General features: G+C 44.5%; 14 protein-coding genes, 9 long non-coding RNA genes and 5 pseudogenes across 33 annotated transcripts in view; 19 read left to right on the forward strand and 9 right to left on the reverse strand.

Moving 5' to 3' along the window:
* Nucleotides 1-4552: 4552 nt before the first annotated feature.
* LOC138212288 (snake venom 5'-nucleotidase-like) lies at nucleotides 4553-11806 on the forward strand. The gene is made up of 9 exons (XM_069172589.1): nucleotides 4553-5260; nucleotides 6411-6633; nucleotides 6752-6940; nucleotides 7646-7843; nucleotides 8038-8192; nucleotides 8857-8965; nucleotides 9218-9367; nucleotides 9764-9964; nucleotides 10059-11806. The coding sequence occupies exons 1-9, from the start codon at nucleotides 4895-4897 to the stop codon at nucleotides 10205-10207; spliced, it is 1740 nt and encodes a 579-aa protein (XP_069028690.1). The 5' UTR covers nucleotides 4553-4894; the 3' UTR covers nucleotides 10208-11806.
* Nucleotides 10955-22137, reverse strand: LOC138212285 (sorting nexin-14-like). Of its 3 annotated transcripts, none has more exons than XM_069172579.1 (27): nucleotides 21615-22133; nucleotides 20776-20896; nucleotides 20553-20626; nucleotides 19446-19568; nucleotides 19275-19362; nucleotides 18887-18971; nucleotides 17809-17965; nucleotides 17658-17733; nucleotides 17531-17575; nucleotides 17322-17402; nucleotides 17018-17132; nucleotides 16771-16926; nucleotides 16573-16697; nucleotides 16174-16232; nucleotides 15894-16026; nucleotides 15587-15773; nucleotides 15028-15114; nucleotides 14796-14896; nucleotides 13964-14075; nucleotides 13693-13733; nucleotides 13259-13378; nucleotides 12597-12720; nucleotides 12314-12478; nucleotides 12130-12225; nucleotides 11926-12017; nucleotides 11646-11702; nucleotides 10955-11118 (listed from the first exon to the last, which is right to left on the reverse strand). In XM_069172579.1, the coding sequence occupies exons 1-27, from the start codon at nucleotides 21737-21739 to the stop codon at nucleotides 11092-11094; spliced, it is 2772 nt and encodes a 923-aa protein (XP_069028680.1). In that variant the 5' UTR covers nucleotides 21740-22133; the 3' UTR covers nucleotides 10955-11091. The 3 variants fall into 3 exon arrangements, with proteins under 3 accessions (XP_069028680.1, XP_069028681.1, XP_069028682.1); XM_069172580.1 differs by having other exon boundaries at nucleotides 15028-15111; nucleotides 21615-22131; XM_069172581.1 differs by lacking the exon at nucleotides 10955-11118 and having other exon boundaries at nucleotides 11645-11702; nucleotides 12605-12720; nucleotides 21615-22137.
* Nucleotides 22138-23413: 1276 nt separating this feature from the next.
* LOC138212286 (heterogeneous nuclear ribonucleoprotein Q) lies at nucleotides 23414-32494 on the reverse strand. 6 transcript variants are annotated; one of them, XM_069172588.1, is made up of 11 exons: nucleotides 32384-32494; nucleotides 31609-31768; nucleotides 30493-30611; nucleotides 30151-30372; nucleotides 29692-29868; nucleotides 29426-29561; nucleotides 29100-29305; nucleotides 28842-28991; nucleotides 28590-28711; nucleotides 27558-27942; nucleotides 23414-25657 (listed from the first exon to the last, which is right to left on the reverse strand). In XM_069172588.1, the coding sequence occupies exons 2-11, from the start codon at nucleotides 31766-31768 to the stop codon at nucleotides 25619-25621; spliced, it is 1716 nt and encodes a 571-aa protein (XP_069028689.1). In that variant the 5' UTR covers nucleotides 32384-32494; the 3' UTR covers nucleotides 23414-25618. The 6 variants fall into 6 exon arrangements, with proteins under 6 accessions (XP_069028689.1, XP_069028687.1, XP_069028686.1 ...); XM_069172586.1 differs by having other exon boundaries at nucleotides 23414-25660; XM_069172585.1 differs by having other exon boundaries at nucleotides 27401-27942.
* A 6887-nt stretch (nucleotides 32495-39381) lies between these two features.
* LOC138212260 (protein NLRC3-like) lies at nucleotides 39382-53073 on the forward strand (annotated as a pseudogene).
* Nucleotides 53074-53966: 893 nt separating this feature from the next.
* Nucleotides 53967-55380, reverse strand: LOC138212261 (uncharacterized). Its single transcript, XR_011179413.1, has 3 exons — nucleotides 54857-55380; nucleotides 54249-54309; nucleotides 53967-54160 (listed from the first exon to the last, which is right to left on the reverse strand). It is a non-coding gene; the product is annotated as an uncharacterized lncRNA (long non-coding RNA).
* Nucleotides 55381-57883: 2503 nt separating this feature from the next.
* LOC138212270 (uncharacterized) lies at nucleotides 57884-58782 on the forward strand. Its single transcript, XR_011179421.1, has 3 exons — nucleotides 57884-58191; nucleotides 58302-58454; nucleotides 58700-58782. It is a non-coding gene; the product is annotated as an uncharacterized lncRNA (long non-coding RNA).
* A 611-nt stretch (nucleotides 58783-59393) lies between these two features.
* On the forward strand, nucleotides 59394-71514 carry LOC138212220 (NLR family CARD domain-containing protein 3-like). The gene is made up of 7 exons (XM_069172524.1): nucleotides 59394-59408; nucleotides 60436-60556; nucleotides 60926-62723; nucleotides 62812-62985; nucleotides 63108-63281; nucleotides 64196-64242; nucleotides 70623-71514. The coding sequence occupies exons 1-7, from the start codon at nucleotides 59394-59396 to the stop codon at nucleotides 71171-71173; spliced, it is 2880 nt and encodes a 959-aa protein (XP_069028625.1). The 3' UTR covers nucleotides 71174-71514.
* Nucleotides 71515-72063: 549 nt separating this feature from the next.
* Nucleotides 72064-73477, reverse strand: LOC138212262 (uncharacterized). Its single transcript, XR_011179414.1, has 3 exons — nucleotides 72954-73477; nucleotides 72346-72406; nucleotides 72064-72257 (listed from the first exon to the last, which is right to left on the reverse strand). It is a non-coding gene; the product is annotated as an uncharacterized lncRNA (long non-coding RNA).
* A 4417-nt stretch (nucleotides 73478-77894) lies between these two features.
* Nucleotides 77895-91483, forward strand: LOC138212221 (protein NLRC3-like). The gene is made up of 8 exons (XM_069172526.1): nucleotides 77895-77983; nucleotides 78161-78215; nucleotides 78360-78585; nucleotides 78844-80620; nucleotides 80709-80882; nucleotides 81542-81715; nucleotides 82815-82861; nucleotides 90081-91483. The coding sequence occupies exons 1-8, from the start codon at nucleotides 77895-77897 to the stop codon at nucleotides 90626-90628; spliced, it is 3090 nt and encodes a 1029-aa protein (XP_069028627.1). The 3' UTR covers nucleotides 90629-91483.
* Nucleotides 91484-92351: 868 nt separating this feature from the next.
* On the reverse strand, nucleotides 92352-93760 carry LOC138212265 (uncharacterized). The gene is made up of 3 exons (XR_011179416.1): nucleotides 93237-93760; nucleotides 92634-92694; nucleotides 92352-92545 (listed from the first exon to the last, which is right to left on the reverse strand). It is a non-coding gene; the product is annotated as an uncharacterized lncRNA (long non-coding RNA).
* A 3472-nt stretch (nucleotides 93761-97232) lies between these two features.
* LOC138212222 (NLR family CARD domain-containing protein 3-like) lies at nucleotides 97233-106604 on the forward strand. Its single transcript, XM_069172527.1, has 9 exons — nucleotides 97233-97345; nucleotides 98472-98526; nucleotides 98671-98896; nucleotides 99160-100960; nucleotides 101049-101222; nucleotides 101587-101760; nucleotides 101880-102053; nucleotides 103399-103445; nucleotides 105728-106604. The coding sequence occupies exons 1-9, from the start codon at nucleotides 97233-97235 to the stop codon at nucleotides 106261-106263; spliced, it is 3300 nt and encodes a 1099-aa protein (XP_069028628.1). The 3' UTR covers nucleotides 106264-106604.
* A 462-nt stretch (nucleotides 106605-107066) lies between these two features.
* Nucleotides 107067-108475, reverse strand: LOC138212267 (uncharacterized). Its single transcript, XR_011179418.1, has 3 exons — nucleotides 107952-108475; nucleotides 107349-107409; nucleotides 107067-107260 (listed from the first exon to the last, which is right to left on the reverse strand). It is a non-coding gene; the product is annotated as an uncharacterized lncRNA (long non-coding RNA).
* Nucleotides 108476-112810: 4335 nt separating this feature from the next.
* Nucleotides 112811-158091, forward strand: LOC138212251 (protein NLRC3-like). The gene is made up of 13 exons (XM_069172556.1): nucleotides 112811-116273; nucleotides 117277-117420; nucleotides 117690-117792; nucleotides 117903-118049; nucleotides 118613-118726; nucleotides 147163-147276; nucleotides 149199-149253; nucleotides 149398-149623; nucleotides 149884-151663; nucleotides 151752-151925; nucleotides 152047-152220; nucleotides 153134-153180; nucleotides 157215-158091. Exons 3-13 carry the CDS (start codon nucleotides 117704-117706, stop codon nucleotides 157748-157750), a joined length of 3456 nt encoding a protein of 1151 aa, XP_069028657.1. The 5' UTR covers nucleotides 112811-116273; nucleotides 117277-117420; nucleotides 117690-117703; the 3' UTR covers nucleotides 157751-158091.
* On the forward strand, nucleotides 120446-129195 carry LOC138212259 (NLR family CARD domain-containing protein 3-like; the record flags this gene model as incomplete). Its single annotated transcript, XM_069172563.1, has 8 exons — nucleotides 120446-120496; nucleotides 120641-120866; nucleotides 121126-122929; nucleotides 123018-123191; nucleotides 123553-123726; nucleotides 123846-124019; nucleotides 125114-125160; nucleotides 128313-129195. Coding segments are annotated over 8 exons (3192 nt in total), but the record flags the coding sequence as incomplete, so codon positions are not given.
* Nucleotides 135047-135519, forward strand: LOC138212263 (uncharacterized). Its single transcript, XR_011179415.1, has 3 exons — nucleotides 135047-135081; nucleotides 135173-135222; nucleotides 135333-135519. It is a non-coding gene; the product is annotated as an uncharacterized lncRNA (long non-coding RNA).
* On the forward strand, nucleotides 135530-136273 carry LOC138212348 (uncharacterized). Its single transcript, XM_069172675.1, has 2 exons — nucleotides 135530-135798; nucleotides 135998-136273. Exons 1-2 carry the CDS (start codon nucleotides 135592-135594, stop codon nucleotides 136271-136273), a joined length of 483 nt encoding a protein of 160 aa, XP_069028776.1. The 5' UTR covers nucleotides 135530-135591.
* Nucleotides 158092-170735: 12644 nt separating the features above from the next.
* On the forward strand, nucleotides 170736-181885 carry LOC138212223 (mitotic checkpoint serine/threonine-protein kinase BUB1-like). Its single transcript, XM_069172528.1, has 5 exons — nucleotides 170736-170765; nucleotides 170865-170914; nucleotides 171025-171227; nucleotides 181796-181841; nucleotides 181882-181885. The coding sequence occupies exons 1-5, from the start codon at nucleotides 170736-170738 to the stop codon at nucleotides 181883-181885; spliced, it is 333 nt and encodes a 110-aa protein (XP_069028629.1).
* On the forward strand, nucleotides 181877-183352 carry LOC138212257 (uncharacterized). 3 transcript variants are annotated; one of them, XR_011179412.1, is made up of 5 exons: nucleotides 181877-181938; nucleotides 182138-182445; nucleotides 182527-182786; nucleotides 182989-183099; nucleotides 183272-183352. XR_011179412.1 is itself a non-coding variant. In XM_069172562.1 (3 exons), exons 1-3 carry the CDS (start codon nucleotides 181885-181887, stop codon nucleotides 182570-182572), a joined length of 408 nt encoding a protein of 135 aa, XP_069028663.1. In that variant the 5' UTR covers nucleotides 181883-181884; the 3' UTR covers nucleotides 182573-182617. The 3 variants fall into 3 exon arrangements, 2 of the variants coding, with proteins under 2 accessions (XP_069028663.1, XP_069028662.1); XM_069172562.1 differs by lacking the exons at nucleotides 182989-183099; nucleotides 183272-183352 and having other exon boundaries at nucleotides 181883-181938; nucleotides 182527-182617; XM_069172561.1 differs by lacking the exons at nucleotides 181877-181938; nucleotides 182989-183099; nucleotides 183272-183352 and having other exon boundaries at nucleotides 182057-182445; nucleotides 182527-182617.
* A 2155-nt stretch (nucleotides 183353-185507) lies between these two features.
* Nucleotides 185508-201956, forward strand: LOC138212252 (protein NLRC3-like; annotated as a pseudogene).
* A 1262-nt stretch (nucleotides 201957-203218) lies between these two features.
* Nucleotides 203219-204255, reverse strand: LOC138212266 (uncharacterized). The gene is made up of 3 exons (XR_011179417.1): nucleotides 204104-204255; nucleotides 203501-203561; nucleotides 203219-203412 (listed from the first exon to the last, which is right to left on the reverse strand). It is a non-coding gene; the product is annotated as an uncharacterized lncRNA (long non-coding RNA).
* A 2286-nt stretch (nucleotides 204256-206541) lies between these two features.
* LOC138212224 (NLR family CARD domain-containing protein 3-like) lies at nucleotides 206542-218774 on the forward strand (annotated as a pseudogene).
* A 2346-nt stretch (nucleotides 218775-221120) lies between these two features.
* LOC138212255 (mitotic checkpoint serine/threonine-protein kinase BUB1-like) lies at nucleotides 221121-222538 on the forward strand. The gene is made up of 6 exons (XM_069172558.1): nucleotides 221121-221150; nucleotides 221242-221291; nucleotides 221402-221604; nucleotides 221692-221825; nucleotides 222025-222344; nucleotides 222426-222538. The coding sequence occupies exons 1-6, from the start codon at nucleotides 221121-221123 to the stop codon at nucleotides 222469-222471; spliced, it is 783 nt and encodes a 260-aa protein (XP_069028659.1). The 3' UTR covers nucleotides 222472-222538.
* A 7119-nt stretch (nucleotides 222539-229657) lies between these two features.
* Nucleotides 229658-242621, forward strand: LOC138212226 (protein NLRC3-like; annotated as a pseudogene).
* A 377-nt stretch (nucleotides 242622-242998) lies between these two features.
* LOC138212269 (uncharacterized) lies at nucleotides 242999-244409 on the reverse strand. The gene is made up of 3 exons (XR_011179420.1): nucleotides 243886-244409; nucleotides 243283-243343; nucleotides 242999-243192 (listed from the first exon to the last, which is right to left on the reverse strand). It is a non-coding gene; the product is annotated as an uncharacterized lncRNA (long non-coding RNA).
* A 6865-nt stretch (nucleotides 244410-251274) lies between these two features.
* On the forward strand, nucleotides 251275-265415 carry LOC138212258 (protein NLRC3-like; annotated as a pseudogene).
* Nucleotides 265416-265623: 208 nt separating this feature from the next.
* On the reverse strand, nucleotides 265624-266936 carry LOC138212268 (uncharacterized). The gene is made up of 3 exons (XR_011179419.1): nucleotides 266509-266936; nucleotides 265906-265966; nucleotides 265624-265817 (listed from the first exon to the last, which is right to left on the reverse strand). It is a non-coding gene; the product is annotated as an uncharacterized lncRNA (long non-coding RNA).
* Nucleotides 266937-268944: 2008 nt separating this feature from the next.
* On the forward strand, nucleotides 268945-278603 carry LOC138212249 (NACHT, LRR and PYD domains-containing protein 12-like). Its single transcript, XM_069172553.1, is given in 14 exon segments — nucleotides 268945-269035; nucleotides 269532-269667; nucleotides 271487-271541; nucleotides 271686-271908; nucleotides 272175-273978; nucleotides 274067-274240; nucleotides 274364-274537; nucleotides 274842-275015; nucleotides 275139-275312; nucleotides 275617-275790; nucleotides 277246-277419; nucleotides 277778-277824; nucleotides 277981-278501; nucleotides 278503-278603. Coding segments are annotated over 14 exon segments (3975 nt in total). The 3' UTR covers nucleotides 278557-278603.
* Nucleotides 278604-280077: 1474 nt separating this feature from the next.
* Nucleotides 280078-282350, forward strand: part of LOC138212250 (mitotic checkpoint serine/threonine-protein kinase BUB1-like) — a 14095-nt gene continuing 11822 nt past the window's right edge. The window contains exons 1-9 of one of the 2 annotated variants that reach the window (XM_069172555.1): nucleotides 280078-280154; nucleotides 280297-280356; nucleotides 280806-280944; nucleotides 281031-281227; nucleotides 281315-281355; nucleotides 281435-281502; nucleotides 281602-281651; nucleotides 281762-281964; nucleotides 282052-282203. In XM_069172555.1, coding sequence (XP_069028656.1) covers nucleotides 280132-280154; nucleotides 280297-280356; nucleotides 280806-280944; nucleotides 281031-281227; nucleotides 281315-281355; nucleotides 281435-281502; nucleotides 281602-281651; nucleotides 281762-281964; nucleotides 282052-282203 — 933 coding nt within the window. In that variant the 5' untranslated portion in view covers nucleotides 280078-280131. Of the gene's footprint in view, nucleotides 280155-280182; nucleotides 280357-280805; nucleotides 280945-281030; nucleotides 281228-281314; nucleotides 281356-281434; nucleotides 281503-281601; nucleotides 281652-281761; nucleotides 281965-282051; nucleotides 282204-282350 lie in introns of those variants that run through there. The other variant, XM_069172554.1, reaches the window with a different exon arrangement.

The raw sequence follows: 282350 nt of genomic DNA on the forward strand, positions 1-282350 counted from the left end.
TAATATAATAAAAAAAGTCACACTATAGCATGTCGTCTAAAATATAATAAAAAAGTCACACTATAGCGTGTCGTCTATAATATAATAAAAAAGTCATACTATAGCATGTCGTCTATAATATAATAAAAAAGTCACACTATAGCGTGTCTTCTATAATATAATAAAAAAGTCACACTATAGCGTGTCGTCTAAAATATAATAAAAAAGTCACACTATAGCGTGTCGTCTATAACATAATAAAAAAGTCACACTATAGCGTGTCTTCTATAATATAATAAAAAAGTCACACTATAGCGTGTCTTCTATAATATAATAAAAAAGTCACACTATAGCGTGTCGTCTAAAATATAATAAAAAAGTCACACTATAGCATGTCGTCTAAAATATAATAAAAAAGTCACACTATAGCGTGTCGTCTATAATATAATAAAAAAGTCACACTATAGCGTGTCTTCTATAATATAATAAAAAAGTCACACTATAGCATGTCGTCTAAAATATAATAAAAAAGTCACACTATAGCGTGTCGTCTATAATATAATAAAAAAGTCACACTATAGCGTGTCGTCTATAATATAATAAAAAAGTCACACTATAGCGTGTCGTCTAAAATATAATAAAAAAGTCACACTATAGCGTGTCGTCTATAATATAATAAAAAAGTCACACTATAGCGTGTCGTCTATAATATAATAAAAAAGTCACACTATAGCGTGTCGTCTATAATATAATAAAAAAGTCACACTATAGCGTGTCGTCTATAATATAATAAAAAAGTCACACTATAGCGTGTCTTCTATAATATAATAAAAAAGTCACACTATAGCGTGTCGTCTAAAATATAATAAAAAAGTCACACTATAGCATGTCGTCTATAATATAATAAAAAAGTCACACTATAGTGTGTCGTCTATAATATAATAAAAAAGTCACACTATAGCGTGTCGTCTATAATATAATAAAAAAGTCACACTATAGCGTGTCGTCTATAATATAATAAAAAAGTCACACTATAGCGTGTCTTCTATAATATAATAAAAAAGTCACACTATAGCGTGTCTTCTATAATATAATAAAAAAGTCACACTATAGCGTGTCTTCTATAATATAATAAAAAAGTCACACTATAGCGTGTCGTCTATAATATGATAAAAAAGTCACACTATAGCGTGTCGTCTATAATATGATAAAAAAGTCATACTATAGCGTGTCGTCTAAAATATGATAAAAAAGTCACACTATAGCGTGTCGTCTATAATATAATAAAAAAGTCACACTATAGCGTGTCGTCTATAATATAATAAAAAAGTCACACTATAACGTGTCGTCTATAATATGATAAAAAAGTCACACTATAGCGTGTCGTCTAAAATATGATAAAAAAGTCACACTATAGCGTGTCGTCTATAACATGATAAAAAAGTCACACTATAGCGTGTCGTCTATAATATGATAAAAAAGTCATACTATAGCGTGTCGTCTAAAATATGATAAAAAAGTCACACTATAGCGTGTCGTCTATAATATGATAAAAAAGTCACACTATAGCGTGTCGTCTAAAATATAATAAAAAAGTCACACTATAGCGTGTCGTCTATAATATGATAAAAAAGTCACACTATAGCGTGTCGTCTATAATATGATAAAAAAGTCATACTATAGCGTGTCGTCTAAAATATGATAAAAAAGTCACACTATAGCGTGTCGTCTATAATATAATAAAAAAGTCATACTATAGCGTGTCGTCTATAATATAATAAAAAAGTCATACCATAGCGTGTCGTCTATAATATAATAAAAAAGTCACACTATAGCGTGTCGTCTATAATATAATAAAAAAGTCACACTATAACGTGTCGTCTATAATATGATAAAAAAGTCACACTATAGCGTGTCGTCTATAATATAATAAAAAAGTCACACTATAACGTGTCGTCTATAATATGATAAAAAAGTCACACTATAGCGTGTCGTCTATAATATAATAAAAAAGTCATACCATAGCATGTCGTCTAAAATATGATAAAAAAGTCATACTATAGCATGTCGTCTAAAATATGATAAAAAAGTCATACTATAGCGTGTCGTCTATAATATAATAAAAAAGTCACACTATAGCGTGTCGTCTATAATATAATAAAAAAGTCACACTATAACGTGTCGTCTATAATATGATAAAAAAGTCATACTATAGCATGTCGTCTAAAATATGATAAAAAAGTCATACTATAGCATGTCGTCTAAAATATGATAAAAAAGTCATACTATAGCGTGTCGTCTATAATATAATAAAAAAGTCACACTATAGCGTGTCGTCTATAATATAATAAAAAAGTCACACTATAACGTGTCGTCTATAATATGATAAAAAAGTCACACTATAGCATGTCGTCTAAAATATGATAAAAAAGTCATACTATAGCATGTCGTCTAAAATATGATAAAAAAGTCATACTATAGCGTGTCGTCTATAATATAATAAAAAAGTCATACCATAGCATGTCGTCTAAAATATGATAAAAAAGTCATACTATAGCATGTCGTCTAAAATATGATAAAAAAGTCACACTATAGCATGTCGTCTATAATATAATAAAAAAGTCACACTATAGCGTGTCGTCTATAATATAATAAAAAAGTCACACTATAACGTGTCGTCTATAATATGATAAAAAAGTCACACTATAGCATGTCGTCTAAAATATGATAAAAAAGTCATACTATAGCGTGTCGTCTATAATATGATAAAAAAGTCACACTATAGCATGTCGTCTAAAATATGATAAAAAAGTCATACTATAGCGTGTCGTCTATAATATAATAAAAAAGTCACACTATAGCGTGTCGTCTATAATATGATAAAAAAGTCACACTATAGCATGTCGTCTAAAATATGATAAAAAAGTCATACTATAGCATGTCGTCTAAAATATGATAAAAAAGTCATACTATAGCGTGTCGTCTAAAATATGATAAAAAAGTCACACTATAGCGTGTCGTCTATAATATGATAAAAAAGTCACACTATAGCATGTCGTCTAAAATATGATAAAAAAGTCATACTATAGCATGTCGTCTAAAATATGATAAAAAAGTCATACTATAGCGTGTCGTCTATAATATAATAAAAAAGTCACACTATAGCGTGTCGTCTATAATATAATAAAAAAGTCACACTATAACGTGTCGTCTATAATATGATAAAAAAGTCACACTATAGCGTGTCGTCTATAATATGATAAAAAAGTCACACTATAGCATGTCGTCTATAATATGATAAAAAAGTCACACTATAGCATGTCGTCTAAAATATGATAAAAAAGTCATACTATAGCATGTCGTCTATAATATGATAAAAAAGTCATACTATAGCATGTCGTCTAAAATATGATAAAAAAGTCATACTATAGCGTGTCGTCTATAATATGATAAAAAAGTCACACTATAGCATGTCGTCTATAATATGATAAAAAAGTCATACTATAGCATGTCGTCTAAAATATGATAAAAAAGTCACACTATAGCGTGTCGTCTATAATATAATAAAAAAGTCACACTATAGCGTGTCGTCTATAATATAATAAAAAAGTCACACTATAACGTGTCGTCTATAATATGATAAAAAAGTCACACTATAGCATGTCGTCTAAAATATGATAAAAAAGTCATACTATAGCATGTCGTCTAAAATATGATAAAAAAGTCACACTATAGCGTGTCGTCTATAATATAATAAAAAAGTCACACTATAGCGTGTCGTCTATAATATAATAAAAAAGTCACACTATAACGTGTCGTCTATAATATGATAAAAAAGTCACACTATAGCATGTCGTCTAAAATATGATAAAAAAGTCATACTATAGCATGTCGTCTAAAATATGATAAAAAAGTCATACTATAGCATGTCGTCTATAATATAATAAAAAAGTCACACTATAGCGTGTCGTCTATAATATAATAAAAAAGTCACACTATAGCGTGTCGTCTATAATATAATAAAAAAGTCACACTATAACGTGTCGTCCAAAATATGATAAAAAAGTGATAAATATTCTGACTCGTTGGCAGGTTTGAATTCGGACTTTACTTCACCTTCGTTTCACTTAACACAAACTTGCTTCTCATATCTTGCCCTCTGCTGCCCTCTAGTGAGATGAAACAAACCTCAGCGAAGAGGCTGATTCACCGGGAGGACTTGAGCTGACTTTGTTTTCTTTTTTTAATCCAATTTGCATTTTCTTTTCTGCATTTCTTTAAACGAACCCGTTAAAACTCGACATGACGTAAACATGACGTCAGCGTCTCCGGTTCCTTCCAGCAGATTTCTTCCTCCGTTTATTTACGTTCTCTGTTTTTCCAGATGGAGTTGAGTTTTTCTTTTTTTGATGGATTCAAACCACAGACGTCTCCACCCTGCTGCCCACGTGATCCTTTTTTATGATTAAAGGGGCATTTACAGCTTTAAACACCAAACAGAACTTCCTCCTCCTTTCAGATCTCCTTTCTGCTGAGAGGTTTTATTGACTTGTGTTTGTTCTTGTGTCCGTTATGAAGCACTTTGGTTTCCATCACTGCTGGAAGGTGAAAACTCTCCACAAGCTTCATGCAGCCGGTGAAAGCGAGAAAGTCAGAGATGGAAGGAGACATCAGAGAGGAAGAGGCGTCTCATAACGACCACAATCCTCCTCCTCCTCCTCCTCTTCCTCCTCGTGACGCGCTCCTCTCTCTCTCTCGGTCTTCTCCGCGTGCAGCTTCTCTCTTAATTCATAAGTCGACATCTACAGAGCGGAGAGGAGCAGAGGAAAGGAGGTCCCCGCGGGTCATGTAGGAAGAAGCAGCCTCCGTCCTCGGTTTGCTCCTCCGGTGTTTTTGCGCGCAGCGGACCGCGGAGATGGAAGCGGCGCGCCGCGAGCGGAGCGCTCTGCCGCGGCTCCGTCTCTGCTTCCTTCCTCCCCCCCTCCTCCTCCTCCTCCTCCTCGCGCCGGGATCCAGCTCGGCGACCTGGGACCTGGTTCTCCTCCACACCAACGACGTGCACGCCCGGGTGGAGGAGACCAGCGTGCACTCCGGGAAGTGCGGCGGCACGTGTTTCGCCGGCGTGGCGCGGAGAGCGACGGCCGTCAAGAGGATCCGCGGCTCCGAGAGCAACGTGCTGCTGCTGGACGCCGGAGACCAGTTCCAGGGGACCGTCTGGTTCAACCTGTACAAGGGAGCCGAGGCGGCGCACTTCATGAACCTCCTGCGTTATGATGCCATGGTGGGAACAATGATACAAACATAGATAGATGGAATCATTTGAACCGTTTTATACATGATCAGGAATGATCACATTTGTTTGTATAAATTACTCTAAGGGCTACAAAAACTGGTGACTCATTTAAAAGTGATTTATGGTTAAATATCAGATAAACCTGTTGGATGGTGAATAAACTAAAGACATAAAGCAATATTTGATCTCTTATTTACAGTTCCAAGAACCTTTACAACAAAGAACTATTCCATTTTAATCTGTTAATCAGTTAGATTATTATATATTAGATATAACAGTTGACCGTCATCACTATCGCCAACACTGCAGGCAGCTTTAAACTCTTAGAAATAGAAATCAATTTGTTAATTTTAGGATTTTCATATTGTGTTACTCTATTTTTTGTTATTCTACTTTACTGAAGTATGACAGTGATGAAGACTTCTGATGAAGATCAGCTGCCGCTGTGATTTTAAGTGAGACCTTCAGGTGTTGCTCTAAAACCTCGGAGGACCGTCCTCACTCAGGTTCGAGGGTGATTCATGTTTTCCGTTCTGGAGTCCTCAGATGTTTTTAATCTGCTTAATTGCAGCCAATGTTGTTATGGATCAGCTGTCCGCTCGCTGCCTTTTAATCTCTCAGGGCCACAATTAGAGAGATGAGTTCAGAGCGTCACTTCGAACCCCGACGGAGAGTAAAAAGTGAAATGAGAAAAACAAATTTTCCAAAGACAATTCAATTAAAAACATTTGTAGCGTAAAGAAATGCACATTAAATATATACAACACAATAAGTCTGAGAGACGCTTCAGAGGACCTAAATACTAAAACAGGAAACACTAAAACAATGAGACCGCAAGAGCAAACGGTTGAATGCGAGCGTGATTCTGTTACCACGGTTACGTTATTGTCAAATGATTAAAGGCGACAAATAATCGCCGTCCAGGTGGAACCGTTTCTGTATGGAAGGTTTTAGGTGACGGACCGTTGTGTATCATCGGCGTAGAGACGAATGTGTCGAGGCGATATCGGAGAAAATCAGGCAGTCGCAATGTTGTCAGCGACCGAATCTGATTTTTAGCAACAACAGCTCTCTGATTGGTCGATCCCGTTGTTTATTTTTTTTTTTAATTTGACTTATTTTGGTGTTTGTTTTTCAGGTTTTTGGAAACCACGAGTTCGACAACGGAGTGGACGGCCTCATGAAGCCGTTCTTGGAGGAGATCCGGTGTCCCGTTCTCAGCGCCAACATCAGACCGGACAAAACTCTGGCTGCGACATTCGGCAGCATGTATTTACCGTACAAGATATTTACCTTTGGTGATCAGAAAGTGGGCGTGGTCGGATACACGTCCCGGGAAACTCCGGCTCTGTCCAGACCCGGTAGGTGGACGTAGACGGTTTCTGTGTTGAAGTTCAAACGTGTCCCTCAGCCTTCAAGGTTTGAAGTTAAGTTTTCCGGTGTCTTGCGTCCATCTCACGCGTCCACGTTTGTGCTCAGGACCTCACCTGCAGTTCGAGGATGAGGTGAGCGCCCTCCAGCTGCAGGTGGACAAACTGCAGACGCTGGGCATCGATAAGATCGTCGCTCTGGGACACTCCGGCTTCACGGTGGATCGGGAGATCGCAGAGAAGGTCCGAGGAGTCGACGTGGTCATCGGTGGACACACCAACACGTTCCTCTTCACAGGTAGGAGGGGAGGGGGGGGATACAAGATATATAAGAATATAGACGATATAAGAAAGTTGATCAAAACTAAATAAAATAAAAATTAAAAACTAAGTAAAAAGTACAAAGATTATGAGAAGATAAAAAAACTAAATACATTTAAAAAAGATAATCTAAATAAAAGGAGGCTTTATAAAAACAAAATAAAAATAAATCTAAAAAATAATGAAATCTAAAAAAAGTAATGTAGAAACTAACAATATTAATTCAAAACAAAATAAATTGAAAATTATAATAAATAGATAAAAGGAAACTGCATTTTCTAGCGTGTCGGTGCGCTGCAGACAGCTTTCCGACAGTGTTTTTAAATGAGCAGAATCATTTCTAATTGAATTCTCCTGCAGCATCGAACGTCTCTCCGAGCTGGACGAGAGGAAACTGCGAGTTGTGGCTCATTGGAGAATAAACACGGCGTCGACATGAGTCTGCTTTCCATAAATAACCCGTCAGAGTTGAATATAAACATCAGGCGGAGGGCTGGAGCCGCTGGTTTGGACCTCAGACCACAAAGATGTTTTTCTACAGTGTTTAAATCTGCTCCAGCGCTCAGTCACTGTTTGGACTGAGAGGAAGAGCTGACAGCGATGCATTCAAGTTCAGTTAAACCCAACTGAGTGAGGAAAAACCAGCATCCATCCTGTTTCTGTCTTTTTTTTTATTTTCCAGGACTTCCTCCATCTTCCGAGGTCCCGGCCGGTCCGTATCCCTTCATGGTGAAATCGGAGGACGGGCGGCAGGTTCCCGTCGTGCAGGCCTACGCCTTCGGAAAATATCTGGGTCATCTGAAGGTGACCTTCGACGCTGCTGGGAATGTAGTGAAGTCGACGGGGAACCCGATTCTGCTGGACGGCAGCGTCTCACAAGGTAACGACGGCAGAACCTCCAGCTCTTCTTCTGTAGTTTTAGTCATTCTTTGTTTTTTACTTTCTTTCTATTGGACAGATAATCTGCTCAGTTTCTATCTATTTTGCATCATTACCACATTTTGAACAACGTACAACCTGCTCCTGGATTCGTCTCCATTTGAGGGATGAAGTGGTGGATTTTCTCTCCTCCAGATCCGGAGGTTCTTGCTGATGTGGAGGACTGGAAGAAGAGTCTGGCCAACTACTCGTCTCAGGTGGTGGGAAGGACGCTGGTCTTCCTGAACGGGACGGCCGAGGAATGCCGGTTTCGGGAATGTAACCTGGGGAACCTCATCTGCGACGCCACGGTGAGACTCAATGAGCATCACATGTTCCTCCCGTGGGCTTGAAGAGGCTCTCAAAGGTTTGTAGCTTGGTGTTGGACTCTCTTCTGCTTGAGCGTTGACTTTTTTATTCTCTGGTTTGCTGCGTTTTTCTCGACTGCTTACGATTTATATTCTTCTCGCTTTTCTCGGCGTTACAGAATATTATCGGCGCGATCGATCAATCGACACCGATCGCTCACTGATCTGAAACTGACATCATTTATGCTCGTCTTTTAAAGACTCTCGTATTCAGATAAAAAAACTATTCAGACTAAATTCACTTTCATTTCCAGGATGTCTGCAGGTCCTGAGAAGTCTTAAAAAAGCTTTGATTCTCAGGAAGGTATCTGAGGTTTGTACGTAGTATTTACCACAAAATGTCTGAGCCTCTCGTAGCAATAAAAACAGGTAAACAGGTAGCTATTAACATCATGGTTGTTTAAAAAAAAAGTAGAACAAGTTTTCTTCACTGGAAGTTCGATTGTAATTACTGCAACTTTTGGGTGGACGCTCTTCAGCCGGCTGCAGGTCCTCAGGGAGGTTTCAGAGACAAAATATGGCACACTGAATGGTGCTACATGGATCCAATAAATACTGAGACCCGTGTTGGACTGAAGGAATCAGCTTCCCTGTTTCCGTCCTTCAGGTCGACAACAACATCCGGTTCTCTGATGGCGTCCAGTGGAACCACGTCAGCGCCTGCATCTTCAACGGCGGCGGCGTCCGGACGTCGATCGACGAACAAACCAGAAACGGTGAAGTCGGATAGCTTTTTAAATTTGCAGTATTTCATATCATGAGGCAGAACTTTCCAGGAAGGAGATGAATGTGTTTTTGGCTGCACGTTGCACATGACTCACTTTTCCTCACAGAGACGCCAGTCCCGAAAAGAAAAACAAACCTCCGAGGATCCCGGAGGTTCTCGATCTTTCGGTTGTTTTCTTCAAAGCAGTTTTGTGTCAGAAAAAAGTTAATAAAAAAAAGAATGTTGATGTTGTCGTCTGCAGGTTCGATCACGATGGAGGACCTGATCGCCGTCCTGCCCTTCGGAGGAACCTTGGACTTGGTGCAGCTGAAAGGCTCCACGCTGAGGAAGGCTTTCGAACACTCAGTGAGACGATACGGTCAGAGCACCGGGGAGTTCCTGCAAGTGTCCGGTAATCTCCCCGAGTACAGCTTCTATACCGTCTGTGGTCGGTCCAACACTTCGCTTCTGACTGAAGTCGCTCTCGAACTGTTGGACGCATTGACGTTAAATTTGGTGCAGCCATTCGTGGTGCTCAGAGGATGAATCCTACCGACTTTGGTGGTTCTCTGACTTTTCCTCTTGCGCCACCTTGTTGACATTTGAGGGGTGAAATTATTGGATTGTTTTCAATGAAAGTAAAAAAAATAAATTAAAAAAAAAGCCAAAGTTCTTTCGAATGCTAAATGTTGTCCAAACACAAGAACAAATCAAATTGGCAGAATCGGAGAACAAATCTGACAGTTTTCAACAGGAAGTGCTGCTGGATATGTTTCAATATTGAGGACGCTTTCATGTCCTCTGGCAGGATTTCAGGTTGAGTTTGACGTCTCCAAACCTCCGGGGCATCGCGTGAGAAGCCTCGCCATCCTCTGCACGACGTGTCGCGTCCCTCACTACAAACCGGTCGAGGACCAGACGGTCTACAAAGTGCTGCTGCCGTCCTACTTGGTGAACGGCGGAGACGGATTCTCTATGATCCAGAACGAGACGCTGAAACACAACAGCGGTGAGACTTCGGGAGGTTGTTTTTTTTGTTGTGGTTTGAAATGTGATGATGATGATGATGATGTTTCGTTTTAACAACTTTCTTTTTCTTCCAGGTGATTTGGACATTTCAGTCGTGTCGGATTACATCGCAAAAAGAAAGAAAGTTTATCCTTCTGTTGAAGGACGCATCAAGATTTACAACTCAGCTTCCGGACTTCAGGGACGAACCGCTCCGCTGCTTTTACTGTTCTGGAGTCTGTAACGTCATCCGCAAACATTTTGTTTAAATACTTAAAACTATTTTATAAACATGACGTGAACTTCAAGAACTAACAGGATTCACTCTATAAAAATGTTACTATTCGTTTACTTTCGTAGACAAGACAAACTGTCGCTCTTTAAAAACCACGAGGAAAAGTTTGGAAAAAAGAGCAAAACACGTCAAAGAGTTGAAGCTAAGGAACCTTAAAGTTCCTCATTTTAACCCCGAAACTGATGTTTCTCTAAAAGGTTTTGATTCCCAAACTAAATCATTCCCACGTAATTAAAGTGTCATCGATTCTTTTCACGTGACTGTCGGCTCCGACACGATTTTTTTTAAAGTCTAATCATTCTTCAAATTTGTTTTTTTAAAGAAAACTGAAGGTTTTACAGGGAATGAGTCGACTGAACAGCCGAGCGGCCTTCGTGGTCGGCGTCCGTTTTCCACCCGGAGCTCCTCGGTGAGACTCGGCGGGTCGGACGTGTGAACAAGACCTCCTCTGTGACGATCTCCCCAACAACGCTCGCTGCCCGCCGATCGCTCAGGAACTCCGTCTGAGTCGAGCCAGCTGGCAGCGAGCGAGACGAGCCGCCCGAACGCATGAAAACAAGCACATTATGGACTCGCTGGAAAACCGTCCCTCAGAGGACAGAGTGTCGTTTGGCGTCTCTTTCAGGACAGTTTTTTTTTTTGTCGTGTAAAAGCTGCTGTCGGGGAAAAAAAAGAAAGAAAGTAGAACTGCAGTGATATCAATAAATATCTTTTTAATTAGTGCGTTAATGAACACGGGAATGCAGCGCTGCTACAACAGCTTTTCAGGAATAGTTTGAGATTATCGCTCCTCCGTCGTCCGGGTAACGGACGTTCAAGTCTGGTCGTCTCCTTCACACGATGAACGTTTCCTTCGCTCCCTGCAGAGGAAACAACGACGTTAAACATCTGAGAGACATCCAGCAAACATCTGGGACGTCTGTGAAAACACATATTGGACATCAGCGAGATGTCAATGAATCTTCTGAGACAACTGAGAAACGTTTGTTAAACATCTGCCAGGCAACTACGAGATGTCTGTACAACATCTGCCAGACATCTGTTCTCGCTTCCTTTTCTTAAATCAGATAAATTCTTCCAGAGAAACTTTGCCTGTCGTAAAATTTCATATATCTACATAGTAAAAAGTCTCAAATATATTTTCTGCATCTGATTCCATTTTACTGATAATCAGAACTTTTCATCCACAAACTGTTTTTTTTGTGGGTTTTTTCCAGCATCAAACACAAACATAGTTTTCGTCAAATTAAAAGCCTCTGAGAGGATAAATCTCTCCAGACTCTGACTTCTTTCCATGTCGCTTGTTGTTTAAGACGCTCTACATCTTCAAACGTAAAACACTTCCTGTATCGTGTGTCCGGTCTCGGCTGTCATTTTTCTTTTTTACCTTGCTGAGTTCAGGAAAAAGTTCCAGCACGGCGATGTCGAGCAGGACGTACGTCATCTGAGGAGGAAACAGATCCCGACGCCGAGACGTCTTCTTATTAATTACGCTGCAAGTTCGTGTAAAACTACAGAATTATTCATTAAAAACTTCTTTAGATCTTTTCTGACTTTTTACGTGTCCTTAAACAAATTACATGACTCATTATTTTCCAAAGTTAAAATGTGCCTTTAACAGAGTGCAGTTTGTAATCAGATGTTTATTCTGAATTTAAACTGTTTACCTGCTTGTTGAGGAGCGGCTGCTGCAAACCATCAAACAGCAGCTGGATGCCTTCGAACTTCGCCTCCTCGCCAATGCACTTCCCCACAAAGTCTGAAAACACACTCGGTTTTAATATCGACTAATCTGCGAATAGTCCGAAGAACCGATCGATAACTGCTTTATTTGTTTTGAGGCGATAAAAAGCCGGTGAAAGTTTAGCGACCTGGCAGATACTTCATCATCTCCTCGAACGTCCGCTTGGCTCGGATCTGTTTGTCCTCCGCCGCTCGCTCCTCGCTGCTCTCGCAGAAAACGGCGTCTGCGGGAAGAAACCACGAGAAAACATGTTTTTTATTTGAAAACTCTGCGCTCGTTTTGAAGAAGCGGAGCTTCCGGTTGTTTCGTACCTCGGAGCTGCGTGACGAGCGACACCACGCGGTGCTCCTGCAGGATCTGCTCCAGCTTGGACTGCATGTACTGGTCCATGTACGCCTCGAACGTGCTCTTGAACAGGATCCTGCCGGCGGCCATGACGTGATGCAACCAGTCCGGCATGCGAAACACCACCCGGCCTGTTGGAGAGGGACCAACACACACACCGAGACGAGGCTGAGGAAGTGGGAAACCGCGGCGGAGATGACGAATAACTCACAAACGTGAATAAAAACCATAACGGTCGGTTTCACTCACCGACGTACATCATGTAGTCGTACATGCCGTCGACGCCCACCATCTCCAGGAAACAGTTGCGGTTGTGCTTCCTGTCCGAACCCTCTGACAGGTTGGCGTTGTTTCTGAACAGGTCGTTGAAGAGCTGCAGGTGATAAAGTCTATAATCAGAGGAAGGCTAGGATGACCTCTGACCTCCCCTCAAAAATGTCCTGGAAAAATATTCACAGGAATTTTGACAAAATTGCAAACTCCCACAAACATTGCGTGAATTATTGCAATTTCAATAGCTTGAATGACAAAATGAAAACATTTTCAGAAAATTTTGCGAAATATTTAAAAAAAAATGCAACACATGGTTTCTTCAACACACTGCTCACATAAATACGAAATCTTAACAAACCTCAGGATGCAAACAGTTTGAGTTTTCTGCCTCACACTTTATCAGTGAACATACTGAACATTCCCGTCCTGAAGGAAGGGGAAATATCTTTCCAGTCTGATAAGATTGAAACCATTTTTAAATTGTCAGGAAAGCAGCCTTCGAATCTCTTTTGATAAAATGAAGCTGTCTGAGGTGGAGCCGGCGAATCGGGGCAGTTTTCGGGGGCCCGTCAGTGATCGTGGTAATGTGAGACATCCGGCTCTGGTTTCAGCAGAGGAAGGATGTCCGGGTGTTTCACCTTCTTGTTGTTCCCTGCCGTGGGGCTGAGGATGGTCAGCTCGGGCCGGCTGGGTTTGGGTTTGGGCGACTCGCAGGAGTTGAAGAAGGACTGGATGAACGGCTCCAGGTTCTGTCCTTTCTGGAAGCACACGGCAGCCAGTTTCAGCCTGATGTTTCTTAAAGGGGAAGTTTTTCCCTCACACACGATATTATACACAGATTCTGTTTCAAAAACATATAATATATGCCAATAAAAACGTTCTAGAAACTAACATTAAATTCTAGCAACCAGAACTAAGATTCAAACTGTAAAACTAATGCAAAAATATTTTCCCAGTTTCTGCAGCAGGTTTTATTTCAGAATCTTTCTTCTGCATCGGCGTCATTTTTCAGACCCGGAAGCTACGAACACTTTTACATCCGGTCTGTGGTTTCAGGTTTGGAGGGACTCACCTCTTTCATCAACTTTCCTGGAACAGACTTGAAAATCTTCCCTGAGAAACAGATTAAAGTGGGAATTAATTTATATTTTTAATGTCTAATTCCTCACAGCTATCTGAGTTTGTTGGGATGAACTTCAACAGTAAATCAGATTTAAATCTGCGATGTAGTAACGCCAATAGAAAAGAATATATTTTATGTTTGTACAAAAATATTTTTGTCTGATACGACGGGAATCGTTAGTCCTTCATGTGTAACACCTGATGGGGTCTCAGGTACGTACCAAGGTTGACGTCCGGCAGCATCCTGTCCAGGAACTGAGACTCCACGCTGTGAGGAGACAGGAAGTCGGCCAGCAGCTGACTGTTGCTGAGCTCCGGATGCTGCAGGAGTCTCTGCACACGAAAACAAGACGGAGACGAGTTCAAGCTGAGACGGGGACGTCACCACGTCGGTTTGTGAGCGTTATGAAGCCTCCGGTTCAGATTCTCTCCGTCACCATCTTTGGAGCAGGAAGTGACCTTATTTGGACGAGCTGGGGGAGGAGCCAGCGGTGGATCTGACTCACTGCAGTGTCGTATAAAACTGAACTGACAGTATATTGAGGTTTACAGAATATTATAGAAATGTACAAGGCTGCTTTTAAAGGTGTTAAATGTACATTTTAAAAAGTATTGTGGAGAAAAAGGATGATAGGGCATGTAATGACCCCGTATAAAATCTGGACTACAACTAAAATCATTGCTTATGTAATTTCAGTGTAAAATCTTCATATCTTAAAAATAAATCTACCTAAAGCAGAATGACCGTTTAGGCTTTTAACCCTCCTGTTGTCCTCGGGTCAAAATGACCCGCAGCTGTGTTCAACCAAGTTCTATTTTATTTCTATATTTTTATATTTTGTGGGATCATTGGTCATCATTCTTTAAAGAAACAGCCTCCTCGTCACCAATGATCCCAAAAAATATGAAAATAAAATAGAACTTGGTTGAACACAGCTGCGGGTCATTTTGATCCAAGGACAACACGAGGGTTAACTTAATCCAAAACATTTCTCAAACACAACAGCAAGAAAAACAAAATGCTGCTTCAGATAACGAGATCAGGTTGAATACCTGTAAATACTCCTCGAATTCTTCCCTTTTGGACGCGAGGAACTCGTAATTCTTTGGTCCGATGATTCTTTTGGATGGAAGCTGTGCGTCTGCAAATGTGCCTGAAAACAAGGATGGAGAAAAAAAAAAAAGGGATCATTTTGGAGAATACAACACCAGAGAAACGGAGGTATTTTCATTAAAAATACAAAGATTGTTCTGTCGTTAAAGTTTGATGAAGACCCGACTTTACCGTGGAACTCGGTGAGTTTGGACTCCAGAACGTAGAACTCCAGATATCTCCGGTACACCGACCACTTCTCCATTTCATGATCGACTGCTGACGAGAAGAACAAGTCACATCGTGTCTGACGGAGTCCAATTGAAAAGTTTACTGACATTTATCTCCAACTAAATTAAAATAAATGAATAAAACAGCCCGACAGGCCCGAGGAAATGGACGCTGTTCATTGGAGCTGATTAAGACGCGTTATTTGGCTCAAACATCAGATTCTACTGCAAACAAACTGAAAAATAAATAGAATGTTTATTATTTTGACGATTGAAAACAAAAAGAAAACAGAAATGTCTCTGATTGATTCGTGATATAAAAAAAAAGATTCGCGGAGAAACAAACATTTGTTTGAACAGGATGACATCACTTCCTGTTTGTTTTTCTTTTTTTACGTGCACGCAATAACACAGCGCCCTATAAAATGTATTATTTATAATTGGGTTATTTTTTTATCTTTATCTGCCACCTTATTTTCTTTGTTATCTTTCTGTGTCCAGCTGTTGTTTGGTGGGCTCACCCTGCTTCCTGTCGTTGCGCTCCACGTCGATGCAGAAGACGGGGATCTTCTCCCTCTTGGCCTCGTCGTCGTAGAGGTCGATGTACGGGATGGTGATGCTCCAGGCCGACAGGTTCCTCCGAGAGCCCGGCGCGCTGGCCGGCTCGGCGGGCGAGTCGTCCTCCATCACGACGGTCGCCTCCTCCACCTGCCGGAGGACACGGGAAAACATCACGACGCTCAAAACTCAGCGGGAGATTTATCATCGTGCGTTTAAACAACGTCAGACGGACGGTTCGTAACGGAGTGAAACGAGCGAAACGCTCACCAGGTCGTCGTCCAGCTCGTTCATGGCGCTCGGCGGCAGCAGGGCGCCCTCCATCGTCGTGCTCTTGAACACACCTTTGATTTTGCTGCCGATCCTGCTGATGCCGAACGACTCGCCCCGTTTCATCGTGTTCCTGGTGAGAGCAGACGAAAAAAAACTGAGATCACACCTCAATCTTAACGTCGTTCAGAGTATTTCTGTTTGTGCATCGACACCTGACAAATAAACAGAAACGGATGTCGGGAAGAGCAGAAATATAAAAACGTGAAGCAAAACCAACCTGTTGATCCTGGAGCTCCTCGTTGGCGACTCCGCTCCCCTCAGCAGGTGTCGGAAGTACTGAAGAACACAAACAGGAGAAACTAATTATGTTTTGATGCAAAAATCATTTCTGAAACATGTTGTGATATGAACATGTGGTTCAAGAAGGTTTTAGATCCTTTTTTATTGGGAGACAGTTTCTCTTTAAGTCGTGCAAACTTTAAACTCTGCGAGGTTGAAATGAACCGGAATTATCCTTTAAATGTACAAATATTCCCACTGAAGTGGAGAAGCTTAAAGGACAAAAACAGAAACTTCTTCACTTCAAAACAGAAATTAAATACAACACGTGGATAAATTACAGATAAACAAGTCAGAAATCAGATTTGTTTTGGAAACGTTGTTTCCTGCGTCTCACCTCGTCGCTGTGGCAGAACATGGGAGTGAAGACTCTCTCCAGCAGAGACAGGACGTGTTCGTAGGCCTCGAACAGGCAGCGCATCGTCTGCAGCTTCACCACGCCGCCGTACGGCCCGCGAGCGACTGAGAGAGAGAGACGGCAGCTCGTTACAGTCGGTCGGGACGAGAACACGGAGAGAGCCGCGGGACGCCTTACTGTTCCTGATCTCCTCCACGATGAACGGGTCGAAGCTGATCTTGTCCACGCTCTCGTCCAGGCAGTACGTCTCGTAGATGTGCAGCACCTCGCCGTGCAGACGCTGCAGCTCCGAGTCGCTCAGCTCCGGACTCAGGATCTTATCGTTGAACTCCTCTGGAGCAGAACACAGTGAACACGTTTCACGCTGAAGGTCGAAGGTCCTTCGAGCCGTCGAGAGCTGAGAGGCGAGGCGCGTCGTTCTTACCCACGGCGAGGCAGAACTGCAGCACGTGCACGGCTCCTTCCTGCTTCAGGAAGTTCATGAAGCGAAAGAGGAGGTCCTGCTGCTCCCGGATCTTCTTCAGCTCCAACTTCAGCACCTGCACCACCACGCGGAGACGGCTAGTTAGTTGGAGTTCACGTGCAAAGAAGCTATAGATTGTAAAAGGTCACGAGCTTAGGGCAGCGTGAGGTGACCTTTGACCTCTGATCCTTAAAAGCTTATCACTTCAGGTGTGAACTCTTTCTAATAAATAAATCACAGGAATCTGAAGACAACAAAGTCTCACCGACGGCTTCTTGTTGCCGACGTCTGCGTATTTCTGCAGGAAGGGAACCAGAGCAGACGGAGGCTCGGCGGCCGGTTCGGGCTGGAGACAAGAAATCAAGTGAACTGTAGAGGGACGGCTCGTTTTTGGTTTCACATCATTTAAAATAACTGAAGAAACATCGGGGGTTTTTGGGCTATATAGAATATTATCTTAATTATAAGACTTACTGGAGTGTCGTCAACAAATATGAGCACCATGAGGTTGACGGTGTCCTGAAAGACAAGCAGCAGGGTTAACGAGCCCGTCGGGTCACCACAGCGGAGGAAACCACGGGACGGTTTTTAGTGTGCTTACAGGGTCGGCCATGAAGTCCAAGGTGGGCAGGACGACGGAGCCGGACATCACCTCCCGCAGCAGCAGAGCCAGAGACCTGGGGGAGGGGGGGGCACTGGTTAGAAATGTCCAGGGAGAGAGGGGGACGGGGAGGGGGAGGAAAGGTACGTACCTGCAGTCTGTAGCTTTGGGAGGCATCACGAAGGGGAACAGCATCTCGGTGAGATTCCTCAGGTACAGCAGCTCGTCCTTCCGGCTGTGCAGAGCGACGTGGAGGTCGGAGCCGTATTCATCCAGAGCTGCCTGCTGGAAACACTCCATGTTCTTCACTACACACACACACACACACACCACACACACACACACACACACCACACACACACACACACACACACACCACACACACACACACCACACACACACACACACACACACACCACACACACACACACACACACACACACACACACACACACACCACACACACACACACACACACACACACACACCACACACACACACACACACACACACACACACACCACACACACACACACACACCACACACACACACACACACACACACACACACACACACACACACACACACCACACACACACACACACACACACACACACCACACACACACACACACACACCACACACACACACACACACACACACACACACACACCACACACACACCACACACCACACACACACACACACCACACACACACACACACACACACACACACCACACACACACACACACACACACACACACACACCACACACACCACACACACACACACACACACACCCCACACACACACACACACACACACACACACACACCACACACACACACACACCACACACCACACACACACACACACCACACACACACACACACACACACACACACCACACACACACACACACACACACACACACACACACACACACACACACACACACACACACACACACCCCACTGTAAAACCCTCCACCGACCAAACCCAACATAAACTGTGTATTCCAGATGAATCATGTGCAGACGACGTTCATGTGACCTTCAACAAAACAACTACAAATTGAATAAACATAAACAAAACGATCCAAATGCTACAAATACAAACTGCTGAATAAATCCTCTCACATTTCCAACGTTTCCTTTTAAAGTTTAAAAGTTTGGGTTTTAAGAGCTGCAGAAATAAAAAGCGTAGTTACAGGTGTACGTACGAACCTTTAGCTCGAGCTGTCGCCATGATTTCAATGTGCTTCATCGTGGCCTTCATCACTTTGTCGGCGAACACGGTCGGGACGTCGACCTGCCGACGAGTCAGGTCCAAAAAAAAAAAGTAAATCAGATTTTAGAAGAATTTTGACTTTTTTTTTGCTTTAAAAACGAGAAAGACAAAAAAAAGAATCCTTCATCAAAGTATCTGATTATATTTCTGTTCATTGACTGAAGAGTTTGAGTTGTTGGTGCAACAGTAGAAGTTTCTGTTGTTGTAACGACCAGCGCTGCCCCCTGCAGGTCAGTAACGGTATCTAAAGCCCTTCAAGACTTCTCAGTGATGCAGCAGGAGGTTTCTGAACTCTGGCGTTTCATTGGTCGAGGAGCGTTTCACCTTCTGAGCGCGGCGGACGAGCACCGACGCGAAGAAGCGGATGGTCATCCTCACTTCGTCCACGCACGCCTCGTCGTCCGTGATGTCCCTGAAAATCAGAAGGAGGGAGTTGGACGAGCACAAAAAACAAACGTCTTTGTGCGACGACGGGCGGTGAAGTTCGGAGCTCACCGGTACCACGGGTACACGAAGTTCTCCAGAACCAGCTCGAACACCTCGGCGATGGAGGCGTCCACCTTGGAGTGAACCTTCAGGTCCAACCACGGCTGGTAGTTTTCCAGCAGCAGCGTCGGCCTGCAGACCATAAATAATAAATCAGTTTCTTTATCTTCTTCTCCGAAGTCTCCGACGGCCACGGTGACTTTGAGATTTTAGGTTTTGTGATCCGAAGGTTGTGTTTTCAGATTTTCCTTCAATCCGTCTCGAGATGTTTTTTTTTTGTATTTTTTTTTTCACTGCATTTCAGAACCAGAAAAAAAAACGTGACTTTCAAACCGTGTTTGTGAAGTTCAGACGGTTTAAAATGCATCGAAATGTGCAAAAGGTCCCTCAAACTGTCCTTTATTAAATGTCCTTTTTTTATGCTTTAAAAATCATTTTTAATCATTGCTCAGTGTTTTTTATTTATCAGTTACATAAAAGGACATTTTATTTGATTTGTGAATTTTATCAATTAAAATTGGATTCATTCACTTTGAGCTTCACTTTGATTTTATTAGATTTTTATTCCTTAACGTGTGTGTTGTTTTGTCAATTAATTATTTGGTCCTAAATATCAAATTGAAAGACTACCGAGCGTCGCATCATCTTCTAAAACTTTCATTTCCAACCAGTATTACAAAAATATACATAAAGTACATAAATATTATAAAATATCTAGATAAAGCTTGATCGATTGATAGCTTGAAATGTTTCAATAAAATTACAATGTACTGCAAAAAATACACTAAAAAACTCCATTAGGGGTAAAAATTCTGCATTCAAAAAAAAAGTAGTTTCAGCAAAATTTAAGTGTTTATCAAGAAAAAATAAATATTATTATTCAGACATTAATGTGTGAGTAAAGTGTCTATATTATATACACTATATATATTGTGTATATAATATTATTCCCAGTGAGATGCAGTAGAAACACAATCCAAAACACTCGCTTCATCAAACCTGCAGGTTTTGAAAATCACTTGTTAAATGTCATCAGTGGATAAAAAGGTGACGTCACGTTGAGTGTTTGATCATGTGACCGTTTGATCATGTGACCGTTTGATCATGTGACCGTACCGGTGGCGTTTGCACTTCACCTTCCCGCACACGGCGCAGCTGTGGCCGAGAGGAAACAGCTCCTGCTCCTGCCGCTGATGGAGACAGAAAAAAGTCCATGAGCTCACGTCATCATCCAAACGTCCTGTGTGTGTGTGTGTGTGTGTGTGTGTGCGCGTGCGTGCGTGTGTGTGCGTGTGTGTGTGTGTGTGTGTGTGTGTGCGTTTTGGAGGGTCGGACTCACTCTGTTCCTCGGCTTGACGGTGAACAGGATGTTTGGAAGAAGCGACTCGGGTCCGAGGGAGCAGTAGAAGGTGACGACGCCGGCCAGGAGCGACCAGAAGACCATGAGGATGTGGATGTACCTGCAGGAGGTTCAACAGCCTTCAGACTTCACAAACTTAAAACACAGCTGGAATTTGAACTGCAGACATTTGTGACTTTTAGAGAAATAATTATCTGTGCCTTCACCTACGGAAAACTTCACACAGATACGGTAATAATAATGCCTGGTTTTACCGCATTTGGAGGCCTCGTGCTGTGGTAGCAGTGTTATGGTGGTGGGCAGTTATTTGATGACAGTTTTGACTGTTATCATCACAAAATCTATCTGCCATTGAAAATAATAATCACCAAACAAAGCTTTTAGTGACGCTCTAGTGGCTTAAGTGCAAAAACACCCGAAGTTGTGTAACAGGTTATGGTCAGAAAGACAACAATTTTCTTATAAGAGTGCTCCAAAACCCATTCAACTAAGTATTCCACAAACTTATTTTGGAGAATAAAATATGCCGAATTAACGACTAACGTGATCTTTTTGCTGTGCATGTCTGAATGTGCAGACAAAAATCACTGAATCACGTAAATAGTGAAATAATCTTAAAACATAAAGTTTCTCAGGCGGGTTTTGAGCTGCTCCGTTCCACCAACAGGAGCAGGCCTCAGAAGTCACGTGACGCCGCCCAGCGCTCCAGCAGATATTCCCGGACACTTCCCCCCTTGATGAAGCTCCGTGTGGGGACGGGAGCTCCGTGTGGGGACGGAAGCTCCGTGTGGGGACGGAAGCTCCGTGTGGGGACGGACCTGTTGAGCAGCACGGTGACCGACACCATGAACAGCAGCAGGAAGCAGGACAGCGGGTACTGACGGCCGGCTTCCCGCAGGACGTCCACCTTCAGCCCCCGGACACACTCAAAGAAACCTGCCATCCTCTCAGCCGACCTGTTGACACATCAGCAGCAAAACAACAACAACAACACCTCTCAGGACGTTTTACGGGCGATTTTTAAAGTTGTTGTTGTTTTTATTTATTTTACACCGAAGCAGTTAAAAGTGTCGCGAGCTGGCTAACAGCTAGCTTCAGTTAGCTTCCGTTCGTTCAAACGAACAGCTGTGAAACTACCGGAGCTTCTTTCACGTGACAAAACACATCGTTTGCGCACGCGACGTGTCCAGCTGGCGGGTGGACATCAGACATCAGACATCAGACTCCGGACATCAGACTCCTCCACGTCCCAAACTTGTCTCTCCTTGTTTCACTCCGACTTCCTCAAAACATGGATGTTTGTAATCCGGCGGCGGGTTGCCAGATCTGCGTAGAAGACGTAATCACGCCCCGTTCTGAGGACGCGAGAGAAAAAAGAAAAATACGGATTTATATTGAGAAAACTAAATTAATGGGATTGTTGATACGTTCATTAAATCACGTTTGTCCGGTGAAAGTGAAATAATTCAGATGAACTTATGTATTTTATTAAATGTCCATATTTGCATTGTTTTATTTGTTAAAATTACACTTTAAACCATAAAACTGCATATAAAACATTTAAAATGTTTAAAAAGTATTTCTACTCATTTCTCATTTTTTTATTTATATCTGTTACATGAAAGGAAATGTTCTTTGATTTATTCACTTTGAGCTTTAGGCTGCTTAGAAGGATTTTATGTTTTATTTTATTTGTTAGTGTGGGTTTTTATTTGGTCCTAAATATCAAATTGAAAGACAACCGAGCGTCACATCTCATCTGTTGATACTTTGATTTCCAACCAGTATTAAAAAAATATATAAAGTACATAAATATTATAAAATATCTCGTTAAATATACATATCTATATTTTAAACAGCCGTAGTATGTTCATTCTACACCTCAAAGGTTTTCCTTGTTTAATTTTGTTTTATATTTTATTAAATTTGTTGTTGCTGTTATTTGCTCTTTATTGTGTGCTCGATAATGGCCATAAATTAAAGATAATAATTTAATGTAGTGAAAACCTTTAAAAGTTCTACTTTGTTGGGTGAAGCTATTTTACAGAAGCCCTGAAGATGTAAACGCACCAAACGTGTTTTTCAACAGACATGGCAACCCCGGATCCAAACAACGCCACTTCCGGTGGAGCTATCCATTTGTTTTGGTCCATTTACAGCTGGTCAGAAGTGAATGAGCAAAATGTTCAATCACTGACTTTTTACCATTAAAAAGAATTATATTATTAAAGTGTCACTTTTTATTAGTTATATAGTTTTGTAGATGTAGAAATAAACAGTTTAAACAGGTTTTTTTTTTAATCCAAGACAAACCGGTACACTTATATTTAGAGACATTTCCATTAGATTTACTGGGGATTTTTAAAAAATATTCTATTTATTAGGATATTGGGAATCTCTTGGATTATATAAATCATACTTAAACATCTAAATCAATTGTATTATCATATATCAGATTGACCAAAACTAAACATTTTAATGACCTTAAAAGTGTGTTTATCTATTTGTAAACCTCCAAAGTTGATTAAAATAATTACAGATACAATAATATTAAAACAATAAAGGGCAGAAATATACAATAAATGACACGACGACAATTAAACAACACAGCCGAAGATAAAGTCAATAACTTTATTAGAAAAATAGGTTTAACTCACCTCACTGTACAGTATAAAACATTTCATTTGCAAGACTGCAAACACACTTGTTAGCAAAAAAAAAAAAAAGAATCATTTATGACCCTTAAAATTGGAAATCCAATAGTCAATACTAATATTTATATATATAAATATATATATATAAATAAATATATATACATTTATATATATAAATATACATATATATATTTAAAAAAAAACTAATCTGGCTCTTTTTCACAAACCGGATAAAAAGAGGAAGAACAAGCTGCACGATCCTCTGAACTGGAAGAATGCTAAACATGAGTCGAGATTCAAAGACACCGTGTTTCATGGCAAACGTCACAAAAAAAGGCAGAAAGACTACAAAACGCACTAACCGAGTTTAAAAATGTCACGTTTTCAGAGAGCGTAAAAGGAGAAACCCAACGAGACGCGTGAAAGTGACGTACGACGCGTTTCACGCTTCCTACATTTCCCACAATGCCCTTAAAAAAAAAAAAAGAGTTACTGTGAAGAAGTTTTTACTTTTAATAAACAGGACGTGGAAATATCTCATGGACGTCATTTTTGTGACAAGTCTGGTGATATTTCTTCTTTTAATTAAGCCCACGATGGGAAACAAATCAAGAATAAATATTTCCCCGCTGATGCTTTAAAAACGATTAAAAACACACGAGGACTTCAGTTTGTTTCGTACGTTGCTGGAGCACCAAATGTTTTAATATAAACTAGTGACCAGCTGTTTCTATTCAATTAAAGCGTCTTTTTAAGACAAGACAAAGTGTTTTTAAAGATTTTAGATCAAGTGTTTTTGGTCTTTTTGTGGAAATTGTAGATAATAAAAAAATAAAAACCCACAGAAGAGCACCGGACTTTTTAAGCTAAAATACAACAACAACAAAAAGTGAACACAAGGTTCGAGTTCATCTTCATGCAGATTTTACTTTGAACTTTTCCGGCTGCAGGACGTTTCAAAGATTTAATCATCGTCCTTAAAAAAACACCAGAAGTCTCGATGGATTTGTCCTTTACGCTCTTCACATTTTTTTTTTTTGATTTCCGTTACAATTTTTGTACACCGACAGTGAAAACATGAATTAACACCAGTTTTTTTTTGCTTTTTTTTTTGCTTTTAAACTTTTACAGAAAATTCGTCACGACCACATACATGGCATGATAATCAAGTCTACAGCGACACAACGTGAAATGTATAATCATGCTTTCTTGTGACGCCATCTTCATAACCTTGAATTGACTCCAGATCCTGGAGTCAATTCACTTAAAGAGGCGCTAAAAACAAAACTAAATAAAAAAAATAAAATAAAAGGCAGCTTTCACTGGATGTCAGTGGTCATTAATGTTGTGCAGAGCAGAAGGCCTTCCACCGCCTCCTCACGCCCGATGGGAACCAACGACAACAGAAGATTTAAGACGGTTGTCCCATCGTGGAAGACAAAGGATGACTGTAGTTTCCAGGTATTTAAAAATAAAAATAAAAAGTCTGTCCGTCAGTGACATCATCGCCCAGTTCGTTCATAACGACAGCAAAAGGCTTGTTGGAGCTCGTTGAGCAGCTGCAGCCGACTTCAATTCTCAGAACTGAAATTCATTAAGTGCTCTGTTGTTGTTGTTGTTGTTGTTGTTGTTGTTACCTGTGCACACCTCTGAGGTGAAGGGGGGTTGAACTCTGCCTTCTTGAGTCCAAAAAAAAGAGAAAAAAAAAAGAGACAAAGCAGGAGCGTCCACGATTCAGAGGTAGTTGACGAACCATTTTTTTCCCTGGAGCGGCCGGGTGGTCTTACCTCAACGCTGCCGTCTCTGATAATCAACAGATTATCGTGTTGTAGTCCATCGATTAAACAATGTTGTTTAACAGCTCAAAGAAACAAACAAACAAAACAAAAAAAGTGCAAAGCCTTTTTCCTGCAGGACGTCCGTCGTGAACTCAGTAAGTCTCAAATGGCAGATTTTGAGGGGGAGGGGCTTATAAACTCTTCACAAAAAAAAACCAAAGTAAAAAGTCTTCTGATTATCTTCAAATGTGGCAGTTTCAGGAGATCTGCTCCTTTAATTTAAAACAAAAAACAAAAAGCTGGAATACCATTGGACCACTGAGTCAGGTGACCTTACCATGTCCGTCCATCGGCAGCCTGCAGTGTGCAACGCCGAACGCCGGCCCGTCTTCATAGCGACACATCAGGACCGGCCTCGACCCCTTTTCCCTGCTAGTCAGGTAACAAAAGGAAGCAATTAGAGACAGGAAAACAGGATCAGCTGTTTTTACATCTACACACACATGTATTGTTTTTTCTGAGTCCCTCTCACACACACACACACACACACACACACACACACACACACACACACACACACACTGTGCTAACTGCAGAGGGAGATCTGTGTAACACGTGAATTTGCATACATCAGAAGACAAAAGCATTCTTGCACGCTTCTCTGACACAACATGCACATGTCAATGCCTTTATAAAAAAAAAACACGACAAGCAAGAAGAGTCAGCTGGATCGATCGTTAGAAAACTTAATCTGAGGAGCGGCAGGTGAAACGTGGACACGGGCGGAGAGGAGAGGACGGGGGGGGGAGGAGGACGGGGGGGTTAAAGAAGAGCAGCCATTATTTAATCTATAAAAGGAAACAAATTTAAAGTACAACGACAAGCGAGGTCATGCATGGCAGTTATCTCCCACAACAGCACGACATCAAAACCTCCAGATAAAAACATGCAAGATTAGTATCCAGGCCTTCAACAGCTAGGTAGATCCTTCTGGGACAAGGAAAAGCTTCACTTTCACAATTAATAAATCAAATTGTGCTTTTTATTTTTATTCCCTCTCCCCCTCCCCCACCAGTGACAAAAGGGGACTTGTATGACAGACTCGGAGGGGGGCGGGGCTTAACTCTTTTTTTTGATGCTGCAATCGACAGGTGAATTTTAGGACACCAATTTGTGCAACGTTATGTTTGTTTGTTTGTTTTTGGACATGAGAGGAACTCATAAGGATGGAGTATGTCACTACACATACACAGCAGGTAGATGCCGACTATAGAAAGTAGGGTGATTGGTAATTTGATGGCATGCAAAAGGTGACAACCGTAGCATGTGGCCAACATTGGCAAACCTTTTGTTTTTGGTTTTAAGTCCATTTTCTTCCACAAGGAGCCTTCAAAATTTGAAGGCAATTTGAAGAGAGAATTTGCCGAAACATGAATTTGCAACACAATTTGAAGTTTTGTACACGTGTGCGTGTATGTTTATTAAAGCAGACAAACAGCAAAGAATACAAGCCAAAATGTAAAGCCAAAAAATAGGACTGCGATGGTCCTTTTTTTTCTTTTCAATAACAAGACACGCATTAACTTTGTGACAATACAAATTGTAATTTCATTTGTTTTAAATACATGTTTAGGAGACATAATGCTTTGTTGCTGTTAGCTACTTAAAACATGGAAACCAGAATTTCTAAAAACATACATAAAGCTATAGCCAAATAGACAGCTCGAGCACATATTCGCATCTAAAAAGTGTTTTTTTTTTTCAAAACTTTGTTATGGAAAATCTTTTTTTTTTTTTTTTTTTAAACGACCATCTTTTTAAAAAAAAAAATAAAAAAAATAAAATAAAAAAGGGGGCGGGGGGAGGAAAAATAAAACCAGTTCGCCAGAAACAGGTGGGAGTGTGACTATGGTTCGAGTCCAAGCGGATTATTAAAATATGTACAAAAAGATATCTTGCCAGATGTCACCCAAATTTTGAGGAGGAAAAAAAAAGCAGGCAACCGTTATGGGATTGAGGGCCAATCAGATCAAGTCTCTAAATAAAAAGACAAAAAACAAAAACAATAAACACGTATTTTGTTATCAAAGCCCTACTTGGTTTACTTCCACTGTTGCCCAAAAGAATCCTGATAAAATTCCTGGTTGTCAGATTTGTAACCGGAATAGTTACCAGAATGATCACCACCTTGGAGCGGTTGCTGAGCAATGGGTTGAGAGCCCCAGTTCTGATTATTGGTCTGGCGCCGCTTGGAATCTGGCTGGTTGTACCCATCAGCTTTGCGCTTTCCTCCTACATTTCCACCGCGGCCACCCCGCGCACCACGTACCCCTCCTCGCCCTCTCGGCTGCACGCCTCCTCTCGAGCCCCGCCCGCCGCCGCGGCCTGGTCCGGGCCCGCCGCGCTGGGAGAAGTTGGCCCGGCCCCTGGGTGCCCCGGCGCCGCCGCGTCCCCTGGCCGGCGAGGATCCGCCCCGGGCGCCCCTGCTGCCGCCCCGCCCTCGGACCGGCGCCTGGAAGTCGTCGTACCCGTAGTACGGGTCGTCGTAGCCGCCGCGGTAGTTGTGATAGTCGTAGCCGTAGTAGTCATAGTAGTCCTCGTAGCCGTAGTAGTCGGGGGGGTAGGAGTAGCCGCCCCGGTTGCCGCCTCGGCCCCGGCCTCTGACCGGAGGAGGCATGTGGGGAGGAGGAGCGTAGTAGTAATAGTCGTCGTACCTGAGGGAGGGAAAAGGAGGCGGCGCGTGAGAGGAGAGCCGACGACATGAAAAGCAACGAGGAACAAAGTTCCTCCAGGATCTCTGACGGCTTTAAAGATTGAAGAGAAACACTTTTGGATTTTGCAGCAATTTTTTTCAGGTTTTTTTGCAGAAACGTCAAGAAAGAAAACTTTTTTTTTTTTAAAGGACTAAATATGTAATCACTTCCTTTGATAATATTCATGCTTCACATCATAAATATTTTGCTTCTAATGTTTTTTCTTTTACTTATTTATTGAACTTGGAGAACCATGAGGGTAAAAATTACAAAAACATACTTGTCTGACTAATATAGAAACAACAACTACATCATGATGATGCCGTTTAATTCAAAACATTTAATTAGAAAATTATATTTTGAAGGCCACATTTTCTTCCTGTTTCCTCCAGTGAAGTTTGATTTCTGATAATAAAGTGAGTTTTGTTTGAAAAGATTTTATGCCATTAATACTTTCAGCTCAGATTCTGATGACGACATTTTTTTGCGAAAAGCTCTGATTTTTTTTTTTAATTGCAAGCTCCCCCAGATATTTGCTTGAATTAACATTAATGAATGCGATCTTCATGTCCTGGAGGGACTGAAGCCCCCGTGAGACGTTTTCTTACATTTGTGTTTTGGCTGCTTGTCTCTGGGCCTTTCGCTCCTTCCTCTTCTGATCTGGCGGTTTGGCGAAAACTATTTCGATGGGTTCTCCCTCCAGCTCCTTCCCGTTCATTTCTTCCAACGCCTGAAAAAAACAAAACAAAAACAGCAACGACATCCGTTAATACTTCTGGTTCAACGATCGGTTTATTATTCCGACTAAAAAAAACTCAGTAACTCCTTAATTTAAAAACAACCAGAAAACGGTGTAATACCTTCACAGCACCATCCCGCTCCTCAAAGTGAATAAAAGCGTAGTCTTTGAGCTTCTTCACTCGCTCCAGTTTTCCAAACTGACTGAAGGACTTTTCCAGGATTTCCTCTGTGACGCCGTTGGCGAGATTTCTAACAAACAAAACTTTAACCTGCAACACGGACAAAGAAATACGACACTTTCAATCACAGCACGACGCCGGTGCCAGAAATAATTCGCCGACGTTTTCCTTTTTTTTTTTTTAAACCACAGAACCCACCTTGGCCATGACCTCCGGGTCGGGGTCCTCGATGGGGTCGGCCCACTCCACCGTCACCACGTTGCCCCAAACCTTCACCTTGCCGCTCATTAGCCGGCGGCGCGCCTGAGCGGCCGTTTTGTGGTCTTCGTACTCCAGGAAGCAGAATCCCCGGTTCTTCTTCTTGTCGTCGGGTTGGTGGTACAGTATGACGTCGCTGAGGCCCTCTGGACGGACAGACGGACGGACGCAAGACAAGAAGCGGCGACGTCGTCATGAAGTTCGAGTGCGACGCAAAAAGCACGACAGACAGGTGCAAAATAAAAAATGTTAAAAATAAATCTCACCTGTGACTTTAGCAAACTCCTCAACAATCTGCTCCTTTGTTTTACTCTTGGGAATGGAGCCAACAAATAGCCGGTTGTTGGCGACGGATATACAAACCCCGATGTGCTTGCCAGGGCGAATCTCATGATTATTACACTGTAAAAAACAACAGGACAAAACATGTCAAAAATATGACGACGGCTGACGAATCCATGGAGTTCAACTGGCTGCGACTTCGTGCCGAGACAGACGTTGGACGTAACAGGATGTCCTACGTGGTGCTCACCAGCTTCACCGCCTCCTGGGCCGCTTCTTTAGTGCAGAACGTGACGAAGGCGTAGCCCCTGTTCAGGCCGCTCAGCGGGTCCATCATTAGCCGCAGGTCCCAGATAGGTCCGGCCTTCTCAAAGAGAGGAACCAGCTCGTCTTCGAACAAGTCTCTGGGAATCTTCCCCACAAAAATCTGACGGAAAATGAAACATTGCGATGAAACCGCCGTGGTTACAGACATTTTCTAATTTATCCTCATCGTCAAGAGAGAAACAACTCGAACCGATAAACATAAGAAGTAAACATTGTTTATAAGAACGTAGTCTGTCGGGCTAAATGTAAAAAAAAAAGAGAAAAAAGTCTGGCTTAAGTTAACAAAGTTTCAGTTAAAACTTTATCCTGGTAAGCAGTCGTTGAATAAAAACAATCACTAGCTGTGTTTTCTGCTCAAGATATGATCTTAAACCAAGTGTACCTCTGTTCCCACGGTGGGTTGGGCCCCCGAGTACACCGATTCAGGCGGGGGCCCGCCATACTTTCGCTGGCCCGTCGTTACGTCGAGTGTGTAGTCGGTTCTGTCCAGCAGCTCTTTGATTTTAGCCTCGTCTGGTCCTTTAGTGGAATCTGTAACTTTAGTCCCTTGTTTCTCTCTCTGCCTGTAAGTCTTCATCACCCCACAGAGGAAGGCACTTTTGTTCTGGAGGAGATAAGAGCAGTGCTTGAAAAATATAACATTGCATGACCCCAAACAAAACAAAACAACAACAACACAAATTTGTTAAGAGATCCTTTTTGTCTTTGAGATGATTAAACTCACTTGAACGTGCGACAGATCGCTCTCTTTAAACTGGACCAGCACTTGCAGCGCTCCCTCCTCATTGAATTCTTTCAAAGCTTCAATTGCCCTTTCGTCTAGGTCACTGTGTGCTACCAGGCCTGATGAACACACCGGGAAATTAAAAAAACACATATTGTAAATATGGTGCACAGGTGGTAGAAAGCCCCCGATTATATCCACGTACGCTGATATTTTATCTTCAGGCAGCTTCGTATCAGTACAAATCAACAGCTCCGGGACGGGCGGCACAAATCAACTCATCCATCCGATATTCATCTTAAAATAACAAAACGTCAACGTCTTACGAGCCAAAATGTCTCTCTCCCCATTAACGGGCATTTTACGGATAAACCGATGACTTCTTCGTAGCTTTGACAGCTGCTCTGTTGTTTTCTGCCAGCTGGTTTCCATCCTACCTTCCTACAAGCCTTTTTCAGTCAATGCAATTTATGTACTCGAAAAGCAGGACGATAATGAATCTGATATCTGACGTAGTGTTGAAGTGTCTGTGCTGCTAGGAAGATTTGTTAAGACTACTTTCAATTCACTTTTCAGTTAATTGTATTTATTGTACCAGAGAGTAACTGATGAGCCTTATCAATAGGGTAGGTCCGACAATGTTTTATATTCTTAATGCCGACAGAAGACATGAAAAACACTAAAAAAATATGATTGATGACAGATGCAAATATTAACACGGCAAATATGCTTCGTTTTATAAAAAAGAAAAGAAAAAGCTTAAAAGTTTGCTTTTGTGTTTAATTAAGGTATTTAATTTCAATGATTTATTTTTTTTAATACCAAATCTGCAGTGCAGGTTAAATAAAGTGTAGTTTCTGTGTTAAGTGAACCCAGTGCACATGCTGCATTTGTTTTGAACAGTTTTAGGAAGAACAACAACAACAGGTGTTTACGAAGCACCGGAAAAAAGCTCAAGTCTGTCAGCTGTTTAACGGGACTTGTTCACTTGAAGAGTTAAAAAAGAAAAGAAAAGGTAAACAGTCACGACTTACAAAAAACAACAACAAAGTAAATCGACAGCGGAACCAAACAACCCACATTTCAGCGGAGTGAGGAGGTGACACCTGAGCTCACCTGCGACGTAAAGCTCGTCCAGCTTCTCGGCGACTCTCTGAGGTAGACCGGCCTCCAGCAGGGCCGGGAAGTGTTCCGACCGGGCGGCGGGGGCCGTCGTGTCCATCGGTTCCTCCGTCCCGTTCCCGTTTACATGATCTTCGGCCATGTCTCCAGACATCTGTGCACAACAACAACAACAACACGTTAGGTGTGCCGTTTGGCGCCATCGCTGCGCACCGTTCACCCAAACTGATCGCGAGCGGCTGGCTGCCGTGCACGCGACAGGCACGTTACGACACGCGGAGACTTTGAACACCCGAAAACAGCTGGAACCGGACACACACACACACACACACACACACACACACACACACACACACAATAATAAGTGAGTTACGACCTCCGGGGAAAGGAAGCAGGTGTTTCGTTCCCGCTGCTAATGCTAACGTTAGCTCGTCGCTGCTCGTGACACCGACAGGCCGCCGCGCGCACGAGCCTCCAACCCGCCCGGAGGCTAACCGTGTCCGGGGAACGTTTCGAGGAAATGTCCGCAGTAGCCGGGCGTCGTTACACATCCGGTGCACATTAGACAGATCTCCGGCCGTCTGTTTGACCGTCCGTCCGTCGACGCGGGCCCGTTTTCTTTTTCAAAATGCCGGCCGGTCACGTCGACGAGCTGCTCCGGTCGCTAACGAGCGGCCCCCGTCGGTGCGACCGCATCCGCCGTTACAGCGTGTAAAACACGGAGCACGAGCTCCACGGACAAACACCGGCGTCCTTTCTGCGCACTCACCACGCGAATGTAACCTGGATGCACGATGCAGATCCTCCGTGTTGAAGGGGAAGTATTCACGCCGGTGCTTCCTCGGGCTGCTTCCTTTACTCCCGGTCAAACAAAATGGCGGCCACGTAACGTCGCGAGCTCTGCTCTCCCCCTCTCGCCCCCCTCCTCCCTCCTCCCGCATGCGAGGGGTTTCTTACAGGGCTTCTCACGGGCTGCTCTGGTTTCGGACATCCGGCCGGCAGTAAGGCTGACCCGGGACTGAGTTTAATTACAGCTTGATATCAAGCGGCACCAGAAAATCATTGTTGATCAACTTATGCAGACACGAATCCACATGAAAGGTTGTTGATGGAACTGACGTCATCATTTAATGTGAGAAATATCTGAGGTTACGATTCAGTCTGCCCGCAAACACACAAATAAATATACAAATACAACACACTTTCTGTCTGTTGGCTCTGAAATGTGTTTTAATCTTGCTTGTTGTCTGTTTTTGTCTGAAGGTTTTGTCATTTTTCTTTGGTTTATTTAATTGAGGTTTTTTTTAATTATTATTATTTGTTACCACTTGAACATTTTGCAGCATTTTTACATCACAGTAGATATGTCTCTTTCTACATTCACACCGATGAAATACAATGCCATTCATTACATGTTAAAGGTGCAGTGGGTGCAGAGCATTTAAAAAAAAATTTGGTTTTTACTTCTGAAATTGAAAACATTATGTGTTGTTGGACTTTTCAGGCTCATGCTAGTACAACACCAACATGTGTCAGCCCCCAGTCCTACGTATTCTTTAATGAGGCAACAGGAGAGAATCTTCTGGTCTCAAAAGCATTTAATATAAAAGCATCAGAGTATCAGATCTCCAGCTAGGAGCCCAGATTATGTGTCCCTGACAACAACAGAGTCAGTTCTTGAAGTCTGACTGACTGTCTGTCCCTGGCTCCTGTATTATATAGTCCATTGTATAGGTAGTTCCTCTGGGGTGGTGGCTTCCTTCAATTGGCTCTCTACCCGGTGTGTTGTCTGCCATGAGTTGGCTGCATGTCGGTAGCCTTGGCCGGGTACCTGGCGCCGTGATGTCCTCAACAGTCGCTGCCTATCTGGAGTTGTCCCCGAGACAGTGTCTGTGCTGCGGAGATTTAGCAAACAACAGTGAAATATCAGACAGTGAAATTCCCACAATTCCCCCTTTTGGTCTCCCAGGGAGACCAACACCACCGTCTAGACCATTTTTGTTTTATGTTATATATTATATTTGTTCTATAGCCAACCTTCTAGATGTGACCGTCCAATTCTTCCTTGTATTGTCAGTAAAAGCGTTTCCTAACAAGACCTTGTAACCTTCTTCTTCTCCGTTCACATCACATGACCGCTCATAGACATTTGCTACCATATTTCATAAATTGCAGAAAATGTTATTACATGAAATCACTTTAGGTTAATATTATAAAATAGTCAATACATTTTTTTTTAGTGTCTTCACTGCTGATCCTTAAGATCAGCCGTCACCTGAGCCAGCGTCCGCTGGGGAGGTTCTGCTGCCGTGCACTGTGACCAGTGGTACCAGTCCTCTCCTTCACTCTGTATGGTCCGGTCCACCGTGGTTCCGACCACTTCCTCTTGATCACCTTCAGAAGGACCCACTCCGTTGTGTGAGGCGTTCCAGGTTCGCCGCCCCCTTTGGCCTTCGCCACCTGTGTAGAAAAACCTGACACCAAAGCTGTTAGTTGATCATAGGATGGCTTATATTTCATCCAGGAACTTGTTTTGATCATCACCGGGTTTCCTGCGCCTGGACCTGGAAACTTCTGTCCAGTCCACAGCTCAAACGGTGTGAAACCCGTAGCTGCGTTCACTGAGCTTCTTACTGCCATCAATGCTACTGGTAGAGCCTCCACCCAGGACAGCTTGGTTTGCACACACACTTTACTGATTTTACTTTTCAGTGTCTGATTCATCCTTCCTACCCTCCCCTGTGACTGAGGGTTTCTATCACAGATTTCTATAGTAGCCTTTGCTTGATCTTGGAAACCACTTATCAGTGTATACTATTGATGGTGATGATACATTTATTTTCTTCTTCTCCAAAGACATTCATCATAGTTTTGTACCTGGCTGGGCAGGATGTTGATTTTGATTTTGGTGGAGATTTTTATTGCCATAGACTTTGATGTATTTTCCATGGGTGTTTTATCAGTTATGTAAATTGTGTGCGATGTCATGATAAAACTGGTTCAAAATTTGAATTTGTTTAGTCTGTTGTTTGTAAAAAATAATGCAAATACAGAGCAGTTTATAGTCTATCGAGTCCTAATATAAGAATGATTTTTCAGTCAATTTGATCACTGTTTTTGCATCCTCTTTTTTAGCAGGTATTGCCTCTGGCCAGCCAGTGTATGCATCCACGGCTACCAGGAGGTACCTGTGTCCTCCCATGTTGTCTGCCATGTTTATGCCTTCATGTGTGTATGTGATGTGTGGTGATGTCAGTGTTTTGTCCAGCCTGGTCTGTCTTAGTGATGACATGGTGAACGCTGTGCCACGACTGTGTGTGTGGTGAGTACTATCAGTTGATGGAAAATTTTAGCCACTCCTGCTGCATGTCGTGTGCATGGGGGATGTCTGGCTTCTGTGGCGTCCAATGTGACGCTCACGTACATCAGGACATTCCTGTCTCCCCCTTTTTCTGAAACAGCACATCATTTGCTGTCTGGGCTGTTTCAGAAACATCCAGATAGAATGGACCTCTGTAGTCAGAGACAGCCAGATCAGAAGCAGTGCTAAGAGCGTTTTTGAGTGATATAAACGCCATTTCAGCCTGTGTGGTCCAGAATAAGGCGGCAGTAAGGTTCCTCCTAGTCTTTTGCTCATTACCTTTTCTTTTATTTATTTTATGTTGTGGTCCTAATGTTTTATTATTATTTATCTACTTATTCTAATCCGCCCTTCTACTTCTGGTGTGACTACCGCTCTCCTATACTACACTGTCTTTGGGCCTCTTTAAACTTTAACTTTTACGTCTTAAATCTCAGTATTCTCTTATTTTCTTTGATCTATCTTATCCTTAACTTTGATCTATTAACTTCGTTCTATCTTTTCTATTAACTCATCTCTAACTAATCTCATCTTATTTTAAGTTGATTTATTTTACTTTATCTTATCCAATCAATCAACTATTCTTCTGAGACAGGTACTGTTTCAGAAGTTGAATTGCTTGTTCATCAGACTTCCTATTTGATTGTTTAACGCATGTTTCCACATCACCGCCCCCTTTGATCCTCTGTAGTATTCTGTTGTTAGCGTCTCCTATCAGTGATCACCTGACAGGTATGAAAGGAGTTGGAGTTGGTGGAGTCTGTCGAGGTCAGCCAACTGTTTCTGACACCCAGGTTGTCCGTGCCTCCCGTACTTGTGCCACCGGATCCGTCTCGGTGTTTTACTGCCTCTTGTCATGATTTCAGTGTCTTTTCTTTTTTGGTTTTTATTTTGATGCCTGTTGCTGGTGGTTGCTCCGAGGAGGACTGTTTGTCTCTGTCCTCACTCTCTCTGTCCACTTCTTGCGGTGCAGACATGGTGCTGGTCTGCTGTGTTGCCTCCTTTGCTCTCAGGGTGTCTTGACTGTGTTGTCCCAGAGTTTCATCTTCCTCTGCACTGGTAGAGTCCTCCTGCTTCCCTCTCTGGCTACCACCCAAACCCTCTCAATCTGTCCGTGATCTTTGCATCTTATAATATCTCTCGTTTTTACTGTGGGTTTGTTTGATTTTCCCACCTTAGGGCTCTCACAGGGCTGTGATGCAGATTTTGCTGTCTCTAACCTAATTTTCTCCTTTACTCTCCCCATTGTTTTGTGTCCTTTTTACTTATCAGTAGCTTTTGCATCTGGCGTCATCTAATTGGAGTTTCAAAAGCTGAGCCTGTGTCTGTCTCAGCTCCTCCTCCTGTTGCTTTTTCCTCTGTTATCTCTATGCTATCACTTATCTCAGGTTATTCTTGTTTATTCGTGTATTTTCTTCAATCATAAAGAATCAAATTGATTAATTTATGTTTATATTTATTTATGTTATTTATTTATTCTATTAAAAGAATAAAAAAATCATAAAGTAAAATCATAACCCCATATTTGTCTGTTTCTCTTTTTTTTTAATTTAATTGGCTTCCTTAACCATATTGCTTCTCTGTCTTTTTTATTATTTTATTTTTAACTCTCACTATTATTAATTGTTCCCGTTCTTTTATTTATATATTATTACATTCTGGATTATTCTCGTCATTTGTCTGTCTCCGTTGTTCTAAGTTTTTGTTTGTTTTAGCACGATCTTTCAGCGTTAGTTTTACTCTGTTCTGATTTTATTTTTCGCTTACTTCAATTTTTTTTTATTTCTGACTGAGATCCTGTCTCTGTTTATGTTATCCTTCTCTCTCAGTAATTTTGTTCATCTGGTCTTTTCTTCACCTGCTCTTTCTGTTTACTCTCCCACACTTGCTGTGTGGCTCCGCCTGCTAATGCCATATTATGTAATATTCTTCTCCTATCCTGCATCTCTTTAATGACAAACATGGGCACCTGCACTTGTGGTGGGGGCTCATATGGCGGAGGTGTAGGGGCCGATGTCAAGTCGGGGTAAAGTCTTGCTATCACCGTTGTCTTAGGGGTGTCACTTTTTGCTGGAACGGTCATTGTTGATTGTGGATCGGTCCTGGTTTGTGTTCGTCGTCCTTTTGTTTTACTTTCATTCAACACTACCACACAGTGGTAATTCAACACACACGTGGAGATTGAGTGTGAATGACTCCTTTAGGTCAATTTGTGGATCTAGTGAGACAAGCTTCTAGGCTGAATAACTTCAGTCCGGTCTCACTCTAGGGGTCGCCCCAGATACCACAAATCTTTTAATTCACGCTCACTTCTTCACCAACACCACCCTTTGTCCCCACAGAACAAGAACTTGCCGAGACTGGCTGTCTCTATAAACTTGCTTAGTCCTTGGAAGCCACCCACATTTCCCCGTATTTAAATGCTTTCAACAATCTTCAATTTCACTTCAACATCAGACTGCAGTGGTCAGTTCTTCATAAAAAAATTAATGACCTCACACACGTTGTATCGCCGGGCCTCTTTAAGTTTACGCCTTATACAACGATCTTTCGCTCCGACTCTTAACGGAGGCAGGTCTGTAACCCTGGGTCTTTGCTACGACTCCAACGTAGACGGGACTCCAACCGTTGGGTTTTTTGGAGGATTATAACCTCTCTAGTTTCCAAACCCTACCATGGGCCTCTAACCCCTACTTTTATTACTCTCCTCCGTTACTCTGTTGCTTCACTAGGAGTTTAGATACACACCATGACAACAATATAATTTGACAATATCCAATCGCAGAGCTTTGTTTTAACAGGTGTCTGCTTACCTTCTTAGATGTGGCGCCACTGTTGTCAGACATGATCACCGCTCCGTTGTCCTCTATTATCTTGGTTGGATTGCCGTTCCTCACTCCGTCCTCATCACGTCGGGGTCACCAAATTGTTGGACTTTTCGGGCTTATGCTAGTACAACACCAACATGTTTCAGCCCCCAGTCCTGCGTATTCTTTAATGAGGCAACAGGAGAGAATCGGCTGGTCTCAAAAGCATTTAATATAAAACCATCAGAGTATCAGATCTCTAGCTAGGAGCCCAGATTATGTGTCCCTGACAACAACAGAGTCAGTTCTTGAAGTCTGACTGACTGTCTGTCCCTGGCTCCTATATTATATAGTCCATTGTATAGGTAGTTCCTCTGGGGTGGTGGCTTCCTTCAATTGGCTCTCTGCCCGGTGTGTTGTCTGCCATGAGTTGGCTGCATGTCGGTAGCCTTGGCCGGGCACCTGGCGCCGTGATGTCTCCAACAGTCGCTGCCTATCTGGAGTTGTCCCCGAGACAGTGTCTGTGCTGCGGAGATTTAGCAAACAACAGTGAAATATCAGACAGTGAAATTCCCACAGTGTTCAGTTCATTAGAATATACTTTTCTGTCCAATTAAAATATCAACGTATTTATTAGGGTTTACAATAATAATAATTTAGTAAAAAGTTAGACGTAAAGATAGAAAAGTTCTATAATTAAAATCCAACAATTATAAGAATTATTTGTAAAGCCAGTCGTCCCGCTAATTTTTAATAAATCCGCAGCAGAAGAGTTAAATTACTTGTTTTTTGTGGTTTTTTTAAGGACTTCTTAAAACTCCAAGTGGAATAGATATCGAAGGAAAACCACAGACTGATTAGAAAACTGTTCTCTGGGTCTGAAAAGTGAAGCCATGAAGTACAATACCTCTACGGGCCACTAGGGGCTCCAAAAACCATCTGTCTCCAATAGACTCCCATTCAAAAAGCATCAAGTTCTCCTGAAATACAAAGTCAGCAGATCTTAAGTCATTATGGTGACATGAGATGAACTCCCTCCTTCAGATTCATCAGATATTAGGACTCAAACTTTGTTTAATGGGCACCAGTCAGGTTTTCTGCTCTAGGTGGGCGGGGCATAGTGTCCCCTCGCTCCTCCCCAGCACGTCCAAATATGGTCACCTCTGGCTGCAAAGATGGAGACAGCTGAAATGTCAGACTGGAGGCTTCACAAACCGACAGGTGACGTCACGGTTGGTTGCTGTATGAATGAATGTCCTCACAATCATAGAAAAACATGAATGTGTCTGTGTTACATTTGATGACATCATTATATTTGACAGATTAATGGAACAATAATGAATAATGGAGTGAAGCTGATCTGTTGGTTTTGCCAAATGCATCAACTTGTTTGAATTTGTATTTCCTTGTTGGACAATAAATCTGATTAAATACTGATATCTTTATGATGCAGCTGATAAGGAGTTATGATGTCTGTTAATGTTTAATCTTTATTCCAAAGGTCTAAAGGATCAGATTTCCTGAAAGAAGACTTCAGTCTGAAGAAGTCAGAGAGCTGAGAGACGTCTGAACTCGTCCTGCTGTCCGCTCCGTGTTTCTTCTTTCTCTGCTCGGTTTCCATCTTAAAGCTGCTGATGAACTTCTTCACTCGCCGGCTTCACGACGATTATTTCCTCCATCAGAAGGTAACAAACAGTTTCCATCTTCATCTGATAGGTTTTTGACATGGAACCGGTCCCATCAATAAAAATGGCGTCGCTGTCTGTCAGATCAACGCTGACTCTTCTGAAGCAGCTCCTGAACTTTTAAACCCAGCTCAGTTTTCCTGAACTCGTTCTGTGTTTTCTGTTGCGACCGCATGAAGAGTCGACATGTTCAGTAACTTTGAAACCGTCAATCATTTTAACGGCCCGTGTGATTCAGTTAGTGGGGAGCGTTCACTGTCCGGTCTGACGTTGTTCACAGCTGGACTGGTTGGTTATTAACAGGTAATAAAGTCATCAAATATGTGACAGTCAGTCAGAGATCTTTGAAAATGTTCACAGTGAGGAGGAAACAGAAACACGTTCAATTCTCTTTCTGGAATAACGGAGCATGTTTTTCACATCATGTCTGCATCATGTGTTCAGAAACATGTTTTATATTCTCACTGTCTCACTGATGAATGTTTTGCTGTAGATGATGTGGGATTCATAAAAAAACAACAAGGTTCAAAGTTCTTTTATTGCAGCTATAAAATGATAAAACCTTCTGTGATGACATCGTTATCATCCATCAATGATTAAACAGCAAAGACATCAAATACGACACGACTACAGAAACAGTTTAAAAAGATGTTTTTCACTGAGGTCATATTTCAACATCAGCGACTCTTAGAAACTACAGCTGTGTTGAATGTTTTCATGGATCTGTTCAGACTCTCTCAGCTCTTTGTTGAGCTTCAACACAGATGGAGGCGTCGCTGAAAAACAGCCTCAGCTCCTCCAAATGGAGCAGATTTTACAAGTCAAAGAAAATATGAACTTTTAGAGAAAAGTTACAGCCTGTTTAGGTTTAATACTTTTACAGACTCTCTGTTCTTTCCTTCTTTCATGTAGCAGATAGAAATATTCACATTTATCTTTGGACTCTGAGATGTTTTATTTTCTTGTGATCTGAGTTGAACTCTGGTTTTCTATCATCTTGAAGTTTCCAGACTTTGACAGTGAGGTTCTGAGAGGATGATGAAGACGTCAGACTGATGATGAAGCAGAATCAGCAGCAGCTTCTCTCTCTGTGTTTCCTCTGCAGGTGAAGGTAGAACGACTCTGTGACGGGATCTGAATTCACCTGGTGAGGATTTCATTCACTTCTGCCTGAATTCATCACATCACCTCCTTTAAACAAGTGAAATATAACTTTTAGCAGGTAGATCAGAAAAACACACCTGGACAGAAATGAAGAGAGTTCATGTTGTTTCCTAACATCCATCCTCAGTGGAAATCTGAACAGGATGTGAACTGTATTTACTTTGGCGCCCTCTGGTGGTGGAATCCAGAGTGACACTGTTGTAGTGTGAATGTTGTTGTACGTACTGAGCAGGTTGTTGTGTTTGTGTGAAGCTGTGGGCTCTGCTATGGATCAGTGGGAGGACAGAGAGGACGGAGTCGGTCCCTCTAAAACCACTCTGTGTGGGGAACATGAGAGCCGGACCGAAGCTCAGAGGTGAGACGACCGTCTCTAACTGTCCACGACTCTTCTCCACGTCACAGCTCAGCACTCACATCACTGCACCATCATTATTCTCACTCAGAGCTCTGTGTGTTCTGTTGAAGAACAAAGCAGCAGCTCAGACCTGCTGGACCTGGACCTGGACATGGACCTGGACCTGCACCTGGACATGGACCTGGACCTGAACCTATTGACTTCAAAGATGGACACCAGTCTGTTAAACAAAGGTAATAATGTTTAAAGTTTGTCTTTTGGTTTCAAACCCTCCTGATGTCATATCGTCTTTGTGTTGAACTTATTATTCACCTCGATAGAAGATTGGAGACATCTGGAGAGACAGTTGGCAGCTTGGACAGATGATCTCAGGCAGTTGAATCTGTATGTTCGTTGAAAGGAACCAAACTGTCTTCACACAGAGACTCAGAAGGAAATCTGTTCAGGGAACTGGAGAGGAGGAAGAGTTGTCTGTAACAAGTAACCCTGCATGACGTGGTCCTACAGTCAGAAACCTCAGAGCAGGCCATCATGTTTGAGCTGACAGTGAAGATCAAATTAAAGAGGCCCACAAGAAGAAAATGGTCAAAGATCACAGGGGTGGGATCACCTCAGCTCAGAGGATCAAAGGACGTCAGACTCAGATTCTTTAGTCTCTTTAGTTCAGCAATGCCAGTTTGTTGGAACTGCAGGTTCATGGAAACACACTGGATGTATTCATGTTTCTGTTAGCGTCCAACAAAACACACAATCTGCAGGGTTAAAACTGAAAGCTCCACATCTCTGTTTCCATCAGGATCCTTCAGCAGGAACCAGATTCTCCTGAACCCAGCTGTGTGTCCATGAAGAGTGACTGGTCTACGGGAAGAATTATAGACTTCAAAGATGGACACCAGTCTGTTGAACAAAGGTAATAATGTAAAAAATGAAGCTTTCTAACTGGACCTGTATTCAGGCAGCTGCTTGTTAACCCTCCTGTTATGTTTGTTTCTTCGGTACAGCAATGATGTTCCCGGGTCAAAGTGACCTGGTGCATGTTTAATCATCCAAAAGTTGTCAGAAACCAAAGAATCCTACTAAATATAGTTTGTACCTCATCACCAACACCATTACTAACAATTCAATCAGTGTTTAGTGGAATGGAGTTATTCACCCCTCCATAGATCATAGTTCAATGAAGATAACTCACTCGTTTTCATGAAAAATACATGTTCAAACTAGTTTTTAGGTACACTGGAAAAACCTAGATATAAATCTCATTAGTCTACCATAACATGTATTTTTTCCTAAATTTTATTTGCATTCAGAAACATTCTTTTTTTCATGGGGTGATGTAGATAAATAGAGATGAGACACCTCTGCTGTTCAGGGTCATATTGACCCGCTCACTCAAAATCAAGCCAAATGAGTCATAAGGATTGTGTTTCATCCAGCTCCTTCCACTTCTCCCCCAAAACATGTGTCCCTTCTAGATTAGTCATTTCTACAATGACTTTCTGTATTGAGTTTTGAATGACCAGCTCAAAAGCTGACTTGATGTCTGTGATACGAGTCACTACCATCCTGGTTGGGCCTGGCACTGTCTTTACAATGTTTTTGGCAGACGGTCTCAGCTGATGTGTATCAGGTGAAGATGACCGCTGTATTTCATGATTTGTTGACACGAATGTCTCCCTTGGAGGAACAGGTTTATCACTTTCCTCATCTGATGGTTCATAATCAGTCCCATTATAATCTGAATTGACCTCAACATGGTCTTCATCTTCAGACACATCCTCCTCTATTTCACTGTCGTGATGAAGGATGTGCTCCAGAGCCTCCAGGGCGGTCATCCTTTAGTTTCTGTTGCTCATGTTGTCCTACAGTAAGCTGCTGAGTTGTATCTGCAGAGTGTATAGTTGGTAGGACTCCTAAGACACCATTTTGTATGTTTCGGCCCTCTCCTGCTAAGTGTGGGTGGAGGTTTCCTGCAGGAAAGAAAAGGTTCCCTTCAAAATAGTATCTGTATTTCTAACACAGGTGATAGTTAGAAAGAGAGTGTGAGATTGGGATGAAATAGGGTGTGTGTGTGTGTGTGTGTGTGTGTGTGTGTGTGTGTGTGTGTGTGTGTGTGTGTGTGTGTGTGTGAGAGAGAGAGAAATGGGGTGAAACATGGTGGGAGGAAGTAAGAAAGACTGTCTCACATTTTCAAAGAAAGAAATGATCTAAACTTGACACTTTTGACCCCTTACAGCCTCAACTTTCACTGCCGGGTCAAATTGACCCGAACATCATATCTGTAATCTAAACCTGCAGGGAGGGGTTGCAAATACATGATATTAATAAAAATTGTATTTACATTGATTAAACGAATTAAGGCAAGCAGAAGAAGTTTGATACAGAAAAAGTACTTCAGGCTGAGCTTTGAGTGAGTTTTTTTGAATCATAAAGCAGCAACAGAGAATCTCCTGCACATCACCTGCAGGGTTTAAACCCACTGAATCCAAAGGTTGATAAAAGTCTGAAGATCAAAGGTAAGAATGAGAAATACTGGCGTCTGACTGGATTAGTGATTTAAAATGGATGTTTTGTCTTCCTGTTCAGCTTCTGTCAGGTGTTGGTTGTCTTGGTAACTAAAAACATGAAGTCTCTTTACTTTATGTTTCTGGATTAATTGTGACCAAACATCTTCTGTTTTGATGTTGACTTTACAGAGTTGATCAGCAGGACTCAGACGTTCCTGAAACAAACCTGGACTCCATATTTCTGGTGTGTAAACACACAAACTAAATAGTGAATTACCAAAACTCACATTCTCCCTGCTGCACTCTGTAGACCAGCAGGATTTCAGTCCATATTTAAAATGATCTGATACGTTCTGTGTATTAAAGTTGATATATTTCTCTGTTTCAGCTGCTGGAGGAGAACATGATCAGTTTTGTAAAGAACGAGCTGAAGAAGATGCAGAAAATTCTGAGTCTAGATTACCCAGAATGCTTAGAGAGTCAGGGTGAGGATGAGGAGGTGTTGGAGGGTGAGGATGAAGAGCAGAGGAGGAGCAGAGAGTCATTTCTGAAGATCACACTGCACTTCCTGAGGAGACTGAAGCAGGAGGAGCTGGCTGACCGTCTGCAGAGCAGTAAGAGGATTTTAACAGCTGGAACATGATGGAAAGAGGAAACATGGGAGAAACTTAGATTTCCAAACTCTGCTGTTAATATGATGCAAACATCTTCATCACATCTGTGAATTCTTCTGGACTGAAAACAGTCAGAAACTGTTTGTCCACAACTGATATGAAGAATTGATTTCATGGAGACCCAAAATATTTAAACTGTTAAAAAGTTAAAACACATTCATGTGTTGTTTGTTTGTATGTTTGTTTGTTCAGGACGTAAACCTGCAGTGTGTCAACAACTCAAGTCAAACCTGAGGAAGAAGTTCCAGAGTGTGTTTGAGGGGATTTCTAAAGCAGGAAACCGAACCCTTCTGAATGACATGTACACAGAGCTGTACATCACAGAGGGAGGGACTGCAGAGGTCAATGATCAACATGAGGTTAGACAGATTGAAACAACATCCAGGAAACCAGTCAGACCAGAAACAATCATCAGACAAGAAGACATCTTTAAAGACTCACCTGGAAGACATGAACCAATCAGAACAGTGCTGACAAAGGGAGTGGCTGGCATCGGGAAGACAGTGTTAACACAGAAGTTCACTCTGGACTGGGCTGAAGACAAAACCAACCAGAACATCCAGTTCATGTTTCCGTTCACTTTCAGAGAGCTGAATGTGCTGAAAGAGAGAAAGTTCAGTTTGGTGGAACTGGTTCATCTCTTCTTCACTGAAACCAAAGCAGCAGGAATCTGCAGCTTTGAACACTTCCAGGTTGTGTTCATCTTTGACGGTCTGGATGAGTGTCGACTTCCTCTGGACTTCCACAACAATGAGATCCTGTCTGATGTTACAGAGTCCACCTCAGTGGATGTGCTGCTGACCAACCTCATCAGGGGGAAACTGCTTCCCTCCGCTCGCCTCTGGATAACCACACGACCTGCAGCGGCCAATCAGATCCCTGCCGAGTGTGTCGGCATGGTGACAGAGGTCAGAGGGTTCACTGACCCGCAGAAGGAGGAGTACTTCAGGAGGAGGTTCAGAGATGAGGAGCAGGCCAGCAGCATCATCTCCCACATCAAGACATCCAGAAGCCTCCACATCATGTGCCACATCCCGGTCTTCTGCTGGATCACTGCTACAGTTCTGGAGGACGTGTTGAAAAGCAGAGACGGAGGAGAGCTGCCCAAGACCCTGACGGAGATGTTCATCCACTTCCTGGTGGTTCAGGCCAAAGTGAAGCAGGTCAAGTATGATGGAGGAGCTGAGACAGATCCACACTGGAATAAAAAGAGCAGGAAGATGATGGAGTCTCTGGGAAAACTGGCTTTTGATCAGCTGCAGAAAGGAAACCTGATCTTCTATGAATCCGACCTGACAGAGTGTGGCATCGATATCAGAGCAGCCTCAGTGTACTCAGGAGTGTTCACCCAGATCTTTAAAGAGGAGAGCGCGCTGTACCACGACAAGGTGTTCTGCTTCGTCCATCTGAGCGTTCAGGAGTTTCTGGCTGCTCTTCACGTCCATCTGACCTTCATCAACTCTGCTGTCAACCTGATGGAAGAACAACAAACCGAAGAGAAACCTGATCCAACACTTTTCCAACAGAGGGCTGTGGACGAGGCCTTAAAGAGTCCAAATGGACACCTGGACTTGTTCCTCCGCTTCCTTCTGGGTCTTTCACTGCAGACCAATCAGATTCTCCTACGAGGCCTGCTGATACAGACAGGAAGTAGCTCACAGACCAATCAGGAAACAGTCCAGTACATCAGGAAGAAGATCAGTGAGAATCTGTCTGCAGAGAGAAGCATCAATCTGTTCCACTGTCTGAATGAACTGAATGATGGTTCTCTAGTGGAGGAGATCCAACAGTTCCTGAGATCAGGACGTCTCTCCACAGATAAACTGTCTCCTGCTCAGTGGTCAGCTCTGGTCTTCATCTTACTGTCATCAGAAGAAGATCTGGACGTGTTTGACCTGAAGAAATACTCTGCTTCAGAGGAAGCTCTTCTGAGGCTGCTGCCAGTGGTCAAAGCCTCCAACAAAGCTCTGTATGAGGATTTATCAACCTTTTCAAATATGTTTCATGTTTCAATAACAAATAAAACAGTTTGTGTTCATTGTTAATTCTTCTCTAGGCTGACTGGCTGTAACCTGTCAGAGAGAAGCTGTGAAGCTCTGTCCTCAGTTCTCAGCTCCCAGTCCTCCAGTCTGAGAGAGCTGGACCTGAGTAACAACGACCTTCAGGATTCAGGAGTGAAGATGCTTTCTGCTGGTCTGGAGAGTCCTCACTGTAAACTGGAGACTCTCAGGTCAGGAAACATCTGGTTGTTGATCAGTTAAATTATCTTTAAGTTCCTGTTGGTGCAGATGTTCAACATCTGTAAGATTTTCCTTCTTGTTTCTTGACTTGATGATATTTTTCTGACTCCAGTCTGTCAGGTTGTCTGATCTCAGAGAAAGGCTGTGCTTCTCTGGCCTCAGCTCTGAGCTCCAACCCCTCCCATCTGAGAGAGCTGGACCTGAGCTACAATCATCCAGGAGACTCAGGAGTGAAGCTGCTGTCTGCTGGTCTGGAGGCTCCTCACTGGAGACTGGACACTCTCAGGTATGGACAGACAACCAGAGCTCACACAGTGCACGTTTTTCTCTTTGATTTAACTTCATGTGTTGTTGCTCAGGTCCATCATCATGAAGGATGACTTGTTTCTCTAGTTTCTGTTCAGAGGAGTGAGGAGGTCTGAGTTAGGAAACACGTGGATCCTCAGAAGTCTTTTATCAAATGGAAACAGCTGTTTATTAGAAACATTGTGAAGTTGGTGTCAAATCCTTCTCATCTTGAACCATGTTATCAGCCTGGCTGTTGGGACGACAGTGTTCATCAGTCAATCGCCACTTTGGTCCAAACTGATTCATCTCAACAACAAATAAACATGAGATGAACTTCAGTTCAGACATTTATGATCCCCAGAGGATGAACCCAGTAGATTTACACTTTTAGTTTGTACTAAAGTATGTCAACAACTGTTGATTGATGTATTACCATAAAAACATGCAGCAGATATCCACAGAGCAGAAAGAATAAACCTTCATGACCTCAGAGATAACCTGAATTTAGATTTTTCTCCATCATCATCTCAAATTTGAGAAGTTCAGGACTCAAAGTTCAGCCTCAGTCTTCACTCTGAAATACTGTCGTTTTTATTTGAAGTTCTAAAATCAAGTCAGTTTTATTTTTCAGTCCAGAGTTACAACTTTTCCTCCCAGAGCTTCAGTCTCTACAGCTGACTCCCTCCATCATTACAACCTCGATTCTGAACATGTAAATTACACAAACCAACTGAATGTGGTGGTTGGACTGATCTGTGAACAGTCTGAAAACAGTTCAGCTGTTCATGTGAATGTTGGTCAAACTGTTCATTTTAAGGGACAACATGCAGAGACCAATATTTCACACGTGGGAGGACATCAATAAAAACAGAGCAGATCAGTGGAGACTGAGATCTCTGATTATTTCTACATCACTTCTTCTTCTTCAGGTGTTTTCCTCACAGACAGCAGTGAAACCATCAGAGACAGTTGACACTGATGAGTTTCAGCCTGTTTCTGTGTCTCACTGACAAACTGAGGAACTCTGTTTCATGTTGAACAGCAGTTAGGACTCCTGTTGGATAGAAAATCATTGTGACTGTTTCTTCCTCCAGGGTGGACCATGGTGGAGAGCAGTGGTTAAAACCTGGTCTGAGGAAGTGTAAGTTTGACTGATACACATTACATTACATTACATTATTTAGCTGATGCTTTTCAACCATGAGGGTACAAAACCCAGAACAACATGAATGAAGAAAATACAATTTCTTCAAGAAAGCCAAACTACAAAGTGCTAAAAGTAAGTTCCATTTTAAGCTACTAAAGTTCTCCTATTCAAGGTAAAGTCTGAAGAGGTGTGTTTTTAGTTTGTACAGATGTACAGAGTTTCTGCTGTCCTGATGTTGTTGGGGAGTTCATTCCACCATTTAGGAGCCAGGACAGCAAACAGTCGTGATTTTGTAGAGTGTTTAGCTCAGTGAGGAGCAACAAGCTGATTGGCCGATGCAGAGTGGAGTGAACGGGCTGGGATGTAAGGTTGGACCATGTCCTGGATGTACACTGGACCTGATCTGTTCACAGCACGGTACGCAAGTACCAATGTTTTGAAATGGATGCAGGCGGCTACTGGTAACCAGTGAAGGGAGTGGAGGAGGAGGAGGAGGAGAAGGAGGAGGAGGAGAAGGAGGAGGAGGGGGAGGAGGAGTGAATTTCGGGAGGTTGAAGACGAGTCGAGCTGCTGCATTCTGGATGAGCTGCAGAGGTCGGATGGTACTAACAGGTAGACCTGCCAGGAGGGAGTTACTGTAGTCTCGGCGTGAGATGACCAGAACCTGGATCAGAACCTGGACCAGAACCTGGACGAGCGCCACTTTCTGAGTGAGAAGAGGATGTATTCTCCTGATGTTGTGCAGCATGTATCTACAGGAACGTGTTGTTGCAGTGATGTTGGCAGTAAGAGAGAGTTGACTGTCGAGTGTCACCGAGGTTCTTAGCAGTCAGGGTCGGGATAACAGAGTTGTTGAAGGTAGTAGTCAGGTCGAGGGTGGGAGAGTCTTTCTCTGGAAGGAAGAGCAGTTCAGTCTTGTGGAGGTTGATTTCCAGGTGGTGTGAGGACATCCACTGAGAGATGTCAGTCAGACAGACAGAGATTCATGCTGCTACCTGTGTTTCAGATCGGGGAAAAGAGAGGATCAGTTGGGTGTCATCAGCAAAGCTGTGGTAGGAAAAGACATGTGAGATAATGACAGAGCCGAGAGAGTTGGTGTACAGAGAGAAGAGGAGGGGACCCAGGACGGAGACATGAGGGACACCAGTAGTGAGAGGACAAGGTTCAGACACAGATCCTCTCCAAGTTACCCGGTAGGTGAGGTCGTTGAGGTAGGATGAGAACAGGGAGAGAGCAGAGCCTGAGACACCGAGGTCCTGAAGGAGGAAAGAAGGATCTGGTGGTTTACTGTGTCAAATGCAGCAGAAGGTCCAGAAGGATCAGGACAGAGGACAGAGAGGCTGCTCTAGCAGTGTGAAGCTGATCAGAGACAGAAGGAGGACGGTCTCTGTTGAGTGGTCTGTTGAAAGCAGACTGGTGGTCAAGAAGGTTATTATGGTGGAGATAGGAGGAGAGTTGGTTAAAGATAGCTCGCTCCAGAGTTTTGTAAAGAAAGTAAAGAAGAGAGACGGTCTGTAGTTGTTTACTTCAGACGGGTTGAGGGGGGGTTTCTTCAGGAGAGGGTTCACTCTCTCCTTCAGAGAGTTCAGGAAACAGACCGTTGACAGAGAAGTGGTGATGAGATGGAGAGAAAAGGAAGAAGGTCAGGAGCAATAGACTGGAGAATGTGAGATGGGATGGGGTCAAGGGGGCAGGTGGTTGGGGGGGAGGAGGTAACCAAGGTAACAACTTGATTGGGAGACGGGGGGTGAAAGAGGAAAGTGAAGGGGATGAAGATGATGGACATGTAGTTACAGAAGCTGGGTTTGAAAATGAGGAGCATATATCATCTATCTTTTTAGTAAAGTAGTTGACAAAGTGGCTTGGTAGAAGGGAGGAGGGAGGAGAGGGGAGGGGGGGCCAAGGAGGTTGGATAAGATGGAGAAGAGGTTTTTGGGATTGGAAAATGAGGATTGAATCCTGGTTTGGTAGAAAGATCTTTTGGCTGCAGAAATCGAGGCAGAGAAAGAGGAGAGGAGAGATTGATAAGTGAGCAGGTCGTCAGGGTGGTTAGATTTTCTACATTTCCTTTCTGCTGCTCTCATAGTGTCTCTCAGACAACCACGGAGCTGGGGAGGACTGGAGGACATGGAGGAGGACAGAGACAATCAAGAGAGGAAGACAGAGGAGAAAGGAGAGTGTCTGTGGCTGAGTTAGGATGCATGAGGGAGAAAGAGTCAGTTGAAGGGAGGACAGATAAAACAGAGGAGGGAGAGAGGAGGGAGAGAGGAGGGAGAGAGGAGGGGGAGAGGAGGAGGAGAGGGAGTGAATGTTGTGACTGACAGGTCCAGAGTCTGTTGATGTGGTCAGGTTGTCAGTTTGAGAGAGTCAGAGATAAAGAAGTGGTCGGAGACATGAAGTGGAGTTACAGTGAGGTTAGATGTGGAGCAGTTTCTGGTGAAATATAGTCCAGGTGGTTCCAACCTTTGTGAGGAGGAGGGGAAGGACTGAGGGAGACAGCAAAGGAAGACAGGAAAAGGAAAAGGTCAGATGACTTCTCTGTCTGGATGTTAAAGTCACCCAGAAGGACAAGTGGAGGACCATTTTCTGGGAAGTTTGACAGGAGGACGTCTAATTCATCCAAGAAATCTCCCAAAGGACCTGGAGGACGGTAGAGGACAACAATGTTTAATTGGACCGGATGAAAAACTGTCACAGCATGAAACTCAAAAGACAGTGAGGTAGGAAGTGGAAGTGGGGAAAGAGAAAAACTCCATTTGGGGGAGATGAGTAAACCTGTACCACCTCCTCCCACCTCCTCCCCTACCAGGAGGTCTGGGGGTGTGGCTGAAGGTGAAAGCAGAGGAGAGAGCAGCAGGGTGGATGTGTTGTCCGGTGTGATCCAGGTCTCAGTGAGACCAAGGAAGTCCAGCGATTGCTGGATATCAAAGCCAGAGATGAAGTCTGTCTTCAGCTGACTGTCAGTTCCAGAGTCCTCCTGTGACGAGGTGTTGGGTATGTGTGGAACGGGTGGGATAGATAAGAGAGGAAAGGTTACGGTGTTGGTGTGAACGAGTGGGAGGCTGATAGTATCTACGAGTAGATATACGCACAGGTACGGAAAGTACACACATATTCAGATAGCAGTAGTTATACTCAGCGTCCCTCGGAGACTCCAACAAAAGACTCCTTTGTCTCCGTCCTCCGAGTCTTCGTACGACGAGCCCTCACAGACGCTGAAGCTGACTCTTCAAACACTTCCTGGTTTTCCAACAGGGTTGGCTACAGCTGGTCAGACCACACCCCCTGCTCGTTAGGCCTCCCGTCACCAGGTGTTACAAATGGGCAGCAATAGAAACTCACCACTGATTTCTAAACAAAGAAAACTTTCACACAGTCTCTAAATTTGGTCACAAACTGTTCCCGGAGAGTCTTTTTACCTCAAACGGTAGAAAGTAAAATACAACTTAGTCCTTAATAGAATTGGAATAAAAGACCATCAGTTTAACTCTAAACTTGTTCTCTTTGACTCTCAGTTACTTGAGTGAAAACAAGAATCCAATCACAAACAATTCCAGCTACCAAAAACCATCCAAGCTTTATCAGTCAAGATATCCTAAAACAGCAGATGCAATAATAAACTTGATCAGAGAAGCGTATTTAAAGATTCTACTTTGTCTTAGTTCAAGTGATCCAGCTGGATGTCGTCCCCCAAAAGTCAAAGCCTGACAAAAAGTATCATCATTAAACTTTCTATGAACGAACAACAAGTCAGGAAGTAAAGAAAGAAAAAAGCCATCAGATGTGTCAGATGATAAACTGCAGCTGTGTCGTGTCTTTTTCTCTCCATCAGATTTCTGTGAACTTGAACTGGACACAAACTCAGTAAACAGAAAACTCAAACTGTCTGACAACAACAGGAAGGTGACGAAGGTGGAAGAACATCAGTCATATCCTGATCATCCAGACAGATTTGACTGGTGGCAGCTGCTGTGTAGAACTGGTCTGACTGGTCGCTGTTACTGGGAGGTCGAGTGGAGAGGAGAGTTTGTTCTAGCAGTGAGTTACAGAGGAACCAGAAGGAGAGGAGACAGAAATGACTGCAGGTTTGGAAGGAACGATCAGTCCTGGAGTCTGTTCTGTTGTGATGGTGGTCATTACTCTGTCTGGCACAATAACACAGTAACATCCTCCTCCTCCTCCTTCTCCTCCTCCTTCTCCTCCTCTTCCTCCAACAGAGTAGCAGTGTATGTGGACTGTCCTGCTGGCACTCTGTCCTTCTACAGAATCTCCTCTGACACTCTGATCCACCTCCACACCTTCAACACCACATTCACTGAACCTCTGTATCCTGGATTTGGGTTCTTGTTAGATGGTTCCTCAGTGTCTCTGTGTTCTCTGTAGGAGGAAGAGTCTGTGGAAGTGACAGCAGCTTTAAATGTTGATGGTGGATGAAGTTTCTCTTTGGTTCACCGTTGAATCACTGATTGTGATGTCACAATATGTTTTGTGTCAGAAGTAGTGAAATGATGTCCTCACCTCTGAACTTTGACCTTCACTTCCATGTGGACAGATGAAGGTCAAACTGAGCTCTTTGGCTGATAAACATCAGCAGATTCTGGAAACCTGCTGCAAGACGGCCTGAAAATAACTTTTACACTCGTCATGAATCCTGTTGAAATGTTTTCTGTGTTTGAGTTGATGAAATAAAACGTGACCGTACTTAGATATTTGAAGAAAGGCTCATTTAATGTCTGTTTGCTGTAGAGGTTGTGTTTAAGATGTTGTTTGAACCAACTATGTCCAAACCTCTGTAATATCACTGAAAGGTTCCATTATTGTAAATAATTCACATTTCTACCAGCTGACAATAATTGTTGAACTTAACCTGTTTCTGCTGAATCTACAGTTTGTTTCCAGCTGAAAGAAGTTGTTCATGAATGAAAACTAAAGTCTGTATCAAACAAATGCAGCTTTTAGAATTATTGACAATTTATCAGCTCCAAATATGTGAAATTAGAAGTTTATAAGAGCTTCTGTTGGTTTGTTATCAATAAAAATAAAAAGTCTACTTTTCAGTACTTTTTTTGATTTTTTAAAATATTTTAACCAATATTTAAAAAACATGACTGATCCCCAGTATTACCATCTTTACACTATTGTTTTACATGTACTCATGTTTTCCAACTGACTTGTAAAAGAAAATTAACATAAAATAACAATAATCTCATTTTACACTTTTACACTCGTCATGAATCCTGTTGAAATGTTTTCTGTGTTTAAGTTGATGAAATAAAATGTGAATATTTGAAGAAAGTTTCATTTAGTGTGTTTGCTGCCGGGTTGAAATGACCATATTTGGACGACCTGGGGAGGAGGGAGGGGTCTAACGGAGAAGGAGGACACTATGCCCCGCCCACGTTTACTGGAAACATGACTTCCTCCCAGGCCTGTCAATCAAACAAACACGCCCCCAAACATAACAATGTTCAAGGTGTGAACTACTGCCCGTTCTGTCATCATCACCTACGACTCCACGTCATCACTTGAGTATCAATGTCGTCGTCTCCGTCCTTTCTACTAAAACTAGCCTCGTATGGCAACTAGCTAGCTCAACCTTTCAGGGAGCGCTACATGACACGTAGCATGCAGCAAATTGTAGAAGTCACAACACGCGTGAACCAAACAAAGCTCGTAGACTTCTTCTCATGGAGAGCTACTAAATCCTCATCACTTCATTCTTGTCCTTGTCTTTCTCTTCTTTCCATACAGTTGTTTTTAAATAATAAAACTTAGCAACAGAGCTCACTTTATTCTATTTTTCTATCTATTAGTTTCTTCTTTCCATCCATCCATCCATCCATCCATCCATCCATCCATCTATTTATTTATTTATTGTTCCAGTGATGATCTCAACAGTTTCTCCAGTTCTCAGAAACGTTGGTTAAACGGTTGTTGAAGCTAAAAGACGCGACATTAAAACATCTTTTCCTCCATATTGAGTTATTTCATGGTTCTGTCCTCCGTTTGTTGTAGAAAACCATAAATCCCGGGACGTCCTCTTTCTTCCACTCACACAACTGAAAGTAACTGAAGCCCATGCAAAGAGTCCCATGGTGACCTCTGACCTCTGACCCCGCCCGACATGTTAGAGGACTGTGGTGGAGATTTGTCAGCTTCCTGTGAGTCAGTGAAACCTTCATCCAGACTTCGTCCAGGTTTCCACGGTGAAATCCCAAATGTTCACGTACCTGTGGTCACTAAAACGTGAGGAACTCAGGTGTTGATGTTGATAAAGAGACGAACGTTGGAACACTTCCTCATGAAGGTTGTTGCTTCCTGCTGCTCCATGAACATGCAGGAATTATATATATTTGTAAATATAAATCAGGTAGAACTTATAATTAAAAACAGTTGTTCCTCAACATACCTGCCTGGAACATCCACGGTACTGTTGAGTCTCTCTGAAGCCTCACATCCCTGCTGGCTGACTGGGAAAGGAAAGGAAAGGAAATGCTTTCAGAAGAAACACCAAACTATGCAGCTCATAATATGATACTCTGATAATAGAAACTTCAAAACACCTTCAAGTTGATTATCAAACACACATGATGCTAAATTCAATCTACGACAGAGAAATACACGTTAAATAAATGACTCTTTCACTCCATGAATGCTTTGAGTTCCAGAAAGAGGAAATTCATCTCTAAGATAATAATAATGTCATTTTACGTGAATAATAAACTGTCGTAGAAATACGTTTTCTGTCATTCAAACAGTTGTGAGTGTGCTAATGTTATCTAGAAAGCTCCTTTTAGTAAATAAGTGTATTAAAACTAGTGTAGTAAAGTAAGCAGCTTACTGGATAACAAGCCATCAGCAGCAGAGCAGTGACTGTCTGACATCAGGGCGGCTAACATGAGCTCAGGACAAATGATAGCTGGCTTCAACTGGAGTTCACCAATTCATGGTGAAACTAAAGGAGCTTTAAGATCATCATGATTTTAAGATCTGGAACTGACGTGACACAAAACTCACATGACCTCAGAGGTGGTTGAATCTCCATCTTCTGCTCTTTTTAAATCCCTCCATTGAACTTTTTGTTCTCGGCTCCACGAACACGACTCAGAGAATTCTTTGGGACCGACTGAAAATGGCCGCCCTCCTCCACCACGGTGAGGGTCCATGTGAGCCGCTGCCCGCTGCTCTCCGACACGTTAGCTCTTAATCCGACATGAAGGATGACGCTGTCAGTCGGAGATCATCGATGAACCGTTCAAACATCACGTTAGTAAACTGGTGAAAGTTTCTAGTGAAGTTTGAAGTGATGGTGAAACATCAGTCCCGATGTGTTCCTCTCGCTGCCGAACTTCGTCTGAAAAACGGGGATTTTCTAACTTCTTCCTTCGTCGGTAAAACACAGTTTAATTTCATTTGACCGAAACACCATCTGAATCTGTCCTGACCTCAACTGTCACTCGGCGTGTGTTCAGTCCGTCACATGTTCTGATTTAAAGCAGGAAATATCTATTTTTCTGTCTGCTTTGATGAACTGAATCCACCTAACAGCTGATAACAACTAAAGTTTTATAGAAATACAACTTCCAAAGGTTTTCCTGCGCGCGCTCCTGTCGTTAGCCCCGCCCCTCTAAGAACCCGGTAGGTTACCAAGAAGGTCTCTCTGCTTGTCCTGATTGGCTGGCAACAGATTGACACCTGACCAACCAATACGGTGGGGACACGAGAGGTTCAAGGGCAACTCAAAACTGTAGGACACTTCAGGACTTTTCCAAACTCCACTTCTCTGCTTATGAACACAAATGCAAATTCACTGTTACAGAATTACAAAGAAACACATGTAAACAAATTAGCAGGACGCTACAAGTGTTTATGGACATATTTGAAACATGCAGAAGGAAGTTAAATACTGCAGGTATTTGAGTGAAACTCCACCTTTATTTTCTAATGAATGAGGGATTATTTTCAGATGGACCTCCAGAAAACTAATAAGAAGGAGTGACTTTAACTAACAACACCGAGATAACTCCTTAGAAAACATTGATTGAATTTCATGAGAAGTTGAATGGGAGTCTATGGAGCCGGAGGCTTTTTAGAGACAACCTCTACTGGCACTAGAAGGTATTGCAGTTTATGACACTTCTGCATCGGCCTGATTTTAACACCCCGAAGTTACGTCCACTTTTATATACAGTCTCTTTCTGGAGACAAATGAATAAAAAAGGCTGTTAAAGAAAAGTGTTTGGGATTAAAAGTCCATTTAAAGCAGAGACACCTGGAACCAGGACTGAGGACCAGATTTCAGGTCCCTGGCAGGAAGCTCAGGCTGATTTCTGCCTCATAACAAACCAACATGTCCAACATACAGTCCTGTATGTGGTCCAAACTGCTGCTGCTTCATCTCATGTCTCTGTGCTGATCTTTGGTTGGTTTGTCAGCTCCATCTAGTGGACAGACAGCAGAGCTGCATCATGTGATGTTGGATTTCTCTGCCACAGGTTTGACTGATTCTGACGTCACTGATGCTTTCAGACTCGGACTCTGAAGTTATGAGGAAGTGACAGTGTCCTCAGATCAAACGCTCTCAGACACCAGGACTGACGAGGGACAACGAGCAGCTTCTTCTCTCTGAATCTTTCCTCCACACACGAAGGTGGAAAGTGTCTGGAAGTGGACCTGAAGTCGAGCAGGTGAGAATCCTCCCAGAGAAATCTGGACATGTCTGATGAACTCTGACCTCACCGTGTTGGATCACTGACTGGACCCTAGAAATGTTTCCTGATGTTGATCAGCTGTTTCAAAACGTCTCCTGGATGCTTGTATGTTTAAATATTGTTTCAGAATTTCTCTGAGTTGAAGAAAATGACTTCAGACTGATTTCCAGGATTGTTGTTGGTGATTACCTGGTAAAGTGAACATCAGTCTGACTGTAATCTGATCTGGAGTCTTCAGTGAAAACATTCAGAGAAAGTGTGGGATATAGATCTGCTTAGTGCATATGAGGGCTCATATGTTGTAAGCTAGTTGGTTGGAGGGGGTGGTGGTTGTCTTCCTTCACCCCCTGGAGTCCTCCAGACAGCTGTCTGTTCCTGTTAATGCCTCAAAGAACAACAGTATGTGACCCCACAGGTTGCAGACCACCTCCTGTGACCTTTTGGTTTGGCCAAGCAGTATCACTCTCATTTACATACTGGGCCTTTTGTCTACACCTTAGGATTGGTAGTTGGTGGTACGACCTATATGTAAGTGATGTGGTGTGATATGTATATGTGTTGTATTGTTGTGAACATAACCTAGCACAGAAGCTCAAAATATATACTGACTGTAAGCATTGTAGAACACATTGCTTATGCAGGAACTTATCACGTGTATGAAATATGGCCAAATGTAAGATGCAACTAGTGCATCATATTAGGAAATGAAATGTGTTCTAGGGAACTGAATGTGTTGACTGTTTGTCTTATCATAGAAAACAGGAACCTGTGCGGGCGGGTCACGTGGGGTGCAACTCCCTATCAGGCAAAAGGAGGTGTGGGTTAAACAGAGGACAGTGGAAAAGTACTGAGACAAACATATGCAAATGTTCCCGCCTCTTCCTGTAGTATAAGTGTGTGTGCCGGAAAGCGGGAAGTTAGACTCCAACAAAGAGACCTCTGGTTGATGTTGGGCTCTCCAAGATGTCTTGTATGCTATGCTTAATAAAAATAAGCTCAGAACTAAAACTGCCTAAAGACTGCCTCTATCAACGGACTCGGGGAAAACAATTGGGGATACAACAAAAGTCAGAACTGGTTGGACAGCTTTGATCAACTGTAAACAGAAGAACATTTATTTTAACCTTTTAATACCTGCAGTGTTCAAACAGCCGTCTTACAGCACTGAGACACTCGGTTTAACTCAACACCTCCATCACTAACATTTTGGGGATGAAAAGTTATTTTAACATTTTTATGATTTCGCAGCAGATTTGTGGATTTTAATAAATATCTTGAGGACGCACAAATTCCTGAATTAAAGATTTATTTTCAGAGTCAAATTTTAAAACATCAAATATATTTGGTGTTCAACATTCTGTATTTGTGGAGGAATCTGGGGAAACTTTAAACAGTTTTAGACTCGTCCTGTTCAGGGATCAAAGGTGTCTGTCAGTCCTGAGTTTTAGAGCCATGTTACAGACAGTGATGAGAACTAATGTGTCCTGTGCTGTGAATGTTGTTGTACGTACTGAGCAGGTTGTTGTGTTTGTGTGAAGCTGTGGGCTCTGCTATGGATCAGTGGGAGGACAAAGAGGACGGAGTCCGTCCCTCTAAAACCACTCTGTGTGGGGAACATGAGAGCCGGACTGAAGCTCAGAGGTGAGACGACCGTCTCTAACTGTCCACGACTCTTCTCCACGTCACAGCTCAGCACTCACATCACTGCACCATCATTATTCTCACTCAGAGCTCTGTGTGTTCTGTTGAAGAACAAAGCAGCAGCTCAGACCTGCTGGACCTGGACCTGGACCAGGACATGGACCTGGACCTGGACCTGTTCCCAGCTGTGTGTCCATGAAGAGGGACCGGCCTGTGGGCCGATCTATTACCTTTAAAGATAGACACGACTCTGTTGAACAAAGGTAATAACGTGAAATATTTGTTATTTGGTATTAAATCCTCCTGATCTCATCACCATCACCTCAGCTCAGAGGATCAAATGACGTCAGACTCAGATTCTTTAGTCTCTTTAGTTCAGCAATGCCAGTTTGTTGGAACTGCAGGTTCATGGAAACACACTCGATGTATTCATGTTTCTGTTAGCGTCCAACAAAACACACAATCTGCAGGGTTAAAACTGAAAGCTCCACATCTCTGTTTCCATCAGGATCCTTCAGCAGGAACCAGATTCTCCTGAACCCAGCTGTGTGTCCTTGAAGAGTGACCGGTCTATGATGCAACCTATTTACTTCAAAGATGGACACCAGTCTGTTGAACAAAGGTAATAATGTAAAAAAATGTAGATTTCTAACTGGACCTGTATTCAGGCAGCTGCTTGTTAACCCTCCTGTTATGTTTGTTTCTTCGGTACAGCAATGATGTTCCCGGGTCAATGTGACCTGGTGCATGTTTAATCATCCAAAAGTTGTCAGAAACCAAAGAATCCTAATAAATATAGTTTGTACCTCATCACCAACACCATTACTAACAATTCAATCAGTGTTTAGTGGAATGGAGTTATTCACCCCTCCATAGATCATAGTTCAATGAGGATAACTCACTCGTTTTCATGAAAAATACGTGTTCAAACTATTTATTTAGGTACACTGGAAAAACCTAGATATAAATCTCATTAGTCTACCATAACATGTATTTTTTCCTAAATTTTATTTGCATCTTGACACTTTCTTTTTTTCATGGGGTGATGTAGATAAATAGAGATGAGACACCTCTGCTGTTCAGGGTCATATTGACCCGCTCACTCAAAATCAAGCCAAATGAGTCATAAGGATTGTGTTTCATCCAGCTCCTTCCACTTCTCCCCCAAAACATGTGTCCTTTCTAGATTAGTCATTTCTACAATGACTTTCTTTTTGGTAGGACTCCTAAGACACCATTTTGTATGTTTCGGCCCTCTCCTGCTAAGTGTGGGTGGAGGTTTCCTGCAGGAAAGAAAAGGTTCCCTTCAAAATAGTATCTGTATTTCTAACACAGGTGATAGTTAGAAAGAGAGTGTGAGAGATTGGGATGAAATAGGGTGTGTGTGTGTGTGTGTGTGTGTGTGTGTGTGTGTGTGTGTGTGTGTGTGTGTGAGTGTGTGTGTGTGTGTGTGTGTGTGTGTGTGTGTGTGTGTGTGAGAGAGAGAAATGTGGTGAAACATGGTGGGAGGAAGTAAGAAAGACTGTCTCACATTTTCAAAGAAAGAAATGATCTAAACTTGACACTTTTGACCCCTTACAGTCTCAACTTTCACTGCCGGGTCAAATTGACCCGAACATCATATCTGTAATATAAACCTGCAGGGAGGGGTTGCAAATATATGATATTAAAAAAAAAAAAAAGTACTTAAATTGATTAGACTAATTAAGGCAAGCAGAAGAAGTTTGATACAGAAAAAGTACTTCAGGCTGAGCTTTGAGTGAGTTTTTTTGAATCATGAAGCAGCAACAGAGAATCTCCTGCACATCACCTGCAGGGTTTAAACCCACTGAATCCAAAGGTTGATAAAAGTCTGAAGATCAAAGGTAAGAATGAGAAATACTGGCGTCTGACTGGATTAATGATTTAAAATGGATGTTTTGTCTTCCTGTTCAGCTTCTGTCAGGTGTTGGTTGTCTTGGTAACTAAAAACATGAAGTCTCTTTACTTTATGTTTCTGGATTAATTGTGACCAAACATCTTCTGTTTTGATGTTGACTTTACAGAGTTGATCAGCAGGACTCAGAAGTTCCTGAAACAAACCTGGACTCCATATTTCTGGTGTGTAAACACACAAACTAAATAGTGAATTACCAAAACTCACATTCTCCCTGCTGCACTCTGTAGACCAGCAGGATTTCAGTCCATATTTAAAATGATCTGATACGTTCTGTGTATTAAAGTTGATATATTTCTCTGTTTCAGCTGCTGGAGGAGAACATGATCAGTTTTGTAAAGAACGAGCTGAAGAAGATGCAGAAAGTTCTGAGTCCAGATTACCCAGAATGCTTAGAGAGTCAGAGTGAGGATGAGGAGGTGTTGGAGGGTGAGGATGAAGAGCAGAGGAGGAGCAGAGAGTCATTTCTGAAGATCACACTGCACTTCCTGAGGAGACTGAATCAGGAGGAGCTGGCTGACCGTCTGCAGAGCAGTAAGAGGATTTTAACAGCTGGAACATGATGGAAAGAGGAAACATGGGAGAAACTTAGATTTACAAACTCTGCTGTTAATATGATGCAAACATCTTCATCACATCTGTGAATTCTTCTGGACTGAAAACAGCCAGAAACTGTTTGTTCTCAACTGATGTGAAGAAATTATTTCATGGCGACACAAAATGTCAAATGTTAAAAAGTTTATCTTCAGGTTTACTGAGACATTCACTTGTTGTTTGTTTGTTTGTTTGTTTTTTTAGGAACTGTTGCTGCAGAGTATCGACAACATCTTCAATCTAACCTGAGGAAGAAGTTCCAGAGTGTGTTTGAGGGGATTTCTAAAGCAGGAAACCGAACCCTTCTGAATGAGATGTACACAGAGCTGTACATCACAGAGGGAGGGACTGCAGAGGTCAATGATCAACATGAGGTCAGACAGATTGAAACAACATCCAGGAAACCAGACAGACCAGAAACAACCATCAGACAAGAAGACATCTTTAAAGACTCACCTGGAAGACATGAACCAATCAGAACAGTGCTGACAAAGGGAGTGGCTGGCATCGGGAAGACAGTGTTAACACAGAAGTTCACTCTGGACTGGGCTGAAGACAAAACCAACCACAACATCCAGTTCATGTTTCCGTTCACTTTCAGAGAGCTGAATGTGCTGAAAGAGAGAAAGTTCAGTTTGGTGGAACTGGTTCATCTCTTCTTCACTGAAACCAAAGCAGCAGGAATCTGCATCTTTGAACACTTCCAGGTTGTGTTCATCTTTGACGGTCTGGATGAGTGTCGACTTCCTCTGGACTTCCACAACAATGAGATCCTGACTGATGTTACAGAGTCCACCTCAGTGGATGTGCTGCTGACCAACCTCATCAGGGGGAAACTGCTTCCCTCTGCTCGCCTCTGGATAACCACACGACCTGCAGCGGCCAATCAGATCCCTGCCGAGTGTGTCGGCATGGTGACAGAGGTCAGAGGGTTCACTGACCCGCAGAAGGAGGAGTACATCAGGAGGAGATTCAGAGATGAGGAGCAGGCCAGCAGCATCATCTCCCACATCAAGACATCCAGAAGCCTCCACATCATGTGCCACATCCCGGTCTTCTGCTGGATCACTGCTACAGTTCTGGAGGACGTGTTGAAAAGAAGAGACGGAGGAGAGCTGCCCAAGACCCTGACGGAGATGTTCATCCACTTCCTGGTGGTTCAGGCCAAAGTGAAGCAGGTCAAGTATGATGGAGGAGCTGAGACAGATCCACACTGGAATGAAAAGAGCAGGAAGATGATGGAGTCTCTGGGAAAACTGGCTTTTGATCAGCTGCAGAAAGGAAACCTGATCTTCTATGAATCCGACCTGACAGAGTGTGGCATCGATATCAGAGCAGCCTCAGTGTACTCAGGAGTGTTCACCCAGATCTTTAAAGAGGAGAGCGGGCTGTACCAGGACAAGGTGTTCTGCTTCGTCCATCTGAGCGTTCAGGAGTTTCTGGCTGCTCTTCACGTCCATCTGACCTTCATCAACTCTGCTGTCAATCTGCTGGAAAAACAAAGAAGATCCTGGTATAAGCTGTTTGGAGAGAAACTTGATCCAACACTTTTCCACCAGACTGCTGTGGACGAGGCCTTAAAGAGTCCAAATGGACACCTGGACTTGTTCCTCCGCTTCCTTCTGGGTCTTTCACTTCAGACCAATCAGATTCTCCTACGAGGCCTGCTGACAAAGACAGGAAGTAACTCACAGACCAATCAGGAAACAGTCCAGTACATCAAGAAGAAGATCAGTGAGAATCTGTCTGCAGAGAGAAGCATCAATCTGTTCCACTGTCTGAATGAACTGAATGATGGTTCTCTAGTGGAGGAGATCCAACAGTCCCTGAGATCAGGACGTCTCTCCACAGACAAACTGTCTCCTGCTCAGTGGTCAGCTCTGGTCTTCATCTTACTGTCATCAGAAGAACATCTGGATGTGTTTGACCTGAAGAAATACTCTGCTTCAGAGGAGGCTCTTCTGAGGCTGCTGCCAGTGGTCAAAGCCTCCAACAAAGCTCTGTATGAGGTTTTATCAACCATTTCAAACATGTTTCATTTTGTAAATGACAAATAAAACAGTTTGTGTTCATTGTTAATTCTTCTCTAGGCTGACTGGATGTAACCTGTCAGAGAGAAGCTGTGAAGCTCTGTCCTCAGTTCTCAGCTCCCAGTCCTCCTGTCTGAGAGATCTGGACCTGAGTAACAACGACCTTCAGGATTCAGGAGTGAAGCTTCTTTCTGCTGGTCTGGAGAGTCCTCACTGTAAACTGGAGACTCTCAGGTCAGGAAATATCTGGTTGCTGATCAGTTAAATTTTCTTTAAGTTCATATTGGTGCAGATGTTCAACGTCTGTAAGATTTTCCTTCTTGTTTCTGGAGTTGATAATATTTTTGTGACTCCAGTCTGTCAGGTTGTCTGATCTCAGAGAAAGGCTGTGCTTCTCTGGCCTCAGCTCTGAGCTCCAACCCCTCCCATCTGAGAGAGCTGGACCTGAGCTACAATCATCCAGGAGACTCAGGAGTGAAGCTGCTGTCTGCTGGTCTGGAGGATTCTCACTGCAGACTGGACACTCTCAGGTATGGACAGACAACCAGAGCTCACACAGTGCAGGTTTGTCTCATTGATTTGACTTCATGTGTTGTTGCTCAGGTCCATCATCATGAAGTATGACTTGTTTCTCTTGTTTCTGTTCAGAGGAGTGAGGAGGTCTGAGTTAGGAAACATGTGGATCCTCAGAAGTCTTTTATCAAATGGAAACAGCTGTTCATTAGAAACATTGTGAAGTTGGTGTCAAATCCTTCTCATCTTGAACCATGTTATCAGCCTGGCTGTAGGGACGACAGTGTTCATCAGTCGATCACCACTTTGGTCCAAACTCATTAATCTCAACAACTAATAAACATGAGATGAACTTCTGTTCACACAAATTTTTAGAAGTTCAGGACTCAAAGTTCGGCCTCAGTCTTCACTCTGAAATACAGTCGTTTTCATATGAAGTTCTAAAATCAAGTCAGTTTTATTTTTCAGTCCAGAGTTACAACTTTTCCTCCCAGAGCTTCAGTCTCTACAGCTGACTCCCTCCATCATTACACCCTCGATTCTGAACATGTAAATTACACAAACCAACTGAATGTGGTGGTTGGACTGATCTGTGAACAGTCTGAAAACAGTTCAGCTGTTCATGTGAATGTTGGTCAAACTGTTCATTTTAAGGGACAACATGCAGAGACCAATATTTCACATGTGGGAGGACATCAATAAAAACAGAGCAGATCAGTGGAGACTGAGCTCTCTGATTATTTCTACATCACTTCTTCTTCTTCAGGTGTTTTCCTCACAGACAGCAGTGAAACCATCAGAGACAGTTGACACTGATGAGTTTCAGCCTGTTTCTGTGTCTCACTGACAAACTGAGGAACTCTGCTTCATGTTGAACAGCAGTTAGGACTCCTGTTGGATAGAAAATCATTGTGACTGTTTCTTCCTCCAGGGTGGACCATGGTGGAGAGCAGAGGTTAAAACCTGGTCTGAGGAAGTGTAAGTTTGACTGATACACATTACATTATATTACATTATATTACATTACATTACATTTCATTTAGCTGACGCTTTTCAACCATGAGGGTACAAACCCAGAACAACAAGAATCAAGAAAATACAATTTCTTCAAGAAAGCCAAACTACAAAGTGCTAAAAGTAAGTTTCATTTCCAGCTGCTAAAGTTCTCCTATTCAAGGTGAAGTCTGAAGAGGTGTGTTTTTAGTTTGCGGCGGAAGATGTTCAGAGTTTCTGCTGTCCTGATGTCGTTGGGGAGCTCATTCCACCATTTAGGAGCCAGGACAGTAAACAGTCGTGATTTTGTAGAGTGTTTAGCTCAGTGAGGAGCAACAAGCTGATTGGCCGATGCAGAGCGGAGTGAACGGGCTGGGATGTAAGGTTGGACCATGTCCTGGATGTACACTGGACCTGATCTGTTCACAGCACGGTACGCAAGTACCAATGTTTGGAAACGGATGCGGGCGGCTGGTAACCAGTGAAGGGAGCGGAGGAGGAGGAGGAGGAGGAGGAGTGAATTTCGGGAGGTTGAAGACGAATCGAGCTGCTGCATTCTGGATGAGCTGCAGAGGTCAGATGGTACTAACAGGTAGACCTGCCAGGAGGGAGTTACTGTAGTCTAGGCGTGAGATGACCAGAACCTGGACCAGAACTTGGACCAGAACCTGGACCAGAACCTGCGCCGCCTTCTGAGTGAGAAGAGGACGTATTCTCCTGATGTTGTGCAGCATGTATCTACAGGAACGTGTTGTTGCAGTGATGTTGGCAGTAAGAGAGAGTTGACTGTTGAGTGTCACCGAGGTTCTTAGCAGTCAGGGTCGGGATAACAGAGTTGTTGAAGGTAGTAGTCAGGTCGAGGGTGGGAGAGTCTTTCTCTGGAAGGAAGAGCAGTTCAGTCTTGTGGAGGTTGATTTTCAGGTGGTGTGAGGACATCCACTGAGAGATGTCAGTCAGACAGGCAGAGATTCATTCTGCTACCTGTGTTTCAGATCGGGGAAAAGAGAGGATCAGTTGGGTGTCATCAGCAAAGCTGTGGTAGGAAAAGACATGCGAGTGAAGGACAGAGCCGAGAGAGTTGGTGTACAGAGAGAAGAGGAGGGGACCCAGGACGGAGACATGAGGGACACTCGCAGTGAGAGGACAAGGTTCAGACACAGATCCTCTCCAAGTTACCCGGTAGGTGAGGTCGTTGAGGTAGGATGAGAACAGGGAGAGAGCAGAGCCTGAGACACCGAGGTCCTGAAGGAGGAAAGAAGGATCTGGTGGTTCACTGTGTCAAATGCAGCAGAAGGTCTAGAAGGATCAGGACAGAGGACAGAGAGGCTGCTCTAGCAGTGTGAAGCTGATCAGAGACAGAAGGAGGACCGTCTCTGTTGAGTGGTCTGTTGAAAGCAGACTGGTGGTCAAGAAGGTTATTATGGTGGAGATAGGAGGAGAGTTGGTTAAAGATAGCTCGCTCCAGAGTTTTGTAAAGAAAGTAAAGAAGAGAGACGGTCTGTAGTTGTTTACTTCAGACGGGTTGAGGGGGGTTTCTTCAGGAGAGGGTTCACTCTCTCCTTCAGAGAGTTCAGGAAACAGACCGTTGACAGAGAAGTGTTGATGAGATGGAGAGAAAAGGAAGAAGGTCAGGAGCAATAGACTGGAGAATGTGAGATGGGATGGGGTCAAGGGGGCAGGTGGTTGGGGGGGAGGAGGTAACCAAGGTAACAACTTGATTGGCAGACGGGGGGTGAAAGAAGAAAGTGAAGGGGATGAAGATGATGGACATGTAGTTACAAAAGCTGGGTTTGAAAATGAGGATCATATATCATCTATCTTTTTAGTAAAGTAGTTGACAAAGTGGCTTGGTAGAAGGGAGGAGGGAGGAGAGGGGGGGGGGGGTCAAGGAGGTTAGATAAGATGGAGAAGAGGTTTTTGGGATTGGAAAATGAGGATTGAATCCTGGTTTGGTAGAAAGAGCTTTTGGCTGCAGAAATCGAGGCAGAGAAAGAGGAGAGGAGAGATTGATAAGTGAGCAGGTCGTCAGGGTGGTTAGATTTTCTACATTTCCTTTCTGCTGCTCTCATAGTGTCTCTCAGACAACCACGGAGCTGGGGAGGACTGGAGGACATGGAGGAGGACAGAGACAATCAAGAGAGGAAGACAGAGGAGAAAGGAGAGTGTCTGTGGCTGAGTTAGGATGCATGAGGGAGAAAGAGTCAGTTGAAGGGAGGGCAGATAAAACAGAGGAGGGAGAGAGGAGAAAGAGAGGAGGGAGAGAAGGGGGAGAGGAGGAAGAGAGTAGGGATAGAGGAGGGAGAGAGGAGGAGGAGAGGAGGAGGAGGGGGAGAGGAGAGGGAGAGGAGGGAGAGAAGGGAGAAAGGAGGGAGAGTGGAGGGGGAGAGGAGGAGAGGAGGGGTGAGAAGGAGGAGGGAGAAAGGAGTTAGAGAGAAGGAGGAGAGGAGGGCGAGTGGAGGGGGAGAGGAGAGGAGAGTAGGGATAGAGGAGGGAGAGGGGAGAGGAAGAGGAAAGGAGGAGAGGAGGGGGAGAGGAGGAAGAGAGGAGGGAGAGAGGGCGTGAGAGGAGGGGGAGAGGAGGGAGAGAGGAGGGAGAGAGGAGGGGGAGAGTAGGGATATAGGAGGGAGAGAGGAGGGGGAGAGGAGGAGGAGAGGAGGGGGAGAGGGAGAGGAGGGAGAGTGGAGGGGGAGATGAGGAAGAGAGTAGGAATAGAGGAGGGAGAGAGGAGGAGGAGAGGAGGAGGAGGGGGAGAGGAAGGAAAGAGGAGGGAGAGAGGAGAGGGAGAGGAGGAGGAGAGGGAGAGAAGGGAGAGAGGAGGGGGAGTGGAGGGAAAGAAGAGGTAGAGAGGAGGCAAAGACGAGGGAGAGAGGAGGAAGAGAGGAGAGAGAGGAGGGAGAGAGGAGGAGGAGAGGAGGAGGAGGGTGAGAGGAGGAGGATAGGAGGAGGAGAGGAGGGAGAGAGGGGGATGAAGGAGAAAGGAGTTAGACAGTAGAAGAATAGGAGGAAGAGAGGAGGGGGTGAGGAGGGAGAGAAGGGAGAGAGGAGGGAGAGTGGAGGGGGAGAGGAGGAGGAGAGTAGGGATAGAGGAGGGAGAGAGGAGGAGGAGAGGGGGAGAGGAGAGGGAGAGAGGAGCAGAGGAAGGAAAGAGGAGGGAGAGAGGAGTGGGAGAGGAGGAGGAGAGGGAGAGGAGGGAGAGAAGGGAGAGAGGAGGAGGAGAGGATGGTGAGTGGAGGGGGAGAGGAGGGAGAAAGGAGAAGGAGAGGAGGGAGAGAGCAGCGGGAGAGCAGGGAGAGAGGAGGGGATAGAGGAGGGAGAGGGGAGAGGAGGAGGAAAGGAGGAGAGGGGGGGGAGGAGGGGAGAGGGGGAAGAGAGGAGGGAGAGAGGGCGTGAGAGAGTAGGGATATAGGAGGGAGAGAGGAGGGGGAGAGGAGGGGGAGAGGAGGAGGAGAGGAGGGTGAGTGGAGGGAGAGAGGAGGAAGAGAGTAGGAGAGGAGGGGGAGAGGAGAGGGAGACGAGGGAGAGAGGAGGAGAGGAAGGAAAGAGGAGGAGAGGGAGAGGAGGGAGAGGAGGGGGAGAGGAGGAGGAGAAGAGGGTGAGTGGAGGGGGAGAGGAGGGAGAAAGGAGGAGGAGAGGAGGGAGAGAGGCGCGGGAGAGAAGGGAGAAAGGAGGAGGAGAGGAGGGAGAGAGGAGGGGGTGAGAAGGAGGAGGGAGAAAGGAGTTAGAGAGAAGGAGGAGAAGTGGGAGAGTGGAGGGGGAGAGGAGGAGGAGAGTCGGGATAGAGGGAGAGAGGAGGGGGAGAGGAGGAGGAAAGGAGGAGAGGAGAGGGAGAGGAGGGGAGAGGAGGAAGAGAGGAGGGAAAGAGGGCGTGAGAGGAGGGAGAGAGGAGGGAGAGAAGGGAGAGAGGAGGGAGAGTGGAGGGGGAGAGTAGGGATATAGGAGGGAGAGAGGAGGGGGAGAGGAGGAGGAGAGGAGGGTGAGTGGAGGGGGAGAGGAGGGTGAGTGGAGGGGGAGAGGAGGGAGAAAGGAGGAGGAGAGGAGGGAGAGAGGCGCGGGAGAGAAGGGAGAAAGGAGGAGGAGAGGAGGGAGAGAGGAGGGGGTGAGAAGAAGGAGGGAGAAAGGAGTTAGAGAGAAGGAGGAGAGGAGGGAGAGTGGAGGGGGAGAGGAGGAGGAGAGTAGGGATAGAGGAGGGAGAAAGGAGGGGGAGAGAAGGAGGAGAGAAGGGGGAGAGGAGGAGGAGAGGGACAGGAGGAGGAGGGGAGGAGGAGGGATAAAGGAGGGAGAGAAGGGACAGAGGAGGAGGAGAGGAGAGAGAGAGGGGGGAGAGAGGAGGGGGAGAGGAGGAGGAGAGAAGGGGGAGAGGAGGGAGAGGAGGAGGAGATGAGGGGGAGAGGAGGGTGAGATGAGTGCCAGAGGAGGAGTAGGGAACGAGAGGAGGGAGAGAAGGAAGAGAGGAGAGGGAAGAGAGGAAATAGAGAGAAGGGAGAGAGGAAGGAGAAAGGAGGGAGAGAGGAGGGGGAGAGGAGGGAAAGAAAAGGGAGAGAGGAGGAAGGGAGAGAGCAGGAGGAGAGGAGGGTGAGAGGAGGGAGAGAGGAGGGAGAAAGGAGGAAGAGAGGAGGGAGAGAGGAGGAAGAGAGGAGAAGGTGAGGAGGGGGAGACGGAGAGAGGAGGGAGAGAGGAGGGAGAGAGGAGGGGGAGAGGAGGGGTGAGGTGGAGGAGGGGGAGAGGAGAGAGAGAGAGAGGAGGGACCGAGAGGAGGAGGACAGGAGGGAAGGAGAGAGGAGGAGGAGAATAGGGTGAGAGGAGGAAGAGGGGAGGGGGAGAGGAGGGAGAGAGGGAGTGAATGTTGTGACTGACAGGTCCAGAGTCTGTTGATGTGGTCAGGTTGTCAGTTTGAGAGAGTCAGAGATAAAGAAGTGGTCGGAGACATGAAGTGGAGTTACAGTGAGGTTAGATGTGGAGCAGTTTCTGGTGAAATATAGTCCAGGTGGTTCCAACCTTTGTGAGGAGGAGGAGAAGGACTGAGGGAGACAGCAAAGGAAGACAGGAAAAGGAAAAGGTCAGATGACTTCTCTGTCTGGATGTTAAAGTCACCCAGAAGGACAAGTGGAGGACCATTTTCTGGGAAGTTTGACAGGAGGACGTCTAATTCGTCCAAGAAATCTCCCAAAGAACCTGGAGGACGGTAGAGGACAACACTGTTTCATTGGACCGGATGAGAAACTGTCACAGCATGAAACTCAAAAGACAGTGAGGTAGGAAGTGGAAGTGGGGAAAGAGAAAAAACTCCATTTGGGGGAGATGAGTAAACCTGTACCACCTCCTCCCCCCTCCTCCCCTACCAGGAGGTCTGGGGGTGTGGCTGAAGGAGAAGGCAGAGGAGAGAGCAGCAGGGTGGATGTGTTGTCCGGTGTGATCCAGGTCTCAGTGAGACCAAGGAAGTCCAGCGATTGCTGGATATCAAAGCCAGAGATGAAGTCTGTCTTCAGCTGACTGTCAGTTCCAGAGTCCTCCTGTGACGAGGTGTTGGGTATGTGTGGAACGGGTGGGATAGATAAGAGAGGAAAGGTTACGGTGTTGGTGTGAACGAGTGGGAGGCTGATAGTATCTACGAGTAGATATACGCACAGGTACGGAAAGTACACACATATTCAGATAGCAGTAGTTATACTCAGCGTCCCCCGGAGACTCCAACAAAAGACTCCTTTGTCTCCATCCTCCGAGTCTTCGTAGGACGAGCCCTCACAGACGCTGAAGCTGACTCTTCAAACACTTCCTGGTTTTCCAACAGGGTTGGCTACAGCTGGTCAGACCACACCCCCTGCTCGTTAGGCCTCCCGTCACCAGGTGTTACAAATGGGCAGCAATAGAAACTCACCACTGATTTCTAAACAAAGAAAACTTTCACACAGTCTCTAAATTTGGTCACAAACTGTTCCCGGAGAGTCTTTTTACCTCAAACGGTAGAAAGTAAAATACAACTTAGTCCTTAATAGAATTGGAATAAAAGACCATCAGTTTAACTCTAAACTTGTTCTCTTTGACTCTCAGTTACTTGAGTGAAAACAAGAATCCAATCACAAACAATTCCAGCTACCAAAAACCATCCAAGCTTTATCAGTCAAGATATCCTAAAACAGCAGATGCAATAATAAACTTGATCAGAGAAGCGTATTTAAAGATTCTACTTTGTCTTAGTTCAAGTGATCCAGCTGGATGTCGTCCCCCAAAAGTCAAAGTCTGACAAAAAGTATCATCATTAAACTTTCTATGAACGAACAACAAGTCAGGAAGTAAAGAAAGAAAAAAGCCATCAGATGTGTCAGATGATAAACTGCAGCTGTGTCGTGTCTTTTTCTCTCCATCAGATTTCTATGAACTTGAACTGGACACAAACTCAGTAAACAGAAAACTCAAACTGTCTGACAACAACAGGAAGGTGACGAAGGTGGAAGAAGATCAGTCATATCCTGATCATCCAGACAGATTTAACTGGTGGCAGCTGCTGTGTAGAACTGGTCTGACTGGTCGCTGTTACTGGGAGGTCAAGTGGAGAGGAGAGTTTGATATAGCAGTGAGTTACAGAGGAATCAGAAGGAGAGGAGAAAGAGATGACTGTTGGTTTGGAGGGAACGATCAGTCCTGGAGTCTGTTCTGCTATGATGGTGGTCGTTACTCTGTCTGGCACAATAACAGATTGACATCCTCCTCCTCCTCCTTCCCCTCTTCCTCCTCCTCCTCCTCCTCCAACAGAGTAGCAGTGTATGTGGACTGTCCTGCTGGCACTCTGTCCTTCTACAGAATCTCCTCTGACACTCTGATCCACCTCCACACCTTCAACACCACATTCACTGAACCTCTGTATCCTGGATTTATGTTCTGTTCAGTTGGTTCCTCAGTGTCTCTGTGTTCTCTGTAGGAGGAAGAGTCTGTGGAAGTGACAGCAGCTTTAAATGTTGATGGTGGATGAAGTTTCTCTTTGGTTCACCGTTGAATCACTGATTGTGATGTCACAATATGTTTTGTGTCAGAAGTAGTGAAATGATGTCCTCACCTCTGAACTTTGACCTTCACTTCCATGTGGACAGATGAAGGTCAAACTGAGCTCTTTGGCTGATAAACATCAGCAGATTCTGGAAACCTGCTGCAAGACGGCCTGAAAATAACTTTTACACTCGTCATGAATCCTGTTGAAATGTTTTCTGTGTTTGAGTTGATGAAATAAAACGTGAATATTTGAATAAAGTTTCATTTAAAGTGTGTTTTCTGCCGGGTTGTTTAATATGTTGTTAGAACAAACTGAGTCCACCCCTGTGTGATCTCCCTGAAAGGTTCTGCTTCTGTTCTGCTTCTTAATGTGAGAAAACCAACAACGACGTCACCCGTCGGTTTGTGAACGGATGTTTTAAACCCTCCGTTATGACATTCAGCCGTCGACATCTCCGCCAGAAATGACCATATTTGGACGAGCTGGGGAGGAGCGAGGGGTCGAACTATTTATTTATTTATTTATTTATTAATTTGTCTGCCTGTCTGTCTGTCTATTTATTTATCTATTGTTCGAGTGATGATCTCAACAGTTTCTCCAGTTCTCAGAAACGTTGGTTAAACGGTTGTTGAAGCTAAAAGACGCGACATTAAACCATCTTTTCCTCCATATTGAGTTATTTCATGGTTCTGTCCTCCGTTTGTTGTAGAAAACCATAAATCCCGGGACGTCCTCTTTCTCCCACTCACACAACTGAAAGTAACTGAAGCCCACGCAAAGAGTCCCACGGTGACCTCTGACCTCTGACCCCGCCCGACATGTTAGAGGACTGTGGTGGAGATTTGTCAGCTTCCTGTGAGTCAGTGAAACCTTCATCCAGACTTCGTCCAGGTTTCCACGGTGAAATCCCAAATGTTCACGTACCTGTGGTCACTAAAACGTGAGGAACTCAGGTGTTGATGTTGATAAAGAGACGAACGTTGGAACACTTCCTCATGAAGGTTGTTGCTTCCTGCTGCTCCATGAACATGCAGGAATTATATATATTTGTAAATATAAATCAGGTAGAACTTATAATTAAAAACAGTTGTTCCTCAACATACCTGCCTGGAACATCCACGGTACTGTTGAGTCTCTCTGAAGCCTCACATCCCTGCTGGCTGACTGGGAAAGGAAAGGAAAGGAAATGCTTTCAGAAGAAACACCAAACTATGCAGCTCATAATATGATACTCTGATAATAGAAACTTCAAAACACCTTCAAGTTGATTATCAAACACACATGATGCTAAATTCAATCTACGACAGAGAAATACACGTTAAATAAATGACTCTTTCACTCCATGAATGCTTTGAGTTCCAGAAAGAGGAAATTCATCTCTAAGATAATAATAATGTCATTTTACGTGAATAATAAAGTGTCGTAGAAATACGTTTTCTGTCATTCAAACAGTTGTGAGTGTGCTGATGTTATCTAGAAAGCTCCTTTTAGTAAATAAGTGTATTAAAACTAGTGTAGTAAAGTAAGCAGCTTACTGGATAACAAGCCATCAGCAGCAGAGCAGTGACTGTCTGACATCAGGGCGGCTAACATGAGCTCAGGACAAATGATAGCTGGCTTCAACTGGAGTTCACCAATTCATGGTGAAACTAAAGGAGCTTTAAGATCATCATGATTTTAAGATCTGGAACTGACGTGACACAAAACTCACATGACCTCAGAGGTGGTTGAATCTCCATCTTCTGCTCTTTTTAAATCCCTCCATTGAACTTTTTGTTCTCGGCTCCACGAACACGACTCAGAGAATTCTTTGGGACCGACTGAAAATGGCCGCCCTCCTCCACCACGGTGAGGGTCCATGTGAGCCGCTGCCCGCTGCTCTCCGACACGTTAGCTCTTAATCCGACATGAAGGATGACGCTGTCAGTCGGAGATCATCGATGAACCGTTCAAACATCACGTTAGTAAACTGGTGAAAGTTTCTAGTGAAGTTTGAAGTGATGGTGAAACATCAGTCCCGATGTGTTCCTCTCGCTGCCGAACTTCGTCTGAAAAACGGGGATTTTCTAACTTCTTCCTTCGTCGGTAAAACACAGTTTAATTTCATTTGACCGAAACACCATCTGAATCTGTCCTGACCTCAACTGTCACTCGGCGTGTGTTCAGTCCGTCACATGTTCTGATTTAAAGCAGGAAATATCTATTTTTCTGTCTGCTTTGATGAACTGAATCCACCTAACAGCTGATAACAACTAAAGTTTTATAGAAATACAACTTCCAAAGGTTTTCCTGCGCGCGCTCCTGTCGTTAGCCCCGCCCCTCTAAGAACCCGGTAGGTTACCAAGAAGGTCTCTCTGCTTGTCCTGATTGGCTGGCAACAGATTGACACCTGACCAACCAATACGGTGAGGACACGAGAGGTTCAAGGGCAACTCAAAACTGTAGGACACTTCAGGACTTTTCTAAACTACACTTCTCTGCTTATGAACACAAATGCAAATTCACTGTTACAGAATTACAAAGAAACACATGTAAACAAATTAGCAGGACGCTACAAGTGTTTATGGACATATTTGAAACATGCAGAAGGAAGTTAAATACTGCAGGTATTTGAGTGAAACTCCACCTTTATTTTCTAATGAATGAGGGATTATTTTCAGATGGACCTCCAGAAAACTAATAAGAAGGAGTGACTTTAACTAACAACACCGAGATAACTCCTTAGAAAACATTGATTGAATTTCATGAGAAGTTGAATGGGAGTCTTTGGAGCCGGAGGGTTTTTAGAGACAACCTCTACTGGCACTAGAAGGTATTGCAGTTTAAGACACTTCCGCATCGGCCTGATTTTTCACACCCCGAAGTTACGTCCACTTTTATATACAGTCTCTTTCTGGAGACAAATGAATAAAAAGGCTGTTAAACAAAAGTGTTTGGGATGAAAAGTCCATTTAAAGCGGAGACACCTGGAACCAGGACTGAGGACCATATTTCAGGTCCCTGGCAGGAAGCTCAGGCTGCTTTCTGCCTCATAACAAACCAACATGTCCAACATACAGTCCTGTATGTGGTCCAAACTGCTGCTGCTTCATCTCATGTCTCTGTGCTGATCTTTGGTTGGTTTGTCAGCTCCATCTAGTGGACAGACAGCAGAGCTGCATCATGTGATCTTGGATTTCTCTGCCACAGGTTAGACTGGTTCTGACGTCACTCTGATGTTTTTAGACTCGGACTCTGAAGTTATGAGGAAGTGACGGCGTCCTCTGATCAAACGCTCTCAGACACCAGGACTGACAAGGGACAAGGAGCAGCTTCTTCTCTCTGAATCTTTCCTCCACACACGAAGGTGGAAAGTGTCTGGAAGTGGACCTGAAGTCGAGCAGGTGAGAATCCTCCCAGAGAAATCTGGACATGTCTGATGAACTCTGACCTCACCGTGTTGGATCACTGACTGGACCCTAGAAATGTTTCCTGATGTCGATCAGCTGTTTCAAAACGTCTCCTGGATGCTTGCAGGTTTAAATATTGTTTCAGAATTTCTCTGAGTTAAAGAACATGACTTCAGACTGATTTCCAGGATTGTTGTTGGTGATTACCTGGTAAAGTGAACATCAGTCTGACTGTAATCTGATCTAGAGTTTTCAGTGAAAACATTCAGAGAAAGTCAGAACTGGTTGGACAGCTTTGATCAACTGGAAACAGAAGAGCATTTATTTTAACCTTTTAATACCTGCAGTGTTCAAACAGCCGTCTTACAGCACTGAGACACTCGGTTTAACTCAACACCTGCATCACTAACATTTTGGGGATGAAAAGTCATTTTAACATTTTTATGACATCGCAGCAAATTTATGGATTTTAATAAATATCTTGTGGCAGCACAAATTTCTGAATTAAAGATATATTTTCTGGGTCAAATTTTAAAACATATCAAATATATTTGGTGTTCAACATTCTGTATTTGTGGAGGAATCTGGGGAAACTTTAAACAGTTTTAGACTCGTCCTGTTCAGGGATCAAAGGTGTCTTTCAGTCCTGAGTTTTAGAGCCATGTTACAGACAGTGATGAGAACTAATGTGTCCTGTGCTGTGAATGTTGTTGTACGTACTGAGCAGGTTGTTGTGTTTGAGTGAAGCTGTGGGCTCTGCTATGGATCAGTGGGAGGACAGAGAGGACGGAGTCCGTCTCACGCAAACCACTGAAATGTTCCTGTTTAGTGGAGAGTTTCAGTTCCAGCATGAATTTTACTTGAATTACCTGAACAAGTTTTTGCTGGTAGTTTCACTGTTAGATGTGATGCTGGAAACAACATTCAGCTGTTTAACAGCTGCTGAAACAAAAAACTATTTCAGGGGTCAAATGAACAAAAAGGCTTTTAAAGAAAAGTGTTTGGGATTAAAAGTCCATTTAAAGCAGAGACACCTGGAACCAGGACTGAGGACCAGATTTCAGGTCCCTGGCAGGAAGCTCAGGCTGCTTTCTGCCTCATAACAAACCAACATGTCCAACATACAGTCCTGTATGTGGTCCAAACTGCTGCTGCTTCATCTCATGTCTCTGTGCTGATCTTTGGTTGGTTTGTCAGCTCCATCTAGTGGACAGACAGCAGAGCTGCATCATGTGATGTTGGATTTCTCTGCCACAGGTTTGACTGATTCTGACGTCACTGATGCTTTCAGACTCGGACTCTGAAGTTATGAGGAAGTGACAGTGTCCTCAGATCAAACGCTCTCAGACACCAGGACTGACGAGGGACAACTAGCAGCTTCTTCTCTCCAAATCTTTCCTCCACACACGAAGGTGGAAAGTGTCTGGAAGTGGACCTGAAGTCGAGCAGGTGAGAATCCTCCCAGAGAAATCTGGACATGTCTGATGAACTCTGACCTCACCGTGTTGGATCACTGACTGGACCCTAGAAATGTTTCCTGATGTCGATCGGCTGTTTCAAAACGTCTCCTGGATGCTTGTAGGTTTAAATATTGTTTCAGAATTTCTCTGAGTTAAAGAACATGACTTCAGACTGATTTCCAGGATTGTTGTTGGTGATTACCTGGTAAAGTGAACATCAGTCTGACTGTAATCTGATCTGGAGTCTTCAGTGAAAACATTCAGAGAATGTCAGAACTGGTTGGACAGCTTTGATCAACTGTAAACAGAAGAGCATTTATTTTAACCTTTTAATACCTGCAGTGTTCAAACAGCCGTCTTACAGCACTGAGACACTCGGTTTCACTCAACACCTGCATCACTAACATTTTGGGGATGAAAAGTTATTTTAACATTTTTATGACATCGCAGCAAATTTATGGATTTTAATAAATATCTTGTGGCAGCACAAATTTCTGAATTAAAGATATATTTTCTGGGTCAAATTTTAAAACATATATATTTGGTGTATATTTGTGTTTGTGTGAAGCTGTGGGCTCTGCTATGGATCAGTGGGAGGACAGAGAGGACGAAGTCCGTCCCTCTAAAACCACTCTGTGTGGGGAACATGAGAGCCGGACCGAAGCTCAGAGGTGAGACGACCGTCTCTAACTGTCCACGACTCTTCTCCACGTCACAGCTCAGCACTCACATCACTGCACCATCATTATTCTCACTCAGAGCTCTGTGTGTTCTGTTGAAGAACAAAGCAGCAGCTCAGACCTGCTGGACCTGAACCTGGACATGGACCTGAACCTGGACATGGACATGGACCTGTTCCCAGCTGTGTGTCCATGAAGAGTGATCAGTCTATGGGCGAACCTATTAACTTCAAAGATGGACAACAGTCTGATAAACAAAGGTAATAATGTTTAAAGTTTGTCTTTTGGTTTCAAACCCTCCTGATGTCATAACGTCTTTGTGTTGAACTTATTATTCACCTCGATAGAAGATTGGAGACATCTGGAGAGACAGTTGGCAGCTTGGACAGATGATCTCAGGCGGTTGAATCTGTATGTTCGTTGAAAGGAACCAAACTGTCTTCACACAGAGACTCAGAAGGAAATCTGTTCAGGGAGCTGGAGAGGAGGAAGAGTTGTCTGTAACAAGTAACCCTGCATGACGTGGTCCTCCAGTCAGAAACCTCAGAGCAGGCCATCATGTTTGAGCTGACAGTGAAGATCAAATTAAAGAGGCCCACAAGAAGAAAATGGTCAAAGATCACAGGGGTGGGATCACCTCAGCTCAGAGGATCAAAGGACGTCAGACTCAGATTCTTTAGTCTCTTTAGTTCAGCAATGCCAGTTTGTTGGAACTGCAGGTTCATGGAAACACACTGGATGTATTCATGTTTCTGTTAGCGTCCAACAAAACACACAATCTGCAGGGTTAAAACTGAAAGCTCCACATCTCTGTTTCCATCAGGATCCTTCAGCAGGAACCAGATTCTCCTGAACCCAGCTGTGTGTCCATGAAGAGTGACCGGTCTATGGGAGGACGTCTTACCTTCAATGATGGACACCAGTCTGTTGAACAAAGGTAATAATGTGAAATGTTTGTCATTTAGTATCAAACCCTCCTGATTTCATAATGTCTGAACTCATTGATCACTTTCTTTCCATTCAGTGTGAAACTGAAACCCAACTGTTCTTGTGTCCGGGTATTCAGAAAGAGGGTTTTCCAGTGTTCAGCAGGGGTGATCATATTTATACATTTAAAGACTCCATGCAGAGCCGGGCTTCATCGGACCACACAGAGGAGACCCATACAGACCAGGCTGGTGGCTGCCTCCACATGTCTCTCAGTCTGAAGAAGTTCTGTTTTGAAGTTTTGTTGATGAAGGGCAGTAATTTAAAATGGATGTTTTGTCTTCCTGTTCAGCTTCTGTCAGGTGTTGGTTGTCTTGGTAACTAAAAACATGAAGTCTCTTTACTTTATGTTTCTGGATTAATTCTGACCAAACATCTTTTGTTTTGATGTTGACTTTACAGAGTTGATCAGCAGGACTCAGACGTTCCTGAAACAAACCTGGACTCCATATTTCTGGTGTGTAAACACACAAACTAAATAGTGAATTTCCAAAACTAACATTCTCCCTGCTGCACTCTGTAGACCAGCAGGATTTCAGTCCATATTTAAAATGATCTGATACGTTCTGTACATTAAAGTTGATATATTTCTCTGTTTCAGCTGCTGGAGGAGAACATGATCAGTTTTGTAAAGAACGAGCTGAAGAAGATGCAGAAAATTCTGAGTCCAGATTACCCAGAATGCTTAGAGAGTCAGTGTGAGGATGAGGAGGTGTTGGAGGGTGAGGATGAAGAGCAGAGGAGGAGCAGAGAGTCATTTCTGAAGATCACACTGCACTTCCTGAGGAGACTGAAGCAGGAGGAGCTGGCTGACCGTCTGCAGAGCAGTAAGAGGATTTTAACAGCTGGAACATGATGGAAAGAGGAAACATGGGAGAAACTTAGATTTCCAAACTCTGCTGTTAATATGATGCAAACATCTTCATCACATCTGTGAATTCTTCTGGACTGAAAACAGTCAGAAACTGTTTGTCCACAACTGACGTGAGGGATTGATTTCATGGAGACAAAATTTTAAAACGTTAAAAAGTTTATCTTCAGATTTAATGAGACGTTCAAATGTTCTTTGTTTGTATGTTTTTTAGGAAGTAATCCTGCAGTGTGTCGACAACTCAAGTCAAACCTGAGGAAGAAGTTCCAGAGTGTGTTTGAGGGGATTTCTAAAGCAGGAAACCGAACCCTTCTGAATGAGATGTACACAGAGCTGTACATCACAGAGGGAGGGACTGCAGAGGTCAATGATGAACATGAGGTCAGACAGATTGAAACAACATCCAGGAAACCAGACAGACCAGAAACAACCATCAGACAAGAAGACATCTTTAAAGACTCACCTGGAAGACATGAACCAATCAGAACAGTGCTGACAAAGGGAGTGGCTGGCATCGGGAAGACAGTGTTAACACAGAAGTTCACTCTGGACTGGGCTGAAGACAAAACCAACCAGAACATCCAGTTCATGTTTCCGTTCACTTTCAGAGAGCTGAATGTGCTGAAAGAGAGAAAGTTCAGTTTGGTGGAACTGGTTCATCTCTTCTTCACTGAAACCAAAGCAGCAGGAATCTGCAGGTTTGAACACTTCCAGGTTGTGTTCATCTTTGACGGTCTGGATGAGTGTCGACTTCCTCTGGACTTCCACAACAATGAGATCCTGACTGATGTTACAGAGTCCACCTCAGTGGATGTGCTGCTGACCAACCTCATCAGGGGGAAACTGCTTCCCTCCGCTCGCCTCTGGATAACCACACGACCTGCAGCGGCCAATCAGATCCCTGCCAAGTGTGTCGGCATGGTGACAGAAATCAGAGGGTTCACTTCCGCGCAGAAGGAGGCGTACTTCAGGAGGAGGTTCAGAAATGAGGAGCAGGCCAGCAGCATCATCTCCCACTTCAAAACATCCAGAAGCCTCCACATCATGTGCCACATCCCGGTCTTCTGCTGGATCACTGCTACAGTTCTGGAGGACGTGTTGAAAAGAAGAGACGGAGGAGAGCTGCCCAAGACCCTGACGGAGATGTTCATCCACTTCCTGGTGGTTCAGGCCAAAGTGAAGCAGGTCAAGTATGATGGAGGAGCTGAGACAGATCCACACTGGAATGAAAAGAGCAGGAAGATGATGGAGTCTCTGGGAAAACTGGCTTTTGATCAGCTGCAGAAAGGAAACCTGATCTTCTATGAATCCGACCTGACAGAGTGTGGCATCGATATCACAGCAGCCTCAGTGTACTCAGGAGTGTTCACCCAGATCTTTAAAGAGGAGAGCGGGCTGTACCAGGACAAGGTGTTCTGCTTCGTCCATCTGAGTGTTCAGGAGTTTCTGGCTGCTCTTCACGTCCATTTGACCTTCATCAACTCTGCTGTCAACCTGATGGAAGAACAACAAACAAAAGAGAAACCTAATCCAACACTTTTTCACCAGACTGCTGTGGACGAGGCCTTAAAGAGTCCTAATGGACACCTGGACTTGTTCCTCCGCTTCTTCTTGGGTCTTTCACTGCCGACCAATCAGACTTTGCTACGAGGCCTGCTGACACAGACAATAAGTAGCTCACAGACCAATCAGAAAACAGTCCAGTACATCAAGGAGAAGATCAGTGAGAATCTGTCTGCAGAGAGAAGCATCAATCTGTTCCACTGTCTGAATGAACTGAATGATCGTTCTCTCGTGAATGAGATCCAAAGGTACCTGAGATCAGGACATCTCTCCACAGATGAACTGTCTTCTGCTCAGTGGTCAGCTCTGGTCTTCATCTTACTGTCATCAGAAGAAGATCTGGACGTGTTTGACCTGAAGAAATACTCTGCTTCAGAGGAGGGTCTTCTGAGGCTGCTGCCAGTGGTCAAAGCCTCCAACAAAGCTCTGTACGAGGATTTATCAACCATTTCAAACATGTTTCATTTTGTAAATGACAAATAAAACAGTTTGTGTTCATTTTTAATTCTTCTCTAGGCTGACTGGATGTAACCTGTCAGAGAGAAGCTGTGAAGCTCTGTCCTCAGTTCTCAGCTCCCAGTCCTCCAGTCTGAGAGAGCTGGATCTGAGTCACAACGACCTTCAGGATTCAGGAGTGAAGATGCTGTCTGCTGGTCTGGAGAGTCCTCACTGTAAACTGGAGACTCTCAAGTCAGGAAACAACTAATCCATCAAATTGGACTTGTATTGAGTTATTTAAATTGTAATTTAACACATTGTCTGTGTCTTTCAAATCATAGATCTTTTCAAAAATCTCCCCTGCATTATTGTGGTTTTGTTGTCATAAAAACAGTTTTAATTTAAATATATGTGGACTAACAACTTTACCTAAACGTTTAATTCCAGTAGTTTCAGTGATGTCAGGTTCCCTGACAAACACAAACATGTAGAGATAAATGTGGGGTAGCTAGTTATTACCCAAAGAAAATGGAAACATTTGTATAATTGAAGACATGTTCTTAAATTATATCAAGATTGATATTAATTGGGTCAAATATGTACATTTTCTTTTCAGGCTGACTGTCTGTAACCTGTCAGAGAGAAGCTGTGAAGCTCTGTCCTCAGTTCTCAGCTCCCAGTCCTCCAGTCTGAGAGATCTGGACCTGAGTAACAACGACCTGAAGGATTCAGGAGTGAAGCTGCTTTCTGCTGGTCTGGAGAGTCGTCAATGTAAACTGGAGACTCTCAGGTCAGGATATATCTGGTTGTTGATCAGTTAAACTTATCTTTAAGTTCCTGTCAGTGCAGATGTTCAACATCTAGGATTTCCCTTCTTGTTTCTGGAGTTGATGATATTTTTCTGACTCCAGTCTGTCAGGTTGTCTGATCTCAGAGGAAGGCTGTGCTTCTCTGGCCTCAGCTCTGAGCTCCAACCCCTCCCATCTGAGAGAGCTGGACCTGAACTACAATCATCCAGGAGACTCAGGAGTGAAGATGCTGTCTGCTGGTCTGGAGGATCCTCACTGGAGACTGGACACTCTCAGGTATGGACAGACAACCAGAGCTCACACAGTGCAGGTTTGTCTCATTGATTTGACTTCATGTGTTGTTGCTCAGGTCCATCATCATGAAGGATGACTTGTTTCTCTAGTTTCTGTTCAGAGGAGGGACCAGGTCTGAGTTAGGAAACATGTGGATCCTCAGAAGTCTTTTATCAAATGGAAACAGATGTTTATTAGAAACATTATGAAGTTGGTGTCAAATCCTTCTCATCTTGAACCATGTTATCAGCCTGGCTGTAGGGACGACAGTGATCATCAGTCGATCACCACTTTGGTCCAAACTGATTCATCTCAACAATTAATAAACATGAGATGAACTTCAGTTCAGACATTTATGATCCCCAGAGGATGAACCCAGTAGATTTACACTTTTAGTTTGTACTAAAGTATGTCAACAACTATTGATTGAAGTGTTCCCATAAAAAAATGCAGCAGATATCCACAGAGCAGAAAGAATAAACCTTAATGACCTCGGAGATCACCTGAATTTTGATTTTTCTCCATCATCATCTCAAATTTTAGAAGTTCAGGACTCAAAGTTTGGCCTTAATCTTCACTCTGATATACAGTCGTTTTTATTTGAAGTTTTAAAATCAAGTCAGTTTTATTTTTCAGTCCAGAGTTCCAACTTTTCCTTCCAGAACATCAGTCTCTACAGCTGACTCCCTCCATCATTACACCCTCGATTCTGAACATGTAAATTACACAAACCAAATGAATGTGGTGGTTGGACTGATCTGTGAACAGTTTGAAAACAGTTCAGCTGTTCATGTGAATGTTGGTCAAACTGTTCATTTTAAGGGACAACATGCAGAGACCAATATTTCACATGTGGGAGGACATCAATAAAAACAGAGCAGATCAGTGGAGACTGAGCTCTCTGATTATTTCTACATATCTTCTTCTTCTTCAGGTGTTTTCCTCACAGACAGCAGTGAAACCATCAGAGAGACAGTTGACACTGATGAGTTTCAGCCTGTTTCTGTGTCTCACTGACAAACTGAGGAACTCTGCTTCATGTTGAACAGCAGTTAGGACTCCTGTTTGGATAGAAAATCATTGTGACTGTTTCTTCCTCCAGGGTGGACCATGGTGGAGAGCAGTGGTTAAAACCTGGTCTGAGGAAGTGTAAGTTTGACTGATACACATTACATTACATTCCATTTAGCTGACGCTTTTCAGTCATGAGGGTACAAAACCCAGAACAAGAATCAAGAAAATACAATTTCTTCAAGAAAGCCAAACTACAAAGTGCTCAAAGTAAGTTCCATTTTAAGCTACTAAAGTTCTTCTATTCAAGGTGAAGTCGGAAGAGGTGTGTTTTTAGTTTGCGGCGGAACATGTACAGAGTTTCTGCTGTCCTGATGTCGTTGGGGAGCTCATTCCACCATTTAGGAGCCAGGAAAGTAAACAGTCGTGATTTTGTAGAGTGTTTATCTCACAGTGAGGAGCAACAAGCTGATTGGCCGATGCAGAGCGGAGTGAACGGGCTGGGATGTAAGGTTGGACCATGTCCTGGATGTAGACTGGACCTGATCTGTTTACAGCACGGCACGAAGTACCAATGTTTGGAAACGGATGCGGGCGGCTGGTAACCAGTGAAGGGAGCGGAGGAGGAGGAGGAGAGGGAGGAGGAGTGAATTTCGGGAGGTTGAAGACTAGTCGAGCTGCTGCATTCTGGATGAGCTGCAGAGGTCGGATGGTACTAACAGGTAGACCTGCCAGGAGGGAGTTACTGTAGTGTAGGCGTGAGATGACCAGAACCTGGACCTGAACCTGGACCAGAACTTGGACAAGAATCTGGACCGGAATCTGGATCAGAACCTGGACCAGCGCCACTTTCTGAGTGAGAAGAGGACGTATTCTCCTGATGTTGTGCAGCATGTATCTACAGGAACGTGTTGCTGCAGTGATGTTGGCAGGAAGAGAGATTTGACTGTCGAGTGTCTCCGAGGTTCTTAGCAGTCAGGGTCGGGATAACAGAGTTGTTGAAGGTAGTAGTCAGGTCGAGGGTGGGAGAGTCTTTCCCTGGAAGGAAGAGCAGTTCGGTCTTGTGGAGGTTGATTTTCAGGTGGTGTGAGGACATCCACTGAGACATGTCAGTCAGACAGACAGAGATTCATGCTGCTACCTGTGTTTCAGATCGGGGAAAAGAGAGGAATAGTTGGGTGTCATCAGCAAAGCTGTGGTATGAAAAGTCATGCCACAGCGACAGAGCCGAGACAGTTGGTGTACAGAGAGAAGAGGTCCCCTACTGGTGTCCCACCAGTAGTGAGAGGACAAGGTTCAGACACAGATCTCTCCAAGTTACCCGGTAAGTGAGGTCGTTGAGGTAGGATGAGAACAGGGAGAGAGCAGAGCCTGAGACACAAAGGTCTTGAAGGAGGAAAGAAGGATCTGGTGATTCACTGTGTCAAATGCAGCAGAAGGTCTAGAAGGATCAGGACAGAGGACAGAGAGGCTGCTCTAGCAGTGTGAAGCTGCTCAGAGACAGAAGGAGGACCGTCTCTGTTGAGTGGTCTGTTGAAACCAGACTGGTGGTCAAGAAGGTTATTATGGTGGAGATAGGAGGAGAGTTGATTGAAGGTAGGTCGGTAGGTAGGTAGTTACTTTATTAATCCCAGAGGGGAAATTTTTTTCGCTACAGCAGCATACAGAAGCAAAAAGATAATAATAGAAATAATAGAATAAAATAATAGAATAGAATAGAATAATAGAAAAGCAATAAAATACAGTAAATAGCAGTAAAAAAAAATAAAATATAAAATGCACAGTTTATACAGTATATACAGTACATTATATATCTATATATGTTATATACAAACAAACCAAGAAACACAGTCAACAGTGTTATTGTCCTGTGATGGATTTTGCCAGAGGTGAGTTATTGTATAGTCTTATTGCAGTGGGCAGGAATGATCTCCTGTATCAGGAATGATCTCCTGTATCTGGAATGATCTCCTGTATCTGTCCTTGTGACAGCGGAGCTGGATGAATCTTTTAGAGAAAGTGCTCCTCTGTCCCTGCAGCAGGTGGTGGAGAGGGTGGTCAGGATTATCCAATATGGATAATAGTTTGTTCAACGTCCTCCTCTCCACCACCTTTTCCAGGCTGTCCAGTTTGTAGCCGATGATGGAGCCGGCCTTCTTAACCAGTTTGTTAAGTCTGTTGGTGTCACCGGCTCCAATGCTGCTCCCCCAGCAGACCCCAGCGAAGTACAATGCACTGGCCACAACAGATGGTAGAACATCTCCAACATCTCGCTGCACACATTGAAGGATCGAAGTTTCCTCAAGAAAAAGAGCCGACTCATCACCTTCTTGTAGACAGCATTGATGTTGGTCTTCCAGTTTAGTCTGTTGTCGATGGACACACCCAGGTACTTGTACTCCTCCACCATGTCCACCTCCTCTCCCAGAACTCTCAGCGGTTGTGGAGCCGTCGTCTTCCTCCTGAAGTCGACCACCATCTCTCTGGTCTTGGCCACGGTCAGGAGCAGGTGATTTCTTCCTGCCCACTCCACAAAGTCCTCCACTACTGCCCTGTATTCATCCTCCCGTCCATCCCTTATACATCCTACCACTGCAGAGTCATCAGAGAACTTCTGCAGATGTCTTGACTCTGAGTTGTACTGGAAGTCAGTTGTGTATAAGGTGAACAGGAAGGGAGACAGAACAGTTCCCTGAGGAGCTCCAGTACCACTGACCACCGTATCAGACAGCACACTGCCCAGACGGACAAACTGTGGTCTGCCTGTCAGGTTGTCAGTGATCCAGGAGACGGTGGACGTGTCCACCCCCACCACCCGCAGCTTCTCACTCAGTAGCAGTGGTTGGATGGTGTTGAATGCACTGGAGAAATCAAAGAAGGTGATTCTCACAGATTCACCGGTTCCATCCAGGTGAGACTGAGCTCGTTGCAGCAGGTAGATGATGGCGTCGTCCACTCCCACATGAGGCTGGTACGCAAATTGCAGAGGGTCCAGAGAAGATTTCACCAGCGGCCTGAGGTGGGCCAAGACCAGCCTCCCCAGCACCTTCATCACATGAGATGTGAGGGCAACCGGTCGGTAGTCATTGAGGCCAGATGGAGTCGTCTTCTTTGGGACTGGAACCAGGCAGGACGTCTTCCACAGCACCGGGACTACCTCCTGCTTCAGGCTCAGGTTGAAGAGGTGTTGTAGGACCTCAGCCAGCTGGACGGCGCAGGTCTTCAGGACCCCGGGGCTGATGCCATCAGGTCCTGCAGCCTTGCGCTGGTGGAGTCTCTCCAGCTGTCTCCTAACCTGGCCAGTCGTCACAGAGAGGGGGGTGAGAGGGGTGTGTGTGGGGGGGTCAAGGTGTCGATGGAGGAAGGGCCCTTTGAGATTGAGGGCTCTATGCAGTTCACCAGGGGGCGCAGAGGGGGGAGGAGGGAGGCAGCAGAGGTGTTTGGGAGGTGTGAGGTGTGGAGGAGACAGATGAGGGTGGTGAACTAAACCTGTTGAAGAAACAGTTTAGCTCATTTGACCTCTTCAGGGAGCCCCCTGGTTGTCTCTCTCTCCCCTTGAACCAAGTAATCTCCTTCATACCGGTCCACACCTCCCTCACGTTGTTCTGTTGGAGTTTGGCCTCCAGCTTCCTCCTGTAGGAGTCCTTGCACTCCCTGAGCTTCTCCTTCAGGTGGCGCTGCACTCTCCTGAGCTCCTCCCTGTCCCCAGACCTGAAGGCTGCTTTCTTCTTATTAAGAAGAACTTTCAGGTCACTGGTGATCCACGGCTTATTGTTGGGGAAGCAGTGTACAGTCCAGGATGGTACGGTGGAGTGTTCACAGAATTTGATGTATTCTGTGATACAGTCCGTCCTGCTGTTGATGTCCTCCCCATGTGGTCCAAACAGCACATTCCAGTCCGTGGACTCAAAGCAGTCCTGCAGGGCTTCTTTAGCCTCCTGTGTCCACCTCCTCACAGTCCTGGTGGTTACAGGCTGCCTCTGCACCAGAGGAACATACTTGGGAGTCAGCAGGACCAGGTTGTGGTCTGATCTACCAAGGGGGGGGGCAGTAGTACTGTATGCATCCATGGCATTAGCATACAGTAAGTCCAGAGTTTTATTGTTCCGTGTGGGGCAGTTCATATACTGGTGCAAAGTTGGCAGTACTTTATCCAGACTGGTTAAAGTCTCCAGTATCTGCCAAAAACGCACCAGGATGCTTCGTCTGAAGTTTAGCCACAGTGGAGTGGATGGTGTCCACTGCTGCCTCTACGTCAGCTGATGGAGGAACGTACACAGCGATAACAATGGCGGACGTGAACTCCCTCAGTAAATAATAAGGACGCATCCCCACGGCTAGAAGTTCAATGTCCCGGCTACAGAAACGTTCCTTCACACACACGTGGTCGGGATTACACCACCTCTCGTTCACATCGACTTCAATCCCTCCACCTTTCTTCTTGCCGTTCCGAACAACGTCTCCGTCCGCCCGAACGGTCCTGAAGCCGGGTACGGCCTCGCTGCGGTCCGGGAGATGTGAGTGCAGCCATGTCTCGGTGAAACACATGATGCTGCACTCCCGGTACTCTCTCTGGGTCTTTACCAGCGCCGAGCTCATCCGTCTTGTTGACCAACGACCTCACGTTCCCCGTTAAGATCTCCGGTACCGCTGGTTTGTATCTCCTCCTTTCCGCCTTCAGCTTAGCTCCAGCTCTGCAACCCCGCCGTCGTCTCCGAAGTTCAACGGGGATCTCAGGCCTCACTCCGGGCAGCAGCAGTAGAGGTCTACTCAGCGCGATCAGCTGATCATGCGAGTAAACAATAACAATGGCCCCATCTAGAAACGTGGAAAAATTACGGTCCATTGTCTGACCGTTAACTTAACACACGAGAGAAAGAAAAAAAAAAAAACTCCGAAGAGGAGAAAGGCTTAAAAAATACAAATAAACAACACACTCGGGGAGGAGCTGCTGCAACAGCGAGCGCGGCGCCATCTTATGTCCAGGATAGCCTATAACCAAGATAGAAGATAGCTCGCTCCAGAGTTTTGTAAAGAAATGAAAGAAGAGAGATGGTCTGTAGTTGTTTACTTCAGACGGGTTGAGGGGGGTTTCTTCAGGAGAGGGTTCACTCTCTCCTTCAGAGAGTTCAGGAAACAGACCGTTGACAGAGAAGTGGTGATGAGATGGAGAGAAAAGGAAGAAGGTCAGGAGCAATAGATTGGAGAATGTGAGATGGGATGGGGTCAAGGGGGCAGGTGGTTGGGGGGGTGGAGGTTACCAAGGAAACAACTTGATTGGGAGACGGGGAGGTGAAAGAGGAAAGTGAAGGGGATGAAGATGAAGATGATGGACATGTAGTTACAGTAGCAGGGTTTGAAAATGAGGAGCATATATCATCTATCTTTTTAGTAAAGTAGTTGACAAAGTGGCTTGTTAGAAGGGAGGAGGGAGGAGAGGGGGGGGGGTCAAGGAGAGTGGAAAAGATGGAGAAGAGGTTTTTGTGTTTGGAAAATGAGGATTAAATCCTGGTTTGGTAGAAAGAACTTTTGGCTGCAGAAATCGAGGCAGAGAAAGAGGAGAGGAGAGATTGATAAGTGAGCAGGTCGTCAGGGTGGTTAGATTTTCTACATTTCATTTCTGCTGCTCTCATAGTGTCTCTCAGACAACCACGGAGCTGGGGAGGACTGGAGGACATGGAGGAGGACAGAGACAATCAAGAGAGGAAGACAGAGGAGAAAGGAGAGTGTCTGTGGCTGAGTTAGGATGCATGAGGGAGAAAGAGTCAGTTGAAGGGAGGGCAGATAAAACAGGAGGGAGAGAGGAAGGAGAGAGGAGGGAGAGAAGGAGTGAATGTTGTGACTGACAGGTCCAGAGTCTGTTGATGTGGTCAGGTTGTCAGTTTGAGAGAGTCAGAGATAAAGAAGTGGTCGGAGACATGAAGTGGAGTTACAGTGAGGTTAGATGTGGAGCAGTTTCTGGTGAAATATAGTCCAGGTGGTTCCAACCTTTGTGAGGAGGAGGGGAAGGACTGAGGGAGACAGCAAAGGAAGACAGGAAAAGGAAAAGGTCAGATGACTTCTCTGTCTGGATGTTAAAGTCACCCAGAAGGACAAGTGGAGGACCATTTTCTGGGAAGTTTGACAGGAGGACGTCTAATTCATCCAAGAAATGTCCCAAAGAACCTGGAGGACGGTAGAGGACAACAATGTTTAATTGGACCGGATGAGAAACTGTCACAGCATGAAACTCAAAAGACAGTGAGGTAGGAAGTGGAAGTGGGTAAAGAGAAAAACTCCATTTGGGGGAGATGAGTAAACCTGTACCACCTCCTCCCCCCTCCTCCCCTACCAGGAGGTCTGGGGGTGAGGCTGAAGGAGAAGGCAGAGGAGAGAGCAGCAGGGTGGATGTGTTGTCCGGTGTGATCCAGGTCTCAGTGAGACCAAGGAAGTCCAGCGATTGCTGGATATCAAAGCCAGAGATGAAGTCTGTCTTCAGCTGACTGTCAGTTCCAGAGTCCTCCTGTGACGAGGTGTTGGGTATGTGTGGAACGGGTGGGATAGATAAGAGAGGAAAGGTTACGGTGTTGGTGTGAACGAGTGGGAGGCTGATAGTATCTACGAGTAGATATACGCACAGGTACGGAAAGTACACACATATTCAGATAGCAGTAGTTATACTCAGCGTCCCCCGGAGACTCCAACAAAAGACTCCTTTGTCTCCGTCCTCCGAGTCTTCATACAACGAGCCCTCACAGACGCTGAAGCTGACTCTTCAAACACTTCCTGGTTTTCCAACAGGGTTGGCTACAGCTGGTCAGACCACACCCCCTGCTCGTTAGGCCTCCCGTCACCAGGTGTTACAAATGGGCAGCAATAGAAACTCACCACTGATTTCTAAACAAAGAAAACTTTCACACAGTCTCTAAATTTGGTCCCAAACTGTTCCCGGAGAGTCTTTTTACCTCAGACGGTAGAAAGTAAAATACAACTTAGTCCTTAATAGAATTGGAATAAAAGACCATCAGTTTAACTCTAAACTTGTTCTCTTTGACTCTCAGTTACTTGAGTGAAAACAAGAATCCAATCACAAACAATTCCAGCTACCAAAAACCATCCAAGCTTCATCAGTCAAGATATCCTAAAACAGCAGATGCAATAATAAACTTGATCAGAGAAGCGTATTTAAAGATTCTACTTTGTCTTAGTTCAAGTGATCCAGCTGGATGTCGTCCCCCAAAAGTCAAAGCCTGACAAAAAGTATCATCATTAAACTTTCTATGAACGAACAACAAGTCAGGAAGTAAAGAAAGAAAAAAGCCATCAGATGTGTCAGATGATAAACTGCAGCTGTGTCGTGTCTTTTTCTCTCCATCAGATTTCTGTGAACTTGAACTGGACACAAACTCAGTAAACAGAAAACTCAAACTGTCTGACAACAACAGGAAGGTGACGAAGGTGAAAGAAGATCAGTCATATCCTGATCATCTAGACAGATTTAACTGGTGGCAGCTGCTGTGTAGAACTGGTCTGACTGGTCGCTGTTACTGGGAGGTCGAGAGGAGAGGAAATGTTGAAATAGCAGTGAGTTACAGAGGAATCAGAAGGAGAGGAAACAGTGATGACTGCTGTTTTGGAGGGAACGATCAGTCCTGGAGTCTGAACTGCTCTGATGGTGGTCGTTACTCTGTCTGGCACAATAACACAGCAACATCCTCCTCTTCCTCCTCCTCCTCCTCCTCCTCCTCCAACAGAGTAGCAGTGTATGTGGACTGTCCTGCTGGCACTCTGTCCTTCTACAGAATCTCCTCTGACACTCTGATCCACCTCCACACCATCAACACCACATTCACTGAACCTCTGTATCCTGGATTTGGATTTAGGTTCTTGTTATATGGTTCCTCAGTGTCTCTGTGTTCTCTGTAGGAGGAAGAGTCTGTGGAAGTGACAGCAGCTTTAAATGTTGATGGTGGATGAAGTTTCTCTTTGGTTCACCGTTGAATCACTGATTGTGATGTCAGAATATGTTTTGTGTCAGAAGTAGTGAAATGATGTCCTCACCTCTGAACTTTGACCTTCACTTCCATGTGGACAGATGAAGGTCAAACTGAGCTCTTTGGCTGATAAACATCAGCAGATTCTGGAAACCTGCTGCAAGACGGCCTGAAAATAACTTTTACACTCGTCATGAATCCTGTTGAAATGTTTTCTGTGTTTGAGTTGATGAAATGAAACGTGACCGTACTTAGATATTTGAAGAAAGGCTCATTTAATGTCTGTTTGCTGTAGAGGTTGTGTTTAAGATGTTGTTTGAACCAACTATGTTCAACCCTCTGTAATATCACTGAAAGGTTCAATTATTGTAAATAATTCACATTTCTACCAGCTGACAATAATTGTTGAACTTAACCTGTTTCTGCTGAATCTACAGTTTGTTTCCAGCTGAAAGAAGTTGTTCATGAATGAAAACTAAAGTCTGTATCAAACAAATGCAGCTTTTAGAATTATTGACAATTTATCAGCTCCAAATATGTCAAATTAGAAGTTTATAAGAGCTTCTGTTGGTTTGTTATCAATCAAAATAAAAAGTCTACTTTTCAGTACTTTTTTTGATTTTTTAAAATATTTTAACCAATATTTAAAAAACATGACTGATCCCCAGTATTACCATCTTTACACTATTGTTTTACATGTACTAATGTTTTCCAACTGACTGGTAAAAGAAAATTAACATAAAATAACAATAATCTCATTTTACACTTTTACACTCGTCATGAATCCTGTTGAAATGTTTTCTGTGTTTAAGTTGATGAAATAAAATGTGAATATTTGAAGAAAGTTTCATTTAGTGTGTTTGCTACCGGGTTGAAATGACCATATTTGGACGAGCTGGGGAGGAGGGAGGGGTCTAACGGAGACGGAGGACACTATGCCCCGCCCACGTTTACTGGAAACATGACTTCCTCCCAGGCCTGTCAATCAAACAAACACGCCCCCAAACATAACAATGTTCAAGGTGTGAACTACTGCCCGTTCTGTCATCATCACCTACGACTCCACGTCATCACTTGAGTATCAATGTCGTCGTCTCCGTCCTTTCTACTAAAACTAGCCTCGTATGGCAACTAGCTAGCTCAACCTTTCAGGGAGCGCTACATAACACGTAGCATGCAGCAAATTGTAGAAGTCACAACACGCGTGAACCAAACAAAGCTCGTAGACTTCTTCTCATGGAGAGCTACTAAATCCTCATCACTTCATTCTTGTCCTTGTCTTTCTCTTCTTTCCATACAGTTGTTTTAAATAATAAAACTTAGCAACAGAGCTCACTTTATTCTATTTTTCTATCTATTAGTTTCTTCTTTCCATCCATCCATCCATCCATCCATCCATCTATTTTTCCAGTGATGATCTCTACAGTTTCTCCAGTTCTCAGAAACGTTGGTTAAACGGTTGTTGAAGCTAAAAGACGCGACATTAAAACATCTTTTCCTCCATATTGAGTTATTTCATGGTTCTGTCCTCCGTTTGTTGTAGAAAACCATAAATCCCGGGACGTCCTCTTTCTTCCACTCACACAACTGAAAGTAACTGAAGCCCACCCAAAGAGTCCCACGGTGACCTCTGACCTCTGACCCCGCCCGACATGTTAGAGGACTGTGGTGGAGATTTGTCAGCTTCCTGTGAGTCAGTGAAACCTTCATCCAGACTTCGTCCAGGTTTCCACGGTGAAATCCCAAATGTTCACGTACCTGTGGTCACTAAAACGTGAGGAACTCAGGTGTTGATGTTGATAAAGAGACCAACGTTGGAACACTTCCTCATGAAGGTTGTTGCTTCCTGCTGCTCCATGAACATGCAGGAATTATATATATTTGTAAATATAAATCAGGTAGAACTTATAATTAAAAACAGTTGTTCCTCAACATACCTGCCTGGAACATCCACGGTACTGTTGAGTCTCTCTGAAGCCTCACATCCCTGCTGGCTGACTGGGAAAGGAAAGGAAATGCTTTCAGAAGAAACACCAAACTATGCAGCTCATAATATGATACTCTGATAATAGAAACTTCAAAAAACCTTCAAGTTTCTTATCAAACACACATGATGCTAAATTCAATCTACGACAGAGAAATACACGTTAAATAAATGACTCTTTCACTCCATGAATGCTTTGAGTTCCAGAAAGAGGAAATTCATCTCTAAGATAATAATAATGTCATTTTACGTGAATAATAAACTGTCGTAGAAATACGTTTTCTGTCATTCAAACAGTTGTGAGTGTGCTGATGTTATCTAGAAAGCTCCTTTTAGTAAATAAGTGTATTAAAACTAGTGTAGTAAAGTAAGCAGCTTACTGGATAACAAGCCATCAGCAGCAGAGCAGTGACTGTCTGACATCAGGGCGGCTAACATGAGCTCAGGACAAATGATAGCTGGCTTCAACTGGAGTTCACCAATTCATGGTGAAACTAAAGGAGCTTTAAGATCATCATGATTTTAAGATCTGGAACTGACGTGACACAAAACTCACATGACCTCAGAGGTGGTTGAATCTCCATCTTCTGCTCTTTTTAAATCCCTCCATTGAACTTTTTGTTCTCGGCTCCACGAACACGACTCAGAGAATTCTTTGGGACCGACTGAAAATGGCCGCCCTCCTCCACCACGGTGAGGGTCCATGTGAGCCGCTGCCCGCTGCTCTCCGACACGTTAGCTCTTAATCCGACATGAAGGATGACGCTGTCAGTCGGAGATCATCGATGAACCGTTCAAACATCACGTTAGTAAACTGGTGAAAGTTTCTAGTGAAGTTTGAAGTGATGGTGAAACATCAGTCCCGATGTGTTCCTCTCGCTGCCGAACTTCGTCTGAAAAACGGGGATTTTCTAACTTCTTCCTTCGTCGGTAAAACACAGTTTAATTTCATTTGACCGAAACACCATCTGAATCTGTCCTGACCTCAACTGTCACTCGGCGTGTGTTCAGTCCGTCACATGTTCTGATTTAAAGCAGGAAATATCTATTTTTCTGTCTGCTTTGATGAACTGAATCCACCTAACAGCTGATAACAACTAAAGTTTTATAGAAATACAACTTCCAAAGGTTTTCCTGCGCGCGCTCCTGTCGTTAGCCCCGCCCCTCTAAGAACCCGGTAGGTTACCAAGAAGGTCTCTCTGCTTGTCCTGATTGGCTGGCAACAGATTGACACCTGACCAACCAATACGGTGAGGACACGAGTGGTTCAAGGGCAACTCAAAACTGTAGGACACTTAAGGACTTTTCCAAACTACACTTCTCTGCTTATGAACACAAATGCAAATTCACTGTTACAGAATTACAAAGAAACACATGTAAACAAATTAGCAGGACGCTACAAGTGTTTATGGACATATTTGAAACATGCAGAAGGAAGTTAAATACTGCAGGTATTTGAGTGAAACTCCACCTTTATTTTCTAATGAATGAAGGATTATTTTCAGATGGACCTCCAGAAAACTAATAAGAAGGAGTGACTTTAACTAACAACACCGAGATAACTCCTTAGAAAACATTGATTGAATTTCATGAGAAGTTGAATGGGAGTCTATGGAGCCGGAGGCTTTTTAGAGACAACCTCTACTGGGACTAGAAGGTATTGCAGTTTAAGACACTTCTGCTTCGCCCTGATTTTTCACACCCCGAAGTTACGTCCACTTTTATGTACAGTCTCTTTCTGGAGACAAATGAATAAAAAAGGCTGTTAAAGAAAAGTGTTTGGGATTAAAAGTCCATTTAAAGCAGAGACACCTGGAACCAGGACTGAGGACCAGATTTCAGGTCCCTGGCAGGAAGCTCAGGCTGCTTTCTGCCTCATAACAAACCAACATGTCCAACATACAGTCCTGTACGTGGTCCAAACTGCTGCTGCTTCATCTCATGTCTCTGTGCTGATCTTTGGTTGGTTTGTCAGCTCCATCTAGTGGACAGACAGCAGAGCTGCATCATGTGATGTTGGATTTCTCTGCCACAGGTTAGACTGGTTCTGACGTCACTCTGATGTTTTTAGACTCGGACTCTGAAGTTATGAGGAAGTGACGGCGTCCTCTGATCAAACGCTCTCAGACACCAGGACAGACGAGGGACAACGAGCAGCTTCTTCTCTCTGAATCTTTCCTCCACACAGGAAGGTGGAAAGTGTCTGGAAGTGGACCTGAAGTCGAGCAGGTGAGAATCCTCCCAGAGAAATCTGGACATGTCTGATGAACTCTGACCTCACCGTGTTGGATCACTGACTGGACCCTAGAAATATTTCCTGATGTCGATCGGCTGTTTCAAAATGTCTCCTGGATGCTTGTAGGTTTAAATATTGTTTCAGAATTTCTCTGAGTTGAAGAACATGACTTCAGACTGATTTCCAGGATTGTTGTTGGTGATTACCTGGTAAAGTGAACATCAGTCTGACCGTTATCTGATCTGGAGTCTTCAGTGAAAACATTCAGAGAATGTCAGAACTGGTTGGACAACTTTGATCAACTGTAAACAGAAGAGCATTTATTTGAACCTTTTAATACCTGCAGTGTTCAAACATCCGTCTTACAGCACTGAGACACTCGGTTTCACTCAACACCTGCATCACAAACATTTTGGGGATGAAAAGTTATTTTAACATTTTTATGACGTTGCAGAAGATTTGGGGATTTTAATAAATATCTTGTGGATGCACAAATTCCAAAATTAAAGATTTATTTTCTGGGTCAAACTTTAAAACACATCAAATATATTTGATGTTCAACATTCTGTATTTGTGGAGGAATCTGGGGAAACTTTAAGCAGTTTTAGACTCGTCCTGTTCAGGGCTCAAAGGTGTCTGTCAGTCCTGAGTTTTAGAGCCATGTTACAGACAGTGATGAGAACTAATGTGTCCTGAAGTGTGAATGTTGTTGTACGTACTGAGCAGGTTGTTGTGTTTGTGTGAAGCTGTGGGCTCTGCTATGGATCAGTGGGAGGACAGAGAGGACGGAGTCCGTCCCTCTAAAACCACTCTGTGTGGGGAACATGAGAGCCGGACCGAAGCTCGGAGGTGAGACGACCGTCTCTAACTGTCCACGACTCTTCTCCACGTCACAGCTCAGCACTCACATCACTGCACCATCATTATTCTCACTCAGAGCTCTGTGTGTTCTGTTGAAGAACAAAGCAGCAGCTCAGACCTGCTGGACCTGGACCTGGACCTGGACCAGGACCTAGACCTGGACCTGTTCCCAGCTGCATGTCTATGAAGAGGGACCGGTCTGTGGGCCGATCTATTACCTTCAAAGATGGACACGACTCTGTTGAACAAAGGTAATAACGTGAAATATTTGTTATTTGGTATTAAATCCTCTTGATCTCATCACCATCACATCAGCTCAGAGGATCAAAGGACGTCAGACTCAGATTCTTTAGTCTCTTTAGTTCAGCAATGCCAGTTTGTTGGAACTGCAGGTTCATGGAAACACACTGGATGTATTCATGTTTCTGTTAGCGTCCAACAAAACACACAATCTGCAGGGTTAAAACTGAAAGCTACACATCTCTGTTTCCATCAGGATCCTTCAGCAGGAACCAGATTCTCCTGAACCCAGCTGTGTGTCCATGAAGAGTGACCGGTCTATGGTAGGACGTATTACCTTCAAAGATGGACACCAGTCTGTTGAACAAAGGTAATAATGTAAAAAAAAAATGAAGCTTTCTAACTGGACCTGTATCCAGGCAGCTGCTTGTTAACCCTCCTGTTATGTTCGTTTCTTAGGTACAGCAATGATGTTCCCGGGTCAACGTGACCTGGTGCATGTTTAATCATCCAAAAGTTGTCAGAAACCAAAGAATCCTAATAAATATAGTTTGTACCTCATCACCAACACCATTACTAACAATTCAATCAGTGTTTAGTGGAATGGAGTTATTCACCCCTCCATAGATCATAGTTCAATGAGGATAACTCACTCGTTTTCATGAAAAATACATGTTCAAACTAGTTTTTAGGTACACTGGAAAAACCTAGATATAAATCTCATTAGTCTACCATAACATGTATTTTATCCTCAATTTTATTTGCATCTTGAAATGTTCTTTTTTTCATGGGGTGATGTAGATAAATAGAGATGAGACACCTCTGCTGTTCAGGGTCATATTGACCCGCTCACTCAAAATCAAGCCAAATGAGTCATAAGGATTGTGTTTCATCCAGCTCCTTCCACTTCTCCCCCAAAACACGTGTCCTTTCTAGATTAGTCATTTCTACAATGACTTTCTGTATTGAGTTTTGAATGACCAGCTCAAAAGCTGACTTGATGTCTGTGATACGAGTCACTACCATCCTGGTTGGGCCTGGCACTGTCTTTACAATGTTTTCAGCAGACGGTCTCAGCTGATATGTATCGGGTGAGGATGACCGCTGTATTTCATGATTTGTTGACACGAATGTCTCGCTTGGAGGAACAGGTTTATCACTTTCCTCATCTGATGGTTCATAATCAGTCCCATTATAATCTGAATTGACCTCAACATGGTCTTCATCTTCAGACACATCCTCCTCTATTTCACTGTCGTGATCAAGGATGTGCTCCAGAGCCTCCAGGGCGGTCATCCTTTAGTTTCTGTTGCTCATGTTGTCCTACAGTAAGCTGCTGAGTTGTATCTGCAGAGTGTATAGTTGGTAGGACTCCTAAGACACCATTTTGTATGTTTCGGCCCTCTCCTGCGAAGTGTGGGTGGAGGTTTCCTGCAGGAAAGAAAAGGTTCCCTTCAAAATAGTATCTGTATTTCTAACACAGGTGATAGTTAGAAAGAGAGTGTGAGATTGGGATGAAATAGGGTGTGTGTGTGTGTGTGTGAGTGAGTGAGTGAGTGAGTGTGTGTGAGTGAGTGAGTGAGTGAGTGAGTGAGTGAGTGAGTGAGTGAGTGAGTGAGTGTGTGTGTGTGTGTGTGTGTGTGTGTGTGTGTGTGTGTGTGTGTGAGTGAGTGAGTGTGAGTGAGTGAGTGAATGAGTGAGTGAGTGAGTGAGTGTGTGTGTGTGTGTGTGTGTGTGTGTGTGTGTGTGTGTGTGTGTGTGTGTGTGAGTGAGTGAGTGAGTGAGTGTGTGTGAGTGAGTGAGTGAGTGAGTGAGTGAGTGAGTGTGTGTGTGTGTGTGTGTGTGTGTGTGTGTGTGTGTGAGAGAGAGAAATGGGGTGAAACATGGTGGGAGGAAGTAAGAAAGACTGTCTCACATTTTCAAAGAAAGAAATGATCTAAACTTGACACTTTTGACCCCTTACAGCCTCAACTTTCACTGCCGGGTCAAATTGACCCGAACATCATATCTGTAATCTAAACCTGCAGGGAGGGGTTGCAAACACATGATATTAAAAAAAAAAAAATAAATAAAAAAAAAATAATAAAAATTGTATTTACATTGATTAAACTAATTAAGGCAAGCAGAAGAAGTTTGATACAGAAAAAGTACTTCAGGCTGAGCTTTGAATGATTTTTTTTGAATCATAAAGCAGCAACAGAGAATCTCCTGCACATCACCTGCAGAGTTTAAACCCACTGAATCCAAAGGTTGATAAAAGTCTGATGATCAAAGGTAAGAATGAGAAATACTGGCGTCTGACTGGATTAGTGATTTAAAATGGATGTTTTGTCTTCCTGTTCAGCTTCTGTCAGGTGTTGGTTGTCTTGGTAACTAAAACCATGAAGTCTCTTTACTTTATGTTTCTGGATTAATTGTGACCAAACATCTTCTGTTTTGATGTTGACTTTACAGAGTTGATCAGCAGGACTCAGACGTTCCTGAAACAAACCTGGACTCCATATTTCTGGTGTGTAAACACACAAACTAAATAGTGAATTACCAAAACTCACATTCTCCCTGCTGCACTCTGTAGACCAGCAGGATTTCAGTCCATATTTAAAATGATCTGATACGTTCTGTACATTAAAGTTGATATATTTCTCTGTTTCAGCTGCTGGAGGAGAACATGATCAGTTTTGTAAAGAACGAGCTGAAGAAGATGCAGAAAATTCTGAGTCCAGATTACCCAGAATGCTTAGAGAGTCAGTGTGAGGATGAGGAGGTGTTGGAGGGTGAGGATGAAGAGCAGAGGAGGAGCAGAGAGTCATTTCTGAAGATCACACTACACTTCCTGAGGAGACTGAAGCAGGAGGAGCTGGCTGACCGTCTGCAGAGCAGTAAGAGGATTTTAACAGCTGGAACATGATGGAAAGAGGAAACATGGGAGAAACTTAGATTTCCAAACTCTGCTGTTAATATGATGCAAACATCTTCATCACATCTGTGAATTCTTCTGGACTGAAAACAGTCAGAAACTGTTTGTCCACAACTGATGTGAAGAATTGATTTCATGGAGACGAAATATTTAAAATGTTAAAAAGTTTGTCTTCAGGTTGATTGAAACATTCAAAAGTTGTTTGTTTGTTTGTTTGTTTTTTAGGAAGTAATCCTGCATTGTGTCGACAAATCAAGAAAAACCTGAGGAAGAAGTTCCAGAGTGTGTTTGAGGGGATTTCTAAAGCAGGAAACCGAACCCTTCTGAATGACATGTACACAGAGCTGTACATCACAGAGGGAGGGACTGCAGAGGTCAATGATCAACATGAGGTCAGACAGATTGAAACAACATCCAGGAAACCAGACAGACCAGAAACAACCATCAGACAAGAAGACATCTTTAAAGACTCACCTGGAAGACATGAACCAATCAGAACAGTGCTGACAAAGGGAGTGGCTGGCATCGGGAAGACAGTGTTAACACAGAAGTTCACTCTGGACTGGGCTGAAGACAAAACCAACCACAACATCCAGTTCATGTTTCCGTTCACTTTCAGAGAGCTGAATGTGCTGAAAGAGAGAAAGTTCAGTTTGGTGGAACTGGTTCATCTCTTCTTCACTGAAACCAAAGCAGCAGGAATCTGCAGCTTTGAACACTTCCAGGTTGTGTTCATCTTTGACGGTCTGGATGAGTGTCGACTTCCTCTGGACTTCCACAACAATGAGATCCTGACTGATGTTACAGAGTCCACCTCAGTGGATGTGCTGCTGACCAACCTCATCAGGGGGAAACTGCTTCCCTCCGCTCGCCTCTGGATAACCACACGACCTGCAGCGGCCAATCAGATCCCTGCCGAGTGTGTCGGCATGGTGACAGAGGTCAGAGGGTTCACTGACACGCAGAAGGAGGTTTACTTCAGGAGGAGGTTCAGAGATGAGGAGCAGGCCAGCAGCATCATCTCCCACATCAAGACATCCAGAAGCCTCCACATCATGTGCCACATCCCGGTCTTCTGCTGGATCACTGCTACAGTTCTGGAGGACGTGTTGAAAAGCAGAGATGGAGGAGAGCTGCCCAAGACCCTGACGGAGATGTTCATCCACTTCATGGTGGTTCAGGCCAAAGTGAAGCAGGTCAAGTATGATGGAGGAGCTGAGACAGATCCACACTGGAATGAAAAGAGCAGGAAGATGATGGAGTCTCTGGGAAAACTGGCTTTTGATCAGCTGCAGAAAGGAAACCTGATCTTCTATGAATCCGATCTGACAGAGTGTGGCATCGATATCAGAGCAGCCTCAGTGTACTCAGGAGTGTTCACCCAGATCTTTAAAGAGGAGAGCGGGCTGTACCAGGACAAGGTGTTCTGCTTCGTCCATCTGAGCGTTCAGGAGTTTCTGGCTGCTCTTCACGTCCATCTGACCTTCATCAACTCTGCTGTCAACCTGCTGAAGGAACAACAAACAACATCTTCTTTGCCTAAAGTCTTCAGACACAAAACAAAACTAATCCATCTCCACCAAAGGGCTGTGGACGAGGCCTTAAAGAGTCCAAATGGACACCTGGACTTGTTCCTCCGCTTCCTTCTGGGTCTTTCCCTGCAGACCAATCAGACTCTCCTACGAGGCCTGCTGACACAGACAGGAAGTAGCTCAGAGACCAATCAGGAAACAGTCCAGTACATCAAGGAGAAGATCAGTGAGAATCTGTCTGCAGAGAGAAGCATCAATCTGTTCCACTGTCTGAATGAACTGAATGATCATTCTCTGGTGGAGGAGATCCAACAGTCCCAGAGATCAGGACGTCTCTCCAGAGATAAACTGTCTCCTGCTCAGTGGTCAGCTCTGGTCTTCATCTTACTGTCATCAGAAGAACATCTGGACATGTTTGACCTGAAGAAATACTCTGCTTCAGAGGAGGCTCTTCTGAGGCTGCTGCCAGTGGTCAAAGCCTCCAACAAAGCTCTGTACGAGGATTTATCAACCTTTTCAAACATGTTTCATTTTGTAAATGACAAATAAAACAGTTTGTGTTCATTGTTAATTCTTCTCTAGGCTGACTGGATGTAACCTGTCAGAGAGAAGCTGTGAAGCTCTGTCCTCAGTTCTCAGCTCCCAGTCCTCCTGTCTGAGAGAGCTGGACCTGAGTAACAACGACTTTCATGATTCAGGAGTGAAGCTGCTGTCTGCTGGTTTGGAGAGTCCTCACTGTAAACTGGAGACGCTCAGGTTCAGGAAATAACTAATCCATCAAATTGGACTTATTTTGAGTTATTTAAATTGTAATTTAACACATTGTCTGTGTCTTTCAAATTATAGATCTTTTCAAAAATCTCCCATGCATTATTGTGGTTTTGTTGTCATTAAAACAGTTTTAATTTAAATATATGTAGACTAACAACGTAACTAAACGTTTAATTCCAGTAGTTTCAGTGATGTCAGGTTGCCTGACAAGCACAAACATGTAGCGATAAATGTGGGGTAGCTAGTTATTAGCCAAAGAAAATGGAAACATTTGTATAATTGAAGACATGTTCTTAAATTATATAAAGATTAAGTTTAATTGGGTCAAATATGTACCTTTTCTTTTCAGGATGACTGTCTGTAAGCTGTCAAAGAGAAGCTGTGAAGCTCTGTACTCAGTTCTCAGCTCCCAGTCCTCCAGTCTGAGAGAGCTGGACCTGAGTCACAACGACCTGCAGGATTCAGGAGTGAAGCTGCTTTCTGCTGGTCTGGAGAGTCCTCACTGTAAACTGGAGACTCTCAGGTCAGGAGATATCTGGTTGTTGATCAGTTAAATTATCTTTAAGTTCATGTTGGTGCAGATGTTCAAAATCTGTAAGATTTTCCTTGTTTCTGGAGTTGATGATATTTTTCTGACTCCAGTCTGTCAGGTTGTCTGATCTCAGAGAAAGGCTGTGCTTCTCTGGCCTCAGCTCTGAGCTCCAACCCCTCCCATCTGAGAGAGCTGGACCTGAGCTACAATCATCCAGGAGACTCAGGAGTGAAGCTGCTGTCTGCTGGTCTGGAGGATCCTCACTGGAGACTGGACACTGTCAGGTATGGACAGACAACCAGAGCTCACACAGTGCAGGTTTGTCTCGTTGATTTGACTTCATGTGTTGTTGCTCAGGTCCATCATCATGAAGGATGACTTGTTTCTCTAGTTTCTGTTCAGAGGAGTGAGGAGGTCTGAGTTAGGAAACATGTGGATCCTCAGAAGTCTTTTATCAAATGGAAACAGCTGTTCATTAGAAACATTGTGAAGTTGGTGTCAAATCCTTCTCATCTTGAACCATGTTATCAGCCTGGCTGCAGGGACGACAGTGTTCATCAGTCGATCACCACTTTGGTCCAAACTGATTCATCTCAACAACTAATAATTTTGACAGCGGCACGGTGGTGCAGTGGTTAGCATTGTCGCCTCACAGCAAAAAGGTTCTGGGTTCGAGTTTACATGTTCTCCCTGTGCTTGCGTGGGTTCTCTTCGGGTTCTCCAGCTTCCTCCTCACACATGCACCTCAGGTTAGTTGGCACCGCGGTCGTGGCAGCCTGTTGCAGTAGCTCCCCCTTGAGATGCTGCTGAAGCGAAATAATTTCCCCTCGGGGATTAATAGAGTCCAAATAAAATTAAAATAAACATGAGATGAACTTCAGTTCAGACATGTATGATCCCCAGAGGATGAACCCAGTAGGTTTACACTTTGTTTGTAATAAAGTATCTCAACAACTGTTGACTGATATATTACCATAAAAACATTCAGCAGATATCCACAGTGCAGACAGAATAAACCTTCATGACCTCAGAGATCACCTGAATTTTGATTTTTCTCCATCATCATCTCAAATTTGAGAAGTTCAGGACTCAAAGTTCGGCCTCAGTCTTCACTCTGAAATACAGTCGTTTTTATATGAAGTTTTAAAATCAAGTCAGTTTTATTTTACAGTCAGAGTTACAACTTTTCCTCCCAGAGCTTCAGTCTCTACAGCTGACTCCCTCCATCATTACACCCTCGATTCTGAACATGTAAATTACACAAACCAACTGAATGTGGTGGTTGGACTGATCTGTGAACAGTCTGAAAACAGGTCAGCTGTTCATGTGAATGTTGGTCAAACTGTTCATCTTAAGGGACAACATGCAGAGACCAATATTTCACATGTGGGAGGACATCAATAAAAACAGAGCAGATCAGTGGAGACTGAGATCTCTGATTATTTCTACATATCTTCTTCAGGTGTTTTCCTCACAGACAGCAGTGAAACCATCAGAGAGACAGTTGACACTGATGAGTTTCAGCCTGTTTCTGTGTCTCACTGACAAACTGAGGAACTCTGCTTCATGTTGAACAGCAGTTAGGACTCCTGTTGGATAGAAAATCATTGTGACTGTTTCTTCCTCCAGGGTGGACCATGGTGGAGAGCAGAGGTTAAAACGTGGTGTGAGGAAGTGTAAGTTTGACTGATACACGTAACATTACATTGCATGACATTGCATTTCATTTAGCTGATGCTTTTCAACCATGAGGGTACAAAACCCAGAACAACAAGAATCAAGAAAATACAATTTCTTCAAGAAAGCCAAACTACAAAGTGCTAAAAGTAAGTTCCATTTTAAGCTACTAAAGTTCTCCTATTCAAGGTAAAGTCGGAAGAGGTGTGTTTTTAGTTTGTGGTGGAAGATGTTCAGAGTTTCTGCTGTCCTGATGTCGTTGGGGAGCTCATTCCACCATTTAGGAGCCAGGACAGTAAACAGTCGTGATTTTGTAGAGTGTTTAGCTCGCAGTGAGGAGCAACAAGCTGATTGGCCGATGCAGAGTGGAGTGAACGGGCTGGGATGTAAGGTTGGACCATGTCCTGGATGTAGACTGGACCTGATCTGTTCACAGCACGGTACGCAAGTACCAATGTTTGGAAAAGAATGCGGGAGGCTACTGGTAACCAGTGAAGGGAGTGGAGGAAGAAGAGGAGGAGGAGGAGGAGGAGTGAAATTCAGGAGGTTGAAGACTAATCCAGCTGCTGCATTCTGGATGAGCTGCAGAGGTCGGATGGTACTAACAGGTAGACCTGCCAGGAGGGAGTTACTGTAGTCTAGGTGTGAGATGACCAGAACCTGGACCCTAACCTGGACCAGAACCTGGACGAGCGCCACTTTCTGAGTGAGAAGAGGACGTATTCTTCTGATGTTGTGCAGCATGTATCTACAGGAACGTGTTGTTGCAGTGATGTTGGCAGTAAGAGAGAGTTGACTATCGAGTGTCACCGAGGTTCTCAGCAGTCAGGGTCGGGGATAACAGAGTCGTTGAAGGTAGTAGTCAGGTCGAGGGTGGGAGAGTCTTTCTCTGGAAGGAAGAGCAGTTCAGTCTTGTGGAGGTTGATTTTCAGGTGGTGTGAGGACATCCACTGAGAGATGTCAGTCAGACAGACAGAGATTCATTCTGCTACCTGTGTTTCAGATCGGGGAAAAGAGAGGATCAGTTGGGTGTCATCAGCAAAGCTGTGGTAGGAAAAGCCATGCGAGTGAAGGACAGAGCTGAGAGAGTTGGAGTACAGAGAGAAGAGGAGGGGACCCAGGACGGAGCCTTGAGGGACACCAGTAGTGAGAGGACAAGGTTCAGACACAGATCCTCTCCAAGTTACCCGGTAGGTGAGGTCGTTGAGGTAGGATGAGAACAGGGAGAGAGCAGAGCCTGAGACACCGAGGTCCTGAAGGAGGAAAGAAGGATCTGGTGGTTCACTGTGTCAAATGCAGCAGAAGGTCTAGAAGGATCAGGACAGAGGACAGAGAGGCTGCTCTAGCAGTGTGAAGCTGCTCAGAGACAGAAGGAGGACCGTCTCTGTTGAGTGGTCTGTTGAAACCAGACTGGTGGTCAAGAAGGTTATTATGGTGGAGATAGGAGGAGAGTTGGTTAAAGATAGCTCGCTCCAGAGTTTTGGAAAGAAATGAAAGAAGAGGGACGGTCTGTAGTTGTTTACTTCAGACGGGTTGAGGGGGGGTTTCTTCAGGAGAGGGTTCACTCTCTCCTTCGGAGAGTTCAGGAAACAGACCTTTGACAGATAAGTGTTGATGAGAATAGACTCCTTTGTCTCGATCCTCCAAGTCTACGAGCCCTCACAGACGCTGACGATGACTCTTCAAACACTTCCTGGTTTTCCAACAGGGTTGGCTACAGCTGGTCAGACCACACCCCCTGCTCGTTAGGCCTCCCGTCACCAGGTGTTACAAATGGGCAGCAATAGAAACTCACCACTGATTTCTAAACAAAGACAACTTTCACACAGTCTCTAAATTTGGTCCCAAACTGTTCCCGGAGAGTCTTTTTACCTCAGACGGTAGAAAGTAAAATACAACTTAGTCCTTAATAGAATTGGAATAAAAGACCATCAGTTTAACTCTAAACTTGTTCTCTTTGACTCACAGTTACTTGAGTGAAAACAAGAATCCAATCACAAACAATTCCAGCTACCAAAAACCATCCAAGCTTTATCAGTCAAGATATCCTAAAACAGCAGATGCAATAATAAACTTGATCAGAGAAGCGTATTTAAAGATTCTACTTTGTCTTAGTTCAAGTGATCCAGCTGGATGTCGTCCCCCAAAAGTCAAAGTCTGACAAAAAGTATCAAAAACTTTCTATGAACGAACAACAAGTCAGGAAGTAAAGAAAGAAAAAAGCCATCAGATGTGTCAGATGATAAACTGCAACTGTGTCGTATCTTTTTCTCTCCATCAGATTTCTGTGAACTTGAACTGGACACAAACTCAGTAAACAGAAAACTCAAACTGTCTGACAACAACAGGAAGGTGACAAAGGTGGAAGAAGATCAGTCATATCCTGATCATCCAGACAGATTTAACTTGTGTCCTCAGCTGCTGTGTAGAACTGGTCTGATTGGTCGCTGTTACTGGGAGGTCGAGTGGAGAGGAAGAGTTGATATAGTAGTGAGTTACAGAGGAATCAGAAGGAGAGGAGACAGTGATGACTGTTGGTTTGGAGGGAACGATCAGTCCTGGAGTCTGAGCTGCTATGATGATGGTCGTTACTCTGTCTGGCACAGTGACACAGTAACATCCTGCTCCTACTCCTCCTCCTCCTCCAACAGAGTAGCAGTGTATGTGAACTGTCCTGCTGGCACTCTGTCCTTCTACACAATCTCCTCTGACACTCTGATCCACCTCCACACCTTCAACACCACATTCACTGAACCTCTGTATCCTGGATTTAGGTTCTGGTCAGATGGTTCCTCAGTGTCTCTGTGTTCTCTGTAGGAGGAAGAGTCTGTGGAAGTGACAGCAGCTTTAAATGTTGATGGTGGATGAAGTTTCTCTTTGGTTCACCGTTGAATCACTGATTGTGATGTCACAATATGTTTTGTGTCAGAAGTAGTGAAATGATGTCCTCACCTCTGAACTTTGACCTTCACTTCCATGTGGACAGATGAAGGTCAAACTGAGCTCTTTGGCTGATAAACATCAGCAGATTCTGGAAACCTGCTGCAAGACGGCCTGAAAATAACTTTTACACTCGTCATGAATCCTGTTGAAATGTTTTCTGTGTTTGAGTTGATGAAATAAAACGTGAATATTTGAATAAAGTTTCATTTAATGTGTGTTTTCTGCCGGGTTGTTTAATATGTTGTTAGAACAAACTGAGTCCACCCCTGTGTGATCTCCCTGAAAGGTTCTGCTTCTGTTCTGCTTCTTAATGTGAGAAAACCAACAACGACGTCACCCGTCGGTTTGTGAATGGATGTTTTAAACCCTCCGTTATGACATTCAGCCATCTGTCTGTCAGTCTATCTATCTGTCTATCTATCTATCGTTCCAGTGATGATCACAACAGTTCCTCCAGTTCTCAGAAACTTTGGTTAAACGGTTGTTGAAGCTAAAAGACGCGACATTAAAACATCTTTTCCTCCATATTGAGTTATTTCATGGTTCTGTCCTCCGTTTGTTGTAGAAAACCATAAATCCCGGGACGTCCTCTTTCTTCCAGTCACACAACTGAAAGTAACTGAAGCCCACCCAAAGAGTCCCACGGTGACCTCTGACCTCTGACCCCGCCCGACATGTTAGAGGACTGTGGTGGAGATTTGTCAGCTTCCTGTGAGTCAGTGAAACCTTCATCCAGACTTCGTCCAGGTTTCCACGGTGAAATCCCAAATGTTCACGTACCTGTGGTCACTAAAACGTGAGGAACTCAGGTGTTGATGTTGATAAAGAGACCAACGTTGGAACACTTCCTCATGAAGGTTGTTGCTTCCTGCTGCTCCATGAACATGCAGGAATTATATATATTTGTAAATATAAATCAGGTAGAACTTATAATTAAAAACAGTTGTTCCTCAACATACCTGCCTGGAACATCCACGGTACTGTTGAGTCTCTCTGAAGCCTCACATCCCTGCTGGCTGACTGGGAAAGGAAAGGAAATGCTTTCAGAAGAAACACCAAACTATGCAGCTCATAATATGATACTCTGATAATAGAAACTTCAAAACACCTTCAAGTTTCTTATCAAACACACATGATGCTAAATTCAATCTACGACAGAGAAATACACGTTAAATAAATGACTCTTTCACTCCATGAATGCTTTGAGTTCCAGAAAGAGGAAATTCATCTCTAAGATAATAATAATGTCATTTTACGTGAATAATAAACTGTCGTAGAAATACGTTTTCTGTCATTCAAACAGTTGTGAGTGTGCTAATGTTTTCTAGAAAGCTCCTTTTAGTAAATAAGTGTATTAAAACTAGTGTAGTAAAGTAAGCAGCTTACTGGATAACAAGCCATCAGCAGCAGAGCAGTGACTGTCTGACATCAGGGCGGCTAACATGAGCTCAGGACAAATGATAGCTGGCTTCAACTGGAGTTCACCAATTCATGGTGAAACTAAAGGAGCTTTAAGATCATCATGATTTTAAGATCTGGAACTGACGTGACACAAAACTCACATGACCTCAGAGGTGGTTGAATCTCCATCTTCTGCTCTTTTTAAATCCCTCCATTGAACTTTTTGTTCTCGGCTCCACGAACACGACTCAGAGAATTCTTTGGGACCGACTGAAAATGGCCGCCCTCCTCCACCACGGTGAGGGTCCATGTGAGCCGCTGCCCGCTGCTCTCCGACACGTTAGCTCTTAATCCGACATGAAGGATGACGCTGTCAGTCGGAGATCATCGATGAACCGTTCAAACATCACGTTAGTAAACTGGTGAAAGTTTCTAGTGAAGTTTGAAGTGATGGTGAAACATCAGTCCCGATGTGTTCCTCTCGCTGCCGAACTTCGTCTGAAAAACGGGGATTTTCTAACTTCTTCCTTCGTCGGTAAAACACAGTTTAATTTCATTTGACCGAAACACCATCTGAATCTGTCCTGACCTCAACTGTCACTCGGCGTGTGTTCAGTCCGTCACATGTTCTGATTTAAAGCAGGAAATATCTATTTTTCTGTCTGCTTTGATGAACTGAATCCACCTAACAGCTGATAACAACTAAAGTTTTATAGAAATACAACTTCCAAAGGTTTTCCTGCGCGCGCTCCTGTCGTTAGCCCCGCCCCTCTAAGAACCCGGTAGGTTACCAAGAAGGTCTCTCTGCTTGTCCTGATTGGCTGGCAACAGATTGACACCTGACCAACCAATACGGTGAGGACACGAGAGGTTCAAGGGCAACTCAAAACTGTAGGACACTTCAGGACTTTTCCAAACTACACTTCTCTGCTGATGAACACAAATGCAAATTCACTGTTACAGAATTACAAAGAAACACATGTAAACAAATTAGCAGGACGCTACAAGTGTTTATGGACATATTTGAAACATGCAGAAGGAAGTTAAATACTGCAGGTATTTGAGTGAAACTCCACCTTTATTTTCTAATGAATGAGGGATTATTTTCAGATGGACCTCCAGAAAACTAATAAGAAGGAGTGACTTTAACTAACAACACCGAGATAACTCCTTAGAAAACATTGATTGAATTTCATGAGAAGTTGAATGGGAGTCTATGGAGCCGGAAGCTTTTTAGAGACAACCTCTAGTGGGACTAGAAGGTATTGCAGTTTAAGACACTTCTCTATCGCCCTGATTTTTCACACCCCGAAGTTACGTCCACTTTTATATACAGTCTCTTTCTGGAGACAAATGAATAAAAAGGCTGTTAAAGAAAAGTGTTTGGGATTAAAAGTCCATTTGAAGCGGAGACACCTGGAACCAGGACTGAGGACCAGATTTCAGGTCCCTGGCAGGAAGCTCAGGCTGCTTTCTGCCTCATAACAAACCAACATGTCCAACATACAGGCCTGTATGTGGTCCAAACTGCTGCTGCTTCATCTCATGTCTCTGTGCTGATCTTTGGTTGGTTTGTCAGCTCCATCTAGTGGACAGACAGCAGAGCTGCATCATGTGATCTTGGATTTCTCTGCCACAGGTTAGACTGGTTCTGAAGTCACTCTGATGCTTTCAGACTCGGACTCTGAAGTTATGAGGAAGTGATGGCTTCCTCAGATCAAACGCTCTCAGACACCAGGACAGACGAGGGACAACGAACAGCTTCTTCTCTCTGAATCTTTCCTCCACACACGAAGGTGGAAAGTGTCTGGAAGTGGACCTGAAGTCGAGCAGGTGAGAATCCTCCCAGAGAAATCTGGACATGTCTGATGAACTCTGACCTCACCGTGTTGGATCACTGACTGGACCCTAGAAATGTTTCCTGATGTCGATCGACTGTTTCAAAACGTCTCCTGGATGCTTGTAGGTTTAAATATTGTTTCAGAATTTCTCTGAGTTGAAGAACTTGACTTCAGACTGATTTCCAGGATTGTTGTTGGTGATTACCTGGTAAAGTGAACATCAGTCTGACTGTAATCTGATCTGGAGTCTTCAGTGAAAACATTCAGAGAAAGTGTGGGATATAGATCTGCTTAGTGCATATGAGGGCTCATATGTTGTAAGCTAGTTGGTTGGAGGGGGTGGTGGTTGTCTTCCTTCACCCCCTGGAGTCCTCCAGACAGCCTTCTGTTCCTGTTAATGCCTCAAAGAACAACAGTATGTGACCCCACAGGTTGCAGACCACCTCCTGTGACCTTTTGGTTTGGCCAAGCAGTATCACTCTCATTTACATACTGGGACTTTTGTCTACACCTTAGGATTGGTAGTTGGTGGTACGACCTATATGTAAGTGATGTGGTGTGATATGTATATGTGTTGTATTGTTGTGAACATAACCTAGCACAGAAGCTCAAAATATATACTGACTGTAAACATTGTAGAACACATTGCTTATGCAGGAACTTATCACGTGTATGAAATATGGCCAAATGTAAGATGCAACTAGTGCATCATATTAGAAAATGAAATGTGTTCTAGGGAACTGAATGTGTTGACTGTTTGTCTTATCATAGAAAACAGGAACCTGTGCGGGCGGGTCACGTGGGGTGCAACTCCCTATCAGGCAAAAGGAGGTGTGGGTTAAACAGAGGACAGTGGAAAAGTACTGAGACAAACATTTGCAAATGTTCCCGCCTCTTCCTGTAGTATAAGTGTGTGTGCCGGAAAGCGGGAAGTTAGACTCCAACAAAGAGACCTCTGGTTGATGTTGGGCTCTCCAAGATGTCTTGTATGCTATGCTTAATAAAAATAAGCTCAGAACTAAAACTGCCTAAAGACTGCCTCTATCAACGGACTCGGGGAAAACAATTGGGGATACAACAAAAGTCAGAACTGGTTGGACAGCTTTGATCAACTGTAAACAGAAGAACATTTATTTTAACCTTTTAATACCTGCAGTGTTCAAACAGCCGTCTTACAGCACTGAGACACTCGGTTTCACTCAACACCTGCATCACTAACATTTTGGGGATGGAAAGTTATTTTAACATTTTTATGACGTTGTCGCAGAAGATTTGTGGATTTTAATAAATATCTTGAGGACGCACAAATTCCTGAATGAAAGATTTATTTTCAGAGTCAAATTTTAAAACATCAAATATATTTGGTGTTCAACATTCTGTATTTGTGGAGGAATCTGGGGAAACTTTAATCAGTTTTAGACTCGTCCTGTTCAGGGCTCAAAGGTGTCTTTCAGTCCTGAGTTTTAGAGCCATGTTACAGACAGTGATGAGAACTAATGTGTCCTGTGCTGTGAATGTTGTTGTACGTACTGAGCAGGTTGTTGTGTTTGAGTGAAGCTGTGGGCTCTGCTATGGATCAGTGGGAGGACAGAGAGGACGGAGACTGATCAAGCATTTAACGTCTGATTCTTGCAATCAATGTTCCCTTTTCTTTGACAAAAAGTTTTTTTTTTAATTTTTTTTATCATCATAATGTAACAGCCTTTATTTTAAAGTACTTACTTTCCTCAAGACCAAATTTGATATATTACGATGGAATTCATGTTTGGGTTTGAACCTGCTGCTCAGTTGGAGCCTTTTTGAGTGGAGTTTATGTTCTCACTCTGCCTGCGCTGGTTTTCTTCGGGTACTTCGGCTTCCAGACGAGCATGTTAGGTTCATTGGTGATTCTAAATTGTCTGTAGGTGTGAATGGGAATGGTTGTCTGTTTTTGTCTGTGTTGGCCCTGTGATGGACTGGACACCTGTCCAGGGTTTACATCGCCTTCGCCCAAAGTCAGCAGGGATAGGCTCCAGACTTCCTGTGAGCCTGTTCAGGACAAAGTATAGATAATGGATGGATACATGAGTAGAGGAGAGTAGAAAGTGGCATGAAACAGAAATACTGGCATATTTTGCTCTCTGTACTTCCTTTGTACAACAGCGGGGACAGATACAACATGACGTGATTTCAAAAAGTGTAACGACAGTATTTTCTATCTGTACATTAGTCGACCGGTCAAACTCTGAATTGAGCTACTCAGCTTTGCTGGGAACATTTATTTGACATGTGTATGCAGGTCATTATATAACGGTGTCTAGTCATTTTGCAAACGCAAATGGTAGTTTTGTTGATTCCAATCATCACCTAAATTAAAAATCTGATGTCAGTCAGGTTAATTCAAACTTTTACTGGTCAATCTTTTTATGTGACAGCAGGATGGAGAGTGTGTGTGTGTGTGTGTGTGTGTGTGTGTGTGTGTGTGTGTGTGTGTCTCTGCTTTAACTTCACTTTGCTTTTGTTAAATAAACTCTGTTTATTTGCATTTGTTTAATACGTTGCAACACTGGTTTTTACCAACGTAACAACAACTGGAGGGTTATTAGCAGCACAGTTCAGTGAAAAGGCTCCATGAAAGGAAAGAGGAACTAAATCTCAGGTTTTTGGTTTGACTTTAAAACTTACATCAGGACCAGTTGAAATTCAAACTAAAACTTTGAAACCATATCAATCCCTCTTCCTTTTAGGACTAACACCAGTTAAATATTATTGGATTTCCTGGTAGATATTTGGAAGGTATTTGTAATCAAACTCTCAGCAGCTGCTTCATCTCAGACTGGTCAGGGCTTACAGCGGTACGTGCTTGTTTGGATGTTTTCAAAAGGCCTAATCTCCGTTTTCTTTGAAGTCACGAGGTCTCCGGGAAACAGAGTTCTCAAAGTTTCACTTTCAGTTTTAACATGACTGATTTACAAGTAATGTGCAGGCCGAGTTTTGCAGCCGCTTAGACCCATCACATGACATCAGATCTGTTGAAGAATGTGGGAGGGTTTTGTGAAGTACAGTTAGTTATCTAACGGTCTCTGCTCTCTATATACATCTGAAGGAGACTGGGGGGACATGTGATACTGCAGCCACATCTGCAAAGACAGGCAGAGCTGAAGAAATACACATCAAAGGGTAAGTTTATATAATAATCTTATTGTGTTTTCACTTACAGACTTAAATCTGCTAAATCTGATCATGTACAGTAGCTGAAAGTGACCTCTTTTTAGGGCCTGAGCACTGAGCATCTATTGTCCTGTTGTCCTGTTGTCCTGTTGTCCTGTTGTCTTATTGTTCTATTGTCTTATTGTTCTATTGTCCTATTGTCCTGTTGTCCTGTTGTCTTATTGTCCTGTTGTCCTGTTGTCCTATTGTTCCTGAAGGAATTGTCTTTCTTCTTCTTATTCTTACATAAAGTGATTTTCATTTTTGGAGGCTTTATCATATTCAAAAACTCATAAAAGTAAATAAACATTTGTCTCCTGGTGAAAAATTTAGTATTCTAGTGGAGTCGCGAGGGGGCGTGGCCAAACGGCTCGAGAGCGCCCCCTACAGAGATGCCCCGGCGGCCACATTTACCTAAATTCACCAAATCCGGTGGACACGTGTATCACACCTGGACGCACAAAAAAGTTACATCGCACCGTTACGTCAACTCAACAGGAAGTCCACCATTTTGAATTTAGTCGCCATTTTGGGCGATTCTGACATGTTGTACTTTGTTGAACTCCTTTGAGGGATTTTGTCGGACCGACTTGAATTTAGGTTCTCTGGATAGAAAACATGTTTGAGATTAAATCTTCTTAAAATAATAATAATTCGTTTTCATCGATGTGTGTGCCCGTGAGAGGCGGCCATTTTGAGCGTCTCACCATTAAACTAGGAGTTTCTTTAAATCTTATGTACATGGACCGACCTTCTCCAAACATCACAGGTATGATAACAGCCCCGCCCTGAAGACCCCTGTGGGGTAATATTCGCTCATAGTCATAGCGCCCCCTGTTGGCCACTGGAAATGACACTTTTCATACTTTCACATTCTACGTCGAGCTGGTTGATCCCATGAACGTAAAGTCGGGTCACAATAACCGAAACATGTAGTTGATGATATATTGAGACATTTGTTTGACTTTGTCAATGGGCGTCGCCGTGACGATGCGGCAAAGTTGGATGTCTCGCCGTGACACAGGAAGTTGATGTTTAAGGTCAACAGATGCTTGAAACCTCACGAAACGTGTGACATACATCCGGCGTGGTGAGACCATACAGCTGATGTGTGTTTTGCGAGTGGGCGTGGCCAAATGGCTCTCCAGCACCCACTGCTGGAGACAGGAAACGAGGCAAAAATAGCAACTTTAAGAGGGGATATGCAGCCCCTCGCACACTGCACGTCAGGGAGGCGGATTCGGGGAGGCGGATTCGGGGAGGCGGATTCGGGGAGGCGGCGCGCAGGTGTGAGGGCCCGTACATCACTGCTTGCAGTTTTAATTTACAAAATATTTTTCCAAAAGTGATATTTATACATTTAAACTACACATAAAATATAATATGAAATACTGCAGATACAAAAAGGAGCTTCAGGCAGTGTTATAAAAGGACAAGGTGAATCTCTGGTAAAGAGAAGCTTTGATGCTTATGTTACTGGGAGGTCCAGTGGAGATGAGAGATGTTGATATAGCAGTGAGTTACAGAGGAATCAGAAGGAGAGGAGACAGTGATGACTGCTGGTTTGGAAGGAACGATCAATCCTGGAGTCTGTTCTGCTATGATGATGGTCGTTACTCTGTTTGGCACAATAACAGAGAAACATTCATCTCCTCCTCCTCCTCCTCCTCCTCCTCCTCCAACAGAGTAGCAGTGTATGTGGACTGTCCTGCTGGCACTCTGTCCTTCTACAGAATCTCCTCTGACACTCTGATCCACCTCCACACCTTCAACACCACATTCACTGAACCTCTGTATCCTGGTTTTAGGTTCTTGTCAGATGGTTCCTCAGTGTCTCTGTGTTCTCTGTAGGAGGAAGAGTCTGTGGAAGTGACAGCAGCTTTAAATGTTGATGGTGGATGAAGTTTCTCTTTGGTTCACCGTTGAAACACTGATTGTGATGTCACAATATGTTTTGTGTCAGAAGTAGTGAAATGATGTCCTCACCTCTGAACTTTGACCTTCACTTCCATGTGGACAGATGAAGGTCAAACTGAGCTCTTTGGCTGATAAACATCAGCAGATTCTGGAAACCTGCTGCAAGACGGCCTGAAAATAACTTTTACACTCGTCATGAATCCTGTTGAAATGTTTTGTCTTTTAGTTGATGAAATGAAACGTGACCGTACTTAGATATTTGAAGAAAGGCTCATTTAATGTCTGTTTGCTGTAGAGGTTGTGTTTAAGATGTTGTTTGAACCAACTATGTCCAACCCTCTGTAATATCACTGAAAGGTTCAATTATTGTAAATAATTCACATTTCTATCAGCTGACAATAATTGTTGAACTTAACCTGTTTCTGCTGAATCTACAGTTTGTTTCCAGCTGAAAGAAGTTGTTCATGAATGAAAACTAAAGTCTGTATCAAGCAAATGCAGCTTTTAGAATTATTGACAATTTATCAGCTCCAAATATGTGAAATTAGAAGTTTATAAGAGCTTCTGTTGGTTTGTTATCAATAAAAATAAAAAGTCTACTTTTTAGCATTTGATTTTTTGATATTTTAACCAATATTTAAAAAACATGAGCGATCCCCAGTATTACCATCTTTACACTATTGTTTTACACGTACTCATGTTTTCCAACTGACTTGTAAAAGAAAATTAACACATAAAATAACAATAATCTCATTTTACATGAGTATTAAACTGTTGTAGAAATACATTTTCTGTCATTCAAACAGTTTTGAGTGTGCTAATGTCATCTAGAAAGCTACTTGTAGTAAATAAGTGGATTAAAACTAGTCTAGTAAAGTAACCAGCTTACTGGATAAAAACCTGAACCTCGATGGATAAAGATTTTTTTCACTACAGCAGCATTATAGATACAGGAAAAGCAATCAAACAACAGAGTAAAAATATGAAATACTAAACATAAAAATGCACAATATATGTAATAAAATAGAATAATATTAATTAAATTAAAACTAACTAAACAATAGTACGAGGATATAAACAAACAACCAACAGTGTTATTGTTGTGAGATTGATTTGGCCAGAGGTGAGTTATTGTACAGTCTTATTGCATATTTGCACTTATTGAAAGTAGCAGGAAGTGTCCAGGGACCGTGAAGAAGGAGAGCCGAGCTGGTAGCAGAAATGAAAAGGAGCCTGAGGTGGAAAGAGGAGGACGAAGGAAAACCACAGACTGATTAGAAAACTGTTCTCTGGGTTTGAAAAGTGAAGCCATGAAGTGTAAAACCTCTACGGGCCACTAGGGGCTCCAAAAACCACCTGTCAACTTCCTCAAACTTTTATTTCCTTGTTCGGAGGAAGTCAGAGAGCTGAGAGACGTCTGAACTCGTCCTGCTGTCCGCTCCATGTTTCTTCTTTCTCTGCTCGGTTTCCATCTTAAAGCTGCTGATGAACTTCTTCACTCGCCGGCTTCACGACGATTATTTCCTCCATCAGAAGGTAACAAACAGTTTCCATCTTCATCTGATAGGTTTTTGACATGGAACCGGTCCGATCAATAAAAATGGCGTCGCTGTCTGTCAGATCAACGCTGACTCTTCTGAAGCAGCTCCTGAACTTTTAAACCCAGCTCAGTTTTCCTGAACTCGTTCTGTGTTTTCTGTTGCGACCGCATGAAGAGTCGACATGTTCAGTAACTTTGAAACCGTCGATCATTTTAACGGCCCGTGTGATTCAGTTAGTGGGGAGCGTTCACTGTCCGGTCTGACGTTGTTCACAGCTGGACTGGTTGGTTATTAACAGGTAATAAAGTCATCAAATATGTGACAGTCAGTCAGAGATCTTTGAAAATGTTCACAGTGAGGAGGAAACAGAAACACGTTCAATTCTCTTTCTGGAATAACGGAGCATGTTTTTCACATCATGTCTGCATCATGTGTTCAGAAACATGTTTTACATTCTCACTGTCTCACTGATGAATGTTTTGCTGTAGATGATGTGGGATTCATAAAAAAACAACAAGGTTCAAAGTTCTTTTATTGCAGCTATAAAATGATAAAACCTTCTGTGATGACATCGTTATCATCCATCAATGATTAAACAGCAAAGACATCAAATACGACACGACTACAGAAACAGTTTAAAAAGATGTTTTTCACTGAGGTCATATTTCAACATCAGCGACTCTTAGAAACTACAGCTGTGTTGAATGTTTTCATGGATCTGTTCAGACTCTCTCAGCTCTTTGTTGAGCTTCAACACAGATGGAGGCGTCGCTGAAAAACAGCCTCAGCTCCTCCAAATGGAGCAGATTTTACAAGTCAAAGAAAATATGAACTTTTATAGAAAAGTTACAGCCTGTTTAGGTTTAATACTTTTACAGATTCTCTGTTCTTTCCTTCTTTCATGTAGCAGATAGAAATATTCACATTTATCTTTGGACTCTGAGATATTTTATTTTCTTGTGATCTGAGTTGAACTCTGGTTTTCTGTCATCTTGAAGTTTCCAGACTTTGACAGTGAGGTTCTGAGAGGATGACGAAGACGTCAGACTGATGATGAAGCAGAATCAGCAGCAGCTTCTCTCTCTGTGTTTCCTCTGCAGGTGAAGGTAGAACGACTCTGTGACGGGATCTGAATTCACCTGGTGAGGATTTCATTCACTTCTGCCTGAATTCATCACATCACCTCCTTTAAACAAGTGAAATATAACTTCTACCAGGTAGATCAGAAAAACACACCTGGACAGAAATGAAGAGAGTTCATGTTGTTTCCTAACATCCATCCTCAGTGGAAATCTGAACAGGATCTGAACTGTATTTACTTTGGCGCCCTCAGGTGGTGGAATCCAGAGTGACACTGTTGTAGTGTGAATGTTGTTGTACGTACTGAGCAGGTTGTTGTGTTTGTGTGAAGCTGTGGGCTCTGCTATGGACCAGTGGGAGGACAGAGAGGACGGAGTCCGTCCCTCTAAAACCACTCTGTGTGGGGAACATGAGAGCCGGACCGAAGCTCAGAGGTGAGACGACCGTCTCTAACTGTCCACGACTCTTCTCCACGTCACAGCTCAGCACTCACATCACTGCACCATCATTATTCTCACTCAGAGCTCTGTGTGTTCTGTTGAAGAACAAAGCAGCAGCTCAGACCTGCTGGACCTGGACCTGGACATGGACCTGGACCTGAACCTGGACATGGACCTGGACCAGGACCTGGACCTGGACCTGCACCTGAACCTATTGACTTCAAAGATGGACACCAGTCTGTTAAACAAAGGTAATAATATTTAAAGTTTGTCTTTTGGTTTCAAACCCTCCTGATGTCATAACGTCTTTGTGTTGAACTTATTATTCACCTCGATAGAAGATTGGAGACATCTGGAGAGACAGTTGGCAGCTTGGACAGATGATCTCAGGCAGTTGAATCTGTATGTTCGTTGAAAGGAACCAAACTGTCTTCACACAGAGACTCAGAAGGAAATCTGTTCAGGGAGCTGGAGAGGAGGAAGAGTTGTCTGTAACAAGTAACCCTGCATGACGTGGTCCTACAGTCAGAAACCTCAGAGCAGGCCATCATGTTTGAGCTGTCAGTGAAGATCAAATTAAAGAGGCCCACAAGAAGAAAATGGTCAAAGATCACAGGGGTGGGATCACCTCAGCTCAGAGGATCAAAGGACGTCAGACTCAGATTCTTTAGTCTCTTTAGTTCAGCAATGCCAGTTTGTTGGAACTGCAGGTTCATGGAAACACACTGGATGTATTCATGTTTCTGTTAGCGTCCAACAAAACACACAATCTGCAGGGTTAAAACTGAAAGCTCCACATCTCTGTTTCCATCAGGATCCTTCAGCAGGAACCAGATTCTCCTGAACCCAGCTGTGTGTCCATGAAGAGTGACCGGTCTATGAGGGCAATTATTACCTTCAAAGATGGACACCAGTCTGTTGAACAAAGGTAATAATGTAAAAAAGTGAAGCTTTCTAACTGGACCTGTATTCAGGCAGCCGCTTGTTAACCCTCCTGTTATGTTTGTTTCTTCGGTACAGCAATGATGTTCCCGGGTCAATGTGACCTGGTGCATGTTTAATCATCCAAAAGTTGTCAGAAACCAAAGAATCCTACTAAATATAGTTTGTACCTCATCACCAACACCATTACTAACAATTCAATCAGTGTTTAGTGGAATGGAGTTATTCACCCCTCCATAGATCATAGTTCAATGAGGATAACTCACTCGTTTTCATGAAAAATACATGTTCAAACTAGTTTTTAGGTACACTGGAAAAACCTAGATATAAATCTCATTAGTCTACCATAACATGTATTTTTTCCTAAATTTTATTTGCATCTTGAAACTTTCTTTTTTTCATGGGGTGATGTAGATAAATAGAGATGAGACACCTCTGCTGTTCAGGGTCATATTGACCCGCTCACTCAAAATCAAGCCAAATGAGTCATAAGGATTGTGTTTCATCCAGCTCCTTCCACTTCTCCCCCAAAACATGTGTCCTTTCTAGATTAGTCATTTCTACAATGACTTTCTGTATTGAGTTTTGAATGACCAGCTCAAAAGCTGACTTGATGTCTGTGATACGAGTCACTACCATCCTGGTTGGACCTGGCTCTGTCTTTACAATGTTTTTGGCAGACGGTCTCAGCTGATGTGTATCGGGTGAGGATGACCGCTGTATTTCATGATTTGTTGACACGAATGTCTCGCTTGGAGGAACAGGTTTATCACTTTCCTCATCTGATGGTTCATAATCAGTCCCATTATAATCTGAATTGACCTCAACATGGTCTTCATCTTCAGACACATCCTCCTCTATTTCACTGTCGTGATCAAGGATGTGCTCCAGAGCCTCCAGGGCGGTCATCCTTTAGTTTCTGTTGCTCATGTTGTCCTACAGTAAGCTGCTGAGTTGTATCTGCAGAGTGTATAGTTGGTAGGACTCCTAAGACACCATTTTGTATGTTTCGGCCCTCTCCTGCGAAGTGTGGGTGGAGGTTTCCTGCAGGAAAGAAAAGGTTCCCTTCAAAATAGTATCTGTATTTCTAACACAGGTGGTAGTTAGAAAGAGAGTGTGTGAGATTGGGATGAAATAGGGTGTGTGTGTGTGTGTGTGTGTGTGTGAGAAAAATGGGGCGAAACATGGTGGGAGGAAGTAAGAAAGACTGTCTCACATTTTCAAAGAAAGAAATGATCTAAACTTGAACATTGTTTGACCCGAACATCATCTCTGTAACATAAACCTGCAGGGAGGGGTTGCCAACACATGATATTGAACTTTTTATTTTTATTTTTATTATTTACATTGATTAAACTAATTAAGGCAAGCAGAAGAAGTTTGATACGGAAAAAGTACTTCAGGCTGAGCTTTGAGTGAGTTTTTTTGAATCATGAAGCAGCAACAGAGAATCTCCTGCACATCACCTGCAGGGTTTAAACCCACTGAATCCAAAGGTTGATAAAAGTCTGAAGATCAAAGGTAAGAATGAGAAATACTGGCATCTGACTGGATTAGTGATTTAAAATGGATGTTTTGTCTTCCTGTTCAGCTTCTGTCAGGTGTTGGTTGTCTTGGTAACTAAAAACATGAAGTCTCTTTACTTTATGTTTCTGGATTAATTGTGACCAAACATCTTCTGTTTTGATGTTGACTTTACAGAGTTGATCAGCAGGACTCAGACGTTCCTGAAACAAACCTGGACTCCATATTTCTGGTGTGTAAACACACACACTAAATAGTGAATTACCAAAACTCACATTCTCCCTGCTGCACTCTGTAGACCAGCAGGATTTCAGTCCATATTTAAAATGATCTGATACGTTCTGTGTATTAAAGTTGATATATTTCTCTGTTTCAGCTGCTGGAGGAGAACATGATCAGTTTTGTAAAGAACGAGCTGAAGAAGATGCAGAAAATTCTGAGTCCAGATTACCCAGAATGCTTAGAGAGTCAGATTGAGGATGAGGAGGTGTTGGAGGGTGAGGATGAAGAGCAGAGGAGGAGCAGAGAGTCATTTCTGAAGATCACACTGCACTTCCTGAGGAGACTGAAGCAGGAGGAGCTGGCTGACCGTCTGCAGAGCAGTAAGAGGATTTTAACAGCTGGAACATGATGGAAAGAGGAAACATGGGAGAAACTTAGATTTCCAAACTCTGCTGTTAATATGATGCAAACATCTTCATCACATCTGTGAATTCTTCTGGACTGAAAACAGTCAGAAACTGTTTGTCCACAACTGATGTGAAGAATTGTTTCATGGAGACAAAATGTTTAAAATGTTAAAAAGCTTATCTGCAGGTTTACTGAGACATTCACTTGTTGTTTGTTTGTTTGTTTGTTTAGGAATTGTTGTTCCAGAGTGTCGACAACATCTTCAATGTAACCTGAGGAAGAAGTTCCAGAGTGTTTTTGAGGGGATTTCTAAAGCAGGAAACCGAACCCTTCTGAATGAGATGTACACAGAGCTGTACATCACAGAGGGAGGGACTGCAGAGGTCAATGATCAACATGAGGTCAGACAGATTGAAACAACATCCAGGAAACCAGACAGACCAGAAACAACCATCAGACAAGAAGACATCTTTAAAGACTCACCTGGAAGACATGAACCAATCAGAACAGTGCTGACAAAGGGAGTGGCTGGCATCGGGAAGACAGTGTTAACACAGAAGTTCACTCTGGACTGGGCTGAAGACAAAACCAACCAGAACATCCAGTTCATGTTTCCGTTCACTTTCAGAGAGCTGAATGTGCTGAAAGAGAGAAAGTTCAGTTTGGTGGAACTGGTTCATCTCTTCTTCACTGAAACCAAAGCAGCAGGAATCTGCAGCTTTGAACACTTCCAGGTTGTGTTCATCTTTGACGGTCTGGATGAGTGTCGACTTCCTCTGGACTTCCACAACAATGAGATCCTGACTGATGTTACAGAGTCCACCTCAGTGGATGTGCTGCTGACCAACCTCATCAGGGGGAAACTGCTTCCCTCCGCTCGCCTCTGGATAACCACACGACCTGCAGCGGCCAATCAGATCCCTGCCGAGTGTGTCGGCATGGTGACAGAGGTCAGAGGGTTCACTGACCCGCAGAAGGAGGAGTACTTCAGGAGGAGGTTCAGAGATGAGGAGCAGGCCAGCAGCATCATCTCCCACATCAAGACATCCAGAAGCCTCCACATCATGTGCCACATCCCGGTCTTCTGCTGGATCACTGCTACAGTTCTGGAGGACGTGTTGAAAAGCAGAGACGGAGGACAGCTGCCCAAGACGCTGACGGAGATGTTCATCCACTTCCTGGTGGTTCAGGCCAAAGTGAAGCAGGTCAAGTATGATGGAGGAACTGAGACAGATCCACACTGGAATGAAAAGAGCAGGAAGATGATGGAGTCTCTGGGAAAACTGGCTTTTGATCAGCTGCAGAAAGGAAACCTGATCTTCTATGAATCCGACCTGACAGAATGTGGCATCGATATCAGAGCAGCCTCAGTGTACTCAGGAGTGTTCACCCAGATCTTTAAAGAGGAGAGCGGGCTGTACCAGGACAAGGTTTTCTGCTTCGTCCATCTGAGCGTTCAGGAGTTTCTGGCTGCTCTTCACGTCCATCTGACCTTCATCAACTCTGCTGTCAATCTGCTTGAAGAACAACAAACAACATCTGTTTTGTCTAAAGTCTTCAGAAACAAAACAAAACTAAACCATCTCCACCAGACTGCTGTGGAAGAAGCTTTAATAAGTCCAAATGGACACCTGGACTTGTTCCTCCGCTTCCTTCTGGGTCTTTCACTGCAGACCAATCAGATTCTCCTACGAGGCCTGCTGACACAGACAGGAAGTAGCTCAGAGACCAATCAGAAAACAGTTCAGTACATCAAGAAGAAGATCAGTGAGAATCTGTCTGCAGAGAGAAGCATCAATCTGTTCCACTGTCTGAATGAACTGAATGATGGTTCTCTAGTGGAGGAGATCCAACAGTTCCTTAGATCAGGACGTCTCTCCACAGATAAACTGTCTCCTGCTCAGTGGTCAGCTCTGGTCTTCATCTTACTGTCATCAGAAGAACATCTGGATGTTTTTGACCTGAAGAAATACTCTGCTTCAGAGGAGGTTCTTCTGAGGCTGCTGCCAGTGGTCAAAGCCTCCAACAAAGCTCTGTACGAGGATTTATCAACCATTTCAAATATGTTTCATTTTGTAAATAACAAATAAAACAGTTTGTATTCATTGTTAATTCTTCTCTAGGCTGACTGGATGTAACCTGTCAGAGAGAAGCTGTGAAGCTCTGTCCTCAGTTCTCAGCTCCCAGTCCTCCTGTCTGAGAGATCTGGACCTGAGTAACAACGACCTGAAGAATTCAGGAGTGAAGCTGCTGTCTGCTGGTCTGGAGAGTCCTCACTGTAAACTGGAGACTCTCAGGTCAGGAAACAACTAATCCATCAAATTGGACTTATATTGAGTTATTTAAATTATAATTTAACGTTGTCTGTGTCTTTCAAATCATAGATCTTTTTGAAAATCTCCCCTGCATTATTGTGGTTTTGTTGTCATTAAAACAGTTTTAATTTAAATATATGTAGACTAACAACCTAACTAAACGTTTAATTCCAGTAGTTTCAGTGATGTCAGGTTGCCTGACAAACATAAACACGTATAGATAAATGTGGGGTAGCTAGTTATTAGCCAAAGAAAATGGAAACATTTGTATAATTGAAGACATATTCTTAAATCATATCAAGATTAAGAATAATTGGGTCAAATATGTACATTTTCTTTTCAGACTGACTGTCTGTAACCTGTCAGAGAGAAGCTGTGAAGCTCTGTCCTCAGTTCTCAGCTCCCAGTCCTCCTGTCTGAGAGATCTGGACCTGAGTAACAATGACCTTCAGGATTCAGGAGTGAAGCTGCTTTCTGCTGGTCTGGAGAGTCCTCACTGTAAACTGGAGACTCTCAGGTCAGGAGATATCTGGTTGTTGATCAGTTAAATTATCTTTAAGTTCATGTTGGTGCAGATGTTCAACATCTGTAAGATTTTCCTTGTTTCTGGAGTTGATGATATTTTTGTGACTCCAGTCTGTCAGGTTGTCTGATCTCAGAGGAAGGCTGTGCTTTTCTGGCCTCAGCTCTGAGCTCCAACCCCTCCCATCTGAGAGAGCTGGACCTGAGCTACAATCATCCAGGAGACTCAGGAGTGAAGCTGCTGTCTGCTGGTCTGGAGGATCCTCACTGGAAACTGGACACTCTCAGGTATGGACAGACAACCAGAGCTCACACAGTGCAGGTTTGTCTCATTGATTTGATTTCATGTGTTGTTGCTCAGGTCCATCATCATGAAGGATGACTTGTTTCTCTTGTTTCTGTTCAGAGGAGTGAGGAGGTCTGAGTTAGGAAATGTGGATCCTCAGAAGTCTTTTATCAAATGGAAACAGCTGTTCATTAGAAACATTGTGAAGTTGGTGTCAAATCCTTCTCATCTTGAACCATGTTATCAGCCTGGCTGTAGGGACGACAGTGTTCCTCAGTCGATCACCACTTTGGTCCAAACTGATTCATCTCAACAACTAATAAACATGAGATGAACTTCAGTTCAGACATTTATGATCCCCAGAGGATGAACCCAATAGGTTTACACTTTTAGTTTGTAATAAAGTATCTCGACAACTATTGATTGATGTATTACCATAAAAACATGCGGCAGATATCCACAGTGCAGAAAGAATAAACCTTCATGACCTCAGAGATCACCTGAATTTTGATTTTTCTCCATCATCATCTCAAATTTGAGAAGTTCAGGACTCAAAGTTCAGCCTCAGTCTTCACTCTGAAATGCAGTCGTTGTTACATGAAGTTTTAAAATCAAGTCAGTTTTATTTTACAGTCCAGAGTTACAACTTTTCCTCCCAGAGCTTCAGTCTCTACAGCTGACTCCCTCCATCATTACACCCTCGATTCTGAACATGTAAATTACACAAACCAACTGAATGTGGTGGTTGGACTGATCTGTGAACAGTCTGAAAACAGTTCAGCTGTTCATGTGAATGTTGGTCAAACTGTTCATTTTAAGGGACAACATGCAGAGACCAATATTTCACAAGTGGGAGGACATCAATAAAAACAGAGCAGATCAGTGGAGACTGAGCTCTCTGATTATTTCTACATATCTTCTTCTTCTTCAGGTGTTTTCCTCACAGACAGCAGTGAAACCATCAGAGACAGTTGACACTGATGAGTTTCAGCCTGTTTCTGTGTCTCACCGACAAACTGAGGAACTCTGCTTCATGTTAAACAGCAGTTAGGACTCCTGTTGGATAGAAAATCATTGTGACTGTTTCTTCCTCCAGGGTGGACCATGGTGGAGAGCAGAGGTTAAAACCTGGTCTGAGGAAGTGTAAGTTTGACTGAAACACATTACATTACATTACATTATATTACATTTCATTTCGCTGACGCTTTTGTCCAAAGCGACTTACAATAAGTGTATTTCAACCATGAGGGTACAAAACCCAGAACAACAAGAATCAAGAAAATACAATTTCTTCAAGAAAGCCAAACTACAAAGTGCGAAAAGTAAGTTCCATTTTAAGCTACTAAAGTTCTCCTATTCAAGGTGAAGTCTGAAGAGGTGTTTTTTTAGTTTGCAGCGGAAGATGTACAGAGTTTCTGCTGTCCTGATGTCGTTGGGGAGCTCATTCCACCATTTAGGAGCCAGGACAGTAAACAGTCTTGATTTTGTAGAGTGTTTAGCTCAGTGAGGAGCAACAAGCTGATTGGCCGATGCAGAGCGGAGTGAACGGGCTGGGATGTAAGGTTGGACCATGTCCTGGATGTAGACTGGACCTGATCTGTTCACAGCATGGTACGAAGTACCAATGTTTGGAAACGGATGTGGGCGGCAACTGGTAACCAGTGAAGGGAGCGGAGGAGGAGGAGGAGGAGAAGGAGGAGGAGGAGTGAATTTCGGGAGGTTGAAGACTAGTCGAGCTGCTGCATTCTGGATGAGCTGCAGATGTCAGATGGTACTAACAGGTAGACCTACCAGGAGGGAGTTACTGTAGTCTAGGCGTGAGATGACCAGAACCTGGATCAGAACCTGGAACAGAACCTGGACCAGAACCTGGATGAAGATGAAGATGATGGACATGTAGTTACAGAAGCTGGGTTTGAAAATGAGGAGCATATATCATCTATCTTTTTAGTAAAGTAGTTGACAAAGTGGCTTGGTAGAAGGGAGGAGGGAGGAGAGGGGGGGGGGGTCAAGGAGGTTGGATAAGATGGAGAAGAGGTTTTTGGGATTGGAAAATGAGGATTGAATCCTGGTTTGGTAGAAAGATCTTTTGGCTGCAGAAATAGAGGCAGAGAAAGAGGAGAGGAGAGATTGATAAGTGAGCAGGTCGTCAGGGTGGTTAGATTTTCTACATTTCCTTTCTGCTGCTCTCATAGTGTCTCTCAGACAACCACGGAGCTGGGGAGGACTGGAGGACATGGAGGAGGACAGAGACAATCAAGAGAGGAAGACAGAGGAGAAAGGAGAGTGTCTGTGGCTGAGTTAGGATGCATGAGGGAGAAAGAGTCAGTTGAAGGGAGGGCAGATAAAACAGAGGAGGGAGAGAGGAGGGGGAGACGAGGAGAGAGGAGGAGGAGAGGAGGGAGAGAGGAGGGGGACAGGAGGGAGAGAGGAGGGGGAGAGGAGAGAGAGAGGAGGGACCAAGAGGAGGAGGACAGGAGGGAGGGTGAGAGGAGGGAGAGGAGGGAGGGAGAGAGGAGGAGGAGAATAGGGTGAGAGGAGGAAGAGGGAAGGGAGCAGGGAGAGAGGAAGGGGAGTGTAGGGGGAGAGAGAGGAGGGAGAGAGGAGGGGGAGATGAGGAGGAGGAGGAGGAGAGGTGGGAGAGGATTGGGAGAGGAGGGAGAGAAGAGGGAGAGAGGAGGGGGAGAGGTGGGAAAGAGGAGGGAGAGAAGAGGGAGAGATGAGAGAGAAAGGAGGGGGAGAGGAGGGAGAGAGGAGGGGGAGAGGAGTGAATGTTGTGACTGACAGGTCCAGAGTCTGTTGATGTGGTCAGGTTGTCAGTTTGAGAGAGTCAGAGATAAAGAAGTGGTCGGAGACATGAAGTGGAGTTACAGTGAGGTTAGATGTGGAGCAGTTTCTGGTGAAATATAGTCCAGGTGGTTCCAACCTTTGTGAGGAGGAGGGGAAGGACTGAGGGAGACAGCAAAGGAAGACAGGAAAAGGAAAAGGTCAGATGATTTCTCTGTCTGGATGTTAAAGTCACCCAGAAGGACAAGTGGAGGACCATTTTCTGGGAAGTTTGACAGGAGGACGTCTAATTCATCCAAGAAATCTCCCAAAGAACCTGGAGGACGGTAGAGGACAACAATGTTTAATTGGACCGGATGAGAAACTGTCACAGCATGAAACTCAAAAGACAGTGAGGTAGGAAGTGGAAGTGGGGAAAGAGAAAAACTTCATTTGGGGGAGATGAGTAAACCTGTACCACCTCCTCCCCCCTCCTCCCCTAACAGGAGGTCTGGGGGTGAGGCTGAAGGAGAAGGCAGAGGACAGAGCAGCAGGGTGGATGTGTTGTCCGGTGTGATCCAGGTCTCAGTGAGACCAAGGAAGTCCAGCGATTGCTGGATATCAAAGCCAGAGATGAAGTCTGTCTTCAGCTGACTGTCAGTTCCAGAGTCCTCCTGTGACGAGGTGTTGGGTATGTGTGGAACGGGTGGGATAGATAAGAGAGGAAAGGTTACGGTGTTGGTGTGAACGAGTGGGAGGCTGATAGTATCTACGAGTAGATATACGCACAGGTACGGAAAGTACACACATATTCAGATAGCAGTAGTTATACTCAGCGTCCCCCGGAGACTCCAACAAAAGACTCCTTAGTCTCCATCCTCCGAGTCTTCGTACGATGAGCCCTCACAGACGCTGAAGCTGACTCTTCAAACACTTCCTGGTTTTCCAACAGGGTTGGCTACAGCTGGTCAGACCACACCCCCTGCTCGTTAGGCCTCCCGTCACCAGGTGTTACAAATGGGCAGCAATAGAAACTCACCACTGATTTCTAAACAAAGAAAACTTTCACACAGTCTCTAAATTTGGTCCCAAACTGTTCCCGGAGAGTCTTTTTACCTCAAACGGTAGAAAGTAAAATACAACTTAGTCCTTAATAGAATTGGAATAAAAGACCATCAGTTTAACTCTAAACTTGTTCTCTTTGACTCTCAGTTACTTGAGTGAAAACAAGAATCCAATCACAAACAATTCCAGCTACCAAAAACCATCCAAGCTTTATCAGTCAAGATATCCTAAAACAGCAGATGCAATAATAAACTTGATCAGAGTAGCGTATTTAAAGATTCTACTTTGTCTTAGTTCAAGTGATCCAGCTGGATGTCGTCCCCCAAAAGTCAAAGCCTGACAAAAAGTATCATCATTAAACTTTCTATGAACGAACAACAAGTCAGGAAGTAAAGAAAGAAAAAAGCCATCAGATGTGTCAGATGATAAACTGCAGCTGTGTCGTGTCTTTTTCTCTCCATCAGATTTCTGTGAACTTGAACTGGACACAAACTCAGTAAACAGAAAACTCAAACTGTCTGACAACAACAGGAAGGTGACGAAGGTGGAAGAAGATCAGTCATATCCTGATCATCCAGACAGATTTAACTGGTGTCCTCAGCTGCTGTGTAGAACTGGTCTGACTGGTCGCTGTTACTGGGAGGTCAAGAGGAGAGGAGGTGTTGATATAGCAGTGAGTTACAGAGGAATCAGAAGGAGAGGACACAGAGATGACGGCTGGTTTGGAAGGAACGATCAGTCCTGGAGTCTGAACTACTCTGATGGTGGTCGTTACTCTGTCTGGCACAATAACAGAGAAACATTCATCTCCTCCTCCTCCTCCTCTTCCTCCTCCAACAGAGTAGCAGTGTATGTGGACTGTCCTGCTGGCACTCTGTCCTTCTACAGAATCTCCTCTGACACTCTGATCCACCTCCACACCTTCAACACCACATTCACTGAACCTCTGTATCCTGGATTTATGTTCTGGTCAGATGGTTCCTCAGTGTCTCTGTGTTCTCTGTAGGAGGAAGAGTCTGTGGAAGTGACAGCAGCTTTAAATGTTGATGGTGGATGAAGTTTCTCTTTGGTTCACCGTTGAATCACTGATTGTGATGTCAGAATATGTTTTGTGTCAGAAGTAGTGAAATGATGTCCTCACCTCTGAACTTTGACCTTCACTTCCATGTGGACAGATGAAGGTCAAACTGAGCTCTTTGGCTGATAAACATCAGCAGATTCTGGAAACCTGCTGCAAGACGGCCTGAAAATAACTTTTACACTCGTCATGAATCCTGTTGAAATGTTTTCTGTGTTTGAGTTGATGAAATAAAACGTGAATATTTGAATAAAGTTTCATTTAATGTGTGTTTTCTGCCGGGTTGTTTAATATGTTGTTAGAACAAACTGAGTCCACCCCTGTGTGATCTCCCTGAAAGGTTCTGCTTCTGTTCTGCTTCTTAATGTGAGAAAACCAACAACGACGTCACCCGTCGGTTTGTGAACGGATGTTTTAAACCCTCCGTTATGACATTCAGCCGTCGACATCTCCGCCAGAAATGACCATATTTGGACGAGCTGGGGAGGAGGGAGGGGTCTAACGGAGACGGAGGACACTATGCCCCGCCCACCGATACAGGAAACATGACTTCCTCCCAGGCCTGTCAATCAAACATACACGCCCCCAAACATAACAATGTTCAAGGTGTGAACTACTGCCCGTTCTGTCATCATCACCTACGACTCCACGTCATCACTTGAGTATCAATGTCGTCGTCTCCGTCCCGTCGTCGTCGTCTCCGTCCCGTCGTCAGCACCGACTGTTTCCTGGGCAACGATATCTGGCCTCAACTTCCTGTTTACGGCCTACAAGTGTGAATCATCCAGGAAGTTTTGTCACGATGCGAACGAACCAAACCGTGGTTCAGTTTGATCCGGACGGAAACGTTCTCTTTTAGTCAGATCAGATTCTGGTACTTTGGTCCGAGGCTCCTTTCACACAATTCACAATTCAGTTTATTTTAATTTAAAAAATCAAGTAAAACGTTCGATATAAAGATAGAAATGCTCTATAATTAAAATCCACTAATTAAAGTCAAATCAAAATGACACTTTTATGGACACATATTTTCTTATCTGTCAGCTTTTTGTATTTTTTTTTTTTTTTCAGAACTTTATTGAACAAGATGTAAGTTTACAAACAGTGTAGATTAACACTCATTATTTCGTACAGAAAAGGCAGCAATGTGGAGATAACCGGACAGTAAATAACAAACAACAAAAGGAACAAAGAAAATACAAATGAATAAACATACATCGATTTAAATACATAAATTCCCTCGATGCCAAAGTATTTTTGTTTTGTGTTTGCGCCCCACGGTAGACGTCACGCGTTGGGGGCGTGGCTTTACGACACTCTGAAACGCTATTGGCTGAGCGTTAAATTTGAAACGTAACGGGAGCAGCGAGCAGCAGCTCGGAGGACGGAAACACCACAAACGATGGAACTTATCAGCAGAAAACAGATTTGTTCATCCAGTCGTCCCGATAAGAGTTTAATATATCCACAGCAGAGGAGTTAAATTACTTGTTTTGTTCAGACGTCTTAAAAACTCTTCAAATGGACATCGCTGCGTATTTACAGGAAGTCGCGCGGACGTTAGCCGGTGTTAGCTGACTGCTAACGTATTGCTGTGTTATGAGCACTTTATAAAAGATTTAACTTTTATAAAATTGCCTTAACGTTCCTTCATTTTCATGGATTTCTCCGACTCTATTTTTGTAGGTGTTTTGAAGACAGTTTGTCTTCAAAGAGGTGAGTTATTGTACAGTCTTATTGCAGTGGGCAGGAATAATCTCCTGTATCTGTCCTTGTGACTCTGGAGCGAGCTATCTTCTATCTTGGTTATAAGCTATCTTGGACATAAGATGGCGCTGCGCTAGCGGCAGCCTGTTGCAGCAGCTCCTCCCCGAGTGTGTTGTTATTAGTATTTTTTAATCCTTTCTCCTCTTCGGAGTTGTTGTTTTTGTTTTTCTTTCTCTCGTGTGTTAAGTTAACGGTCAGACAATGGACCGTAATTTTTCCACGTTTCTGGTTGGGGGCATTGTTATTGTTTACTCTCTTGATCAGCTGATCACGCTGAGTAGCCCTCTACTGCTGCTGCCCGGAGCGAGGCCTGAGATCCCCGTTGAACTTCGGAGAAGACGTCGGGGTTGCAGAGCTGGAGCTAAGATGAAGGTGAAGAGGAGGAAATATAAACCATCGGTACCGGAGATCTTAACGGGGGACGTGAGGTCGTTGGACAACAAGACGGACGAGCTCGGCGCTGGTAAAGACCCAGAGAGAGTACCGGGAGTGCAGCATCATGTGTTTCACCGAGACATGGCTGCACTCACATCTCCCGGACCACAGCGTGGCCGTACCCGACTTCAGGACCGTTCGGGGAGACGGAGACGTTGTTCGGAGCGGCAAGAAGAAAGGTGGAGGGATTGCAGTCTATGTGAACGAGAGGTGGTGTAATCCCGACCACATGTGTGTGAAGGAACGTTTCTGTAGCCCGGACATTGAACTGCTAGCCGTGGGGATGCGCCCTTATTATTTACTGAGGGAGTTCACGTCCGCCATTGTTATCGCTGTGTACGTTCCTCCATCAGCTGACGCAGAGGCAGCAGTGGACACCATCTACTCCACTGTGTCTAAACTGCAGACTCAGCATCCCGGTGCATTTTTGGCAGCTACTGGAGACTTTAACCAGTCTGGATAAAATACTGCCAACTTTGCACCAGTATATGAACTGCCCCACATGGAACAATTAAACTCTGGACTTACTGTATGCTAATGCCATGGATGCATACAGTACTACTGCCCCCCCCCCTTGGTAGATCAGACCACAACCTGGTCCTGCTGACTCCCAAGTATGTTCCTCTGGTGCAGAGGCAGCCTGTAACCACCAGGACTGTGAGGAGGTGGACACAGGAGGCTAAAGACGCCCTGCAGGACTGCTTTGAGTCCACGGACTGGAATGTGCTGTGTGGACCACATGGGGAGGACATCAACAGCAGGACGGACTGTATCACAGAATACATTAAATTCTGTGAACACACCACCGTACCATCCCGGACTGTAAAATGTTTCCCCAACAACAAGCCGTGGATCACCAGTGAGCTGAAAGTTCTTCTTAATAAGAAGAAAGCAGCCTTCAGGTCTGGGGACAGGGAGGAGCTCAGGAGAGTGCAGCGCCACCTGAAGGAGAAGATGAGGGAGTGCAAGGACTCCTACAGGAGGAAGCTGGAGGCCAAACTCCAGCAGAACAACGTGAGGGAGGTGTGGACCGGTATGAAGGAGATTACTGGGTTCAAGGGGAGAGAGAGACAACCAGGGTGAACCTGGATAGAGAGACAACCAGGGGGAACCTGGAGAGGAACAACCAGGGGGAACCTGGAGAGGAACAACCAGGGGGAACCTGGAGAGGTCAAATGAACTAAACTGTTTCTTCAACAGGTTTAGTTCACCACCCTCATCTGTCTCCTCCACACCTCACACCTCCCAAACACCTCTGCTGCCTCCCCCCCTCCCCCCTCTGCGCCCCCTGGTGAGCTGCATAGAGCCCTCAATCTCAAAGGGCCCTTCCTCCATCGACACCTTGACCCCCCCCCCCTCCCCCCTCTCTGTGACGACTGGCCAGGTTAGGAGACAGCTGGAGAGAATCCACCAGCGCAAGGCTGCAGGACCTGACGGCATCAGCCCCGTGGTCCTGAAGACCTGCGCCGTCCAGCTGGCTGAGGTCCTACAACACCTCTTCAACCTGAGCCTGAAGCAGGAGGAGGTCCCGGTGCTGTGGAAGACGTCATGTCTGGTTCCTGTCCCCAAGAAGACGACTCCATCTGGCCTCAACGACTACCGACCGGTTGCCCTCACATCTCATGTGATGAAGGTGCTGGAGAGGCTGGTCTTGGCCCACCTCAGGCCGCTGGTGAAATCTTCTCTGGACCCTCTGCAATTTGCATACCAGCCTCATGTGGGAGTGGACGATGCCATCATCTACCTGCTGCAACGAGCTCAGTCTCACCTGGATGGAACCGGTGACTCTGTGAGAATCACTTTCTTTGATTTTGTGCGATTCTGTGCTAGGTTATGTTTACAATAATACAACATATATGTATGCCATATCGTATTAATTATATATAGGTCGTATTATCAACTATATATCCTAAGGGGTAGACGAAAGGCTGTGGTTGTGAATGAAGGTGTAGACGAAAGGTGGTGAATGAAGGTGTAGACAACAGGGTGTGGTTGTGAATGTGTGAATGAGAGTGAAAGTACTGGGCCAAACCAAAAGGTCACAGGAGGAGGTGGGCAACCTGTGGGGTCACATACTGTTGTTCTTTGAGGCATAAACAGGAACAGACGGCTGTCGCGAGGACTCCAGGATGTGAAGGAAGACAACCACCACCTCCACCAACCAACAAAGGATCCATCAACACACATGACTTTTTGTTTTCAGTACTATAAGAAGACTGGGTCAGGGATAGTCAGGAGGTCAGACTTCGTGAACTGACACATACTTTGTTGCGGTCAGGGAAACATAGTCTGGACCCAGAGCTCTGTAAAATGGTAATTCTGCTGCTGTTAAATAAATATCTTGAAGCCTGACATATTCTCCTGTTGCCTCATTAAAGAACACGCAGGACTGGAGGCTGACACATATTGGCTTTGTACTAGCATGAGCCCAAGTCCAACAATTTCTCCAGTGCATTCAACACCATCCAACCACTGCTACTGAGTGAGAAGCTGCGGGTGGTGGGGGTGGACGCGTCCACCGTCTCCTGGATCAATGACTACCTGACAGGCAGACCACAGTTTGTCCGTCTGGGCAGTGTGCTGTCTGATACGGTGGTCAGTGGTACTGGAGCTCCTCAGGGAACTGTTCTGTCTCCTTCCTGTTCACCTTATACACAACTGACTTCCAGAACAACTCAGAGTCAAGACATCTGCAGAAGTTCTCTGATGACTCTGCAGTGGTAGGATGTATAAGGGATGGGCGGGAGGAGGAGTACAGGGCAGTAGTGGAGGACTTTGTGGAGTGGGCGGGAAGAAATCACCTCCTCCTGAACGTGGCCAAGACCAGAGAGATGGTGGTCGACTTCAGGAGGAAGACAACCGCTGAGAGTTCTGGGAGAGGAGGTGGACATGGTTGAGGAGTACAAGTACCTGGGTGTGTCCATTGACAACAGACTGAACTGGAAGACCAACATCAATGCTGTCTACAAGAAGGTGATGAGTCGACTCTTTTTCTTGAGGAAACTTCAATACTTCAATGTGTGCAGCGAGATGTTGGAGATGTTCTACCATCTGTTGTGGCCAGTGCTTTGTACTTCACTGGGGTCTGCTGGGGGAGCAGCATTGGAGCCGGTGACACCAACAGACTTAACAAACTGGTTAAGAAGGCCGGCTCCATCATCGACTACAATCTGGACAGCCTGGAAAAGGTGGTGGAGAGGAGGACGCTGAACAAACTATTGTCCATATTGGATAATCCTGACCACCCTCTCCACCACCTGCTGCAGGGACAGAGGAGCACTTTCTCTAAAAGATTCCTCCAGCTCCGCTGTCACAAGGACAGATACAGGAGATCATTCCTGATACAGGAGATCATTCCAGATACAGGAGATCATTCCTGATACAGGAGATCATTCCTGATACAGGAGATCATTCCAGATACAGGAGATCATTCCTGATACAGGAGATCATTCCAGATACAGGAGATCATTCCTGATACAGGAGATCATTCCTGATACAGGAGATCATTCCAGATACAGGAGATCATTCCTGATACAGGAGATCATTCCTGATACAGGAGATCATTCCAGATACAGGAGATCATTCCTGATACAGGAGATCATTCCTGATACAGGAGATCATTCCTGCCCACTGCAATAAGACTGTACAATAACTCAACTCTGGCAAAATCCATCACAGTACAAAAACACTTGACTGTGTTTCTTGGTTTGTTGTATATAATATATATAGATATATAATGTACTGTATATACTGTGCATTTTATATTTATATTTTTTACTGCTATTTACTACTAATTTATTGCTTTTCTATTCGATTATTTTATTCTATTATTATCTTATTGCTTCTGTATGCTGCTGTAGCGGAAAAATGTCCCCTCTGGGATTAATAAAGTAAATACCTACCTACCTACCTTGACCAATCAGATGTCCTCCGACGGACAGGCTCAGAGCGTGGTGGGTGTGCGTCTCCGTGGTAACGGTTTAATAACGCAGCGTTATCCTGTTTTTTAAACCTCGCTAACACCCTCTATGCTCTCTGTCCCAGCCGTCTGTGGAGTGCCCGTTAAAAATGTCTCTGAACAGGACGACCGTGACGTAAGTGGACGGTTTCAGTTTTAGGATCTTTTTTTTAGATTGTATTGTGTTGTTTTTAATTAGTTGACTCAAATAACTCCAGGATGTCTCATCCACGGTCTCCTCCGCAGAGTGTCCCGCTCGGAGACGTCGGGGACGATCCCGTCCGGCCGGAGCTCCGGGGTTCAGAACGTGTCCGAGTACCTGGAGGACGAACTCGTCTGCGAAGGATCCGAACTTTGTTTCGAGGAGGTCCGAGCTCAGAAATACTTCCGTAAACTCCAGGAGAGACGGGAGGAGCAGGAGGAGGAGGAGGAGCGGAGGGAAACAGGTGAGTCAGCGCTTTCTCAATCTACCGTTTAAAAAGAAAAACCTTCATTAAGTGAGATTATGACGTGGTTTTTGGTTTGGCTTGAAGCGGAGAAGGAGCAGAAGGAGCAGAAGGAGCAGAGGGAGCAGAAGGAGCAGAAGGAGCAGAAGGAGCAGAAGGAGCAGAAGGAGCAGAAGGAGGGAGTCCGCAGCCTGACAGGTTTGCTGGAGATAATGAACCAGGATCTGGGGTGTTTCGGTGTTTCAGGACCGGCTGAGTCTCAGGAGGTGAAACTTCAAACTCCTTCAATGCTGCATTAACAGTTAAATATAAAAACTACAACAGAGTAAAAAGTAAAGAGACAATTAAATATTTATTCAATCAAAGGCTGCTTTTAAACATCTGAAACCTGGTATGTCTGGTTCTTCAACATTTAAGCAGGAAACTCATCTCATGAGAAAACATCCTTTTCCTTGTTTTTTTCAGCTCTGTGCAGCAGAACCAGCCACCAGTGGGAACCCGGATCCTTCCCAGCATGCCTCTGGGTGTCCCCGACCCTCCGACCGCCTGAGCAGCAGGAACTCTCTGGGCCTGAGGTTGCACACCGAGCCGGCCTTCATCCACGAGGCCGCCGAACCTCCTCCTCCTCCTCCTCCTCCTCCTCCGCAGACAGACGCTCTGCGCTCTGAGATTTCCCATCATGCCTCTGTGCCGGCAGATGCGGAGCCGCCGCTCCACGAACCCGCCGATGTTCCCCACTAGGACGCCGGAGAACCGGAGGAGGCCGACGGCACGCAGCAGTGAGTCGAGTCCTCCTGCAGCGCGTCGGCCATCTGAGAATCTTTTCTTTCTTCATCTTGTTTTTGTTTTTTGTTTCTCAGAGACGTCGGTGAACCGCCAGCAGAGCAGAAACTGGACGGTAAGTAAACCGCCCGTTCACCAGCAAGCTCCTCCCCCTTTCTGTCCCTCTCAGCTTCCTGTGACCGTCCCCACACCTCCCTCTCTCTCTCTGCGTCTCCCTCAGTGTCTCACGGCGGGACGTCCGACCTGTCTCACGTCACTCCCAACACCTCCCTGGGCTTCGTTCAGGCCACGCCCTCCAGGGTGCCGTCGCCCACCGTCAACAGGAGGGAGGCGCTGGGTGAGCACAACCGTCGGATGGGGAGGGGGGAGGAGGTGAAACTCAGGGAAAACTCCTCAGATTACATCTCAGTGTTGCTATGGAAACGTAAATAGAGCTAACCCTACTTTTACTGTGAATTCACCGCAGCTCTCCGAGCGCACCGTTTCTAGTTGACGTAGTTTGTCCGGCGCCATCGAACCGTCTCCGTGTCGTCTCTCAGGTGTGATCAGGGACACGTTCGCGGCCCCGACGTTCCTCCGAGACCCGTTCGGCGACGCCTCGGCGCTCCACGCCGCCGAGCGGGAGTTGGACGCCGGCGGCCCGACGAACGGTAAATACGCAGCGAACTGTGTTTGTTTACATGAAGAACATTTCTACAAGTGGAATCTGTCACCTGTGTTGAACATCAACTTCTGAACTATTAAATATGATTATTATTGTCAGTATTCACCTCAACTGAAGCCAGTTTCCTGCTGACCTTCATCCTCCTTTATGATTGACAGGAGGCCCCTCCTCGTGCATCAGCCCCCCTCCGCTGCCCCGTTCACCATCTTCCAGGACAACAACCACAAACAAAACGGAAGGTAAACAAAACAACAACTCAATCACGTGTTTTGGTCAGACTGACTTGTAGTCAGTGGAGCTCCGTTTCCACGGCAACACACGGGGTTTGACTAAGAAGTGGAAAACAAAAGCAGGTGTTTCTTTCCCGCTGCTAATGCTAACGTTAGCTCGTCGCTGCTCGTGACACCGACAGGCCGCCGCGCGCACGAGCCTCCAACCCGCCCGGAGGCTAACCGTGTCCGGGGAACGTTTCGAGGAAATGTCCGCAGTAGCCGGGCGTCGTTACACATCCGGTGCACATTAGACAGATCTCCGGCCGTCTGTTTGACCGTCCGTCCGTCGACGCGGGCCCGTTTTCTTTTTCAAAATGCCGGCCGGTCACGTCGACGAGCTGCTCCGGTCGCTAACGAGCGGCCCCCGTCGGTGCGACCGCATCCGCCGTTACAGCGTGTAAAACACGGAGCACGAGCTCCACGGACAAACACCGGCGTCCTTTCTGCGCACTCACCACGCGAATGTAACCTGGATGCACGATGCAGATCCTCCGTGTTGAAGGGGAAGTATTCACGCCGGTGCTTCCTCGGGCTGCTTCCTTTACTCCCGGTCAAACAAAATGGCGGCCACGTAACGTCGCGAGCTCTGCTCTCCCCCTCTCGCCCCCCTCCTCCCTCCTCCCGCATGCGAGGGGTTTCTTACAGGGCTTCTCACGGGCTGCTCTGGTTTCGGACATCCGGCCGGCAGTAAGGCTGACCCGGGACTGAGTTTAATTACAGCTTGATATCAAGCGGCACCAGAAAATCATTGTTGATCAACTTATGCAGACACGAATCCACATGAAAGGTTGTTGATGGAACTGACGTCATCATTTAATGTGAGAAATATCTGAGGTTACGATTCAGTCTGCCCGCAAACACACAAATAAATATACAAATACAACACACTTTCTGTCTGTTGGCTCTGAAATGTGTTTTAATCTTGCTTGTTGTCTGTTTTTGTCTGAAGGTTTTGTCATTTTTCTTTGGTTTATTTAATTGAGGTTTTTTTTTTATTATTATTGTTATTTGTTACCACTTGAACATTTTGCATCATTTTTACATCACAGTAGATATGTCTCTTTCTACATTCACACCGATGAAATACAATGCCATTCATTACATGTTAAAGGTGCAGTGGGTGCAGAGCATTTAAAAAAAACTTTGGTTTTTACTTCTGAAATTGAAAACGTTATGTGTTGTTGGACTTTTCGGGCTCATGCTAGTACAACACCAACATGTGTCAGCCCCCAGTCCTACGTATTCTTTAATGAGGCAACAGGAGAGAATCTTCTGGTCTCAAAAGCATTTAATATAAAAGCATCAGAGTATCAGATCTCCAGCTAGGAGCCCAGATTATGTGTCCCTGACAACAACAGAGTGTCAGTTCTTGAAGTCTGACTGACTGTCTGTCCCTGGCTCCTGTATTATATAGTCCATTGTATAGGTAGTTCCTCTGGGGTGGTGGCTTCCTTCAATTGGCTCTCTACCCGGTGTGTTGTCTGCCATGAGTTGGCTGCATGTCGGTAGCCTTGGCCGGGTACCTGGCGCCGTGATGTCCTCAACAGTCGCTGCCTATCTGGAGTTGTCCCCGAGACAGTGTCTGTGCTGCGGAGATTTAGCAAACAACAGTGAAATATCAGACAGTGAAATTCCCACAATTCCCCCTTTTGGTCTCCCAGGGAGACCAACACCACCGTCTAGACCATTTTTGTTTTATGTTATATATTATATTTGTTCTATAGCCAACCTTCTAGATGTGACCGTCCAATTCTTCCTTGTATTGTCAGTAAAAGCGTTTCCTAACAAGACCTTGTAACCTTCTTCTTCTCCGTTCACATCACATGACCGCTCATAGACATTTTCTACCATATTTCATAAATTGCAGAAAATGTTATAACATGAAATCACTTTAGGTTAATATTATAAAATAGTCAATAAAACATTTTTAGTGTCTTCACTGCTGATCCTTAAGATCAGCCGTCACCTGAGCCAGCGTCCGCTGGGGAGGTTCTGCTGCCGTGCACTGTGACCAGTGGTACCAGTCCTCTCCTTCACTCTGTATGGTCCGGTCCACCGTGGTTCCGACCACTTCCTCTTGATCACCTTCAGAAGGACCCACTCCGTTGTGTGAGGCGTTCCAGGTTCGCCGCCCCCTTTGGCCTTCGCCACCTGTGTAGAAAAACCTGACACCAAAGCTGTTAGTTGATCATAGGATGGCTTATATTTCATCCAGGAACTTGTTTTGATCATCACCGGGTTTCCTGCGCCTGGACCCGGAAACTTCTGTCCAGTCCACAGCTCAAACGGTGTGAAACCCGTAGCTGCGTTCACTGAGCTTCTTACTGCCATCAATGCTACTGGTGGAGCCTCCACCCAGGACAGCTTGGTTTGAGCACACACTTTACTGATTTTACTTTTCAGTGTCTGATTCATCCTTCCTACCCTCCCCTGTGACTGAGGGTTTCTATCACAGATTTCTATAGTAGCCTTTGCTTGATCTTGGAAACCACTTATCAGTGTATACTATTGATGGTGATGATACATTTATTTTCTTCTTCTCCAAAGACATTCATCATAGTTTTGTACCTGGCTGGGCAGGATGTTGATTTTGATTTTGGTGGAGATTTTTATTGCCATAGACTTTGATGTATTTTCCATGGGTGTTTTATCAGTTATGTAAATTGTGTGCGATGTCATGATAAAACTGGTTCAAAATTTGAATTTGTTTAGTCTGTTGTTTGTAAAAAATAATGCAAATACAGAGCAGTTTATAGTCTATCGAGTCCTAATATAAGAATGATTTTTCAGTCAATTTGATCACTGTTTTTGCATCCTCTTTTTTAGCAGGTATTGCCTCTGGCCAGCCAGTGTATGCATCCACGGCTACCAGGAGGTACCTGTGTCCTCCCATGTTGTCTGCCATGTTTATGCCTTCATGTGTGTATGTGATGTGTGGTGATGTCAGTGTTTTGTCCAGCCTGGTCTGTCTTAGTGATGACATGGTGAACGCTGTGCCACGACTGTGTGTGTGGTGAGTACTATCAGTTGATGGAAAATTTTAGCCACTCCTGCTGCATGTCGTGTGCATGGGGGATGTCTGGCTTCTGTGGCGTCCAATGTGACGCTCACGTACATCAGGACATTCCTGTCTCCCCCTTTTTCTGAAACAGCACATCATTTGCTGTCTGGGCTGTTTCAGAAACATCCAGATAGAATGGATCTTTGTAGTCAGAGACAGCCAGATCAGAAGCAGTGCTAAGAGCGGTTTTGAGTGATATAAACGCCATTTCAGCCTGTATGGTCCAGATTAAGGCGGCAGTAAGGTTCCTCCTAGTCTTTTGCTCATTACCTTTTCTTTTATTTATTTTATGTTGTGGTCCTAATGTTCTATTATTATTTATCTACTTATTCTAATCCGCCCTTCTACTTCTGGTGTGACTACCGCTCTCCTATACTACACTGTCTTTGGGCCTCTTTAAACTTTAACTTTTACGTCTTAAATCTCAGTATTCTCTTATTTTCTTTGATCTATCTCATCCTTAACTTTGATCTATTAACTTCGTTCTATCTTTTCTATTAACTCATCTCTAACTAATCTCATATTATTTTAAGTTGGTTTATTTTACTTTATCTTATCCAATCAAACAACTATTCTTCTGAGACAGGTACTGTTTCAGAAGTTGAATTGCTTGTTCATCAGACTTCCTATTTGATTGTTTAACGCATGTTTCCACATCACCGCCCCCTTTGATCCTCTGTAGTATTCTGTTGTTAGCGTCTCCTATCAGTGATCACCTGACAGGTATGAAAGGAGTTGGAGTCGGTGGAGTCTGTCGAGGTCAGCCAACTGTTTCTGACACCCAGGTTGTCCGTGCCTCCCGTACTTGTGCCACCGGATCCGTCTCGGTGTTTTACTGCCTCTTGTCATGATTTCAGTGTCTTTTCTTTTTTGGTTTTTATTTTGATGCCTGTTGCTGGTGGTTGCTCCGAGGATACTGTTTGTCTCTGTCCTCACTCTCTCTGTCCACTTCTTGCGGTGCAGACATGGTGCTGGTCTACTGTATTGCCTCCTTTGCTCTCAGGGTGTCTTGACTGTGTTGTCCCAGAGTTTCATCTTCCTCTGCACTGGCAGAGTCCTCCTGCTTCCCTCTCTGGCTACCACCCAAACCCTCTCAATCTGTCCGTGATCTTTGCATCTTATAATATCTCTCGTTTTTACTGTGGGTTTGTTTGATTTTCCCACCTTAGGGCTCTCACAGGACTGTGATGCAGATTTTGCTGTCTCTAACCTAATTTTCTCCTTTACTCTCCCCATTGTTTTGTGTCCTTTTTACTTATCAGTAGCTTTTGCGTCTGGCGTCATCTAATTGGAGTTTCAAAAGCTGAGCCTGTGTCTGTCTCAGCTCCTCCTCCTGTTGCTTTTTCCTCTGTTATCTCTATGCTATCACTTATCTCAGGTTATTCTTGTTTATTCGTGTATTTTCTTCAATCATAAAGAATCAAATTGATTAATTTATGTTTATATTTATTTATGTTATTTATTTATTCTATTAAAAGAATAAAAAAATCATAAAGTAAAATCATAACCCCATATTTGTCTGTTTCTCTTTTTTTTAATTTAATTGGCTTCCTTAACCATATTGCTTCTCTGTCTTTTTTATTATTTTATTTTTAACTCTCACTATTATTAATTGTTCCCGTTCTTTTATTTATATATTATTACATTCTGGATTATTCTCGTCATTTGTCTGTCTCAGTTGTTCTAAGTTTTTGTTTGTTTTAGCACGATCTTTCAGCGTTAGTTTTACTCTGTTCTGATTTTATTTTTCGCTTACTTCAATTTTTTTTTATTTCTGACTGAGATCCTGTCTCTGTTTATGTTATCCTTCTCTCTCAGTAATTTTGTTCATCTGGTCTTTTCTTCACCTGCTCTTTCTGTTTACTCTCCCACACTTGCTGTGTGGCTCCGCCTGCTAATGCCATATTATGCAAACTTCTTCTCCTATCCTGCATCTCTTTAATGACAAACATGGGCACCTGCACTTGTGGTGGGGGCTCATATGGCGGAGGTGTAGGGGCCGATGTCAAGTCAGGGTCAAGTCTTGCTATCACCGTTGTCTTAGGGGTGTCACTTTTTGCCGGAGCGGTCATGGTTGATTGTGGATCGGTCCTGGTTTGTGTTCGTCGTCCTTTTGTTTTACTTTCATTCAACACTACCACACAGTGGTAATTCAACACACACGTGGAGATTGAGTGTGAATGACTCCTTTAGGTCAATTTGTGGATCTAATGAGACAAGCTTCTAGGCTGAATAACTTCAGTCCGGTCTCACTCTAGGGATCGCCCCAGATACCACACATCTTTTAATTCACGCTCACTTCTCCACCAACACCACCCTTTGTCCCCACAGAACAAGAACTTGCAGACACTGGCTGTCTCTATAAACTTGCTTAGTCCTTGGAAGCCACCCACATTTCCCCGTATTTAAATGCTTTCAACAATCTTCAATTTCACTTCAACATCAGACTGCAGTGGTCAGTTCGTCATAAAAAAATTAATGACCTCACACACGTTGTATCGCCGGGCCTCTTTAAGTTTACGCCTTATACAACGATCTTTCGCTCCGACTCTTAACGGAGGCAGGTCTGTAACCCTGGGTCTTTGCTACGACTCCAACGTAGACGGGACTCCAACCGTTGGGTTTTTTGGAGGATTATAACCTCTCTAGTTTCCAAACCCTACCATGGGCCTCTAACCCCTACTTTTATTACTCTCCTCCGTTACTCTGTTGCTTCACTAGGAGTTTAGATACACACCATGACAACAATATAATTTGACAATATCCAATCGCAGAGCTTTGTTTTAACAGGTGTCTGCTTACCTTCTTAGATGTGGCGCCACTGTTGTCAGACATGATCACCGCTCCGTTGTCCTCTATTGTCTTGGTTGGATTGCCGTTCCTCACTCCGTCCTCATCACGTCGGGGTCACCAAATTGTTGGACTTTTCGGGCTTATGCTAGTACAACACCAACATGTGTCAGCCCCCAGTCCTGCGTATTCTTTAATGAGGCAACAGGAGAGAATCGGCTGGTCTCAAAAGCATTTAATATAAAAGCATCAGAGTATCAGATCTCTAGCTAGGAGCCCAGATTATGTGTCCCTGACAACAACAGAGTCAGTTCTTGAAGTCTGACTGACTGTCTGTCCCTGGCTCCTATATTATATAGTACATTGTATAGGTAGTTCCTCTGGGGTGGTGGCTTCCTTCAATTGGCTCTCTGCCTGGTGTGTTGTCTGCCATGAGTTGGCTGCATGTCGGTAGCCGTGGCCGGGTACCTGGCGCCGTGATGTCTCCAACAGTCGCTGCCTATCTGGAGTTGTCCCCGAGACAGTGTCTGTGCTGCGGAGATTTAGCAAACAACAGTGAAATATCAGACAGTGAAATTCCCACAGTGTTCAGTTCATTAGAATATACTTTTCTGTCCAATTAAAATATCAAAGTATTTATTAGGGTTTACAATAATAATAATTTAGTAAAAAGTTAGACGTAAAGATAGAAAAGTTCTATAATTAAAATCCAACAATTACAAGAATTATTTGTAAAGCCAGTCGTCCCGCTAATTTTTAATACATCCGCAGCAGAAGAGTTAAATTACTTGTTTTTTGTGTTTTTTTAAGGACTTCTTAAAACTCCAAGTGGAATAGATATCGAAGGAAAACCACAGACTGATTAGAAAACTGTTCTCTGGGTCTGAAAAGTGAAGCCATGAAGTACAATACCTCTACGGGCCACTAGGGGCTCCAAAAACCACCTGTCTCCAATAGACTCCCATTCAAAAAGCATCAAGTTCTCTCCTGAAATACAAAGTCAGCAGATCTTAAGTCATTATGGTGACATGAGATGAACTCCCTCCTTCAGATTCATCAGATATTAGGACTCAAACATGTTTAATGGGCACCAGTCAGGTTTTCTGCTCTAGGTGGGCGGGGCATAGTGTCCCCTCGCTCCTCCCCAGCACGTCCAAATATGGTCACCTCTGGCTGCAAAGATGGAGACAGCTGAAATGTCAGACTGGAGGCTTCACAAACCGACAGGTGACGTCACGGTTGGTTGCTGTATGAATGAATGTCCTCACAAAGATAGAAAAACATGAATGTGTCTGTGTTATATTTGATGACATCATTATATTTGACAGATTAATGGAACAATAATGAATAATGGAGTGAAGCTGATCTGTTGGTTTTGCCAAATGCATCAACTTGTTTGAATTTTTATTTCCTTGTTGGACAATAAATCTGATTAAACACTGATATCTTTATGATGCAGCTGATAAGGAGTTATGATGTCTGTTAATGTTTAATCTTTATTCCAAAGGTCTGAAGGATCAGATTTCCTGGAAGAAGACTTCAGTCTGAAGAAGTCAGAGAGCTGAGAGACGTCTGAACTCGTCCTGCTGTCCGCTCCATGTTTCTTCTTTCTCTGCTCGGTTTCCATCTTAAAGCTGCTGATGAACTTCTTCACTCGCCGGCTTCACGACGATTATTTCCTCCATCAGAAGGTAACAAACAGTTTCCATCTTCATCTGATAGGTTTTTGACATGGAACCGGTCCGATCAATAAAAATGACGTCGCTGTCTGTCAGATCAACGCTGACTCTTCTGAAGCAGCTCCTGAACTTTTAAACCCAGCTCAGTTTTCCTGAACTCGTTCTGTGTTTTCTGTTGCGACCGCATGAAGAGTCGACATGTTCAGTAACTTTGAAACCGTCGATCATTTTAACGGCCCGTGTGATTCAGTTAGTGGGGAGCGTTCACTGTCCGGTCTGACGTTGTTCACAGCTGGACTGGTTGGTTATTAACAGGTAATAAAGTCATCAAATATGTGACAGTCAGTCAGAGATCTTTGAAAATGTTCACAGTGAGGAGGAAACAGAAACACGTTCAATTCTCTTTCTGGAATAACGGAGCATGTTTTTCACATCATGTCTGCATCATGTGTTCAGAAACATGTTTTACATTCTCACTGTCTCACTGATGAATGTTTTGCTGTAGATGATGTGGGATTCATAAAAAAACAACACGGTTCAAAGTTCTTTTATTGCAGCTATAAAATGATAAAACCTTCTGTGATGACATCGTTATCATCCATCAATGATTAAACAGCAAAGACATCAAATACGACACGACTACAGAAACAGTTTAAAAAGATGTTTTTCACTGAGGTCATGTTTCAACATCAGCGACTCTTAGAAACTACAGCTGTGTTGAATGTTTTCATGGATCTGTTCAGACTCTCTCAGCTCTTTGTTGAGCTTCAACACAGATGGAGGCGTCGCTGAAAAACAGCCTCAGCTCCTCCAAATGGAGCAGATTTTACAAGTCAAAGAAAATATGAACTTTTAGAGAAAAGTTACAGCCTGTTTAGGTTTAATACTTTTACAGACTCTCTGTTCTTTCCTTCTTTCATGTAGCAGATAGAAATATTGACTTTTATCTTTGGACTCTGAGATATTTTATTTTCTTGTGATCAGAGTTGAACTCTGGTTTTCTGTCATCTTGAAGTTTCCAGACTTTGACAGTGAGGTTCTGAGAGGATGACGAAGACGTCAGACTGATGATGAAGCAGAATCAGCAGCAGCTTCTCTCTCTGTGTTTCCTCTGCAGGTGAAGGTAGAACGACTCTGTGACGGGATCTGAATTCACCTGGTGAGGATTTCATTCACTTCTGCCTGAATTCATCACATCACCTCCTTTAAACAAGTGAAATATAACTTTTAGCAGGTAGATCAGAAAAACACACCTGGACAGAAATGAAGAGAGTTCATGTTGTTTCCTAACATCCATCCTCAGTGGAAATCTGAACAGGATCTGAACTGTGTTTACTTTGGCGCCCTCTGGTGGTGGAATCCAGAGTGACACTGTTGTAGTGTGAATGTTGTTGTACGTACTGAGCAGGTTGTTGTGTTTGTGTGAAGCTGTGGGCTCTGCTATGGACCAGTGGGAGGACAGAGAGGACGGAGTCCGTCCCTCTAAAACCACTCTGTGTGGGGAACATGAGAGCCGGACCGAAGCTCAGAGGTGAGACGACCGTCTCTAACTGTCCACGACTCTTCTCCACGTCACAGCTCAGCACTCACATCACTGCACCATCATTATTCTCACTCAGAGCTCTGTGTGTTCTGTTGAAGAACAAAGCAGCAGCTCAGACCTGCTGGACCTGGACATGGACATGGACATGGACCTGGACCTGGACCTGAACCTGAACCTGGACAAGGACCTGCTCCCAGCTGTGTGTCCATGAAGAGTGACCGGTCTATGGACAAACCTATTTTCTTCAAAGATGGACACCAGTCTGTTGAACAAAGGTAATAATGTTTAAAGTTTGTCTTTTGGTTTCAAACCCTCCTGATGTCATAACGTCTTTGTGTTGAACTTATTATTCACCTCGATAAAAGATTGGAGACATCTGGAGAGACAGTTGGCAGCTTGGACAGATGATCTCAGGCAGTTGAATCTGTATGTTCGTTGAAAGGAACCAAACTGTCTTCACACAGAGACTCAGAAGGAAATCTGTTCAGGGAGCTGGAGAGGAGGAAGAGTTGTCTGTAACAAGTAACCCTGCATGACGTGGTCTTACAGTCAGAAACCTCAGAGCAGGCCATCATGTTTGAGCTGACAGTGAAGATCAAATTAAAGAGGCCCACAAGAAGAAAATGGTCAAAGATCACAGGGGTGGGATCACCTCAGCTCAGAGGATCAAAGGACGTCAGACTCAGATTCTTTAGTCTCTTTAGTTCAGCAATGCCAGTTTGTTGGAACTGCAGGTTCATGGAAACACACTGGATGTATTCATGTTTCTGTTAGCGTCCAACAAAACACACAATCTGCAGGGTTAAAACTGAAAGCTCCACATCTCTGTTTCCATCAGGATCCTTCAGCAGGAACCAGATTCTCCTGAACCCAGCTGTGTGTCCATGAAGAGTGACCGGTCGATGGGAGGACTTATAGACTTCAAAGATGGACACCAGTCAGTTGAACAAAGGTAATAATGTGGAAAAATGAAGCTTTCTAGCTGGACCTGTATTCAGGCAGCTGCTTGTTAACCCTCCTGTTATGTTTGTTTCTTCGGTACAGCAATGATGTTCCCGGGTCAATGTGACCTGGTGCATGTTTAATCATCCAAAAGTTGTCAGAAACCAAAGAATCCTACTAAATATAGTTTGTACCTCATCACCAACACCATTACTAACAATTCAATCAGTGTTTAGTTGAATGGAGTTATTCACCCCTCCATAGATCATAGTTCAATGAAGATAACTCACTCGTTTTCATGAAAAATACATGTTCAAACTAGTTTTTAGGTACACTGGAAAAACCTAGATATAAATCTCATTATTCTACCATAACATGTATTTTATCCTCAATTTTATTTGCATCTTGAAATGTTCTTTTTTTCATGGGGTGATGTAGATAAATAGAGATGAGACACCTCTGCTGTTCAGGGTCATATTGACCCGCTCACTCAAAATCAAGCCAAATGAGTCATAAGGATTGTGTTTCATCCAGCTCCTTCCACTTCTCCCCCAAAACATGTGTCCCTTCTAGATTAGTCATTTCTACAATGACTTTCTGTATTGAGTTTTGAATGACCAGCTCAAAAGCTGACTTGATGTCTGTGATACGAGTCACTACCATCCTGGTTGGACCTGGCTCTGTCTTTACAATGTTTTTGACAGACAGTCTCAGCTGATGTGTATCAGGTGAGGATGACCGCTGTATTTCATGATTTGTTGACACGAATGTCTCGCTTGGAGGAACAGGTTTATCACTTTCCTCATCTGATGGTTCATAATCAGTCCCATTATAATCTGAATTGACCTCAACATGGTCTTCATCTTCAGACACATCCTCCTCTATTTCACTGTCGTGATCAAGGATGTGCTCCAGAGCCTCCAGGGCGGTCATCCTTTAGTTTCTGTTGCTCATGTTGTCCTACAGTAAGCTGCTGAGTTGTATCTGCAGAGTGTATAGTTGGTAGGACTCCTAAGACACCATTTTGTATGTTTCGGCCCTCTCCTGCTAAGTGTGGGTGGAGGTTTCCTGCAGGAAAGAAAAGGTTCACTTCAAAATAGTATCTGTATTTCTAACACAGGTGGTAGTTAGAAAGAGAGAGTGTGAGATTGGGATGAAATAGGGTGTGTGTGTGTGTGTGTCTGTGTGTCTGTGTGTGTGTGTGTGTCTGTGTGTGTGTGTGTGTGTGTGTGTGTGAGTGAGTGAGTGAGTGAGTGAGTGAGTGTGTGAGTGAGTGAGTGTGTGTGAGTGAGTGAGTGAGTGAGTGAGTGAGTGAGTGTGTGTGTGTGTGTGTGTGTGTGTGTGTGTGTGTGTGTGTGTGTGTGTGAGAGAGAAATGTGGTGAAACATGGTGGGAGGAAGTAAGAAAGACTGTCTCACATTTTCAAAGAAAGAAATGATCTAAACTTGACACTTTTGACCCCTTACAGCCTCAACTTTCACTGCCGGGTCAAATTGACCCGAACATCATCTCTGTAATATAAACCTGCAGGGAGGGGTTGCAAATACATGATATTAAAAAAAAAAAATTGTATTTACATTGATTAAACTAATTAAGGCAAGCAGAAGAAGTTTGATACAGAAAAAGTACTTCAGGCTGAGCTTTGAGTGAGTTTTTTTGAATCATGAAGCAGCAACAGAGAATCTCCTGCACATCACCTGCAGGGTTTAAACCCACTGAATCCAAAGGTTGATAAAAGTCTGAAGATCAAAGGTAAGAATGAGAAATACTGGCATCTGACTGGATTAGTGATTTAAAATGGATGTTTTGTCTTCCTGTTCAGCTTCTGTCAGGTGTTGGTTGTCTTGGTAACTAAAAACATGAAGTCTCTTTACTTTATGTTTCTGGATTAATTGTGACCAAACATCTTGTGTTTTGATGTTGACTTTACAGAGTTGATCAGCAGGACTCAGACGTTCCTGAAACAAACCTGGACTCCATATTTCTGGTGTGTAAACACACAAACTAAATAGTGAATTACCAAAACTCACATTCTCCCTGCTGCACTCTGTAGACCAGCAGGATTTCAGTCCATATTTAAAATGATCTGATACGTTCTGTGTATTAAAGTTGATATATTTCTCTGTTTCAGCTGCTTGAGGAGAACATGATCAGTTTTGTAAAGAACGAGCTGAAGAAGATGCAGAAAATTCTGAGTCTAGATTACCCAGAATGCTTAGAGAGTCAGAGTGAGGATGAGGAGGTGTTGGAGGGTGAGGATGAAGAGCAGAGGAGGAGCAGAGAGTCATTTCTGAAGATCACACTACACTTCCTGAGGAGGCTGAAGCAGGAGGAGCTGGCTGACCGTCTGCAGAGCAGTAAGAGGATTTTAACAGCTGGAACATGATGGAAAGAGGAAACATGGGAGAAACTTAGATTTACAAACTCTGCTGTTAATATGATGCAAACATCTTCATCACATCTGTGAATTCTTCTGGACTGAAAACAGTCAGAAACTGTTTGTCCACAACTGATGTGAAGAAATTATTTCATGGAGACAAAATAATTACAATTTTAAAAAGTTTGTGTTCAGGTTTACTGAGACATTCACTTGTTGTTTGTTTGTTTGTTTGTTTAGGAATTGTTGTTCCAGAGTGTCGACAACATCTTCAATCTAACCTGAGGAAGAAGTTCCAGAGTGTGTTTGAGGGGATTTCTAAAGCAGGAAACCGAACCCTTCTGAATGACATGTACACAGAGCTGTACATCACAGAGGGAGGGACTGCAGAGGTCAATGATCAACATGAGGTCAGACAGATTGAAACAACATCCAGGAAACCAGACAGACCAGAAACAACCATCAGACAAGAAGACATCTTTAAAGACTCACCTGGAAGACATGAACCAATCAGAACAGTGCTGACAAAGGGAGTGGCTGGCATCGGGAAGACAGTGTTAACACAGAAGTTCACTCTGGACTGGGCTGAAGACAAAACCAACCACAACATCCAGTTCATGTTTCCGTTCACTTTCAGAGAGCTGAATGTGCTGAAAGAGAGAAAGTTCAGTTTGGTGGAACTGGTTCATCTCTTCTTCACTGAAACCAAAGCAGCAGGAATCTGCAGCTTTGAACACTTCCAGGTTGTGTTCATCTTTGACGGTCTGGATGAGTGTCGACTTCCTCTGGACTTCCACAACAATGAGATCCTGACTGATGTTACAGAGTCCACCTCAGTGGATGTGCTGCTGACCAACCTCATCAGGGGGAAACTGCTTCCCTCCGCTCGCCTCTGGATAACCACACGACCTGCAGCGGCCAATCAGATCCCTGCCGAGTGTGTCGGCATGGTGACAGAGGTCAGAGGGTTCACTGACCCGCAGAAGGAGGAGTACTTCAGGAGGAGGTTCAGAGATGAGGAGCAGGCCAGCAGCATCATCTCCCACATCAAGACATCCAGAAGCCTCCAGATCATGTGCCACATCCCGGTCTTCTCCTGGATCACTGCTACAGTTCTGGAGGACGTGTTGAAAAGAAGAGACGGAGGAGAGCTGCCCAAGACCCTGACGGAGATGTTCATCCACTTCCTGGTGGTTCAGGCCAAAGTGAAGCAGGTCAAGTATGATGGAGGAGCTGAGACAGATCCACACTGGAATGAAAAGAGCAGGAAGATGATGGAGTCTCTGGGAAAACTGGCTTTTGATCAGCTGCAGAAAGGAAACCTGATCTTCTATGAATCCGACCTGACAGAGTGTGGCATCGATATCAGAGCAGCCTCAGTGTACTCAGGAGTGTTCACCCAGATCTTTAAAGAGGAGAGCGGGCTGTACCAGGACAAGGTGTTCTGCTTCGTCCATCTGAGCGTTCAGGAGTTTCTGGCTGCTCTTCACGTCCATCTGACCTTCATCAATTCTGCTGTCAACCTGCTGGAAAAACAACAAACCAAAGAGAAACCTGATCCAACACTTTTCTACCAGACTGCTGTGGACGAAGCATTAAAGAGTCCTAATGGACACTTAGATTTGTTCCTCCGCTTCCTTCTGGGTCTTTCACTGCAAACCAATCAGACTCTCCTACGAGGCCTGCTGACACAGACAGGAAGTAGCTCACAGACCAATCAGAAAACAGTCCAGTACATCAAGGAGAAGATCAGTGAGAATCTGTCTGCAGAGAGAAGCATCAATCTGTTCCACTGTCTGAATGAACTGAATGATCGTTCTCTAGTGAATGAGATCCAATGGTACCTGAGATCAGGGCATCTCTCCACAGATAAACTGTCTCCTGCTCAGTGGTCAGCTCTGGTCTTCATCTTACTGTCATCAGAAGAACATCTGGATGTGTTTGACCTGAAGAAATACTCTGCTTCAGAGGAGGCTCTTCTGAGGATGCTGCCAGTGGTCAAAGCCTCCAACAAAGCTCTGTACGAGGATTTATCAACCATTTCAAACATGTTTCATTTTGTAAATAACAAACAAAACAGTTTGTGTTCATTGTTAATTCTTCTCTAGGCTGATTGGCTGTAACCTGTCAGAGAGAAGCTGTGAAGCTCTGTCCTCAGTTCTCAGCTCCCAGTCCTCCTGTCTGAGAGATCTGGACCTGAGTAACAACGAACTGAATGATTCAGGAGTGAAGCTTCTTTCTGCTGGTCTGGAGAGTCCTCACTGTAAACTGGAGACTCTCAGGTCAGGAAATATCTGGTTGTTGATCAGTTAAATTATCTTTAAAGTTCATGTTGGTGCAGATGTTCAACATCTAGGATTTCCCTTCTTGTTTCTGGAGTTGATGATATTTTTCTGACTCCAGTCTGTCAGGTTGTCTGATCTCAGAGGAAGGCTGTGCTTTTCTTGCCTCAGCTCTGAGCTCCAACCCCTCCCATCTGAGAGAGCTGGACCTGAGCTACAATCATCCAGGAGATTCAGGAGTGAAACTGCTGTCTGCTGGTCTGGAGGATCCTCACTGGAGACTGGACACTCTCAGGTATGGACAGACAACCAGAGCTCACACAGTGCAGGTTTGTCTCATTGATTTGACTTCACGTGTTGTTGCTCAGGTCCATCATCATGAAGGATGACTTGTTTCTCTAGTTTCTGTTCAGAGGAGTGAGGAGGTCTGAGTTAGGAAACATGTGGATCCTCAGAAGTCTTTTATCAAATGGAAACAGCTGTTCATTAGAAACATTGTGAAGTTGGTGTCAAATCCTTCTCATCTTGAACCATGTTATCAGCCTGGCTGTAGGGACGACAGTGTTCATCAGTCGATCACCACTTTGGTCCAAACTGATTCATTTCAACAACTAATAAACATGAGATGAACTTCAGTTCACACAAATTTGAGAAGTTCAGGACTCAAAGTTCAGCCTCAGTCTTCACTCTGAAATCCAGTCGTTTTTATATGAAGTTCTAAAATCAAGTCAGTTTTATTTTACAGTCCAGAGTCACAACTTTTCCTCCCAGAGCTTCAGTCTCTACAGCTGACTCCCTCCATCATTACACCCTCGATTCTGAACATGTAAATTACACAAACCAACTGAACGTGGTGGTTGGACTGATCTGTGAACAGTCTGAAAACAGTTCAGCTGTTCATGTGAATGTTGGTCAAACTGTTCATCTTAAGGCACAACATGCAGAGACCAATATTTCACAAGTGGGAGGACATCAATAAAAACAGAGCAGATCAGTGGAGACTGAGCTCTCTGATTATTTCTACATCACTTCTTCTTCTTCAGGTGTTTTCCTCACAGACAGCAGTGAAAACATCAGAGACAGTTGACACTGATGAGTTTCAGCCTGTTTCTGTGTCTCACTGACAAACTGAGGAACTCTGCTTCATGTTGAACAGCAGTTAGGACTCCTGTTGGATAGAAAATCATTGTGACTGTTTCTTCCTCCAGGGTGGACCATGGTGGAGAGCAGAGGTTAAAACCTGGTCTGAGGAAGTGTAAGTTTGACTGATACATGTTACATTATATTACATTACATTTAGCTGACGCTTTTGTCCAACGCGACTTCCAATAAGTACATTTGAACCATGAGGGTACAAACCCAGAACAACAAGAATTAAGAAAATACAATTTCTTCAAGAAAGCCAAACTACAAGGTGCTAAAAGTAAGTTCCATTTTAAGCTACTAAAGTTCTCCTATTCAAGGTAAAGTCTGAAGAGGTGTGTTTTTAGTTTGTGGTGGAAGATGTACAGAGTTTCTGTTGTCCTGATGTCGTTGGGGAGCTCATTTCACCATTTAGAAGCCAGGACAGCAAACAGTCGTGATTTTGTAGAGTGTTTAGCTCAGTGAGGAGCAACAAGCTGATTGGCCGATGCAGAGCGGAGTGAACGGGCTGGGATGTAAGGTTGGACCATGTCCTGGATGTAGACTGGACCTGATCTGTTCACATCACGGTACGCAAGTACCAATATTTTGAAACGGATGCGGGCGGCTACTGGTAACCAGTGAAGGGAGTGGAAGATGAGGAGGAGGAGTGAATTTCGGGAGGTTGAAGACGAGTCGAGCTGCTGCATTCTGGATGAGCTGCAGAGGTCGGATGGTACTAACAGGTAGACCTGCCAGGAGGGAGTTACAGTAGTCTAGGCGTGAGATGACATTAAACCTGTACCAGAACCTGGACCAGCGCCACTTTCTGAGTGAGAAGAGGACGTATTCTCCTGATGTTGTGCAGCATGTATCTACAGGAACGTGTTGTTGCAGTGATGTTGGCAGTAAGAGAGAGTTGACTATCGAGTGTCACCGAGGTTCTCAGGAGTCAGGGTCGGGGATAACAGAGTTGTTGAAGGTAGTAGTCAGGTCGAGGGTGGGAGAGTCTTTCTCTGGAAGGAAGAGCAGTTCAGTCTTGTGGAGGTTGATTTTCAGGTAGTGTGAGGACATCCACTGAGAGATGTCAGTCAGACAGACAGAGATTCATGCTGCTACCTGTGTTTCAGATCGGGGAAAAGAGAGGATCAGTTGGGTGTCATCAGCAAAGCTGTGGTAGGAAAAGACATGCGAGATAATGACAGAGCCGAGAGAGTTGGTGTACAGAGAGAAGAGGAGGGGACCCAGGACGGAGCCTTGAGGGACACTCGCAGTGAGAGGACAAGGTTCAGACACAGATCCTCTCCAAGTTACCCGGTAGGTGAGGTCGTTGAGGTAGGATGAGAACAGGGAGAGAGCAGAGCCTGAGACACCGAGGTCCTGAAGGAGGAAAGAAGGATCTGGTGGTTCACTGTGTCAAATGCAGCAGAAGGTCCAGAAGGATCAGGACAGAGGACAGAGAGGCTGCTCTAGCAGTGTGAAGCTGATCAGAGACAGAAGGAGGACGGTCTCTGTTGAGTGGTCTGTTGAAAGCAGACTGGTGGTCAAGAAGGTTATTATGGTGGAGATAGGAGGAGAGTTGGTTAAAGATAGCTCGCTCCAGAGTTTTGTAAAGAAAGTAAAGAAGAGAGACGGTCTGTAGTTGTTTACTTCAGACGGGTTGAGGGGGGGTTTCTTCAGGAGAGGGTTCACTCTCTCCTTCAGAGAGTTCAGGAAACAGACCGTTGACAGAGAAGTGGTGATGAGATGGAGAGAAAAGGAAGAAGGTCAGGAGCAATAGACTGGAGAATGTGAGATGGGATGGGGTCAAGGGGGCAGGTGGTTGGGGGGGGGAGGTTACCAAGGTAACAACTTGATTGGGAGACGGGGGGTGAAAGAGGAAAGTGAAGGGGATGAAGATGAAGATGATGGACACGTAGTTACAGAAGCTGGGTTTGAAAATGAGGACCATATATCATCTATCTTATTAGTAAAGTAGTTGACAAAGTGGCTTGGTAGAAGGGAGGAAGGAGGAGAGGGGGGGGGGGGTCAAGGAGGTTTGAAAAGATGGAGAAGAGGTTTTTGTGTTTGGAAAATGAGGATTGAATCCTGGTTTGGTAGAAAAAACTTTTGGCTGCAGAAATAGAGGCAGAGAAAGAGGAGAGGAGAGATTGATAAGTGAGCAGGTCGTCAGGGTGGTTAGATTTTCTACATTTCCTTTCTGCTGCTCTCATAGTGTCTCTCAGACAACCCCGGAGCTGGGGAGGACTGGAGGACATGGAGGAGGACAGAGACAATCAAGAGAGGAAGACAGAGGAGAAAGGAGAGTGTCTGTGGCTGAGTTAGGATGCATGAGGGAGAAAGAGTCAGTTGAAGGGAGGGCAGATAAAACAGAGGAGGGAGAGAGGAGGGGGAGAGGAGGGGGAGAGGAGGAGAGAGAGAGGTGGGAGAGAGGAGGGGGTAAGGAGGAGGAGGGAGAAAGGAGTTAGAGAGAAGGAGGAGGAGGGAGAGAGGAGGTAGAGAGGAGGGGGACAGGAGGGGGAGAGTAGGAGGAGAGGAGGGAGAGAGGAGGAGGGGGAGAGGAAGAGGAGAGGAGGAGGAGAGGAGGATTAGAGGGCGAGAGGAGGAGGAGAGGAGTTAGAGAGGAGGGAGAGAGGGAGTGAATGTTGTGACTGACAGGTCCAGAGTCTGTTGATGTGGTCAGGTTGTCAGTTTGAGAGAGTCAGAGATAAAGAAGTGGTCGGAGACATGAAGTGGAGTTACAGTGAGGTTAGATGTGGAGCAGTTTCTGGTGAAATATAGTCCAGGTGGTTCCAACCTTTGTGAGGAGGAGAGGAAGGACTGAGGGAGACAGCAAAGGAAGACAGGAAAAGGAAAAGGTCAGATGACTTCTCTGTCTGGATGTTAAAGTCACCCAGAAGGACAAGTGGAGGACCATTTTCTGGGAAGTTTGACAGGAGGACGTCTAATTCATCCAAGAAATCTCCCAAAGAACCTGGAGGACGGTAGAGGACAACAATGTTTAATTGGACCGGATGAGAAGCTGTCACAGCATGAAACTCAAAAGACAGTGAGGTAGGAAGTGGAAGTGGGGAAAATAGAAAAACTCCATTTGGGGGAGATGAATAAACCTGTACCACCTCCTCCCTCCTCCTCCCCTACCAGGAGGTCTGGGGGTGAGGCTGAAGGAGAAGGCAGAGGAGAGAGCAGCAGGGTGGATGTGTTGTCCGGTGTGATCCAGGTCTCAGTGAGACCAAGGAAGTCCAGCGATTGCTGGATATCAAAGCCAGAGATGAAGTCTGTCTTCAGCTGACTGTCAGTTCCAGAGTCCTCCTGTGACGAGGTGTTGGGTATGTGTGGAACGGGTGGGATAGATAAGAGAGGAAAGGTTACGGTGTTGGTGTGAACGAGTGGGAGGCTGATAGTATCTACCAGTAGATATACGCACAGGTACGGAAAGTACACACACATTCAGATAGCAGTAGTTATACTCAGCGTCCCCCGGAGACTCCAACAAAAGACTCCTTTGTCTCCGTCCTCCGAGTCTTCGTACGACGAGCCCTCACAGACGCTGAAGCTGACTCTTCAAACACTTCCTGGTTTTCCAACAGGGTTGGCTACAGCTGGTCAGACCACACCCCCTGCTCGTTAGGCCTCCCGTCACCAGGTGTTACAAATGGGCAGCAATAGAAACTCACCACTGATTTCTAAACAAAGAAAACTTTCACACAGTCTCTAAATTTGGTCCCAAACTGTTCCCGGAGAGTCTTTTTACCTCAAACGGTAGAAAGTAAAATACAACTTAGTCCTTAATAGAATTGGAATAAAAGACCATCAGTTTAACTCTAAACTTGTTCTCTTTGACTCTCAGTTACTTGAGTGAAAACAAGAATCCAATCACAAACAATTCCAGCTACCAAAAACCATCCAAGCTTTATCAGTCAAGATATCCTAAAACAGCAGATGCAATAATAAACTTGATCAGAGAAGCGTATTTAAAGATTCTACTTTGCCTTAGTTCAAGTGATCCAGCTGGATGTCGTCCCCCAAAAGTCAAAGCCTGACAAAAAGTATCATCATTAAACTTTCTATGAACGAACAACAAGTCAGGAAGTAAAGAAAGAAAAAAGCCATCAGATGTGTCAGATGATAAACTGCAGCTGTGTCGTGTCTTTTTCTCTCCATCAGATTTCTGTGAACTTGAACTGGACACAAACTCAGTAAACAGAAAACTCAAACTGTCTGACAACAACAGGAAGGTGACGAAGGTGAAAGAAGATCAGTCATATCCTGATCATCCAGACAGATTTAACTGGTGGCCTCAGCTGCTTTGTAGAACTGGTCTGACTGGTCGCTGTTACTGGGAGGTCGAGTGGAGAGGAAGGGTTGATATAGCAGTGAGTTACAGAGGAATCAGAAGGAGAGGACACAGTAATGACTGCAGGTTTGGAGGGAACGATCAGTCCTGGAGTCTGAACTGCTCTGATGATGGTCTTTACTCTGTCTGGCACAATAAGAGAAAAATATTAATCTCCTCCTCCTCCTCCTCCTCCAACAGAGTAGCAGTGTATGTGGACTGTCCTGCTGGCACTCTGTCCTTCTACAGAATCTCCTCTGACACTCTGATCCACCTCCACACCTTCAACACCACATTCACTGAACCTCTGTATCCTGGATTTTGGTTCTGGTCATTTGGTTCCTCAGTGTCTCTGTGTTCTCTGTAGGAGGAAGAGTCTGTGGAAGTGACAGCAGCTTTAAATGTTGATGGTGGATGAAGTTTCTCTTTGGTTCACCGTTGAATCACTGATTGTGATGTCACAATATGTTTTGTGTCAGAAGTAGTGAAATGATGTCCTCACCTCTGAACTTTGACCTTCACTTCCATGTGGACAGATGAAGGTCAAACTGAGCTCTTTGGCTGATAAACATCAGCAGATTCTGGAAACCTGCTGCAAGACGGCCTGAAAATAACTTTTACACTCGTCATGAATCCTGTTGAAATGTTTTCTGTGTTTGAGTTGATGAAATAAAACGTGAATATTTGAATAAAGTTTCATTTAAAGTGTGTTTTCTGCCGGGTTGTTTAATATGTTGTTAGAACAAACTGAGTCCACCCCTGTGTGATCTCCCTGAAAGGTTCTGCTTCTGTTCTGCTTCTTAATGTGAGAAAACCAACAACGACGTCACCCGTCGGTTTGTGAACGGATGTTTTAAACCCTCCGTTATGACATTCAGCCGTCGCCATCTCCGCCAGAAATGACCATATTTGGACGAGCTGGGGAGGAGGGAGGGGTCTAACGGAGACGGAGGACACTATGCCCCGCCCACCGATACAGGAAACATGACTTCCTCCCAGGCCTGTCAATCAAACATACACGCCCCCAAACATAACAATGTTCAAGGTGTGAACTACTGCCCGTTCTGTCATCATCACCTACGACTCCACGTCATCACTTGAGTATCAATGTCGTCGTCTCCGTCCCGTCGTCGTCTCCGTCCCGTTGTCAGCACCGACTGTTTCCTGGGCAACGATATCTGGCCTCAACTTCCTGTTTACGGCCTACAAGTGTGAATCATCCAGAAAGTTTTGTCACGATGCGAACGAACCAAACCGTGGTTCAGTTTGATCCGGACGGAAACGTTCTCTTTTAGTCAGATCAGATTCTGGTACTTTGGTCCGAGGCTCCTTTCACACAATTCACAATTCAGTTTATTGTAATTTAAAAAATCAAGTAAAACGTTCGATATAAAGATAGAAATGCTCTATAATTAAAATCCACTAATTAAAGTCAAATCAAAATGACACTTTTATAGACACATATTTTCTTATCTGTCAGCTTTTTGTAATTTTTCTTTTCTTTTTTTCAGAACTTTATTGAACAAGATGTAAGTTTACAAACAGTGTAGATTAACACTCATTATTTCGTACAGAAAAGGCAGCAATGTGGAGATAACCGGACAGTAAATAACAAACAACAAAAGGAACAAAGAAAATACAAATGAAGAAACATACATCGATTTAAATACAGAAATTCCCTCGATGCAAAAGTATTTTTGTTTTGTGTTTGCGCCCCACGGTAGACGTCACGCGTTGGGGGCGTGGCTTTACGACACTCTGAAACGCTATTGGCTGAGCGTTAAATTTGAAACGTAACGGGAGCAGCGAGCAGCAGCTCGGAGGACGGAAACACCACAAACGATGGAACTTATCAGCAGAAAACGGATTTGTTCATCCAGTCGTCCCGATAAGAGTTTAATATATCCACAGCAGAGGAGTTAAATTACTTGTTTTGTTCAGACGTCTTAAAAACTCTTCAAATGGACATCGCTGCGTATTTACAGGAAGTCACGCGGACGTTAGCCGGTGTTAGCTGACTGCTAACGTATTGCTGTGTTATGAGCACTTTATAAAAGATTTAACTTTTATAAAATGGACTTAACGTTCCTTCATTTTCATGGATTTCTCCGACTTTATTTTTGTAGGTGTTTTGAAGACAGTTTGTCCTCGTACACGGGAGACGACCCACTGGATCCGTGGGACAAGTGAGTAACGGGATTGTTTTTAAATGAGGAAACGTTCGTCTCTTTATTGTCTGTAACGGAGAGAATTAGAGAAAACACACTTTAACAGCAAAAACAATACAAATGCACATCTGAAATCACACCAGGCATCACTTCAAACTATGGACATAAGAGACATTTGCATTAAAAGCTTGAGTTGTCATGAATACAGACTCAGCTCCGAGTATGAAGGTATCAGCTGTGCATCTGTTATATTTCTTTAAGAAGTGTTTAAAGAAGTCTTCCTCTTGTGTTCCAGTTTTTATTGACCTTTAAAAGCTTCTTTTTTTGACCTTCCTGTGATTATCCGGTTCCTACCTCAGATCCATTTGTTTCATGATCTTATTTTTTTAGCTTCATGTCTCCCAACCTGGATGTTTTGTTATATTGTGTGATTGACAGCTCAGTGTCCCCCCTCCTCCCCCCATCAGGTTGGTGGAGTACCTGGAGCAGATGCGACCGGCGGAGGGCGGCGGGATGTCGCTGGTGTTGGACAGCCTCGTCCAGAGATTTCTGAACGTGGAGCGATACGCCAACGACGTCAGATACGTGAACTACTGCATCAAATGCGTGAGTCCGGACTTCAAACACGACGACGGCGTGAAGCGGTCACGCCTTTTTCCTTCTTCACGCTTCTCTTCCCGCGTCTTCGGCAGGCGAGGCACCGGTCCGACCCCGTCGCCCCGTACGGCCACGTTTTCAGCCGCGGCGTCGGCGGCGGGACGGCCGCCCCGTACGCGGCCCGGGCCCGGCGGCCGGAGCTCCGGGGGACGGACGAGCAGGCGGACGCCGTGTACCAGAAAGCGGTGGAGAACCGGGCCCGGCCGGCCGACGCCGTCCTGCACGAGTACAGGTAAACCAGATGTTTTGGAGGTGTCCGATTCAGCGCTTCAAACTGTAGAACGACGTGTCACCGACAGGACCTTTTTAAATCCTGCAGGCAGTTTCAGACCAGAACCAGGATCCCGGCGCCGGCCTCAGGTGGGACTTCTGGTTCTCCTCCGTTGGTTTCTTTTTAAAAGTCGCGTCTGCTGTCTTGACTTTTATTTCGTGAAAGCAGGTCAGACCACGCTGCAGAACTTCCACTTGACATAAGATGGCGCCGTGCTAGCAGCAGCCTGTTGCAGCAGCTCCTCCCCGAGTGTGTTGTTATTAGTATTTTTTAATCCTTTCTCCTCTTCGGAGTTGTTGTTTTTGTTTTTCTTTCTCTTGTGTGTTAAGTTAACAGTCAGACAATGGACCGTAATTTTTCCACGTTTCTGGATGGGGACTCTGTTATTGTTTACTCTCTTGATCAGCTGATCACGCTGAGTAGCCCTCTACTGCTGCTGTCCGGAGCGAGGCCTGAGATCCCCGTTGAACTTCGGAGAAGACGTCGGGGTTGCAGAGCTGGAGCTAAGATGAAGGTGAAGAGGAGGAAATATAAACCATCGGTACCGGAGATCTTAACGGGGGACGTGAGGTCGTTGGTCAACAAGACGGACGAGCTCGGCGCTGGTAAAGACCCAGAGAGAGTACCGGGAGTGCAGCATCATGTGTTTCACCGAGACATGGCTGCACTCACATCTCCCGGACCACAGCGTGGCCGTACCCGGCTTCAGGACTGTTCGGGGAGACGGAGACGTTGTTCGGAGCGGCAAGAAGAAAGGTGGAGGGATTGCAGTCTATGTGAACGAGAGGTGGTGAAATCCCGACCACGTGTGTGAAGGAACGTTTCTGTAGCCCGGACATTGAACTGCTAGCCGTGGGGATGCGTCCTTATTATTTACTGAGGGAGTTCACGTCTGCCATTGTTATCGCTGTGTACGTTCCTCCATCAGCTGACGTAGAGGCAGCAGTGGACACCATCCACTCCACTGTGTCTGAACTGCAGACTCAGCATCCCGGTGCATTTTTGGCAGCTACTGGAGACTTTAACCAGTCTGGATAAAGTACTGCCAACTTTGCACCAGTATATGAACTGCCCCACACGGAACAATAAAACTCTGGACTTACTGTATGCTAATGCCATGGATGCATACAGTACTACTGCCCTTCCCCCCCTTGGTAGATCAGACCACAACCTGGTCCTGCTGACTCCCAAGTATGTTCCTCTGGTACAGAGACAGCCTGTAACCACCAGGACTGTGAGGAGGTGGACACAGGAGGCTAAAGACGCCCTGCAGGACTGCTTTGAGTCCACGGACTGGAATGTGCTGTTTGGACCACATGGGGAGGACATCAACAGCAGGACGGACTGTATCACAGAATACATCAAATTCTGTGAACACACCACCGTACCATCCCGGACTGTAAAATGCTTCCCCAACAACAAGCCGTGGATCACCAGTGACCTGAAAGTTCTTCTTAATAAGAAGAAAGCAGCCTTCAGGTCTGGGGACAGGGACGAGCTCAGGAGAGTGCAGCGCCACCTGAAGGAGAACCTCAGGGAGTGCAAGGACTCCTACAGGAGGAAGCTGGAGGCCAAACTCCAGCAGAACAACGTGAGGGAGGTGTGGACCGGTATGAAGGAGATTACTGGGTTCAAGGGGCGAGAGAGACAACCAGGGGGAACCTGGAGAGGAACAGCCAGGGGGAACCTGGAGAGGAACAACCAGGGGGAACCTGGAGAGGTCCAATGAACTAAACTGTTTCTTCAACAGGTTTAGTTCACCACCCTCATCTGTCTCCTCCACACCTCACACCTCCCAAACACATCTGCTGCCTCCCCCCTCCCCCCTCTGCGCCCCCTGGTGAACTGCATAGAGCCCTCAATCTCAAAGGGCTCTTCCTCCATCGACACCTTGACCCCCCCCCCCCCCTCCCCCTTCTCTGTGACGACTGGCCAGGTTAGGAGACAGCTGGAGAGAATCCACCAGCGCAAGGCTGCAGGACCTGACAGCATCAGCCCCGTGGTCCTGAAGACCTGCGCCGTCCAGCTGGCTGAGGTCCTACAACACCTCTTCAACCTGAGCCTGAAGCAGGAGGAGGTCCCGGTGCTGTGGAAGACGTCCTGCCTGGTTCCTGTCCCCAAGAAGACGACTCCATCTGGCCTCAACGACTACCGACCGGTTGCCCTCACATCTCATGTGATGAAGGTGCTGGAGAGGCTGGTCTTGGCCCACCTCAGGCCGCTGGTGAAATCTTCTCTGGACCCTCTGCAATTTGTGTACCAGCCTCGTGTGGGAGTGGACGATGCCATCATCTACCTGCTGCAACGAGCTCAGTCTCACCTGGATGGAACCGGTGACTCTGTGAGAATCACTTTCTTTGATTTTGTGCGATTCTGTGCTAGGTTATGTTTACAATAATACAACATATATGTATGCCATATCATATTAATTATATATAGGTCGTATTATAAACTATATATCCTAAGGGGTAGACGAAAGGCTGTGGTTGTGAATGAAGGTGTAGACGAAAGGTGGTGAATGAAGGTGTAGACAACAGGGTGTGGTTGTGAATGTGTGAATGAGAGTGAAAGTACTGTGCCAAACCAAAAGGTCACAGGAGGAGGTGGGCAACCTGTGGGGTCACATACTGTTGTTCTTTGAGGCATAAACAGGAACAGACGGCTGTCGCGAGGACTCCAGGATGTGAAGGAAGACAACCACCACCTCCACCAACCAACAAAGGATCCATCAACACACATGACTTTTTGTTTTCAGTACTATAAGAAGACTGGGTCAGGGATAGTCAGGAGGTCAGACTTCGTGAACTGACACATACTCTGTTGTGGTCAGGGAAACATAGTCTGGACCTAGAGCTCTGTAAACTGGTTATTCTGCTGCTGTTAAATAAATATCTTGAAGCCTGACATATTCTCCTGTTGCCTCATTAAAGAACACGCAGGACTGGAGGCTGACACACTTTGGTTACTTTAGCAGGAGCCCAAGTCCAACAATTTGGTGACCCCGACGTGATGAGGACGGAGAAGTGAAGGCGGTAAAAAGACAACCAACAGCGGACATCTGGTCAACGGTGACAACAGTGCCGGCACATCTAAGAAGGTAAGCAGACACCTGTTTTAACGAAGTTCTGCAATTGGATATTGTCAAATTATATTGTTGTCATGGTAAAGACCTCAATGTCCTAGTAAGCGGCAGAGTAATCAAGTGTGAGACGGGGGTTAGAGGCCCAGCGTCGGTAAAAGTAGGGGTTAAAGGCTCATGGTAGGGTTTGGAAACCAGAGAGGTTAGAGTCCTCCAAAAAAACCCAAGGGTTGGAGTCCCGTCTACGTTGGAGTCGTAGCAAAGACCCAGGGTTACAGACCTGCCTCCGTTAGAGTCGGAGCGAAAGATCGTTGTATAAGGCGTAAACTTAAAGAGGCCCGGCGATACAACGTGTGTGAGGTCATTAATTTTTCTTATGACGAACTGACCACTGCAGTCTAATGTTGAAGTGAAATTGAAGATTGTTGAAAGCATTTAAATACGGGGAAATGTGGGTGGCTTCCAAGAACTAAGCAAGTTTATAGAGACAGCCAGTCTCGGCAAGTTCTTGTTCTGTGGGGACAAAGGGTGGTGTTGGTGAAGAAGTGAGCGTGAATTAAAAGATTTGTGGTATCTGGGGCGATCCCTAGAGTGAGACCGGACTGAAGTTATTCAGCCTAGAAGCTTGTCTCATTAGATCCACAAATTGACCTAAAGGAGTCATTCACACTCAATCTCCACGTGTGTGTTGAATTATCACTGTGTGGTAGTGTTGAATAAACAGTAAAAAAACAAATTAAAAAAGGAGATGGAAGGTGAATTTGATCAAGAGTGTTTGGAGTATGGGGGCTGTGGCCCAGAAGTGAATATAGGAGAACAGTGGGTTCTCATGAGGATGCAGTTGAGTAGTGGATGTGACAAGGGAGTCAGAAAGAGAGAGATGAGAGAATATGATAAGTTAACTGAAGGAAACAGAAGGATTCCCCTCGGACCAGGACATGATGGTGGTGTGGCCATGGCTGAGTAGAGCAGAAAATAAGACCAGACAAGACATAAAGAAATGTGAAGAAGGTGGTCTTAAGAGGTGGACAGAAAAAAAGGAAGTGGAAAAAGGAAAAGGAAGAGATGCAGGATAGGAGAAGAAGTTTGCATAATATGGCATTAGTAGGCGGAGCCACACAGCAAGTGTGGGAGAGTAAAGGGAAAGAGCAGGTGAAGAAAAGACCAGATGAACAAAATTACTGAGAGAGAAGGATAACATAAACAGAGACAGGATCTCAGTCAGAAATAAAAAAAATTGAAGTAAGCGAAAAATAAAATCAGAACAGAATAAAACTAACGCTGAAAGATCGTGCTAAAACAAACAAAAACTTAGAACAACGGAGACAGACAAATGATTAGAATAATCCAGAATGTAATAATATGTAAATAAAAGAACGGGAACAATTAATAATAGTGAGAGTTAAAAATGAAATAATAAAAAAAGATAGAGAAACAATATGGTTAAGGAAGCCAATTAAAAAAAAAAGAGAAACAAACAAATATGGGTTAAAGATGGAAGAAAATACACGAATAAACAAGAATAACCTAAGATAAGTGATAGCATAGAGATAACAGAGGAAAAAGCAACAGGAGGAGGAGCTGAGACAGACACAGGCTCAGCTTTTGAAACTCCAATTAGATGACATCAGACGCTAAAGCTACTGATAAGTAAAAAGGACACAAAACAATGGGGAGAGTAAAGGAGAAAATTAGGTTAGAGACAGCAAAATCTGCATCACAGCCCTGTGAGAGCCCTAAGGTGGGAAAATCAAACAAACCCACAGTAAAAACGAGAGATATTATAAGATGCAAAGATCACGGACAGATTGAGAGGGTTTGGGTGGTAGCCAGAGAGGGAAGCAGGAGGACTCTGCCAGTGCAGAGGAAGATGAAACTCTGGGACAACACAGTCAAGACACCCTGAGAGCAAAGGAGGCAATACAGTAGACCAGCACCATGTCTGCACCGCAAGAAGTGGACAGAGAGAGTGAGGACAGAGACAAACAGTCCTCCTCGGAGCAACCACCAGCAACAGGCATCAAAATAAAAACCAAAAAAGAAAAGACAATGAAATCATGACAAGAGGCAGTAAAACACCGAGACGGATCCGGTGGCACAAGTACGGGAGGCACGGACAACCTGGGTGTCAGAAACAGTTGGCTGACCTCGACAGACTCCACCGACTCCAACTCCTTTCATACCTGTCAGGTGATCACTGATAGGAGACGCTAACAACAGAATACTACAGAGGATCAAAGGGGGCGGTGATGTGGAAACATGCGTTAAACAATCAAATAGGAAGTCTGATGAACAAGCAATTCAACTTCTGAAACAGTACCTGTCTCAGAAGAATAGTTGATTGATTGGATAAGATAAAGTAAAATAAACCAACTTAAAATAATATGAGATTAGTTAGAGATGAGTTAATAGAAAAGATAGACCGAAGTTAATAGATCAAAGTTAAGGATAAGATAGATCAAAGAAAATAAGAGAATACTGAGATTTAAGACGTGAAAGTTAAAGTTTAAAGAGGCCCAAAGACAGTGTAGTATAGGAGAGCGGTAGTCACACCAGAAGTAGAAGGGCGGATTAGAATAAGTAGATAAATAATAATAGAACATTAGGACCACAACATAAAATAAATAAAAGAAAAGGTAATGAGCAAAAGACTAGGAGGAACCTTACTGCCGCCTTATTCTGGACCACACAGGCTGAAATGGCGTTTATATCACTCAAAAACGCTCTTAGCACTGCTTCTGATCTGGCTGTCTCTGACTACAAAGATCCATTCTATCTGGATGTTTCTGAAACAGCCCAGACAGCAAATGATGTGCTGTTTCAGAAAAAGGGGGTGACAGGAAGGTGTTGATGTATGTAAGTGTGACACTAGATGCTACAGAGAACAGACACCCACCATGCACAAGACATGCAGCAGGAGTGGTGAACATTTTGTAGAAAACAGCACACATAGTCATGCAACATCAACTGATAGTACTCACCACACACAGTCGTGGTATATGTGAACTCCACAGCGTTCACCATGTCATCACTAAGACAGAACCAGGCTGGACAAAACACTGACATCACCACACATCACATACACACATGAAGGCATAAACATGGCAGACAACATGGGAGAAGGGGAGCTGCATGTATGTGAGGAAAGAGTACAGAAAGATGTCAGGGTGAGAGAGAACTTACAGAACACTCCTTTCCCTGATGTTGATGAAACCCTGTTCACAGATGGGTGTTGTTACAGACACCCAACAGAAGGACTGAAAGCAGCCCTAGCGGTGGTCAGGAGAACACAGGAAGGATTTCAGGAAGTGGTAGCAGAGCCAGTAGTTGGAAAAGAGTCAGCTCAGATAGCAGAACTACAGGCCATGATTAAAGCACTAGAATGGGCAGAAGGGAAAGTTGTAAACATCTACACAGACTCAGCATATGTGGTGGGTGCTGTTCATATAGAGCAGAGACAATGGATCAGAGCAGGATTCCTGACTGCAGACAAGACACCCATCAGACATGAAGCAGACATGAAGAGACTGGTGGAGGCACGAATGAAGCCAAAAGCTGTGGCTATCATGAAGTGTAAAGAACACGACAAAACAGACACCTGGATTGCAATGAGCAATGATCAAGCTGACCAGGCTGCCAAGAGAACGGCAGGATATGGAGCTGAGTACGTTATGTTGTAAACCGACAGGACAATACAGGACATGCTGCCACAGTGTGATGTAGACATGATAAGAAAGGAGCCGACAAAGGCCTCTCCATGGGACACCAGTGTATGGCAGGACAGAGGAGCCATAAAACAGGATGGATTGTGGAGAGCCCCGGATGGTAGACTAGTTCTGCCACCAGGCCTGGTACAGAGGACATTACAGGAAGCACATGGTCTCACTCACTTGATAAATCACTACATACCCGTGCATGGGTTCCCTCGTCACATCCGTTCAGATAACGGCTCCCATTTCAAAAATAAAGACTTACAAGAAGTAGAAAAACATTTGGGCCTAAAACACGCATTTGGCCCGGTCTACCACCCTCAGTCACAGGGGAGGGTAGAAAGAATGAATCAGACACTGAAAAGTAAAATCAGTAAAGTATGTGCTCAAACCAAGCTGTCCTGGGTGGAGGCTCCACCAGTAGCATTGATGGCAGTGCACAGCTCTGTGAATTCTACCACAGGGTTCACCCCTTTTGAACTGTGGACTGGACAGCAGTTTCCAGGTCCTGGTGCAGGAAACCCGGTGATGATTGAAACAAGTTCCTGGATGAAATATAAGCCATACTATGATCAACTAACAGCTTTGGTGTCAGGTTTCTCTACACAGGTGACGGAGACCAAAGAGGTGATCTGAGCAGTTGTCGGCGACCTCGCTGATGACGGTGCAGAATAGGATGGCGTTGGACACGCTGCTGGCTGAAAAAGGGGGTGTGTGCCACATGTTCGGGGATCAGTGCTGTACTTATATCGCACACAGCTCCTGATGGGTCAGTCATGAAAGCCTTAGAAGGTCTGAACATTATTTCCCAAGAAATGCATGAGATGTCAGGGATTGCTAATCCTCTGGATGATTGGTTAGGAAACTGGTTTGGGAAATGGAAGAATGTGGTTTCGGTATTCCTCTCGATTTTAGGGATGTTGTGTGCTTTTGCATTGTGTGGCTGTTGTTGTGTTCCCTGCATTAGGTCATTGTGCAGCCGCATTATCGTGGCCACTGTGGAGAAGACGGGCAACCCTCCTCCCTACCAGATGCCCTTGCTCCTGGAAGGGGAGCTGGCCTTGATGGACAGGGAGGAGGATGATGAGGAGAATGTTGTGTAGAATTTGTTTGTATGCACTCGTGTCTCTTTTGCGTTGATTTGTATTCTCTTTCTTTCTTACAGTTGTTGGTCTCCTGTGGGAGACCAAAAGGGGGAATTGTGCGATTCTGTGCTAGGTTCTGTTTACAATAATAAACATATATGTATGCCATATCATATTAATTATATATAGGTCGTATTATCAACTATATATCCTAAGGGGTAGACGAAAGGCTGTGGTTGTGAATGAAGGTGTAGACGAAAGGTGGTGAATGAAGGTGTAGACAACAGGGTGTGGTTGTGAATGTGTGAATGAGAGTGAGAGTACTGTGCCAAACCAAAAGGTCACAGGAGGAGGTGGGCAACCTGTGGGGTCACATACTGTTGTTCTTTGAGGCATAAACAGGAACAGACGGCTGTCGTGAGGACTCCAGGATGTGAAGGAAGACAACCACCACCTCCACCAACCAACAAAGGATCCATCAATACACATGACTTTTTGTTTTCAGTACTATAAGAAGACTGGGTCAGGGATAGTCAGGAGGTCAGACTTCGTGAACTGACACATACTCTGTTGTGGTCAGGGAAACATAGTCTGGACACAGAGCTCTGTAAACTGGTTATTCTGCTGCTGTTAAATAAATATCTTGAAGCCTGACATATTCTCCTGTTGCCTCATTAAAGAACACGCAGGACATATTGGCTTTGTACTAGCATGAGCCCAAGTCCAACAATTTCTCCAGTGCATTCAACACCATCCAACCACTGCTGCTGAGTGAGAAGCTGCGGGTGGTGGGGGTGGACGCGTCCACCGTCTCCTGGATCAATGACTACCTGACAGGCAGACCACAGTTTGTCTGTCTGGGCAGTGTGCTGTCTGATACGGTGGTCAGTGGTACTGGAGCTCCTCAGGGAACTGTTCTGTCTCCCTTCCTGTTCACCTTATACACAACTGACTTCCAGAACAACTCAGAGTCAAGACATCTGCAGACGTTCTCTGATGACTCTGCAGTGGTAGGATGTATAAGGGATGGACGGGAGGAGGAGTACAGGGCAGTAGTGGAGGACTTTGTGGAGTGGGCGGGAAGGAATCACCTGCTCCTGAACGTGGTCAAGACCAGAGAGATGGTGGTCGACTTCAGGAGGAAGACGACGGCTCCACAACCGCTGAGAGTTCTGGGAGAGGAGGTGGACATGGTTGAGGAGTACAAGTACCTGGGTGTGTCCATGACAACAGACTGAACTGGAAGACCAACATCAATGCTGTCTACAAGAAGGTGATGAGTCGACTCTTTTTCTTGAGGAAACTTCGATCCTTCAATGTGTGCAGCGAGATGTTGGAGATGTTCTACCATCTGTTGTGGCCAGTGCATTGTACTTCGCTGTGGTCTGCTGGGGGAGCAGCATTGGAGCCGGTGACACCAACAGACTTAACAAACTGGTTAAGAAGGCCGGCTCAATCATCGGCTACAATCTGGACAGCCTGGAAAAGGTGGTGGAGAGGAGGACGCTGAACAAACTATTGTCCATATTGGATAATCCTGACCACCCTCTCCACCACCTGCTGCAGGGACAGAGGAGCACTTTCTCTAAAAGATTCCTCCAGCTCCGCTGTCACAAGGACAGATACAGGAGATCATTCCTGATACTGGAGATCATTCTAGATACAGGAGATCATTCCAGATACAGGAGATCGTTCCTGATACTGGAGATCATTCCAGATACAGGAGATCATTCCTGATACAGGAGATCATTCCAGATACAGGAGATCATTCCTGATACAGGAGATCATTCCAGATACAGGAGATCATTCCAGATACAGGAGATCATTCCAGATACAGGAGATCATTCCTGATACAGGAGATCATTCCAGATACAGGAGATCATTCCTGATACAGGAGATCATTCCAGATACAGGAGATCATTCCTGATACAGGAGATCATTCCTGATACAGGAGATCATTCCAGATACAGGAGATCATTCCTGCCCACTGCAATAAGACTGTACAATAACTCAACTCTGGCAAAATCCATCACACAACAAAAACACTGTTGACTGTGTTTCTTGGTTTGTTGTATATATAATATACATATATACTGTACTGTGTGTATATATATATATATATATATATACATACACATATATGTTGACTGTGTTTCTTGGTTTGTTTGTATATAATATATATAGATAATGTACTGTATATACTGTGCATTTTATATTTTTTTACTGCTATTTACTACTATTCTATTGCTTTTCTATTATTCTATTCTATTCTATTATTTTATTCTATTATTATCTTATTGCTTCTGTATGCTGCTGTAGCGAAAAAATGTCCCCTCTGGGATTAATAAAATAAATACCTACCTACCTACCTTGACCAATCAGATGTCCTCCGACGGACAGGCTCAGAGCGTGGTGGGTGTGCGTCTCCGTGGTAACGGTTTAATAACGCCGCGTTATCCTGTTTTTTTGTTTTTCAAACCTCGCTAACACCCTCTGTGCTCTCTGTCCCAGCCGTCTGTGGAGTGCTCGTTAAAAATGTCTCTGAACAGGACGACCGTGACGTAAGTGGACGGTTTCAGTTTTAGGATCTTTTTTTTAGATTGTATTGTGTTGTTTTTAATTAGTCGACTCAAATAACTCCAGGATGTCTCATCCACGGTCTCCTCCGCAGAGTGTCCCGCTCGGAGACGTCGGGGACGATCCCGTCCGGCCGGAGCTCCGGGGTTCAGAACGTGTCCGAGTACCTGGAGGACGAACTCGTCTGCGAAGGATCCGAACTTTGTTTCGAGGAGGTCCGAGCTCAGAAATACTTCTGTAAACTCCAGGAGAGACGGGAGGAGGAGGAGGAGGAGGAGGAGGAGCGGAGGGAAACCGGTGTGTCAGCGCTTTCTCAATCTACCGTTTAAAAAGAAAAACCTTCATTAAGTGAGATTATGACGTGGTTTTTGGTTTGGGTTGAAGCGGAGAAGGAGCAGAAGGAGCTGAAGGAGCAGAAGGAGCAGAAGGAGCAGAAGGAGGGAGTCCGCAGCCTGACAGGTTTGCTGGAGATAATGAACCAGGATCTGGGGTGTTTCGCTGTTTCAGGACCGGCTGAGTCTCAGGAGGTGAAACTTCAAACTCCTTCAATGCTGCATTAACAGTTAAATATAAAAACTACAACAGAGTAAAAAGTAAAGAGACAATTAAATATTTATTCAATCAAAGGCTGCTTTTAAACATCTGAAACCTGGTATGTCTGGTTCTTCAACATTTAAGCAGGAAACTCATCTCATGAGAAAACATCCTTTTCCTTGTTTTTTTTCAGCTCTGTGCAGCAGAACCAGCCACCAGTGGGAACCCGGATCCTTCCCAGTGTGCGATTCTGTGCTAGGTTATGTTTACAATAATACAACATATATGTATGTCATATCATATTAATTATATATATGTCGTATTATCAACTATTAATCCTAAGGGGTAGACAAAAGGCTGTGGTTGTGAATGAAGGTGTAGACAAAAGGCTGTGTTTGTGAATGAGAGTGAAAGTACTGGGCCAAACCAAAAGGTCACAGGAGGAGGTGGGCAACCTGTGGGGTCACATACTGTTGTTCTTTGAGGCATAAACAGGAACAGACGGCTGTCTGGAGGACTCCAGGATGTGAAGGAAGACAACCACCACCTCCACCAACCAACAAAGGATCCATCAATACACATGACTTTTTGTTTTCAGTACTATAAGAAGACTGGGTCAGGGATAGTCAGGAGGTCAGACTTCGTGAACTGACACATACTCTGTTGTGGTCAGGGAAACATAGTCTGGACCCAGAGCTCTGTAAACTGGTTATTCTGCTGCTGTTAAATAAATATCTTGAAGCCTGACATATTCTCCTGTTGCCTCATTAAAGAATACGCAGGACTGGGGGCTGACACATATTGGTTACTTTAGCAGGAGTCCAAGTCCAACAATTTGGTGACCCCGACGTGATGAGGACAGAGAAGTGAAGGCGGTACAAAGTCTACCAACAGCTGACATCTGGTCAACGGTGACAACAGTGGGCCCACATCTAAGAAGGTAAGCAGGCACCTGTTTTAACGAAGTTCTGCAATTGGATATTGTCAAATTATATTGTTGTCATGATAAATACCTCAATGTCCTAGTAAGCAGCAGAGTAATCAAGTGTGAGACGGGGGTTAGAGGCTCAGCGTCCAAAAAAAGTAGGGGTTAAAGGCCCATGGTAGGGTTTGGAAACCAGAGAGGTTAGAGTCCTCCAAAAAAATCCAAGGGTTGGAGTCCCGTCTACGTTGGAGTCGTAGCAAAGACCCAGGGTTACAGACCTGCCTCCGTTAGAGTCGGAGCGAAAGATCGTTGTATAAGGCGTAAACTTAAAGAGGCCCGGCGATACAACGTGTGTGAGGTCATTAATTTTTCTTATGACGAACTGACCACTGCAGTCTAATGTTGAAGTGAAATTGAAGATTGTTGAAAGCATTTAAATACGGGGAAATGTGGGTGGCTTCCAAGAACTAAGCAAGTTTATAGAGACAGCCAGTCTCGGCAAGTTCTTGTTCTGTGGGGACAAAGGGTGGTGTTGGTGAAGAAGTGAGCGTGAATTAAAAGATTTGTGGTATCTGGGGCGATCCCTAGAGTGAGACCGGACTGAAGTTATTCAGCCTAGAAGCTTGTCTCATTAGATCCACAAATTGACCTAAAGGAGTCATTCACACTCAATCTCCATGTGTGTGTTGAATTATCACTGTGTGGTAGTGTTGAATAAACAGTAAAAAAACAAATTAAAAAAGGAGATGGAAGGTGAATTTGATCAAGAGTGTTTGGAGTATGGGGGCTGTGGCCCAGAAGTGAATATAGGAGAACAGTGGGTTCTCATGAGGATGCAGTTGAGTAGTGGATGTGACAAGGGAGTCAGAAAGAGAGAGATGAGAGAATATGATAAGTTAACTGAAGGAAACAGAAGGATTCCCCTCGGACCAGGACATGATGGTGGTGTGGCCATGGCTGAGTAGAGCAGAAAATAAGACCAGACAAGACATAAAGAAATGTGAAGAAGGTGGTCTTAAGAGGTGGACAGAAAAAAAGGAAGTGGAAAAAGGAAAAGGAAGAGATGCAGGATAGGAGAAGAAGTTTGCATAATATGGCATTAGTAGGCGGAGCCACACAGCAAGTGTGGGAGAGTAAAGGGAAAGAGCAGGTGAAGAAAAGACCAGATGAACAAAATTACTGAGAGAGAAGGATAACATAAACAGAGACAGGATCTCAGTCAGAAATAAAAAAAATTGAAGTAAGCGAAAAATAAAATCAGAACAGAATAAAACTAACGCTGAAAGATCGTGCTAAAACAAACAAAAACTTAGAACAACGGAGACAGACAAATGATTAGAATAATCCAGAATGTAATAATATGTAAATAAAAGAACGGGAACAATTAATAATAGTGATAGTTAAAAATGAAATAATAAAAAAAGATAGAGAAACAATATGGTTAAGGAAGCCAATTAAAAAAAAAGAGAAACAAACAAATATGGGTTAAAGATGGAAGAAAATACACGAATAAACAAGAATAACCTAAGATAAGTGATAGCATAGAGATAACAGAGGAAAAAGCAACAGGAGGAGGAGCTGAGACAGACACAGGCTCAGCTTTTGAAACTCCAATTAGATGACGCCAGATGCAAAAGCTACTGATAAGTAAAAAGGACACAAAACAATGGGGAGAGTAAAGGAGAAAATTAGGTTAGAGACAGCAAAATCTGCATCACAGCCCTGTGAGAGCCCTAAGGTGGGAAAATCAAACAAACCCACAGTAAAAACGAGAGATATTATAAGATGCAAAGATCACGGACAGATTGAGAGGGTTTGGGTGGTAGCCAGAGAGGGAAGCAGGAGGACTCTGCCAGTGCAGAGGAAGATGAAACTCTGGGACAACACAGTCAAGACACCCTGAGAGCAAAGGAGGCAATACAGCAGACCAGCACCATGTCTGCACCGCAAGAAGTGGACAGAGAGAGTGAGGACAGAGACAAACAGTCCTCCTCGGAGCAACCACCAGCAACAGGCATCAAAATAGAAAAAGAAAAGACACTGAAATCATGACAAGAGGCAGTAAAACACCGAGACGGATCCGGTGGCACAAGTACGGGCACGGACAACCTGGGTGTCAGAAACAGTTGGCTGACCTCGACAGACTCCACCGACTCCAACTCCTTTCATACCTGTCAGGTGATCACTGATAGGAGACGCTAACAACAGAATACTACAGAGGATCAAAGGGGGCGGTGATGTGGAAACATGCGTTAAACAATCAAATAGGAAGTCTGATGAACAAGCAATTCAACTTCTGAAACAGAACCTGTCTCAGAAGAATAGTTGATTGATTGGATAAGATAAAGTAAAATAAACCAACTTAAAATAATATGAGATTAGTTAGAGATGAGTTAATAGAAAAGATAGACCGAAGTTAATAGATCAAAGTTAAGGATAAGATAGATCAAAGAAAATAAGAGAATACTGAGATTTAAGACGTAAAAGTTAAAGTTTAAAGAGGCCCAAAGACAGTGTAGTATAGGAGAGCGCTAGTCACACCAGAAGTAGAAGGGCGGATTAGAATAAGTCGATAAATAATAATAGAACATTAGGACCACAACATAAAATAAATAAAAGAAAAGGTAATGAGCAAAAGACTAGGAGGAACCTAACTGCCACCTTAATCTGGACCACACAGGCTGAAATGGCGTTTATATCACTCAAAACCGCTCTTAGCACTGCTTCTGATCTGGCTGTCTCTGACTACAAAGATCCATTCTATCTGGATGTTTCTGAAACAGCCCAGACAGCAAATGATGTGCTGTTTCAGAAAAAGGGGGTGACAGGAAGGTGTTGATGTATGTAAGTGTGACACTAGATGCTACAGAGAACAGACACCCACCATGCACAAGACATGCAGCAGGAGTGGTGAACATTTTGTAGAAAACAGCACACATAGTCATGCAACATCAACTGATAGTACTCACCACACACAGTCGTGGTATATGTGAACTCCACAGCGTTCACCATGTCATCACTAAGACAGACCAGGCTGGACAAAACACTGACATCACCACACATCACATACACACATGAAGACATAAACATGGCAGACAACATGGGAGAAGGGGAGCTGCATGTATGTGAGGAAAGAGTGCAGAAAGATGTCAGGGTGAGAGAGAGCTTGCAGAACACTCCTTTCCCTGATGTTGATGAAACCCTGTTCACAGATGGGTGTTGTTACAGACACCCAACGGAAGGACTGAAAGCAGCCCTAGCGGTGGTCAGGAGAACACAGGAAGGATTTCAGGAAGTGGTAGCAGAGCCAGTAGTTGGAAAAGAGTCAGCTCAGATAGCAGAACTACAGGCCATGATTAAAGCATTAGAATGGGCAGAAGGGAAAGTTGTAAACATCTACACAGACTCAGCATATGTAGTGGGTGCTGTTCATATAGAGCTGAGACAATGGATCAGAGCAGGATTCCTGACTGCAGACAAGACACCCATCAGACATGAAGCAGACATGAAGAGACTGGTGGAGGCACGAATGAAGCTAAAAGCTGTGGCTATCATGAAGTGTAAAGGACACGACAAAACAGACACCTGGATTGCAATGAGCAATGATCAAGCTGACCAGGCTGCCAAGAGAACGGCAGGATATGGAGCTGAGTACGTTATGTTGTAAACTGACAGGACAATACAGGACATGCTGCCACAGTGTGATGTAGACATGATAAGAAAGGAGCAGACAAAGGCCTCTCCATGGGACACCAGTGTATGGCAGGACAGAGGAGCCACAGAACAGGATGGATTGTGGAGAGCCCCGGATGGTAGACTAGTTCTGCCACCAGGCCTGGTACAGAGGACATTACAGGAAGCACATGGTCTCACTCACTGTGGACAGAAACAGATGCAGAGACATCTGACCCATTGGTGGCATCTATTTCTACCGGCTATGATCGAAAACCACGTGAGAGAATGTAGTGTGTGTATGGTATACAATGTAAAGGCGACCATTAAGCCTCACCAAGGACAGTGTCCCCTGCCACAGCTCCCAGGGCAGGACATTATCATTGATTACACCGACATGATTGACAGAGTGGGAGGACACAGGTACCTCCTGGTAGCCGTGGATGCATACACTGGCTGGCCAGAGGCAATACCTGCTAAAAAAGAGGATGCAAAAAACAGTGATCCAATTCTTGATAAATCACTACATACCCGTGCATGGGTTTCCTCGTCACATCCGTTCAGATAACGGCTCCCATTTCAAAAATAAAGACTTACAAGAAGTAGAAAAACATTTGGGCCTAAAACACGCATTTGGCCCGGTCTACCACCCTCAGTCACAGGGGAGGGTAGAAAGAATGAATCAGACACTGAAAAGTAAAATCAGTAAAGTATGTGCTCAAACCAAGCTGTCCTGGGTGGAGGCTCCACCAGTAGCATTGATGGCAGTGCACAGCTCTGTGAATTCTACCACAGGGTTCACCCCTTTTGAACTGTGGACTGGACAGCAGTTTCCAGGTCCTGGTGCAGGAAACCCGGTGATGATTGAAACAAGTTCCTGGATGAAATATAAGCCATCCTATGATCAACTAACAGCTTTGGTGTCAGGTTTCTCTACACAGGTGACGGAGACCAAAGAGGTGATCTGAGCAGTTGTCGGCGACCTCGCTGATGACGGTGCAGAATAGGATGGCGTTGGACACGCTGCTGGCTGAAAAAGGGGGTGTGTGCCACATGTTCGGGGATCAGTGCTGTACTTATATTGCACACAGCTCCTGATGGGTCAGTCATGAAAGCCTTAGAAGGTCTGAACATTATTTCCCAAGAAATGCATGAGATGTCAGGGATTGCTAATCCTCTGGATGATTGGTTAGGAAACTGGTTTGGGAAATGGAAGAATGTGGTTTCGGTATTCCTCTCGATTTTAGGGATGTTGTGTGCTTTTGCATTGTGTGGCTGTTGTTGTGTTCCCTGCATTAGGTCATTGTGCAGCCGCATTATCGTGGCCACTGTGGAGAAGACGGGCAACCCTCCTCCCTACCAGATGTCCTTGCTCCTGGAAGGGGAGCTGGCCTTGATGGACAGGGAGGAGGATGATGAGGACAATGTTGTGTAGGATTTGTTTGTATGCACTCGTGTCTCTTTTGCATTGATTTGTGTTCTCTTTCTTCCTTACAGTTGTTGGTCTCCTCTGGGAGACCAAAAGGGGGAATTGTGCGATTCTGTGCTGGGTTCTGTTTACAATAATACAACATATATGTATGCCATATCATATTAATTATATATAGGTCATATTATCAACTATATATCCTAAGGGGTAGACGAAAGGCTGTGGTTGTGAATGAAGGTGTAGACCAGGGGTGGCCAACCAGTCAGAGACTAAGAGCCACATTTTTTACTGTGTTACCGCAAAGAGCCACATCATACACATGGGCACACATGAACATCACCCCATCCCTTCCTCTTACACACACACCTCTGCTCAGCCAAATTTATTGTGTGACATTATCATGTCACACACCAACATGATAATGACAGAAATGGACTCCTACAGTACTCAGACCACAGGCCAGTCATTTTCAACAATGAACATTGTGTGCACTGTCTCACACACACAAACTCTCAGTTCAACAAAGTCCACAAACAAAAACATAATAATTTATAATAGCGTTTTTCACTTACTATGCATGTTGCTTAGTGCGACTTCTGGCATTCCTTGCCTTGAACAATCCTCTTCAAATCTGGCTTGTATTCTGTTGTTGCCACTCGAAGTAATTCTTTCTCATGGGTGTCAGTCAGAACAGATCGATGCTTTGATTTCACGTGTTTCAGGGTAGAAAACACAGACTCGCAGACGTATGTTGACCCAAACATTGACAGTATCTTAAGCGCAGCCCGTTTGACATTGGGGTATTTTTCCATTGGCACACTTTTCCAGAACTCAATGGTCCCTTCCCTTAAAGCAGGTTTCAGTTGGTCCTCCTCACAAAGATCGATCATCTCCAACTCAGCCGCGGCCTCATCTGTGACTAGCGGGGCTTTCAAACAGTCCGTCTCCGCATTAAATGGGTCGACGAGGAACGTAATCTGTGGCCTTTTCAGTTGTAGATCACGGAACCGGATGACAAAGCTTTCGTGCAGGTTTTCAATCAGTGTTGCATATCTGGCTCTTTGCTTCTTCAGGGCGGCGCTGGTGACTTGCCCGCTGGCTTTTAGCAGAGTGGGAAAATGCGTTAAATCTCCCTTTTGAATATGCGCCTTGAACAGCTTCAGTTTGTTGACAAACGCAAACACACTTTGCAGCAGGTCAGGCAGCATTTTTAACTTACCCTGCAGGGTCAGGTTCAGTCTGTCCAAGTGACACAGCATGTCGACCAAAAAGGCCAGATCCATAATCCACTCGACGTCCGAGAGCTCGGGATAGTCCTTGTCCTTCTCTTCCATGAACAGTTTCACGGCATCCAAAAGCTCAAAGAAGCGAGCGAGCACCTTGCCTTTGGACAGCCACCTCACAGTGCAGTGCAGCGGCAGGTCACCTGGAAGTCCTTGGTCCAGCTCAGCGATGAGATTCTTGAATTGCCTGTGGTTAAGCGCATGTGTGCGGATGTAGTTGACGATTTCCATCACAGGCTTCATGACGTTGTCTAAATTCAATGATTTAGACACGAGTTGCTCCCTGTGGATGATGCAGTGGAAATTCCAAAACTCGGGAAATGTTTGGTCAGCTTTGCACAGCCCCACAAGTCCGTTCACAGATCCGATCATGGCCGGCGCTCCATCCGTGGCTACTGCAGTTAGCTTCGGTATGGGCAGATTTGCTTTCGCAAATGCAGCCATCATTGTTTCTTTCACATCTATGCCACGGGTTCTGTCTTTTAATGGCACAACATCAAGGAGTCCTTCTTTGATCACACAATCTTTTGACACAGACCGTGCAAATATTGCCAGCTGAGGCTTGTCTTGTATGTCACAACTCTCATCCAATGCGACACTAAAATACTCACATGCTTGAAGGTCAGAGTGCAGCTGTGATTCAATAGCCGTGTTAATGTCCGATATCCTGTGTTCAACAGTGTGGCGGGACAGTTGGACATCTGATACCATTCGTTTTAGTTTGTCGTTTTCAGGAGACAAGATTTCAACAACGTCACTGAGGCATTTTTTAACGAACTCCCCTTCATTAAATGGCTTTTTAGCCCGTGCAATGTTCCAAGCCAGTTGATACGATGCAAGCGTGACAGTCTCTGAGTGCTTCGTCATTTTTTGGAAAAACTGTACCTGCTTTTCTGCCTGACTTTTCAAAGTGTCCAACTTGTGCTTGTGAAGTTCAGTCCCTTTTGGAAATCCCTGGTCGATGTTAGCATGGAGTGAGCTGAAGTGGCGCTGAAGATTTGAAGCTTTGAAATGCGCTAATGACGTCTGACATATCAGGCAGAATGGCTCGCCATGACGTTCAACAAAAAAATATAAACTTTCCCACTCTGTTAAAAACGTCCTGTGTTCATCTTCATCTTTTCGTTTAGCTGTGCATTTTTTTCCTGCCATTTTGAGAGCGAAATTGACACTAATTGTTTACTCCAATGGGTTTGCCCCTCCTGCTTTGCGGAATTTCACCTCATGCGCGTTTGACGAAAATACCATATTGAACTCAAGCGAAGCGAACACGCACAAAAAAAAAAACACAAACACAAATGTTGATATGAACGTAAAAGAGCCGCATGAAACCAGGCAAAGAGCCGCACGCGGCTCGGGAGCCGCGGGTTGGCCACCACTGGTGTAGACGAAAGGTGGTGAATGAAGGTGTAGACAACAGGGTGTGGTTGTGAATGTGTGAATGAGAGTGAGAGTACTGTGCCAAACCAAAAGGTCACAGGAGGAGGTGGGCAACCTGTGGGGTCACATACTGTTGTTCTTTGAGGCATAAACAGGAACAGACGGCTGTCGTGAGGACTCCAGGATGTGAAGGAAGACAACCACCACCTCCACCAACCAACAAAGGATCCATCAACACACATGACTTTTTGTTTTCAGTACTATAAGAAGACTGGGTCAGGGATAGTCAGGAGGTCAGACTTCGTGAACTGACACATACTTTGTTGCGGTCAGGGAAACATAGTCTGGACCCAGAGCTCTGTAAACTGGTAATTCTGCTGCTGTTAAATAAATATCTTGAAGCCTGACATATTCTCCTGTTGCCTCATTAAAGAACACGCAGGACTGGAGGCTGACACATATTGGCTTTGTACTAGCATGAGCCCAAGTCCAACAATTTCTCCAGTGCATTCAACACCATCCAACCACTGCTGCTGAGTGAGAAGCTGCGGGTGGTGGGGGTGGACACGTCCACCGTCTCCTGGATCAATGACTACCTGACAGGCAGACCACAGTTTGTCCGTCTGGGCAGTGTGCTGTCTGATACGGTGGTCAGTGATACTGGAGCTCCTCAGGGAACTGTTCTGTCTCCTTCCTGTTCACCTTATACACAACTGACTTCCAGAACAACTCAGAGTCAAGACATCTGCAGAAGTTCTCTGATGACTCTGCAGTGGTAGGATGTATAAGGGATGGACGGGAGGAGGAGTACAGGGCAGTAGTGGAGGACTTTGTGGAGTGGGTGGGAAGGAATCACCTGCTCCTGAACGTGGTCAAGACCAGAGAGATGGTGGTCGACTTCAGGAGGAAGACGACGGCTCCACAACCGCTGAGAGTTCTGGGAGAGGAGGTGGACATGGTTGAGGAGTACAAGTACCTGGGTGTCTCCATGACAACAGACTGAACTGGAAGACCAACATCAATGCTGTCTACAAGAAGGTGATGAGTCGACTCTTTTTCTTGAGGAAACTTCGATCCTTCAATGTGTGCAGCGAGATGTGCGTCTCCGTGGTAACGGTTTAATAACGCAGCGTTATCCTGTGTTTTTGTTTTTTAAACCTCGCTAACACCCTCTATGCTCTCTGTCCCAGCCGTCTGTGGAGTGCCCGTTAAAAATGTCTCTGAACAGGACGACCGTGACGTAAGTGGACGGTTTCAGTTTTAGGATCTTTTTTTTAGATTGTATTGTGTTGTTTTTAATTAGTTGACTCAAATAACTCCAGGATGTCTCATCCACGGTCTCCTCCGCAGAGTGTCCCGCTCGGAGACGTCGGGGACGATCCCGTCCGGCCGGAGCTCCGGGGTTCAGAACGTGTCCGAGTACCTGGAGGACGAACTCGTCTGCGAAGGATCCGAACTTTGTTTCGAGGAGGTCCGAGCTCAGAAATACTTCCGTAAACTCCAGGAGACGGGAGGAGGGGGAGGAGGAGGAGGAGGAGGAGCGGAGGGAAACAGGTGAGTCAGCGCTTTCTCAATCTACCGTTTAAAAAAGAAAAACCTTCATTAAGTGAGATTATGATGTGGTTTTTGGTTTGGCTTGAAGCGGAGAAGGAGCAGAAGGAGCAGAAGGAGCAGAGGGAGCAGAAGGAGCAGAAGGAGGGAGTCCGCAGCCTGACAGGTTTGCTGGAGATAATGAACCAGGATCTGGGGTGTTTCGCTGTTTCAGGACCGGCTGAGTCTCAGGAGGTGAAACTTCAAACTCCTTCAATGCTGCATTAACAGTTAAATATAAAAACTACAACAGAGTAAAAAGTAAAGAGACAATTAAATATTTATTCAATCAAAGGCTGCTTTTAAACATCTGAAACCTGGTATGTCTGGTTCTTCAACATTTAAGCAGGAAACTCATCTCATGAGAAAACATCCTTTTCCTTGTTTTTTTCAGCTCTGTGCAGCAGAACCAGCCACCAGTGGGAACCCGGATCCTTCCCAGCATGCCTCTGGGTGTCCCCGACCCTCCGACCGCCTGAGCAGCAGGAACTCTCTGGGCCTGAGGTTGCACACCGAGCCGGCCTTCATCCACGAGGCCGCCGAACCTCCTCCTCCTCCTCCTCCTCAGCAGACAGACGCTCTGCGCTCTGAGATTTCCCATCATGCCTCTGTGCCGGCAGATGCGGAGCCGCCGCTCCACGAACCCGCCGATGTTCCCCACCAGGACGCCGGAGAACCGGAGGAGGCCGACGGCACGCAGCAGTGAGTCGAGTCCTCCTGCAGCGCGTCGGCCATCTGAGAATCTTTTCTTTCTTCATCTTGTTTTTGTTTTTTGTTTCTCAGAGACGTCGGTGAACCGCCAGCAGAGCAGAAACTGGACGGGAAGTAAACCGCCCGTTCACCAGCAAGCTCCTCCCCCTTTCTGTCCCTCTCAGTTTCCTGTGACCGTCCCCACACCTCCCTCTCTCTCTCTGCGTCTCCCTCAGTGTCTCCCGGCGGGACGTCCGACCTGTCTCACGTCACTCCCAACACCTCCCTGGGCTTCGTTCAGGCCACGCCCTCCAGGGTGCCGTCGCCCACCGTCAACAGGAGGGAGGCGCTGGGTGAGCACAACCGTCGGATGGGGAGGGGGGAGGAGGTGAAACTCAGGTAAAACTCCTCAGATTACATCTCAGTGTTGCTATGGAAACGTAAATAGAGCTAACCCTACTTTTACTGTGAATTCACCGCAGCTCTCCGAGCGCACCGTTTCTAGTTGACGTAGTTTGTCCGGCGCCATCGAACCGTCTCCGTGTCGTCTCTCAGGTGTGATCACGGACACGTTCGCGGCCCCGACGTTCCTCCGAGACCCGTTCGGCGACGCCTCGGCGCTCCACGCCGCCGAGCGGGAGTTGGACGCCGGCGGCCCGACGAACGGTAAATACGCAGCGAACTGTGTTTGTTTGCATGAAGAACATTTCTACAAGTGGAATCTGTCACCTGTGTTGAACATCAACTTCTGAACTATTAAATATGATTATTATTGTCAGTATTCACCTCAACTGAAGCCAGTTTCCTGCTGACCTTCATCCTCCTTTATGATTGACAGGAGGCCCCTCCTCGTGCATCAGCCCCCCTCCGCTGCCCCGTTCACCATCTTCCAGGACAACAACCACAAACAAAACGGAAGGTAAACAAAACAACAACTCAATCACGTGTTTTGGTCAGACTGACTTGTAGTCAGTGGAGCTCCGTTTCCACGGCAACACACGGGGTTTGACTAAGAAGTGGAAAACAAAAGCAGGTGTTTCTTTCCCGCTGCTAATGCTAACGTTAGCTCGTCGCTGCTCGTGACACCGACAGGCCGCCGCGCGCACGAGCCTCCAACCCGCCCGGAGGCTAACCGTGTCCGGGGAACGTTTCGAGGAAATGTCCGCAGTAGCCGGGCGTCGTTACACATCCGGTGCACATTAGACAGATCTCCGGCCGTCTGTTTGACCGTCCGTCCGTCGACGCGGGCCCGTTTTCTTTTTCAAAATGCCGGCCGGTCACGTCGACGAGCTGCTCCGGTCGCTAACGAGCGGCCCCCGTCGGTGCGACCGCATCCGCCGTTACAGCGTGTAAAACACGGAGCACGAGCTCCACGGACAAACACCGGCGTCCTTTCTGCGCACTCACCACGCGAATGTAACCTGGATGCACGATGCAGATCCTCCGTGTTGAAGGGGAAGTATTCACGCCGGTGCTTCCTCGGGCTGCTTCCTTTACTCCCGGTCAAACAAAATGGCGGCCACGTAACGTCGCGAGCTCTGCTCTCCCCCTCTCGCCCCCCTCCTCCCTCCTCCCGCATGCGAGGGGTTTCTTACAGGGCTTCTCACGGGCTGCTCTGGTTTCGGACATCCGGCCGGCAGTAAGGCTGACCCGGGACTGAGTTTAATTACAGCTTGATATCAAGCGGCACCAGAAAATCATTGTTGATCAACTTATGCAGACACGAATCCACATGAAAGGTTGTTGATGGAACTGACGTCATCATTTAATGTGAGAAATATCTGAGGTTACGATTCAGTCTGCCCGCAAACACACAAATAAATATACAAATACAACACACTTTCTGTCTGTTGGCTCGGAAATGTGTTTTAATCTTGCTTGTTGTCTGTTTTTGTCTGAAGGTTTTGTCATTTTTCTTTGGTTTATTTAATTGAGGTTTTTTTTTTATTATTATTGTTATTTGTTACCACTTGAACATTTTGCAGCATTTTTACATCACAGTAGATATGTCTCTTTCTACATTCACACCGATGAAATACAATGCCATTCATTACATGTTAAAGGTGCAGTGGGTGCAGAGCATTTAAAAAAAACTTTGGTTTTCACTTCTGAAATTGCTTGTTTTTAAAAACGTTATATGTTCAGTTCATTAGAATATACTTTTCTGTCCAATTAAAATATCAACGCATTTATTAGGGTTTACAATAATATAATTTAGTAAAAAGTTAGACGTAAAGATAGAAAAGCTCTATAATTAAAATCCAACAATTACAAGAATTATTTGTAAAGCCAGTCGTCCCGCTAATTTTTAATACATCCGCAGCAGAAGAGTTAAATTACTTGTTTTTTGTGTTTTTTTAAGGACGTCTTAAAACTCCAAGTGGAATAGATATCGAAGGAAAACCACAGACTGATTAGAAAACTGTTCTCTGGGTCTGAAAAGTGAAGCCATGAAGTACAATACCTCTACGGGCCACTAGGGGCTCCAAAAACCATCTGTCTCTAATAGACTCCCATTCAAAAAGCATCAAGTTCTCTCCTGAAATACAAAGTCAGCAGATCTTAAGTCATTATTGTGACATGAGATGAACTCTCTCCTTCAGATTCATCAGATATTAGGACTCAAACATGTTTAATGGGCACCAGTCAGGTTTTCTGCTCTAGGTGGGCGGGGCATAGTGTCCCCTCGCTCCTCCCCAGCACGTCCAAATATGGTCACCTCTGGCTGCAAAGATGGCGACAGCTGAAATATCAGACTGGAGGCTTCACAAACCGACAGGTGACGTCACGGATGGTTGCTGTATAAATGAATGTCCTCACAAAGATAGAAAAACATGACTGTGTCTGTGTTACATTTGATGACATCATTATATTTGACAGATTAATGGAACAATAATGAATAATGGAGTGAAGCTGATCTGTTGGTTTTGCCAACTGCATCAACTTCTTTGAATTTGTATTTCCTTGTTGGACAATAAATCTGATTAAATACTGATATCTTTATGATGCAGCTGATAAGGAGTTATGATGTCTGTTAATGTTTAATCTTTATTCCAAAGGTCTGAAGGATCAGATTTCCTGAAAGAAGACTTCAGTCTGAAGAAGTCAGAGAGCTGAGAGACGTCTGAACTCGTCCTGCTGTCCGCTCCATGTTTCTTCTTTCTCTGCTCGGTTTCCATCTTAAAGCTGCTGATTAACTTCTTCACTCGCCGGCTTCACGACGATTATTTCCTCCATCAGAAGGTAACAAACAGTTTCCATCTTCATCTGATAGGTTTTTGACATGGAACCGGTCCGATCAATAAAAATGCCGTCGCTGTCTGTCAGATCAACGCTGACTCTTCTGAAGCAGCTCCTGAACTTTTAAACCCAGCTCAGTTTTCCTGAACTCGTTCTGTGTTTTCTGTTGCGACCGCATGAAGAGTCGACATGTTCAGTAACTTTGAAACCGTCGATCATTTTAACGGCCCGTGTGATTCAGTTAGTGGGGAGCGTTCACTGTCCGGTCTGACGTTGTTCACAGCTGGACTGGTTGGTTATTAACAGGTAATAAAGTCATCAAATATGTGACAGTCAGTCAGAGATCTTTGAAAATGTTCACAGTGAGGAGGAAACAGAAACACGTTCAATTCTCTTTCTGGAATAACGGAGCATGTTTTTCACATCATGTCTGCATCATGTGTTCAGAAACATGTTTTATATTCTCACTGTCTCACTGATGAATGTTTTGCTGTAGATGATGTGGGATTCATAAAAAAACAACAAGGTTCAAAGTTCTTTTATTGCAGCTATAAAATGATAAAACCTTCTGTGATGACATCGTTATCATCCATCAATGATTAAACAGCAAAGACATCAAATACGACACGACTACAGAAACAGTTTAAAAAGATGTTTTTCACTGAGGTCATATTTCAACATCAGCGACTCTTAGAAACTACAGCTGTGTTGAATGTTTTCATGGATCTGTTCAGACTCTCTCAGCTCTTTGTTGAGCTTCAACACAGATGGAGGCGTCGCTGAAAAACAGCCTCAGCTCCTCCAAATGGAGCAGATTTTACAAGTCAAAGAAAATATGAACTTTTATAGAAAAGTTACAGCCTGTTTAGGTTTAATACTTTTACAGACTCTCTGTTCTTTCCTTCTTTCATGTAGCAGATAGAAATATTCACATTTATCTTTGGACTCTGAGATATTTTATTTTCTTGTGATCAGAGATGAACTCTGGTTTTCTGTCATCTTGAAGTTTCCAGACTTTGACAGTGAGGTTCTGAGAGGATGACGAAGACGTCAGACTGATGATGAAGCAGAATCAGCAGCAGCTTCTCTCTCTGTGTTTCCTCTGCAGGTGAAGGTAGAACGACTCTGTGACGGGATCTGAATTCACCTGGTGAGGATTTCATTCACTTCTGCCTGAATTCATCACATCACCTCCTTTAAACTAGTGAAATATAACTTTTAGCAGGTAGATCAGAAAAACACACCTGGACAGAAATGAAGAGAGTTCATGTTGTTTCCTAACATCCATCCTCAGTGGAAATCTGAACAGGATCTGAACTGTGTTTACTTTGGCGCCCTCTGGTGGTGGAATCCAGAGTGACACTGTTGTAGTGTGAATGTTGTTGTACGTACTGAGCAGGTTGTTGTGTTTGTGTGAAGCTGTGGGCTCTGCTATGGACCAGTGGGAGGACAGAGAGGACGGAGTCCGTCCCTCTAAAACCACTCTGTGTGGGGAACATGAGAGCCGGACCGAAGCTCAGAGGTGAGACGACCGTCTCTAACTGTCCACGACTCTTCTCCACGTCACAGCTCAGCACTCACATCACTGCACCATCATTATTCTCACTCAGAGCTCTGTGTGTTCTGTTGAAGAACAAAGCAGCAGCTCAGACCTACTGGACCTGGACCTGGACCTGGACCTAGACCTGGATCTGGACCTGGACATGGACCTGGACCTGGACCTGAACCTGTTCCCACCTGTGTGTCCATGAAGAGTGACCGGTCTATGGACAAACCTGTTCACTTCAAAGATGGACACCAGTCTGTTAAACAAAGGTAATAATGTTTAAAGTTTGTCTTTTGGTTTCAAACCCTCCTGATGTCATAACGTCTTTGTGTTGAACTTATTATTCACCTCGATAGAAGATTGGAGACATCTGGAGAGACAGTTGGCAGCTTGGACAGATGATCTCAGGCAGTTGAATCTGTATGTTCGTTGAAAGGAACCAAACTGTCTTCACACAGAGACTCAGAAGGAAATCTGTTCAGGGAGCTGGAGAGGAGGAAGAGTTGTCTGTAACAAGTAACCCTGCATGACGTGGTCCTCCAGTCAGAAACCTCAGAGCAGGCCATCATGTTTGAGCTGACAGTGAAGATCAAATTAAAGAGGCCCACAAGAAGAAAATGGTCAAAGATCACAGGGGTGGGATCACCTCAGCTCAGAGGATCAAAGGACGTCAGACTCAGATTCTTTAGTCTCTTTAGTTCAGCAATGCCAGTTTGTTGGAACTGCAGGTTCATGGAAACACACTGGATGTATTCATATTTCTGTTAGCGTCCAACAAAACACACAATCTGCAGGGTTAAAACTGAAAGCTCCACATCTCTGTTTCCATCAGGATCCTTCAGCAGGAACCAGATTCTCCTGAACCCAGCTGTGTGTCCATGAAGAGTGACCGGTCTATGGGACGACTTATTTACTTCAAAGATGGACACCAGTCTGTTGAACAAAGGTAATAATGTAAAAAAATGAAGATTTATAACTGGACCTGTATTCAGGCAGCTGCTTGTTAACCCTCCTGTTATGTTTGTTTCTTCGGTACAGCAATGATGTTCCCGGGTCAATGTGACCCGGTGCATGTTTAATCATCCAAAAGTTGTCAGAAACCAAAGAATCCTAATAAATATAGTTTGTACCTCATCACCAACACCATTACTAACAATTCAATCAGTGTTTAGTGGAATGGAGTTATTCACCCCTCCATAGATCATAGTTCAATGAAGATAACTCACTCGTTTTCATGAAAAATACATGTTCAAACTACTTTTTAGGTAAACTGGAAAAACCTAGATATAAATCTCATTAGTCTACCATATCATGTATTTTTTCATCAATTTGATTTGCATCTTGAAACGTTCTTTTTTTCATGGGGTGATGTAGATAAATAGAGATGAGACATCTCTGCTGTTCAGGGTTATATTGACCCGCTCACTCAAAATCAAGCCAAATGAGTCATAAGGATTGTGTTTCATCCAGCTCCTTCCACTTCTCCCCCAAAACACGTGTCCCTTCTAGATTAGTCATTTCTACAATGACTTTCTGTATTGAGTTTTGAATGACCAGCTCAAAAGCTGACTTGATGTCTGTGATACGAGTCACTACCATCCTGGTTGGGCCTGGCACTGTCTTTACAATGTTTTTGGCAGACGGTCTCAGCTGATGTGTATCAGGTGAGGATGACCGCTGTATTTCATGATTTGTTGACACGAATGTCTCGCTTGGAGGAACAGGTTTATCACTTTCCTCATCTGATGGTTCATAATCAGTCCCATTATAATCTGAATTGACCTCAACATGGTCTTCATCTTCAGACACATCCTCCTCTATTTCACTGTCGTGATCAAGGATGTGCTCCAGAGCCTCCAGGGCGGTCATCCTTTAGTTTCTGTTGCTCATGTTGTCCTACAGTAAGCTGCTGAGTTGTATCTGCAGAGTGTATAGTTGGTAGGACTCCTAAGACACCATTTTGTATGTTTCGGCCCTCTCCTGCTAAGTGTGGGTGGAGGTTTCCTGCAGGAAAGAAAAGGTTCACTTCAAAACAGTATCTGTATTTCTAACACAGGTTGTAGTTAGAAAGAGAGAGTGTGAGATTGGGATGAAATAGGTGTGTGTGTGTGTGTGTGTGTGTGTGTGTGTGTGTGTGTGTGTGTGTGTGTGTGTGTGTGTGTGAGTGAGTGAGAGAAATGGGGTGAAACATGGTGGGAGGAAGTAATAAAGACTGTCTCACATTTTCAAAGAAAGAAATGATCTAAACTTGACACTTTTGACCCCTTACAGCCTCAACTTTCACTGCCGGGTCAAATTGACCCGAACATCATATCTGTAATATAAACCTGTAGGGAGGGGTTGCAAATATATGATATATATATAAAAAAAAGAAATTGTATTTACATTGATTAAACTAATTAAGGCAAGCAGAAGAAGTTTGATACAGAAAAAGTACTTCAGGCCGAGCTTTGAGTGAGTTTTTTTGAATCATGAAGCAGCAACAGAGAATCTCCTGCACATCACCTGCAGGGTTTAAACCCACTGAATCCAAAGGTTGATAAAAGTCTGATGATCAAAGGTAAGAATGAGAAATACTGGCGTCTGACTGGATTAGTGATTTAAAAAGGATGTTTTGTCTTCCTGTTCAGCTTCTGTCAGGTGTTGGTTGTCTTGGTAACTAAAAACATGAAGTCTCTTTACTTTATGTTTCTAGATTAATTCTGACCAAACATCTTCTGTTTTGATGTTGACTTTACAGAGTTGATCAGCAGGACTCAGACGTTCCTGAAACAAACCTGGACTCCATATTTCTGGTGTGTAAACACACAAACTAAATAGTGAATTACCAAAACTCACATTCTCCCTGCTGCACTCTGTAGACCAGCAGGATTTCAGTCCATATTTAAAATGATCTGATACGTTCTGTGTATTAAAGTTGATATATTTCTCTGTTTCAGCTGCTGGAGGAGAACATGATCAGTTTTGTAAAGAACGAGCTGAAGAAGATGCAGAAAATTCTGAGTCCAGATTATCCAGAATGCTTAGAGTGTCAGAGTGAGGATGAGGAGGTGTTGGAGGGTGAGGATGAAGAGCAGAGGAGGAGCAGAGAGTCATTTCTGAAGATCACACTGCACTTCCTGAGGAGACTGAAGCAGGAGGAGCTGGCTGACCGTCTGCAGAGCAGTAAGAGGATTTTAACAGCTGGAACATGATGGAAAGAGGAAACATGGGAGAAACTTAGATTTCCAAACTCTGCTGTTAATATGATGCAAACATCTTCATCACATCTGTGAATTCTTCTGGACTGAAAACAGTCAGAAACTGTTTGTCCACAACTGAAGTGAAGAATTGATTTCACGGAGACAAAATATTTACAATTTTAAAAGGTTTTTCTTCAGGTTTACTGAGACATTCACTTGTTTGTTTGTATGTTTTTTAGGAAGTAATCCTGCAGTGTGTCGACAAATCAAGAAAAACCTGAGGAAGAAGTTCCAGAGTGTGTTTGAGGGGATTTCTAAAGCAGGAAACCGAACCCTTCTGAATGAGATGTACACAGAGCTGTACATCACAGAGGGAGGGACTGCAGAGGTCAATGATCAACATGAGGTCAGACAGATTGAAACAACATCCAGGAAACCAGACAGACCAGAAACAACCATCAGACAAGAAGACATCTTTAAAGACTCACCAGGAAGACATGAACCAATCAGAACAGTGCTGACAAAGGGAGTGGCTGGCATCGGGAAGACAGTGTTAACACAGAAGTTCACTCTGGACTGGGCTGAAGACAAAACCAACCAGAACATCCAGTTCATGTTTCCGTTCACTTTCAGAGAGCTGAATGTGCTGAAAGAGAGAAAGTTCAGTTTGGTGGAACTGGTTCATCACTTCTTCACTGAAACCAAAGCAGCAGGAATCTGCAGCTTTGAACACTTCCAGGTTGTGTTCATCTTTGACGGTCTGGATGAGTGTCGACTTCCTCTGGACTTCCACAACAATGAGATCCTGACTGATGTTACAGAGTCCACCTCAGTGGATGTGCTGCTGACCAACCTCATCAGGGGGAAACTGCTTCCCTCCGCTCGCCTCTGGATAACCACACGACCTGCAGCGGCCAATCAGATCCCTGCCGAGTGTGTCGGCATGGTGACAGAGGTCAGAGGGTTCACTGACCCGCAGAAGGAGGAGTACTTCAGGAGGAGGTTCAGAGATGAGGAGCAGGCCAGCAGCATCATCTCCCACATCAAGACATCCAGAAGCCTCCACATCATGTGCCACATCCCGGTCTTCTGCTGGATCACTGCTACAGTTCTGGAGGACGTGTTGAAAAGAAGAGACGGAGGAGACCTGCCCAAGACCCTGACGGAGATGTTCATCCACTTCCTGGTGGTTCAGGCCAAAGTGAAGCAGGTCAAGTATGATGGAGGAGCTGAGACAGATCCACACTGGAATGAAAAGAGCAGGAAGATGATGGAGTCTCTGGGAAAACTGGCTTTTGATCAGCTGCAGAAAGGAAACCTGATCTTCTATGAATCCGATCTGACAGAGTGTGGCATCGATATCAGAGCAGCCTCAGTGTACTCAGGAGTGTTCACCCAGATCTTTAAAGAGGAGAGCGGGCTGTACCAGGACAAGGTGTTCTGCTTCGTCCATCTGAGCGTTCAGGAGTTTCTGGCTGCTCTTCACGTCCATCTGACCTTCATCAACTCTGCTGTCAATCTGCTGGAAAAACAAAGAAGATCCTGGTATAAACTGTTTGGAGAGAAACCTGATCCAACACTTTTCTACCAGACTGCTTTGGATAAGGCCTTAAAGAGTCCAAATGGACACCTGGACTTGTTCCTCCGCTTCCTTCTGGGTCTTTCACTGCAGACCAATCAGATTCTTCTACGAGGCCTGCTGACACAGACAGGATGTAGCTCACAGACCAATCAGGAAACAGTCCAGTACATCAAGAAGAAGATCAGTGAGAATCTGTCTGCAGAGAGAAGCATCAATCTGTTCCACTGTCTGAATGAACTGAATGATCGTTCTCTGGTGGAGGAGATCCAACAGTCCCTGAGATCAGGACATCTCTCCACAGATAAACTGTCTCCTGCTCAGTGGTCAGCTCTGGTCTTCATCTTACTGTCATCAGAAGAACATCTGGATGTGTTTGACCTGAAGAAATACTCAGCTTCAGAGGAGGCTCTTCTGAAGCTGCTGCCAGTGGTCAAAGCCTCCAACAAAGCTCTGTACGAGGATTTATTAACCATTTCAAACATGTTTCATTTTGTAAATAACAAATAAAACAGTTTGTGTTCATTGTTAATTCTTCTCTAGGCTGACTGGATGTAACCTGTCAGAGAGAAGCTGTGAAACTCTGTCCTCAGTTCTCAGCTCCCAGTCCTCCAGTCTGAGAGAGCTGGACCTGAGTAACAACGACCTTCAGGATTCAGGAGTGAAGATGCTGTCTGCTGGTCTGGAGAGTCCTCACTGTAAACTGGAGACTCTCAGGTCAGGAAATATCTGGTTGTTGATCAGTTAAATTTTCTTTAAGTTCATATTGGTGCAGATGTTCAACGTCTGTAAGATTTTCCTTCTTGTTTCTGGAGTTGATATTTTTCTGACTCCAGTCTGTCAGGTTGTCTGATCTCAGAGAAAGGCTGTGCTTCTCTGGCCTCAGCTCTGAGCTCCAACCCCTCCCATCTGAGACAGCTGGACCTGAGCTACAATCATCCAGGAGACTCAGGAGTGAAGCTGCTGTCTGCTGGTCTGGAGGATTCTCACTGCAGACTGGACACTCTCAGGTATGGACAGACAACCAGAGCTCACACAGTGCAGGTTTGTCTCATTGATTTGACTTCATGTGTTGTTGCTCAGGTCCATCATCATGAAGGATGACTTGTTTCTCTTGTTTCTGTTCAGAGGAGTGAGGAGGTCTGAGTTAGGAAACATGTGGATCCTCAGAAGTCTTTTATCCAATGGAAACAGCTGTTCATTATAAACATTGTGAAGTTGGTGTCAAATCCTTCTCATCTTGAACCATGTTATCAGCCTGGCTGTAGGGACGACAGTGTTCATCAGTCGATCACCACTTTGGTCCAAACTCATTCATCTCAACAACTAATAAACATGAGATGAACTTCTGTTCACACAAATTTTTAGAAGTTCAGGACTCAAAGTTTGGCCTCAGTCTTCACTGTGAAATAAACTCGTTTTTATATGAAGTTCTAAAATCAAGTCAGTTTTATTTTGCAGTCCAGAGTTATAACTTTTCCTCCCAGAGCTTCAGTCTCTACAGCTGACTCCCTCCATCATTACACCCTCGATTCTGAACATGTAAATTACACAAACCAACTGAATGTGGTGGTTGGACTGATCTGTGAACAGTCTGAAAACAGTTCAGCTGTTCATGTGAATGTTGGTCAAACTGTTCATTTTAAGGGACAACATGCAGAGACCAATATTTCACATGTGGGAGGACATCAATAAAAACAGAGCAGATCAGTGGAGAGTGAGCTCTCTGATTATTTCTGCATCACTTCTTCTTCAGGTGTTTTCCTCACAGACAGCAGTGAAACCATCAGAGACAGTTGACACTGATGAGTTTCAGCCTGTTTGTGTCTCACTGACAAACTGAGGAACTCTGCTTCATGTTGAACAGCAGTTAGGACTCCTGTTGGATAGAAAATCATTGTGACTGTTTCTTCCTCCAGGGTGGACCATGGTGGAGAGCAGTGGTTAAAACCTGGTCTGAGGAAGTGTAAGTTTGACTGATACACGTTACATTACATTACATTTCATTTAGCTGACGCTTTTCAACCATGAGGGTACAAACCCAGAACAACAAGAATCAAGAAAATACAATTTCTTCAAGAAAGCCAAACTACAAAGTGCTAAAAGTAAGTTTCATTTTCAGCTGCTAAAGTTCTCCTATTCAAGTTAAAGTCTGAAGAGGTGTGTTTTTAGTTTGCGGCGGAAGATGTTCAGAGTTTCTGCTGTCCTGATGTTGTTGGGGAGCTCATTCCACCATTTAGGAGCCAGGACAGCAAACAGTCGTGATTTTGTCGAGTGTTTAGCTCAGTGAGGAGCAACAAGCTGATTGGCCGATGCAGAGTGGAGTGAACGGGCTGGGATGTAAGGTTGGACCATGTCCTGGATGTAGACTGGACCTGATCTGTTCACAGCACGGTACGCAAGTACCAATGTTTTGAAACGGATGTGGGCGGCAACTGGTAACCAGTCAAGGGAGCGGAGGAGGAGGAGAAGGAGGAGGAGAAGGTGTGTTTCTTTTTGTTGTTGCAGTGATGTTGGCAGTAAGAGAGAGTTGACTGTCGAGTGTCACCGAGGTTCTCAGCAGTCAGGGTCGGGATAACAGAGTTGTTGAAGGTAGTAGTCAGGTCGAGGGTGGGAGAGTCTTTCCATGGAAGGAAGAGCAGTTCAGTCTTGTGGAGGTTGATTTTCAGGTGGTGTGAGGACATCCACTGAGAGATGTCAGTCAGACAGACAGAGATTCATGCTGCTACCTGTGTTTCAGATCGGGGAAAAGAGAGGATCAGTTGGGTGTCATCAGCAAAGCTGTGGTAGGAAAAGACATTCGAGCTAATGACAGAGCCGAGAGAGTTGGTGTACAGAGAGAAGAGGAGGGGACCCAGGACGGAGACTTGAGGGACACCAGTAGTGAGAGGACAAGGTTCAGACACAGATCCTCTCCAAGTTACCCGGTAGGTGAGGTCGTTGAGGTAGGATGAGAACAGGGAGAGAGCAGAGCCTGAGACACCGAGGTCCTGAAGGAGGAAAGAAGGATCTGGTGGTTCACTGTGTCAAATGCAGCAGAAGGTCTAGAAGGATCAGGACAGAGGAGAGAGAGGCTGCTCTAGCAGTGTGAAGCTGCTCAGAGACAGAAGGAGGACCGTCTCTGTTGAGTGGTCTGTTGAAACCAGACTGGTGGTCAAGAAGGTTATTATGGTGGAGATAGGAGGAGAGTTGGTTGAAGATAGCTCGCTCCAGAGTTTTGGAAAGAAAGTAAAGAAGAGAGACGGTCTGTAGTTGTTTACTTCAGACATGTTGAGGGGGGGTTTCTTCAGGAGAGGGTTCACTCTCTCCTTCAGAGAGTTCAGGAAACAGACCGTTGACAGAGAAGTGTTGATGAGATGGAGAGAAAACGAAGAAGGTCTGGAGCAATAGACTGGAGAATGTGAGATGGGATGGGGTGAAGGCGGGGTGGACGTTACCAAGGTAACAACTTGATTGGCAGACGGGGGGTGAAAGAAGAAAGTGAAGGGGATGAAGATGAAGATGATGGACATGTAGTTACAAAAGCTGGGTTTGAAAATGAGGAGCATATATCATCTATCTTTTTAGTAAAGTAGTTGACAAAGTGGCTTGGTAGAAGGGAGGAGGGAGGAGAGGGGGGGGGTCAAGGAGGTTAGATAAGATGGAGAAGAGGTTTTTGGGATTGGAAAATGAGGATTGAATCCTGGTTTGGTAGAAAGAGCTTTTGGCTGCAGAAATCGAGGCAGAGAAAGAGGAGAGGAGAGATTGATAAGTGAGCAGGTCGTCAGGGTGGTTAGATTTTCTACATTTCCTTTCTGCTGCTCTCATAGTGTCTCTCAGACAACCACGGAGCTGGGGAGGACTGGAGGACATGGAGGAGGACAGAGACAATCAAGAGAGGAAGACAGAGGAGAAAGGAGAGTGTCTGTGGCTGAGTTAGGATGCATGAGGGAGAAAGAGTCAGTTGAAGGGAGGGCAGATAAAACAGAGGAGGGAGAGAGGAAGGAGAGTGGAGGGACCGAGAGGAGGAGGACAGGAGGGAGGGAGAGAGGAGGAGGAGAGGGAGAGGAGGGAGAGAGTAGGGATAGAGGAGGGAGAGAGGAGGAGGAGAGGAGGAGGAGGGGGAGAGGAGAGGGAAAGGAGGGAGAGAAGGGAGAGAGGAGGGAGAGTGGAGGGGGAGAGGAGGAGAGGAGGGAGAGAGGAGGGGTGAGAAGGAGGAGGGAGAAAGGAGTTAGAGAGAAGGAGGAGAGGAGGGTGAGTGGAGGGGGAGAGGAGGGAGAGAGGGCGTGAGAGGAGGGGGAGAGGAGGGAGAGAGGAGGGAGAGTGGAGGGGGAGAGTAGGGATAGAGGAGGGAGAGGGGAGAGGAAGAGGAAAGGAGGAGAGGAGGGGGAGAGGAGGAAGAGATGAGGGAGAGAGGGCGTGAGAGGAGGGGGAGAGGAGGGAGAGAGGAGGGAGAGAGGAGGGAGAGTGGAGGGGGAGATTAGGGATATAGGAGGGAGAGAGGAGGGGGAGAGGAGGAGGAGAGGAGGGGGAGATGAGGGCGAGAGGAGGAGAGGAGGAGGAGAGGAGGGATAGAAGCGAGAGAGGAAGGGGAGAGGAGGGCGAGAGGAGGAGGAGGAGAGGAGGGGGAGAGGAGGAGGAGAGGGAGAGGAGGGAGAGTGGAGGGGGAGATGAGGAAGAGAGTAGGAATAGAGGAGGGAGAGAGGAGGAGGAGAGGAGGAGGAGGGGGAGAGGAAGGAAAGAGGAGGGAGAGAGGAGGAGGAGAGGGAGAGGAGGGAGAGAAGGGAGAGAGGAGGGGGAGTGGAGGGAAAGAAGAGGTAGAGAGGAGGCAAAGACGAGGGAGAGAGGAGGAAGAGAGGAGAGAGAGGAGGGAGAGAGGAGGAGGAGAGGAGGAGGAGGGTGAGAGGAGGGGGACAGGAGGAGGAGAGGAGGGAGAGAGGGGGAGGAAGGAGAAAGGAGTTAGAGAGAAGAAGAATAGGAGGAAGAGAGGAGGGGGTGAGGAGGGAGAGTGGAGGGGGAGAGGAGGAGGAGAGTAGGGATAGAGGAGGGAGAGAGGAGGAGGAGAGGATGGTGAGTGGAGGGGGAGAGGAGGGAGAAAGGAGAAGAAGAGGAGGGAGAGAGGAGCGGGAGAGCAGGAGGAGGGAGAAAGGAGTTAGAGAGAAGGAGGAGAAGTGGGAGAGTGGAGGGGGAGAGGAGGAGGAGAGTCGGGATAGAGGAGGGAGAGAGGAGGGGGAGAGGAGGAGGAAAGGAGGAGAGGAGAGGGAGAGGAGGGGAGAGGAGGAAGAGAGGAGGGAAAGAGGGCGTGAGAGGAGGGAGAGAGGAGGGAGAGAAGGGAGAGAGGAGGGAGAGTGGAGGGGGAGAGTAGGGATATAGGAGTGAGAGAGGAGGGGGAGAGGAGGAGGAGAGGAGGGTGAGCGGAGGGGGAGAGGAGGGAGAAAGGAGGAGGAGAGGAGGGAGAGAGGCGCGGGAGAGAAGGGAGAAAGGAGGAGGAGAGGAGGGAGAGAGGAGGGGGTGAGAAGGAGGAGGGAGAAAGGAGTTAGAGAGAAGGAGGAGAGGAGGGAGAGTGGAGGGGGAGAGGAGGAGGAGAGTAGGGATAGAGGAGGGAGAGAGGAGGGGGAGAGAAGGAGGAGAGAAGGGGGAGAGGAGGAGGAGAGGGAGAGAGGAGGGGGACAGGATGAGGAGGGGAGGAGGAGGGATAAAGGAGGGAGAGAAGGGACAGAGGAGGAGGAGAGGAGAGAGAGAGGGGGGAGAGAGGAGGGGGAGAGAAGGAGGAGAGAAGGGGGAGAGGAGGGAGAGAGGAGGGGGAGAGGAGGAGGAGAGGAGGGTGAGCGGAGGGGGAGAGGAGGGAGAAAGGAGGAGGAGAGGAGGGAGAGAGGCGCGGGAGAGAAGGGAGAAAGGAGGAGGAGAGGAGGGAGAGAGGAGGGGGTGAGAAGGAGGAGGGAGAAAGGAGTTAGAGAGAAGGAGGAGAGGAGGGAGAGTGGAGGGGGAGAGGAGGAGGAGAGTAGGGATAGAGGAGGGAGAGAGGAGGGGGAGAGAAGGAGGAGAGAAGGGGGAGAGGAGGAGGAGAGGGAGAGAGGAGGGGGACAGGATGAGGAGGGGAGGAGGAGGGATAAAGGAGGGAGAGAAGGGACAGAGGAGGAGGAGAGGAGAGAGAGAGGGGGGAGAGAGGAGGGGGAGAGAAGGAGGAGAGAAGGGGGAGAGGAGGGAGAGGAGGAGGAGATGAGGGGGAGAGGAGGGTGAGATGAGTGCGAGAGGAGGAGGAGGGATGAAGGAGGGAGAGAGGAGGAGAGAGAGGAGAGGGGGACAGGAGGAGGAGGGATAAAGGAGGGAGAGAGGAGGGACAGAGGAGGAGGAGAGGAGGGAGAGAGGGGGGTTAGAGGAGGGGGAGAGAAGGGAGAGGAGAGGAGGGGGAGAGGAGGGTGAGATGCGGGCGAGAGGAGGAGAGGAGGAGAGGAGGAGAGGAGGAGGGAGCGAGAGGTGGGAGAGAGGTGGGGGAGAGGAGGAGGATGGAGAGAGGAGGAGGGGAGGAGGAGGGATAAAGGAGGGAGAGAGGAGGGACAGAGGAGGAGGAGAGGAGGGAGAGAGGGGGAGAGGAGGGAGAGGAGGAGGAGATGAGGGGGAGAGGAGGGTGAGATGAGTGCGAGAGGAGGAGGGATGAAGGAGGGAGAGAGGAGGGAGAGAGGAGGAGGAGAGGAGGGAGAGAGGGGGGTTAGAGGAGGGGGAGAGAAGGGAGAGGAGGAGGAGAGGAGGGGGAGAGGAGGGTGATATGAGGGCGAGAGGAGGAGGGAGCGGGAGGTGGGAGAGAGGCGGGGGAGAGGAGGAGGATGGAGAGAGGAGGAGGAGAGGAGGGGGAGGGAGCGAGAGGAGGGAGAGAAGGGAGAGAGGAGGGGGAGAGGAGGAGTAGGGAACGAGAGGAGGGAGAGAAGGAAGAGAGGAGAGGGAAGAGAGGAAATAGAGAGAAGGGAGAGAGGAAGGAGAAAGGAGGGAGAGAGGAGTGGGAGAGGAGGGGGAGAGGAGGGGGAGAGGAGGGAAAGAAAAGGGAGAGAGGAGGAAGGGAGAGAGCAGGAGGAGAGGAGGGTGAGAGGAGGGAGAGAGGAGGGAGAGAGGAGGGAGAAAGGAGGAAGAGAGGAGGGAGAGAGGAGGGAGAGAGTAGGAAGAGAGGAGAAGGTGAGGAGGGGGAGACGGAGAGAGGAGGGAGAGAGGAGGGAGAGAGGAGGGGTGAGGTGGAGGAGGGGGAGACGGAGAGAGGAGGGAGAGAGGAGGGAGAGAGGAGGGGTGAGGTGGAGGAGGGGGAGAGGAGAGAGAGAGGAGGGACCGAGAGGAGGAGGACAGGAGGGAAGGAGAGAGGAGGAGGAGAATAGGGTGAGAGGAGGAAGAGGGGAGGGGGAGAGGATGGAGAGAGGGAGTGAATGACTGACAGGTCCAGAGTCTGTTGATGTGGTCAGGTTGTCAGTTTGAGAGAGTCAGAGATAAAGAAGTGGTCGGAGACATGAAGTGGAGTTACAGTGAGGTTAGATGTGGAGCAGTTTCTGGTGAAATATAGTCCAGGTGGTTCCAACCTTTGTGAGGAGGAGGAGAAGGACTGAGGGAGACAGCAAAGGAAGACAGGAAAAGGAAAAGGTCAGATGACTTCTCTGTCTGGATGTTAAAGTCACCCAGAAGGACAAGTGGAGGACTATTTTCTGGGAAGTTTGATAGGAGGACGTCTAATTCATCCAAGAAATCTCCCAAAGAACCTGGAGGACGGTAGAGGACAACAATGTTTAATTGGACCGGATGAGAAACTGTCACAGCATGAAACTCAAAAGACAGTGAGGTAGGAAGTGGAAGTGGGGAAAGAGAAAAACTCCATTTGGGGGAGATGAGTAAACCTGTACCACCTCCTCCCCCCTCCTCCTCTACCAGGAGGTCTGGGGGTGTGGCTGAAGGAGAAGGCAGAGGAGAGAGCAGCAGGGTGGATGTGTTGTCCGGTGTGATCCAGGTCTCAGTGAGACCAAGGAAGTCCAGCGATTGCTGGATATCAAAGCCAGAGATGAAGTCTGTCTTCAGCTGACTGTCAGTTCCAGAGTCCTCCTGTGACGAGGTGTTGGGTATGTGTGGAACGGGTGGGATAGATAAGAGAGGAAAGGTGACGGTGTTGGTGTGAACGAGTGGGAGGCTGATAGTATCTACGAGTAGATATACGCACAGGTACGGAAAGTACACACATATTCAGATAGCAGTAGTTATACTCAGCGTCCCCCGGAGACTCCAACAAAAGACTCCTTTGTCTCCGTCCTCCGAATCTTCGTACGACGAGCCCTCATAGACGCTGAAGCTGAGTCTTCAAACACTTCCTGGTTTTCCAACAGGGTTGGCTACAGCTGGTCAGACCACACCCCCTGCTCGTTAGGCCTCCCGTCACCAGGTGTTACAAATGGGCAGCAATAGAAACTCACCACTGATTTCTAAACAAAGAAAACTTTCACACAGTCTCTAAATTTGGTCCCAAACTGTTCCCGGAGAGTCTTTTTACCTCAAACGGTAGAAAGTAAAATACAACTTAGTCCTTAATAGAATTGGAATAAAAGACCATCAGTTTAACTCTAAACTTGTTCTCTTTGACTCTCAGTTACTTGAGTGAAAACAAGAATCCAATCACAAACAATTCCAGCTACCAAAAACCATCCAAGCTTTATCAGTCAAGATATCCTAAAACAGCAGATGCAATAATAAACTTGATCAGAGTAGCGTATTTAAAGATTCTACTTTGTCTTAGTTCAAGTGATCCAGCTGGATGTCGTCCCCCAAAAGTCAAAGCCTGACAAAAAGTATCATCATTAAACTTTCTATGAACGAACAACAAGTCAGGAAGTAAAGAAAGAAAAAAGCCATCAGATGTGTCAGATGATAAACTGCAGCTGTGTCGTGTCTTTTTCTCTCCATCAGATTTCTGTGAACTTGAACTGGACACAAACTCAGTAAACGGAAAACTCAAACTGTCTGACAACAACAGGAAGGTGACGAAGGTGGAAGAAGATCAGTCATATCCTGATCATCCAGACAGATTTGACTGGTGGCAGCTGCTGTGTAGAACTGGTCTGATTGGTCGCTGTTACTGGGAGGTCGAGTGGAGAGGAAATGTTTATATAGCAGTGAGTTACAGAGGAATCAGAAGGAGAGGACACAGTGATGACTGCTGGTTTGGAAGGAACGATCAGTCCTGGAGTCTGAACTGTTACGACGATGGTCGTTACTCTGTCTGTCACAATAACACAGTAACATCCTCCTCTTCCTCCTCCTCTTCCTCCAACAGAGTAGCAGTGTATGTGGACTGTCCTGCTGGCACTCTGTCCTTCTACAGAATCTCCTCTGACACTCTGATCCACCTCCACACCTTCAACACCACATTCACTGAACCTCTGTATCCTGGATTTGGGTTCTGTTCAGATGGTTCCTCAGTGTCTCTGTGTTCTCTGTAGGAGGAAGAGTCTGTGGAAGTGACAGCAGCTTTAAATGTTGATGGTGGATGAAGTTTCTCTTTGGTTCACCGTTGAATCACTGATTGTGATGTCACAATATGTTTTGTGTCAGAAGTAGTGAAATGATGTCCTCACCTCTGAACTTTGACCTTCACTTCCATGTGGACAGATGAAGGTCAAACTGAGCTCTTTGGCTGATAAACATCAGCAGATTCTGGAAACCTGCTGCAAGATGGCCTGAAAATGTCTCCGAACTCGAGGGGGACAAACTTTTACACCTCATAAATCCTGTTGAAATGTTTTGTGTCTTTCAGTTGATGAAATGAAACGTGACCGTACTTAGATATTTGAAGAAAGGCTCATTTAATGTCTGTTTGCTGTAGAGGTTGTGTTTAAGATGTTGTTTGAACCAACTATGTCCAAACCTCTGTAATATCACTGAAAGGTTCAATTATTGTAAATAATTCACATTTCTACCAGCTGACAATAATTATTGAACTTAACCTGTTTCTGCTGAATCTACAGTTTGTTTCCAGCTGAAAGAAGTTGTTCATGAATGAAAAGTAAAGTCTGTATCAAACAAATGCAGCTTTTAGAATTATTGACAATTTATCAGCTCCAAATATGAGAAATTAAAAGTTTATAAGAGCTTCTGTTGGTTTGTTATCAATAAAAATAAAAAGTCTACTTTTCAGTACTTTTTTGGATTTTTTAAAAATATTTTAACCAATATTTAAAAACATGACTGATCCCCAGTATTACCATCTTTACACTATTGTTTTACATGTACTCATGTTTTCCAACTGACTGGTAAATGAAAATTAACATAAAATAACAATAATCTCATTTTACACTTTTACACTCGTCATGAATCCTGTTGAAATGTTTTCTGTGTTTAAGTTGACGAAATAAAATGTGAATATTTGAAGAAAGTTTCATTTAGTGTGTTTGCTGCCGGGTTGAAATGACCATATTTGGACGACCTGGGGAGGAGGGAGAGGTCTAACGGAGACGGAGGACACTATGCCCCGCCCACGTTTACTGGAAACATGACTTCCTCCCAGGCCTGTCAATCAAACAAACACGCCCCCAAACATAACAATGTTCAAGGTGTGAACTACTGCCCGTTCTGTCATCATCACCTACGACTCCACGTCATCACTTGAGTATCAATGTCGTCGTCTCCGTCCTTTCTACTAAAACTAGCCTCGTATGGCAACTAGCTAGCTCAACCTTTCAGGGAGCGCTACATAACACGCAGCATGCAGCAAATTGTAGAAGTCACAACACGCGTGAACCAAACAAACCTCGTAGACTTCTTCTCATGGAGAGCTACTAAATCCTCATCACTTCATTCTTGTCCTTGTCTTTCTCTTCTTTCCATACAGTTGTTTTTAAATAATAAAACTTAGCAACAGAGCTCACTCTATTCTATTTTTCCTTCCATCCATCCATCCATCCATCCATCCATCCATCCATCATCCATCCATCCATCCATCCATCCATCCATCCATCCATCTATCTATCTATCTATCTATCTATCTATTGTTCCAGTGATGATCTCAACAGTTTCTCCAGTTCTCAGAAACGTTGGTTAAACGGTTGTTGAAGCTGAAAGACGCGACATTAAACCATCTTTTCCTCCATATTGAGTTATTTCATGGTTCTGTCCTCCGTTTGTTGTAGAAAACCATAAATCCCGGGACGTCCTCTTTCTTCCACTCACACAACTGAAAGTAACTGAAGCCCACGCAAAGAGTCCCACGGTGACCTCTGACCTCTGACCCCGCCCGACATGTTAGAGGACTGTGGTGGAGATTTGTCAGCTTCCTGTGAGTCAGTGAAACCTTCATCCAGACTTCGTCCAGGTTTCCACGGTGAAATCCCAAATGTTCACGTACCTGTGGTCACTAAAACGTGAGGAACTCAGGTGTTGATGTTGATAAAGAGACCAACGTTGGAACACTTCCTCATGAAGGTTGTTGCTTCCTGCTGCTCCATGAACATGCAGGAATTATATATATTTGTAAATATAAATCAGGTAGAACTTATAATTAAAAACAGTTGTTCCTCAACATACCTGCCTGGAACATCCACGGTACTGTTGAGTCTCTCTGAAGCCTCACATCCCTGCTGGCTGACTGGGAAAGGAAAGGAAATGCTTTCAGAAGAAACACCAAACTATGCAGCTCATAATATGATACTCTGATAATAGAAACTTCAAAACACCTTCAAGTTGATTATCAAACACACATGATGCTAAATTCAATCTACGACAGAGAAATACACGTTAAATAAATGACTCTTTCACTCCATGAATGCTTTGAGTTCCAGAAAGAGGAAATTCATCTCTAAGATAATAATAATGTCATTTTACGTGAATAATAAACTGTCGTAGAAATACGTTTTCTGTCATTCAAACAGTTGTGAGTGTGCTAATGTTATCTAGAAAGCTCCTTCTAGTAAATAAGTGTATTAAAACTAGTGTAGTAAAGTAAGCAGCTTACTGGATAACAAGCCATCAGCAGCAGAGCAGTGACTGTCTGACATCAGGGCGGCTAACATGAGCTCAGGACAAATGATAGCTGGCTTCAACTGGAGTTCACCAATTCATGGTGAAACTAAAGGAGCTTTAAGATCATCATGATTTTAAGATCTGGAACTGACGTGACACAAAACTCACATGACCTCAGAGGTGGTTGAATCTCCATCTTCTGCTCTTTTTAAATCCCTCCATTGAACTTTTTGTTCTCGGCTCCACGAACACGACTCAGAGAATTCTTTGGGACCGACTGAAAATGGCCGCCCTCCTCCACCACGGTGAGGGTCCATGTGAGCCGCTGCCTGCTGCTCTCCGACACGTTAGCTCTTAATCCGACATGAAGGATGACGCTGTCAGTCGGAGATCATCGATGAACCGTTCAAACATCACGTTAGTAAACTGGTGAAAGTTTCTAGTGAAGTTTGAAGTGATGGTGAAACATCAGTCCCGATGTGTTCCTCTCGCTGCCGAACTTCGTCTGAAAAACGGGGATTTTCTAACTTCTTCCTTCGTCGGTAAAACACAGTTTAATTTCATTTGACCGAAACACCATCTGAATCTGTCCTGACCTCAACTGTCACTCGGCGTGTGTTCAGTCCGTCACATGTTCTGATTTAAAGCAGGAAATATCTATTTTTCTGTCTGCTTTGATGAACTGAATCCACCTAACAGCTGATAACAACTAAAGTTTTATAGAAATACAACTTCCAAAGGTTTTCCTGCTCGCGCTCCTGTCGTTAGCCCCGCCCCTCTAAGAACCCGGTAGGTTACCAAGAAGGTCTCTCTGCTTGTCCTGATTGGCTGGCAACAGATTGACACCTGACCAACCAATACGGTGAGGACACGAGAGGTTCAAGGGCAACTCAAAACTGTAGGACACTTCAGGACTTTTCCAAACTCCACTTCTCTGCTTATGAACACAAATGCAAATTCACTGTTACAGAATTACAAAGAAACACATGTAAACAAACTAGCAGGACGCTACAAGTGTTTATGGACATATTTGAAACATGCAGAAGGAAGTTAAATACTGCAGGTATTTGAGTGAAACTCCACCTTTATTTTCTAATGAATGAGGGATTATTTTCAGATGGACCTCCAGAAAACTAATAAGAAGGAGTGACTTTAACTAACAACACCGAGATAACTCCTTAGAAAACATTGATTGAATTTCATGAGAAGTTGAATGGGAGTCTATGGAGCCGGAGGCTTTTTAGAGACAACCTCTACTGGGACTAGAAGGTATTGCAGTTTAAGACACTTCTGCATCGCCCTGATTTTCACACCCCGAAGTTACGTCCACTTTTATATACAGTCTCTTTCTGGAGACAAATGAATAAAAAGGCTGTTAAAGAAAAGTGTTTGGGATTAAAAGTCCATTTAAAGCAGAGACACCTGGAACCAGGACTGAGGACCAGATTTCAGGTCCTTGGCAGGAAGCTCAGGCTGCTTTCTGCCTCATAACAAACCAACATGTCCAACATACAGTCCTGTATGTGGTCCAAACTGCTGCTGCTTCATCTCATGTCTCTGTGCTGATCTTTGGTTGGTTTGTCAGCTCCATCTAGTGGACAGACAGCAGAGCTGCATCATGTGATCTTGGATTTCTCTGCCACAGGTTAGACTGGTTCTGACGTCACTCTGATGTTTTTAGACTCGGACTCTGAAGTTATGAGGAAGTGACGGTGTCCTCAGATCAAACGCTCTCAGACACCAGGACTGACGAGGGACAACGAGCAGCTTCTTCTCTCTGAATCTTTCCTCCACACAGGAAGGTGGAAAGTGTCTGGAAGTGGACCTGAAGTCGAGCAGGTGAGAATCCTCCCAGAGAAATCTGGACATGTCTGATGAACTCTGACCTCACCGTGTTGGATCACTGACTGGACCCTAGAAATGTTTCCTGATGTCGATCGGCTGTTTCAAAACGTCTCCTGGATGCTTGTATGTTTAAATATTGTTTCAGAATTTCTCTGAGTTGAAGAACATGACTTCAGACTGATTTCCAGGATTGTTGTTGGTGATTACCTGGTAAAGTGAACATCAGTCTGACCGTTATCTGATCTGGAGTCTTCAGTGAAAACATTCAGAGAATGTCAGAACTGGTTGGACAGCTTTGATCAACTGTAGACAGAAGAACATTTATTTTAACCTTTTAATACCTGCAGTGTTCAAACAGCCGTCTTACAGCACTGAGACACTCGGTTTAACTCAACACCTGCATCACAAACATTTTGGGGATGAAAAGTTATTTTAACATTTTTATGACGTTGCAGAAGATTTGGGGATTTTAATAAATATCTTGTGGATGCACAAATTCCAAAATTAAAGATTTATTTTCAGAGTCAAACTTTAAAACACATCAAATATATTTGATGTTCAACATTCTGTATTTGTGGAGGAATCTGGGGAAACTTTAAACAGTTTCAGACTCGTCCTGTTCAGGGATCAAAGGTGTCTGTCAGTCCTGAGTTTTAGAGCCATGTTACAGACAGTGATGAGAACTAATGTGTCCTGAAGTGTGAATGTTGTTGTACGTACTGAGCAGGTTGTTGTGTTTGTGTGAAGCTGTGGGCTCTGCTATGGATCAGTGGGAGGACAGAGAGGACGGAGTCCGTCCCTCTAAAACCACTCTGTGTGGGGAACATGAGAGCCGGACCGAAGCTCAGAGGTGAGACGACCGTCTCTAACTGTCCACGACTCTTCTCCACGTCACAGCTCAGCACTCACATCACTGCACCATCATTATTCTCACTCAGAGCTCTGTGTGTTCTGTTGAAGAACAAAGCAGCAGCTCAGACCTGCTGGACCTGGACCTGGACCTGGACATGGACCTGCTCCCAGCTGTGTGTCCATGAAGAGTGACCGGTCGATGGTCAAACATATTGACTTCAAAGATGGACACCAGTCTGTTAAACAAAGGTAATAATGTTTAAAGTTTGTCTTTTGGTTTCAAACCCTCCTGATGTCATAACGTCTTTGTGTTGAACTTATTATTCACCTCGATAGTGATTGGAGACATCTGGAGAGACAGTTGGCAGCTTGGACAGATGATCCCAGGCGGTTGAATCTGTATGTTCGTTGAAAGGAACCAAACTGTCTTCACACAGAGACTCAGAAGGAAATCTGTTCAGGGAGCTGGAGAGGAGGAAGAGTTGTCTGTAACAAGTAACCCTGCATGACGTGGTCCTACAGTCAGAAACCTCAGAGCAGGCCATCATGTTTGAGCTGACAGTGAAGATCAAATTAAAGAGGCCCACAAGAAGAAAATGGTCAAAGATCACAGGGGTGGGATCACCTCAGCTCAGAGGATCAAAGGACGTCAGACTCAGATTCTTTAGTCTCTTTAGTTCAGCAATGCCAGTTTGTTGGAACTGCAGGTTCATGGAAACACACTGGATGTATTCATGTTTCTGTTAGCGTCCAACAAAACACACAATCTGCAGGGTTAAAACTGAAAGCTCCACATCTCTGTTTCCATCAGGATCCTTCAGCAGGAACCAGATTCTCCTGAACCCAGCTGTGTGTCCATGAAGAGTGACCGGTCTATGGTAGGACGTATTACCTTCAAAGATGGACACCAGTCTGTTGAACAAAGGTAATAATGTGAAAAAATGAAGCTTTCTAACTGGACCTGTATTCAGGCAGCTGCTTGTTAACCCTCCTGTTATGTTTGTTTCTTCGGTACAGCAATGATGTTCCCGGGTCAATGTGACCTGGTGCATGTTTAATCATCCAAAAGTTGTCAGAAACCAAAGAATCCTACTAAATATAGTTTGTACCTCATCACCAACACCATTACTAACAATTCAATCAGTGTTTAGTGGAATGGAGTTATTCACCCCTCCATAGATCATAGTTCAATGAGGATAACTCACTCGTTTTCATGAAAAATACATGTTCAAACTACTTTTTAGGTACACTGGAAAAACCTAGATATAAATCTCATTATTCTACCATAACATGTATTTTATCCTCAATTTTATTTGCATCTTGAAATGTTCTTTTTTTCATGGGGTGATGTAGATAAATAGAAATGAGACACCTCTGCTGTTCAGGGTCATATTGACCCGCTCACTCAAAATCAAGCCAAATGAGTCATAAGGATTGTGTTTCATCCAGCTCCTTCCACTTCTCCCCCAAAACATGTGTCCTTTCTAGATTAGTCATTTCTACAATGACTTTCTTTATTGAGTTTTGAATGACCAGCTCAAAAGCTGACTTGATGTCTGTGATACGAGTCACTACCATCCTGGTTGGGCCTGGCTCTGTCTTTACAATGTTTTTGGCAAACTGTCTCGGCTAATGTTTATCGGGTGAGGACGACCGCTTTATTTCAAGATTTTTTGAGACGAATGTCTCGCTTGGAGGAACAGGTTTATCACTTTCCTCATCTGATGGTTCATAATCAGTCCCATTATAATCTGAATTGACCTCAACATGGTCTTCATCTTCAGACACATCCTCCTCTATTTCACTTTCGTGATGAAGGATGTGCTCCAGAGCCTCCAGGGCGGTCATCCTTTAGTTTCTGTTGCTCATGTTGTCCTACAGTAAGCTGCTGAGTTGTATCTGCAGAGTGTATAGTTGGTAGGACTCCTAAGACACCATTTTGTATGTTTCGGCCCTCTCCTGCTAAGTGTGGGTGGAGGTTTCCTGCAGGAAAGAAAAGGTTCCCTTCAAAATAGTATCTGTATTTCTAACACAGGTGGTAGTTAGAAAGAGAGTGTGTGAGATTGGGATGAAATAGGTGTGTGTGTGTGTGTGTGTGTGTGTGTGTGTGTGTGTGTGTGTGTGTGTGTGTGTGTGTGTGTGTGTGTGTGTGTGAGAGAGAGAAATGGGGTGAAACATGGTGGGAGGAAGTTAGAAAGACTGTCTCACATTTTCAAAGAAAGAAATGATCTAAACTTGACACTTTTGACCCCTTACAGCCTCAACTTTCACTGCCGGGTCAAATTGACCCGAACATCATATCTGTAATAAAACCTGCAGGGAGGGGTTGCAAATATATGATATTTAAAAAAAAAAAAAAAAGTTTAATACAGAAAAAGTACTTTAAAAATATTTTTTCTCGATTTTTAAACTTCGAAACGGATCACTTTGACCCTCAACATAACAGGAGGGTTAAGCTGATTGAACCGGCTCTCTCTACATTTCAGAATTGATTTAAATATTTTATTTCTCGTTTTTAAAGCACATTAACACTTGACATTTCATCCTGAGTTGTAACTGTTGAGCATCTGATCCAAATCACACTTTCTGAGAGTTTGAAGAGTCGATGACGTTCCAATAACTAAACTCCAGACATCACCATTATTGACAGGCTGAGCTTTGAGTGACTTTTTTTGAATCATGAAGCAGCAACAGAGAATCTCCTGCACATCTCCTGCAGGGTTTAAACCCACTGAATCCAAAGGTTGATAAAAGTCTGAAGATCAAAGCTAAGAATGAGAAATACTGGCGTCTGACTGGATTAATGATTTAAAATGGATGTTTTGTCTTCCTGTTCAGCTTCTGTCAGGTGTTGGTTGTCTTGGTAACTAAAACCATGAAGTCTCTTTACTTTATGTTTCTGGATTAATTGTGACCAAACATCTTCTGTTTTGATGTTGACTTTACAGAGTTGATCAGCAGGACTCAGACGTTCCTGAAACAAACCTGGACTCCATATTTCTGGTGGTTAAACACACAAACTAAATAGTGAATTACCAAAACTCACATTCTCCCTGCTGCACTCTGTAGACCAGCAGGATTTCAGTCCATATTTAAAATGGTCTGATACGTTCTGTGTATTAAAGTTGATATATTTCTCTGTTTCAGCTGCTGGAGGAGAACATGATCAGTTTTGTAAAGAACGAGCTGAAGAAGATGCAGAAAGTTCTGAGTCCAGATTACCCAGAATGCTTAGAGAGTCAGAGTGAGGATGAGGAGTTGTTGGAGGGTGAGGATGAAGAGCAGAGGAGGAGCAGAGAGTCATTTCTGAAGATCACACTACACTTCCTGAGGAGACTGAAGCAGGAGGAGCTGGCTGACCGTCTGCAGAGCAGTAAGAGGATTTTAACAGCTGGAACATGATGGAAAGAGGAAACATGGGAGAAACTTAGATTTCCAAACTCTGCTGTTAATGTGATGCAAACATCTTCATCACATCTGTGAATTCTTCTGGACTGAAAACAGTCAGAAACTGTTTGTCCACAACTGATGTGAAGAATTGATTTCATGGAGACGAAATATTTAAAACGTTAAAAAGTTTGTCTTCAGGTTGATTGAAACATTCAAAAGTTGTTTGTTTGTTTGTTTGTTTTTTAGGAAGTAATCCTGAATTGTGTCGACAAATCAAGAAAAACCTGAGGAAGAAGTTCCAGAGTGTGTTTGAGGGGATTTCTAAAGCAGGAAACCGAACCCTTCTGAATGAGATGTACACAGAGCTGTACATCACAGAGGGAGGGACTGCAGAGGTCAATGATGAACATGAGGTCAGACAGATTGAAACAACATCCAGGAAACCAGACAGACCAGAACAACCATCAGACAAGAAGACATCTTTAAAGACTCACCTGGAAGACATCAACCAATCAGAACAGTGCTGACAAAGGGAGTGGCTGGCATCGGGAAGACAGTGTTAACACAGAAGTTCACTCTGGACTGGGCTGAAGACAAAACCAACCAGAACATCCAGTTCATGTTTCCGTTCACTTTCAGAGAGCTGAATGTGCTGAAAGAGAGAAAGTTCAGTTTGGTGGAACTGGTTCATCTCTTCTTCACTGAAACCAAAGCAGCAGGAATCTGCAGCTTTGAACACTTCCAGGTTGTGTTCATCTTTGACGGTCTGGATGAGTGTCGACTTCCTCTGGACTTCCACAACAATGAGATCCTGACTGATGTTACAGAGTCCACCTCAGTGGATGTGCTGCTGACCAACCTCATCAGGGGGATACTGCTTCCCTCCGCTCGCCTCTGGATAACCACACGACCTGCAGCGGCCAATCAGATCCCTGCCGAGTGTGTCGGCATGGTGACAGAGGTCAGAGGGTTCACTGACCCGCAGAAGGAGGTTTACTTCAGGAGGAGGTTCAGAGATGAGGAGCAGGCCAGCAGCATCATCTCCCACATCAAGACATCCAGAAGCCTCCACATCATGTGCCACATCCCGGTCTTCTGCTGGATCACTGCTACAGTTCTGGAGGACGTGTTGAAAAGCAGAGATGGAGGAGAGCTGCCCAAGACCCTGACGGAGATGTTCATCCACTTCCTGGTGGTTCAGGCCAAAGTGAAGCAGGTCAAGTATGATGGAGGAGCTGAGACAGATCCACACTGGAATGAAAAGAGCAGGAAGATGATGGAGTCTCTGGGAAAACTGGCTTTTGATCAGCTGCAGAAAGGAAACCTGATCTTCTATGAATCCGACCTGACAGAGTGTGGCATCGATATCAGAACAGCCTCAGTGTACTCAGGAGTGTTCACCCAGATATTTAAAGAGGAGAGAGGGCTATACCAGGACAAGGTGTTCTGCTTCGTCCATCTGAGTGTTCAGGAGTTTCTGGCTGCTCTTCACGTCCATCTGACCTTCATCAACTCTGCTGTCAACCTGCTGAAGGAACAACAAACAACATCTTCTTTGCCTAAAGTCTTCAGACACAAAACAAAACTAATCCATCTCCACCAAAGGGCTGTGGACGAGGCCTTAAAGAGTCCAAATGGACACCTGGACTTGTTCCTCCGCTTCCTTCTGGGTCTTTCCCTGCAGACCAATCAGACTCTCCTACGAGGCCTGCTGACACAGACAGGAAGTAGCTCAGAGACCAATCAGGAAACAGTCCAGTACATCAAGGAGAAGATCAGTGAGAATCTGTCTGCAGAGAGAAGCATCAATCTGTTCCACTGTCTGAATGAACTGAATGATCATTCTCTGGTGGAGGAGATCCAACAGTCCCAGAGATCAGGACGTCTCTCCAGAGATAAACTGTCTCCTGCTCAGTGGTCAGCTCTGGTCTTCATCTTACTGTCATCAGAAGAACATCTGGACATGTTTGACCTGAAGAAATACTCTGCTTCAGAGGAGGCTCTTCTGAGGCTGCTGCCAGTGGTCAAAGCCTCCAACAAAGCTCTGTACGAGGATTTATTAACCATTTCAAACATGTTTCATTTTGTAAATGACAAATAAAACAGTTTGTGTTCATTGTTAATTCTTCTCTAGGCTGACTGGATGTAAGCTGTCAGAGAGAAGCTGTGAAGCTCTGTCCTCAGTTCTCAGCTCCCAGTCCTCCTGTCTGAGAGAGCTGGACCTGAGTAACAACGACTTTCATGATTCAGGAGTGAAGCTGCTGTCTGCTGGTTTGGAGAGTCCTCACTGTAAACTGGAGACGCTCAGGTTCAGGAAATAACTAATCCATCAAATTGGACTTATTTTGAGTTATTTAAATTGTAATTTAACACATTGTCTGTGTCTTTCAAATCATAGATCTTTTCAAAAATCTCCCATGCATTATTGTGGTTTTGTTGTCATTAAAACAGTTTTAATTTAAATATATGTAGACTAACAACGTAACTAAACGTTTAATTCCAGTAGTTTCAGTGATGTCAGGTTGCCTGACAAGCACAAACATGTAGCGATAAATGTGGGGTAGCTAGTTATTAGCCAAAGAAAATGGAAACATTTGTATAATTGAAGACATGTTCTTAAATTATATAAAGATTAAGTTTAATTGGGTCAAATATGTACCTTTTCTTTTCAGGATGACTGTCTGTAAGCTGTCAAAGAGAAGCTGTGAAGCTCTGTACTCAGTTCTCAGCTCCCAGTCCTCCTGTCTGAGAGAGCTGGACCTGAGTCACAACGACCTGCAGGATTCAGGAGTGAAGATGCTTTCTGCTGGTCTGGAGAGTCCTCACTGTAAACTGGAGACTCTCAGGTCAGGAGATATCTGGTTGTTGATCAGTTAAATTATCTTTAAGTTCATGTTGGTGCAGATGTTCAAAATCTGTAAGATTTTCCTTGTTTCTGGAGTTGATGATATTTTTCTGACTCCAGTCTGTCAGGTTGTCTGATCTCAGAGAAAGGCTGTGCTTCTCTGGCCTCAGCTCTGAGCTCCAACCCCTCCCATCTGAGAGAGCTGGACCTGAGCTACAATCATCCAGGAGACTCAGGAGTGAAGCTGCTGTCTGCTGGTCTGGAGGATCCTCACTGGAGACTGGACACTGTCAGGTATGGACAGACAACCAGAGCTCACACAGTGCAGGTTTGTCTCGTTGATTTGACTTCATGTGTTGTTGCTCAGGTCCATCATCATGAAGGATGACTTGTTTCTCTAGTTTCTGTTCAGAGGAGTCAGGAGGTCTGAGTTAGGAAACATGTGGATCCTCAGAAGTCTTTTATCAAATGGAAACAGCTGTTCATTAGAAACATTGTGAAGTTGGTGTCAAATCCTTCTCATCTTGAACCATGTTATCAGCCTGGCTGCAGGGACGACAGTGTTCATCAGTCGATCACCACTTTGGTCCAAACTGATTCATCTCAACAACTAATAATTTTGACAGCGGCACGGTGGTGCAGTGGTTAGCATTGTCGCCTCACAGCAAAAAGGTTCTGGGTTCGAATCCGGTCCTGGGCCTTTCTGTGCAGAGTTTACATGTTCTCCCTGTGCTTGCGTGGGTTCTCTTCGGGTTCTCCAGCTTCCTCCTCACACATGCACCTCAGGTTCGTTGGCACCGCGGTCGTGGCAGCCTGTTGCAGTAGCTCCCCCTTGAGATGCTGCTGAAGCGAAATAATTTCCCCTCGGGGATTAATAGAGTCCAAATAAAATTAAAATAAACATGAGATGAACTTCAGTTCAGACATGTATGAACCCAGTAGGTTTACACTTTGTTTGTAATAAAGTATCTCAACAACTGTTGACTGATATATTACCATAAAAACATTCAGCAGATATCCACAGTGCAGACAGAATAAACCTTCATGACCTCAGAGATCACCTGAATTTTGATTTTTCTCCATCATCATCTCAAATTTGAGAAGTTCAGGACTCAAAGTTCAGCCTCAGTCTTCACTCTGAAATACAGTCGTTTTTATATGAAGTTTTAAAATCAAGTCAGTTTTATTTTACAGTCAGAGTTACAACTTTTCCTCCCAGAGCTTCAGTCTCTACAGCTGACTCCCTCCATCATTACACCCTCGATTCTGAACATGTAAATTACACAAACCAACTGAATGTGGTGGTTGGACTGATCTGTGAACAGTCTGAAAACAGTTCAGCTGTTCATGTGAATGTTGGTCAAACTGTTCATTTTAAGGGACAACATGCAGAGACCAATATTTCACATGTGGGAGGACATCAATAAAAACAGAGCAGATCAGTGGAGACTGAGATCTCTGATTATTTCTACATATCTTCTTCAGGTGTTTTCCTCACAGACAGCAGTGAAACCATCAGAGAGACAGTTGACACTGATGAGTTTCAGCCTGTTTCTGTGTCTCACTGACAAACTGAGGAACTCTGCTTCATGTTGAACAGCAATTAGGACTCCTATTGGATAGAAAATCATTGTGACTGTTTCTTCCTCCAGGCTGGACCATGGTGGAGAGCAGAGGTTAAAACGTGGTGTGAGGAAGTGTAAGTTTGACTGATACACGTTACATTACATTACATTATTTAGCTGATGCTTTTCAACCATGAGGGTACAAAACCCAGAACAACAAGAATCAAGAAAATACAATTTCTTCAAGAAAGCCAAACTACAAAGTGCTAAAAGTAAGTTCCATTTTAAGCTACTAAAGTTCTCCTATTCAAGGTGAAGATGGAAGAGGTGTGTTTTTAGTTTGTGGTGGAAGATGTTCAGAGTTTCTGCTGTCCTGATGTCGTTGGGGAGCTCATTCCACCATTTAGGAGCCAGGACAGTAAACAGTCGTGATTTTGTAGAGTGTTTAGCTCGCAGTGAGGAGCAACAAGCTGATTGGCCGATGCAGAGCGGAGTGAACGGGCTGGGATGTAAGGTTGGACCATGTCCTGGATGTAAACTGGACCCGATCTGTTCACAGCATGGTACGCAAGTACCAATGTTTGGAAAAGAATGCGGGAGGCTACTGGTAACCAGTGAAGGGAGTGGAGGAAGAAGAGGAGGAGGAGGAGGAGGAGTGAAATTCAGGAGGTTGAAGACTAATCCAGCTGCTGCATTCTGGATGAGATGCAGAGGTCAGATGGTACTAACAGGTAGACCTGCCAGGAGGGAGTTACTGTAGTCTAGGTGTGAGATGACCAGAACCTGGACCCTAACCTGGACCAGAACCTGGACGAGCGCCACTTTCTGAGTGAGAAGAGGACGTATTCTCCTGATGTTGTGCAGCATGTATCTACAGGAACGTGTTGCTGCAGTGATGTTGGCAGTAAGAGAGAGTTGACTGTCGAGTGTCTCCGAGGTTCTCAGCAGTCAGGGTCGGGGATAACAGAGTCGTTGAAGGTAGTAGTCAGGTCGAGGGTGGGAGAGTCTTTCTCTGGAAGGAAGAGCAGTTCAGTCTTGTGGAGGTTAATTTTCAGGTGGTGTGAGGACATCCACTGAGAGATGTCAGTCAGACAGACAGAGATTCATGCTGCTACCTGTGTTTCAGATCGGGGAAAAGAGAGGATCAGTTGGGTGTCATCAGCAAAGCTGTGGTAGGAAAAGACATGCGAGATAATGACAGAGCCGAGAGAGTTGGTGTACAGAGAGAAGAGGAGGGGACCCAGGACGGAGCCTTGAGGGACACCAGTAGTGAGAGGACAAGGTTCAGACACAGATCCTCTCCAAGTTACCCGGTAGGTGAGGTCGTTGAGGTAGGATGAGAACAGGGAGAAAGCAGAGCCTGAGACACCGAGGTCCTGAAGGAGGAAAGAAGGATCTGGTGGTTCACTGTGTCAAATGCAGCAGAAGGTCTAGAAGGATCAGGACAGAGGACAGAGAGGCTGCTCTAGCAGTGTGAAGCTGCTCAGAGACAGAAGGAGGACTGTCTCTGTTGAGTGGTCTGTTGAAACCAGACTGGTGGTCAAGAAGGTTATTATGGTGGAGATAGGAGGAGAGTTGGTTAAAGATAGCTCGCTCCAGAGTTTTGGAAAGAAATGAAAGAAGAGGGACGGTCTGTAGTTGTTTACTTCAGACGGGTTGAGGGGGGGTTTCTTCAGGAGAGGGTTCACTCTCTCCTTCAGAGAGTTCAGGAAACAGACCGTTGACAGATAAGTGTTGATGAGAATAGACTCCTTTGTCTCGATCCTCCAAGTCTACGAGCCCTCACAGACGCTGACGATGACAATTCAAACACTTCCTGGTTTTCCAACAGGGTTGGCTACAGCTGGTCAGACCACACCCCCTGCTCGTTAGGCCTCCCGTCACCAGGTGTTACAAATGGGCAGCAATAGAAACTCACCACTGATTTCTAAACAAAGAAAACTTTCACACAGTTTCTAAATTTTGTCCCAAACTGTTCCCGGAGTCTTTTTACCTCAGACGGTAGAAAGTAAAATACAACTTAGTCCTTAATAGAATTGGAATAAAAGACCATCAGTTTAACTCTAAACTTGTTCTCTTTGACTCAGTTACTTGAGTGAAAACAAGAATCCAATCACAAACAATTCCAGCTACCAAAAACCATCCAAGCTTTATCAGTCAAGATATCCTAAAACAGCAGATGCAATAATAGACTTGATCAGAGAAGCGTATTTAAAGATTCTACTTTGTCTTAGTTCAAGTGATCCAGCTGGATGTCGTCCCCCAAAAGTGAAAGTCTGACAAAAAGTATCATCATTAAACTTTCTATGAACGAACAACAAGTCAGGAAGTAAAGAAAGAAAAAAGCCATCAGATGTGTCAGATGATAAACTGCAGCTGTGTCGTGTCTTTTTCTCTCCATCAGATTTCTGTGAACTTGAACTGGACACAAACTCAGTAAACAGAAAACTCAAACTGTCTGACAACAACAGGAAGGTGACGAGAGTGGAAGAAGATCAGTCATATCCTGATCATCCAGACAGATTTAACTTGTGTCCTCAGCTGCTGTGTAGAACTGGTCTGACTGGTCGCTGATACTGGGAGGTCGAGTGGAGAGGAAGAGTTGATATAGTAGTGAGTTACAGAGGAATCAGAAGGAGAGGAGACAGTTATGACTGCTGGTTTGGAAGGAACGATCAGTCCTGGAGTCTGAGCTGCTATAATGATGGTCGTTACTCTGTCTGGCACAGTGACACAGTAACATCCTGCTCCTACTCCTCCTCCTCCTCCAACAGAGTAGCAGTGTATGTGGACTGTCCTGCTGGCACTCTGTCCTTCTACACAATCTCCTCCGACACTCTGATCCACCTCCACACCTTCAACACCACATTCACTGAACCTCTGTATCCTGGATTTAGTTTCTGGTCAGATGGTTCCTCAGTGACTCTGTGTTCTCTGTAGGAGGAAGAGTCTGTGGAAGTGACAGCAGCTTTAAATGTTGATGGTGGATGAAGTTTCTCTTTGGTTCACCGTTGAATCACTGATTGTGATGTCAGAATATGTTTTGTGTCAGAAGTAGTGAAATGATGTCCTCACCTCTGAACTTTGACCTTCACTTCCATGTGGACAGATGAAGGTCAAACTGAGCTCTTTGGCTGATAAACATCAGCAGATTCTGGAAACCTGCTGCAAGACGGCCTGAAAATAACTTTTACACTCATTGAACTTCTAGCCGTGGGGATGCGCCCTTATTATTTGCCGAGGGAGTTCACGTCTGCCATTGTTATCGCTGTGTACGTTCCTCCATCAGCTGACGTAGAGGCAGCAGTGGACACCATCCACTCCACTGTGTCTAAACTGCAGACTAAGCATCCCGGTGCATTTTTGGCAGCGACTGGAGACTTTAACCAGTCTGGATAAAGTACTGCCAACTTTGCACCAGTATATGAACTGCCCCACCCGGAACAATAAAACTCTGGACTTACTGTATGCTAATGCCATGGATGCATACAGTACTACTGCCCCCCCCCCCCCTTGGTAGATCAGACCACAACCTGGTCCTGCTGACTCCCAAGTATGTTCCTCTGGTGCAGAGGCAGCCTGTAACCACCAGGACTGTGAGGAGGTGGACACAGGAGGCTAAAGACGCCCTGCAGGACTGCTTTGAGTCCACGGACTGGAATGTGCTGTTTGGACCACATGGGGAGGACATCAACAGCTGGACGGACTGTATCACAGAATACATCAAATTCTGTGAACACTCCACCGTACCATCCCGGACTGTAAAATGCTTCCCCAACAACAAGCCGTGGATCACCAGTGAGCTGAAAGTTCTTCTTAATAAGAAGAAAGCAGCCTTCAGGTCTGGGGACAGGGAGGAGCTCAGGAGAGTGCAGCGCCACCTGAAGGAGAAGATGAGGGAGTGCAAGGACTCCTACAGGAGGAAGCTGGAGGCCAAACTCCAGCAGAACAACGTGAGGGAGGTGTGGACCGGTATGAAGGAGATTACTGGGTTCAAGGGGAGAGAGACACAACCAGGGGGAACCTGGAGAGGAACAACCAGGGGGAACCTGGAGAGGAACAACCAGGGGGAACCTGGATAGAGAGACAACCAGGGGGAACCTGGAGAGGAACAACCAGGGGGAACCTGGAGAGGTCAAATGAACTAAACTGTTTCTTCAACAGGTTTAGTTCACCACCCTCATCTGTCTCCTCCACACCTCACACCTCCCAAACACCTCTGCTGCCTCCCCCCCTCCCCCCTCTGCGCCCCCTGGTGAGCTGCATAGAGCCCTCAATCTCAAAGGGCTCTTCCTCCATCGACACCTTGACCCCCCCCCCCCTCCCCCCTCTCTGTGACGACTGGCCAGGTTAGGAGACAGCTGGAGAGAATCCACCAGCGCAAGGCTGCAGGACCTGACGGCATCAGCCCCGTGGTCCTGAAGACCTGCGCCGTCCAGCTGGCTGAGGTCCTACAACACCTCTTCAACCTGAGCCTGAAGCAGGAGGAGGTCCCGGTGCTGTGGAAGACGTCCTGCCTGGTTCCTGTCCCCAAGAAGAAGACTCCATCTGGCCTCAACGACTACCGACCGGTTGCCCTCACATCTCATGTGATGAAGGTGCTGGAGAGGCTGGTCTTGGCCCACCTCAGGCCGCTGGTGAAATCTTCTCTGGACCCTCTGCAATTTGCGTACCAGCCTCATGTGGGAGTGGACGATGCCATCATCTACCTGCTGCAACGAGCTGTCTCACCTGGATGGAACCGGTGAATCTGTGAGAATCACTTTCTTTGATTTTGTGCGATTCTGTGCTAGGTTATGTTTACAATAATACAACATATATGTATGCCATATCGTATTAATTATATATAGGTCGTATTATCAACTATATATCCTAAGGGGTAGACGAAAGGCTGTGGTTGTGAATGAAGGTGTAGACGAAAGGTGGTGAATGAAGGTGTAGACAACAGGGTGTGGTTGTGAATGTGTGAATGAGAGTGAAAGTACTGTGCCAAACCAAAAGGTCACAGGAGGAGGTGGGCAACCTGTGGGGTCACATACTGTTGTTCTTTGAGGCATAAACAGGAACAGACGGCTGTCGCGAGGACTCCAGGATGTGAAGGAAGACAACCACCACCTCCACCAACCAACAAAGGATCCATCAACACACATGACTTTTTGTTTTCAGTACTATAAGAAGACTGGGTCAGGGATAGTCAGGAGGTCAGACTTCGTGAACTGACACATACTTTGTTGCGGTCAGGGAAACATAGTCTGGACCCAGAGCTCTGTAAACTGGTTATTCTGCTGCTGTTAAATAAATATCTTGAAGCCTGATATATTCTCCTGTTGCCTCATTAAAGAACACGCAGGACTGGAGGCTGACACATATTGGCTTTGTACTAGCATGAGCCCAAGTCCAACAATTTCTCCAGTGCATTCAACACCATCCAACCACTGCTGCTGAGTGAGAAGCTGCGGGTGGTGGGGGTGGACACGTCCACCGTCTCCTGGATCACTGACTACCTGACAGGCAGACCACAGTTTGTCCGTCTGGGCGGTGTGCTGTCTGATACGGTGGTCAGTGGTACTGGAGCTCCTCAGGGAACTGTTCTGTCTCCTTCCTGTTCACCTTATACACAACTGACTTCCAGAACAACTCAGAGTCAAGACATCTGCAGAAGTTCTCTGATGACTCTGCAGTGGTAGGATGTACAAGGGATGGACGGGAGGACAAGTACAGGGCAGTAGTGGAGGACTTTGTGGAGTGGGTGGGAAGAAATCACCTCCTCCTGAACGTGGCCAAGACCAGAGAGATGGTGGTCGACTTCAGGAGGAAGACGACGGCTCCACAACCGCTGAGAGTTCTGGGAGAGGAGGTGGACATGGTTGAGGAGTACAAGTACCTGGGTGTCTCCATCGACAACAGACTGAACTGGAAGACCAACATCAATGCTGTCTACAAGAAGGTGATGAGTCGACTCTTTTTCTTGAGGAAACTTCAATACTTCAATGTGTGCAGCAAGATGTTGGAGATGTTCTACCATCTGTTGTGGCCAGTGCTTTGTACTTCACTGGGGTCTGCTGGGGGAGCAGCATTGGAGCCGGTGACACCAACAGACTTAACAAACTGGTTAAGAAGGCCGGCTCCATCATCGGCTACAATCTGGACAGCCTGGAAAAGGTGGTGGAGAGGAGGACGCTGAACAAACTATTGTCCATATTGGATAATCCTGTCCACCCTCTCCACCACCTGCTGCAGGGACAGAGGAGCACTTTCTCTAAAAGATTCCTCCAGCTCCGCTGTCACAAGGACAGATACAGGAGATCATTCCAGATACAGGAGATCATTCCAGATACAGGAGATCATTCCTGATACAGGAGATCATTCCTGATACAGGAGATCATTCCTGCCCACTGCAATAAGACTGTACAATAACTCACCTCTGGCAAAATCCATCACAGTACAAAAACACTTGACTGTGTTTCTTGGTTTGTTGTATATAATATATATAGATATATAATGTACTGTATATACTGTGCATTTTATATTTATATTTTTTACTGCTATTTACTACTAATTTATTGCTTTTCTATTCAATTATTTTATTCTATTATTATCTTATTGCTTCTGTATGCTGCTGTAGCGGAAAAATGTCCCCTCTGGGATTAATAAAGTAAATACCTACCTACCTACCTTGACCAATCAGATGTCCTCCGACGGACAGGCTCAGAGCGTGGTGGGTGTGCGTCTCCGTGGTAACGGTTTAATAACGCAGCGTTATCCTGTTTTTTAAACCTCGCTAACACCCTCTGTGCTCTCTGTCCCAGCCGTCTGTGGAGTGCCCGTTAAAAATGTCTCTGAACAGGACGACCGTGACGTAAGTGGACGGTTTCAGTTTTAGGATCTTTTTTTTAGATTGTATCGTGTTGTTTTTAATTAGTTGACTCAAATAACTCCAGGATGTCTCATCCACGGTCTCCTCCGCAGAGTGTCCCGCTCGGAGACGTCGGGGACGATCCCGTCCGGCCGGAGCTCCGGGGTTCAGAACGTGTCCGAGTACCTGGAGGACGAACTCGTCTGCGAAGGATCCGAACTTTGTTTCGAGGAGGTCCGAGCTCAGAAATACTTCCGTAAACTCCAGGAGAGACGGGAGGAGCAGGAGGAGGAGGAGGAGGAGCGGAGGGAAACCGGTGAGTCAGCGCTTTCTCAATCTACCGTTTAAAAAGAAAAACCTTCATTAAGTGAGATTATGACGTGGTTTTTGGTTTGGCTTGAAGCGGAGAAGGAGCAGAAGGAGCAGAGGGAGCAGAAGGAGCAGAAGGAGGGAGTCCGCAGCCTGACAGATCTGCTGGAGATAATGAACCAGGATCTGGGGTGTTTCGGTGTTTCAGGACCGGCTGAGTCTCAGGAGGTGAAACTTCAAACTCCTTCAATGCTGCATTAACAGTTAAATATAAAAACTACAACAGAGTAAAAAGTAAAGAGACAATTAAATATTTATTCAATCAAAGGCTGCTTTTAAACATCTGAAACCTGGTATGTCTGGTTCTTCAACATTTAAGCAGGAAACTCATCTCATGAGAAAACATCCTTTTCCTTGTTTTTTTCAGCTCTGTGCAGCAGAACCAGCCACCAGTGGGAACCCGGATCCTTCCCAGCATGCCTCTGGGTGTCCCCGACCCTCCGACCGCCTGAGCAGCAGGAACTCTCTGGGCCTGAGGTTGCACACCGAGCCGGCCTTCATCCACGAGGCCGCCGAACCTCCTCCTCCTCCTCCTCCTCCTCCTCCTCCTCAGCAGACAGACGCTCTGCGCTCTGAGATTTCCCATCATGCCTCTGTGCCGGCAGATGCGGAGCCGCCGCTCCACGAACCCGCCGATGTTCCCCACCAGGACGCCGGAGAACCGGAGGAGGCCGACGGCACGCAGCAGTGAGTCGAGTCCTCCTGCAGCGCGTCGGCCATCTGAGAATCTTTTCTTTCTTCATCTTGTTTTTGTTTTTTGTTTCTCAGAGACGTCGGTGAACCGCCAGCAGAGCAGAAACTGGACGGGAAGTAAACCGCCCGTTCACCAGCAAGCTCCTCCCCCTTTCTGTCCCTCTCAGCTTCCTGTGACCGTCCCCACACCTCCCTCCCTCTCTCTCTCTGCGTCTCCCTCAGTGTCTCACGGCGGGACGTCCAACCTGTCTCTTGTCACTCCCAACACCTCCCTGGGCTTCGTTCAGGCCACGCCCTCCAGGGTGCCGTCGCCCACCGTCAACAGGAGGGAGGCGCTGGGTGAGCACAACCGTCGGATGGGGAGGGGGGAGGAGGTGAAACTCAGGTGAAACTCCTCAGATTACATCTCCGTGTTGCTATGGAAACGTAAATAGAGCTAACCCTACTTTTACTGTGAATTCACCGCAGCTCTCCGAGCGCACCGTTTCTAGTTGACGTAGTTTGTCCGGCGCCATCGAACCGTCTCCGTGTCGTCTCTCAGGTGTTATCATGGACACGTTCGCGGCCCCGACGTTCCTCCGAGACCCGTTCGGCGACGCCTCGGCGCTCCACGCCGCCGAGCGGGAGTTGGACGCCGGCGGCCCGACGAACGGTAAATACGCAGCGAACTGTGTTTGTTTACATGAAGAACATTTCTACAAGTGGAATCTGTCACCTGTGTTGAACATCAACTTCTGAACTATTAAATATGATTATTATTGTCAGTATTCACCTCAACTGAAGCCAGTTTCCTGCTGACCTTCATCCTCCTTTATGATTGACAGGAGGCCCCTCCTCGTGCATCAGCCCCCCTCCGCTGCCCAGTTCACCATCTTCCAGGACAACAACCACAAACAAAACGGAAGGTAAACAAAACAACAACTCAATCACGTGTTTTGGTCAGACTGACTTGTAGTCAGTGGAGCTCCGTTTCCACGGCAACACACGGGGTTTGACTAAGAAGTGGAAAACAAAAGCAGGTGTTTCTTTCCCGCTGCTAATGCTAACGTTAGCTCGTCGCTGCTCGTGACACCGACAGGCCGCCGCGCGCACGAGCCTCCAACCCGCCCGGAGGCTAACCGTGTCCGGGGAACGTTTCGAGGAAATGTCCGCAGTAGCCGGGCGTCGTTACACATCCGGTGCACATTAGACAGATCTCCGGCCGTCTGTTTGACCGTCCGTCCGTCGACGCGGGCCCGTTTTCTTTTTCAAAATGCCGGCCGGTCACGTCGACGAGCTGCTCCGGTCGCTAACGAGCGGCCCCCGTCGGTGCGACCGCATCCGCCGTTACAGCGTGTAAAACACGGAGCACGAGCTCCACGGACAAACACCGGCGTCCTTTCTGCGCACTCACCACGCGAATGTAACCTGGATGCACGATGCAGATCCTCCGTGTTGAAGGGGAAGTATTCACGCCGGTGCTTCCTCGGGCTGCTTCCTTTACTCCCGGTCAAACAAAATGGCGGCCACGTAACGTCGCGAGCTCTGCTCTCCCCCTCTCGCCCCCCTCCTCCCTCCTCCCGCATGCGAGGGGTTTCTTACAGGGCTTCTCACGGGCTGCTCTGGTTTCGGACATCCGGCCGGCAGTAAGGCTGACCCGGGACTGAGTTTAATTACAGCTTGATATCAAGTGGCACCAGAAAATCATTGTTGATCAACTTATGCAGACACGAATCCACATGAAAGGTTGTTGATGGAACTGACGTCATCATTTAATGTGAGAAATATCTGAGGTTACGATTCAGTCTGCCCGCAAACACACAAATAAATATACAAATACAACACACTTTCTGTCTGTTGGCTCGGAAATGTGTTTTAATCTTGCTTGTTGTCTGTTTTTGTCTGAAGGTTTTGTCATTTTTCTTTGGTTTATTTAATTGAGGTTTTTTTTATTATTATTATTATTTGTTACCACTTGAACATTTTGCAGCATTTTTACATCACAGTAGATATGTCTCTTTCTACATTCACACCGATGAAATACAATGCCATTCATTACATGTTAAAGGTGCAGTGGGTGCAGAGCATTTAAAAAAAACTTTGGTTTTTACTTCTGAAATTGAAAACATTATGTGTTGTTGGACTTTTCGGGCTCATGCTAGTACAACACCAACATGTGTCAGCCCCCAGTCCTACGTATTCTTTAATGAGGCAACAGGAGAGAATCTTCTGGTCTCAAAAGCATTTAATATAAAACCATCAGAGTATCAGATCTCCAGCTAGGAGCCCAGATTATGTGTCCCTGACAACAACAGAGTCAGTTCTTGAAGTCTGACTGACTGTCTGTCCCTGGCTCCTGTATTATATAGCCCATTGTATAGGTAGTTCCTCTGGGGTGGTGGCTTCCTTCAATTGGCTCTCTGCCCGGTGTGTTGTCTGCCATGAGTTGGCTGCATGTCGGTAGCCTTGGCCGGGCACCTGGCACCGTGATGTCCTCAACAGTCGCTGCCTATCTGGAGTTGTCCCCAAGACAGTGTCTGTGCTGCAGAGATTTAGCAAACAACAGTGAAATATCAGACAGTGAAATTCCCACAATTCCCCCTTTTGGTCTCCCAGGGAGACCAACACCACCGTCTAGACCATTTTTGTTTTATGTTATATATTATATTTGTTCTATAGCCAACCTTCTAGATGTGACCGTCCAATTCTTCCGTGTATTGTCAGTAAAAGCGTTTCCTAACAAGACCTTGTAACCTTCTTCTTCTCCGTTCACATCACATGACCGCTCATAGACATTTGCTACCATATTTCATAAATTGCAGAAAATGTTATAACATGAAATCACTTTAGGTTAATATTATAAAATAGTCAATAAAACATTTTTAGTGTCTTCACTGCTGATCCTTAAGATCAGCCGTCACCTGAGCCAGCGTCCGCTGGGGAGGTTCTGCTGCCGTGCACTGTGACCAGTGGTACCAGTCCTCTCCTTCACTCTGTATGGTCCGGTCCACCGTGGTTCCGACCACTTCCTCTTGATCACCTTCAGAAGGACCCACTCCGTTGTGTGAGGTATTCCAGGTTCGCCGCCCCCTTTGGCCTTCGCCACCTGTGTAGAAAAACCTGACACCAAAGCTGTTAGTTGATCATAGGATGGCTTATATTTCATCCAGGAACTTGTTTTGATCGTCACCGGGTTTCCTGCGCCTGGACCCGGAAACTTCTGTCCAGTCCACAGCTCAAACGGTGTGAAACCCGTAGCTGCGTTCACTGAGCTTCTTACTGCCATCAATGCTACTGGTAGAGCCTCCACCCAGGACAGCTTGGTTTGCACACACACTTTACTGATTTTACTTTTCAGTGTCTGATTCATTCTTCCTACCCTCACCTGTGACTGAGGGTTTCTATCACAGATTTCTATAGTAGCCTTTGCTTGATCTTGGATACCACTTATCAGTGTATACTATTGATGGTGATGATACATTTATTTTCTTCTTCTCCAAAGACATTCATCATAGTTTTGTACCTGGCTGGGCAGGATGTTGATTTTGATTTTGGTGGAGATTTTTATTGCCATAGACTTTGATGTATTTTCCATGGGTGTTTTATCAGTTATGTAAATTGTGTGCGATGTCATGATAAAACTGGTTCAAAATTTGAATTTGTTTAGTCTGTTGTTTGTAAAAAATAATGCAAATACAGAGCAGTTTATAGTCTATCGAGTCCTAATATAAGAATGATTTTTCAGTCAATTTGATCACTGTTTTTGCATCCTCTTTTTTAGCAGGTATTGCCTCTGGCCAGCCAGTGTATGCATCCACGGCTACCAGGAGGTACCTGTGTCCTCCCATGTTGTCTGCCATGTTAATGCCTTCATGTGTGTATGTGATGTGTGGTGATGTCAGTGTTTTGTCCAGCCTGGTCTGTCTTAGTGATGACATGGTGAACGCTGTGCCACGACTGTGTGTGTGGTGAGTACTATCAGTTGATGTAAAATTTTAGCCACTCCTGCTGCATGTCGTGTGCATGGGGGATGTCTGGCTTCTGTGGCGTCCAATGTGACGCTCACGTACATCAGGACATTCCTGTCTCCCCCTTTTTCTGAAACAGCACATCATTTACTGTCTGGGCTGTTTCAGAAACATCCAGATAAAATGGACCTCTGTAGTCAGAGACAGCCAGATCAGAAGCAGTGCTAAGAGCGTTTTTGAGTGATATAAACGCCATTTCAGCCTGTGTGGTCCAGAATAAGGCGGCAGTAAGGTTCCTCCTAGTCTTTTGCTCATTACCTTCTCTTTTATTTATTTTATGTTGTGGTCCTAATGTTTTATTATTATTTTCTACTTATTCTAATCCGCCCTTCTACTTCTGGTGTGACTACCGCTCTCCTATACTACACTGTCTTTGGGCCTCTTTAAACTTTAACTTTCACGTCTTAAATCTCAGTATTCTCTTATTTTCTTTGATCTATCTTATCCTTAACTTTGATCTCTTAACTTCGTTCTATCTTTTCTATTAACTCATCTCTAACTAATCTCATATTATTTTAAGTTGATTTATTTTACTTTATCTTATCCAATCAATCAACTATTCTTCTGAGACAGGTACTGTTTCAGAAGTTGAATTGCTTGTTCATCAGACTTCCTATTTGATTGTTTAACTCATTTTTCCACATCACCGCCCCCTTTGATCCTCTGTAGTATTCTGTTGTTAGCGTCTCCTATCAGTGATCACCTGACAGGTATGAAAGGAGTTGGAGTCGGTGGAGTCTGTCGAGGTCAGCCAACTGTTTCTGACACCCAGGTTGTCCGTGCCTCCCGTACTTGTGCCACCGGATCCGTCTCGGTGTTTTACTGCCTCTTGTCATGATTTCAGTGTCTTTTCTTTTTTGGTTTTTATTTTGATGCCTGTTGCTGGTGGTTGCTCCGAGGATACTGTTTGTCTCTTTAATTTAATTAATAATGTTTGTTTTTAATCTTGCTTGTTGTCTGTTTTTGTCTGAAGGTTTTGTCATTTTTGTTTGGTTTACTTAATTTTTTTTTTTTAATTATTATTATTATTTGTTACCACTTGAACATTTTGCAGCATTTTTACATCACAGTAGATATGTCTCTTTCTACATTCACACCGATGAAATACAATGCCATTCATTACATGTTAAAGGTGCAGTGGGTGCAGAGCATTTAAAAAAAACTTTGGTTTTTACTTCTGAAATTGCTTGTTTTTAAAAACGTTATATGTTCAGTTCATTAAAATATACTTAACTGTCTAATTAAAATATCAACGTATTTATTAGGGTTTACAATAATAATAATTTAGTAAAAAGTTAGACATAAAGATAGAAAAGCTCTATAATTAAAATCCAACAATTACAAGAATTATTTGTAAAGCCAGTCGTCCCGCTAATTTTTAATACATCCGCAGCAGAAGAGTTAAATTACTTGTTTTTTGTACTTGTCCTTTTTTTAAGGACGTCTTAAAATTCCAAGTGGAATAGATATCGAAGGAAAACCACAGACTGATTAGAAAACTGTTCTCTGGGTCTGAAAAGTGAAGCCATGAAGTACAATACCTCTACGGGCCACTAGGGGCTCCAAAAACCACCTGTCTCCAATAGTCTCCCATTCAAAAAGCATCAAGTTCTCTCCTGAAATACAAAGTCAGCAGATCTTAAGTCATTATGGTGACATGAGATGAACTCCCTCCTTCAGATTCATCAGATATTAGGACTCAAACATGTTTAATGGGCACCAGTCAGGTTTTCTGCTCTAGGTGGGCGGGGCATAGTGTCCCCTCGCTCCTCCCCAGCACGTCCAAATATGGTCACCTCTGGCTGAAAAGATGGAGACAGCTGAAATGTCAGACTGGAGGCTTCACAAACCGACAGGTGACGTCACGGTTGGATGCTGTATGAATGAATGTCCTCACAAAGATAGAAAAACATGAATGTGTCTGTGTTACATTTGATGACATCATTATATTTGACAGATTAATGGAACAATAATGAATAATGGAGTGAAGCTGATCTGTTGGTTTTGCAGACTGTATCAACTTCTTTGAATTTTTATTTCCTTGTTGGACAATAAATCTGATTAAATACTGATATCTTTATGATGCAGCTGATAAGGAGTTATGATGTCTGTTAATGTTTAATCTTTATTCCAAAGGTCTGAAGGATCAGATTTCCTGGAAGAAGACTTCAGTCTGAAGAAGTCAGAGAGCTGAGAGACGTCTGAACTCGTCCTGCTGTCCGCTCCATGTTTCTTCTTTCTCTGCTCGGTTTCCATCTTAAAGCTGCTGATGAACTTCTTCACTCGCCGGCTTCACGACGATTATTTCCTCCATCAGAAGGTAACAAACAGTTTCCATCTTCATCTGATAGGTTTTTGACATGGAACCGGTCCGATCAATAAAAATGCCGTCGCTGTCTGTCAGATCAACGCTGACTCTTCTGAAGCAGCTCCTGAACTTTTAAACCCAGCTCAGTTTTCCTGAACTCGTTCTGTGTTTTCTGTTGCGACCGCATGAAGAGTCGACATGTTCAGTAACTTTGAAACCGTCGATCATTTTAACGGCCCGTGTGATTCAGTTAGTGGGGAGCGTTCACTGTCCGGTCTGACGTTGTTCACAGCTGGACTGGTTGGTTATTAACAGGTAATAAAGTCATCAAATATGTGACAGTCAGTCAGAGATCTTTGAAAATGTTCACAGTGAGGAGGAAACAGAAACACGTTCAATTCTCTTTCTGGAATAACGGAGCATGTTTTTCACATCATGTCTGCATCATGTGTTCAGAAACATGTTTTATATTCTCACTGTCTCACTGATGAATGTTTTGCTGTAGATGATGTGGGATTCATAAAAAAACAACAAGGTTCAAAGTTCTTTTATTGCAGCTATAAAATGATAAAACCTTCTGTGATGACATCGTTATCATCCATCAATGATTAAACAGCAAAGACATCAAATACGACACGACTACAGAAACAGTTTAAAAAGATGTTTTTCACTGAGGTCATATTTCAACATCAGCGACTCTTAGAAACTACAGCTGTGTTGAATGTTTTCATGGATCTGTTCAGACTCTCTCAACTCTTTGTTGAGCTTCAACACAGATGGAGGCGTCGCTGAAAAACAGCCTCAGCTCCTCCAAATGGAGCAGATTTTACAAGTCAAAGAAAATATGAACTTTTAGAGAAAAGTTACAGCCTGTTTAGGTTTAATACTTTTACAGACTCTCTGTTCTTTCCTTCTTTCATGTAGCAGATAGAAATATTCACATTTATCTTTGGACTCTGAGATGTTTTATTTTCTTGTGATCAGAGTTGAACTCTGGTTTTCTGTCATCTTGAAGTTTCCAGACTTTGACAGTGAGGTTCTGAGAGGATGACGAAGACGTCAGACTGATGATGAAGCAGAATCAGCAGCAGCTTCTCTCTCTGTGTTTCCTCTGCAGGTGAAGGTAGAACGACTCTGTGACGGGATCTGAATTCACCTGGTGAGGATTTCATTCACTTCTGCCTGAATTCATCACATCACCTCCTTTAAACAAGTGAAATATAACTTTTAGCAGGTAGATCAGAAAAACACACCTGGACAGAAATGAAGAGAGTTCATGTTGTTTCCTAACATCCATCCTCAGTGGAAATCTGAACAGGATGTGAACTGTATTTACTTTGGCGCCCTCTGGTGGTGGAATCCAGAGTGACACTGTTGTAGTGTGAATGTTGTTGTACGTACTTGAGCAGGTTGTTGTGTTTGTGTGAAGCTGTGGGCTCTGCTATGGATCAGTGGGAGGACAGAGAGGACAGAGTCCGTCACTCTAAAACCACTCTGTGTGGGGAACATGAGAGCCGGACCGAAGCTCAGAGGTGAGACGACCGTCTCTAACTGTCCACGACTCTTCTCCACGTCACAGCTCAGCACTCACATCACTGCACCATCATTATTCTCACTCAGAGCTCTGTGTGTTCTGTTGAAGAACAAAGCAGCAGCTCAGACCTGCTGGACCTGGACCTGGACATGGACATGGACATGGACATGGACCTGGACCTGGACCTGGACATGGACCTGAACCTGGACCTGCTCCCAGCTGTGTATCCATGAAGAGTGACCGGTCTATGGCCAAACATATTGACTTCAAAGATGGACACAAGTCTGTTAAACAAAGGTAATAATGTTTAAAGTTTGTCTTTTGGTTTCAAACCCTCCTGATGTCATAACGTCTTTGTGTTGAACTTATTATTCACCTCGATAGAAGATTGAAGACATCTGGAGAGACAGTTGGCAGCTTGGACAGATGATCTCAGGCAGTTGAATCTGTATGTTCGTTGAAAGGAACCAAACTGTCTTCACACAGAGACTCAGAAGGAAATCTGTTCAGGGAGCTGGAGAGGAGGAAGAGTTGTCTGTAACAAGTAACCCTGCATGACGTGGTCCTACAGTCAGAAACCTCAGAGCAGGCCATCATGTTTGAGCTGACAGTGAAGATCAAATTAAAGAGGCCCACAAGAAGAAAATGGTCAAAGATCACAGGGGTGGGATCACCTCAGCTCAGAGGATCAAAGGACGTCAGACTCAGATTCTTTAGTCTCTTTAGTTCAGCAATGCCAGTTTGTTGGAACTGCAGGTTCATGGAAACACACTGGATGTATTCATGTTTCTGTTAGCGTCCAACAAAACACACAATCTGCAGGGTTAAAACTGAAAGCTACACATCTCTGTTTCCATCAGGATCCTTCAGTGGGAAGCAGATTCTCCTGAACCCAGCTGTGTGTCCATGAAGAGTGACCGGTCTATGGGAGGACTTATTAACTTCAAAGATGGACACCAGTCTGTTGAACAAAGGTAATAATGTGAAAAAAATGAAGCTTTCTAACTGGACCTGTATTCAGGCAGCTGCTTGTTAACCCTCCTGTTATGTTTGTTTCTTCGGTACAGCAATGATGTTCCCGGGTCAATGTGACCCGGTGCATGTTTAATCATCCAAAAGTTGTCAGAAACCAAAGAATCCTAATAAATATAGTTTGTACCTCATCACCAACACCATTACTAACAATTCAATCAGTGTTTAGTGGAATGGAGTTATTCACCCCTCCATAGATCATAGTTCAATGAGGATAACTCACTCGTTTTCATGAAAAATACATGTTCAAACTACTTTTTAGGAACACTGGAAAAACCTAGATATAAATCTCATTAGTCTACCATAACATGTATTTTTTCCTAAATTTTATTTCCATTTTGAAACTTTCTTTTTTTCATGGGGTGATGTAGATAAATAGAGATGAGACACCTCTGCTGTTCAGGGTCATATTGATCTACTCACTCAAAATCAAGCTAAATGAGTCATAAGGATTGTGTTTCATCCAGCTCCTTCCACTTCTCCCCCAAAACACGTGTCCCTTCTGGACCGAAGCTCAGAGGTGAGACGAATGTCTCTCACTGTCCACGACTCTTCTCCACGTCACAGCTCAGCACTCACATCACTGCACCATCATTATTCTCACTCAGAGCTCTGTGTGTTCTGTTGAAGAACAAAGCAGCAGCTCAGACCTGCTGGACCTGGATCTGGACCGGGACCTGGACATGGACATGGACCTGGACCTGGATCTGGACCTGGGCCTGGACCTGCTCCCAGCTGTGTGTCCATGAAGAGTGACCGGTCTATGGCCAAACCTATTAACTTCAAAGATGGACAACAGTCTATTAAACAAAGGTAATCATGTTTAAAGTTTGTCTTTTGGTTTCAAACCCTCCTGATGTAATAACGTCTTTGTGTTGAACTGATTATTCACCTCGATAGAAGATTGAAGACATCTGGAGAGACAGTTGGCAGCTTGGACAGATGATCTCAGGCAGTTGAATCTGTATGTTCGTTGAAAGGAACCAAACTGTCTTCACACAGAGACTCAGAAGGAAATCTGTTCAGGGAGCTGGAGAGGAGGAAGAGTTGTCTGTAACAAGTAACCCTGCATGACGTGGTCCTCCAGTCAGAAACCTCAGAGCAGGCCATCATGTTTGAGCTGACAGTGAAGATCAAATTAAAGAGGCCCACAAGAAGAAAATGGTCAAAGATCACAGGGGTGGGATCACCTCAGCTCAGAGGATCAAAGGACGTCAGACTCAGATTCTTTAGTCTCTTTAGTTCAGCAATGCCAGTTTGTTGGAACTGCAGGTTCATGGAAACACACTGGATGTATTCATGTTTCTGTTAGCGTCCAACAAAACACACAATCTGCAGGGTTAAAACTGAAAGCTCCACATCTCTGTTTCCATCAGGAACCTTCAGCAGGAACCAGATTCTCCTGAACCCAGCTGTGTGTCCATGAAGAGTGACCGGTCTATGGGAAAACTTATTAACTTCAAAGATGGACACCAGTCTGTTGAACAAAGGTAATAATGTGAAAAAAATGAAGATTTCTAACTGGACCTGTATTCAGGCAGCTGCTTGTTAACCCTCCTGTTATGTTCGTTTCTTCGGTACAGCAATGATGTTCCCGGGTCAATGTGACCTGGTGCATGTTTAATCATCCAAAAGTTGTCAGAAACCAAAGAATCCTAATAAATATAGTTTGTACCTCATCACCAACACCATTACTAACAATTCAATCAGTGTTTAGTGGAATGGAGTTATTCACCCCTCCATAGATCATAGTTCAATGAGGATAACTCACTCGTTTTCATGAAAAATACATGTTCAAACTAGTTTTTAGGTTCACTGGAAAAACCTAGATATAAATCTCATTAGTCTACCATAACATGTATTTTTTCCTAAATTTTATTTCCATTTTGAAACTTTCTTTTTTTCATGGGGTGATGTAGATAAATAGAGATGAGACACCTCTGCTGTTCAGGGTCATATTGACCCGCTCACTCAAAATCAAGCCAAATGAGTCATAAGGATTGTGTTTCATCCAGCTCCTTCCACTTCTCCCCCAAAACACGTGTCCCTTCTGGACCGAAGCTCAGAAGTGAGACGAATGTCTCTCACTGTCCACGACTCTTCTCCACGTCACAGCTCAGCACTCACATCACTGCACCATCATTATTCTCACTCAGAGCTCTGTGTGTTCTGTTGAAGAACAAAGCAGCAGCTCAGACCTGCTGGACCTGGATCTGGACCGGGACCTGGACATGGACATGGACCTGGACCTGGATCTGGACCTGGGCCTGGACCTGCTCCCAGCTGTGTGTCCATGAAGAGTGACCGGTCTATGGCCAAACCTATTAACTTCAAAGATGGACAACAGTCTATTAAACAAAGGTAATAATGTTTAAAGTTTGTCTTTTGGTTTCAAACCCTCCTGATGTAATAACGTCTTTGTGTTGAACTGATTATTCACCTCGATAGAAGATTGAAGACATCTGGAGAGACAGTTGGCAGCTTGGACAGATGATCTCAGGCAGTTGAATCTGTATGTTCGTTGAAAGGAACCAAACTGTCTTCACACAGAGACTCAGAAGGAAATCTGTTCAGGGAGCTGGAGAGGAGGAAGAGTTGTCTGTAACAAGTAACCCTGCATGACGTGGTCCTCCAGTCAGAAACCTCAGAGCAGGCCATCATGTTTGAGCTGACAGTGAAGATCAAATTAAAGAGGCCCACAAGAAGAAAATGGTCAAAGATCACAGGGGTGGGATCACCTCAGCTCAGAGGATCAAAGGACGTCAGACTCAGATTCTTTAGTCTCTTTAGTTCAGCAATGCCAGTTTGTTGGAACTGCAGGTTCATGGAAACACACTGGATGTATTCATGTTTCTGTTAGCGTCCAACAAAACACACAATCTGCAGGGTTAAAACTGAAAGCTCCACATCTCTGTTTCCATCAGGAACCTTCAGCAGGAACCAGATTCTCCTGAACCCAGCTGTGTGTCCATGAAGAGTGACCGGTCTACGGGAAAACTTATTAACTTCAAAGATGGACACCAGTCTGTTGAACAAAGGTAATAATGTGAAAAAAATGAAGATTTCTAACTGGACCTGTATTCAGGCAGCTGCTTGTTAACCCTCCTGTTATGTTTGTTTCTTCGGTACAGCAATGATGTTCCCGGGTCAAAGTGACCTGGTGCATGTTTAATCATCCAAAAGTTGTCAGAAACCAAAGAATCCTAATAAATATAGTTTGTACCTCATCACCAACACCATTACTAACAATTCAATCAGTGTTTAGTGGAATGGAGTTATTCACCCCTCCATAGATCATAGTTCAATGAGGATAACTCACTCGTTTTCATGAAAAATACATGTTCAAACTAGTTTTTAGGTTCACTGGAAAAACCTAGATATAAATCTCATTATTCTACCATAACATGTATTTTTTCCTAAATTTTATTTCCATTTTGAAACTTTCTTTTTTTCATGGGGTGATGTAGATAAATAGAGATGAGACACCTCTGCTGTTCAGGGTCATATTGACCCGCTCACTCAAAATCAAGCCAAATGAGTCATAAGGATTGTGTTTCATCCAGCTCCTTCCACTTCTCCCCCAAAACACGTGTCCCTTCTGGAACGAAGCTCAGAAGTGAGACGAATGTCTCTCACTGTCCACGACTCTTCTCCACGTCACAGCTCAGCACTCACATCACTGCACCATCATTATTCTCACTCAGAGCTCTGTGTGTTCTGTTGAAGAACAAAGCAGCAGCTCAGACCTGCTGGACCTGGACCTGGACCTGGACCGGGACCTGGACATGGACATGGACCTGGACCTGGATCTGGACCTGGACCTGGACCTGCTCCCAGCTGTGTGTCCATGAAGAGTGACCGGTCTATGGCCAAACCTATTAACTTCAAAGATGGACAACAGTCTATTAAACAAAGGTAATCATGTTTAAAGTTTGTCTTTTGGTTTCAAACCCTCCTGATGTCATAACGTCTTTGTGTTGAACTGATTATTCACCTCGATAGAAGATTGGAGACATATTCTGTTTTGATGTTGACTTTACAGAGTTGATCAGCAGGACTCAGACGTTCCTGAAACAAACCTGGACTCCATATTTCTGGTGTGTAAACACACAAACTAAATAGTGAATTACCAAAACTCACATTCTCCCTGCTGCACTCTGTAGACCAGCAGGATTTCAGTCCATATTTAAAATGATCTGATACGTTCTGTGTATTAAAGTTGATATATTTCTCTGTTTCAGCTGCTGGAGGAGAACATGATCAGTTTTGTAAAGAACGAGCTGAAGAAGATGCAGAAAGTTCTGAGTCCAGATTACCCAGAATGCTTAGAGAGTCAGAGTGAGGATGAGGAGGTGTTGGAGGGTGAGGATGAAGAGCAGAGGAGGAGCAGAGAGTCATTTCTGAAGATCACACTACACTTCCTGAGGAGACTGAAGCAGGAGGAGCTGGCTGACCGTCTGCAGAGCAGTAAGAGGATTTTAACAGCTGGAACATGATGGAAAGAGGAAACATGGGAGAAACTTAGATTTACAAACTCTGCTGTTAATACGATGCAAACATCTTCATCACATCTGTGAATTCTTCTGGACTGAAAACAGTCAGAAACTGTTTGTCCACAACTGACGTGAATAATTGATTTCATGGAGACAAAATATTTAAACTGTTAAAAAGTTTATCTTCAGGTTTACTGAGACATTCATGTGTTGTTTGTTTCTATGTTTGTTTGTTTGTTTAGGAACTGTTGCTGCAGAGTGTCGACAACATCTTCAATCTAACCTGAGGAAGAAGTTCCAGAGTGTGTTTGAGGGGATTTCTAAAGCAGGAAACCGAACCCTTCTGAATGAGATGTACACAGAGCTGTACATCACAGAGGGAGGGACTGCAGAGGTCAATGATGAACATGAGGTCAGACAGATTGAAACAACATCCAGGAAACCAGACAGACCAGAAACAACCATCAGACAAGAAGACATCTTTAAAGGCTCACCTGGAAGACATGAACCAATCAGAACAGTGCTGACAAAGGGAGTGTCTGGCATCGGGAAGACAGTGTTAACACAGAAGTTCACTCTGGACTGGGCTGAAGACAAAACCAACCAGAACATCCAGTTCATGTTTCCGTTCACTTTCAGAGAGCTGAATGTGCTGAAAGAGAGAAAGTTCAGTTTGGTGGAACTGGTTCATCTCTTCTTCACTGAAACCAAAGCAGCAGGAATCTGCAGCTTTGAACACTTCCAGGTTGTGTTCATCTTTGACGGTCTGGATGAGTGTCGACTTCCTCTGGACTTCCACAACAATGAGATCCTGACTGATGTTACAGAGTCCACCTCAGTGGATGTGCTGCTGACCAACCTCATCAGGGGGAAACTGCTTCCCTCCGCTCGCCTCTGGATAACCACACGACCTGCAGCGGCCAATCAGATCCCTGCCGAGTGTGTCGGCATGGTGACAGAGGTCAGAGGGTTCACTGACCCGCAGAAGGAGGAGTACTTCAGGAGGAGGTTCAGAGATGAGGAGCAGGCCAGCAGCATCATCTCCCACATCAAGACATCCAGAAGCCTCCACATCATGTGCCACATCCCGGTCTTCTGCTGGATCACTGCTACAGTTCTGGAGGACGTGTTGAAAAGAAGAGACGGAGGAGAGCTGCCCAAGACCCTGACGGAGATGTTCATCCACTTCCTGGTGGTTCAGGCCAAAGTGAAGCAGATCAAGTATGATGGAGGAGCTGAGACAGATCCACACTGGAATGAAAAGAGCAGGAAGATGATGGAGTCTCTGGGAAAACTGGCTTTTGATCAGCTGCAGAAAGGAAACCTGATCTTCTATGAATCCGACCTGACAGAGTGTGGCATCGATATCAGAGCAGCCTCAGTGTACTCAGGAGTGTTCACCCAGATCTTTAAAGAGGAGAGCGGGCTGTACCAGGACAAGGTGTTCTGCTTCATCCATCTGAGTGTTCATGAGTTTCTGGCTGCTCTTCACGTCCATCTGACCTTCATCAACTCTGCTGTCAACCTGATGGAAGAACAACAAACAAAAGAGAAACCTGATCCAACACTTTTCTACCAGACTGCTGTGGACGAGGCCTTAAAGAGTCCAAATGGACACCTGGACTTGTTCCTCCGCTTCCTTCTGGGTCTTTCACTGCAGACCAATCAGACTCTCCTACGAGGCCTGCTGACACAGACAGGAAGTAACTCAGAGACCAATCAGGAAACAGTCCAGTACATCAAGAAGAAGATCAGTGAGAATCTGTCTGCAGAGAGAAGCATCAATCTGTTCCACTGTCTGAATGAACTGAATGATCGTTCTCTGGTGGAGGAGATCCAACAGTCCCTGAGATCAGGACGTCTCTCCACAGATAAACTGTCTCCTGCTCAGTGGTCAGCTCTGGTCTTCATCTTACTGTCATCAGAAGAACATCTGGATGTGTTTGACCTGAAGAAATACTCTGCTTCAGAGGAGGCTCTTCTGAGGCTGCTGCCAGTGGTCAAAGCCTCCAACAAAGCTCTGTATGAGGATTAATCAACCATTTCACACGTTTTATTTTGTAAATAACAAATAAAACAGTTTGTGTTCATTGTTAATTCTTCTCTAGGCTGACTGGCTGTAACCTGTCAGAGAGGAGCTGTGAAGCTCTGTCCTCAGTTCTCAGCTCCCAGTCCTCCAGTCTGAGAGAGCTGGACCTGAGTAGCAACGACCTTCAGGATTCTGGAGTGAAGCTGCTGTCTGCTGGTCTGGAGAGTCCTCACTGTAAACTGGAGACTCTCAGGTCAGGAAATATCTGATTGTTAATCAGTTAAATTATCTTGAAGTTCACGATGGTGCAGACATTCAAAATTTATAGGATTTTCCTTCATGTTTCTGGAGTTGATGATATTTTTGTGACTCCAGTCTGTCAGGTTGTCTGATCTCAGAGGAAGGCTGTGCTTCTCTGGCCTCAGCTCTGAGCTCCAACCCCTCCCATCTGAGAGAGCTGGACCTGAGCTACAATCATCCAGGAGACTCAGGAATGAAGCTGCTATCTGCTGGTCTGGAGGATCCTAACTGGAGACTGGACACTCTCAGGTATGGACAGACAACCAGAGCTCACACAGTGCAGGTTTGTCTCATTGATTTGACTTCGCGTGTTGTTCCTCAGGTCCATCATCATGAAGGATGACTTGTTTCTCTCGTTTCTGTTCAGAGTGAGGAGGTCTGAGTTAGGAAACATGTGGATCCTCAGAAGCCTTTTATCAAGTGGAAACAGCTGTTCATTAGAAACATTGTGAAGTTGGTGTCAGATCCTTCTCATCTTGAACCATGTTATCAGCCTGGCTGTGGGGACGACAGTGTTCCTCAGTCGATCACCACTTTTGTCGAAACTGATTCATCTCAACAACTAGTAAACATCAGATGAACTTCAGTTCAGACATTTATGATCCCCAGAGGATGAACCCAGTAGGTTTACACTTTTAGTTTGTACTAAAGTATCTCAACAACTGTTGATTGATGTATTACCATAAAAACATGTGGCAGATATCCACAGTGCAGAAAGAATAAACCTTCATGACCTCAGAGATAACCTGAATTTTAATTTTTCTCCATCATCATCTCAAATTTTAGAAGTTGAGGACTCAAAGTTCGGCTTCAGTCTTCACTCTGAAATACAGTCGTTTTTATATGAAGTTTTAAAATCAAGTCAGTTTTATTTTTCAGTCCAGAGTTACAACTTTTCCTCCCAGAACTTCAGTCTCTACAGCTGACTCCCTCCATCATTACACCCTCGATTCTGAACATGTAAATTATACAAACCAACTGAATGTGGTGGTTGGACTGATCTGTGAACAGTCTGAAAACAGTTCAGCTGTTCATGTGAATGTTGGTCAAACTGTTCATCTTAAGGGACAACATGCAGAGACCAATATTTCACATGTGGGAGGACATCAATAAAAACAGAGCAGATCAGTGGAGACTGAGATCTCTGATTATTTCTACATCACTTCTTCTTCTTCAGGTGTTTTCCTCACAGACAGCAGTGAAACCATCAGAGACAGTTGACACTGATGAGTTTCAGCCTGTTTCTGTGTCTCACTGACAAACTGAGGAACTCTGCTTCATGTTGAACAGCAGTTAGGACTCCTGTTGGATAGAAAATCATTGTGACTGTTTCTTCCTCCAGGGTGGACCATGGTGGAGAGCAGAGGTTAAAACCTGGTCTGAGGAAGTGTAAGTTTGACTGATACACATTACATTACATTTCATTTAGCTGATGCTTTTCAACCATGAGGGTACAAACAACAGGGAGCAATAGACTGGAGAATGTGATAGTTACAGAAGCTGGGTTTGAAAATGAGGAGCATATATCATCTATCTTTTTAGTAAAGTAGTTGACAAAGTGGCTTGGTAGGAGGGAGGAGGGAGGAGAGGGGGTGGAGGGGTCAAGGAGGTTAGATAAGATGGAGAAGAGGTTTTTGGGATTGGAAAATGAGGATTGAATCCTGGTTTGGTAAAAAGAGCTTTTGGCTGCAGAAATAGAGGCAGAGAAAGAGGAGAGGAGAGATTGATAAGTGAGCAGGTCGTCAGGGTGGTTAGATTTTCTACATTTCCTTTCTGCTGCTCTCATAGTGTCTCTCAGACAACCACGGAGCTGGGGAGGACTGGAGGACATGGAGGAGGACAGAGACAATCAAGAGAGGAAGACAGAGGAGAAAGGAGAGTGTCTGTGGCTGAGTTAGGATGCATGAGGGAGAAAGAGTCAGTTGAAGGGAGGGCAGATAAAACAGAGAAGGGGGAGAGGAGGGGGAAAGGAGGGAAGAGAGGAGGGAGAGAGGAGGAGAGGAGGGAGAGAAGGGAGAGGGAGTGGAGAGAGGAGGGAGAGAGGAGGGAGAGAGGAGTGAATGTTGTGACTGACAGGTCCAGAGTCTGTTGATGTGGTCAGGTTGTCAGTTTGAGAGAGTCAGAGATAAAGAAGTGGTCGGAGACATGAAGTGGAGTTACAGTGAGGTTAGATGTGGAGCAGTTTCTGGTGAAATATAGTCCAGGTGGTTCCAACCTTTGTGAGGAGGAGGGGAAGGACTGAGGGAGACAGCAAAGGAAGACAGGAAAAGGAAAAGGTCAGATGACTTCTCTGTCTGGATGTTAAAGTCACCCAGAAGGACAAGTGGAGGACCATTTTCTGGGAAGTTTGACAGGAGGACGTCTAATTCATCCAAGAAATCTCCCAAAGAACCTGGAGGACGGTAGAGGACAACAATGTTTAATTGGACCGGATGAGAAACTGTCACAGCATGAAACTCAAAAGACAGTGAGGTAGGAAGTGGAAGTGGGGAAAGAGAAAAACTCCATTTGGGGGAGATGAGTAAACCTGTACCACCTCCTCCCCCCTCCTCCTCTACCAGGAGGTCTGGGGGTGTGGCTGAAGGAGAAGGCAGAGGAGAGAGCAGCAGGGTGGATGTGTTGTTCGGTGTGATCCAGGTCTCAGTGAGACCAAGGAAGTCCAGCGATTGCTGGATATCAAAGCCAGAGATGAAGTCTGTCTTCAGCTGACTGTCAGTTCCAGAGTCCTCCTGTGACGAGGTGTTGGGTATGTGTGGAACGGGTGGGATAGATAAGAGAGGAAAGGTTACGGTGTTGGTGTGAACGAGTGGGAGGCTGATAGTATCTACCAGTAGATATACGCACAGGTACGGAAAGTACAAACATATTCAGATAGCAGTAGTTATACTCAGCGTCCCCCGGAGACACCAACAAAAGACTCCTTTGTCTCCGTCCTCCGAGTTTTCCTACGACGAGCCCTCACAGAAGCTGAAGCTGACTCTTCAAACACTTCCTGGTTTTCCAACAGGGTTGGCTACAGCTGGTCAGACCACACCCCCTGCTCGTTAGGCCTCCCGTCACCAGGTGTTACAAATGGGCAGCAATAGAAACTCACCACTGATTTCTAAACAAAGAAAACTTTCACACAGTCTCTAAATTTGGTCCCAAACTGTTCCCGGAGAGTCTTTTTACCTCAAACGGTAGAAAGTAAAATACAACTTAGTCCTTAATAGAATTGGAATAAAAGACCATCAGTTTAACTCTAAACTTGTTCTCTTTGACTCTCAGTTACTTGAGTGAAAACAAGAATCCAATCACAAACAATTCCAGCTACCAAAAACCATCCAAGCTTTATCAGTCAAGATATCCTAAAACAGCAGATGCAATAATAAACTTGATCAGAGAAGCGTATTTAAAGATTCTACTTTGTCTTAGTTCAAGTGATCCAGCTGGATGTCGTCCCCCAAAAGTCAAAGCCTGACAAAAAGTATCATCATTAAACTTTCTATGAACGAACAACAAGTCAGGAAGTAAAGAAAGAAAAAAGCCATCAGATGTGTCAGATGATAAACTGCAGCTGTGTCGTGTCTTTTTCTCTCCATCAGATTTCTGTGAACTTGAACTGGACACAAACTCAGTAAACAGAAAACTCAAACTGTCTGACAACAACAGGAAGGTGACGAGAGTGGAAGAAGATCAGTCATATCCTGATCATCCAGACAGATTTAACTGGTGGCCTCAGCTGCTGTGTAGAACTGGTCTGACTGGTCGCTGTTACTGGGAGGTCGAGAGGAGAGGAGAGTTTGTTATAGCAGTGAGTTACAGAGGAATCAGAAGGAGAGGAGACAGTGATGACTGCTGGTTTGGAAGGAACGATCAGTCCTGGAGTCTGTTCTGCTATGATGGTGGTCGTTACTTTGTCTGGCACAATAACACAGTAACATCCTCCTCCTCCTCCTCCTCCTCCTCCTCCTCCAACAGAGTAGCAGTGTATGTGGACTGTCCTGCTGGCACTCTGTCCTTCTACAGAATCTCCTCCGACACTCTGATCCACCTCCACACCTTCAACACCACATTCACTGAACCTCTGTATCCTGGATTTATGTTCTGGTCAGATGGTTCCTCAGTGTCTCTGTGTTCTCTGTAGGAGGAAGAGTCTGTGGAAGTGACAGCAGCTTTAAATGTTGATGGTGGATGAAGTTTCTCTTTGGTTCACCGTTGAATCACTGATTGTGATGTCAGAATATGTTTTGTGTCAGAAGTAGTGAAATGATGTCCTCACCTCTGAACTTTGACCTTCACTTCCATGTGGACAGATGAAGGTCAAACTGAGCTCTTTGGCTGATAAACATCAGCAGATTCTGGAAACCTGCTGCAAGACGGCCTGAAAATAACTTTTACACTCGTCATGAATCCTGTTGAAATGTTTTCTGTGTTTGAGTTGATGAAATAAAACGTGAATATTTGAATAAAGTTTCATTTAATGTGTGTTTTCTGCCGGGTTGTTTAATATGTTGTTAGAACAAACTGAGTCCACCCCTGTGTGATCTCCCTGAAAGGTTCTGCTTCTGTTCTGCTTCTTAATGTGAGAAAACCAACAACGACGTCACCCGTCGGTTTGTGAACGGATGTTTTAAACCCTCCGTTATGACATTCAGCCATCTGTCTGTCTATCTGTCTATCTATCTATCTGTCTATCTATCTATCTATTTATTGTTCCAGTGATGATCACAACAGTTCCTCCAGTTCTCAGAAACTTTGGTTAAACGGTTGTTGAAGCTAAAAGACGCGACATTAAAACATCTTTTCCTCCATATTGAGTTATTTCATGGTTCTGTCCTCCGTTTGTTGTAGAAAACCATAAATCCCGGGACGTCCTCTTTCTTCCACTCACACAACTGAAAGTAACTGAAGCCCACGCAAAGAGTCCCACGGTGACCTCTGACCTCTGACCCCGCCCGACATGTTAGAGGACTGTGGTGGAGATTTGTCAGCTTCCTGTGAGTCAGTGAAACCTTCATCCAGACTTCGTCCAGGTTTCCACGGTGAAATCCCAAATGTTCACGTACCTGTGGTCACTAAAACGTGAGGAACTCAGGTGTTGATGTTGATAAAGAGACCAACGTTGGAACACTTCCTCATGAAGGTTGTTGCTTCCTGCTGCTCCATGAACATGCAGGAATTATATATATGTTTGTAAATATAAATCAGGTAGAACTTATAATTAAAAACAGTTGTTCCTCAACATACCTGCCTGGAACATCCACGGTACTGTTGAGTCTCTCTGAAGCCTCACATCCCTGCTGGCTGACTGGGAAAGGAAAGGAAATGCTTTCAGAAGAAACACCAAACTATGCAGCTCATAATATGATACTCTGATAATAGAAACTTCAAAACACCTTCAAGTTGATTATCAAACACACATGATGCTAAATTCAATCTACGACAGAGAAATACACGTTAAATAAATGACTCTTTCACTCCATGAATGCTTTGAGTTCCAGAAAGAGGAAATTCATCTCTAAGATAATAATAATGTCATTTTACGTGAATAATAAAGTGTCGTAGAAATACGTTTTCTGTCATTCAAACAGTTGTGAGTGTGCTAATGTTATCTAGAAAGCTCCTTTTAGTAAATAAGTGTATTAAAACTAGTGTAGTAAAGTAAGCAGCTTACTGGATAACAAGCCATCAGCAGCAGAGCAGTGACTGTCTGACATCAGGGCGGCTAACATGAGCTCAGGACAAATGATAGCTGGCTTCAACTGGAGTTCACCAATTCATGGTGAAACTAAAGGAGCTTTAAGATCATCATGATTTTAAGATCTGGAACTGACGTGACACAAAACTCACATGACCTCAGAGGTGGTTGAATCTCCATCTTCTGCTCTTTTTAAATCCCTCCATTGAACTTCTTGTTCTCGGCTCCACGAACACGACTCAGAGAATTCTTTGGGACCGACTGAAAATGGCCGCCCTCCTCCACCACGGTGAGGGTCCATGTGAGCCGCTGCCCGCTGCTCTCCGACACGTTAGCTCTTAATCCGACATGAAGGATGACGCTGTCAGTCGGAGATCATCGATGAACCGTTCAAACATCACGTTAGTAAACTGGTGAAAGTTTCTAGTGAAGTTTGAAGTGATGGTGAAACATCAGTCCCGATGTGTTCCTCTCGCTGCCGAACTTCGTCTGAAAAACGGGGATTTTCTAACTTCTTCCTTCGTCGGTAAAACACAGTTTAATTTCATTTGACCGAAACACCATCTGAATCTGTCCTGACCTCAACTGTCACTCGGCGTGTGTTCAGTCCGTCACATGTTCTGATTTAAAGCAGGAAATATCTATTTTTCTGTCTGCTTTGATGAACTGAATCCACCTAACAGCTGATAACAACTAAAGTTTTATAGAAATACAACTTCCAAAGGTTTTCCTGCGCGCGCTCCTGTCGTTAGCCCCGCCCCTCTAAGAACCCGGTAGGTTACCAAGAAGGTCTCTCTGCTTGTCCTGATTGGCTGGCAACAGATTGACACCTGACCAACCAATACGGTGGGGACACGAGAGGTTCAAGGGCAACTCAAAACTGTAGGACACTTCAGGACTTTTCCAAACTCCACTTCTCTGCTTATGAACACAAATGCAAATTCACTGTTACAGAATTACAAAGAAACACATGTAAACAAATTAGCAGGACGCTACAAGTGTTTATGGACATATTTGAAACATGCAGAAGGAAGTTAAATACTGCAGGTATTTGAGTGAAACTCCACCTTTATTTTCTAATGAATGAGGGATTATTTTCAGATGGACCTCCAGAAAACTAATAAGAAGGAGTGACTTTAACTAACAACACCGAGATAACTCCTTAGAAAACGTTGATTGAATTTCATGAGAAGTTGAATGGGAGTCTATGGAGCCGGAGGCTTTTTAGAGACAACCTCTACTGGCACTAGAAGGTATTGCAGTTTAAGACACTTCTGCATCGCCCTGATTTTAACACCCCGAAGTTACGTCCACTTTTATATACAGTCTCTTTCTGGAGACAAATGAATAAAAAGGCTGTTTAAAGAAAAGTGTTTGGGATTAAAAGTCCATTTAAAGCAGAGACACCTGGAACCAGGACTGAGGACCAGATTTCAGGTCCCTGGCAGGAAGCTCAGGCTGCTTTCTGCCTCATAACAAACCAACATGTCCAACATACAGTCCTGTATGTGGTCCAAACTGCTGCTGCTTCATCTCATGTCTCTGTGCTGATCTTTGGTTGGTTTGTCAGCTCCATCTAGTGGACAGACAGCAGAGCTGCATCATGTGATGTTGGATTTCTCTGCCACAGGTTAGACTGGTTCTGACGTCACTCTGATGCTTTTAGACTCCGACTCTGAAGTTATGAGGAAGTGACGGCGTCCTCAGATCAAACGCTCTCAGACACCAGGACTGACGAGGGACAACGAGCAGCTTCTTCTCTCTGAATCTTTCCTCCACACTCGAAGGTGGAAAGTGTCTGGAAGTGGACCTGAAGTCGAGCAGGTGAGAATCCTCCCAGAGAAATCTGGACATGTCTGATGAACTCTGACCTCACCGTGTTGGATCACTGACTGGACCCTAGAAATGTTTCCTGATGTTGATCGGCTGTTTCAAATCGTCTCCTGGATGCTTGTAGGTTTAAATATTGTTTCAGAATTTCTCTGAGTTGAAGAACATGACTTCAGACTGATTTCCAGGATTGTTGTTGGTGATTACCTGGTAAAGTGAACATCAGTCTGACTGTAATCTGATCTGGAGTCTTCAGTGAAAACATTCAGAGAATGTCAGAACTGGTTGGACAGCTTTGATCAACTGTAAACAGAAGAACATTTATTTTAACCTTTTAATACCTGCAGTGTTCAAACAGCCGTCTTACAGCACTGAGACACTCGGTTTCACTCAACACCTCCATCACTAACATTTTGGGGATGAAAAGTTATTTTAACATTTTTATGACATCGCAGAAGATTTGTGGATTTTAATAAATATCTTGAGGACGCACAAATTCCTGAATTAAAGATTTATTTTCTGAGTCAAATTTTAAAACATCAAATATATTTGGTGTTCAACATTCTGTATTTGTGGAGGAATCTGGGGAAACTTTAAACAGTTTGAGACTCGTCCTGTTCAGGGATCAAAGGTGTCTGTCAGTCCTGAGTTTTAGAGCCATGTTACAGACAGTGATGAGAACTAATGTGTCCTGTGCTGTGAATGTTGTTGTACGTACTGAGCAGGTTGTTGTGTTTGAGTGAAGCTGTGGGCTCTGCTATGGATCAGTGGGAGGACAGAGAGGACGGAGACTGATCAAGCATTTAACGTCTGATTCTTGCTATCAATGTTCCCTTTTCTTTGACAACATGTAAAAAGTTTTTTTTTAATTTTTTTTATCATCATCATGCAACAGCCTTTATTTTAAAGTACTTACTTTCCTCAAGACCAAATTTGATATATTACGATGGAATTCATGTTTGGGTTTGAACCTGCTGCTCAGTTGGAGCCTTTTTGAGTGGAGTTTATGTTCTCACTCTGCCTGCGCTGGTTTTCTTCGGGTACTTCGGCTTCCAGACGAGCATGTTAGGTTCATTGGTGATTCTAAATTGTCTGTAGGTGTGAATGGGAATGGTTGTCTGTTTTTGTCTGTGTTGGCCCTGTGATGGACTGGACACCTGTCCAGGGTTTACATCGCCTTCGCCCAAAGTCAGCAGGGATAGGCTCCAGACTTCCTGTGAGCCTGTTCAGGACAAAGTATAGATAATGGATGGATACATGAGTAGAGGAGAGTAGAAAGTGGCATGAAACAGAAATACTGGCATATTTTGCTCTCTGTACTTCCTTTGTACAACAGCGGGGACAGATACAACATGACGTGATTTCAAAAAGTGTAACGACAGTATTTTCTATCTGTACATTAGTCGACCGGTCAAACTCTGAATTGAGCTACTCAGCTTTGCTGGGAACATTTATTTGACATGTGTATGCAGGTCATTATATAACGGTGTCTAGTCATTTTGCAAACGCAAATGGTAGTTTTGTTGATTCCAATCATCACCTAAATTAAAAATCTGATGTCAGTCAGGTTAATTCAAACTTTTACTGGTCAATCTTTTTATGTGACAGCAGGATGGAGAGTGTGTGTGTGTGTGTGTGTGTGTGTGTGTGTGTGTGTGTGTTCAGTGTGTGTGTGTGTGTGTGTGTGTGTGTGTGTGTGTGTGTGTGTGTGTGTGTGTGTGTGTATGTGTGTGTGTGTGTTCAGTGTGAGTGTGTGTGTGTGTGTGTGTGTGTGTGTGTGTGTTCAGTGTGTGTGTGTGTGTGTGTGTGTGTGTGTGTTCAGTGTGTGTGTGTGTGTGTGTGTGTGTGTGTGTGTGTTCAGTGTGTGTGTGTGTGTTCAGTGTGAGTGTGTGTGTGTGTTCAGTGTGTGTGTGTGTGTGTGTGTGTGTGTGTGTGTGTGTTCAGTGTGTGTGTGTGTGTGTGTGTGTTCAGTGTTCAGTGTGAGTGTGTGTTCAGTGTGAGTGTGTGTGTGTGTGTGTGTGTGTGTGAGTGTGTGTGTGTGTGTTCAGTGTGAGTGTGTGTGTGTGTATGTGTGTGTTCAGTGTGAGTGTGTGTGTGTGTGTGTGTGTGTGTGTGTGTGTGTGTGTGTGTGTGTTCAGCGTGTGTGTGTGTGTGTGTGTGTGTGTGTGTGTGTGTGTGTGTGTGTGTGTGTTCAGCGTGTGTGTGTGTGTGTGTGTGTGTGTGTGTTCAGTGTGAGTGTGTGTGTGTGTGTGTGTGTGTGTGTGTTCAGTGTGAGTGTGTGTGTGTGTTCAGTGTGTGTGTGTGTGTGCGTGTGTGTGTGTGTGTGTGTTCAGTGTGTGTGTGTGTGTGTGTGTGTGTGTCTCTGCTTTAACTTCACTTTGCTTTTGTTAAATAGACTCTGTTTATTTGCATTTGTTTAATACGTTGCAACACTGGTTTTTACCAACGTAACAACAACTGGAGGGTTATTAGCAGCACAGTTCAGTGAAAAGGCTCCATGAAAGGAAAGAGGAACTAAATCTCAGGTTTTTGGTTTGACTTTAAAACTTACATCAGGACCAGTTGAAATTCAAACTAAAACTTTGAAACCATATCAATCCCTCTTCCTTTTAGGACTAACACCAGTTAAATATTATTGGATTTCCTGGTAGATATTTGGAAGGTATTTGTAATCAAACTCTCAGCAGCTGCTGCATCTCAGACTGGTCAGGGCTTACAGCGGTACGTGCTTGTTTGGATGTTTTCAAAAGGCCTAATCTCCGTTTTCTTTGAAGTCACGAGGTCTCCGGGAAACAGAGTTCTCAAAGTTTCACTTTCAGTTTTAACATGACTGATTTACAAGTAATGTGCAGGCCGAGTTTTGCAGCCGCTTAGACCCATCACATGACATCAGATCTGTTGAAGAATGTGGGAGGGTTTTGTGAAGTACAGTTAGTGATCTAAAGGTCTCTGCTCTCTATATACATCTGAAGGAGACTGGGGGGACATGTGATACTGCAGCCACATCTGCAAAGACAGGCAGAGCTGAAGAAATACGCATCAAAGGGTAAGTTTATATAATAATCTTATTGTGTTTTCACTTACAGACTTAAATCTGCTAAATCTGATCATGTACAGTAGCTGAAAGTGACCTCTTTTTAGGGTCTGAGCACTGAGCATTTATTGTCCTATTGTCCTGTTGTACTGTTGTCCTATTGTCCTATTGTCCTATTGTCCTATTATCCTATTGTCCTGTTGTCTTATTATTCCTGAAGGAATTGTCTTTCTTCTTCTTATTCTTAGGTAAAGTGATTTTCCTTTTTGGAGGTTTTATCATATTCAAAAACTCATAAAAGTAAATAAACATTTGTCTCCCGGGGAAAAATTTCGTATTCTAGTGGAGTCGCGAGTGGGCGTGGCCAAACGGCTCGAGAGCGCCCCCTACAGAGATGCCCCGGCGGCCACATTTACCTAAATTCACCAAATCCTGTGGACAGGTGTATCACACCTGGACACAAAAAAGTTACTTTGCACCATTACGTCACCTCATCAGGAAGTCCACCATTCTGAATTTAGTCGCCATTTTGAGCGATTCTGACACGTTGTACTTTGTCGAACTCCTTCGAGGGATTTTGTCAGACCGACTTGAATTTAGGTTCTCTGGATAGAAAACATGTTTGAGATTAAATCTTCTTAAAATAATAATAATTCGTTTTCATCAATGTGTGTGCCCGTGAGAGGCGGCCATTTTGAGCATCTCGCCATGAAACTACGAGTTTCTTTAAATCTTATGTACATGGACCGACCTTCTCCAAACATCACAGGTATGATAACAGCCCCGCCCTGAAGACCCATGTGGGGGAATATTCGCTCATAGTCATAGCGCCCCCTGTTGGCCACTGGAAATGACACTTTTCATACATTCTCATTCTACGTCGAGCTGGTTGATCCCATGAACGTAAAGTCGGGTCACAATAACCTAAACATGTAGTTGATGATACATTGAGACATTCGTTTGACTTTGTCAATGGGCGTCGCTGTGACGATGCGGTAAAGTTGGATGTCTCGCCGTGACACAGGAAGTTGATGTTTAAGGTCAAGGGATGCTTGAAACCTCACAAAACGTGTCACATACATCCGGCGTGGTGAGACCATACATCTGATGTGTGTTTTGCGAGTGGGCGTGGCCAAATGGCTCGCCAGCGCCCCCTGCTGGAGACAGGAAACGAGGCAAAAATAGCAACTTTAAGAGGGGATATGCAGCCCCTAGCACACTGCACGTCGGAGAGGCGGCGCGCGGGTGCAAGGGCCCGTACATCACTGCTTGCAGTTTTAATTTACAAAATATTTTTCCAAAAGTGATATTTATACATTTAAACTACACATAAAATATTATATGAAATACTGCAGATACAAAAAGTAGCTTCAGGCAGTGTTATAAAAGGACAAGGTGAATCTCTGGTAAAGAGAAGCTTTGATGCTTATGTTACTGGGAGGTCGAGTGGAGAGGAAAGGTTCATTTAGCAGTGAGTTACAGAGGAATCAGAAGGAGAGGAGACAGTGATGACTGCTGGTTTGGAAGGAACGATCAATCCTGGAGTCTTAACTGCTATGATGATGGTCGTTACTGTGTTTGGCACAATAACAGAGAAACATTCATCTCATCCTCCTCCTCCTCATCCTCCATCTCCTCCTCCTCCTCCTCCTCCTCCTCCAACAGAGTAGCAGTGTATATAGACTGTCCTGCTGGCACTCTGTCCTTCTACAGAATCTCCTCTGACACTCTGATCCACCTCCACACCTTCAACACCACATTCACTGAACCTCTGTATCCTGGATTTATGTTCTGGTCAGTTGGTTCCTCAGTGTCTCTGTGTTCTCTGTAGGAGGAAGAGTCTGTGGAAGTGACAGCAGCTTTAAATGTTGATGGTGGATGAAGTTTCTCTTTGGTTCACCATTGAATCACTGATTGTGATGTCAGAATATGTTTTGTGTCAGAAGTAGTGAAATGATGTCCTCACCTCTGAACTTTGACCTTCACTTCCATGTGGACAGATGAAGGTCAAACTGAGCTCTTTGGCTGATAAACATCAGCAGATTCTGGAAACCTGCTGCAAGACGGCCTGAAAATAACTTTTACACTCGTCATGAATCCTGTTGAAATGTTTTCTGTGTTTGAGTTGATGAAATGAAACGTGACCGTACTTAGATATTTGAAGAAAGGCTCATTTAATGTCTGTTTGCTGTAGAGGCTGTGTTTAAGATGTTGTTTGAACCAACTATGTCCAACCGTCTATAATATCACTGAAAGGTTCAATTATTGTAAATAATTCACATTTCTATCAGCTGACAATAATTATTGAACTTAACCTGTTTCTGCTGAATCTACAGTTTGTTTCCAGCTGAAAGAAGTTGTTAATGAATGAAAACTAAAGTCTGTATCAAACAAATGCAGTTTTTAGAATTATTGACAATTTATCAGCTCCAAATATGAGAAATTAGAAGTTTATAAGAGCTTCTCTTGGTTTGTTATCAATAAAAATAAAAAGTCAACTTTTTAGTAGTTGATTTTTTGATATTTTAACCAATATTTAAAAAAACATGACCGATCCCCAGTATTACCATCTTTACACTATTGTTTTACATGTACTCATGTTTTCCAACTGACTTGTAAAAGAAAATTAACACATAAAATAACAATAATCTCATTTTACATGATTATTAAACTGTTGTAGAAATACATTTTCTGTCATTCAAACAGTTTTGAGTGTGCTAATGTCATCTAGAAAGCTACTTGTAGTAAATAAGTGGATTAAAACTAGTCTAGTAAAGTAACCAGCTTACTGGATAACAACCTGAACCTCGACGGATAAAGATTTTTTTCACTACAGCAGCATTATAGATACAGGAAAAGCAATCAAACAACAGAGTAAAAATATGAAATACTAAACATAAAAATGCACAATATATGTAATAAAATAGAATAATATTAATTAAATTAAAACTAACTAAACAATAGTACGATGATATAAACAAACAACCAACAGTGTTATTGTTGTGAGATTGATTTGGCCAGAGGTGAGTTATTGTACAGTCTTATTGCATATTTGCACTTATTGAAAGTAGCAGGAAGTGTCCAGGGACCGTGAAGAAGGAGAGCCGAGCTGGTAGCAGAAATGAAAAGGAGCCTGAGGTGGAAAGAGGAGGACGAAGGAAAACCACAGACTGATTAGAAAACTGTTCTCTGGGTTTGAAAAGTGAAGCCATGAAGTGTAAAACCTCTACGGGCCACTAGGGGCTCCAAAAACCACCTGTCAACTTCCTCAAACTTTTATTTCCTTGTTCGGAGGAAGTCAGAGAGCTGAGAGACGTCTGAACTCGTCCTGCTGTCCGCTCCATGTTTCTTCTTTCTCTGCTCGGTTTCCATCTTAAAGCTGCTGATGAACTTCTTCACTCGCCGGCTTCACGACGATTATTTCCTCCATCAGAAGGTAACAAACAGTTTCCATCTTCATCTGATAGGTTTTTGACATGGAACCGGTCCCATCAATAAAAATGGCGTCGCTGTCTGTCAGATCAACGCTGACTCTTCTGAAGCAGCTCCTGAACTTTTAAACCCAGCTCAGTTTTCCTGAACTCGTTCTGTGTTTTCTGTTGCGACCGCATGAAGAGTCGACATGTTCAGTAACTTTGAAACCGTCGATCATTTTAACGGCCCGTGTGATTCAGTTAGTGGGGAGCGTTCACTGTCCGGTCTGACGTTGTTCACAGCTGGACTGGTTGGTTATTAACAGGTAATAAAGTCATCAAATATGTGACAGTCAGTCAGAGATCTTTGAAAATGTTCACAGTGAGGAGGAAACAGAAACACGTTCAATTCTCTTTCTGGAATAACGGAGCATGTTTTTCACATCATGTCTGCATCATGTGTTCAGAAACATGTTTTATATTCTCACTGTCTCACTGATGAATGTTTTGCTGTAGATGATGTGGGATTCATAAAAAAACAACAAGGTTCAAAGTTCTTTTATTGCAGCTATAAAATGATAAAACCTTCTGTGATGACATCGTTATCATCCATCAATGATTAAACAGCAAAGACATCAAATACGACACGACTACAGAAACAGTTTAAAAAGATGTTTTTCACTGAGGTCATATTTCAACATCAGCGACTCTTAGAAACTACAGCTGTGTTGAATGTTTTCATGGATCTGTTCAGACTCTCTCAGCTCTTTGTTGAGCTTCAACACAGATGGAGGCGTCGCTGAAAAACAGCCTCAGCTCCTCCAAATGGAGCAGATTTTACAAGTCAAAGAAAATATGAACTTTTAGAGAAAAGTTACAGCCTGTTTAGGTTTAATACTTTTACAGACTCTCTGTTCTTTCCTTCTTTCATGTAGCAGATAGAAATATTCACATTTATCTTTGGACTCGGAGATGTTTTATTTTCTTGTGATCAGAGTTGAACTCTGGTTTTCTGTCATCTTGAAGTTTCCAGACTTTGACAGTGAGGTTCTGAGAGGATGACGAAGACGTCAGACTGATGATGAAGCAGAATCAGCAGCAGCTTCTCTCTCTGTGTTTCCTCTGCAGGTGAAGGTAGAACGACTCTGTGACGGGATCTGAATTCACCTGGTGAGGATTTCATTCACTTCTGCCTGAATTCATCACATCACCTCCTTTAAACAAGTGAAATATAACTTTTAGCAGGTAGATCAGAAAAACACACCTGGACAGAAATGAAGAGAGTTGATGTTGTTTCCTAACATCCATCCTCAGTGGAAATCTGAACAGGATCTGAACTGTATTTACTTTGGCGCCTTCTGGTGGTGGAATCCAGAGTGACACTGTTGTAGTGTGAATGTTGTTGTACGTACTGAGCAGGTTGTTGTGTTTGTGTGAAGCTGTGGGCTCTGCTATGGATCAGTGGGAGGACAGAGAGGACGGAGTCCGTCCCTCTAAAACCACTCTGTGTGGGGAACATGAGAGCCGGACCGAAGCTCAGAGGTGAGACGACCGTCTCTAACTGTCCACGACTCTTCTCCACGTCACAGCTCAGCACTCACATCACTGCACCATCATTATTCTCACTCAGAGCTCTGTGTGTTCTGTTGAAGAACAAAGCAGCAGCTCAGACCTGCTGGACCTGGACCTGGACATGGACCTGGACCTGCACCTGGACATGGACCTGGACCTGAACCTATTGACTTCAAAGATGGACACCAGTCTGTTAAACAAAGGTAATAATGTTTAAAGTTTGTCTTTTGGTTTCAAACCCTCCTGATGTCATATCGTCTTTGTGTTGAACTTATTATTCACCTCGATAGAAGATTGGAGACATCTGGAGAGACAGTTGGCAGCTTGGACAGATGATCTCAGGCAGTTGAATCTGTATGTTCGTTGAAAGGAACCAAACTGTCTTCACACAGAGACTCAGAAGGAAATCTGTTCAGGGAGCTGGAGAGGAGGAAGAGTTGTCTGTAACAAGTAACCCTGCATGACGTGGTCCTACAGTCAGAAACCTCAGAGCAGGCCATCATGTTTGAGCTGACAGTGAAGATCAAATTAAAGAGGCCCACAAGAAGAAAATGGTCAAAGATCACAGGGGTGGGATCACCTCAGCTCAGAGGATCAAAGGACGTCAGACTCAGATTCTTTAGTCTCTTTAGTTCAGCAATGCCAGTTTGTTGGAACTGCAGGTTCATGGAAACACACTGGATGTATTCATGTTTCTGTTAGCGTCCAACAAAACACACAATCTGCAGGGTTAAAACTGAAAGCTCCACATCTCTGTTTCCATCAGGATCCTTCAGCAGGAACCAGATTCTCCTGAACCCAGCTGTGTGTCCATGAAGAGTGACCGGTCTATGGGACGACCTATTACCTTCAAAGATGGACACCAGTCTGTTGAACAAAGGTAATAATGTAAAAAAGTGAAGCTTTCTAACTGGACCTGTATTCAGGCAGCTGCTTGTTAACCCTCCTGTTATGTTTGTTTCTTCGGTACAGCAATGATGTTCCCGGGTCAAAGTGACCTGGTGCATGTTTAATCATCCAAAAGTTGTCAGAAACCAAAGAATCCTAATAAATATAGTTTGTACCTCATCACCAACACCATTACTAACAATTCAATCAGTGTTTAGTGGAATGGAGTTATTCACCCCTCCATAGATCATAGTTCAATGAGGATAACTCACTCGTTTTCATGAAAAATACATGTTCAAACTACTTTTTAGGTACACTGGAAAAACCTAGATATAAATCTCATTAGTCTACCATAACATGTATTTTTTCCTAAATTTTATTTGCATTTTGAAACTTTATTTTTTTCATGGGGTGATGTAGATAAATAGAGATGAGACATCTCTGCTGTTCAGGGTCATATTGACCCGCTCACTCAAAATCAAGCCAAATGAGTCATAAGGATTGTGTTTCATCCAGCTCCTTCCACTTCTCCCCCAAAACACGTGTCCTTTCTAGATTAGTCATTTCTACAATGACTTTCTGTATTGAGTTTTGAATGACCAGCTCAAAAGCTGACTTGATGTCTGTGATACGAGTCACTACCATCCTGGTTGGGCCTGGCACTGTCTTTACAATGTTTTTGACAGATATGTATCGGGTGAGGATGACCGCTGTATTTCATGATTTGTTGACACGAATGTCTCCCTTGGAGGAACAGGTTTATCACTTTCCTCATCTGATGGTTCATAATCAGTCCCATTATAATCTGAATTGACCTCAACATGGTCTTCATCTTCAGACACATCCTCCTCTATTTCACTGTCGTGATCAAGGATGTGCTCCAGAGCCTCCAGGGCGGTCATCCTTTAGTTTCTGTTGCTCATGTTGTCCTACAGTAAGCTGCTGAGTTGTATCTGCAGAGTGTATAGTTGGTAGGACTCCTAAGACACCATTTTGTATGTTTCGGCCCTCTCCTGCTAAGTGTGGGTGGAGGTTTCCTGCAGGAAAGAAAAGGTTCCCTTCAAAATAGTATCTGTATTTCTAACACAGGTGGTAGTTAGAAAGAGAGTGTGAGATTGGGATGAAATAGTGTGTGTGTGTGTGTGTGTGTGTGTGTGTGTGTGTGTGTGTGTGTGTGTGTGTGTGTGTGTGTGTGTGTGTGTGTGTGTGTGTGTGTGTGTGTGTGTGTGTGAGAGAAATGGGGTGAAACATGGTGGGAGGAAGTAAGAAAAACTGTCTCACATTTTCAAAGAAAGAAATGATCTAAACTTGATACTTTTGACCCCTTACAGCCTCAACTTTCACTGCCGGGTCAAATTGACCCAAACATCATCTCTGTAACATAAACCTGCAGGGAGGGGTTGCAAATGCATGATATTAAAAAAAAAAAATTGTGTTTACATTGATTAAACTAATTAAGGCAAGCAGAAGAAGTTTGATACAGAAAAAGTACTTCAGGCTGAGCTTTGAGTGAGTTTTTTTTTAATCATAAAGCAGCAACAGAGAATCTCCTGCACATCACCTGCAGGGTTTAAACCCACTGAATCCAAAGGTTGATAAAAGTCTGATTATCAAAACTAAGAATGAGAAATACTGGCGTCTGACTGGATTAGTGATTTAAAATGGATGTTTTGTCTTCCTGTTCAGCTTCTGTCAGGTGTTGGTTGTCTTGGTAACTAAAAACATGAAGTGTCTTTACTTTATGTTTCTGGATTAATTGTGACCAAACATCTTCTGTTTTGATGTTGACTTTACAGAGTTGATCAGCAGGACTCAGACGTTCCTGAAACAAACCTGGACTCCATATTTCTGGTGTGTAAACACACAAACTAAATAGTGAATTACCAAAACTCACATTCTCCCTGCTGCACTCTGTAGACCAGCAGGATTTCAGTCCATATTTAAAATGATCTGATACGTTCTGTGTATTAAAGTTGACATATTTCTCTGTTTCAGCTGCTGGAGGAGAACATGATCAGTTTTGTAAAGAACGAGCTGAAGAAGATGCAGAAAATTCTGAGTCCAGATTACCCAGAATGCTTAGAGAGTGAGAGTGAGGATGAGGAGGTGTTGGAGGGTGAGGATGAAGAGCAGAGGAGGAGCAGAGAGTCATTTCTGAAGATCACACTACACTTCCTGAGGAGACTGAAGCAGGAGGAGCTGGCTGACCGTCTGCAGAGCAGTAAGAGGATTTTAACAGCTGGAACATGATGGAAAGAGGAAACATGGGAGAAACTTAGATTTCCAAACTCTGCTGTTAATATGATGCAAACATCTTCATCACATCTGTGAATTCTTCTGGACTGAAAACAGTCAGAAACTGTTTGTCCACAACTGATGTGAAGAATTGATTTCATGGAGACAAAATAATTACAATTTTAAAAAGTTTGTGTTCAGGTTTACTGAGACATTCACTTGTTGTTTGTTTGTTTGTTTGTTTTTGTTTAGGAACTGTTGCTGCAGAGTGTCGACAACATCTTCAATCTAACCTAAAGAATAAGTTCCAGAGTGTGTTTGAGGGGATTTCTAAAGCAGGAAACCGAACCCTTCTGAATGAGATGTACACAGAGCTGTACATCACAGAGGGAGGAACTGCAGAGGTCAATGATCAACATGAGGTCAGACAGATTGAAACAACATCCAGGAAACCAGACAGACCAGAAACAACCATCAGACAAGAAGACATCTTTAAAGACTCACCTGGAAGACATGAACCAATCAGAACAGTGCTGACAAAGGGAGTGGCTGGCATCGGGAAGACAGTGTTAACACAGAAGTTCACTCTGGACTGGGCTGAAGACAAAACCAACCAGAACATCCAGTTCATGTTTCCGTTCACTTTCAGAGAGCTGAATGTGCTGAAAGAGAGAAAGTTCAGTTTGGTGGAACTGGTTCATCTCTTCTTCACTGAAACCAAAGCAGCAGGAATCTGCAGCTTTGAACACTTCCAGGTTGTGTTCATCTTTGACGGTCTGGATGAGTGTCGACTTCCTCTGGACTTCCACAACAATGAGATCCTGACTGATGTTACAGAGTCCACCTCAGTGGATGTGCTGCTGACCAACCTCATCAGGGGGAAACTGCTTCCCTCCGCTCGCCTCTGGATAACCACACGACCTGCAGCGGCCAATCAGATCCCTGCCGAGTGTGTCGGCATGGTGACAGAGGTCAGAGGGTTCACTGACCCGCAGAAGGAGGAGTACTTCAGGAGGAGGTTCAGAGATGAGGAGCAGGCCAGCAGCATCATCTCCCACATCAAGACATCCAGAAGCCTCCACATCATGTGCCACATCCCGGTCTTCTGCTGGATCACTGCTACAGTTCTGGAGGACGTGTTGAAAAGCAGAGACAGAGGAGAGCTGCCCAAGACCCTGACGGAGATGTTCATCCACTTCCTGGTGGTTCAGGCCAAAGTGAAGCAGGTCAAGTATGATGGAGGAGCTGAGACAGATCCACACTGGAATGAAAAGAGCAAGAAGATGATAGAGTCTCTGGGAAAACTGGCTTTTGATCAGCTGCAGAAAGGAAACCTGATCTTCTATGAATCCGACCTGACAGAGTGTGGCATCGATATCAGAGCAGCCTCAGTGTACTCAGGAGTGTTCACCCAGATCTTTAAAGAGGAGAGCGGGCTGTACCAGGACAAGGTGTTCTGCTTCGTCCATCTGAGCGTTCAGGAGTTTCTGGCTGCTCTTCACGTCCATCTGACCTTCATCAACTCTGCTGTCAACCTGATGGAAGAACAAAAAACAAAAGAGAAACCTGATCCAACACTTTTCCACCAGACTGCTGTGGACGAGGCATTAAAGAGTCCTAATGGACACCTGGACTTGTTCCTCCGCTTCCTTCTGGGTCTTTCACTGCAAACCAATCAGACTCTCCTACGAGGCCTGCTGACACAGACAGGAAGGAGCTCACAGACCAATCAGAAAACAGTCCAGTACATCAAGGAGAAGATCAGTGAGAATCTGTCTGCAGAGAGAAGCATCAATCTGTTCCACTGTCTGAATGAACTGAATGATCGTTCTCTAGTGAATGAGATCCAATGGTACCTGAGATCAGGACGTCTCTCCACAGATAAACTGTCTCCTGCTCAGTGGTCAGCTCTGGTCTTCATCTTACTGTCATCAGAAGAAGATCTGAATGTGTTTGACCTGAAGAAATACTCTGCTTCAGAGGAGGCTCTTCTGAGGATGCTGCCAGTGGTCAAAGCCTCCAACAAAGCTATGTATGAGGATTTATGAACGATTTCAAACGTGTTTTATTTTGCAAATAACAAATAAAACAGATTGTGTTCATTGTTAATTCTTCTCTAGGCTGACTGGCTGTAAGCTGTCAAAGAGAAGCTGTGAAGCTCTGTCCTCAGTTCTCAGCTCCCAGTCCTCCAGTCTGAGAGAGCTGGACCTGAGTAACAACGACCTGCTGGATTCAGGAGTGAAGCTGCTGTCTGCTGGTCTGGAGAGTCCTCACTGTAAACTGGAGACTCTCAGGTCAGGAAACATCTGGTTGTTGATCAGTTAAATTATCTTTAAGTTCCTGTTGGTGCAGATGTTCAACATCTGTAAGATTTCCTTGTTTCTGGAGTTGATGATATTTTTCTGACTCCAGTCTGTCAGGTTGTCTGATCTCAGAGGAAGGCTGTGCTTCTCTGGCCTCAGCTCTGAGCTCCAACCCCTCCCATCTGAGAGAGCTGGACCTGAGCTACAATCATCCAGGAGACTCAGGAGTGAAGCTGCTGTCTGCTGGTCTGGAGGATCCTCACTGGAAACTGGACACTCTCAGGTATGGACAGACAACCAGAGCTCACACAGTGCATGTTTGTCTCGTTGATTTGACTTCACGTGTTGTTGCTCAGGTCCATCATCATGAAGGACGACTTGTTTCTCTAGTTTCTGTTCAGAGGAGTGAGGAGGTCTGAGGTAGGAAACGTGGATCCTCAGAAGTTTTTTTTATCAAATGGAAACAGCTGTTCATTATAAACATCGTGAAGTTGGTGTCAAATCCTTCTCATCTTGAACCATGTTATCAGACTGGCTGTAGGGACGAGTGTTCATCAGTCAATCACCACTTTGGTCCAAACTGATTCATTTCAACAACTAATAAACATAATGAGATGAACTTCTGTTCACACAAATTTGAGAAGTTCAGGACTCAAAGTTCAGCCTCAGTCTTCACTCTGAAATACAGTCGTTGTTACATGAAGTTCTAAAATCAAGTCAGTTTTATTTTTCAGTCCAGAGTTATAACTTTTCCTCCCAGAGCTTCAGTCTCTACAGCTGACTCCCTCCATCATTACACCCTCGATTCTGAACATGTAAATTACACAAACCAACTGAACGTGGTGGTTGGACTGATCTGTGAACAGTCTGAAAACAGTTCAGCTGTTCATGTGAATGTTGGTCAAACTGTTCATCTTAAGGGACAACATGCAGAGACCAATATTTCACAAGTGGGAGGACATCAATAAAAACAGATCAGATCAGTGGAGACTGAGCTCTCTGATTATTTCTACATATCTTCTTCTTCTTCAGGTGTTTTCCTCACAGACAGCAGTGAAACCATCAGAGAGACAGTTGACACTGATGAGTTTCAGCCTGTTTCTGTGTCTCACTGACAAACTGAGGAACTCTGCTTCATGTTGAGCAGCAGTTAGGACTCCTGTTGGATAGAAAATCATTGTGACTGTTTCTTCCTCCAGGGTGGACCATGGTGCAGAGCAGAGGTTAAAACCTGGTGTGAGGAAGTGTAAGTTTGACTGATACATGTTACATTATATTACATTTCATTTAGCTGACGCTTTTGTCCAACGCGACTTACAATAAGTACATTTGAACCATGAGGGTACAAACCCAGAACAACAAGAATTAAGAAAATACAATTTCTTCAAGAAAGCCAAACTACAAGATGCTAAAAGTAAGTTCCATTTTAAGCTACTAAAGTTCTTCTATTCAAGGTAAAGTCTGAAGAGGTGTGTTTTTAGTTTGTGGTGGAAGATGTACAGAGTTTCTGTTGTCCTGATGTCGTTGGGGAGCTCATTTCACCATTTAGGAGCCAGGACAGCAAACAGTCGTGATTTTGTAGAGTGTTTAGCTCAGCGAGGAGCAACAAGCTGATTGGCCGATGCAGAGCGGAGTGAACGGGCTGGGATGTAAGGTTGGACCATGTCCTGGATATACACTGGACCCGATCTGTTCACAGCACGGTACGCAAGTACCAATATTTTGAAACGGATGCGGGCGGCTACTGGTAACCAGTGAAGGGAGCGGAGGAGGAGGAGGAGGAGGAGGAGGAGGAGAAGGAGTAGGAGGGGGAGGAGGAGGAGTGAATTTCGGGAGGTTGAAGACGAGTCGAGCTGCTGCATTCTGGATGAGCTGCAGAGGACGAATGGCACTTTTAGGTAGACCTGCCAGGAGGGAGTTACTGTAGTCTAGGCGTGAGATGACCAGAACCTGGACCAGAACCTGGACCATAACCAGCACGAGCGCCGCCTTCTGAGTGAGAAGAGGACGTATTCTCCTGATGTTGTGCAGCATGTATCTACAGGAACGTGTTGTTGCAGTGATGTTGGCAGTAAGAGAGAGTTGACTGTCGAGTCTCACCGAGGTTCTTAGCAGTCAGGGTCGGGATAACAGAGTTGTTGAAGGTAGTAGTTAGGTCGAGTGTTGGAGAGTCTTTCCCTGGAAGGAAGAGCAGTTCAGTCTTGTGGAGGTTGATTTTCAGGTGGTGTGAGGACATCCACTGAGAGATGTCAGTCAGACAGACAGAGATTCATGCTGCTACCTGTGTTTCTGATCGGGGAAAAGAGAGGATTAGTTGGGTGTAATCAGCAAAGCTGTGGTAGGAAAAGCCATGCGAGTGAAGGACAGAGCCGAGAGAGTTGGTGTACAGAGAGAAGAGGAGGGGACCCAGGACGGAGACATGAGGGACACCAGTAGTGAGAGGACAAGGTTCAGACACAGATCCTCTCCAAGTTACCCAGTAATTGAGGTCGTTGAGGTAGGATGAGAACAGGGAGAGAGCAGAGCCTGAGACACCGAGGTCCTGAAGGAGGAAAGAAGGATCTGGTGGTTCACTGTGTCAAATGCAGCAGAAGGTCTAGAAGGATCAGGACAGAGGACAGAGAGGCTGCTCTAGCAGTGTGAAGCTGCTCAGAGACAGAAGGAGGACCGTCTCTGTTGAGTGGTCTGTTGAAACCAGACTGGTGGTCAAGAAGGTTATTATGGTGGAGATAGGAGGAGAGTTGGTTAAAGATAGCTCGCTCCAGAGTTTTAGAAAGAAAGTAAAGAAGAGAGACGGTCTGTAGTTGTTTACTTCAGACGGGTTGAGGGGGGGTTTCTTCAGGAGAGGGTTCACTCTCTCCTTCAGAGAGTTCAGGAAACAGACCGTTGACAGAGAAGTGTTGATGAGATGGAGAGAAAAGGAAGAAGGTCAGGAGCAATAGACTGGAGAATGTGAGATGGGATGGGGTCAAGGGGGCAGGTGGTTGGGGGGGGAGGAGGTAACCAAGGTAACAACTTGATTGGGAGACGGGAGGTGAAAGAGGAAAGTGAAGGGGATGAAGATGAAGATGATGGAAATGTAGTTACAGAAGCTGGGTTTGAAAAGGAGAGGGAGGAGAGGGGGTGGGGTGTCAAGGAGGTTGGATAAGATGGAGAAGAGGTTTTTGGGATTGGAAAATGAGGATTGAATCCTGTTTGGTAGAAAAAACTTTTGGCTGCAGAAATAGAGGCAGAGAAAGAGGAGAGGAGAGATTGATAAGTGAGCAGGTCGTCAGGGTGGTTAGATTTTCTACATTTCCTTTCTGCTGCTCTCATAGTGTCTCTCAGACAACCACGGAGCTGGGGAGGACTGGAGGACATGGAGGAGGACAGAGACAATCAAGAGAGGAAGACAGAGTAGAAAGGAGAGTGTCTGTGGCTGAGTTAGGATGCATGAGGGAGAAAGAGTCAGTTGAAGGGAGGGCAGATAAAACAGAGGAGGGAGAGAGGAGGGGGAGAGGAGAGGGAGAGGAGGAGAGAGAGAGGTGGGAGAGAGGAGGGGGACAGGAGGGGGAGAGTAGGAGGAGAGGAGGGAGAGAGGAGGAGGAGGGGGAGAGGAAGAGGAGAGGAGGAGGAGAGGAGGATTAGAGGGCGAGGGGAGGAGGAGAGGAGTTAGAGAGGGAGTGAATGTTGTGACTGACAGGTCCAGAGTCTGTTGATGTGGTCAGGTTGTCAGTTTGAGAGAGTCAGAGATAAAGAAGTGGTCGGAGACATGAAGTGGAGTTACAGTGAGGTTAGATGTGGAGCAGTTTCTGGTGAAATATAGTCCAGGTGGTTCCAACCTTTGTGAGGAGGAGGGGAAGGACTGAGGGAGACAGCAAAGGAAGACAGGAAAAGGAAAAGGTCAGATGACTTCTCTGTCTGGATGTTAAAGTCACCCAGAAGGACAAGTGGAGGACCATTTTCTGGGAAGTTTGACAGGAGGACGTCTAATTCATCCAAGAAATCTCCCAAAGAACCTGGAGGACGGTAGAGGACAACAATGTTTAATTGGACCGGATGAGAAGCTGTCACAGCATGAAACTCAAAAGACAGTGAGGTAGGAAGTGGAAGTGGGGAAAGAGAAAAACTCCATTTGGGGGAGATGAGTAAACCTGTACCACCTCCTCCCCCCTCCTCCCCTACCAGGAGGTCTGGGGGTGTGGCTGAAGGAGAAGGCAGAGGAGAGAGCAGCAGGGTGGATGTGTTGTCCGGTGTGATCCAGGTCTCAGTGAGACCAAGGAAGTCCAGCGATTGCTGGATATCAAAGCCAGAGATGAAGTCTGTCTTCAGCTGACTGTCAGTTCCAGAGTCCTCCTGTGACGAGGTGTTGGGTATGTGTGGAACGGGTGGGATAGATAAGAGAGGAAAGGTTACGGTGTTGGTGTGAACGAGTGGGAGGCTGATAGTATCTACCAGTAGATATACGCACAGGTACGGAAAGTACACACATATTCAGATAGCAGTAGTTATACTCAGCGTCCCCCGGAGACTCCAACAAAAGACTCCTTTGTCTCCGTCCTCTGAGTCTTCGTACGACGAGCCCTCACAGACGCTGAAGCTGACACTTCAAACACTTCCTGGTTTTCCAACAGGGTTGGCTACAGCTGGTCAGACCACACCCCCTGCTCGTTAGGCCTCCCGTCACCAGGTGTTACAAATGGGCAGCAATAGAAACTCACCACTGATTTCTAAACAAAGAAAACTTTCACACAGTCTCTAAATTTGGTCCCAAACTGTTCCCGGAGAGTCTTTTTACCTCAAACGGTAGAAAGTAAAATACAACTTAGTCCTTAATAGAATTGGAATAAAAGACCATCAGTTTAACTCTAAACTTGTTCTCTTTGACTCTCAGTTACTTGAGTGAAAACAAGAATCCAATCACAAACAATTCCAGCTACCAAAAACCATCCAAGCTTTATCAGTCAAGATATCCTAAAACAGCAGATGCAATAATAAACTTGATCAGAGAAGCGTATTTAAAGATTCTACTTTGTCTTAGTTCAAGTGATCCAGCTGGATGTCGTCCCCCAAAAGTCAAAGCCTGACAAAAAGTATCATCATTAAACTTTCTATGAACGAACAACAAGTCAGGAAGTAAAGAAAGAAAAAAGCCATCAGATGTGTCAGATGATAAACTGCAGCTGTGTCGTGTCTTTTTCTCTCCATCAGATTTCTGTGAACTTGAACTGGACACAAACTCAGTAAACAGAAAACTCAAACTGTCTGACAACAACAGGAAGGTGACGAAGGTGGAAGAAGATCAGTCATATCCTGATCATCCAGACAGATTTAACTGGTGGCATCAGCTGCTGTGTAGAACTGGTCTGACTGGTCGCTGTTACTGGGAGGTCGAGTGGAGAGGAGATGTTGATATAGCAGTGAGTTACAGAGGAATCAGAAGGAGAGGAGACAGAGATGACTGCAGGTTTGGAGGGAACGATCAGTCCTGGAGTCTGAGCTGCTATGATGATGGTCGTTACTCTGTCTGGCACAATAAGAGAAAAATATTAATCTCCTCCTCCTCCTCCTCCAACAGAGTAGCAGTGTATGTGGACTGTCCTGCTGGCACTCTGTCCTTCTACAGAATCTCCTCTGACACTCTGATCCACCTCCACACCTTCAACACCACATTCACTGAACCTCTGTATCCTGGATTTGGGTTCTGTTCAGATGGTTCCTCAGTGTCTCTGTGTTCTCTGTAGGAGGAAGAGTCTGTGGAAGTGACAGCAGCTTTAAATGTTGATGGTGGATGAAGTTTCTCTTTGGTTCACCGTTGAATCACTGATTGTGATGTCACAATATGTTTTGTGTCAGAAGTAGTGAAATGATGTCCTCACCTCTGAACTTTGACCTTCACTTCCATGTGGACAGATGAAGGTCAAACTGAGCTCTTTGGCTGATAAACATCAGCAGATTCTGGAAACCTGCTGCAAGACGGCCTGAAAATAACTTTTACACTCGTCATGAATCCTGTTGAAATGTTTTCTGTGTTTGAGTTGATGAAATAAAACGTGAATGTTTGAATAAAGTTTCATTTAAAGTGTGTTTGCTGCCGTGTTGTTTAAGATGTTGTTAGAACAAACTGAGTCCACCCCTGTGTGATCTCCCTGAAAGGTTCTGCTTCTGTTCTGCTTCTTAATGTGAGAAAACCAACAACGACGTCACCCGTCGGTTTGTGAACGGATGTTTTAAACCCTCCGTTATGACATTCAGCCGTCGACATCTCCAGAAATGACCATATTTGGACGAGCTGGGGAGGAGGGAAGGGTCGAACTATTTATTTATTTATTTATTTATTAATTTGTCTGTCTGTCTGTCTGTCTGTCTATTTATTTATCTATTGTTCCAGTGATGATCTCAACAGTTTCTCCAGTTCTCAGAAACGTTGGTTAAACAGTTGTTGAAGCTAAAAGACGCGACATTAAAACATCTTTTCCTCCATATTGGAGTTATTTCATGGTTCTGTCCTCCGTTTGTTGTAGAAAACCATAAATCCCGGGACGTCCTCTTTCTTCCACTCACACAACTGAAAGTAACTGAAGCCCACCCAAAGAGTCCCACGGTGACCTCTGACCTCTGACCCCGCCCGACATGTTAGAGGACTGTGGTGGAGATTTGTCAGCTTCCTGTGAGTCAGTGAAACCTTCATCCAGACTTCGTCCAGGTTTCCACGGTGAAATCCCAAATGTTCACGTACCTGTGGTCACTAAAACGTGAGGAACTCAGGTGTTGATGTTGATAAAGAGACGAACGTTGGAACACTTCCTCATGAAGGTTGTTGCTTCCTGCTGCTCCATGAACATGCAGGAATTATATATATTTGTAAATATAAATCAGGTAGAACTTATAATTAAAAACAGTTGTTCCTCAACATACCTGCCTGGAACATCCACGGTACTGTTGAGTCTCTCTGAAGCCTCACATCCCTGCTGGCTGACTGGGAAAGGAAAGGAAATGCTTTCAGAAGAAACACCAAACTATGCAGCTCATAATATGATACTCTGATAATAGAAACTTCAAAACACCTTCAAGTTGATTATCAAACACACATGATGCTAAATTCAATCTACGACAGAGAAATACACGTTAAATAAATGACTCTTTCACTCCATGAATGCTTTGAGTTCCAGAAAGAGGAAATTCATCTCTAAGATGATAATAATGTCATTTTACGTGAATAATAAAGTGTCGTAGAAATACGTTTTCTGTCATTCAAACAGTTGTGAGTGTGCTGATGTTATCTAGAAAGCTCCTTTTAGTAAATAAGTGTATTAAAACTAGTGTAGTAAAGTAAGCAGCTTACTGGATAACAAGCCATCAGCAGCAGAGCAGTGACTGTCTGACATCAGGGCGGCTAACATGAGCTCAGGACAAATGATAGCTGGCTTCAACTGGAGTTCACCAATTCATGGTGAAACTAAAGGAGCTTTAAGATCATCATGATTTTAAGATCTGGAACTGACGTGACACAAAACTCACATGACCTCAGAGGTGGTTGAATCTCCATCTTCTGCTCTTTTTAAATCCCTCCATTGAACTTCTTGTTCTCGGCTCCACGAACACGACTCAGAGAATTCTTTGGGACCGACTGAAAATGGCCGCCCTCCTCCACCACGGTGAGGGTCCATGTGAGCCGCTGCCCGCTGCTCTCCGACACGTTAGCTCTTAATCCGACATGAAGGATGACGCTGTCAGTCGGAGATCATCGATGAACCGTTCAAACATCACGTTAGTAAACTGGTGAAAGTTTCTAGTGAAGTTTGAAGTGATGGTGAAACATCAGTCCCGATGTGTTCCTCTCGCTGCCGAACTTCGTCTGAAAAACGGGGATTTTCTAACTTCTTCCTTCGTCGGTAAAACACAGTTTAATTTCATTTGACCGAAACACCATCTGAATCTGTCCTGACCTCAACTGTCACTCGGCATGTGTTCAGTCCGTCACATGTTCTGATTTAAAGCAGGAAATATCTATTTTTCTGTCTGCTTTGATGAACTGAATCCACCTAACAGCTGATAACAACTAAAGTTTTATACAAATACAACTTCCAAAGGTTTTCCTGCGCGCGCTCCTGTCGTTAGCCCCGCCCCTCTAAGAACCCGGTAGGTTACCAAGAAGGTCTCTCTGCTTGTCCTGATTGGCTGGCAACAGATTGACACCTGACCAACCAATACGGTGAGGACACGAGAGGTTCAAGGGCAACTCAAAACTGTAGGACACTTCAGGACTTTTCCAAACTACACTTCTCTGCTGATGAACACAAATGCAAATTCACTGTTACAGAATTACAAAGAAACACATGTAAACAAATTAGCAGGACGCTACAAGTGTTTATGGACATATTTGAAACATGCAGAAGGAAGTTAAATACTGCAGGTATTTGAGTGAAACTCCACCTTTATTTTCTAATGAATGAGGGATTATTTTCAGATGGACCTCCAGAAAACTAATAAGAAGGAGTGACTTTAACTAACAACACCGAGATAACTCCTTAGAAAACATTGATTGAATTTCATGAGAAGTTGAATGGGAGTCTATGGAGCCGGAGGCTTTTTAGAGACAACCTCTACTGGCACTAGAAGGTATTGCAGTTTAAGACACTTCTGCATCGCCCTGATTTTAACACCCCGAAGTTACGTCCACTTTTATATACAGTCTCTTTCTGGAGACAAATGAATAAAAAGGCTGTTAAAGAAAAGTGTTTGGGATTAAAAGTCCATTTAAAGCAGAGACACCTGGAACCAGGACTGAGGACCAGATTTCAGGTCCCTGGCAGGAAGCTCAGGCTGCTTTCTGCCTCATAACAAACCAACATGTCCAACATACAGTCCTGTATGTGGTCCAAACTGCTGCTGCTTCATCTCACGTCTCTGTGCTGATCTTTGGTTGGTTTGTCAGCTCCATCTAGTGGACAGACAGCAGAGCTGCATCATGTGATGTTGGATTTCTCTGCCACAGGTTAGACTGGTTCTGACGTCACTCTGATGCTTTTAGACTCCGACTCTGAAGTTATGAGGAAGTGATGGCGTCCTCAGATCAAACGCTCTCAGACACCAGGACTGACGAGGGACAACGAGCAGCTTCTTCTCTCTGAATCTTTCCTCCACACTCGAAGGTGGAAAGTGTCTGGAAGTGGACCTGAAGTCGAGCAGGTGAGAATCCTCCCAGAGAAATCTGGACATGTCTGATGAACTCTGACCTCACCGTGTTGGATCACTGACTGGACCCTAGAAATGTTTCCTGATGTCGATCGGCTGTTTCAAAACGTCTCCTGGATGCTTGTAGGTTTAAATATTGTTTCAGAATTTCTCTGAGTTAAACTACATGACTTCAGACTGATTTCCAGGATTGTTGTTGGTGATTACCTGGTAAAGTGAACATCAGTCTGACCGTTATCTGATCTGGAGTCTTCAGTGAAAAATTTCAGAGAATGTCAGAATTGGTTGAACAACTTTGATCAACTGTAAACAGAAGAACATTTATTTTAACCTTTTAATACCTGCAGTGTTCAAACAGCCGTCTTACAGCACTGAGACACTCGGTTTCACTCAACACCTCCATCACTAACATTTTGGGGATGAAAAGTTATTTCAACATTTTTATAACGTTGTTGCAGATTTGGGGATTTTAATAAATATCTTGAGGACGCACAAATTCTAGAATTAAAGATTTATTTACTGAGTCAAATTTTAAAACATCAACTATATTTGGTGTTCAACATTCTGTATTTGTGGAGGAATCTGGGGAAACTTTAAGAAGTTTTAGGCTAGTCCTGTTCAGGGCTCAAAGGTGTCTGTCAGTCCTGAGTTTTAGAGCCATGTTACAGACAGTGATGAGAACTAATGTGTCCTGTGCTGTGAATGTTGTTGTACGTACTGAGCAGGTTGTTGTGTTTGTGTGAAGCTGTGGGCTCTGCTATGGATCAGTGGGAGGACAAAGAGGACGGAGTCCGTCCCTCTAAAACCACTCTGTGTGGGGAACATGAGAGCCGGACCGAAGCTCAGAGGTGAGACGACCGTCTCTAACTGTCCACGACTCTTCTCCACGTCACAGCTCAGCACTCACATCACTGCACCATCATTATTCTCACTCAGAGCTCTGTGTGTTCTGTTGAAGAACAAAGCAGCAGCTCAGACCTGCTGGACCTGGACCTGGACCTGGACCAGGACATGGACCTGGACCTGGACCTGGACCTGTTCCCAGCTGTGTGTCCATGAAGAGGGACCGGCCTGTGGGCCGATCTATTACCTTCAAAGATAGACACGACTCTGTTGAACAAAGGTAATAACGTGAAATATTTGTTATTTGATATCAAACCCTCCTGATCTCATCACCATCACCTCAGCTCAGAGGATCAAAGGACGTCAGACTCAGATTCTTTAGTCTCTTTAGTTCAGCAATGCCAGTTTGTTGGAACTGCAGGTTCATGGAAACACACTGGATGTATTCATGTTTCTGTTAGCGTCCAACAAAACACACAATCTGCAGGGTTAAAACTGAAAGCTCCACATCTCTGTTTCCATCAGGATCCTTCAGCAGGAACCAGATTCTCCTGAACCCAGCTGTGTGTCCTTGAAGAGTGACCGGTCTATGATGCAACCTATTTACTTCAAAGATGGACACCAGTCTGTTGAACAAAGGTAATAATGTAAAAAAATGTAGATTTCTAACTGGACCTGTATTCAGGCAGCTGCTTGTTAACCCTCCTGTTATGTTTGTTTCTTCGGTACAGCAATGATGTTCCCGGGTCAATGTGACCTGGTGCATGTTTAATCATCCAAAAGTTGTCAGAAACCAAAGAATCCTAATAAATATAGTTTGTACCTCATCACCAACACCATTACTAACAATTCAATCAGTGTTTAGTGGAATGGAGTTATTCACCCCTCCATAGATCATAGTTCAATGAGGATAACTCACTCGTTTTCATGAAAAATACGTGTTCAAACTATTTATTTAGGTACACTGGAAAAACCTAGATATAAATCTCATTAGTCTACCATAACATGTATTTTATCCTCAATTTTATTTGCATCTTGAAACTTTCTTTTTTTCATGGGGTGATGTAGATAAATAGAAATGAGACACCTCTGCTGTTCAGGGTCATATTGACCCACTCACTCAAAATCAAGCCAAATGAGTCATAAGGATTGTGTTTCATCCAGCTCCTTCCACTTCTCCCCCAAAACACGTGTCCCTTCTAGATTAGTCATTTCTACAATGACTTTCTGTATTGAGTTTTGAATGACCAGCTCAAAAGCTGACTTGATGTCTGTGATACGAGTCACTACCATCCTGGTTGGACCTGGCACTGTCTTTACGATGTTTTTGGCAGACAGTCTCAGCTGATATGTATCAGGTGAGGATGACCGCTGTATTTCATGATTTGTTGACACGAATGTCTCGCTTGGAGGAACAGGTATATCACTTTCCTCATCTGATGGTTCATAATCAGTCCCATTATAATCTGAATTGACCTCAACATGGTCTTCATCTTCAGACACATCCTCCTCTATTTCACTGTCGTGATGAAGGATGTGCTCCAGAGCCTCCAGGGCGGTCATCCTTTAGTTTCTGTTGCTCATGTTGTCCTACAGTAAGCTGCTGAGTTGTATCTGCAGAGTGTATAGTTGGTAGGACTCCTAAGACACCATTTTGTATGTTTCGGCCCTCTCCTGCTAAGTGTGGGTGGAGGTTTCCTGCAGGAAAGAAAAGGTTCCCTTCAAAATAGTATCTGTATTTCTAACACAGGTGGTAGTTAGAAAGAGAGTGTGAGAGATTGGGATGAAATAGGTGTGTGTGTGTGTGTGTGTGTGTGTGTGTGTGTGTGTGTGTGTGTGTGTGTGTGAGTGTGTGTGTGTGTGTGTGTGTGTGTGTGTGTGTGTGTGTGAGAGAGAGAAATGTGGTGAAACATGGTGAGAGGAAGTAAGAAAGACTGTCTCACATTTTCAAAGAAAGAAATGATCTAAACTTGACACTTTTGACCCCTTACAGTCTCAACTTTCACTGCCGGGTCAAATTGACCCGAACATCATCTCTGTAATATAAACCTGCAGGGAGGGGTTGCAAATATATGATATTAAAAAAAAAAAAAAAGTACTTAAATTGATTAGACTAATTAAGGCAAGCAGAAGAAGTTTGATACAGAAAAAGTACTTCAGGCCGAGCTTTGAGTGAGTTTTTTTGAATCATAAAGCAGCAACAGAGAATCTCCTGCACATCACCTGCAGGGTTTAAACCCACTGAATCCAAAGGTTGATAAAAGTCTGAAGATCAAAGGTAAGAATGAGAAATACTGGCGTCTGACTGGATTAGTGATTTAAAATGGATGTTTTGTCTTCCTGTTCAGCTTCTGTCAGTTGTTGGTTGTCTTGGTAACTAAAAACATGAAGTCTCTTTACTTTATGTTTCTGGATTAATAGTGACCAAACATCTTCTGTTTTGATGTTGACTTTACAGAGTTGATCAGCAGGACTCAGACGTTCCTGAAACAAACCTGGACTCCATATTTCTGGTGTGTAAACACACAAACTAAATAGTGAATTATCAAAACTCACATTCTCCCTGCTGCACTCTGTAGACCAGCAGGATTTCAGTCCATATTTAAAATGATCTGATACGTTCTGTGTATTAAAGTTGACATATTTCTCTGTTTCAGCTGCTTGAGGAGAACATGATCAGTTTTGTAAAGAACGAGCTGAAGAAGATGCAGAAAATCCTGAGTCCAGATTACCCAGAATGCTTAGAGAGTCAGAGTGAGGATGAGGAGGTGTTGGAGGGTGAGGATGAAGAGCAGAGGAGGAGCAGAGAGTCATTTCTGAAGATCACACTACACTTCCTGAGGAGACTGAAGCAGGAGGAGCTGGCTGACCGTCTGCAGAGCAGTAAGAGGATTTTAACAGCTGGAACATGATGGAAAGAGGAAACATGGGAGAAACTTAGATTTCCAAACTCTGCTGTTAATATGATGCAAACATCTTCATCACATCTGTGAATTCTTCTGGACTGAAAACAGCCAGAAACTGTTTGTTCTCAACTGATGTGAAGAAATTATTTCATGGCGACACAAAATGTCAAATGTTAAAAAGTTTATCTTCAGGTTTACTGAGACATTCACTTGTTGTTTGTTTGTTTGTTTGTTTTTTAGGAACTGTTGCTGCAGAGTATCGACAACATCTTCAATCCAACCTGAGGAAGAAGTTCCAGAGTGTGTTTGAGGGGATTTCTAAAGCAGGAAACCGAACCCTTCTGAATGAGATGTACACAGAGCTGTACATCACAGAGGGAGGGACTGCAGAGGTCAATGATCAACATGAGGTCAGACAGATTGAAACAACATCCAGGAAACCAGACAGACCAGAAACAACCATCAGACAAGAAGACATCTTTAAAGACTCACCTGGAAGACATGAACCAATCAGAACAGTGCTGACAAAGGGAGTGGCTGGCATCGGGAAGACAGTGTTAACACAGAAGTTCACTCTGGACTGGGCTGAAGACAAAACCAACCAGAACATCCAGTTCATGTTTCCGTTCACTTTCAGAGAGCTGAATGTGCTGAAAGAGAGAAAGTTCAGTTTGGTGGAACTGGTTCATCTCTTCTTCACTGAAACCAAAGCAGCAGGAATCTGCAGCTTTGAACACTTCCAGGTTGTGTTCATCTTTGACGGTCTGGATGAGTGTCGACTTCCTCTGGACTTCCACAACAATGAGATCCTGACTGATGTTACAGAGTCCACCTCAGTGGATGTGCTGCTGACCAACCTCATCAGGGGGAAACTGCTTCCCTCCGCTCGCCTCTGGATAACCACACGACCTGCAGCGGCCAATCAGATCCCTGCCGAGTGTGTCGGCATGGTGACAGAGGTCAGAGGGTTCACTGACCCGCAGAAGGAGGAGTACATCAGGAGGAGATTCAGAGATGAGGAGCAGGCCAGCAGCATCATCTCCCACATCAAGACATCCAGAAGCCTCCACATCATGTGCCACATCCCGGTCTTCTGCTGGATCACTGCTACAGTTCTGGAGGACGTGTTGAAAAGAAGAGACGGAGGAGAGCTGCCCAAGACCCTGACGGAGATGTTCATCCACTTCCTGGTGGTTCAGGCCAAAGTGAAGCAGGTCAAGTATGATGGAGGAGCTGAGACAGATCCACACTGGAATGAAAAGAGCAGGAAGATGATGGAGTCTCTGGGAAAACTGGCTTTTGATCAGCTGCAGAAAGGAAACCTGATCTTCTATGAATCCGACCTGACAGAGTGTGGCATCGATATCAGAGCAGCCTCAGTGTACTCAGGAGTGTTCACCCAGATCTTTAAAGAGGAGAGCGGGCTGTACCAGGACAAGGTGTTCTGCTTCGTCCATCTCAGCGTTCAGGAGTTTCTGGCTGCTTTTCACGTCCATCTGACCTTCATCAACTCTGCTGTCAACCTGATGGGAGAACAACAAACAACATCTTTTTTGTCTAAAGTCTTCAGATTCAAAACTAAACTAAACCATCTCCACCACAGGGCTGTGGACGAGGCCTTAAAGAGTCCAAATGGACACCTGGACTTGTTCCTCCGCTTCCTTCTGGGTCTTTCACTGCACACCAATCAGATTCTCCTACGAGGCCTGCTGACACAGACAGGAAGTAGCTCACAGACCAATCAGGAAACAGTCCGATACATCAAAAAGAAGATCAGTGAGAATCTGTCTGCAGAGAGAAGCATCAATCTGTTCCACTGTCTGAATGAACTGAATGATCGTTCTCTAGTGGAGGAGATCCAACAGTCCCTGAGATCAGGACGTCTCTCCACAGATGAACTGTCTCCTACTCAGTGGTCAGCTCTGGTCTTCATGTTACTGTTATCAGAAGAACATCTGGATGTGTTTGACCAAAAGAAATACTCTGCTTCAGAGGAGGCTCTTCTGAGGCTGCTGCCAGTGGTCAAAGCCTCCAACAAAGCTCTGTACGAGGACTTATCAACCATTTCAAACACGTATCATTTTGTAAATAACAAATAAAACAGTTTGTGTTCATTGTTAATTCTTCTCTAGGCTGACTGGCTGTAACCTGTCGGAGAGAAGCTGTGAAGCTCTGTCCTCAGTTCTCAGCTCCCAGTCCTCCAGTCTGAGAGAGCTGGATCTGAGTAACAACAGCCTAAAGGATTCAGGAGTGAAGCTGCTGTCTGCTGGTCTGGAGAGTCCTCACTGTAAACTGGAGACTCTCAGGTCAGGAAACATTGGATTGTTGATCAATTAAATTATCCTTAAGGTTCATGTTGGTGCAGATGTTCAACATCTGTAAGATTTTCCTTCTTGTTTCTGGAGTTGGCGATATTTTTCTTACTCCAGTCTGTCAGGTTGTCTGATCTCAGAGGAAGGCTGTGCTTCTCTGGCCTCAGCTCTGAGCTCCAACCCCTCCCATCTGAGAGAGCTGGACCTGAGCTACAATCATCCAGGAGACTCAGGAGTGAAACTGCTGTCTGCTGGTATGGAGGATCCTCAATGGAGACTGGACACTCTCAGGTCAGGATACAGCTGGCCAATCAAACTAGTGTTGTAGTCATTTACCCAAAGTAATTTTCATTTTCATCTAAATTGACATTTCCATTAACAGACTTAAATAAATACATGGACAGTAAAAATCTGACTAAATGTTTTAAAACAGTTGTTTCAATGATTTACAGGTAAAAAACAAAAACGTTCTCCAACACGTGGAGTAGCTAGTTATTGGCCAAAGACAACAAAATATTTGTTTCATTGAAGAAAAAATATTTATTGACATAAAGAGGAAGAGAATTCAATAAAATATTTACATTTTTATTTTCAGGCTGACTGTCTGTAACCTGTCAGAGAGAAGCTGTGAAGCTCTGTCCTCAGTTCTCAGCTCCCAGTCCTCCAGTCTGAGAGAGCTGGATCTGAGTAACAACGGCCTAAAGGATTCAGGAGTGAAGCTGCTGTCTGCTGGTCTGGAGAGTCCTCACTGTAAACTGGAGACTCTCAGGTCAGGAAACATTGGATTGTTGATCAATTAAATTATCCTTAAGGTTCATGTTGGTGCAGATGTTCAACATCTGTAAGATTTTCCTTCTTGTTTCTGGAGTTGGCGATATTTTTCTTACTCCAGTCTGTCAGGTTGTCTGATCTCAGAGGAAGGCTGTGCTTCTCTGGCCTCAGCTCTGAGCTCCAACCCCTCCCATCTGAGAGAGCTGGACCTGAGCTACAATCATTCAGGAGACTCAGGAGTGAAACTGCTGTCTGCTGGTATGGAGGATCCTCAATGGAGACTGGACACTCTCAGGTCAGGATACAGCTGGCCAATCAAACTAGTGTTGTAGTCATTTACCCAAAGTAATTTTCATTTTCATCTAAATTGACATTTCCATTAACAGACTTAAATAAATACATGGACAGTAAAAATCTGACTAAATGTTTTAAAACAGTTGTTTCAATGATTTACAGGTAAAAAACAAAAACGTTCTCCAACACGTGGAGTAGCTAGTTATTGGCCAAAGACAACAAAATATTTGTTTCATTGAAGAAAAAATATTTATTGACATAAAGAGGAAGAGAATTCAATAAAATATTTACATTTTTATTTTCAGGCTGACTGTCTGTAACCTGTCAGAGAGAAGCTGTGAAGCTCTGTCCTCAGTTCTCAGCTCCCAGTCCTACAGTCTGAGAGAGCTGGACCTGAGTAACAATGACCTACAGGATTCAGGAGTGAAGCTTCTTTCTGCTGGTCTGGAGAGTCCTCACTGTAAACTGGAGACTCTCAGGTCAGGAAACAGCTGGTTGTTGATCAGTTAAATCATTCTTTAGGTTCATGTTGGTGCAGATGTTCAACATCTGCAGGATTTTCCTTCTTCAATTCAATTCAATTTTATTTACGTGGCGCCAAATCACAACACAGGTTATTTCATGGCACTTAACACATTAAAGTCCTTACAGAACATTATACAGAGAAACCCAACAATTCAACAATTCCCATATAAGCTAGGAGGGGAAAAAACTCCTCTTTAAGGGAGAAAAATTTCCAACAGAGGGAAGAAAAAGTCCCTTTAACAGGAAGAAACCTCCGACAGAACCAGGCTCAGAGGTGGGCGGAGCGTCTGTTAACAGAACCAGGCTCAGAGGTGGGCGGAGCATCTGTTAACAGAACCAGGCTCAGAGGTGGGCGGAGCATCTGTTAACAGAACCAGGCTCAGAGGTGGGCGGAGCATCTGTTAACAGAACCAGGCTCAGAGGTGGGCGGCCATCTGTCTCGATCGGTTGGGGTGAGAGGAGAGCAGAGAGAGAAAAGGACAGCATAGAGATACAAGAGAAGAACTGTTGGTGGAGACGACAAGCGCAGGGCAGAGACATGCAGCTCCATGACGGGACATCTGGAAAAGAAAGAACGGAAACTACGCGAGCGAGGGAACTGAAAGGAGACAACAGATAATAAGAAGAAACTATGGGAGAGAAAAAGATGGTGAGGTATGAGTCAGTTAAAGAGTAGGAGGAAAGAAAAGAAGCTCAGCATGTAACGAGGTCCTCCAGCAGCCTCGGCCTATAACAGCATAACTAAGGGTTGGTTCAGATCCACCTGAACCAGCCCTAACTATAGGCTTTATCAAAAAGGAACGTTTTGAGTCTAATCTTAAAGCTAGAGAGGGTTTCTGCCCCTCCAACACAAACTGGGAGCTGGTTCCACAGGGGAGGAGCCTGAAAACTGAAGCTCCGCCTCCCATTCTACTTCTGGAAACTCTAGGAACCACAAGTAGACCAGCATACTGAGAGAGAAGTGCTCTGCTAGGATTATATGGTTCTATAAGATCTCTAAGATATGATGGAGCCTGGTCATGAAGAACTTTGTAAGTCATCAAGAGAATTTTAAATTATATTGTTGATTTAACAGGAAGCCAGTGAAGAGAAGCTAAAACTGGAGAAATATGATCTCTCTTGCTAAATCCCATAAGTACTCTTGCTGCAGCATTTTGGATCAGCTGCAGGTTTTTAATGAGTAATTCGGACATCCTAACAACAAGGAATTAAAAGAATCTAGCCTAGAAGTAACAACTGCATGAATGAGTTTTTCTGCACCACGCTGAGGAAGGATTTTCCTGATTTTATTAATATTCCGTAGATGAAAGATGGCAGTTCTGGAGATTTGCTTTATATGGTGTCTAAAGGACAAGTCCTCATCAAAGATGATCTTGTTTCTGGAGTTGATGATATTTTTCTGACTCCAGTCTGTCAGGTTGTCTGATCTCAGAGGAAGGCTGTGCTTCTCTGGCCTCAGCTCTGAGCTCCAACCCCTCCCATCTGAGAGAGCTGGACCTGAGCTACAATCATCCAGGAGACTCAGGAGTGAAGATGCTGTCTGCTGGTCTGGAGGATCCTCACTGGAGACTGGACACTCTCAGGTAAGGACAGACAACCAGAGCTCACACAGTGCAGTTTTGTCTCATTGATTTGACTTCATGTGTTGTTGGTCAGGTCCATCATCATGAAGGATGACTTGTTTCTCTAGTTTCTGTTCAGAGGAGTGAGGAGGTCTGAGTTAGGAAACATGTGGATCCTCAGAACCCTTATTTCCACATCACTTCTTCTTCAGGTGTTTTCCTCACAGACAGCAGTGAAACCATCAGAGAGACAGTTGACACTGATGAGTTTCAGCCTGTTTCTGTGTCTCACTGACAAACTGAGGAACTCTGCTTCATGTTGAACAGCAGTTAGGACTCCTGTTGGATAGAAAATCATTGTGACTGTTTCTTCCTCCAGGGTGGACCATGGTGGAGAGCAGAGGTTAGAACCTGGTCTGAGGAAGTGTAAGTTTGACTGATACACAAGAGAAGCCTGACAAAAAGTATCGTCATTAAACTTTCTATGAACAAACAACAAGTCAGGAAGTAAAGAAAGAAAAAAGCCATCAGATGTGTCAGATGATAAACTGCAGCTGTGTCGTGTCTTTTTCTCTCCATCAGATTTCTGTGAACTTGAACTGGACACAAACTCAGTAAACAGAAAACTCAAACTGTCTGACAACAACAGGAAGGTGACACTGGTGGAAGAAGATCAGTCATATCCTGATCATCCAGACAGATTTGACTACTGGTGGCAGCTGCTGTGTAGACGTGGTCTGACTGGTCGCTGTTACTGGGAGGTCGAGTGGAGAGGAAAGGTCAATATAGCAGTGAGTTACAGAGGAATCAGAAGGAGAGGAAACAGTAATGACTGCAGGTTTGGAGGGAACGATCAGTCCTGGAGTCTGTACCGCTCTGAGGGTGGTCATTACGCTATCTTACACAATAACACAGTAACATCCTCTTCCTCCTCCTCATCTTCCCCCTCCTCCTCCTCCTCCTCCAACAGAGCAGCAGTGTATGTGGACTGTCCTGCTGGCACTCTGTCCTTCTACAGAATCTCCTCTGACACTCTGATCCACCTCCACACCTTCAACACCACATTCACTGAACCTCTGTATCCTGGATTTAGGTTATTTTCATTTGGTTCCTCAGTGTCTCTGTGTTCTCTGTAGGAGGAAGAGTCTGTGGAAGTGACAGCAGCTTTAAATGTTGATGGTGGATGAAGTTTCTCTTTGGTTCACCGTTGAATCACAGATTGTGATGTCACAATATGTTTTGTGTCAGAAGTAGTGAAATGATGTCCTCACCTCTGAACTTTGACCTTCACTTCCATGTGGACAGATGAAGGTCAAACTGAGCTCTTTGGCTGATAAACATCAGCAGATTCTGGAAACCTGCTGCAAGATGGCCTGAAAATAACTTTTACACTCGTCATGAATCCTGTTGAAATGTTTTCTGTGTTTGAGTTGATGAAATAAAACGTGAATATTTGAATAAAGTTTCATTTAATGTGTGTTTTCTGCCGGGTTGTTTAATATGTTGTTAGAACAAACTGAGTCCACCCCTGTGTGATCTCCCTGAAAGGTTCTGCTTCTGTTCTGCTTCTTAATGTGAGAAAACCAACAACGACGTCACCCGTCGGTTTGTGAACGGATGTTTTAAACCCTCCGTTATGACATTCAGCCGTCGACATCTCCGCCAGAAATGACCATATTTGGACGAGCTGGGGAGGAGGGAGGGGTCTAACGGAGACGGAGGACACTATGCCCCGCCCACCGATACAGGAAACATGACTTCCTCCCAGGCCTGTCAATCAAACATACACGCCCCCAAACATAACAATGTTCAAGGTGTGAACTACTGCCCGTTCTGTCATCATCACCTACGACTCCACGTCATCACTTGAGTATCAATGTCGTCGTCTCCGTCCCGTCGTCGTCGTCTCCGTCCCGTCGTCAGCACCGACTGTTTCCTGGGCAACGATATCTGGCCTCAACTTCCTGTTTACGGCCTACAAGTGTGAATCATCCAGAAAGTTTTGTCACGATGTGAACGAACCAAACCGTGGTTCAGTTTGATCCGGACGGAAACGTTCTCTTTTAGTCAGATCAGATTCTGGTACTTTGGTCCGAGGCTCCTTTCACACAATTCACAATTCAGTTTATTTTAATTTAAGAAATCAAGTAAAACGTTCGATATAAAGATAGAAATGCTCTATAATTAAAATCCACTAATTAAAGTCAAATCAAAATGACACTTTTATAGACACATATTTTCTTATGTGTCAGCTTTTTGTAATTTTTCTTTTCTTTTTTTCAGAACTTTATTGAACAAGATGTAAGTTTACAAACAGTGTAGATTAACACTCATTATTTCGTACAGAAAAGGCAGCAATGTGGAGATAACCAGACAGTAAATAACAAACAACAAAAGGAACAAAGAAAATACAAATGAATAAACATACATCGATTTAAATACATAAATTCCCTCGATGCAAAAGTATTTTTGTTTTGTGTTTGCGCCCCACGGTAGACGTCACGCGTTGGGGGCGTGGCTTTACGACACTCTGAAACGCTATTGGCTGAGCGTTAAATTTGAAACGTAACGGGAGCAGCGAGCAGCAGCTCGGAGGACGGAAACACCACAAACGATGGAACTTATCAGCAGAAAACGGATTTGTTCATCCAGTCGTCCCGATAAGAGTTTCATATATCCACAGCAGAGGAGTTAAATTACTTGTTTTGTTCAGACGTCTTAAAAACTCTTCAAATGGACATCGCTGCGTATTTACAGTAAGTCGCGCGGACGTTAGCCGGTGTTAGCTGACTGCTAACGTATTGCTGTGTTATGAGCACTTTATAAAAGATTTAACTTTTATAAAATGGCCTTAACGTTCCTTCATTTTCATGGATTTCTCCGACTTTATTTTTGTAGGTGTTTTGAAGACAGTTTGTCCTCGTACACGGGAGACGACCCACTGGATCCGTGGGACAAGTGAGTAACGGGATTGTTTTTAAATGAGGAAACGTTCGTCTCTTTATTGTCTGTAACGGAGAGAATTAGAGAAAACACACTTTAACAGCAAAAACAATACAAATGCACATCTGAAATCACACCAGGCATCACTTCAAACTATGGACATAAGAGACATTTGCATTAAAAGCTTGAGTTGTCATGAATACAGACTCAGCTCCGAGTATGAAGGTATCAGCTGTGCATCTGTTATATTTCTTTAAGAAGTGTTTAAAGAAGTCTTCCTCTTGTGTTCCAGTTTTTATTGACCTTTAAAAGCTTCTTTTTTTGACCTTCCTGTGATTATCCGGTTCCTACCTCAGATCCATTTGTTTCATTCTCTTATTTTTTTAGCTTCATGTCTCCCAACCTGGATGTTTTGTTATATTGTGTGATTGACAGCTCAGTGTCCCCCCTCCTCCCCCCATCAGGTTGGTGGAGTACCTGGAGCAGATGCGACCGGCGGAGGGCGGCGGGATGTCGCTGGTGTTGGACAGCCTCGTCCAGAGATTTCTGAACGTGGAGCGATACGCCAACGACGTCAGATACGTGAACTACTGCATCAAATGCGTGAGTCCGGACTTCAAACACGACGACGGCGTGAAGCGGTCACGCCTTTTTCCTTCTTCACGCTTCTCTTCCCGCGTCTTCGGCAGGCGAGGCACCGGTCCGACCCCGTCGCCCTGTACAGCCACGTTTTCAGCCACGGCGTCGGCAGCGGGACGGCTGCTCTGTACACAGCCTGGGCCCGGCAGCTGGAGCTCCGGGGGATGGACGAGCAGGCGGACGCCGTGTACCAGAAAGCGGTGGAGAACCGGGCCCGGCCGGCCGACGCCGTCCTGCACGAGTACAGGTAAACCAGATGTTTTGGAGGTGTCCGATTCAGCACTTCAAACTGTAGAACGACGTGTCACCGACAGGACCTTTTTAAATCCTGCAGGCGGTTTCAGACCAGAACCAGGATCCCGGCGCCGGCCTCAGGTGGGACTTCTGGTTCTCCTCCGTTGGTTTCTTTTTAAAAGTCCCGTCTGCTGTCTTGACTTTTATTTCGTGAAAGCAGGTCGGACCGCGCTGCAGAACTCCCACTTGACCGATCAGATGTCCTCCGACGGACAGGCTCAGAGCGTGGTGGGTGTGCGTCTCCGTGGTAACGGTTTAATAACGCAGCGTTATCCTGTGTTTTTGTTTTTTAAACCTCGCTAACACCCTCTGTGCTCTCTGTCCCAGCCGTCTGTGGAGTGCCCGTTAAAAATGTCTCTGAACAGGACGACCGTGACGTAAGTGGACGGTTTCAGTTTTAGGATCTTTTTTTTAGATTGTATTGTGTTGTTTTTAATTAGTTGACTCAAATAACTCCAGGATGTCTCATCCACGGTCTCCTCCGCAGAGTGTCCCGCTCGGAGACGTCGGGGACGATCCCGTCCGGCCGGAGCTCCGGGGTTCAGAACATGTCCGAGTACCTGGAGGACGAACTCGTCTGCGAAGGATCCGAACTTTGTTTCGAGGAGGTCCGAGCTCAGAAATACTTCCGTAAACTCCAGGAGAGACGGGAGGAGCAGGAGGAGGAGGAGGAGGAGCGGAGGGAAACCGGTGAGTCAGCGCTTTCTCAATCTACCGTTTAAAAAGAAAAACCTTCATTAAGTGAGATTATGACGTGGTTTTTGGTTTGGCTTGAAGCGGAGAAGGAGCAGAAGGAGCAGAGGGAGCAGAAGGAGCAGAGGGAGCAGAGGGAGCAGAAGGAGGGAGTCCGCAGCCTGACAGGTTTGCTGGAGTTCATGAACCAGGATCTGGGGTGTTTCGCTGTTTCAGGACCGGCTGAGTCTCAGGAGGTGAAACTTCAAACTCCTTCAATGCTGCATTAACAGTTAAATATAAAAACTACAACAGAGTAAAAAGTAAAGAGACAATTAAATATTTATTCAATCAAAGGCTGCTTTTAAACATCTGAAACCTGGTATGTCTGGTTCTTCAACATT

This window comes from Embiotoca jacksoni, unplaced genomic scaffold (genome assembly GCF_022577435.1).
Source record: "Embiotoca jacksoni isolate LCO1_2020_lvr unplaced genomic scaffold, fEmbJac1.0.p SCAF_54, whole genome shotgun sequence".
Classification (NCBI taxonomy): domain Eukaryota; kingdom Metazoa; phylum Chordata; class Actinopteri; family Embiotocidae; genus Embiotoca; species Embiotoca jacksoni.

Coding starts and splice junctions, on each gene's coding strand:
- LOC138212288 (XM_069172589.1), top strand. CDS start 4,895: ATGGAAGCGGCGCGCCGCGAGCGGAGCGCTCTGCCGCGGCTCCGTCTC. Junction 5,261..6,410: donor TCCTGCGTTATGATGCCATG/GTGGGAACAATG, acceptor TTTGTTTTTCAG/GTTTTTGGAAACCACGAGTT. Junction 8,966..9,217: donor CGACGAACAAACCAGAAACG/GTGAAGTCGGAT, acceptor TGTCGTCTGCAG/GTTCGATCACGATGGAGGAC.
- LOC138212285 (XM_069172579.1), bottom strand. CDS start 21,739: ATGGCAGGTTTCTTTGAGTGTGTCCGGGGGCTGAAGGTGGACGTCCTG. Junction 18,972..19,274: donor TCGTCCGCCGCGCTCAGAAG/GTGAAACGCTCC, acceptor ACTCGTCGGCAG/GTCGACGTCCCGACCGTGTT. Junction 12,226..12,313: donor GCTCGTCACGCAGCTCCGAG/GTACGAAACAAC, acceptor TTCTTCCCGCAG/ACGCCGTTTTCTGCGAGAGC.
- LOC138212286 (XM_069172582.1), bottom strand. CDS start 31,768: ATGTCTGGAGACATGGCCGAAGATCATGTAAACGGGAACGGGACGGAG. Junction 30,373..30,492: donor GCGATCTGTCGCACGTTCAA/GTGAGTTTAATC, acceptor TATCTCCTCCAG/AACAAAAGTGCCTTCCTCTG. Junction 29,869..30,150: donor AACCCACCGTGGGAACAGAG/GTACACTTGGTT, acceptor ATTTTCCGTCAG/ATTTTTGTGGGGAAGATTCC.
- LOC138212220 (XM_069172524.1), top strand. Junction 62,986..63,107: donor TGTAAACTGGAGACTCTCAG/GTCAGGAAATAT, acceptor TTGTGACTCCAG/TCTGTCAGGTTGTCTGATCT. Junction 64,243..70,622: donor AAAACCTGGTCTGAGGAAGT/GTAAGTTTGACT, acceptor TCTCTCCATCAG/ATTTCTATGAACTTGAACTG.
- LOC138212221 (XM_069172526.1), top strand. CDS start 77,895: ATGCAGAGCCGGGCTTCATCGGACCACACAGAGGAGACCCATACAGAC. Junction 77,984..78,160: donor ATGTCTCTCAGTCTGAAGAA/GTTCTGTTTTGA, acceptor TTGACTTTACAG/AGTTGATCAGCAGGACTCAG. Junction 81,716..82,814: donor TGGAGACTGGACACTCTCAG/GTATGGACAGAC, acceptor TTCTTCCTCCAG/GGTGGACCATGGTGGAGAGC.
- LOC138212222 (XM_069172527.1), top strand. CDS start 97,233: ATGGTCTTCATCTTCAGACACATCCTCCTCTATTTCACTGTCGTGATC. Junction 98,527..98,670: donor ACCTGGACTCCATATTTCTG/GTGTGTAAACAC, acceptor TCTCTGTTTCAG/CTGCTGGAGGAGAACATGAT. Junction 103,446..105,727: donor AAAACGTGGTGTGAGGAAGT/GTAAGTTTGACT, acceptor TCTCTCCATCAG/ATTTCTGTGAACTTGAACTG.
- LOC138212251 (XM_069172556.1), top strand. CDS start 117,704: ATGGACCAGTGGGAGGACAGAGAGGACGGAGTCCGTCCCTCTAAAACC. Junction 149,624..149,883: donor GGCTGACCGTCTGCAGAGCA/GTAAGAGGATTT, acceptor TTGTTTGTTTAG/GAATTGTTGTTCCAGAGTGT. Junction 152,221..153,133: donor TGGAGACTGGACACTCTCAG/GTATGGACAGAC, acceptor TTCTTCCTCCAG/GGTGGACCATGGTGGAGAGC.
- LOC138212348 (XM_069172675.1), top strand. CDS start 135,592: ATGACGTGGTTTTTGGTTTGGCTTGAAGCGGAGAAGGAGCAGAAGGAG. Junction 135,799..135,997: donor GACCGGCTGAGTCTCAGGAG/GTGAAACTTCAA, acceptor TGTTTTTTTCAG/CTCTGTGCAGCAGAACCAGC.
- LOC138212223 (XM_069172528.1), top strand. CDS start 170,736: ATGTCCTCCGACGGACAGGCTCAGAGCGTG. Junction 170,915..171,024: donor CTGAACAGGACGACCGTGAC/GTAAGTGGACGG, acceptor TCTCCTCCGCAG/AGTGTCCCGCTCGGAGACGT. Junction 171,228..181,795: donor GGAGGAGCGGAGGGAAACCG/GTGTGTCAGCGC, acceptor TTTGGCTTGAAG/CGGAGAAGGAGCAGAAGGAG.
- LOC138212257 (XM_069172561.1), top strand. CDS start 182,066: ATGTCTGGTTCTTCAACATTTAAGCAGGAAACTCATCTCATGAGAAAA. Junction 182,446..182,526: donor GAGGCCGACGGCACGCAGCA/GTGAGTCGAGTC, acceptor TTTGTTTCTCAG/AGACGTCGGTGAACCGCCAG.
- LOC138212255 (XM_069172558.1), top strand. CDS start 221,121: ATGTCCTCCGACGGACAGGCTCAGAGCGTG. Junction 221,605..221,691: donor GGAGGAGCGGAGGGAAACCG/GTGAGTCAGCGC, acceptor TTTGGCTTGAAG/CGGAGAAGGAGCAGAAGGAG. Junction 222,345..222,425: donor GAGGCCGACGGCACGCAGCA/GTGAGTCGAGTC, acceptor TTTGTTTCTCAG/AGACGTCGGTGAACCGCCAG.